The sequence below is a fragment of the Neopsephotus bourkii genome, unplaced genomic scaffold (genome assembly GCF_033783945.1).
Source record: "Neopsephotus bourkii isolate Nb327-2 ecotype Australia unplaced genomic scaffold, CSIRO-AGI_Nbou_v1 NB_196, whole genome shotgun sequence".
NCBI lineage: Eukaryota > Metazoa > Chordata > Aves > Psittaciformes > Psittacidae > Neopsephotus > Neopsephotus bourkii.
In genome coordinates, this window is record NW_026900709.1 from 17,994,359 (window position 1) to 18,281,294 (window position 286,936).

Genomic DNA, 286,936 nt, shown 5'->3' on the forward strand with positions numbered 1-286,936 from the left:
GCCTCAAACACAGCCCTCTCCCTCCGGGCCGAGGAACTATTCAAGCCCTTGAGCAAGGATTCACCAGAGCCTGCCTGTGGTGGTGCTCCCACCGAGACACGTTAAATCGCCCCACACTGGCCGAGACGCCCAGCCCAAAGCCCCGAGGGCAGCGTATGAGGGCCCCCCGGGAGGCGGCGGTGACCACTTCCCCTCAGGCCGCCTTCCCGCCCAACGCGCCCAGGCACGGCCACCCGCGCGCCCCATCCTCAGCCCCACAGTGCCGGCGGGGACGCGCCTCCCCCCAAACTTTATTGCCTTGTTCCCCTTTCTCTCCCCCCCCCCTCCTTTTTTTCTTTTTTTTCTTTTTTTTTTAGGGAGAAAAGGTGGGGGGAGCTCCATTTCCCACTTGCCAACAGCAGATAAAAAAGTGGGGAGGGACCTCTTCTGTCACAGCCTATGTAGATTAACCTTTCAATTAGCTGTTATCAGGTCCTGTGTCTTAGCACCAGTCCTCGCAATCTGCGTCCGCTCGGCATCGGGAAGGCTGGAGGTCTGGGGTGGGTTTCTGTTTTAATTTCTAAATCAGTGATAATTGTTCGTGTGGCTCCCCTCCCCCGCCGCGAGCTGAACGCTTGTGTCTGATGTGCCCGTCCACCTTTTTTAGTATTTTGGAGTGAGAAGAGGAGCCCCGCGGAGGAGGGGAGACAAGGTATTCTCTCTGTATTCATCTTCTTTTTTTCTCCCCTCTTGCGAAGGGGCTTAGGGAAGGTAACTGGTGCAATCAATCCGCTGGCTGGGGATTCCCTCCACCCCCTCCCCGGCTCGTCTGGCTCTCCTGGCTGGGTCTCTCCAGTGTGTATGTGTTTGGGGAAGGGGGTGGGGGGAGGCTGTGTTGTTGTTGTGTTCCTGGCTCTGGTTGCAGCCAGGAGAGAGAGCGAGCGAGCGAGAGACAGAGAAGGGGAGAGCGAGCGAGCGAGAGAGAGAGAGGAGCCGCGATCGCGTTTCAGGGGCAGCACATTCCGCAGGAACCGCTGCTGCAGAAACACACACAGGCAGAGAAAGGAGGTCATTGCAAGCAGAGGGGGGAAACCTGCATCGGAGGTTAGATTCCCAGGAGTTTATGTGGGGGGTAGCAGGGAGCATGCGATGGGTTTTGTTTTGCGCTGGGTGACAGGCTGCAATTTGCCATAATAACCCCCTTTCCCTCCCCTCGCTCAGTGCAGGAGGCTTGTCACTAGGCTGGGTACTTTTTTTTTTTTCCCTTTTGCATTGGAGGCTGATGCACGTGTTTGCAGACGCTTGTGCTTGGTAAATGCATTGCAATGCTCTGCGTTTTGCAGGGGAGGGGGAGCAGCAGCAGGAGGTGATGGCTGGGTTGGACGGGGTGGGGAGGGGGGGAATGGAGCGGCGGAGGGAGGGAGGCAGGGGATGGCTGAGGGTTTTGTGTTGCATGCTCCCACCCTGTCTTTCTGAGGCGGCAATTGTTCCTTCGCAGACGGGGTGACAGAAGTCCCTGCGCTTCGCATGGCGAAACTTGCAGGGACCTGCATGTGGCTGTAGAGCTGAGAGTCATTGTCGCTGTCCTCGCGCCCATCCCCTGCTCCCCTCCCCTCCGCGGTGCGGGGCGTGCGTGTGCGCGATCAGCGGCTGCCGGTGCCGGGCACCTCGGGAGGGTTGTGCTGGGAGCACGCTGTTCTATCTCGCCCGCCCGGACCAGTGGCAGGATCGGAAGCACGCGCGTGACGCTCAGTATTTAAGGCTGGTTATTAGTGTGTGTGGCGCGCCCGCCCGCCCTGCCGGGCTGGTTCAGGCGGCAGCCGCCGGTGTTTCTTGCTAGAGATCACCCTCGAACAAACTTCAGGAGCGGGAGGGGCGGTGGCGAGCGGGTGGGTGGGGGAGGGTGGCGAGGCCGGGGGGCAGGTTGGTAAGCAGACGGACGGCAGCGGTGGCCAACGGCAGGGCGGGCTTGCGAGAGCCCGCGCCTCCGCTTGCGGCGGGGGGACCAATTGCTAGCAGTCGAGGCCCAGCAATGAGGCGGGCGGGCGGGCCATGCGGGTGTGTGGCGGCAGTGGCAGCCAACAACAGCCTCCAGCCCCGCCCTTTCTGCCGGGTAGGCGGAGCTGAGCGTGGAGGGAAGGGGCGTGCCTCGTGATTGGCACTTTCTGTCTTCCAGTGGCAGAGGCAGGCTGGTTGCTGGGCGGAACGGGGCCGGTGTGGGCGGTTGATGGACGCGGGCCCGCGGCCTGTGATCGTGGAGCGGCGTGCGCAGGACGGCCCAATGGCGGGCGCCGGTGGGCGGGGTGCGAGGGTAGGTAAGGTTTTAATGAGACTCCATTGGACTGTAATCAGTGTCATGTCGGATTCACGTTAAGTACAACAGGGCGAAACAAAATGGCGGCGTAGGTGAGCCGAGCCGAGCCGAGCCGAGCCGAGGCACGGCGGTAGGGGGAGTCGCGGCTGCCGCCGGCAGGGAGGCAGCCCAGCAGCGGGGCCAGCCGCCTCGGCGCAGCCTGGCAGCGGGAGCAGGGGAAGAGCCGGCAGCAGGGGGAGCCGCTGCGGCGCCTGGAGGAGGCTCCTCCCCCCGCGGCCCCGGTCCCGCGGAGGTGAGTGGTACCGCGGAGGGGGGCCCCTCTCGGCCTGCCTCCCGCCGGCGCGGCAGGGAGGGGGAGGTGGCGCGGCCACTGCCCCCGGCACCGCCCGCATGGGGTGGGTGCAGGTGCACGCCGTCGCCGTCCTCTCCCGGCTGCCCTGTCCTGCGGGGTCGCCGTGCCCCGGGGAGCAGAGTCTGCGGGCTTGGGGTTGTGCCTTTGAAATGGGGAAATCCCGGAGTGAGGCTCGGAGGGTTCAAAAGCCAGCCCCGGCTCAGCCCCTGTCAAACACAACAATGCCTTGGCGCGAGGCATGAAGCGTTGCAAATCTCCGTGGTTTGGGTATACTGCAGAAATGTTAGGCAAGTTGGGGAGGGGAGTGTTCAAGCCTCTAAAGCCACGTTTAGGAAGTGATGTTCACACTGTGTTTTCTTCCGTCAGATCTCTCCTTCAGCATTCTGTCACTGGGCACTGAAAATAACCAGCTCTGCAAAAAGCAGACGGGTACCCATTCTGTTGAAAATCACTATCCCATCAAGAAATGTCTTTAGTGAAGCCCTCTTCCCAGGTTAGCTGCTGGCAGTGAATAGTACCTTCCCCATACGCCCTGATATTTTCTAGTACCGTATTTTCAAATGTTTCAGAACTTCCATGGAAGAGGATGGGGAGGGTGAATTTGGGTGATTTTACTGGTGTCGTGTTGTGCTAATGCTGTTTGCTCTGGTGGTGCTTGCTGCTGTCATGTTGCGAGCTGCTTTTTTGGCATATGATCTTAAACTAGCTTGTGGGGTATTGCAGAGTGTGAGCACTTCATCAGTTTGATTCACATATACTACTTTTACTTCCCACACCACCAAGTCTTTTGGTGTAGTTTTGAAGTTACTATGATGTCTACCCTTCTTGTCTTTTTAAACCATGTGCAAGTGTCATTGCTTTTCCTTGTTAAAATGAAAAACTGGATGTTTAAAAAAATGCAATAGCTGGCTTTATGATCTGAGTAGTTCTAAGGGTGTCATGTATGCTGGGAGTCCTTGCCGGGATCTACTTTTTCTCTGTTTCTTTGTAGGTGCATGTATTTTTGCAGTGGGGAAGCAAGAAGGTTGCCTCTTTTTGCACCATTAATTCAGATGGGGTGGAATGCAGAGTTGATTAGCTGCAGAATTCTAAGTAATGGCTTAGAGGAAAGAAAAATGGCAAAAAGCTTACTGAATGCAATGGCAGTCAGGCTTACTGAATGCAATGGCAGTCTTCTCTTCTTCCTTCCCCTTTGCTGCAATCCTTACCTGACCCTGATGCTGCAGCAGAGAGCTGGCCTGCTGCTGCTTCTACTACTTGTGTGCAGAGCAGGTAGGAGGGAGCAGAATGAGATTGTGCTTCGCAGGTCACCGGGAGGTTGCACAGGTTGCTGTCATCTCTTCCCCCAGCTCATGCCCCCCCACGTCCTTCCCCCCCGTTATTTTTTTTTTTTTTTTGGTAGTATGCTAACTTGAGTTTTTAAAAGTTTAACTGCATTTACAGTTAAGACAGATAAAGTGAATTTTTAATCTGTTTCTTTAAGAACTTGGGTTGTATTACGTGAAATGCTTCTTGATGCTTGTGCAGTAACTTAGCTTTATTTCTTTGTGGTGGGGGAAAGCATAGTTTTTTTGTTGTTGTTGTTGGTTTTTTTTTTTTTTTCCTCTTTCTGACTGCACAGTTTGTTTTCACAATCTGGTTCGCTTGGAAATAGTTCCAGGTACTACTTCAGTCTAAAAAAGACCTCATTACAGGATTATAGGATTACTGATGATACCTAAGATTGACATGTTCAGTCAGTGCATTCTTTAATTAGAATCAGCTGTACAATAGGTGTGTGTTGTATAAAGGGTAGTCTTGCATTCATTCTCAATCCCTAGCTGCAATTTCCCAACTTCTTTGTATTTATCTGGTAATTTATAATTTAAGGACAAGCCTTGACTAGAGGTGGCTTTTCATGTTTTAAAGGTAATGTATTGTACTTAACCTTCCTAATGCTTATGTTCTGCAGCTCTTCAGTGGCAGAGCTGTTAATAGATGTGGTCAGTAATAATAGGGTAATCAAATTTTCTTAAATGTTCTTATTTTCAAGATAAAGTACCATAGAGTGCAGAAACTGAAACATGACATAGGTGGAGTTTGAGGACTGTTGCCATAAAACTTTGGAAGTGGTCCTGCATGCTTAACAGTTTGCAAATATAATCTGTGGTTGGAAGGGTACTGTTGGGTGTTTGATTAAAAGGTATTTAATTATAATGTGAGGAAAATTAATATGTAGACATGATTGCCTGCTACTAATTAATAATCTTTAAAAATGTCCTCAAAATCAGGGTAAGCATCACACTTTTTGTATTAAATGATGTATGGTCACCCTTTTGTGGGTCTGGTGAAATTAAGTTTTAAACTTAGAAACCTGAATGTCATTTTGAGGTTCTGTACATCCTCTTAATCTGGAAGGTTTGTTTCTGGAGCAGTTTGTTTTGTCTTTATCCAGTCACTCAGTATATCTCCCTGAATTGCCAATCTTGGATCAATCTGTCTTGATTTATGAAAGGCCTATTTAACTTACTGCTGCAGGATCACGGAGCTGAATTATATTGCTGGCAAAGATGATTGTTACTTAGAGGTTATTCTGAATCTTACGTGTGATAGACCTTGTCGTGTCAGAAGTTCAGGTCAGGGTGCTACACTGCAAGTACATATTGGAATCAAAGTGGCAGAATAACGGAGGCTCTAGGTTGTGGCAGAACAATTCCAAAATTCGATCAGGTGAGCTTTTTATGGTTTCCCAAAGCAGGATGCAGTTAGATTGCATTGGAAGGTGTGGATTTAAGATGTATTGATTTTCCTCTTGAAATACCCTGTCCTGTGTGTAGGAAACTATGCTCTTGCTGATACACTCAACTAGTGTTGTTTTTAGAAGCCGCTAGTATGCAGGAGGTTATATTACACACAGGGAGTTTTAAGAAAATAAATAAAAATGTGGTTCTGAATGCATATTGCTATGAAATTCCTGTACCAAGCAGCAGACTTTACATGAAGATATGGGTCACCTTTTGCCACAGTCACTGGCCAATGAAAATTCCTACAACCCCCAAGTTACAGCATTTATACTGAAAGGTTCATCGGTGTTCAGGTGCTTGGAACAAAGCCTGCACTGTGTGTTCTGGAATTTAATGGAAGTGATGTGGTTACTTGTGTGAAATTTAATACAACATTACTGCAGTAAGTTTAAAAATGAGGCAAGTATGTCTGAGTCAGCAAATGCAGTGTTCAGCACTTAATTAAGTACTGACTATCTTAACAAAGGCTTAGAGCAGAGCAGCCTAACTAGATAATATTCAAGCTTAAAAGCAGCTTTCTAGGAATCTGGGGCTTTATATGTAGCTATAGAGAACTTACAAGTCTTTAGGCAGAATGTATAAAATAGTCTTGGTGTGACGGAGCCTCCACTATGTAGAGAGTTCTGCTTTGATGTGACTGTGATACTGAAAATACAATTATACAAGAGAATTTGTAGGATTCATAATACCATGGAAACTTTTTTCTTCTTTATATTTGTCTGTGTTTTGCAGCTACAGTGTTATTTTGGAATTATATGAAAACAGTGAATATAAACAATGCTGTTAGGGGAAGAATAGCTTTTGCTAGCTGGATTAAATTAAAGTGTCTGTTTACACAACAAGTTGTTGTATTACAAATATTTGAAGTATACAGAACTGTTATCAAATGTAACTTACATAAGTACAGTCAGGAAGCAAGAAATAGGATCCAGTCTCTGTAGATCAGTAGGGTTCAGTATGACAGCCAGTTAAATACTGAGCACTGTATTTGTATCGGGAATGTGTCTTTTCATTCTGGTAGTCAGTTAAACTTTCATGTTTATAAATAAAAAAATGCTTAAGCTTAAATCAAACTTAAGGAGTGACAAATTCATAAAAGAAATTTATTAGAATTTCCCCTATTTTGAGTATAGAAGAATTTTATATTCAACAATAGCCAGCTGCTCTTTTGTTAGTAATGTAGGTATAAAAGTGTGTGATCTGGAGCTTATATGTAAGAGATTTTTTTTGAGGAAAGTACAGGGAGGAGAAGGTATGGGACCAGAATTGGGTTCTGCACACATTATCTTCACAGTTGCAGGAGAACTGTTTTTAACAAGTTGAAAATAATTTAGATTACGGCATAATTTTTTTTTTTTTTTAAATTCACAATTTACTGAAGTTTTAAACATGATTGAAATACAAGATGACTTGAATAAATGAATAAAACGGGTCCAAGACTCATGTAATCATAAATATTACTGCTAGTTATAGGCTGCTTGCCATAGTTTTAGAATTTGCTGGGAAACTGATGAATCTTCTACTTTATAAGACCAGCCATTTATTAAGAATGAAGGTTTTTCTCTTCTATTTGTATTTTTTGCTTTGATTTGAAATAATTGAATGATTTTGTTAACATCTTCAAAAGTTCTCCATCACATTTCATTGTGGAAAAACTTAATACCTTAAATGTATTTTATTTCTTAGTTAGATGACTACTGCCTTAATTTTGTTTGTGTGGCTTTTTTTTTTTTCCCCACATATTGTCCTGCTGAATAAAGTCCTGATCAAGATACTCTTTCAGGTTTCTTACTTAAGTTTTTGCAGGCACTGAATTTTCTGTTAGAGTGATTCTTGTCAATGTGACTTCTTTATATGTGTTTAAATGACTTCGTGCTGACAGGGTGTTTGTGGGAAGATGCATGCTGTTACGTCATTTTCATTTTTGTTCCTTAGAGTTTGTATCAAAAATGCATGCCTCTCCACACCTTAGATTGAGAAGTGCCTTTGTGATTCATGTCTGTATTGTAGGATACTGAGGTATTAATAAGGATGTAATACTAGTAACTCAGTTCTGATGTTTTGTGTTTAATTTTCTTGAGTTGTATAATCAACATATGGCATGACATGGGCAATCTACTGTAAGAAACAGTAGTGGTTAATAATTTGACTTTCATTGGTTGGGCATTGGTTTGGGGTTTTTTGGTTATGGCTGTGTGGTTTTTGATGGTTTTTCTTGGTCATTCTCTTATACCAGTGGGTGTAGAAATGGGTGGTAGGCAGTTTGGTTTAGAGAATATTTTCAGGTATCTGTCTGGATGGAAGTGGTCCAACAAGTCAGTAGGAGGTTAAGTGTTGGGGTGATGGAATTTAGGAAAACTAAACCCACTGAATGTTACCAGAAGTGGAAGGATTTCATGATGACTTATTTGGTGTGGGGTGGGAATTGACACACATTTTATATAATTGCACAAAGATTTTTGCATGCTGTAGTATCTACAGTATGAATAAGTGTCTACTTCAGCATTAACTATTCTCTCTCTGCCTCTTCTTTTTTCTTTTTAAAGGTTGCAACAAACGTTCTTATAAGGATGTACTAGTATCATCACAAATGAATCCCATCTACCTTTCCATAACGGTAAAGTAATTGGAAGTTTCAGTCAAGAGATATCTCCTGCCTTTTCCACTCCTCAGGATGGATATTTTTGAGATGCATCCAAGCAGTCTGTGGTATCCTTTGGTTTGTGTTTGAAGTGTGAACAGCCGCTGATAGATCTGCCAAAAGGATAAGGAGGAACCTCTATGGGTAACCCTTGGCTGGAAGCAATTACTGGTCAACCATGGTAAAACTTGCCAACCCTCTTTATACGGAGTGGATTCTTGAAGCTATACAAAAAGTTAAAAAGCAAAAGCAAAGGCCTTCTGAAGAGAGAATATGTCATGCTGTTTGTGCTTCCCATGGATTAGATAAGAAGACTGTTTCGGAACAGTTGGAACTTAGTGTGCAGGATGGTTCTATTCTTAAAGTTACCAACAAAGGCCTTGCATCATACAAGGACCCAGATAACCCTGGACGGTTTTCAGCTGTTAAGCCTGGCACTATTCCTAAATCTGTTAAGGGATCTAGAGGAGCTTGTAATGAGCTTCGTAATGTGGATTGGAATAAACTCTTGAGAAGAGCAATTGAAGGGCTTCAAGAACCAAATGGTTCCTCGCTGAAAAACATAGAGAAGTATTTGAGAAGTCAAAATGACCTAGCAAGTATTTTCAACAATCCTGCCTTTCAACAGAGGTTGCGTCTAGGGGCCAAACGTGCTGTGAACAATGGGAGATTACTGAAGGATGGACCTCAGTATAGAGTGAATTATGGCAGTTTGGAAAGCAAAGGAGCTCCAAAATACTCCAGCACTTTCCCAGCTTCTCTTCCACCTGTCAGCCTTCTACCCCATGAGAAAGACCAGGTAAGTCTGAAAAATGAGAGTAAATGTAGTAATGCAGAAATTATTCTTACTATTCTTTATGTACCTAAAGCAAAAATAGTGATTTTTCTTGTTCTTTGTTTACCTGTTTAAATGTATAAGAAGGACGTATATCAAAGATCTGTGCCGAATTGGTTCTGATAAAGGAAATTTACTTAGCTCCCTGTGTCTTGTCATTCTGTGTTGGATAGTTTGCTCTGTGGATTTTTGGTAGATAAACAGAGGAGCAGAGAAGAGTGCATCTGCATGCTGTCTTCTAGGTGTGAGATTGTTGTGTCTTGTGTGGCAGACTGGCATTGCTGAAATCTGCAATGTGATTTGATTGTGGCCTTTCACCTTAACTTTATGCCTGGATGTACTGATTTTCTTGTAATTTGAACATCATCTAAAATACCATAGAATTCTTGATATTTAACCCTGTTAGAATTATTATTTTGAAAGATATTTGTATGCAGATATTTAGTGTTCAGTATGCAATTGATAGGAACTGGAGTTAATGTAAATATTCCAGGAATGTAAGTGAAGGTGTGAAAGTAGCAAATAGAGCTAATATGCAGAATCTTTCTATTTCAGTTTTGTTTCTGCATGGGTTTATTTTTGCTATTACTTGGGCCATGTTTTCAGGTTAATTATTCACGGAATTTAAACCTTGAGGGTGAAGCGTGTGTCAATTAGTGTTTTATGAAAGGGTAGTGTCAAAGACAGGTCTGTAGGCGTTCTTTGATCATTCTGCATTTAGTATGGTGAAGTGTGTTTTAAATTTTCAGTGTACTTGGAGGGAGGGGGGAAGCTGCCTGTTCTACTTGAATTGGATTACTTAGAATATCTGTAAGTTGGTGTTTGTTTTGCCCTGCTTAGTGGTAAAGTTTTGTGGCAGTTCTTTTTGGCTTGGAATAACTTTGCCATTGTAGAGGTAACATTAGTGTCATCTCCTGGAAACTGTGTTATCGTTCTCTCTTACTCTTTAGCCAGTTGTGAGGCTCTGGAGAATGCAGAGTAGAAAGTGTTTATGCTAGAAATATTTAGTCAGGTCTGCAGGAATGGTTGCTTGTGGAACTGTCAGAGGTGACTCTATGAATGTTGGTAACTTAAGGTTGATTTTTGTGAGCTTCTGTATATGTTAAGTATGATTGTTTCTATGCATGGATACGTAGCTGTTTCTTTCAAATGGGACTTCTTGGGCATTTGAAGGATGCATTGTGCTTCACACTCAATCAGAAAGGAAGATCAGAAGTGTTGCTTACTATGTGATTACTGCTGTAGCCATACAGTATAAAGATTTATTTACTTGTAGTGATAAAGCTGTCTTTCTTAAGTACTTTCGGAGATTCTTCTGTAGTTCTGATACTCTACTGACATAAAAAATTGGAAGGCTGGAGTACTGAGTAACCAAAATGCTATGATGCTTCATGTGAATTCTGTGGAAACAAAAATCTTCCTTGTAAGGCTTGTGTACTGGGACTGGCATCCATTGCAAGACATGTTAGTTGGGTCATGCTGCTGAAAAAGTCATTACTGCCATACTAAAATACTGGTATAAGGATAAATCTGTCTTTATAAGTTAGCCAAACAAATCTGTTCTGTAGCAAGCGCTTTGGCAAGAAATAAGCTTTCGTTTGGGTGCCTCAGAATTAGCAGTGTGACTTGTGTGTTTAAAAACTGTTTGGTATGCAGTTTTCCTGACAAAAATAGTTTTGATGTGAGGTTGGTGAATTAGTAGTTGCACATCAGAGTAGTGCACTGCTTAGTTGTACTAGTTGTGGCACAGGTTACTGGGGAAATATGTATAGACTTGTTTTAAGTACAGGATTTTTGCTGGTCTTCAGGCTGTATGGCTTTAAATACACATACGGGACAGTTCTGAAAGTAACTGTAGATAAGTGTGTCTTACTGGGATATGACTGTATGTTCATTTGAAATTGGGAATTCATGAACAAGCAGAATAATACTGCAAGGCAAACCGTTATTTTTATTGACTATTTTTATTGGGAGATACTTAAGTGGTAATGTGGGGCATGAAAAGATTGTATATTGAATTTTATATAATAAAATGTAGCCAACAGGCATCTCTCAGGAATGGCTAGTTTTTGAAGAAGTCGGTGTATTTGAAAATTTGACTGTTCATGTAGCTAGCACAAGTAAGAGCTGGTTTCTTGTTGGGGTGTCTCTTTGGCTGTGTGTTTGCTTATTTTTAAATACTACAGTTGAAATTCAAGTATTTTTTTCTGTTGACTTTCCTTGGGGAAAAGAAAGAACAGAAGGATATACGGAAATCTGTTTAGATGACTGCAGAAATTTTAATAATTTTGACCTTTTTAATACATGATTAACTTATAATCAGGATGAGTTTACAAAAGTTAGCTTTGCAGACCTAGAGCCTTGACTATATTACGGGGGTGTTGAGTGTTTTGCATTTGGTAAATACTTACATGGAACTGGAAGTGCTATATTTTCTTCTTGGTGGTGGTGGTGGTGGTATGGAGGTGCTTTTCTTGTCTTAGTATTAACTGGGTGATCCAGTGATCCTCATGTTTCATTAGATGTAGAAATAGATGCAGTTACAACAGCATAGCTTGTATTGCTGTGCTCCCTCCTGTTATCCATAGGCCTGGAAGAAAGCATTAAAAAAAAAAAAAAACACCCCAAAAAAAAATCAAAACCCAACCAAAATAACAACTAAAAAACCTCCACAACAAACAAAACCCCCAAACCACAAGAAAAACAGAACAAATACTGGAAACAAAAAACCCCAAGCAAACAAAAAAAAGCCCCTGTCCCCCCTTCCCCACTAATCCCAAAAGAACCCCCACAACAAAAAAAAAACCCAGAAAGGTATGTTTCCTTGAAGTGTTAATCTGATTTACCTGGATTTGGGCAAAGGTGTGTCAGCTCGAATTATAGGAAGAGGAAATAAGCAGTGCAGCTGTTTAAACCTTATCTTCCTCTACCTGTTTCCATTCCCTAGTGTGTGTGGAGGGTTGTTTTTTCACTTCTTTGTGGAAGAGATATAAGCACAAGCCTCATAGGAAGGACAGATGAAAGGTCAATAGCTGTCATCAGCTATACGGTATCTAGACTGTACATCCTTTAACATGTAATGAGTAATAAGAATTACTTTTCAAAAGGACATCCTGGTTATCCTAAATATTCTGGTGGTTACATCATGGTAGGTGCTTACTTGATGTGGACATGTACCTTGAATCAGAGTGCTTCAGAACAGGTCTGTTTTCAAGTGTTAAATTGGTGTGTTACAAGGACCACCTTCAGCTGGAGATGGAGCTGCCCTTGCAGTGAAGGGAAACTGCATCCAGCAGTGTCCTGTAGGGTGTAGATTTGTAAGGTGCTTTTTCTTTCCTGCAAATAAAAAAGCAAAACCACATACACAAGAAGCAGATAAGAAGGAAATTTGTTGCTCAGTAGTTCGATCTTGTGCGCTTCACTGTATTGCAGTACATAGTTTTAACAATTTAACTGCTCTTATGTGTTCTTCCTTATGTTCAGAGTATCTTGCAGAGCTATCTTCTCTCTTGTACTTCACACCTTCTCTCCTGCAGCATCCTCTGAAAAGGGCTGTATGAGTATGTTAATCAGAAAATGCAGTGTAAAAACTGATAACATAGTAGGAAAGGGTGTGAACAGAGAGGAAAATCAGCCTGAACATATTGAGTGATACTTAGCTTCTCAATAAGCCTTTGATGCGTTAAAATACACTTCCAGAAATGCAGCAGTAAAGTGGTATTTAAAAGACATGGTTAATGTCTTTAAATGGTGTTTAATTTTTGTCTTAATGGTGTCAGTTGCAAAGTGGCAATATTGGTGGTGTTTTCTGTGTGCATGCATGCCCTGTGTTTTTCCTTTTTCCCTGGTCATTTGGACAAGCATTAGGAACCTTCTGCAGTTTGGCAACTGCATGAAACCTACCTAGGTCTTACGAGTTAGCCGTATCTTAAGCACAAATGTGTGACTGTAAACAAAAATAAACAGGTTTCTTTAGGCTGTAGGCAGCTTTTTACTTATTTTTCAGCATAATATAAGATGATAAATCCAGCTTCAAAAGATGAAGAGGCAGTGGCCATCATAACTTTTTCAGAGGGCTATGGGAGTTTGTAGTATATCTCAGAATAATTACTGCCTAAAGTATTCTTTGAAAGTTGCAGTGCAAATGGAGATAACTTGATCCATACAGCATTTTCTTGGTTCTCCTGAGCACTGTCTTGAACAGATCAGCAACTGTATTAATAGTTGTTTCCATCTCTTTCCTTGGCATGAGAATACCCTATTCCCTTTCAGTTTGTCTTTCTAAGCTGACTTTCATGCAAAATCAAACTTGTTTTATTAATTTTCCATACCCTGAACTCCTATCTAATTTTGTTTTCACTGGCCTACGTACATTTAGCTTTTCAAAGTGTAACTTGGCATGGGTTGAATTTCAGTTTTCTGGTATGTAGCTTGTGCCAGTGCAGACACTGGGTGTTCCTCCTTCTGTCTTTCAGGCAAAGAGCCAATCTAGAGAGAATTGGTTTTTTGGCATCCAGGCTCCTCCCTGTTGAGTTTTTCAGCTTCCTGCCTTCCTGTGGGTAGGCAACAAGAGACTCTTGGCTGAGATTTCTTTGCTTGCTCTATCTTATTTCCTCTGGCCTCTAGGCTTTCCACTGAGTGGAAACAGAGAAGTTAGGCAGAAAGCACATGCTACATAATTTATCTTGCCAGTTTACACATAGGAGGATATTCATAATTGCCTTGCTTTGGAGCTGGCTGTTCGTGAAATCTGTGCTTCCGCAGGTGGGTTTGAGCACCAAAAGGCAGTGATAGGCAAGTGTCTGTAAGAGAGTGTCTGCAGTTCTACAGTTGAAGAGACTGTAGACTGGTATGAAGAAAAAGAAGAAAAATGAAATCTAGGCTTGAAATTTGCCAATCCATAAAATGCTGCTGTCTTTAAAGACAGCCTGTGTTTCTCTCCTTGTAACTCTTCATGGTCATAAAAGACTGTGGAGCGTTAGTGTTACTTGACAAACAGTAACTCACGTTCGTGCTTCTCATTATCACAATTCATAAGATGACTTTATTTCTTGAAAGGATGGCCTTCACCTCAATGCATGTAGCTTTTGTCCTTGGACTTCTGGGGTGATTACTAGGTGCTGCTGCTTTCTCTCATTGTCCATGTAGCTTCTGAAATGTAAAAAGGATCAACTCCATACATAAGCCAAGTGAACACTAAGAAAGTGGAGCCTGTTCACACTTGAGATACTGGAGCTTATCAGAAATTGAAGAATTACTTACCCCATCTTTTGAGCATTTAAAACTGAAGTGGAAAAGTCTTGTCGTCCCATATCATTGTAGATAGGTATATCAGGCTTTGGGGGTTTTTCCTGTATTTTTACAATTCAGCACATTTGGATCAAACCATGAAGCAAGCTTGTAAAAGTCTGGAATCATATGGTGGGAGTGAAATTTAAAACTACCGTTTCCTAAAGTAGATTGGTCTACTCCTTCCTAAAGCCAGGCAGAGGGGGTAGGTTGGGTTCCAGTTAGTGGTGTCAGTGATTTATTTTCTGCAAGGAGGTCATTTGCAGTTTCTTCTAGAACCATTAAGGAAAACCCTCCTCAAACTTTTTTCCCCAGGTTGGGTATTTTAGAACATAGTTCTGCATGGTGCACTCAGAATTCTTGTTTACTGCAAGAAGTGACTCCAAACCTTATATTCCAAGCTACTTAATCCTAAGACTTGGTAAAATTTAATTCTCCTGGCAGTTTCTCTTCAGAATTAATTGGTGTGATGTACTGCAGTGAGTCCTGTATTGAAACTGACAGCAAAAGAAATTCTGTGTAGTTCCAGCAGTTCTGTGTGTGTTATCTATGCTGTTTTCTGTGAACTTCTCTATCTTAACTGGGAGTGACAGTTGATTCCTAAACTACAGTTAGAAGTTTTACTCTTTGGACTTTTACTCCAAGATTTTATTTTTAACTACTCAGTACATGGATATCTATTTTGTGAAGGTTCCTTCTAGAATATGGAAATACCAGAAGCCTGCCTTAAATATAAGGAGAACTGCCTTGCATATTTTCTCTGTGCTGTATCCTTAAGTGTCTTAAGTGTCTGTCCTCTCCTATGTTCAATAGCAGGGATAGTTTTGACTTTTGGGTGTGTTTTCTGTGGCAATTGAAATGTGGTAACAATTCCATGATGTTTCTTATTGTTGCAGGGATTTCATTATAAAACAGGTGATGAAAAAGCTTGGTAAGATGCAGTTGAGGTTATCTGCTATTTTTTTGACAGCTTAATTTTTTTATTTTTTTTCTCAAGAAGGATCTTCAGGTGTAGATCAGCTGTTCATCAGCCATAGTTCTCCATTTTGGTTGTTGGAAATGGCAAGACTGTGTCACTTTTGTAAAAATTTCCATCTCGTATTGAGAAAAAAATTAGTTACTGTCAAAGTCTTTACAGTTTTGGATCCATTCATGTTCCTATGATTATCTTCTTTCAAAGGGCAATTTTTCTCTGTATTCAGGACTTGTTTGCCTGGGTGTGAGGACAGACCGATAGTTCCTGTGATTGTGAGGGCTTGTTTCAAGTCAGGACATGAGGACTTTATGGAACCAAACAAGAGGGAATTGCTGTTGTGTACCGGATTGACAGTTAGGGTTCAGGTTGTGTGTGTAGAATTCTGAGGGTGATGCACATCAAATCAGGCACCATTTAGGTGATGAGACTGATAAGAGGCAAGCCAACTTTTAAGCTAGTATGATTTACTTTGGTTGCGAAAGCAATTGTGTTTGTTGTTCTTCCCTGTCTGCTTATATCCCTCCTCATTCAGGGCAATTATAACTGGTATATATATATTTTATATATATATATATACACACTTTTCTTTTTTCTTTCTCCCCTCTTCTTCTTTCTTTAGGTTCTTGACAGAAGGGCCAGAAGTTTTGAATTTGCAGGCACAGGCACCATTCTTACACTATGAATGGTGTAAGACTGTTAAAGGGTTATTTGTATAGGCAACTCCAGGGCTGCTGCGTTTAGTCCTGGGTTTGTGCAGATTTTTGTGACTTCAGGTTGTGCTGTATGTAAAATGCTGCAAAAGGAAAAAGTCTTGGGGGGGGGGAGGGAAAAATTACAGACTTGTAAATTGTCAACTCTTGTGTGTTGGCAGCAGTAATAGACACACGTGCAGGAATTCCTGCTTTCACAAGTTTTTTGGCTCTGCAGGGGCACAGAGTCCCATTTATCTGCCCTTGTGGTGATACAGCCTGTCATTTACCAGTATAATGGTACTAGTAATGCAGTACTAGGTGGAGTAAGCTTGAGACTTCTGGTTTTAATTATAAGCAGGATTCTGGCACAGGAGAAAAGCTGTGTATGATCTCAGCAAAATTGTCTGGGAGGCATGGCTGATGTTTCCTCATCTAGGAAGAATCCTTAATAGAAGTAGGCTAGCATAAGCTGTGATAAGTTTGACATACAGTTTCCACATGCTCTCCAGCATTTAATTTCATCACTAGTGGTGTTTTGAAGTTGGCTTCAATTTCACAGCTCTATTTTTTCCAAAATGGTGAAAATGACTGACTTGTTTTAGTTTTTATGTAGTGTCCATGTATCCGTGGCAACATTAACTAGCAGTGTTTGCATTTGGCTCAATAAGAGACAAATGTCAGTGGCACCCTTGTTTCAGACATTGAGTACATACAGTTATTAACTAGCAACTAAGTAATTATAAGTAACAGTTGAAAGGAGTATAGTCAAGAAAGTCAAGATAATTTTATCATAGCTGTGTAGAATTTTTTTGTCCCATGTGGCACTGTTATGTTAAAGCATCTTTTTCAGTACCATCTATTGGGTGGTTATATTGAAGATGGAAACTGATATTTTTCATATGGCAAAAGGATGAGAGGTAACTGACACAAGTTGCAGATAGATGCAGAAAGGTAGATGGAGAAAATTCTTTGTAGTGAGGGTGGAGAAACATGGAATAGGGGTTTGGAGTGGCTGTGGGATAGTGGGACATCTATCCTTGGAGATGGTCAGAGCTTAATGTAATATGGTCTTGAGCAACCTGAGGGATCATTTGAATCTGGTTTTGTTTTGAGTGGGTTACATGCTCTATGGTCTGTCCTAGCCTAGATTATTCTATTTCAACTAGAATAGAAAGTTTGTTTGCTTCTTCTAACTGTTGGCTAATAAAACAAAAACCATAGTTCCTTTATGAAAGACTAAGATGATAAAGATTTGCAGACAGCTGCATCAAATAGCCTAAGTGTAAGCTAAAGAATTGAAGAGGGATGGAAGCTTCACTTGGGAAAACCCTTGCTGGATAAATCAGTGTATTTATTTTTGTTACAGTTTCTTTTGTAAGTGCATTTTGTGTGTGTTGCTTTAAGAATAGCGAATGCTCTGATTTCTGTTTTCTTGGGACTCCCTAAAATCTAGAAAAAAGTCACTGAATTTTTAGCTTTATGTACCAGACCCAGAAGGCTGGGTCTGAAGCCTGCTAGGTTTCATTTAAGTTTCACTATTATGTTGTGTGGATAACTTCTCTGGTGCTATTGTCCTTTATATTGACCTGTACAAACTGAGTGACACCTCCCTTGCAGTGCTGTGGAAGTCTCTAAAGTCTTCAGGATTAGTGAATAATGAGCAGTAATTAGCAAAGGGGTTATGCAAAAATACAGTTAAAGAGTGATGAAAAAAGCAGTGTTTGAGCCTAAAAGAATTCTAAAGACCTAAGTAACCTCCATTATAAACACTGAACTTAATGGTAGATAGTTAACTTCTATGTTTCTACAGGCTGCTGTATCAGTTGTTTCTGTTCTGAACTTAAAAGATCGGTGGCTTTCATTTCCTTTTTTATTTTTTTTATTTTTTATTTTGTCCTCTCAACTCTAAATATACTTGCTGTAGGTGTCAAGTTAACAAGGGTATGTTAGTGGTAGAGGAAGAGAATGGTGTATTGACTCCTGCAAGTAATGATTTGCACCTCAGTCAGTTTATAAACATGCACATGGAGGTTTAGGTAATAAAGAATGAGGTTACTTATGAACAAGGTATTTTCTGATCTGAATATTCTTGCTCTGCCATGAACTGTCCAGCTCTCTTCCCTTTTTACCCAACTGTGAAAACTGAAAGTCACCAAAAACTTGTGAATGGTGTTTTACAAATATTAATGCTGCTTTAATATCAGAAATCTGTATAGTAAACCCATTTTCTCTTTATTTAGATGTTTGGCACACATTCTGACGATTCAACAAAGTGAACTTTCGTTCAGGTGTTTCAAATGTTACAGGTTTTCTGAAAGTCTAAAAATTATATATTAATCGGTCAAGAAATGACTAGAGAAAACCAGTCACAGGGTAGATTCTCAAGTTCTATAGCAGCATGTGCTATGTGCATACAGAATGATCTTTTAGTGTGCTTGTAGATGCATATGAAAACTACATGAAAAAGTATTGGAGCTCACAATGTCTTAGAAACCAGTGACTTGCTCTGCTGTGGCCATTTTAAAGGATTCCTCTTGTTGGGTCACGTCACTTGCTTGCTTGCCATAATCTTGAAGAAGGAAATTATTGTTACTTAAATCATTTAATGGTTCTAACTGTTCTTAAAACAAATTCTAAATTACTACATTTTACCATAATTTACAAATTTTAAATTACTACATTTTTACCATTGACAGCTTCCACTGTAGTCTTTATAGCTATGGATTTAACTTTATTCACTCATGATTAAAAGCCAAAAGTATTTTACCCTGAACAAAACTTGGAATGCAGTAGTGGTTTAAAGAACCTGGCATTAGCTAGTCCTTCTGCTTTATATTTAATTGACAAATATTTAAAAATTAGGAATGTGAAAACATGAGTTAGCTTCTGGGCTTTGCCATTGGAATTTATGTGGCGATGGGCAGTTGTTTTTCCTTTATGCATTTGTGAACTGTGTTTAAAAAAGAGCAAGTAGCTTCTCATCTTGCAGGCATATTTTTAGATTTTCCAGTAGAGAATTGCAGAAGCCTTTTCATATCTGAAAATGAAATGGATGGTAGGGATCTTTTATTGGGAATATTAAACCACTAGAGAAATCTTCCTGTGTTTCCAACTTCCTGTATCACTGAACTCAAGATGGTACCTCAATTCTGCTTGTGAATTTAAGGAAATAAGCAAATAATTGTAGCTGCTATTCAGCCCAGGATGGGCAGATTCTGTTGTACGTCTCCTGGAAGATACTAGTGATGGGAGAGGGGTGCACTGGAATTTTGTTTGGTACCTCTCTTCAACATGGATATCTCTCCCTTAAGTGACGTTTTCAACATATTTATTAAGCAACTTCAGCTTGTATTGATAATTTTAGACTAGAAATAAAACTGATTTCTCTGTTTTTATGTTAATAAAACTGCTGGAGTTGACTTTATTTGGTAAAATGACTTTGACAGCTGGCAGCTCTATTCTGCCTGATTAAAAAAAAAAAGAAAAGCTGGATGTTCAGGCTTCATTGTGTGAACATGCCATGTTTAATTTTCTGTATGTAGTTCTAAACAGAACTGCTCATAATTTGCTAACATAAAAATGAATCTTAATGATTTATATTGTTTCTTTCTCCATAATGTTTGGGTGTATTTTGAAGAGACTTATGAAAGGTTTGATTTCTAGAGAAGAGCAACTGGTACAGCTGAGGACAAGCTTTTTCCCTTTCCTGATCTCTGTCTGGCGGTAAAATTCTGATTTCCTTGCTGTTTTGCAAAAACAAGTTAATTTCTTACTGTCTCGGAAGTTTTATATGGGATTAAATTGTAAAGCTTGATGCCTTAGAATTTTACATGTTAACTTAGAGTTAGTTAAGAAATAAATATTGTAGTGTTCTTAATTGGAATAGAGAACAAAACTAACTTTCTCCCTCATGTAACCAAAGAGTCTTTGACCTTGAATCTCTTGTTTTTCTTTTTGTCTCGAGCATATTTGTCTTATTTTTTAGCAGACTCGTGTCTTACCTTTCCATTTCTGGCAACAGCCCTAAGAACATTTTTTTTCATCTCCCCACAACACGTTATTTCATTGTTACTGATATCATTGCAAGGCCAGCAGCTTTAAATAAGGTTAACTTTTGTCTTGTATGTGCACAGCTATAACAACACCCATTGTTATTGCTTTCTTAAGCTGTGACAACTTGACTTTTTTTTTTAAGTATGTATTTAATAGATTTTGCCAATTAGAGTAGACATCTGTTTGGAGATCAGTAGCAATCAAAATCACTTAGGAAGAAATTGTTGGCTCATGATGCATTTAAAATATTTCTGGAAGTACAGCTTCTTTTTAGCTGTTGCTAAGAGATAAATTTTCATTGACATGAGGGATGTGAGGACATGTCAGCATGCTACCAGTTGTTTTATAGGCAGTTAGCTCTGCCGCTTTGCAGATGGTTGGAAAACTCTTGGTAGTGGGTAAATGTGTGCTGATTATCTCATTGAATTAAGGTAACCTTTGTCATTCATTGAATTCTGCAGACCACGCACTGAGCAGCTGCTCTGCTGTTGAATTCTGGATTTAGTCAACACAAAGATTATGCTAACGGGTATTTAGTCCTGTTCCAGGTACTGAGCATTGGACCACTGTAAGATTATTTTAATTTTTTTATTTTTTATTTAACACTGCCTTCAGTGTGTTTGTAGTCTGGGCAATCCAGTAAGATGGTATCTTCATTTTGCCTAAACTGTATTTTCCAACTCTGTTGTCACCTTATGCTCATTAAAAGTTTGGAAGTAGGTCAGAGACTAGAGTTTGCGAAGAGCCCTTGTTTTCCCTTACCTCCTGCTTCTTTTCCTCCCTCTTTCTTAAAGTGTTGCAAAGAAAGTAACTCTTGTTCTTACCTGCTTTTAGTGTTACTAGTTTGAGGTTGGGTTGTGTTCTGGTGTGGTGTGTGTTTAGCGATGAAGCTTGCCTTAAAAAACAGTGTAAGCAGTCTGATTATTACAAAGTTCATAAATCTGATTATTTTAGATTATACTTCTAAGTGTGCATCTCATCTGCTGGAGGGTATATAAAGGTCATAGTTCATTGTCACGTTACAACTTGCTTGTAAAACCCTGCCCTTTTGAAAATAAATTAGTAGGCAGAACTAGGTTTTTGATTAGGTTGTTTTTTATTAAAGAATGTTTTCAAGATTTAAATAAAAAATTAGTTTCTGGAATGATTTTTGGAATGGGACTGGGGAAGGAATCGGAACATTCCACAGGTAAAGCTCAAACTCTTTGGACTGCAGAAAGTGAAAACGCTTCTGGATTGCTAGTGTTCACAGACTTTCAAAAAACAGTTAAGGTCTTCAGCTCAGTATGGGTTTGTCTGAGAAAATTCTATTTTGTAAAGATCTGGAAAGTTGGGTTGAGAATAATTTATTGCTTTGGAAATATAACAGATAAAATTAGGATAAGGTATTATAGCAACTATATATAAAGGGTTATACTTGTATATCGTGCTGTATAGGAGGGTAATATGCTGTCGTTTGTAACATGCTAGAGGATTGAAGGTTTAAGGGATCTCCTAGAGAGCTGCTTTCTCAAGCTGTTACCGTCTTCTCTGAGAGATTCAGGAATAGATTAGAAGTAACTGTGTTTGGTGTTACAGTACCTATTTTTTTTTAGGGTAAAAAGTAAAGAAAATGGGTCTAAGAGTTTTAAGGGTCTTTGTTTAAGGGTCACTGCCTAAGGTACCTTATAGGAGAAGATGTTTTGAGATCCAATTTAAGTTCATCTTTCCAGCCCTGCTTAAGAGTATCTTTGACTTTATTCATAAAAGTGTGGGGGTTTGTGGTTGTTTTTTTTTTTTTTTTTTTGTTGTTGCTTGTTTGTTTGTGGGGTTTTTTGTGTGTTTGTTTGTTTTTGTTTAAATCAGTTATCCAGTGTTTTCATGGTGGCTTTTTGGTCCTAATCCCTAACCCAAATCATATGTACTGGTTAGATTTCTGCCAGTAGATAGTTGCCCATGTTCTGTGCAGTTTCAAGGAGTACTGTTGAACTGTTTCAGTTGAAACCACATCATTCAAAAACTAGTCTATTTTGATGTCAGGATTGTAATGAAAAAGCTGATTAAAATTGGTATTTGGAGGATATAGTTTAGAAAATAATCTATTTTTAAGATGAATTAGTTTTGTTACATAAAACTACAGTAAGAGGGCATATGATATTCTGAAGAAATCTTTGCAGGAAGTCTGGGAGCTGAAATATTTTCTCTGCTGTAAAAACACCACAGTAAAATAATACATCTTTTGAAATTATGGAAAAAAAGAAGCAGCAAGTATTTGCTTCATTACCCCCAGTACATTTTTGCCCTAGTAATCAAATTTGCTTCATTTTTGAATACAGTGTTAATGCTTAGGTGGAATACATTCCCTCTTGGACTGAAGAAATTTTTCTGTACCTAGAGGATTATTTTTTTTTAATAGATTTTCCACCCTCCCCTTCTAGTTCACTGAAACGCTGACATGTAACTCCATTACATTTCCAAGAATTCTTTTCCACTTTTATTAAGTATCTAGCATGTTTCTTTTGTGACTTGGTTCGTCTTTGCAAGTCAGTCATGTTCATAAAGTCATTTATGAGCAGCCTTTCCTAGAATATATTAGGTGATTAAGGTAAACTGACCATTAATGCTTGCCTCAGGCAAACCACACCAAAAGATAGCACTCATGTAATGGTGCCTTTCAGGTGTTAGGGATTGTGGTCGCATTGGAGATAAGTTATCATGAGGCTGTGTGGTAGCTTTAGAACAACCAACTTCTAGTATCAAAATGAGCTCAAAATGACAATTAATGGCATAGCCTTGGTTACATCACTGCTGTTTCTTGGTGGTGTTACGTGGCCAAAAATAGCATTGATAAGCATCCTGTGTGCATACTACAACGTGAGGTTTTACTTGGTTTTGTAATCTAGCAGTTCATTCACCTCAGGTCTGTTTAAGTCATCTACTAAAGCGTGCTTGCTTTTGGATAGCTTTTTAACAAAATCTTGCAAAATGCTGCAGTTGGAGAAAGTCTAACTTAGTAGGCTTAGTAATACTGTTTAATCAGTTGTCTTGAAAGGACTTTCACCAGGAGGAGGTACTACAGGGAATATTGTACATTACCTCATTATATCACTCTTTATTGAAAACAGGCTGTTAGACTATAAAGCCAGTAAGAGAGGGTAATTAAATTCTCAGTTGGGGCTGATATTAGTAGAGGTACAATGACAAATGTTTTGATACAAGCAAAACAGCAACAGGGAAGCATAACATAGAGCTGTGTTTCAAACTAAAATGACAGTTACTGCTTGTGAAGAGCTTCCTGTAGTCTGTTGATATATTGACTTATATAGAAGTAAAAACACCGGTTTTGCGAAGTTTTTTAAGTAGTAATACAAGAAAGCAATGCATGTATTTTATTTGAGTTTTAACTCATTTGTGTGCACAAAACAGTAAATATTTAATGAAAATATTTTGGTAGCAGTACCTCTGGTAAATTCCATCACGGGTCTATCTGATGCAGCTTATACTTGCTGTCAGCACCTATTCCCTCCATGGTTATTATTACCACAGAAGACAGCTTTGGTATTTATGCCTGGCTTTGTTTCCTAAGTGTGGGGCTCCAAGTGATTTTCAGCCAAGAGCAACATGATCTAGAATGGACAGGCCACTTAGTGAAAATATTAGCAAAGCATATCTGGCTTTTTTGTTTGTTTCTAAAAAATGCTTTTTATGCAGACTCAGTGCATCAAAAACTTTTTTTGAGGTTGGTGTTTGTTGTTTAGCCTCAGTTTAAAGCTTGAGGGAAAAGCTTTATTAAGTACTTGATTAACAGCTTTCATGGAGGTACTAAGAAATGACCTGGTATGAAAGTGGGAGACAGTAATGTATAACCCATGCAAAACCCAATTACTCTACGTACTCTACGTAGCTAAATTCTCAGGGTAGTTTTGTCCAAATTACTGGTTCATATTCAGACTCTACTTCTGAAGTGCTGTCAGCATCAGTGAAAACAGTATCATGTAGGGTTTTTTGTTACTTTTGTAGTAATTTAAATGCTTCTCCAGAATGCAAATGATGAAATCACTAATACAAGTACCACAAGTGATAGATGAGGCCCCCATATTGCACCAAGATGGACAGATCTCATTCTTCTAAATTTGTGGCTACTTCAGAAGCTTCAAGCTCAGAAGTGCTTGTTTCTTTGTACAGCTGTTCCTGAACTTTTCCTGTGTGGGGACCTTAACTGATAAGATCTTTAAATGGGTTTTGTGGTTTCACTGCTCATAATTAGGGGAAGGAAAAAGCCAACTACGATGTGAGTTTACCATTGTGGTATAGGACACAGCATAGCTCATGCTGTTTCCTGTCATGTCATAATTTTTATTGGGTTCCCTTGCAGAGTTACATATTTTAATATTTAGCTTAAAATAATTTGGGGAAATGGAGAACATACATGCTGAAGTGCTGTGCTGTTCATCTTGTGAAGGTGGAAAAACTTCTTTCTCACAAGCACTACCTCCTCTCATGCACCTATCTGCCTTCATCTTCAGTTCACATAGTTTAAAAAAATAAAAAATTGTCTGGTTTGGGCCCTGACTACAATGTATGTATTTCTTCAGAAGAACTGACTGCAGGCTTAAGGCAGTGCTTCAATTTCTAAAACCCTGGGAGAGACTGACTAGTCCCAGCTATGGTATGTTGTACTATGGTATATGGTAGTAGCACAGCTGAAGCTTTAGAACAGGGCTATCTTAAGTCTTAGCTCAAGCTTTTATAGCTGAATTAAAATAACCTTTCTCTGATCATGAGTTATAACACTGGATTAAGTTGTGCTAAGTTAAATAGTCCATTAGAGTAGAATCAAAAGACCATATGAATGCAGTGAAAATAGTTTTTTTTAGAGCCTAATGCTTAATTACTCTGACTCAGGAGAAGATTGTCTCGAGAGGTGTCATGGAGATGTTTTATTTGAGGATAGAAAGGCTCTTACATAGATTATAGGAGAGAGCTGTTCTGCAAACAAATAAAAAAAGTTGGAATTCTGTTATTTAAACATTACTCAGAATTGAGTAGTTTGGTGTGTTCTGCAGAAGTTCTGTAGTACAGTAGTTTTTTCTGCTTAACGGCTAAAATAATTCACCTGATTTAAGGTGATCCTAACTCTTCTCCAGCATATAACAAGTTAACTAATTTATGCTGGCAGCCAACAGGAATTTGTTTTTTGGTCAGTGATTACAGGAATCTGAAGACTAGTCTCACTAGCCACCTTTTCCATGTCTAAAGAATACATTTCTCTTAAAGGATGTCTTGTTTGAATTTGTGTCTTGAACACAAATATTCAAATTTTTCTAATTGAGTGCTAAAACCTTCCTGGTTTGTGCCTAACTTTCTACCAAAAAGGTCAGTTTCTTCCTCCCAAGTTAGAGCATACTGAAACTGTAATGTCATATAAGTAAAATACTGTTTTTCTGCTGTATAATTTTGTTGTGGGTTTGTTTTTGTATTAGTAGCAGATTAACATGAATGTATCACTGATGAATGATCGTCATTTATGTTAAACAATAAAACATTGGGCTGTAAGAAAAGGACACTGTACTACAGAATCTCAGTTATACTGCTGTGCTGTTATATCATGTGGCGATCATGTAGGAATGGTGAGGTGTTTTGCCTTGGTTTTTGAGGACTTCCTGAATTTGGTCAGTACAGATTTTTATGTGCAAGATCCTTAGTGACCTTAAGAACTGATGTTCTTTTATGGGGTGAAAACCTGGAGTATCTTTAATTCTGTAAAACAAGAATGCCAGATCAAAACTTAAGTGCAGTGTACAGGTTCTGAGGTGGAATTTTCCCTACCTCTGTCTCTTCCCTTTCCCTGTGGATTATACAGCTTCATTTAAACGATGCTGTAACCACAGCACATCAGACAATGTAACCACACCAGCAGATGCTTGAGACACCTTTTCTACTGTCATTAGTACTGATGGGCACCTACCCATGAAAACTTCTGGAGACATTTGGCTTGTGTGTTATCCTTGATAAAATAGGCTCTCTCCAGAGGAAAATTGTCTTGAGTGCTAGCAGGTTTTTCTGTCCTGGCTGTGAGGGTTGACAAGTAACACATATTTAAAGTGCAACAACTAAAAGGCAGAGTTTTTTGCCTCCTGACAGGAAGCAGCTTTGTTGCTCTTTGTTGTGTTTTTCAGTGTTGTTTTGGTTTTTTTGGGGGGTGGGTTTTTGTTTGTTTTGTTGGGGTTTTTTTTGTGGGGGGGGAGGGAGGTTGTTGGTGGTTCTTGTTCCTGATTCTACAAAATAAAATACTTTAAATTGTCTGACATTCCAAGCCATCATGAATATACCTGACGGGAAAACAGTATGAACAAACCCCTTAGAGTCCATAACAAAAAGCTGTATCATGCAGCTAACAGGTATTGTCCTTTAAATTCCAAGCAAGATGCAAAGAAACCTTTAAAGGAATGTTACTTACTTCAATGCTATAAAGTAAAAGGTAGAAGTGAGGGGGGAAGAAAAATACTGCCTTCCTGTGAAAGTTGTCTTCTGTGTGTATGCATGGCAGTATACAAACTGTTAGATTTCAAAAAGTAAGTTTTCCTCATTGCTTTTTGCATTGTAGGGATAAAGGGTGCTGTGTATAGCACAGTTGCAGGCTGTTGAATCCTGTCTTTCTTTCCTGCTGCTTTCTCCTTTGATTCATTGAAGACCAGGCTAATAAAAAAGGGTTTCTTGGCTTTCAGACTTTCAGACCTTCTGTGCTGATCAAGGTGATGGTATTTTTTCAGATCTCCTTCGATAATAAGGATTTGCAGCAGTAGATGAAAACATCTTAGGGTTTAGGATGGCTATTTGAAATTAAATACTTAGTGAATTGTCCGTTGTCTTCCGTTCTATGCTACGGGGAGTTGTGCTTGGGTAGAAGACATAAGAACATGCATTGCAGGTTTTTCCATAAGGATTTATGGGAGAATTTAGCATGTTGGTTGCTAATTGAGATTTGCGTCAGCTACGACACTTCCTGCTCTGTGTTAGTACAGGAGGGTATCTGATGTGATTGGACCTACAGAATTTCTATCTGCATGTCTCATTCACTGCTGTAATCAGAAGTAAATGTATTAATTTTTAGTACCAGAGGTAAATGAATCTTGAGTTGCTTTTCAGTTTTTAAGTAATGAGTCTAATCTATTGCAGTAAAATCTCTACCAGTCAATGAGTGTGGTACTTCAAGTAATTCTGTGGTTTAAATCTAATTACTGTACAGTGCTTTTTAAATCAAACTTCTGCCGGCTGCAGGGCAAACCATCTCAAGCCTTGTCAAGCTTAAACTGTACATTATGTGAAATTATTTTAAGAGTGGTAACTATGATTCTGTCTTGTGTAATATGTTTTGTATTTACACGAGAAAAATTGCAGCTGTTGAAGTTGGTCAGTTATATAGGACACAATGGGATCTACTATACTGAGATGCCAGAAAATAATTGACTGTGTAAATGAGAGCCAGACTCATTAGTCTGTGACATCATACAGTGAATGCAAGGTTTTAATGATAAACTAGGTACTAATTATGAAGCTTTTTCTATGCTACAAATGAGCTAATTTATAAACTGCCAGCACCTGAAGAAGGAAGTCCCTTAGGGCCAGAGGCTTACGTATTATAACATATTTATTGGTTTGATAAAAGCTGTATTGCGTTATCTGTCCAATTTAACCAGGAAATATTTTTCTTACAATTTAACTGTAAATCTCAAGAGGACAGAACTGTAGGAATGTGATTTTTATATTGTAATGCTACTTAGCAGTAGAGATTCAGGGATTGATACAAATAACAGGGAAGAGAATTCTCTTCTGAGAGTGATTTCTTGTGCCTTGGGGTACTCTTTTTTTTTTTTTTTTTTTATACATAACTTACATACACTTGTACGTGAATGTGTGTGTGTATGTGTGTGTGTATATATATAACCATTTTTATATATAACCATTTATATATATATATAAATGGTTTATTTGCATAACCCTCATTTATACAGTGAGTTACCAACCTTGTCTTGTGAAGGCTGACAGATTTAGAATCTAAAAATAGAGTGCAAAATTCAGTGGGGATGGAAGAGAAAAACTGAAAACTACAGGGAATGATAGGTAAAAGAAAAGAATACTCTGTGTACTATTAACTTTGTAGTGGTGTTACTTATGGTTGAGAGCACCTTCCTTTCTGCAGGTACTGGCAGCCATTCTGCTGTTTTCAACTTTGTCTCTTGTCTTTTCAAGTTAGTTGAGTAACTTGGTGATAGCAGAGGTCAGCTGCAAATACTTGGGCCAAAAGATGTCTGGTTGCTGTAAAAAATGGCAGGGCACCATGTCTCACTGTAATAAACTAGGCTTTTATTTACTGACATGTTGTTTGATGGCCTTCTGAAATCCCTAGCAAAATCATCCTGGAACCTGTGGTGTCAGTGTGGTCCTCACTGGTGAGATAATTTTGTGAGAAAGTAGTCAGGGGGAGCAGAAATTCAGTAAAACAGCTATTCTGGTGAGTATGGATTATTCATACTCCCGTAAGAATTTAAGGAATGGTCTTTGCACTATCACACTACCTTAGTGCTTGCTTATGGAATAAGTGGTAGTCACCTGAACATCCCTTAACCTTATTATCATACTAATTTTCAGAGTTGGGCAAGGATTTCTAGGTACTCAAATTCCAGTTCACAAATTGGTGCCACAAAAGTAAACCAGAATAAGCCTTATGGAGAGTTAAAGGTTGTGAGGAAGACAAGCTAAATATGTCCTTCCCTCTTTCTTTTGCTCTGCTGTTGTAATTTGTGAGCTTAATCTTTACCTGGAACACCTTAAGTATTCTGCTGATTAAAGTGATAGAGAATTAGCTGAAGAGCTCTGCACATTTCTCTGAGAACTTTCAGAGTTGCCATTGTCTAGGTGCCTACCTGTGATGCTTCACAGAAATCTTGAGATAACATGTAAAGATTGTAAATTACCAGCTCTTTTTATTTTTTTTTCACGCCATTTTCAGATTTAGTTTTTGCAATAAAGCTTTGTATTTACTAAATTATCCCTGTTGAAAAAACAAGCCTTGAGAGATTTTTATATTCCTTGCCTAGCTCGGTTTCAGGTCTGTCTTATGGACCTGAAATTCCAATCTGCTGCCAGAAGACTGGCTTGTTGGCAGCCAGTCTTCATCACCTGTTGTCTGTGTACTAAGTTCATAGCAATTGGAACTCTACATTCCCCATAGGTAGCGCTGTTGCTGCTGAAGTGCAAATGGAATGGAGGAGCCAATGCCATTATTTTACAGTTACTACTGCAAGACACACTTTGTCTGACCCTTCATTTGAGAGCTGACTGGCATGGGAGACCCTACCGGAAGCATAAGCCACCACCAGCATAACTCCCAACTTCACAAGGGCACGCAAGCTCTTTCCCCACGACAAGGGGGTGTCCATGGGCAGGATGAGCTCACTAGCCTTCGGGCAACCATCCTAGGAGAAGGACAACTCCAACTTCAAACCCGGGCAGATGGAGCTTGTATAGCCCTGTAAGGCCATCCATCTAAGAAAAGGATACTCTAATCAAACCTACAACCTGAGGACTTTGCTGTCACTGTCCAAGCTCGCTAGGCCCTGGCAGATAAACCTCAGGTGTAAAGGGTAAGGCCAGTTCTGCGCACGCTGTGCCTCACCTAAAATAAATCCACTGCGCAGGCCAGAAGGGTTTACCCACACTTGCAAAGCCCTGTAGCAACAGGCGAGGGACGTAACGGCAGGTGATACGGTGCACTGGAAGTCGCAGACCCAACCCTGCATGCAGGCGGTTCAGGACATTGGTCTCTCAAGTCTGACCAAGGAGATGACAGTCTTGTTCGGCAGCATCCTGAATGACCAAGCAGCCTTTTTCAAGGACAGCACTGCATGCTCCATATGGAGAGAGGCCTAGAAAAGGTGGCCTAACCAAAGCTCATCTCCCCCTCCACCTGGTTGGCTAGCCGCGGCCAACGGGCATCTTCTATTGCGGTCAATTAAAAACAAAGAGACAAAGGCATACACCTGCCTCCAAAGGTGTGTCCAGATTGACACTCGCATGTTGGAACATCAGAACCATGCTTGATACAGTGAACAGTGGGCGTCCTGAGCGCCATTCTGCGCTAATTGCCCATGAATTGTCACGACTTAACATCGATATCGCTGCTCTCAGTGAAGTTCGCCTTCATGAGGAAGGTAGCCCCAAAGAACATGGTGCTGGCTATACACTCTACTGGTCAGGCAAACCCAAAACTGAAAGTCATCTTTCTGGAGTCGGCTTCATGATTAAAAACTCCATAGCCTCTAAACTTGAAAATTTGCAGATAGGTCATTCTGATCGTATTATCTCCTTACGTCTTCCACTACACAATAAGCAACACATTGTTCTTTTCAGCATATATGCTCCAACTCTGCAAGCTGACCCTGCAGAAAAAGACAAATTCTACTCCGACCTGCGTCACCTCACTCAAAAGGTTCCTATAGAAGATAAGATCATAATCCTTGGTGACTTCAAGGCCCGAGGAGGAAAGAACTTTGAAGCCTGGAAAGGAGTACTAGGCAAGCACGGTGTTGGCAACTGCAACGATAACGGTCACCCCTTACTAGAGTTCTGTGCAGAGCAACAGCTTACCATCACCAACACTATCTTCCAGCAGAAAGAGAGCTGGAAGACAACCTGGATGCATCCTTGATCTAAACATTGGCACCTTATTGATTATGTTTTAGTGTGCCAGAGAAATATTCGTGATGTCTGCCAGACCAGAGTGATGCCTAGTGCAGAATGCCAAACAGAGACCACCGCCTTGTGCGTTGCAAACTTAATTTCCACTTCAAGCCCAAACCTAAGAGGGGCGTCATTCCGAGGAGGAGGCTCAATGTTGATAATCTTCAAATAGCTGCAGTGAGGGACAGCTTTCAGGCTAACCTTCAAACTAGGCTTGAAGACCAACTTATAGATTCTTCTCCTGAAGCGCTTTGGCAACATATCAAAAACAGCATCCTGCAGTCCTCCGTAGAATCCATTGGGTTCTCCTCAGAGAAAAACAAAGACTGGTTTGACGATAGCAACCAGGAGGTCCAGGAATTGCTGACAAAAAAGAGATCTGCTCATCAAGAACACCTCGCTCAGCCACTCTGCCATGTAAGAAAAGCAGCTTTTAGTCTTGCATGTAGCAAACTCCAACAGAAACTTAGAGACATCCAGAACAAGTGGTGGCTCAACCTAGCAGAAAAGACTCAACTATGTGCAGATTTGGGTGACCACAGAGGATTCTATGAGGCTCTGAAGGCAGTGTATGGACCCACATTCCAGGTGCAAAGCCCCTTACTTGGTGCAGATGGCCAAACGCTTCTTACAGATAAAATCTCCATCCTGAATCGTTGGTCTGAACATTTTCAAACGCTCTTTAGTGCTAATCGTGTAGCCCAAGGCGAAGGAATCCAGCATATTCTGCAACATCCAGTAAAAAACCGAATTGGATTTAGCCCCTACCATGGGAGAGACTCTTAAGGCCATACAGCAGGTGAAAACTGGCAAGGCAGCTGGGGTTGACGGAATCCCACCTGAAATACGGAAGCACGGAGGTCAAGCACTTCACGCTAAATTTCATGAGCTAGTTGTGTGCTGTTGGGAACAAGGCAAAATACCGTCAGACTTTCGTGATGCAATCATCGTCACTCTGTGTAAGAAAAAAGGTGTCAAGTCAGACTGCTCAAACTACCGTGGTATAACTCTGCTCTCCATTGCTGGTAAAATTCTCGCAAGAATACTATTGAACAGACTAGTACCTGCCATCGCAGAAGAACTTCTACCTGAAAGTCAGTGTGGTTTCAGGGCTAATAGAAGTACCACAGACATGGTATTTGTTCTCAGACAATTGCAAGAAAAGTGTACAGAACAGAATAAGGGGTTATACGTAACTTTCGTTGACCTCACCAAAGCTTTTGACACTGTGAGCAGAAAAGGCTTGTGGCTGATCTTAGAACGATTAGGTTGTCCCCCCAAGTTCCTGAAAATGATTATTCTGTTACATGAGGATCAGCAAGGCCAAGTCAGGTATGGCGATGCACTCTCTGAGCCTTTCCCAATAACCAATGGTGTGAAACAAGGTTGCGTTCTCGCACCGACCTTATTCACAATCTTCTTCAGCATGATGCTCCAAAGGGCTACAGCAGACCTCGACGAACAAGACGGCATTTATGTTCAATATCGTACCGATGGTAGCCTATTCAATCTAAGGCGACTGAAGACCCACACTAAGACCCTAAACCATCTTGTCCGTGAACTGCTCTTTGCTGATGATGCCGCCCTTGTTGCCCACACAGAAGCAGCTCTGCAGCGTTTAACATCTTGCTTTGTGGAGGCGGCTGAGGTTTTTGGGCTGGAAGTCAGCTTGAAGAAGACAGTAGTCCTCTACCAACCTGCACCCCAAGAAGATCATCACCATCCCCATATTACCATCGGCGAGTCAGACCTTAAGACAGCTCAGCAGTTCAGCTATCTGGGAAGCATCATTTCCTCGGATGCCACGATCGACAAAGAGATAGACAACAGAATAGCAAAGGCATATAGAGCCTTTGGAAAACTCCATAAAAGAGTCTGGTGTAATAAACACCTGAAGAAAAGTACAAAGATCAGTGTCTATAGAGCCATTGTATTGTCTACTCTTTTATATGGGTCTGAATCATGGGTCATCTACCGTCATCACCTGCGATTCCTGGAATGCTTTCATCAGCGCTGCCTCCGTACAATTCTAAATATCCATTGGGCTGACTATGTGTCTAGTGTCACTGTCCTTGAACAGGCAGGGGTCACCAGCATCGAGGCCATATTGCTGAAATTGCAGCTGCGCTGGGCAGGGCACGTCTCTAGGATGAAGGATCACCGCCTCCCCAAGATCGTGTTTTACGGTGAACTTGCCACCGGTAGCCGCAAGAGAGGTGCCCCAAAGAAGAGATACAAGGACTCCCTGAAACAATACCTTAGCCTTGGCCATATTGACTACCATCAGTGGTCCACCTTGGCCTCCAATCGGGAGACTTGGAGGCACACCATACATAATGCCGCTGACTCCTTTGAGAGCTCACAAAGAACTAGTCTCGAGGAGAAAAGACAACGCAGGAAGAATCGTGCCCCACCTGTACCACCCAAGGAGACCTTCTGCTGTGCTTTTTGTAGCCGGAATTGCCTATCCCACATTGGCCTTCTTAGTCATCAGCGCGCTTGTAGTAAGCGTGGGTAAAGCCCTTCCCAAATCTTCGTTCGTGAAGTCAAGCCATGACTGCAAGAGGAGGGGAGTAAGGCTGGAAGGTGGTGTTTTCTGCCTTCAGGCTGTAAAGCAACAGTTTGCTGTTGTAAAGACCTCTTTCGAGACTCTTCTTGGTGAAAAACTTGCTATAAAGTTGCAAGGATTAGAATTTACTTTTGGGTGGTGTTCTGCTCACTGGCATTTTTTCTAGCACCTCTGTTATTTGCAGTATTTTACACCTTGTCACGTATTTTCTCATGCAGAGTAACTTCATTGCTGCACTTAGGAGTAACCAGGAGTGGTTTGAAAGTAGTGCAACCTCCATAGCTTTCGGTGGTAGCAGCTGTTTGTTTTGAAGAATGGAAAACCTTTTCATAAGGGCTCATAAGGATGAGTGGGAATTTTTACTTTTTTTAATTGCTAAGAATAATATTGTATTTCATGCTAGGTTATCCCTCTCTTCCTTCCCACCCCAGTCTAACATGTGACTGCTATTAACTCAGTTGTGGCATAGGTATTATATTGTATGTCATAGTAAGGTGAGTATGTGTGTCTCTTAACAAAAGAGAGAATGTGAAGGCATAAACAATGTGTAGTTGTCATGGTTTAAGCCTAGCCAGTAACTCAGAACCATGTAGCTGTGCGGTCACTCCCCCCCCGCTCCCAGAGGGATGGGGAGGAGAATTGAAAGAAAGTAACTCCCACGGGTTGAGATAAGAACAGTCCAGTAACTAAGGTATAACACAAATGATACCACCAGTAATAATAATAAGGGAAATAACAAGGGAAGAGAGTACAACTGCTCACCACCCACCAACCAATACCCAGCCAGACCTGAACAGTGATCTCACCCTTCTGGGTAACTGCCCTCAGTTTATATAGTGGGCATGACATGCTATGGTATGGAATACCACTTTGGTTAGTTTGGGTCACGTGTCCTGTCTCTGCTTCCTCCCAGCTTCCTCTACCCCCTGGCAGGGCATGAGGCTCAGGAAGTCCTTGGTCAGACTAAACATTACTGAGCAGCAACTAAAAACATCAATGTTCTCAGCTCTGTTCCTAGGCTGAAAGTCAAAAACAAAGCACTGCACCAGCTGCTAAGAAAGAGAAAAATGACTGCTACTGCTGAACCCAGGACAGTAGTGAAAGCAGGGTGGATAGAATGGGACTCAGCATTATCTTTGAGAGATAAAAACTTAGTTCTTCACCTCTTGATGTGTGTGCACTTTAAGAAAATACAATTTTCAGTGAATACGTCAGTTTACTTGTATCATCTCAGATTTTGCTTGAGTGCCTACCTGAGAGCAAGCAGTCCCTTTGCATAAAATGTACTGCTTGTTTTGTCCCTTAAACTAGAACAGAGTAGAAAGCTAAGTGTGTGTCATTGTGATTAACAGCATGCACTTGATTGACTGCACACCTATTAAGCACATTTTTAGTGTAACTGTCTCTACTGCCAGAGCTGAATTCATACTGCATTGTTCATTGACCATTGTGCCCTGTCCTGGAAGAAATTGGGATAAAGACTTCAAGCTGGAGGTATGCCCAGGTTGCTGAACTGTTTAGTATGTCCTGGCAGCTATAGACAGAGCTGTGATTGCTGACACCTTTTGCAGAGTTGCTTCTGCCTTTGAATTCAAGTAGGGAGGAGTGTTGGTATAGTCTTTGTAGCTGCATCTGTCACTTATGGTGCAGTCGAGTGACTGCACAAGTTTCCCCAGCCCCTGGATGTGAAGACTCCCAAACTAGCTGTACACAAGCCACCTGTTGGTGCTGTTGATTTCCAAGGCAACGAAGTCTGGGAGCCAGAAAGCTCAACCACATCTGTATTAGAAGAATTAAATGCAACTCTTAAAACAGGAAGCTGGGAGGTGGTCGTAATAGCCTGGGCTTCTTAGCGCTGTATTTTGGTGGTCTTCCTGTTGTCACTTCGAGTTTCTGTGGTCAGTAAGAGTATCTCTGTGCTTCAAGAAAATGCATTGAAATCAGGTAGGTATTCATGTTGTTTTTTGCTCAGATCAAATGTAAATGCCTTTATTGTATTATGTATTAAATTGTTTGTTTGGGTTACTTTATAATGTACAATTGTTTTAAAGGACATGAAACGTTTTTTACTTTGTTCAAATACACCAAGCTTAATAAAAGGCAGTTCAGACTGGTTTGGTTTAATGAGGCCCACTTCTATCAAATTTACTGCTTTAAACCCAACTACAAATAGGGTGAATTAAAGACCTAATTATTTCAATATAGATGTGCATTGAGTCAGAGTGTTATAATGATTCATTTCCTCAAGTGTTTGATTCCCAGTAGGTTTTTGTGTCAACAGCCAAAAAGGAATTTATTGACTTTACAGTAAGTATAGTTTGATCTAGTTGATTATATTGTTCAAGTGTAAATTAGTGGGTGGTAGAATACTGTGTTGTATTGGAATTCTATTTTGTCTTAAGCAAATTGTCTGAAGCCTTATTAACTACTAGTTCTTTAAATGTATAGTTCTGACTCTTGAAATAGATGCTAGGGCATTCAGAAGTGTTTTAGTGGTTTTCTCCTATTCATTATGTAGGAACATCTGTATTCAAATAGTGTTTTTCCTCTACCCTGCCCTGAGAGAGTGCTGTTAAGGCTGCATAGTAAATTTGAATGTTCTGTGGCAAATTCACTAGTTGATTTTTTTTTTTAATTTATTTTAGTTTATAAGTAATAAGATTCCTAGATTCAATTTCAGAATATACAAGTTTACAGGCTATTTTCTCATGTGGGATAAGCATAGTTCAGGCACAAAACATGTTCCATTGCTTCTCTTCCAAGTCCCATCTTGTATATCTGTTGCTCTAAGTAGCTAACTTTCATTTGTCTATTTGCATTTTATGGGCTGTAGTCAGGAAACATGATTTGACTAATGTCTCCTGTCTCATGCAAAGATAATGCTAGAGGAGTATCTATTTTTTGGTTGTGTTTTAAAGGGCAGCAGGTACCATGTGGTGTAGTTAATACAGTGTATTTATCATTGTCATGGAAGTTGTATCCTCAAATACATTCTCTTCTCCTGTACCTTAGCATGCATCAAAGTATCATTAGAAATTATAGGTGTTGAAATAGATGATCCTGATAGACCTTTTCAAGTTTCAATTAAAAATTGTGCTGTGCAAATTTTATTTTTTTTTTGAAAAAGCAGTTTTGTAGTTGGGCATGACAGCTCTCCAGTTTGAAAAATAATTATGGTTGGATCAGACTTTCTGTTGTGTCTGTTATCAAGTTATCTATCAAAGAAAATGAGATGAGTGATTAAAAGGTTCAGATCAAAGGCAACTGATTCAGCTTCACTGGAGGCTCCCATCTTTTAATTTAAAATGTATCTATGTCTAACTGATTACCTCTCACATTTATAAAGAAATATTGACATCCTGCTAAAGTATGCAATGACCTCACTTCTAGCTGAGTTGTCTAGGTTTCACTGCAGGCGCTCTGAAAGCATTGATATTCCTGTAACCTTTTGAGGCAAGATATGTGTTTAGTGTATTAATGAGCTGGTTGAAGTGATGTACAGTAATTTCATCCTTGGGTAAAAACAGATGTGAAAGATTCCATTTTAATATTTAATCAAGCTCAAAGCCTCTGTTGGCTTGTTTAAGTTGACCTGACAGCATTATACCTGGAAACACTTTGAATTAAACCCTGAGTGCTTGACCTTGTTCAAACAGTTGTAATTTAATAAGGCTGCTGTCTTTATGGAGATAGTACAGCTAATGGGCAAATCCTTTCTTGGCAGGATTACTTTTTATTGCAGTGGAAAAACTTCCTATGTGCTTTTAAAAAGATTTTAATCAGATGAAGTAATGAAATAAATAGCAAAAAGTTTTGTATGATAGTTGCTAATTCTAGCTTATAGTTAAAGAACGGATTCCAGAAGATACTGACTTTCTTCTGTCGCCTTCCAGCATTATATCATGACAGGTCCCTGGCAATCACTATACTGTAGCTCATCTCTTGCCAGAACTTTTCTTAGGGTTAGGAAGCTATTTCTCAAGTTGTGTATGTTTGGTCTCAGTAAAGTAAGTAGAGCTTGCATCAGTCAAGGACAAATGGAATGCTTTGTTTTTCTGCTTGTGCCTGGAAAAATGTTTGTAAACTTTGGCAGCTTTTTCAAAACAGTGGGTCCCAGGAAACAAGTGCTTGAATGTGTGTGAGGAAGTATCACTGTATTAGTTAAGCTTCTGTGAAAAGAGGGGGTAATGGAATGCAAGATGGCTAACCAGGGAGCATTTAAGTAGGTTTCAGCATGGTATCTGGGATCTAGGTGAAGCAGGCTATGTAATAGTGTGAGAGAGGTCCTGAGATGAAGTACTTGTTCTTGCTCATTAAATTTTATCACCAAGCCAGGACTGAAATGAGAGATATGAACTTGTCCATATGAATATGATTTGCATGTACTTGAAAACTTGGTCTTTTCTGATCTAATTTTCCAAAGAAATTGGACCTATGTGTCAGCACAAATTCTACAGCAACATTTAGGTCAGACATGGAGAACTACTCTGTAGCGTGCATGTACATTGTTTTTTCTCTATCCATATTTTCTGTTTTGCTTGCAGTTCTCTGGAGTTTTGCTTTTTTAAGGTATACCTAACAATGTTCTTAAATAACTTAAATCTGTCTACAGGCAGTCTGAGTAGAACTGGGGACAGATTATAGGTATACGTTGAGCATTATGTAGGGAAGACTTAAGGTTTGGATAGAAAAGCAAGGAGACAAATGACAAGGAACTGCTGGTTAACCACAAAAATGGATGAAGCTGAAGTACAGAAATGTAGGTGGTTACATCAGCAGGATCCCTATCTCTCTGTGTGTATATTCAAAAGCTTAATAAAATCATCTGACTTCTTAAAGACTAGCTGGGTAGAACTGTGCTGCTGTTAAAATTTGCCATCAGATCAGCTATTTGACAGTTTGATTGTCTTACTTCCCAAGATTAAGCATTTGTTTTAGTAATTCCACAGGCTACGTAGTTTAAGTAACAATAGTAAAATCAGAATTAATTTGAACTCATTTTCATTCTGAAATACAGCAGCACTTAGTTGTGCTACAGTGTTGTTATAAGACATCTTATGGTTGTTACTAGAGAGCATTAGTATAGTTCAAATGTATGTACTGGCAAGGGCTGTATATACTTGCAGAGAGCTACCACAAGTTGTAAAGAATTGTGCCTCACAATGCCAAACAGTCATTCATTAAGAGCACTTTTTATAGCAAAACATGACTTTTGTTCTTAAGTTCAGTGAGATAATTCCAGTTTCAATGTAATAGAATTTGTATTGGTGTAGAACATTACAGCTTTCTTTGTAACCTAGGATGCAGCTGATAAACATGGTATCTATGGATGAATGCATTAAGTATTTCTGTTTTAAAGTCAAGCGGTGACTCAGGATAAGCTTGACTGTCCATTATAAAGAATTACACTAATACTGATTGATGCCCCAGAATGGATCCAGCACACTGTGATTTCTTCAATCATCATTTTTTCAAAGGCATTAAAAGGAAGTAACTGTTCAGAGTTCTGCAACAGCTTATTGAAGCATAGCTAGTTGTGGTCTTTGACTTATGTGGGTGAAGAAAGGAAAACAAATTCTAGAATGAGTGGTTTTTCATCTAATAGTTACTTTCTTTATTGACACCTTGCGTTCAGGGATATTTGAACTCTGCTGTGGTTTGAGAGCTTGGTGATGCCTTGTCAGTCTTGAATTTGTTTCTCTGATCTGTCATCGTTTTGTGCAGTAGCTTGCTGCTGTTGAAGCTTGAGTTTCTACTAAATCCCTAGCATGAGCTAAGGATAAGGATACCAGCCATAGGATGTGGCTGCCAACTTTGCGTTGGAATTATATTTGGAATCTTTGGCAAGACTTCAGCTTCAGTTTGAGTCTTTTTTTTTTGTGCATCTTTTTCAGATTCTGCTTTGGCTATTGAAATGATAGTTGACAGCATTTCGGCACTTGATTGTTGTTTGGTTTAACCCTAGAAGGCTGATGACTTGATTCTTTTCACTTCCAGTTGACCATTTGAAATATGGTTCAGGCTCTTTACTATGGGAGGTTATTTTGGCTGCTTGCAGGTGTATGTAAATGACAGGGAGTCTCAGTCCAGTTCTCCATCAGCAGATGCTCATTTTAGACTTAATTAGAGTAATTTCACGGTCTTCCAAGTTTCACCAGAGTGTCTGGGCTATTGATTTTCTGTAGCTTTGGAAATACTGAAGGTATTGCCCTTTAACACAGTCATCACTGTTTTGTTTTCTTAGAATGTGTCTGAAACCAGCTGATAAACATACTTGAGGAAACTTCATGTGCTGTACTTGTTTAAGCTGCTAAAAATATATAGTCGTTTTCCCAGGGCTGTTCCAGTGTGATAGCGTAGCATGCTCGCAGGTTTCTGCTGTTGTCTTGTTTTCTTGGTAGGACCTGGGGCCTTGCAGGCGGCTTCCTGTTAATTGCTGCTTAACTCATGGGGACAGGTGCAGCTGCTTCTTAGACCCAACATGTAGAGGTAGGATGTGCTTTTGGTAGATGTATTCTGTAGTGGTTCATTTTGCTAATAGGACAGAGGCTTGAAATTAAGCTTACTTTGTTTGAACCACCACCACCACCACCACACTTTGCCCAATCCCAAACTAACAGAACAGACTAAGTCTTAAAATCTAACTATGTTTTGTTTTGTTTTTTTAAATGAATGTCCTATGAGTCTTCAGACTAGTTGTTACTAGTAATTTTTTTAGTATAAACAGAAGGGGGATTACAGGCTTCCTTTTGTCAAGCCAGACTTTTAGTTCAGGAAGATGAGACACTTTAAGGTATTAAAAGTTTCCTTGGCAGTTAACTATGTTCCTGTGACACTCCAGTAACCTTCCAGGCCACATCTTTACATGCCTTTATAGTATATGAATGCTGCCATTAGCAAAAATGTTCATTATGAACTTCCTTTTATCCTGTAGTTATTAGGAGCTTTATTTGCTACATTAAAAAATCGTAAGTTTGCAAATTCTGGGTGTAGCTGGGCCTGAGGAGAAGGTGTCCAAGTTTTGACTTGTGTAAGGTTGTTTTACAATGCAGCCCAGTAAAACTAGGCAGGGGAAAAAAAAACCAACTCAATTCCAGTGTTCTAGCAGATAAACAGGTTTTGTTTGAATGGGAAGTCTCTAGTTTTTAATGCATCGTTAAACAGTGCTAGTTTCTTCTGAAATATATGATCTAGAATGTACAATGTTGGACTTAGTAAACATGCTTAAGTTGAGACTGGCCCAATAGTCAGAAGAAAAAGTATTAGAGCTATAACTTCTGTGAGGGGAAAAATGTTACTTTTTGGCAATGTTATCTTCTTGCTGGTTTACTTTCTGCTTTACTACATTAAAACTCCCTGACAAAAAATAAAAAAACCCCAAACCCATACAAAAACTGCCAAACCAACCAAACAGAAAACCCCCAAACAAAAGCCACACACCACAAATTCTTCTCTCCCTTCCCAACCCCAACCCTAACGCTGTGGCTGTTACATTGCAACTGCAGTCACTGTCAGTCAGATGTACTTTGTCCCTCTTCCCTCAGTAAAGTAAGGTAAGGGCCAAACAGTTAACTCTTCTGGAAGCATTATTACTGAAGAAAAAAGGTGGATAGCTCTCTCTAACCATTGTTGATGGTATTTCAGGTAATGGTAGAGGTGGTAATCAGCTAAACAAATCGTCTGTGATACTGGATTAGATGTGGCATAATGGAGACTTGGAGTATATGGAGAGGAGGAAGAGGAATATTGTTGATGTGAGTGTGAGCATGAGGGATATAGTTTAAGAATATGGAGATGAAGAGGTAGTGAAGAAAATACAAGATAAGTAATCTAGTCAGAAGCCAGATTTCACCAGACGTGTTGTTCTGGGAAATCGACTGTTCATACAGGTCCAAGACTCTATGTTAAGCTAACTCTGGTGTTATGAAACTATACTTTCAAGCCTCAAGGACTTAAAGGATATTTCATAGCCTAAAGTAGGAAAAATCTGTGAGTGTTGATTTCTTTTTTCTTTCGTAGCAACAGATGCAGATTTCATCATCTTGTTTAAATAAAGGATATGTATATTCAGTCCCATAGTATAGGCTGTGGAATCAGCCTGCTGTGATAGTCATAGTAAGGAAAAATACTTGGGTTTCTTTGGTGCAATATCTCTGGCCTTTCTGTCATCGTCTCTCACCTCCTGTTCCCATTACACAGAACTGGTTTCAAGAAACACATTTTCTGACGTCCATACCTTAATGGAAGATGCAACAAAGCTGGGAATTGCCAAATTTTATTTAATAAGATGAACTAGGAGTCAAATGTAAACTCTTGGTGTGTTTTTTTGTTGTTGGTTTTTGGGGGGTTGTTGCGGGGAGTGTGTGTGTGTGGGGGGGGGTTGTTTTGGGGTCCCCCCCCAGACAAACTGAATACAAAATTGACGACAGCCCAGTGAGTGGATTTTACTCTGTTAGACTGCTTGGCATGTGTTCATAAGAGATGATCTCTGGAATCTCGTGTATATACAACTCCCCCATCCTCTTAGAACTTGTATAATATAAGCACAAAACATGATTCTTCTCTGAAAAAGTATCCAGTGATACATCAGATTTACAGCTCTTCAGAAGTTTGAGAATTATGAAGAGAGCAGTATGACTTCCAGTGGTTAGGATGTAATATGTGAAAACTTACTTACATATTTCTGATCAGAGAAATGTCCTTGCATTATTTTCTTTTAAGCTTCTCCACTTGATTTTCCTTCCCAGAGAAAATAAATACATGCATACATAAATAAACCAGGAATCAGAGTAGGTGAGTTTCCTCAGTAGGAGATGCAGGTAATTTTACAACTTGTTTGTCCTGACTACAGCTTTGTTTTCAGAAGGTGCAAGCAATTAGCTGTGTTGATTTAGCTGTATAGTTGGTATCAATACCCTGCACTGTCCTTACAGAGTGATCAGTGTCACACTGAGTGCTGAATGGTAGGATCTCTCTAACACAGTTCTGTAACACCAAGCCCAGGGGGGAGTAGCAGCATGAGCAGCAGTTTGCTTTTGACAGCAGAATGTCCTTGTTGCTATTGATTGGGTTGTTCAGTGAAGTGAAAAGACATTGATCCAGCTTTACACTGGTAGTTATATGATAATCCTGGAGATGAATGAGTATCAAGTGAAGTATTGCTGGGGGGAGGTGGCATGGGAGGAATCCAGTGCTGTTTTTTTGTGTAGCTAATAATAGGCTAATGATACTTTAAAAATAAAGGGCTTATTATATAGATCTACACTAAATTAAATGCAACTAATAAATACGAAACAGATTTTTCTGTATAGCGGATTTAAACAGTGGTAAAAGGACATAGGTCTTGTCTCTCTAATTCCCCAAATAGTTTTTCCTCTGTGTGTGTCTCTGGTCTGGGGCACTGTAAATAATGCTGGTATCTTGACTGGTTGTGGAGAGTGGGGGGATTACTCTTCCAGTATTTTCATGTCTGACTGGTGGTTATGTTCCATGCTGAGCTGCTCTGAAATAACATATATATATTTTGCAGCCACTGCAAGTTAATTCATATTAAGTCACATCTCCCTGTTCCCAGGGGCATTTGTTATTTCCTTTTCTGACAATAAGAATCTTCAGGACTGGAACGTTAACTATCAGTTGACTCTTCCTACACTTGATCTCCTGATTCTCAGGTATTAAGCTAAAATGGATGAATGAGATGACATTGCTGGTGTTAATGTTTTCTGGGTTTTAAATCTGTTTGGACTTCTGCTCTCTCACCTTCTTCTCTTCCCCAGTCAGTATATGGTAAATGTCAGTTAAGGGGAGGACTGAATGCCACTGTTTTATTGCTTAGTCTATGTTCTGCTGCAGTAGTTGTGAATAGATGCACCTCTGTTCCTGGCTACCAGAGTGTTGCTGGTGCTTGTTCAGCCTGGGATCTAACATAATTCAGGTTTATGAGGGGTGACAGCATCTCAAAATATTGTCCTTGCAACACTGTGCTTTTGATACCTGGTTACCACTTCAGCTCACCAGTTTCTAGGTTTGTGGTACTAAAGGGTAGGATTTTGGGTCTTTCTATCTCTTGTAAAGTTTGGTTGTGTACCCGCTTCTATGAAGACAGCACAGAAAGATCCTACATGGAGATCTTAATTTCTTTGATCAGTGTGGTTCACAGAGCCTTCTCCAAGTAAGTGTGTCAACTGCAATTTACAGTAAAAAGTTGTATTGAACAGACTGCAGGTCAGACTTTCAGAAATGCTGAAATCCATCCTTTTTCCCTGTCTAATTTTGCCTTTCCCATCCCCCTAAAAGATTGTAGTCTCTGAAGTGCTTAAAGTGTCTCTTTGGAGATAGTGAAGTAATTTTGAAGAAAACTGAGTTATAATGTGTTGTTTAAAAAACCCCCCAAATCAGTCAAACCCCACCTCACACAATATATTCCTCAAACAAAATAGTCAGCTAGTGGTGGGATATTTTTTGTTGTTCATTTGGGGGTAGGGGTTGCTTCAAGACATAACAAACAAGTCCAAACTCTGTCCCACGAGAACGTTGCAATCTTGGATTTTTCAGCATTGTAACTTAATTTGGGCAGGTTATGTTAGCTAGAGATAAATTTACACAATAGGTGAAGAATCCTTTGTCCCAACTTGTATTTGGTTTCTTCAAAAATTCAAGTGGTTCTTAATGCAGGAGATCTGGTAGGTATTGCAGTGCAACTGAGAGAAGCTGTCACAATGCTCAAGCTAAGAGTTGGGGAAGAAGTTTTGATCTGAGCAGTTAAAAATGGTTTGATTCTGGTCTGCATTTTATTTCAGTGGCGTATTTGGAAAGCAGATGACTTTTGTAGTATGTCTATTTTCTTGTTCCAAGACAATTTGTTGTATATTTTTGTGGAATTTAGAGTAATGTTACATTAGATCAGTTTGGACTGAGTTAAGCCTGCACATTCATAGAATTTGTTCGGCTGATTTATTTCTAGGATTGTTAAGTATTGTTACTTGTGATTAGATTGTAGTGGTAAGAGTTTGCAGCTTTGGCACACTGTTCCTTCTGCAGAGCTACAAATGAGGAACTAAATGTTGGGAGGGATGGAAGCAAAACAATACATACAAGACTTTCTTTGAACTCCTTTTTATGGTTTTCCTTCTTAAGAGAGGAGTTGGGTAGAATATTAAGAAGGAAATACTGATGCACTTAAACTCAGCATTTAGTTGGCATACTTCATAATGTAAACATATAGAAAAAACCCTTTTTTATAATCCGAGTTTTGGAGAAAGTTCTTTTACAGAATGGGGAGGTATGTGTTAGAGCTGCATGTTGTTTTTAAACTGTTTCGTTGGCAAGTGTATTTTCAAAAATCTGTCTGATGGACTGAAGAATACTGTACATGTTTGTTGCTACACAGAAATGCTCTTCCTAGCTTTAATTACTTCACTTGCTGAAGCAGCATAAGCCACACTTGAGTACTTTTGTTCACATAAATGATTTATGCTGAAATGGTGTGTTGTTGTAGGTAACAGTGACAAAAACACTTAGAGGAGTTGAAATTTGAGCCCAGGAACCTCTTTTGGGAACACTGGGAAATTCCCTTTCCCCCTGACATGTTCAAAACGGAAACTTGGGATTTCTGATGTCCCTTCTTCCCTTCTTCTGTCCTCCCTCACCCCCAAAAAAACTCATGATTGAGTATTTTAACATATTTTTTGTTATGGACTGCACAGCCCCATGTGGTTTTTATGCTTGCCTAATAGGCAGCTATTCTTACAAGTAAGTGGAAGGGTTTGATTGTTAGTGATCAATTTTCAAACTTAAATAAGGCATTTCCCTTAATTCTTCCTGATACATCTGAATACATGGAAGGGTCAGTTGAAGAAAGGTGTTATGATTTGCTGTAAAGCAGGGGTGGGATAATCTAAAACTATGAATAGCATATTAATTTGTGGTAATGTCTTAAGAACGAATTGCTTTAATAAAATACTAAACTAGGGCAAATAGTGAAGTTTCTTCAGAGAAGTTATGTTTGCCTTGAGCTCTAAGTAGATTGAGTATGGATAGCGTGTTCTCTAACTGCTAAATTATAGCATGAAGTGAAGACTAACAATCGCTTCTAATTCATACTGTAGGTGTCTCAGAAACTCTTCACTCCGACAGTTATTGCATAGTCTCTTCAGTTCTGTCTCCTATGTACTCAGGGGTTTGGGGTGGGGACATTCCCTCTGTCTCTGTAAACTTGTCATCTTGAAGCTGAGTTGTTCTTGGTAGTTTATTCTCTTCTGAGAACAAACTAGTATTAATTTATTATGTTACTTTCTCAGAGCTGACACCTCTTGACTGGAATTGTGCTGTAGGCCTATTTCTCTTCTCCCCACCCTCTATTAGGAGATACCTGTCTCTGCTGCCCATGACACATTGACACTCTGTGCAGAGCTACAGTCCAACTGCATATTCAGCCCCAGTTCAAGGGGTAGGGGTAGAGCTCTTAGCTGGTTTTTCTGCCAGTATTTCAGTATTGTTGGAAGGGGAAAGAATGCTCCGTAAATTCTATAAGCAGCACTCTTTTCTAGTCTTTATTCTTAATTAAGCAGTAATACTATAATTAGTTATCCAAGGACAGTGTAGATGGAGTCAAATCATGGGTCCAAACCAGAAGCTGAATCTTTTAGTTGAATTAGTATTCTAGCAGCTGTTTCTACCTTAATTCAGATGCTTTAATATAAATGGGACTGTGATATCTACTGCTGTGTTTCCCTGTTGTTTGACTTGCAGTGTATTTTTTTTAGTGTAATTTTGTCTCCTTTGGATACACCATAGAAGTTCTTTGTACTTCGTTACAGAGATGGCTCAACAGAGGTGTTCTGCGGGAAAGACTGAACATAGTAGATAATGGTTTTAGGAGGCTCTAAAGATTTGTATGGGGAATACCTTTTGCCTAAGCTGATGGCTTCAGTATTCCATTGATCTTCCACTCCACCTTTCCCCTCCAAGCAGTGCAAATGCTCTGCAAATTCTGATGAGGAGGGCAGACATTTTAAGGTCTTGATTTTCTTCCTAGAAAGCAGTGCAGGTGTAGTACTGCATGATTAGCTATGACTATGGGCAGGAGAACAGTATTTTCTTCAAGGAAATAGAAGTCTCAGAATGTAGAAGATGACTCTTGCAGTATCTTTTGTCCTGCTGTTGTAATGGAGAAGATGACAAAATGCAAAAGAAGTAATAAATACAAATTTGCCTGATGTCCTAATGTTTTTACTTGCTTCTGTCCTGTGGGTATTATCTGTACTTGGGAAGAAGTAGATGTATTTTTTTTTTGTTGTTGTTTATGTGGGGCGTGTGTGGTTTTTGTTTTTTAATTTTGAAGAGGTACAGATCTTAAAGCAGAAATCTATGCACTTTTAGTTTAAATTTAGATTTTCCAGACCTAAAATGTTTTTGTGTCTGACATTGAGTATTTATGAAAGCATACATAGTTAACCATTTTGCCTTTTGCCTGTTATCTATAAGACAACATTAGATAGTATGAATGCATGAAAGATCTCATAATCAGTGTTGATTCTTGGGGATGTTGCAGTGCAGCTTCTTTCCCCTGAACTTTGGGACAGAGATGCTAGGAAACACAGAATCGCAGTATTAACAGCACATTTGGCTTCTAGCTGCTGTTTGTACTGGCGGCTTCTGATATGGAGATGTTCTTTGCCTTATTTCTGTTGTGGCAAGGGGTGTGGCATATAGTATGTAACAAAGTTATTAGTTCTTGTCCAGCACACTTTGAAGAATAAACTTCAGTGAATAATTGTCAGACTTGTGCTTATACGAATATAGTATCATTAACTTGCAATGATATGATTAAAAAGGAACGTAAATCTGCAAGGTTGTGTGGATTGTTGCTGGTAGAGGATTTGAAGAAAGACCTCTCAAGAGCCTTTTTTCTAACAGTAGAAATTCCTGACTTTTTCAGGGTGAGGTGAGTTTGGTGTGTAGTGGAGTAAGTTTTCTTACTCTGTTGTCACCAGGAGAGGTGGGACTGTTACCCACGGCACAAGCGAAAGCTAGAGACACTGCAGTAGTGGTGTTCTTACTTGAGTGCATTTTAACTGTATTTGTGTCAACTCATTGATGGACAGGTGGAGGAGGGAAGGGAGAAGGGGGGAGTTGTGGTTGGTAGTCAGTAGCAGAACTATAATCCATTATTTCCCAGCAGAAGGAAAGGAGTTGCTGTCCCTAAGAATTTAGTGTGTAGCAAAGATATTGCTAAGAAGCTTCTGTTACCACAACCTCAGTACCTTTGCCAGACAGCAGGAGTGATAACTATTATCTTACAGATATCTTACAACTGCAGAGTTGTTTTCTCAGGTATATTGAAACTTAAAAAGGATTTAAGAGGAATAGACTGTGTAAGCCAATATCATAAAGTACTCATGACTTGTCTTTTGAGGAAAATTCTCCTCGCTATGCATTATTTTATTTGCTATTTTGCACTTTGTGCTCTTGCTAAACAAACTCAGTCTAACTAAAATCTGTACTGAGTGGCCAGTAATGTTTTAAGTGTTCGGTCTGTAAAGAAAATAGTATTTGTTGTGATGCAGAAGTACCTGTCCTTTCTGCCTGCTCTCAACTCCTTTGAGTGAACTGTGGGATTACTGCTACAGTGCATCGGAACTTGGCAGTTGCGTGCAGCCTTGAAACCTTCCAACCAGCACCATGGAATGGTGCTGTTCTCTTTGTGTAATCAAAAATAGTGAATATGAAATGTAACACCTTTACAGATGTCCTAAATAACTGTAAAAGTGCCCTCTTCCACCACTCCTTCCCTTTCTAATGGAAAAAAGCAAACTGTAATACAAATTAGCGCGTATTAATACATAAATGTATGTATTAATACATTTAGCTGTTGGATAGATTTGTACATTGTGGGTTTTTTGTGAGACATAAAGTCCCACATTTGCCTGTGTGTTGTGACAGATACAATTAGGTAGCTTCTGTAAACCCTTACAGGAGTTTAAATTAAAGCTTCCAGAATACCAGTTTGACACCCTGATGCGGGGGGGGGGCCCTTTTTTTTATTTCTTTACCCCCACAGATCAACTCTGTCTACCTTTGTGGTCATATGAGTTAAGAGTTTTAGCCATTTGGGGTTTGAATGCATTATCAGAGGGGCCTACAAGGGGGATTAAAAATTTGCCAGGAAAAATTGTTTTCTTTATACCTGGCTTCTTTGTATATGTTTTTAACATATAATCTGCTTTAATCACACTCATTTATTGGCAGGTTGGAATCTGAGATTCTTTTGCTTAAATATAGAAGTGATCTGTGCTTGATCTGAGTACTGCTAGGTTTACTCCACATGAGAAATAAACACACTTACTGGAGATCAGGAATCTCCTCCTAATGAGTGTCATAGAGTAAATGGGATGATTTAGGTTTGTGTTTCTGAAGTTCTGTCAAGCATCATTTCAAGAAATAGCTTGTCTTTTAAAGAAATAAGAGTGAAAAGGCACTTTGGTTGGTGGGTTCACTTAATTCAGGTACTTTATTTTTAAAACTTTGCTATGTTTTGAGTAATAAAATTATAAAGGGGGTTTGTGCTATATTAATACTTTCCCCTTCCTTTCCCCCCGTTCTCTTCTTCCTCTCATGTTTTGTCACTGCCATCTCTCTTCAAGTATAGATTTTTCTCATACAAATTGTTGTTTTCTTTGGCAGGAGCTACAAGCAAGTCTGTGTGAAATTATGTAATGTCTGAAAAGTTTTGTTCATGATTAATTAGCCTCTCCTGAAACCATTTTGGTGTGTGTGGAATATCTAGATCATACATTTTGTTTATTTGGCTATGGTAGAAGGCACTGTGGTCAGATCAAGTAACTTCAGGGTGTTTTGTATTAACTTATATACATTACTTGATTTCATTTGGAAAATGATATATGTGTCTTTTTTATTGGTCAATGTGAACCCTGCATTTTGGGTTCAAATAAAGGAAACTAACTTGGGCTGCAAGTATGCCTTATTTCCTGAGCAGTAAAATATATAGGTGTTTGCTTAAAGCTGAGCCCCCTTTAAACGGCATATTCAAAGCAAATTTTACCAGAAGTTAAAAATGGGGGAATGATACATTATATCCAAACTGCATTGATGTCAGTGGCACAGCTCTTGGGTGGCAGTGGAGTCAAGATCTCATCCAGAATTTTAAGTATGAAGAGGACTGACTTCTATGTGTCTTCCTGTTGTTGTTCGATTTTGTGTGTGTTTTTGTTGTTGGGGTTTTTGTTGTTGTTTGGTGTTGGGTTTTTTTGTTTTGTTTCAAGAAGTCTGTCCAGTACAGTTAAATTATGTTCCAAAATTCCAAAGTGTAGATGTTGACTCTGTCAGATCTTGACTTGGTTACCAAGAGTTCTTGTCACTAATGAAGCCTTTTAGGTTATTCCTTCTGTGTGTTGAGTTAGTTTTCAAAACTTTTTCTACTCTTTAAGAATGCTAATTTGTATCACTTCACTGATACTTCACAAATGCTTGCTTTGTCCAAGACTGAGGGAGGTACTGTGCTCCATCCTAAGTGTAATTACTGATTTCAGCTAGCTTTGCAGTTAAACACGAAGTGTATTTTCTTTGTTTTTACTGAATTGATTGCATTCTTTCTTACGCTGTAAGCATAGATGCTTAGTTGTAAGAGTTTTAAATAAATACTGGAAAATTAAGTCATCAATAACAAGAACTGTAAATAGTGCTTGGATTTAGACTGTTAAGAAATAGCAGTGTAACCAGTCTTTTTGTTACTGCCTCGAGATCTGCTGTCTGCTTCCTACTTCTCATTGGTTAAGGGAGCTACTTTTCTCACACTAGCCTACAAGGGAGCCTAAAATATCTAGAGTCTGTAGGGATCAGAATTGCAGACTTCTTTCAAGAGATCAAGGTCAGAATTTTGCTGTGTTCATCTGCTAGTGCTAAAACACCTGAACAGTGAGTACATGAAGTGAAAAATTGAACTACTTGTTCCTTGGCCTTACAGGTTAATCCAGTCCTAAAGACTGTTTAGTGAGTTACAGCTCTTGCCATGCTGCATCTGTTTTCATTGGGATTTCACATTTTCTCCTGTATGCGAAGGAAGAGGCAAGGGAAAAATTTCTTCACAGAAAATATTCTCAACTATATTCCTGCAGTACATCTTAAAGTGAGTTTATCAGTCTGTCTTGTCCCAGACGTGCTGAATTCATTTGGAATTAGATCAAAGGAAGTGTTTTTGTGGTTGCACTACACAAGAAAATTTTTAGTGGAAGTAGTTTATCGCAGATAACACTTGTATTTTAATGGGTAGTGGCCCTTAACTGTGGATGGTGATGTAGGTACAGGTTATTTCATTACTTAATTCTGCTACTGAATGGAAGTGGATAGGAATAGCTTCCTATTACATTAAACAGTCCTGTCGGTGTTGGAGAGAGGTTCATGCTAGAAGGCTTCAAACTTGAGTATAGAAGTTTCAAACGTGAGTATGGTCTAGTAGCATTGTTAGGTGGATTTGCTAAGTGATGATTTTTCAGTACATTTTTTTCATTTGGTTATGTCTTTTTGTCAGAGTGGCAGTTCTTAGCACCTTCTGTAGGCTATTAGCAGTACAGATGCCTTTCTTGATAAGAGCATAACTACCTTAAAGCACTGTTTAAAAATCCCTCAGAAAATTAGAGCAAACAAGCTGCTGGCTGGTGAACTTTGCTATGACCCTTACCCATTTTTTATTGTGTGAGTTGTGATGCTAGGACTTGGGTACTTTACCTGAATAGTTATTTAATATTATCGGTAGAACAGAGAATGGCCTCTTGGACTTCATGCATTTAGTTTGATACTGCAGACTTTGAAATAATGTTAGAACATACATTAAACCTGGGGTTTGGGAGCCTGACCAGACTTGGGTCCAGAACCCATGCAATGCAAATTGCCCCCCTCCAGCTGTAATAGCTGAAGGCAAATCTCAATCCTGTTTCCTTCAAGAGACTTTCATTTAACTTTATTTAATAGGCCTACTTGGAAGCCTCTGTAAGAAAAGCTGATTCTCTGTGAAATATTTACTGGTTTGGTTCTAAGCTGTTTGAGCTCTGGCTTACATAGCATGGTTAGTTAACAGTGCTCTATTATATTCTAATGGAGATAATTTTACTATATTTATCATATGAACTGCAATGATCTGGGGTTTTAATTAAATTACTTTTTGATGGGGGGGGATGCATGATTTCTTCACAGTATGTCAATATTGAACATTACCTATACATATAAAGGAGCAGGGACTAATACAGGAATCTGTTTCATTTTGTTTGAAATGCCAGCCTCTTGGGTAGCTGCTTGGGGTATGGGGCTACTTTGCCTCTTCACCTTTATTATTCTGTCATGGATTTCAGCGCTTGGCCAAGTTGAAAAGCTGCTAATCTCTTAGGTTTTGTAGAAAATATGCTGCATATACTTTACAGATCTGCAGATTTTCAATGGCATCATGTCTTAGGTGATGGCTTGTAAAGGTAAATGCCTTCAAGTGATTTCAGTGTCTTGGGTGCTGAATAAACTGCTTTTCTTCTCTGGAGAATAAAAGTTCAGTTCTTGTTTGGGGAACAAAAAAAATTAAGCTGCTAAAATTTAGATCAACCATTTTTTCAGCTTTCTTCCTCTTCAGAAAGGAGACTAGCAACAACTTCAATAAATCTATTTATTTATTTTATCTGGTATTCCTTTGGAGCTCACCTTGTTCAGTAGTGTCTTAGTGCTAGTGCTGGGGTTTTTTTTTTGTTTACCCTATGAAACCAGTGACTCAGCAACAGAAAGGCCAGTGGTCTAACTGCAGTCACTTGTTGCATGTTGGAATAAAGGTGCTTAGCTATGCTAGTTCTCTACTACTTGGGCCTCTGTAGAAATGGCTGTGTCATTTACAGTGGTGTTATTTGTATTACATCTGTTCTTATAATAATTGTTCCTTAATTACATGCGTTCCCCCCACCCCCCGCACCAGTGTAGCCCTATTTAAAGTGTCCACTTCATAATTAGTGGAAGTAATCTAAAGAAACAGTTCTATTTAATCCCATATTGGGTTGTGGAATTTGCAGCCTTAATCATTTTGCTGTGTTTCTAACATTTTTCCCTTCAGGTATGTGAGGCAACTAGGGAGCTTATTTCTTGATTTTTGTGTGGAAATAGAGCTGCTTCATGTTGAAGTAGAACAGGGCTCTTCTTGTTATATTTAAAATTGCATTTCAAAGACTATCCCAGTCTCATGACGCCCTACTTCTGTATTTGGTATAGCATTACTCAGATCTAGAGAGTGCTGACAGTGAACTTGTCCCAGCGAGTAAACTAAAATATGCATATGACCAATTTAATACACAATTAAACATTTTTCCTGAGCAATTAGCATTGAGACAACTAATAATTATCCTGTGACACACTGCAAACTTATTACACACATTTGTGTAGGATGACTTTGGTAGCAAGTAATGAATAAAAATATGCATATATACAAACATTTAAGTAAACATAATACGGTAGTGAAGTGCGTGCTTTTCCGTACTGGAATTTATTTAATCTACTTAAAATCAATACTTTTCCCCAGAGAATGTAACAGTTGACATGCCTGTGGGATCATGGTCTGTGAATTGTACATCTGCTTACCTGCTTGCCATTACATGTGTCACCTGCTTCATCCTACTTGCATTTCAGTAGCAGGTAGAATTTGGAGTTAGGAAATGCAGTCCCATTCAAACAACTGTTCGTGCAACAAAAAACAGTGGATTCTGTGCCAGAAAGTTTGGAAATGTCCTAGGCATATGAAGAAATTGAGATGTAGGAAGAAAATATGAAACTAATAAGCAAGTGATGAGCAGGAGTATAGAAAGCGAGATACGTAATAGAGTTTATCTCTGAATGAATACCTAGAAGTGTACTTAAAGGTGAGTTTCTTGAAAGGGTTACATAGTAGTGGTGTGGATCATGTGTGGTTTTTATTTGCATGTTGTCAAGCACAACAGATGGCATTGTGTTTGATAGGATAGAAGATGAGGTCACGATGAGGGTGATAATGATACGCAGTTGTTTTAAGGTGTCAGTGCATTGCATTTTGTGACAAGATAGAGTGCATGGCAAGTAACAGAAATGTATGATGATGTTAGGATGTCTAGATGGATCTAAATGGTTGAGTTTTGAGGGAGGTGTGAAGAGTGAAAACTTGTTACTTCGAAAAAAAGAATTTGAGCTACATAAAAAGCAGAGGTATCATTTGGTAGATGACCTCATACTTTGACTAATGATTGGTGTGTAAGGAGACATAATCTGCTTGGTTGGATCTGCAGTAGTGATTTCACTTTGGTCTGTGGGAGTCAGTGGACTACTTTGAAGAGAGAAAAAAGCAAGCCTGTTGCTGGTACACTTGAAGTGGTTCTGTGTGCCAGATTGAAGAGTTTAATTGCCAAAAAAAAAAAAAAAGCTTGAAGACATCAGTTTTTTTTGTGTCTTGTGTGTGAAAAAAATTAACCTTATCTTTATATAAAGTCTAAATTAAAAATACATTTTGAATTAATTTTCCCACAGGTACATTGCAGAAGGTGAAAGAAGGGAACAAACACAGTAGTAGCTGAATGTGGAATTGGGGAGCGTTTTCTACAGGCAGTGCTGCTGATGGTGCATGGTCTTTTTAGTCTCATCTGTTTGATAGAGACAACTTACAAATATGTGTTCCTGAAAGGAATATACTGATACAGGTATCAATAACATAGCTGAAAAGTACTAAACTGAACTTCATTTACTCCCCTTGGTCTTTTCACTTGAAAACCACTGAAGAGACTGTTTTGAGAAGTTTGAAGACTGCTTGGCCCAGGGTTAGAGTAGCAGAGTGTAGGTCATGAACATCAGAATTGTGGAAAGATGCAACTGAAAAATGGTAGTGTATATAGGATGAATTTACAGCTTGAGCTATTTATAACCTAGCTAGTAAGCATAAGTACCCCTTAGTGGCAGGAACTGTAGTTGGGCTCTAATCTTACAGTAGAGAATGCAGAAGAAGGAACTGTAGATAGCCTTCTTCATAGCCCAGTTATATTGATAGTCTTGGCTACAGGACTTTTTTTAGTGTTTTAAAAGCACACTACTACAGTGGAAAGGTGAATACATTTTTTAATTGTTTAGTCCCAGGTGCAGAACCAAAGTGGGGAACCTACACATGAAATAAAAAAAGTCTCTCCTGTTCAGTGGAGAAGAGCCTTCTTTCTCCTGTAGTGCTGCCATAGGAATTGACAAAAGATCCAGAAAGATACAGTAAGTAAAGTATCTGAGTTTAGTAACTTCTGAAATGATAGCAGGGCCTACATATATCTGAAGTGTTGGCTTTAGGCTGTCTACAGTAATCTTGTGTGTCTATTAAACTTGGATTATGGTGTGAAAGCTTCCTCTGTGTAAGCATAGAAGCTTTAGATTGATTCTGTTAAAAATGAAAGCTGAGCCTCCAGAGGACTGGGACATTTCTCCATCTCCAGAAGATGTATCTTGTGCTCTGGGTGATGGTTTTCCATAATTTTCAGTGGATATAGCATCAGACAAAACATGAATGGAGGTTGGCTTATGTGAAGCTAATTAAGAGGACTGGGGCAAACAAAACTGTAGAAAGGAACATGTGTGCATTTCTGTGGAGGTTTTGTGGCTTTTTTGGTCAGGATTTCTTCACTGCCTATTGAGCAGTATTCACTTTTGAGAGCACTAGTCTTAGTTGGCTTCTAGAATACAGTTAAAGTAACTTCAATAAATCAGTTTTGATTTTGTTTCTAATATTTTGTACTATTATATGAAACAACAGAAATGTAATTTGAAACAGAGTTTGACTTTTATTGTCTTTTGAATATTGAAAGGAAAGGAGACTTTTGAAGCCTAAAGATGCAATCTGTTCTCTAAGGAGAAGTTGTTGCTATCTTCCCTGTTCTAGGTTGTATCATTTCCCAGTTTGGAGGAAAGAGCAGGAATGTTCCTTTCAGTAACTAAAAATTAGAAACTGTTTTTTAGGAAACTGTCCTCTTTTCTTGCAACTGCCCTAGTGCTGTCTTCTGGTTTGTGCTCTCTGAATGTATAGGTGCTACCTTAAGGTTTGTTTTTACGCTTGTGTGGTCATAGCCCATCAGCATGTGTTTACCATCACTGGAGTTAGTATACTTTCTACCATGTGATACCTGTGTGGTGCTGTAAAGCTAACATGGGGTCTACCATGCAGTTGCCGTTAGGAAGTCGTTCAAAAAAAAAAAAAAAAAAAAAATCAAAGTTCAGCTTACTTTATAATACTTAGTTCCTGAACCAGGACTTTACTTGCAGAATGGGTGCAGTAAGGGGGTTGCAGGTGAAAGTCCTTGTAAGCACCTCAAGGTGCTTTGTGAAAATGTAGGGATTCTGAGAAAGCAAGCTTTCTGCTTATGTCCTTTGTAAGCCTGTAAATACTTAAGTAACTGAGGACCAGAACCATAAATCTGTAGTAAAGGTCATGGCAGTTTTTTATTTTCAGTATTTTGCCCCTCTGTCCTGTTAACCCTGAAATTAATTGTATGTTTCTATTCTAGAATACAGATCTAGTATTTGTATATTATATATAAAGATGTGTCTTCCAGCAGGTTGTCAGATGATGTTGAGGTGTTTCTGAAAAGGCTCTGAGATGCAGTTGCCAGTGTGAACAGTTGAGGTTTGGGGTTTACTGCTCAAACTTACATTTCTTGAGAATGTGGGTGAAAGTTTTATTTCTTTCAATATGTGTGTAACATTTAAGGAGACTGGCACTTAAAACTGTAATTGTGTGTACCCAGCTAATGCCTAACTGTTTTCAGATGATCTGTTTAAAGCCTCAGAGTGCTATAGCAGTGCAAGTAGTAACCTTGCTTTCAGTGGGGTTTATAGTTGTGGGTAACTTTGCATATTCCAAAATAAGACTTTTCAGGACTTAACAGTATGATTTTTTTGGGGTGGGATGTTAGAACGTGCTAAATGCTTTAGCAATTTCAGGGGAATTTATAAATGCAGTCAGATGAGCAGAGAAATTCCACAAGCACAGAAACTACAGGGGAGGAAGGAGAGGTTATTTTGGGCCAGAGTTTTGAGAGAAGTAAAGCAACAGAAATCCAGGATGATTTCTACCAAGGATGTGTTTTATGCAGTGACAAAGCCTGTTGGTTTCTCAGAATAGGTAGCTGTGATTCATTAAAAAAATAAAAAATCATTTGTTGGCTGTGTAGAATACTTAAGTCTTTGCTAAAATATGGAAACTGCACTAGTTGAAATGCCAATACTGTGGTGTTACTTCTAACTCAGTGTGATTTTGTGTGGACCAATCTCAGGGCTTGCCAGTATATGTGAAGACTGTGAGAAAGCAGTAAGAATAGTGAGTCCTTCATGTGTCAGAACTTGTAAACTATGATGGGTAGTTGAAAATGATGTCTTTTGGGGCGGTTTGGGTTTGGTTTTTGTTTGTTGTTTTTTTTAATGGTTACTTTTTGTTTGTTTTTTTTTTTTTTTGGTGTGTTGCCTTTTTTTAATTTTTTAAGCCATTACAAAATGCTTCCTGAAAGTACCAAAACCAGTATTTTTCTTTATTCTGTATCTGTAGCTCAAATTTACTAAGCATGTTTTTTTCTTATTTTCTGAAATGACTGAAATGATTAAACTATAATCAAAATCTAGTGTACACACATCATATAATTTTTATTGGAAACTCTCTGAAGTGTTAGGACTATCACAAACAATTACTGTATAAAACTGTAAATGCTATGAAGTCATTTTGAGGGTGTGCTTATTCTAAAATAAAGACTGGGGGGTGAGGGAGGAGCCCAGACTTTTTCAGGGAGTATTACTGGACCATCCAGAGCTCCAGTGACATCTTCAGTGCATAACTGAGTCCTTTCTGGTCTGTGGATATGGGCTAGCATCCTTCTTAGGCCTGAAAACCTCACAGTATTCCTTGGGTAGCCCATGGCTTTTTGCTAATGACTGCAGTAGTCCAAATCTGGAAACACTAATCTCTGCTGTTCAGTTCCCTCATCTTTCTGCCCTGCAATATGTGAAAGTTAGATGATATTTAAGGTTCTTTATGGTGAATGATGTCGCTCATATGTTTTCTTCGTTATGTGGGTAGTTGCTCTTTCTTCTACCCTTTATCAGATGTGTGCAGGAGGATGATTTCTGATGCTGTCCTTCTCCACCTCACCTGTTGCTGTTAATGCATTCCTGTTTTGCATGGTGAAGTAAGAGCTCTGAAATATTCATTCTTCTGTCACTCATGTTGAGGATATTTGGGCATACGGAGATGAAATCGTTAATGGGTTTGTATTGCCCTCACGATGAAAGGCAGTTGCTTTGAAACTTGACAAATCTGATGGTCTTCATTCTTTCTCTCTTAGATACTTCATGGATGGTACTTGAATATGATACTTGTTCTCGTTTTGGTTTGTTTGTGAAGTATTTATGCAGAACAAAACCCCAGTACAGTATATATGGTGGACCGGACTTTTTTGTTGGCTGTAACTGAACTGCAGACCTTACTACTTACTTCATAGTTTTAATGCCCTTTTTAGGAAGGTGATATATTTACGAGTTCAGAACAAGGGTTTGTATAATGTCTAAAGCAGAGACATTGACTGCAGCCTGCTAAATAGGCTGTGATACTCTCTTTTTTAGTAAGCCAGTCTCTTGAAAATGTACCCACGTAGCTTTTCTGGTTCACACAGTTTTTACGATAGAGTTCTGATTAGCCTCAGTCAGTGGCTGTATATGGGAATAATTTGTCACTGCGAAGGGAGAGGGGGATGAATTTGAGACATTCCTATTATGAATGCTAAAAAAAAAAAACAAACATGCCTGGTTTAATGTTAGTGTTGTGGTTTTAAGCCCTGTCAGCAAGTCAGCCAGTGTAGTTTCTTCTCCCCCCCCCCCCCCCCCCCCGCTTCTGGAAGGATGGGAAGGAGAATCAAAAGAATGTAACTCCCACAGGTTGAGATAAGAACAGCCCAGTATCTAAGGTGTAACACAAATCACTACTGCTACCACCAATGATAATAATGATAAGAGAAATAACAAGGGAAGAGAATATGATACCACCTGCCAAAACAAGCCCGACTGAGAAGTGAGTGCCCTTCCGGGTAACTCCCAATTACATCCCTGTGCATGACGTGCTGTTGTATGGAATAATACCTCTTTGGTTAATTTGGATCAGGTGTCCTGTCTCTGTTTCCTCCCGGCTTCCCCCTCCCTGGCAGAGCATGAGACTCACAAAGTCCTTGGTCAGACTAAACATCAGTGTTACCAGCTCTTTTCCCAGGCCGAAAGACAAAACCACAGTGCTGCACCAGCTGCTAAGAAGGAGAAAAAATGACTGCTACTGCTAAACCTAGGACAGTATCCACCCCTTATTCCATGCCATTCACATCCTGCTCAGATTCCACATTTTCAATATACCATTGCTTATATATATATATAAAAAAAGATAAGGTGTGTATATACATATACACATATATATATATACACACACATACATATATATACATACACATAAACACATAGAGAGGAGGAGATCATTTCTTAGTGCATGGACCAATCCTGATAATGCTGCTGAGTCCATTCAATCCATGATGTCAGGTTCCATCTCCTGTAACAGTCTCTCGGCAGGAAAGGCTGTGTGCAATGTTGGATCGTTGCCTGCTGATGCTGATTGTTCCTTTACCACAGAACTCGTCTGGTTCTATTAAAGTTCATTCTCTGTTGGGATGGTGGTCGGAGGGAGGTCAGGGCCAGTTGCTGGTGACCTGAAGACGTCTAGTTGATAGGCTATAAAAGTATTGCAAAGCAGGCAACAGCATACAATTAAGTTCATTGGCTGTTTTCCCCTAAAATCAAATCCCCTTGAGGTATACATCGGACTTCCCCATCATCCCGCATTACCCACCAAGTGTATCCAGGTCCCTGAGCAAAAGCAATCCCACGAGTGGGTTTGCCTTTACTTGAAGCAGGAATAACCCAGACTGTCTTCTCCAGCAAATTCTTCATGTGCACCACAGGAATTTTGTCCCCCTCTACAATATGTAAAAGTTCTGACTGGGCTGGGCCAGCCCTGTTGGCAGATCCTCTGGTGATGACCAACCAGGTGGCCTTTGGTAAGTGTATATCCCAGTGAGTGAAAGTTCTCCCACCCATTGCTCTCAGCCCATTGTACTGTTAGATTTTCCCAGAGGCTGGTGCATGGTATGGGATGTGATATACCCACTCAAAGCCATGCTCTTTGGCCCAAATGTCTATAAGGTTATTTCGGAGATGAGTCCCATTGTCTGACTCAGTTCTCTCTGGGGTGCCATGTCACCACAAAATCTGTTTCTCAAGGCCAAGGATAGTGTTCCGGTCAGTGGCATGGGGCACAGCTTATGTTTCCAGCCATCCGGTGGTTGTTTCCACCATGATAAGCACATAGCGCTTGCCTTGGCGGGTTGCTGGGAGTGTGATATAGTCAATCTGCCAGGTCTCCCCATATTTATACTTGTAGTGCTTTAAACCCAGCCAGACAGCTCGTTCAGTCACTCCCCCACTTTTTGCCCTCCCCCTACTCCTGGAGGGATGGAGAGGAGAATCGAAAAGAATGCAACTCCCACAGGTTGAGATAAGAGCAGTTTAGTAACTTAAGGTGTAACACAGACCACTACTGGTACCACCAATAATAATAATGATAAGGGAAATAACAAGGGAGGGGAATGCAACACCTCAGCACCAGCCGACTGATAACTCGCCCCCCCAGCCTGACCAAGCACCAACTGATACCTCATCCACCCCTGCAGTCCCCCAGCCCTTCTGGGTAACTCTCAGTTACATCCTGGGCGTGATGTGCTGTGGTATGGAATACCTCTTTTGCTGGTTTGGGTCAGGTGTCCTGTCTCTGCTTCCTCCTGGCTTCCCTCCTCCCTGGCAGAGTATGAGGCTCACAAAGTCCTTGGCCAGACCAAAACATGATTGTTATCAGCTCTGTTCCCAGGCTGAAAGTCAAAACACAGCACTGCACCAGCTTCCAAGAAGGAGAAAAATGACTGCTACTGCTGAATCCAGGACATTATCCACCCCTTATTCCATACCATTCGCGTCATGCTTAGGTCCCACATTTTCGGTATACCATTGCTGTTATCTTAGTGCATGGACCAGTCTCTATAAAGCTGCTGAGTCCATCTGGTCCATGATATCAGGCTCCATCTCTTGTAACAGTCTTTCAGAGCAGGAGAGACTGTGTGCAGTGTTCACACTCGTGAATAATCTGGGCAATAGCGTCCATTGCTAAGTCCACCCTTTGATCATGAGTCCATCTCTATGTTCCATGTCTGCTCTGATTGCCTGAAGTGTAATGGGCCCACCAGGCTCAAAATAATGCACCATCCCCTTCAGTAGTTTCTGCAGCTTGTTGCTGGGGACTTTATACAGCTGCCTTCCATCTCCAACGCTTTTAAAGCACTGGAGGGGCCCAGTGGACTAGATACTTGCCCATACTGTCCCACACACCCTGCCACTCATGACTGTCCAGACTTGGGAAAAATCTGGTCCTCCTATATCATCGTCTAATCCCAGACAAGACCCAAACCTGCCTCTGCTTAACTTTTGAGATCAGACAAAATGGTGGTGGGTAAAACACCCTCTGTATGTGTGCCAACATGCTGATCCCCATCACAGTCAGCAGGCAGGTCCCAAGGGTATCCAAAGGCCATCCAAAACCTTCAGAAGTCTCAAGCAATGCTTCTGTACTTGTCACTGGGGCTGGTGTAGCTCCTGTGCTTGCCAGCTCTCCCACCACCAGCTTCTCTTTTTCTGAGTCCAGATCTTCCTCCTCTCCCTTGCTGGGAAATGCTGCGGGGTCTCCTGCATGCTCCTGGGGCTCGGCGGGCAGCTTCCGGGGAATGCTCTCGGCCGTCGCGGGGCTGGGCTCCTCTGCCACCTTCTCCCGCTGCTCGGCAGCCGCCTCCTTCCGCTTCTCGACCACTCCGACCTCCTCCACCGGCAGCCACTCCCTGCCGGCCTCCGGTCCTGCTCCCGCTTAGTGCCCGGGGCCGCTCTCCCAGGCCGCTTCAGCAGGTGCCGACTCCCAGGGCCGCTCCCCACAGCCTCACGAAGACGGAGGCGAGGGTGAGGGCCAGGATGGTGAAGAGCAGCTGGACGGCCTGGTACCAGTCCACGGGCATGTCCGTCCTGCCCTGCTGCTGGGGCCTGCCCGTATTACAAGTCATTGCTGTAAAGTACAGTGAGACAAGAACCATAGCCCAAGCCCCACACTTGATAAACACTTAACACAGCAAATACCTGGTCTAAGTATTGTACTACATTCTGAAACTGTGAAATCAAGGGGAACAACTCTTGAGAGCCAATAAATCCGCATTGTGATGAGTGACTATTAATCTGGACAGATCTGTCGTTATCTCAACCCCTCGGTCCCCACGTGGGGTGCCAAAAAGAACTGCAGTGGTTTAAACCCAGCCAGACAGCTCGTTCACTCACCCCCCCATTTCTTGCCCTCCCTGTACTCCTGGAGGGACGGAGAGGAGAATCAAAAAGAATGCAACTCCCACGGGTTGAGGGAAGAACAGTTTAGTAACAAAGTATAACACAAACCACTACTGGTACCATCACCCATAATAATAATGATAAAGGAAAAACGAGGGGAATACAACACCTCAGCACCAGCCAACCGATAACTCGCCCCCCCAGCCTGACCAAGCACCGACCGATACCTCATCCACCCCTGCAGTCAACCAGCTCTTCCGGGTAACTCCCCATTACCTCCTGGGCATGATGGGCTGTGGTATGGAATACCTCTTTGGTTAGTTTGGGTCAGGCTTCCTCCCGGCTTCCCCTCCTCCCTGGCAGAGTATGAGGCTCACAAAGTCCTTGGCCAAACCAAAACATCATTGTTATCAGCTCTGTTCCCAGGCCGAAAGTCAAAACACAGCACTGCACCAGCTACCAAGAAGGAGCAAAATGACCGCTACTGCTGAACCCAGAACAATACTTCAGCCATCGTCCTCCATACCAAAGAGGCTTTAAATGTTTGGCTTGTTTAATTCCAGCACGTATTTCACACTCATGAATAACCTGGGCAATAGTGTCCATTGTTAAGTCCACCCCTCGATCACAGGCCCATCTCTATGTTGCATCTCTGCCTGAAGTGTCATGGGCCCATCAGGCCAAAAATAATGCCCCTTTATGTTGCCAATCTAAGTCCATCTGAGCCACTTCAATCTTACTAGCTTTATCTGCTTGTTGGTTGCTCTGGTGTTCCTCAGTGGCCCAACTCTTGGGTCATGGACATCTACATGGCGTACTTTCACCACCAGGTTCTGCACCTGAGCAGTGATATCTTTGCCACAGTGCAGCAGCCCAGATGGGTTTATTTCTGTGTTGCCGGTTGCTCTGCTTCCATTGCTGCAACCACTCCCACAGGGCATTTGCCACCATCCATGAGTCAGTATACAGTACTGACCACTTTTCTCATTAGCAATGTCCAGGGCCAGCTGGATGGCTTTCACCTCGGCAAACTGACTCGATTCACCCTCTCCTTCAGCAGTTTCTGAAACTTGTTGTTGAGGACTCCATACAGCTGCCTTCCATCTCCGATGCTTTCCCACAATACGGCAGGACCCATCAGTAAACAAGGCATACTGCTTTTTACTTTCTGATAGTTTATTATATGGTGGGAACTCTTCAGCACGCATCACCTCCTCCTCTGGTGACATTCCAAAATCTTTGCCCTCTGGCCAGTCCATGATGACTTCTAGAATGCCTAGTCGACTGGGATTTCCTATTCAAGCTTGTTGTGTCATTACTGCAGCCCATTTACTCAATGTAGCATCAGTTGCATGATGTGTAGAGGAGATCCTGCCTTTGAACATCCAGCCCAGCACGGGCAACCAGGGTGCCAGGAGGAGCTGTGCCTCAGTGCCAATCACTTGTGAAGCAGCTTGAACCCCTTTATAGGCTGCCAGTATCTCTTTCTCAGTTGGGCTATAGCTTGCCTCAGATCCTCTGTATCCCCAACTCCAAAAGCCAAGGGGTTGACCTTGAGTCTCCCCTGGAGCTTTCTGCCAGAGCCTCCAGGTAGGACCATTCTCCCCAGCTGCAATGTACAGTTACACTTTTTACATCTGGCCCAGTCCGAACTGGTCCAAGGGCTACTGCATGAACTGTCTCGTGTTTAATTTGCTCAAAGGCTTGTTGTTGCTCAGGGCCCCATTTAAAATCATTATTCTTCCGGGTCACATGGTGGAGAGGGCTTACAATCAAACTGTAATTTGGGATGTGCACTCTCCAGAGCCCCACTGCACCCAAGAAATCTTGTGTTTCTTATTAGCTGGTGGAGACATTGCTGTTACCTTGTTGATCACATCTGTGGGGATCTGGTGATGTCCATCTTGCCATTTTATTCCCCAAAATTGAATCTCTTGTGCAGGTCCCTTGACCTTACTTCGTTTTATGGCAAAACCAGCTTTCAGCAAGATTTGGATTATTCTTCTCCCTTTCTCAAAGACTTCTTCCACTGTTATCACCCCACACAATAATGTCATCAATGTATTGCAGGTGTTCTGGAGCTTGCCCCTGTTCCAGTGCAGTCTGAATCAGTCCAGGGCAGATGATAGGGCTGCGTTTCCACTCCTGGGGCAGTTGCTTCCACGTGAACTGGACACCCCTCTAAGTAAAAGCAAACTGTGGCCTGCACTCTGCCTCAACTCAACAAAGGAGTTGAGAAAAATGCATTGGCAATATCAATCGTGGCATACCACTTGGCTGCCTTTGACTCTAGTTCATACTGAAGTTCTATCATGTCCAGTACGGCAGCACTCAATGGTGGTGTAACTTCATTCAGGCCACGATAGTCTACGCTCTCCATTAGACTTTTGCACTGACCATATGGGCTTATTAAAGGGTGAGTGGGTCCTGCTGATCACTCCTTGACTCTCGGTCTATGGATCAGCTTATGGATGGGAATCAGGGAGTCTCAGTTGGTGCGATATTGCTGCCGGTGCACTGTTGCAGTTGCGATTGGCACTTGTTGTTCTTTGACTTTTAGCAACCCCACAACGGAAGGATCCTCTGAGAGACCAGGCAAGGTGGACAGCTGCTCAATTTCCGCAGTCTCCAAAGCACCAATACCAAAAGCCCATCGGTATCCTTTTGGGTCTTTGAAGTACCCTCTCCTGAGGTAGTCTATGCTGAGGATGCATGGAGCCTCTGGACCAGTCACAATGGGGTGCTTTTGCCATTTCCTTCCAGTCAGGCTGATTTCAGCCTCCAGTACAGTCAACTCTTGGGATCCTCCTGTCACTCCAGAAATATAGATGGGTTCCACCTCTTGACAGCTTGACAGCATCAGGGTACACTGTGCACCGGTATCTACTAGAGCCTTATACTTCCGTGGGACTGATGTGCCAAGCCGTCTGATCCACACAGTCCAGTAAATCCAATTGTCCCCTACCTCCACCTGGCTGGAGGCAGGGCCCCTCTAATTGTCATCACAACGTTGGACACTTAAGTCTTGTTGAAAGGGATTATTCTTCGTTATCACAGGAGCTGGAGTAAAATCAGCTCTTCCACTCCATCTGGGAACCTGCTCAGCAGAGACTGAAGCTGCAGCTCTCATGGATGATCAGGCTTGACCCTTGTTCCCTTCTTCAGTTCACGCACCCTTTCCTCCAAAGCTGAAGTAGGTTTTGCATCCCACTTCGTCATGTCTCCTCCGTGACCCCGCAAGTAAAACCATAGGGTGGCCCGTGGCGTATATCTTCTATATCTTCTCTCTCAAACAATACGGCACCTTTTGTTAATAGCTGAGATGTGTGTTGGTACAAATGAGGAGCTGGATAAATCAGATCGTCCCTCAATTGTTTGAGATCCTGGGACAGTTTTTCCACAGATGAGATGATGGAAGGGGTGAGATTGTCTTCGAACTCCCGGAGTTTATGAATCATTTCATCCATTGTTAGTGGTACTATGTCATTCCAGGTTACTGTTGCCATTGAATGGGCATATGATGATGGTGCATTCTGTGTAAATTTCCGCCACATGGGTCTTGTGCATTTGACTTTATCTGGATCTCTGGGTGCATCCCTGGCATTCAGCTTGATGTGATCAATCATCTCTACAATAGCTGATTCCCTCAGAGACTGGATACCTTTGTCTAAAGTAGTCCGCTTGGCCAAATGACTCATAACATCGTCATTGTATGGAAACCTTTCTTTCACAGCTGCCAAAAGCCACCTCCAAAGACTGAGAGACTTTTTCTCTCTTACAATTGCTTTGTCAATTCCCTGTTCTCTAGCAAGTGATCCCAGCTACCTGGCTTCTGTACCTTCTAGTTCATGACCATCGGCCCCATTGTCCCAGCTTCAGAGCAATCAGGTGATGATGTGCTCCCCTGGTTGACGGGTAAAATCTTTTTGCATATTCTGTAGCTCAGTTGAGGTCCGAGGTTGAGAAGTCACCTCTTTTTCTTCTTCATCATGTCATGATGACTCCTGATCAAATGCTGGACCGGGTGGTGAATACATTGTTTCTTCATCTTGCTTCACTCTTCTTGCCTCTTATTTGCTTTTTCTCTTGTGTACAGGGGCAACCAGTATTGGTACGAATTGGTCCTTTGGTTTAGCTGCAGTGATTATCACTGTGGTTTGAGTAGCGACTGTACTTGTTGCTGGGGGTGATGTAACTGCTGTGCTTGGAGCTGGAGTAGCCGTGCTGTCTGTTGCCGTCGAAGTTTGAGTAGCTGCTGTACTTGCTGCTGGGGTAGCTGCGCTATCTGCTGCAGCCAAAGTTTGAGTAGTGACTGTACTTGGTGCTGGGGGTGGTGTAGCTGCTGTGCTTGGAGCTGAAGTGTCTGCGCTGACTGTTGCTTTGCCCTCAGATCCATGGACATTTTTTTCCTTTTGAAGGTGCTGGGTAGTGTTGAACAAGGCCCTGTAAGCACAGGCCAAGCCCCAGCACGTTGCCATGATTTGTCCTTCTCTGGTATGGCCAGAATGACCACACACCTCATTTAAGTGTTTCACTAATTTTTCCGGATTTTGCAGTTGTTTGGTGGTGAAATTCCAAAGTAGTGGAGGGGCCCACTGACCTAGATACTTGCCCATACTATCCCCCACACCCTGCCACTCATGGCTGTCCAGCCTCGAGGAAAATCTCTTGGTCCTCCTATATCATTGTTTAACCCCAGACAAGAGCCAAACCTGACTCTGCTTAACTCTTGAAATCAAACAAAATGGTCGTGAGGAAAACACACTCTGTATGCGTGCCAACATGGTGATCCCCATCACAATCAGCAAAGAGGTCTCAGTAGTGTTAAAGAGCCATTCAGAAACTTCAAAACTCTGAAATGGTGCTGTAAATGGTCTGGGGGTGGGTGCTGGGAGGATAAGAGAATGTCTCCTTCACAGGTTGACCACCTGAGAAGGAGAAAAAAGATGTGTAATTGCTAAGCACTTCTATTATACAACTCCGAAAGTATAAAGGTGGTGACCACATTGGGAACATGAGCCAGATCAGTTTCATGATCAATGATTCTATTGTATTACAAGTCATTACCATAAAGTACAATGAGATAAGAGCCTTTAGCCCAAGCCCCACACTTGAAAAACACTAACACAGCAAACACAGACTGTAAGTAATTTATGATATACTGAAACTGTGAGATCAAGAGAAACAACTTTGAGAGCCAATAAATCAGCATTGTGATGAGTGACTATTAATCCAAAACAATGAATGCTTATCACAAATATGATTAGACACACTCTGGTCAGATCTGTTGTTATTTCAACCCCTCGTGCACCACGTTGGACACCAAAAAGAACTGTCATGGTTTAAGCTCTGTTGGCAAGTCAGCCACACAGTTTCTACTCCCCCCCCCGCCTCCTCTGCTCCTGGAAGGATGGGGAGGAGAATCGAAAGAATGTGACTCCCATGGGTTGAGATAAGAACAGTCCAGTAACTAAGTTACAGCACAAATCACTACCGCTACCACCAGTAATAATAATAAGAGAAATAACAAGGGAAGAGAATACGGTACCACCCACCAAAATGAGCCCGACCAAGCAGTGAGTGTCCTTCCAGGTAACTCCCCGTTACATCCCTGGGCATGATGTGCTGTGGTATGGAATACTTCTTTGGTCAGTTTGGGTCAGGTGTCTTGTCTCCACTTCCTCCTGGCTTCCCCTCCTCCCTGGCAGTGCATGAGACTCAAAAAGTCCTTGGTCAGACCAAAACATCGGTGTTATCAGCACTTTTCCCAGGCCGAAAGTCAAAAACACAGCACTGCACCAGCTACTAAGAAGGAGAAAAAAATGACTGCTACTGCTGAACCCAGGACAGTTAATATTGTACGAGTAGCAGGATTAAATAGGTATCTCCTACCAAACTCTAATAATGGATTTGTCAGTATAAAGTTATGCAATCTGTTTAAAACTTGTATATACTTGAGAAACTTATATACTGTATTTTGCAATATAATCCCTTCTTTCCTACTTATCGTAGGAAATGACGAATGTAAATTTTAACAAGTGATTACAGTGTGCGCATCACAGGTGTTTCTGAGCCAAAATTACTATTGACAGTAAAATATCAGGATTTGATACTTGTTTTTAATGCTATTCAGAGGACAGATGGACTGCAGTGGTTGGATGTATGCTGCTTTAAAGAATTGACTGACAGTTGGATGTCTGATGCTTAAATAAGTATTGTTCAATTTCTAATAGAAGAGTAAAATAACCTGTTTACAGGTGCTGAGTTGATGGTCTGTTATTGCTCTGTAGTATATATGGGTTTTAAAATTAAAAGCTAAAAAAATCCTATTGCTTGACTGCTTTTTAGTGAGGCTTCAGTTTCTGAACACTTTCTGAAAAAATTCTTGCAAATCTGCTTAGTGCAGTTGGAAATAAAGTTATTTGAATAAGGCAGCCTATTAAATTTGGGTGTACAATTTCTAGTGACCTACAAAAATAAACACTTATCAAAGTTGTAATTTATCTTGTTCCCGTAATAAAAGGAATGAAAAATTCTTCTTGGTTTATTAGCTCTGTTGAAGAAATAATAGTACGTTACTGGATAAGGATTGTTTAGACTTATCTTCAGTGGCAGACCAGAGTCCATAAAGTTTTTGTAACACAATTATTAATGTGGTTCTTAAATATTAGATAAAAGTTCCTTTTAAACTGAGGTTGAATAACAAGACAAATACTACTGGTTCATCTGGTATAAAATACAGCAGTGTAGAATAACTGGCCATACTAGTTCCTGTAAGAGAATTAACCTCCCTGGTGGCTAATCATTGTTTTTCAGAAGATAATGGTAGTCAACTGCTGTATTTTTAGAAGAGAGACTAGTGATTAGGAAAAAAGATAAAGGTAGGAGATGCAATTCTGTTTGATTTATATTCTGACAGAGTCAAAAAACTATACCAACCCAAAAACCCCAACCCAAAGCCCACGTAGTTTATATTAATTGAGACAGTTGTGAGCTGGAAACAATACTAACAATACCATAGAATCATAGAAAGATTGGAAAAGACCTTAAGATCATCTAGTTCCAAACCCCCTGTCTTGGGCAGGGGTGCCTCACACTAAGACGAGGTTGTCCAAGGCTCTGCACAGTATATGAATATAGTTTTGCTTTGACTGTGCAACCTAAAGCAATATGAAAAAAACAGTTTTGTTTACTGTGCTGACAAGAATGTGTGTTTTCTTACCTTTCAGTAGCTCAGAGATCAGGCCTGGTAATACAGTTATTAATATAAATGGCTTCAAAATCCTGGAGCCAGTAAGTTTCTGTAAAACTTGTGTGTGAAGTGATAGGATTTGCAAGCTCTCCGTTATTAGATTTGGTTTGGGAACATCAGTCTCTGTAGCTTTGAACTGCCAGCAACCTTTGTCCTTTATTTTACCTTCGGTTAAAACAAAACAAAACCAAACAAAAAACAAAAACAAACCCAAAAGGTGTATGTGAAATAGAAAAGTAAATGAATGTTGGCTAATGGTTGTGTCTTTTTCTAGAGCAAGGAAAAAAAACTCAGATAAAAGAGATTGTGGACCTGGATTTGAATGATACGTGGTGTCTTGTAAATTATTTATCAGAGCAAGCCTTTCTGAAATGCCTAACACTCTGTTCTATCAAAGGGAAGGAGAATAGCATAGTTGCCAAGAGGAGATTTTTACTGCATTCCACTAAAAGAATAATCTTTCTTTTAAGATTGTCTATATTAAACTTTAAGTAGCAGTTTAGAAATGTCCTCAAGATGCTGCAAGTGAACAGTTGTGTTTGGACCATTTTTCTGCTGATTATTATTAGTGTAGTCAGGTTTTTTGTTAATACCATTCTGTTCCAAATACAAGTCTGTTTATAGTGATGAGACAGATCTGTTGAATTGTATCTTACTGGCAAGAATAGTAGCTAACTAATTTTATTGTATATGTTGTTTTTAACTTGCAAGTAAAAAATTTGCAAGTAATTGGTATATCATTTCCACCTGTAGAATTACTGATCTCATTTAATGCTGTCCTGCCAAAACTGACAAAGAGTATCAATTACCTATTTTTTTTTAAATCAGGACTAAATTGGAAGTCTGCCAGTTTTGTAACTTCAGTTACTTTTATCGAGGCGATATTGTTACCCAGTATTTCAGATATCTATATAATCCATAATGGAGGTTTTAGTAAGACTAAGGACTGCAGATGATATTGTTCCTATTAGATATAAGAAGGTAATATTGCAGTTCCCTTTTGTAGTTTATGGAAGAGAACAGACATCTCCATACTTATGAAAAGTCTTTGGCTCTGGACATCTTTTATGTATATTCTTTGGGGTATGTCAATATTCCGATAATTGGATTGCTTAGGGATGAACAATGAACAGATGTTCTGAGGACTAAGCTTTCAGGAAAAGCACTGTGTCTCAGAGTACGTTTGTATGGAGCTGGTTGTAGGCTAGGGTAAGGGTATGTTGTATATCAAGTGCACCCTCAGTAAACTTGCAAATGACACCAAGTTGGGTGGGAGTGTTGATCTGCTGGAGGGTAGGAAGGGTCTGCAGAGGGATTTAGGCTGGAGAGACAGGCTGCAAGCAATTGTATGAGGTTCAACAAGGCAAAGCGAACTTGGGCCACAACCACTCCATGCAACGCTCCAGGCTTGCGGAAGATAGACTGAAAAGCTGCTCAATGGGAAAGAACCTTTGCAGGGAAGTGGTGGAATCGCTGTCCCTGAAGTGTTCACAAACTGTGTAGATGAGGCCTTTAGTGACATGGTTTAGTGGTGCATTTGACAGTCTTGGGGTAACGGTTTGGCTTGATGATATTAAAGGTCTTTCCCAATCTGATTGGATTCAGTGATACTGTTTGTGCCCCTCCTTGATGGGTAGGTCAGGTTTACCTTCCTTGTGTCAGTATTTTGGGTGATCTGTTGCTTGATTTAACATAATCCTAAAGCTCAATAATATAAACCTAATTTCAATATTTCTGTATTATGTTGTGTTGAAATAATAAGAGCATATCTACATGGAGCTGATACCTTCTCAAGAATACCCTTAAAATCAAACATTCTCCACTTCCCGGAACTGTAATGGAATACAGATTTGTAGGTCAAGTGAAGATTGGTAACTTTCAAAGTATTGTGGCATAGAGTGGAAATGTAGACAAGGTGAAAACAACAGTTACTTTGATACATAGAGCTAATAGCATTTTTTAAGCTAAATCTGGAAACTATGAATTTGCAAAAAATCCTGTCGTAACTTACGAATTGTGATGCTAGCTGGTAGAAGCCAGTCTGTGAACATACTCTATTATTTCAGTATCCCACTTGAAATAGCTTTATTTGTTACAGATCTGCCTACAAATACTTCTATGTAGGCATTAGTACGTGGATATTTGGGATGATGCAGGTAAGCAGTTCCATTAAAACTCTAAAATTAGTGCAGAAGCTGCTTTGGGTTATTTAATCTCTGATAGTTTGTCACATAGCAGATTAGGAATATAAGGAAGTAAATACATATTAATTCTTGTCTTTCTCTGAGTTCCTTGTATTGCTGACAAACACTGAAAGGTTTGTGTGGGGTTTTTTTATTCCAGTTGTATATCATAGCTGATGGCACTCACCAGTCTGGAATGGGTAAATGTTGAATCCAGTACTTTTACCCTAAAATGATGGTTTCAGTGGGAGGTGTGAGTTGTATTTAATGGAAAAGTAATCAAGTCTTACATTTGAGATTTTTTTTAGGGAGGTGGGGAATGTGTGGTGCTTGGGAATTTTTGAGGGGTGGTGTTGTTTTAGGGTGTTATTTTTTTGTTTTGGGGTGTTTTGTTTGGTTTTTTTGTTTGTTTGCTTGTTTGCTGGCTAACTGTGTCTTATTTTTAAATCTAGCCACGTGCTGATCCCATCCCCATATGTAGCTTTTGCTTGGGAACGAAAGAATCAAATCGTGAAAAAAAACCAGAGGAGCTCTTGTCTTGTGCAGACTGTGGCAGCAGTGGTAAGTTGACTGAACTTAAAATACTATAAATGCTTATGTTAAAATCTGTTTTTCAGGTATAAAAATATTTTGAACTTCTGAATGTCATCCTCTCTTCGGATATAGCTGGAAAACTGCAAGTGAGAGGTGTGAATTCATCTTTAGGCCACAAGTATAAGCCTGAGTAAATCAGTAAGGGAAGCACACTTGTAAAATTCAGGAATTCTGTTATTGTTTGGGATCTGTGTTTGTCTGAAAACTGAGGTTTGCACTGTGACATCAAACGATTATCAGGAATTTGGCTTGCACAGGTTTGCAGCATTTTGGAAGCTGAGGAATAATCCTTATAGTAAAGATGTGTAGCAGTCTTTGCTGTTCTGTATCTTGTGTATCTAGTTCTTTTGGTTGGTGTTCTTTTTTTTTGTTTGGTTTTGGTTTTGTTTGTTTTTTGGTTGTTTTTTTTTCTATATAAAGTTCATCTGTTACTTAAGTGGGAATTTGAATAATATTTCAAATAGCATAATGAAGCTCTTAGGCACCTGTTACTTGTCAGACACAATGTAGAGTCTTTACCAGTCCTATGTACCTCTCTCATGTGTGTTGCAGCAGCTTTTGCAGACTCTCCATGACTGTTATGACTGAAGGTGCTTCCCTTAAAGTGATCAACTAGGTTAATATTGAAAATGAAATACTGTAGCACACTGTTGCTTTGTGCAGTGCTTGCGCTTGGATGATACCAAATACATTCTTGGCTGAAGTTATTCCTGATTCACAGAGGGATTTGGCTAAGCAACTTAGACAAATCTCTTCAGTAGCCCTATGCCATAAAGCTTTTCCTGGTGCAGCTGTAGAGTTCTGGATGTGAAAATCCTCTGATCGGTTTAACTATTCTGAAAAAATCCCCTGTGGAAAATAGCTTTATGCTGGAAGAAGAGTTACTTGGCCAGAACAGTTAGTTTAGTGGACTGCTTTTGTTTAGCTGTGCCAGTAAGAAACCTTTTGCTCCCATAAGCTTACAGCTGCATTGGGAAAGTACTTCTGCTGAAGCTTTGCAATGTAGTCCATCCTAGCTTAAAGACAAAATAGTAGTGCTGTTTAAAGCCACAGGCTGCACCATCCAACTGTTTGGTGCTACCCCTTTGTGTTGGTACCTGGTAGCGTATAAAATGGACTGAGAAAGAAAAGTAGTTGAAAGACAAGAAGTTTGATCAGGTCCCCAGTGCAGCTCATGAGAGTCATGCCAACTTCTATACTAGAAAGAGGGAAGCGCTCAGGAGGGAAATGAGTAGAGAGGCAGTAGGGTCTGCATAAGCCAGCACTGCTTTTGAGAAAGCTGGAAGTGAAAGTATTGTTTCAGTGTCTTTCCATGTAGTTGAAGATAGTCTGTCTTGGGTACTGTGATAGCTACGTAAGTGCTTGAATGAAAGCAAAACAATGTGGATCAAAAATGTGTTTTCATTTAATCAGCATATGCTTTTGTTTGAATCTGTCACCCCAGATAAATCCTTTGTATTTTAGCCAGTGTGTTTTTTTTTATAGTGCATTTGAGCAAATTATTAAACAGTGAAGTGTGGAAGTGGCTTTTTCACCCCAGTACACAAAACCAAGCCCCATAGATTTTAAACTGTCTTTAATGTTTTGCAGGTTTCTTGTATTTTTAAATCTGTATGTTAATATTTGGAAATTTAATAGGATTTGAGCTTGTTTAGACTCTGGTATGCAGAGTTTACATTAATCAGGTGAGCTTCAATATCAGCTACTATTCTGTTGTGTAATAATCCCCCAGTAGGTCTAAGATGCTTTAAAACTTGAAGTCTTGACTTTCATGGATCACCTTCTGCTTGAATTAAAACTGATACATTCTCTCTGCTTCATAAAGACTAAACTCTCTTTAATTAGTTCCTCAGATGTATTAGATACAAAGAATGAAATGTTGAGATTGCCAATCAGGTTGCTGAATGGTTAAACTTTAGCTACTGATGCCTAACCAAAGCAAAAACCAATCTCAGTGCACTTTATAAATAGCAAAACTTCACTCAAGTGGAGGTTTTTTGTAATTGCATTTGTAATTTTGCATACTGTAGTGTATGTCAAAGCTGGTCTTGCTGTCTAGCAAACAAAATGATTGCATGTTGTGCACAGCAAGCAAATTGTACAGCTGATCAGAGAGTAAATTGCAGTGCCCACTATTGGCATATCTGCTTTCGTTTATGTTTCTGTGTCAGTTGCTCGTGTATTTTCAGGTAATATTTCTGCATTCTAAAAGCAGAGAGTACCTAGTTATCTTCACATTGCATTGATACCAGTCTTATTTTATGGTGTTTGGAAGGATAACGTATTTGGGCAGTGGAAATGAAATGCACTCCTCTGTCACTTAGCACAGGGCATTTTCTAAATGAGTAACAAGTTGAAATTTTAGAAAGAGGAGTTATTGGGGAACTATAATAAATATTTTTTAAAGGGGGGGAGGGAAATGACTGAAAGTACCTGTACCTGTGGGTACTGTCCTCGAGTTGTATGTTAGGCTGAGAAGGCACGAGGGTTTACCAGCCAAAGATGGGGAGGTGAAGCTGGGGAGCAGAAGACATAAGCATCAAATTCACATCAAGAGAAACAGGGACAGAAAATATCTCGAAAGGTCTGCAGAGATTGCTTTGCAAAGGATATGCTTTAGGAATAAGGGGTATGGAAATGGTCTTAATTACTGATGTCTATGGGAGGAGGTTGGTTAGTTGCATAAAAATGAACTGCAAAGAAACCTTCAGATGGAAAAATTTACTATCTGCATGAGATAGGTGCACTGATTCTCTCTTCTTAAAGTCAGCCTAAGTAATAATTCTTTGTAACTAAAATGTTATCAGACACAAAGTGTTTTTTAGTGAATTATCTTGTACATTAGTTCCCAACATGTGTATCAAAGTTAAAAATGACTGGAGACACTAGTATATCTGATTTAGCATTGATAAAACTGTTGCCCCTGATACATTGCTTATTCTTTTAAAAGACTAGTTGTGTTGTCAAGTCCTTTGAGGAATAAACAAGGACCAAATTTGCTATGAGGAAACAAAAGTAAGCAGGTTGAAGGAGTTGTCTCGAAGTCATAAGGAGTGAGATACTTTGTCTTAATTTCTTGATCTCAACTATTTCTGCCACATCAATGTATCACAAATGTTAACCTTTTCTAACTGGGATGGTTAATAACTAATTTTAAATTGTTTAAATTTTAATAGCTTTATCTTAAAGTAAGCCTATATGTATTCCTAGTGAAAATTGCTGGCTTTCAAAGGTCTTAATTTCCAGTAATCTGTTAAACATGCATACTACATTAAAATACTGATGCTTCTGAGATTTAATGGAGAGTCAAATGATTGAACCAGGAGAACTTACCGTCTGAAACACTTCAAACTAGAGATTGATCAGGTGTTGAAAACCCCTGGGCAGATGTATCAGCTTCTGGATAGGGAGAAGATGGTATGATCTCTATTTTCAGTTTAAATAGTTAGAGCTGAAATACTGTGAATTTTGAAGCCCAGAAACATGCTTTGCCTCTTCAACTCTTGAATTTAAAGAAACTAGCTATAAAATCACTGAAAGTCACACTGACTTCATTTAACTGACTGAAAGACAACAACCTGTCAATTCTAATAGAAATCTGTTAAACTACAAAATTAGTTTAAAAGGGGCCCTTTTAAAAGTGAAACCTGTGTTGATTACCACTTCATGTCTGGGGTTTATTACCTCTACCTGTTATTGTTGTGTTTGCACTATGTCAGTTTGTCTCCAAGAGTGTGAGTACTGTCAGCTCTTACAGGATATTTTGAACTCTGAAAATTTCCGTGCTGTCTCTGCTAGTGCGTACCTAGGAAAGACAGTAAAAGAACATGGTATATGCATAGTGATGATTCCCATTTGCAGTCTTCCAGCCTCTGGTTATTTGTTGCTCAAGGACCTGCAATTGCAGGCATAATCTTCATACTTAATGCCAGTGTGGTTTTGGGGTAGGTTGGCTTTTTATTGGTTTGGGGTTTTTTTCCTTGAATTTTTTGTCCAATAGTAAAATCTGACTGTTAAGGGTATTAACAAATGTATAAAGCTGTGGTACTGCTTGAACGAGAAATGTTACATTGGTAGATAACAGAGAAACTAAGTAACCCTGTTACACCTAATCTGTACATAGTTACCAGGCTGTGAGAATGGATGTTTCTTATGTTTATACTTCTCAAGTTATTTATTTAAGGCAAAGGTAAAATCAACAATTTAAACCAGAATTTAATTGCTCCTTGAAGGAAATAACTTTTGCAGGGTAGATGACTGGAATTAAATGTATTTAGATGGAGGTAATTGGTTTATGATTACACTTTAATGTGTTAATACAGTTGTTAAGTCATGGTAGATGAAATAAGTCTTCCTCTGATATGGATTATTAATATCAGCTGCTCTGGGACCTTTTTTCTTATTTCTTAGCAGATTTTTTTTTTAATTAAGTACTTTTTAAGCTTTATTGAAGGGGACAGTGTAGCATTGAACTCAACTGTGCGGTTTCAGGAAATAATCGCTTCAAGTATATACTCAAGTTTAACCACAGAAATTCAGTAATCTAAAACTGTATGCTAAGAGTCAAATGGCAATGCTTTTTTAATATAGTTGGTTTTGAAGCTACTCTTTGACTTTATTATTGATTATTCTTTATGAACAGGCTATATTCCTGCATTTTATTTTGAGAATATGCTATATTTAAACAATTGAAATGGTTTTTTTTTAAAGTTTAACATAAAGGGGATTAAGCCTTGGCTACCTACAGTAAAGGAAGTAAAATCTGAAATTTGCTCTTGCTGAAGTGGCTTTTACATTTCATCAGTCATCTTTGCAATTCATGACTCAGGCTCTTAGAAGGCAGAAATAGCAAATGCTCACGGATTAGCTTGCATTCTTGTTGTGGTGATTTACCTCAGTCTTGGACTGAGAAACAGAAGGTGGAGAAAGCCTGGATGACTGTGACTAGACCGTTACCTGGAAGAAAGCACATATCTTGACTGACAGTGAGAAGTAAGCAGTGCAAGTCACATCACTGCAACCATCTTAAGTGCAGATTGGCATCACAGGTTCTTCTGTCTCACAACTTGTGGGTTGATGATCTTGAATATAATACCAGCAAAAAGTGCTGGGAAGGCTTGTCCCTTCGTATTTAGCAGTGCTTTTACATTTTCTGGATTAAGGGCATACTCTGAATTTGGCATATCACTGCCAGTATTGCCTAAAGTACTGTATGTGTTCATTTTTCTGGTATCTTGTATGAATTGGAAAAGCCATGTAGGCCTTCTAGGCTACCACGAAGAGGATGGTAACACCAGGGAATAGTAGTTTCGTGGGAGGTGGTAGTTCAGGTTCCCTCATTTCCCCAACCCTGCCCCATTTGCACTCTTCCTCTGCAGTAAACTTTGTGCCAATTGCCTGCTTCATTTTTTTTTTTCCTACTGCTCTGAAATTGTTTTGTAAATAATTAAGTAATAAGTTGGAATGAAAAATACAGACTGTTAAGTTTAGATAAATAATATAGTTTTAAGATTTTATCTGTTTGTGTTGCACTGCTGTGAAGAGGGAGTGGGGTCAGGTTTGTAAAAATACTTTTTCAGAACCAGTGGTAATTTAATATACTATGGAAATAACCTAGTGAAAATATAAATTTAATTCCAGGTGCTTGTGTAGACCATTCACAGGTGTCAGTTGCAGTAGTAATAAACTTCCTACTTCTCTTCATAATGAGTTTTATGGCAGTTAGTCTGCATCCCTTTATGAAGCAGATGAGTTAAATAATGTGTTGCAAAGTTCTGAAAACAGCTGGTGCTGGTGGTATTTGCTACATTCTATTGAACTTAAAAATTTGTCTTCCCAATCTTAAATCTCAAGCTTTAAATATTTTCGTTTTCTTTAGGACATCCATCATGTTTGAAATTCTGTCCTGAGTTAACATCAAATGTGAAGGCCTTAAGATGGCAGTGTATTGAATGCAAGACGTGCAGTGCATGTAGGATCCAAGGCAAAAATGCAGTAAGTTAGACTGTTGGTCTGTTGTTTGGCTTTCCTTTGTTTACCATAACTCTGTACTTAGCATGTGCAAATACAATTCACTGATGTACAACTTCAAGCAATGCTGTATTAAGTCTTGTTTTCCTCTTCCTCTTCCTTCCCCTCCCTCCCCCCCACCTCCCTTCAGGATAACATGCTTTTTTGCGACTCCTGTGATAGAGGGTTCCACATGGAGTGCTGTGACCCACCACTTTCCCGAATGCCAAAAGGTGATAATAATAATCCTTTCAATGAAAATACTTTCATTCACAGTCTTTTCTCATATTAAGTGACCAAAAGCTCTTGACAGTGCTTTTTTTTTTTCCCCCATTGATAAATAGTAGGATTTCAGTCATGTCAAAACCAATTTTATTTTTTCTTGAGATTTTTTTTTTTTCTCCTTAAGAAAATAATGAAGGTCTGTGGTCATTGACCAGGTGAATTTACTGTATATTGAGTTGTTTGCCAATCTATTAAAGGTGGAGTTTTACAGAGTTAAAGTGTTTGAAGTATAGACACGGATAAAGAAATCCTTAGAGCAGCTGAAAGAGCCTGCTTCTTCATGCTTTTTGTAAGAGTAATTTTTAAAGCCAACCAAACAAAACACTTCTGTCTTCAGGTTCTCTAATCTCTAGTTTTCTGATATATAGCACCTCACTTCTGCTCTCATATCTTTATGGCTTTCTATATTTAATCTTAAAGTTACGTTAAAGACTTTTTCCAGTTTCTCTGTCCCTCCCTCCAAGTCCCCAGCCTTATCTGTAATAAATAAGTCTTCAGACACGGTCATCTAATATAAAAAGGATGTCAAATTCAAGTTGTTGTATTTTAAAACAAACATACCTAGTTGTCATCAGGTCTTTTCTTTAGCACACTTTAGTCTAGATTGCTTTGTAACACTCATTTTTACCCTGTGTTGTGTCTGAAGACAGCTCTAGGTAGTGTAAAGAGGGACAAGCTAGAACAGAAATTATTCTGAGAACCCATTTGCTCACAGCATTTTCTATTATCCTTGTTGCCACCTCTTTTCCCTTTCCCATGAGCGCTTTGCTTTCAAAATACTTCAAAATACAGGTAGAAGTGGATCACTTTTCTGTGTCCACTTCCTCTTCCCTATGTCCTATTCATAAGATAATTTCTTGACCTTGTATACTTGGCATGTATCTTGGTATGCACCTGCAGAACAGGTTACATAAACTGTGTACTATTAAACTTTTTTTTTTCTTTATGTAGGGATGTGGATTTGCCAGGTCTGTAGACCAAAGAAGAAAGGGAGAAAACTACTTCATGAGAAGGCTGCGCAAATAAGGCGACGATATGCAAAACCTATTGGACGACCGAAAAATAAACTAAAGCAACGAATGTTGTAGGTTTCTCTTCTTTTTTTCTTTTTTTTTTTTTTTTGTTGTTGTTGTTGGTTTGGTTTTGGTTTTTTTTTTTATTTTTTTTTAATTCTGAGCTACAGCGTTTTAAATAAATATGCTAAAGGATGCACAAGTTCTCTCAGCATTGGATAATGTTTATGAATATCTTTAGAGAGGTTTTATTTTCTTTGCAGCACATGAACCACATGAGCATATTAGAGTAGTACTTGGGGGGTTCTTTGTAGCATAAATACTTGCAATACTGAGGGCAAATTCCTATTACTTCAGCATCTAATATGTGTAACAAGTGATCTTGTTTTGGAAAAATAGTGATTAGGAGATTGGATAAGAGAAGAGGCTCTTCCTCATTGAATCCTGTTTGAAAGAGATGGTGTGATTCAGAAGATGATAATGTCATACATGAAAGTGTGTGGTCACATGAAATACAGGAAGGTTAGCTAACGCCACTTTATTCTTTTTCTGTAGTACAAAGAAAATCTGTCCAGTAGTACTGGAATAATTTTTTTTGCCTGTTGACCATCTGTAGAAAGCCTTTCACAGGCAAATTATTGTGTAGGTTTAACTAAAACCAGGTGCATGTTGGCCTCTGGCAGTGATGGTGATTACTACATGTAGTAGTGAGAATAGGTCTTGTGGTGGATGTAAGTTTACGGCACCAAAGGATTCGAAAGACATTTGTCTTAGCTTTTGGTTTTGTTGCCTCTTAGAAGCTAACCAAATTTAAGGATGTGTGAGTGGAAAAGGGGCTAGTTCCTAAACTGGTGGGACCTTGGAGTTTGGTAAACCAGATGGTAGCCCCAGGCTGTTCGGTCTCTTAATTAGAACTAACCTGTTGGAATTAATTACTTCAGCATCTCAATTAAGAAGGCAAAATCTGTGGAAGAAAACTTTCTGCTGCAAAGTAAACAAGCTAACTTCAAAGAGCAGGATGGAAAAGGGAATGGAGGCATTTGATGCAACTATATAGCTTTGTTTGGATTTGCAATTTGATCCTGCCTCCTGATAGCTATTTCTTTTACTTGCAAACATTTTTAAATGTTCTGTTTCTATATACTTACAATATACTACTCTTCAGTGTATTCTTCAGTGTTGTTCCTCTCTTCAGTCATTAGCAACAGCTAAAGCTGTACTACTTCTGTCAGAAATGCTGGTTTTCAGCATGCTCTTTTTCTTCCTAGCATTTAAATAACATTCATTGCTATTCCTTCCCATGTTAGGCCTGATTGGCTTATGACTTTTCTGCAAATACCACTTGGTCTTACAGTTCTGCTCTTTCCTTTCCTTTGCTATTTTTGGTTTTGCTATTGTTACAGTTTCTAAAGAAAACAGAGTTTATATCTTTGGTTTTGTTGCAATGCTTTTCATAAATAACCTCATTTTGCTTTTAGGTCTTCAGTGGTAATTTTTACTACTAGTTTTGACATATATAATCCAACGAAAGTGTGGGGAAAAAAATAAGTTTCTTGAAAAATGACTGTATTGCTTTATAGGATTAATAGACTTTCCCTACAGTTTAAGCAAATACAGTCTGAAGTGTTTTGACATCAGTAATCTATTAGCATTGAACATGTGCATTTCCTTTGTGTGTACAATAAATTCTACAGTGATGGAACAGTTCTTGTGCTCAGACACAATGCATTAAAGTTTTTCTCCAAATAAGCACACTTTTGCCATGTCTTTTGCTGTTGTCAGATGGGAAGGCTGCATGCTTGGGAGATCCTGCTATCCCAGCTGCTTCTACTTAAATGTACTGGGAACTACCTTTTAAAATGAAAGGGGGAGGGGCGATGACAAAAAGAAAAAGGGGAAAACCAGTCAGATATTATGTCACAGTGTGAAATGTATTTCGAAAGTGAATATGTCTTTAAATTTCTTTGTAGTTTTTTAAGTACAGTGGCATAAATAACTTGTGTAAACTGTAGTACTATTTGGCAGTAGTTAATGCTGATTTTTATTTTCCAAATTTTTTTGCATAGGTCTGTAACCAGTGATGAAGGATCCATGAATGCATTCACAGGAAGGGGGTCACCTGGTAGGGGTCAAAAGACTAAAGTCTGTACCACACCTTCATCTGGTCATGCTGCATCTGTGAAGGATTCAAGCAGCAGATTGCCTGTTACAGACCCCACTCGGCCTGGTGCCACCACCAAAATCACCACCACCTCCACCTACATATCTGCCTCTACACTTAAAGTTAACAAGAAAACCAAAGGGCTCATTGATGGCCTTACTAAGTTCTTTACACCATCACCTGATGGTCGCAGATCACGAGGTGAAATAATAGACTTTTCAAAGCACTATCGTCCAAGGAAAAAGGTCTCTCAGAAACAGTCATGCACTTCTCTTGTGTTGGCGACAGGTACCACACAAAAGCTAAAACCTCCACCTTCTTCACTTCTACCCCCAAACCCCATCTCTGGTCAGAGCCCCAGTTTGCAAAAATCCAGCACTTCCACTTCTTCTAACTCTCCCCAAAGTTCTTCCAGTCAGTCAAGCATACCTTCCTTTAGTAGCCTTCCTAATAACAGTCAGCTAAAGGGACTCTTTGATGGACTCTCTCATATCTATGCCACTCAGGCACAGTCTCGAAAAAAGGGACACCCAAGCTATGCACCACCCAAGCATTTTCGTCATAAACCAGAGTTATCTTCCACACCAAAATCTAGTAGCCGTTTCTATGGAAAGAAAGAGGTTAGGAGTAGGTTTGTTTCTCGTGCTTGTACCTCTAGATGGGCTGTGTCTAGAGGGCATGCTTTTAAAGCAGTTGCTCACCTCAAGAGAACAACTTTCCTTAAAAAACACAGGATTCTAGGCAGATTAAAGTATAAAGTGAGCCCTCAGATGGGGACCCCCTCACCAGGGAAGGGGAGCTTGGCAGACGGAAGGATTAAACCTGATCAGGATGATGGTAAGCAAAGGTCAAAGCGCCAACCAAACCTGCGTCCCGTCCAAAACCAAAAATCTGATATTGTCACATAGGTCTTAGCTATTTCTCTTGTTCTTATTTCACTTTCATACAAAAGCAACAAAACTTTGACCTTTATCTAATGCTGACTAAATCTCCAGAACATTTTTTTTTTTTCTGACTAATACCACACCACCTTCTTATTATTTTTTGCATCTGTAGTGACACTAGGAGCCCCAAGTGCCTTCATAATGTTGCTTATGGCTATGTAGTACCGCATGAGTGGCCACTTTTCATGCTACTTACATGTTCTTCCCCTGCCTTTTCTTTGACAGTAGTGCTGTCATCATGACTGTGTGTTGTCAGTGCTTATAATGGTGGGCATTTCAATTCATTTCCCTCTGCTCCATTGCTTTTTCATGAACAATTCCATCCTACTACAGTCTCCACAACACTTGATCTATAATGCTGTGAACTACCTTTTTTAATTACTTTTATTTAAGAAAAAGAAATACTGAATGTAGACTTAGCATAGCATTGGTTTCCAAATTTAAAGGACAACGTTTTTTCTCTTATTTTTACCTGGTAGAATATACTGGAGTCCATTAGGTGGCATAGTTCTAGTGATAGAATGTACTCCATTTTATGAGGTTCAAAACTAATTTAGTAGAACTGGACTGTAAAGGCTGATACAGACAGACAGTCAACTACCAGAAATAGCTCAGGCAACAGCAAACTACAAAACAAGAAGGGGGGAAGGTTTCATTTGTGTTACTTAGTAATCCCAAATTTAGTTTTAAGTGGGGAGTCATAACAGCCATAGTTGCTACAATTCTTTTTAGGAGTATCGCTTTGATAAGGCATGTGTAACCTTCATATCTGTGAATAAACTTTTTGCTGGTTTTAAATAACAGATACTGAAATCAAACTAAGCATCAAACAAGAAAATACGGATGTGTTTCTGGTGGGAAGCAAGGACACTGTTACACAGGAGGATTTGGAAGTATTTAAGCAGGCTCGAGAACTGTCCCTGGAGGTAAGAATCGTGTAGTATATAAAACACATTTATTTCTGCAAATAAAAGTTTAGTTCACCTTCATATGTCTGATTTATCTTGATTTTTAATATATTCCTTCTGAATTAATATGTCATGCTTGCTGTGAATTTAATTTGGGAGACACTGTATATACAGTTACATTCTCTTGGATAGGAGACAAAACATCACACTGGAATGGGTCAGATGATAAGTGACACTTAGGATAGATTTCAAAAGATAAACTTGAGCATTTTGGACACAGGGCTACCACTGATTAAGCATGGAGATTAAGCGTAGCTGACATCCTGGTCAGCCCTGAGAGGATGTTGGTCGGTAAGAGTGTTCCTGCTGATCTTCCTCTACGGATAAAGCAGTCGCTGTGAGAAGCTACATCTGTCCCAGCAAATACTGTTTGGTAGGAAACTGGGTTTAGTGAGTTCTTAAGTTCATTTTACAAAATGATTTTAATGCACTTTGAATTTAAATAAGATAGACTTTTTTTCCAGTGAAAATATTTGAACTAAATCTGATTGAAACTGTTCATACCAGCTGGTGGAGACTGAGTTTTGGTTTGGAGGTTTTCTTGTTTTGTTTTTTCTCTAGGAGTGTGTTTGAGAACCGAGGTTAGAGAGGAGGTGCATGTAATATTACAACGGCTGCTTTTTTAAAAATTGTGTCATAAATGAGTCTGTCTTGCACTGTTTTCAGTAATGGAAGTCAATGTTTTTTCAGGTTTAGTGTACAAGAACTGACATTATCTGCTATGGGTCAAGGAAATGACCTTTTTATAGTCTTAATTCAGAGTGTTTTAACCAGCATACTCAGACCAAAATGTTAAGTGGCGAGACTTGTAGAATTAATGGTGAAATTGCTTTTACCGCCCGCCTTCTTCCTTTTTTTTGTATTTCTCCAGCCCTTTAGAGTCTAGTAGTTGTCTTCTGATCAGCTCAACTTCAGTATGATAGCTGAGATTAGCATGCATTAATATACTGCTGTTAAAAGTAAATTCCAAGGACTCTAGAAAGGGTTCTGCTGATGCCTTCTCCCTCACTTCACAGTCCTGGGGTAAAGGTTGGACTTCATGATCTTAAAGGTCTCGTGGATTCTGCGATTCATTGTTTGGACAAAAGGACAGCTTTGAATTTGAACCAGAACTGTAGAGAAGTCCTAGCACTAGATGGTGCAGGAGAGAAAAACTGAAGCAGTTATGCCTCTTTTGTGGCTGGGTCATGCACCATCTATTTGTATGCACTTGTAAGCACTGCTCTCTTAACTTCATGTTTAGTTTTGTTGCACCTTGAAAGACATTTTGACTGTTTATATTTGGCTGTTTGCTAGCTCTGTCCTCTGTCCAGCGTGGAAGAACTTAAGCAACTGATTTGAATACTTCAGGTTTCTCACACCTTCACTGGGTGAAATTGATGTAAAGCTAACTTTCCTTTTACTTCTTCTGTGACTAATGTTTTTTTTGTATTACACCTGACAGAAAATTGGGTGTAAAACCACTGGTGAAACAGGTGGGCGATACCCTTCAGTGATTGAGTTCGGAAAATACGAGATCCAGACCTGGTACTCTTCACCTTACCCACAGGAATATGCAAGGTACCAAGTTGTCAAGATTGCCATATGTTGTTGGAGTTTTTACTAATGTGATAATTGCAATTTATTTTCATACTCTTTTGTAAGTGTTTATAGTATGCAACTATGAAAAGTAAATACACTTTTTTCTAATTGTGAGAACAAGGATTTGTCTTTTATAACTAGTTCTAAAGATGCATTAAAAGACTGATTTTCCTAGTCCTGAATCCGTACAGTCTTGCAGTGTGTATTGGCATATGTGTTTGGGTTTTTGGGGAGGATTTGCTTTATTTGTTCATTCTGCTTGAGGTGTTTTGTTGGTTTGTTTTGGGTTTTTTGTGGGGAGATGGTTTTTTGGGGGTTATCTGTTGTTTTTTTTTTTTTGTGGGTTTTCGGTGGGTTTTTTTGCATGTTTGGTGTTTTTAAACTGTTGCAACCAAGCGTTTCTAATTTCTGGCCATTTAGAGAAATTAATTGTTTGTCATCCAGAATTCATTAACCTCTTTTTTTTCTAGGGATTAGGGAGAAATATGAACATGTAAGATAAATAAAGCTAAAGTGAGCAAGTTGTGGCAAGAGCATCTTGTTTCTAGCCTTCTTTGCCAGGGAGCACCTTGGAGTCAGGCAGAGAGCGTGGACTAGTGTGTGTGCTCAGCAGATTTTTTGCTGATTTTTTTTTTGCATGTGCTGAAAACAAATGTTCTATGAATCCACTGGATCTGTGGCACACATGGGACATTTTCAGAACTATATGATTATCAAGCTTTACTACTAGCAAGCAACCAAGCTATGTGGTCTGTTCCAGAATGCCTTTGCATATTGTTATTGTAAACTGCCTTTTCTCTTCACCCCTCTCATTCCTAGATATTGCCATCTGTGTGTGGTGGGAATCAGAGACACTTTATGAAGTGGTAATAATAAAAATCAAGGGTCAAAAAAAAGTGTATAAAGCATTTCTATTTCCTTTTGTTATGACTGCTTTTATAGTGTTGATGTTTTCTCTCATTCACTTTATAACATATTATGAAAAAAGAAAGTTACCTGCTCCATCAAGTAAATTAATCTGAGAGAGGCATAATGATAGTTATCATTAGTAAGGGGCAGTTGTGGAGGTACTGTGGTTCTTTTCAGTGGATTATATCATGCAACAAACAGTTCAAATTACTTTTTATGTTGCTGATAAACTTTCTTAGAATATGGAAGTAGTGTAACAAGGGCTGTGATCCCTCCGTGAGCCCAGGATGTGCCAGCAGATTCAGAGCAGATGAAGATTGTCCTCTGCTCTAAAACTTTGTCGGCTAATTAATTTTGCAGCAGTCTGCCACTGCCTCAGTAATTTTAAAATGAAGGTAAAAAGCCATAAAATTCACTGAAAGGAGCAATTTCTGATATGTAGGACACCTGTCAGCATTGTCTTCCGCAGGGCACTATGTTCTGAGTAGTCTGAACTAAATCCTTCCTGGAGGATTACAATCACCTATGCTGCATGTGTTGTGGAGATACGTTGGATACAAGCAAAATGCTTCCCAACTTTTTGGTTGGGCTTCTGTGTTCAAGTGAAGTGATAGTTTAGGTGGGGGTGAGGGGGTTACAATCCTAGTACAGCCTGCTATCCTACCTAAGTGTTCAGAAGACAGTGGAAAGAAAAATAATCTCCTAGCCTTCCCCACATACAAAATAAGGAAAATTAAAGGGAAGGAGATTGCCTGTGTTCTGCTGTGTGCCTCTTTTGTCTTCACTGGAAGGAGAAGGGTGAAATTCGAGGTATGACTCCAGTGTGCCTGCTTTGATGAAAACCACAGCAAAAGTTTAGGTGGAATATGGAAAGGGGAAAGTACCTGGGATCTAGTAGAGGCTGGACCACAAAACAGCTGATTGCAGTCCGACTCTATAATACTAAGTTCACTGTGATTGAATCTTGTCTTCCTTTTCTTATGGCTGATGCATATATGTTCAGTCATTCACCTTACTGTGATATTTATTTAAATGGAAGCAGTATTTGCTCATGGTACCTTGTATTTAAGCAGGGGAGGGACTCTAACTTTGTGGTAGCCTTTTTATTTACAGAATTTAATGTTTTTTATATAAAATATCTTTCTAATTTTTGTACAGATTACCAAAGCTTTACCTGTGTGAATTCTGTCTTAAATACATGAAAAGTAAAAATATTTTGCTGAGGCACTCAGAGAAATGTGGCTGGTTCCATCCACCAGCCAATGAAATCTACAGAAGAAATGACCTTTCAGTATTTGAGGTAGGTATATCAGAAATCCCACTTTTCTGCAGGTTTGTAGCTTAAAGACATTACAGATCAATAGAACTAGTGAACTCGTGCAACCTGTAACATACTGAGATACTCCTTGGAAGATTCATCTTACACCTCAAAAATAAGTCCATCTTCCCCTGTTCCTCCCTGCCATGTCCTTACACTGTTCTTAATTTCTTTACTAGTATTTCATGCATTAGGCAGTCTCTGAGGATATTTGTATAGCATGCATCTTAGATGGGGACTGCTGTGGAAAGTCTCAATTGCCTTTCCCTTCTCAGTAGAAGTACCTCTTGGCACCCATTGATTTCTGGCTGTTTGGGTGTCTTGGGTATAGAGAGAAATTAATCTTGCTTCCTGTGTATAAAGGCAAGCAAAGTAGTTTTCTGTGTATTGTTCTAGAAAGATAAGTGCAGCTACTGCATCTACATTCCTTTTAGATGCTTGAGAAACTTGCCCAGAAACATCCTGGTTGGGTGACAGAGATTCAGCCTGACTGGTCGGAACACATTGCCTTTAATTTGAGAAGTCCAGTGTTGAGCCTGTGAATGTGTTCTTCTATAATCTAAGTTACTCTCTTGGGACATGACTTCTCTTTAAGTTTTTAAGGATTCACGCACAACAGAATTCTTTGTGAAGCTGCATACCTGCAGTTATTAAAGCTGTGCATCAACCTCCACATTACTGTTTATCAAGAGCTGTTACTTTTGTGTATAAGCAGAAAAGACTGCTGGGGTTAGTAGGATTTCTTTTGAGGCTGGTTTTCAAACAGCAGTATTCAGGTGTGTGTACTGATAACAACTTTGTAATTGCAGGTATCATAGATTTACTTGAAACTTTTGTTTTCTTACTGTATATATGTCTGTTGTGCTTGGTCATTGCCTATTCGAACAGTGGTAGATGCAGTCCTGAAGCCTTTACTTAACTTAGAACAAGATCTTAATATACTGTTCAGTTGTTCGTTTTTGTGCTATTAGCAAAATAGCTGTCTGCATCAGGATTGCTTCCTTCCTGACTTTGGCAGTTTTCATAAAGATTATAGGTCTGACAGTGAAAGACTGAAATTGTAAAACAACTCTTTTCCTGTCAAGAAACAAAACTGCCTTAGTCAATCCAAAAGTAACTTGCATTTTCTCTATTAGGTGTTAATAACTGTGCAGCACATAATAGGCAAATCTTGCTTTCCAGTTTATTTTCATTAGTTACTGCTAAGACGTAAATAAAAACTTCCTAAAAAATAAAATACATCTCTGAGAAAGGGCGTGGGGAGGTGGGGAATTGACACAAAAAGCACATGGAAAGCAAAGTGTGTGTGAAAGCAGTCTCAATCCTTTCTCCACTGCTTTTATTCCTTTATTTCCCATGCTTCGGTAAGCATGTATGTTAAGGCTCCTGAAATGAAGTGGGGCCTTTTTTTATTTTGGAGGTTAATATCAGTTGTTACTCTGGTAACTGTAGAAACTTACTCATCAGCTGATGCTCTTCCTCACTGGTATTTTCAGGAATTCTGTGTCCCATCTTGTGTTAGGCAGAATGAAGGCTTTGTGGTTTCCTTCATGCTTGTTTTTGAGAGAAGTAGAAATGCGTTTGGCATTTAGGACATGTACGTCTGCTCAATGCATGACTGACGTATTTGAGGGAAGATCTTGACATAGTTTACTGCTATGCTATAGCCAAGAAACTTGTGACAGAAGTTTGCATTTGAACTTGCAGTCTCTTTTTGTTTTATGTGTGGTTTTGGTTTTGGTTTTGTTTTTTCTCTTTCATTTAAAACTGATGAGCAAGCTGTGTTTGCGTGGAATTTAAGATTATTTTTTTTAAATATTTCTGTAAAATGCTATTACTAAAAAAGAGAGCTTACTAAATTTGGGTTTTCAGGCTTGCAGCTTACTCAGCGATGATTTCTATGTGCTTCATGTTTGCATTTAATTTGCTAGTAATTGTGAAAAGGAATAAAAAGCATCTTGACAATGGAGTGAGTTGTATGAGAGCTAAACGTATTTGGTAGGTTCTTGAGTCCTGTATGCAAGTTTATTCTGATGCCTTTAGGAGTAGCAGCTGTCCATTACATCCTTTCCTTTAATCCACTTAATGCAACTGTACTATTCAAGTCACCTTGAAATCCCTAAATATATCCAGAAGATTGGGGTTTACTCAGATTTGTAACTCTAGGATTCTTATTAAAACCGAATTAGAACAGAATATAGCTTCTTTTTCAGCATGCAAATTGCCTGTCACTGCAAATGAAATATGGTTAGTGACTTTATCAAAGAAGTTCAGTGCAAGCAAACCTTTCCATTAAGAAGATTATTTCAAAAATGCTTTTGCCTTTGACTCAGCCTTCCCTTTCAGGGAGTAACTAACTGATCTAGGAAATCTGCATCTGTGTCTGGCTTTTCTGTAGTTACCTGAGTCACAGCTTGACTCTTTATACTTGTAACATACCTAGGCTAATTGTAGTTCTTGGCCTGAAAATTTACTTCTCTCAATAGCATTTTACTCTGGCATAGAAGTTTTGTCCTGTCTAATTTATCTAAATTGTTGCTGTGATTGGTTCATAATTGGCAACTCATTTGTTTGCCTTATACTTTAAGGATTCAACATAGTACACGTCATTGTTTTGTAGGTGTTTTTAGTTGTTGTATGCCACTGCCTTCTAGGAAACTGCAGTTTAATGTAGTTTGAAGTAGTACTTTTTTGTTGTATGCTGGTCATACTCATTTTCATTCCAGGAATAAAGTGAAAGAAGTAAGTCTAACTTGAACGATTAAAAAGGTGATGTTATTTTGGTTAATAAATATGGCTGCTCAGAGGTTATTTACAAGTGCAAAATAATTAGTACTAATAGGAGAATTTTATTCAACAAGAAGCTGGGGCTTTTCTGAACCTTAATGTGTTTTTTGTGGGGGTTTTTTGTTTGTTTGTTTCTGTAAGACCATATTTTTTACATTTCCTTTCATGTTATGATTGATTAATAAGTTGTTCTAATATGTTGGTGACACTGGGAATAACTGCATCTATCTTGCTTTCCAGGTTGATGGAAATGTGAGCAAAATTTATTGTCAGAATCTTTGTTTGTTAGCTAAGCTCTTTCTGGACCATAAAACCTTGTATTATGATGTTGAGCCATTCCTCTTCTATGTCCTTACAAAAAATGACGAGAAAGGCTGCCATTTAGTTGGATATTTCTCCAAGGTAAAAAAAAAAACCATACGGTTGTTTTAAACATTTGTCATTTCCAATCCGCTAAATACTTGTGCCAATAGCAAAGAAAAAAATATTCAGAAGCATGATCTCTCTATAAATCTCAAAGATAATGTGCATTGTCTCAACTACACTCATACTTTTTTCTGTCAAAGACTGATGCAAATTGAGAAATTGCATGTGCAGTCAGCCACATGCGCTGGGAGAGGTTTGTGGTTTGGGCTTTTTTTGTTTGGTTTTGTTTGTTCCCAGAATGTGGTGTTTGTTTAAAATGCTGTCTTTTTCCTCCCTCTACCATTTTTGCAATACTATTCCAAGTCTAAAATCTAAAAGGACTAGGTATTTGAAACATTAATGTGTGGTCATGGTTTTACTGCTATCAGTTCTAGCTGCCTACTTCGACATAAATGGCCAGCTATGTTCATATCATGTACAGTCTGGTCTAATGCATTTAGTCACTGTGCTGGGCGTAAGGATGCATTGCCTAACTTTATGTTGGATGTCTCCTTTAGAGTTGATGTGTCTACTAGTTCTGGTTGAATTTTAAATCAATAGATAGCTGTTATGGACAAAACCAGTGTCTATGTGGACTGTCTTGACAGATGATCAAAAATAATGTTAACGTATGAGTACTTGTACCTGGAACAGGAAAAGCTTCAATTGCTACCCATAATTTGTTCATAAGAAACGTGTGGAATTGATAGTTACTTAGAAGTTCAGTACTTCTTGCCCCTAGTATCACCAGCTTCTAGCAGCTCTATAATTTTCTTTCTTAAAGAAGTGGTTTGTATTAAGATACTACTTTGAAGAATTTTAAAAATCTCATCAGAGTACCTGATTATTATACAGTGATCTCTTGGGGGACTGACGAGTTCCTTCTGAGATGCAGACCTTGCTGGGATTAAAGTAACTATGAGATGCTTAGGCACAATTTGCATTGTCTTTTATGTCAGTCAGAAGTTCTTGTGGAATACAAACATGTCAACTCTGATACAGGCAAGTATTTTCTAGATTTATTTAAGATACTGCAGGTGTTAAGATGAATCGCTCTTTCAAGTAAGGATGCATTTTCTTTGTCCACTTCACCCCTGTTGCTTCTGACTAGTCTGTCACATTTGATGATCATGAGTGTTTTAGCTTCCAAAACTTAGGGGTTGGGGGAGAAACCCAAACTCACCTCATCTCAAATTATGCACTGAATGCTCTGGCTTTGCTTCCATTATTGCATCCTGGCAGTGTATTTGTAGACTTTGTACTAGTAGCAGTCTTAAAGAAAGCCCCTACAGAAAAAAATAACTCACCGTACTGTAGAAACTAAGAAACCTCGTGAAAACACAGCTTCGGTATCTGCTGTTGCAGCTGGAGAAATATTTGCAAATGAACATAGTGGCATGTGATCCTGTCAGTGCCATCACTGGTCTGGTGTCACCTTATGTATGGAGGCTGAAGTGATAGGTGGTGTCTTAAACTATGCATATGTTTGCCACAACTTCCTGCTAGTTATGAGTTACGCTGTCTTTGGTTTTTTTATTTATTTCGTCTCCCTTAGAACTCCCTAGTTTTAAGGGAGCTGACTTTTTCTGGGGTGTGTGTGTAATCTTTCAAAGGTAACAAGACTTTGAGGCTCTTCATCAGCAGATCTGAAAGATCCTCTAACCTTACTGTTAGAAGTTCTAACTGTTGTTAGAATAGCTTCCTAGTTTAGATTCTTCCTTCAGTTGTCTTAAACAATCAGTGTAGTATTTGCCTCCATTGGCTGTATGTTACTTTACTTCATTCTGTCTGAAGGAGCTCTGGCTTCTCATCATTCTTCATGGATTTGGATCCATGAGAGAAGCCTTCAGCTCTGAAAGAGTCAGTATGCTTCAGGTGTTAGTTTTACGAGAATAGGTTTTCTCCCCTTCACCCTGTCCCCATGTTAATTCAGAGAGACAAAATAAAGACAGAAACCAGTAGGAACTGTAGCAGTTGCTGTGAAAATACAACTTCACCATGTGTATGGATACTATTTTCTACTTCTATATCCTTGACAGGATCGTCAGTGAAGTGTAAAAATATTTCACTTTTCTTCCCATCCTCCTCCTTTACAACACATAAACTTCATTATGCTGTTTAGACAATGTATTTAATTTTTAAGATGCTGAGTAGTTAACTAATTAAAAATATTCTGAAGGTATGTTTGATCCTTCCTTCTTATAATTAAACATTAACATGGCATTATTTGACTTTGGTACTGACCCCCCGCATCTGTTCACCTTATTGGATATTTTACAAGGGCAGTGGCAGGTGCAGGCAATTGCCCACTTCAGCAGTGCTTTGACATACTTGATCTGTTTCTCCTTCCCCCAGGAAAAGCTTTGCCAGCAGAAGTACAATGTCTCCTGCATAATGATCATGCCCCAATACCAAAGGCAAGGATTTGGAAGGTTTCTCATTGATTTCAGTAAGTAAAGTGTTTTATTTACACTTGTGATACAAGGAGCTGATGGCTGTTATGAGAAATTGAAACATGTGAAACTTTATTTAACTTGCTTTGTTTTTATCAATAGATAATGGATTTCTGTGTTTATACTTACATAGGATAGAAAAGCTCCCTGAAGTGAAAAACTTGCTGCTGCTCTGTTATTGTACTCAAGGAAATTGAGAATGGATCTCGTGGCAGTAATACTACCTCACAAAGCTATTACCCTGAATGAATTGTCTAAATTACTTTCCATTTTGCCTTGCTCATTAGTATAAGAGGTGGCAATTATTTGTGATTATAGCTAAGACAGCGTTAATCCGAGGCATTCTCTACATCCTGGTATCACTAACTAATATTTTTTTAGCTAGAAAAATCTGTTTTAACTGAAAAATTGCTACATAGAAGGAATATGTTTTGGTTTTTGTCTTGAAGTTCATCGCTTTCTTAGTGGAAATTGTTACCAAAAAAAGTGTGGGTGCTCATAGCTGTGTATGTACTTGCTGCTTTATTTTGCTGAGTTGTCTGACCCTTAGAAGGTTTCAGGCACACTTGTTTAAATATAGATTTGTTATTCCCTAAATCTTTAAGCTGCAATGAAGCTTCAGACAAACTGTCTGAAGGAACTTTGCAGTACTGCTAAATCCAACTTTCTACTGTAATTTAGAGGGAGCATGATAAAGAATTAGTGTATATTGTATGTGGTCAGTTTTCACTATTACTTTTGGGTTTTTTTAAAAGCGCTGTAGAATTACATGTCTATAGAAAGAGTTAAGATACTAGGATTCCTGCCCTGAAGTATATGCAAGAAAGTTCAAATGCAAATAATAACACATTGTTGTATAACAGCAGGACAAAGACAGCTTGTAACTGTAGCGTTTTAAGAGTTTTGTGTCTTGTAGTATTCTACCTAACATGACTGCTGTAGAGTTTGTACAAGACTTAGGATGACTCATCATTGTATGGCTTCTTAAACAGTCTTCACTATACCCATATGAGTTAGGTAAGGATGCCACTTAAAACCCACCATTGAAATATAGCCATCACTGGAGCGGAACACAACAGCTGTTCCATTGTGCGCCTTCTGCAGCCTTTTAGGAAAGGCAGTAAGTGCCACTGCATATTTCTGGAGCTGTAAAGTGAACTTAAAGCTTACTTAGTTAGAAATTGGCCCTGTTTCAAGATTAGCGTCTCTTTTTGCAAAAGGAGATGGGCAATTTACTGGGCACAACTGGTAAGTACTTCTAGGCTTTTTCATTGTTACTCTGTGGTGTCTTTCAAAAAAAGCACACTCAACAAATGATATTCTGGTTGAGTTTGTGGTAGTTATGTCTGCATCTGCAAAGCTGATATCACAGCTGTGACACCTGTGGATTCCACAGGAGGTCTGGAAATGGGTATGCTGTGTTTCTCTGGATCTGTGCTCTGTTGCTGTGCAGTGATACTTACGCTGGAAAACTCAGTAGAGTGTTCTGTCCCTCTTATCCTTCTTGAAAACTCTAGAAGCACGTCAAATTTTTTGAATTGTTAGGATTCTGTGATAACTTGCAACATGACCTTGTAGTATCCTTAGCTTGAAGCTTATCTGGTGCTACTCCTTTTCCCTTTGCAGATGTGTTTGTATCACAGGTACAGGCTGCAGCTGTATACATGCAGGGCATAGACCAGACACCAGCTTTAGCTTCTGCTTTAGCTAACAGACTGCCCACTTTGTGATCACACAGTCTTTCAACTTCTTTCTACAATATTTTCCCTTTGTTTTCTGGACAGATGTTCCCTTAACTAACTGGGAGTCAGACTATTTCAGTTTCCAACAGAATGAAGAACCAAAAGGTGACTAAGAAAGTCTAGCGTTGTAGTAAGAGGGAGGTGCAAACTAAATGAAGGGTAGTCTAGCTTCGTAGTGAGAGGGAGGTGCAAACTAAATAAAGGGTAGTAAGAGAACTGTGTGTGGCTTTTTTTCCCTTGGTGTAGAAAGTGAGGTGAAACTTCAAGGCTTGTTTTCCTGGGTTGTATTGATATCCTTTTGCAGGAAGGAAGCTGAATGCCACGAAATGGGGCAGCCATAGCTTCATCTGGATTAGTGAGCCCCAAATCGTGTCTTCACACAAAAAAAAACCCTTCAAAATTAATTATTTACTGTTTTGTTGGGATTTGATTTGTGTTTCTAATTCCTGTATTGTAACTCACTGACTACCATCCTTGCACTTCACCCTGTCTGTTCAGTTGTGGTCTCCTGAGAATAAGGTGCTCTAACAGGCCTGAGATGGGCTATAACAAAACCCGTTACTATTCTAAACTTAACCAGAACAAGTTTATCATAACTTAAAAGTTTTTTTTTCCAGTAACATTATATAGATTGTCATGTTCTCATAACGTTATTGGAAGATAAATTTTATGCTCTGAATGTTAAGTCTTCATTTGGTATGTGGGTAGTGCATCTGAAGTTCTCTGGTTTGAATTCCATGAAGCAGTCACTGACACTTGTCTGGTTTATAGCAGTAAGCAGAACAGTTTTTAGACTAAAATAATAAAAATGTAACTGAGCACATAATTTTCCAAAAATTCTAGTTACAAACCACAAAAGGGAAGGTCTCAAGAACTGTGTGCAAGCAATTAACTGCTCACATTACTCTGAATGTATCTAGACACTTGACAGGCTGGAGAGAACAGCCTTAAGCCACTATACAGCTTCTGCTTTGTCAGCAGTCTGGTGAGAATGTAGTTTGTGGTACAGAATTTGCTGCTTTTTTGTAAGTGAAATGTATTTGTTTGCTCAGATTGTGATGCATTATTTTGTCTTGAACTAATTTAACTTTACAGGTGAGTCTGTGTGGTCATCTTACAACATGCAAGGGAAAATAATATTGTTTTGCTAAAAGAAAAATAGCTATTTGTTCTCTGACCATTGATTTTTTATTTACTTATTTTTTACTCTTTACTCACATTTAAATTTCCCTCTATTTCAGATAAAAAATTATACCACTGCTGTATCTTACTCTGTAGACACCAGCCTAAAGTTTTGTGTAAATTCTGTCTGTCCATCTCTTCAGGAATCTATAATCTCGTGTGGAAAAAACAATTTTTAGGAAGAGTACTTTAAGTTTTGTGAGAAGAAAGCAAGCTGTAAAATGCTGGAGTTCTCTAGTCTGATAATCTTCAGAAGAAATTCCCTGTGTAGTTTTCCGTATGTCATTAATCATTTAAACATAAATGTTTTTTAAAATGCAATATATGTGCCTGTATCTGTTCTGCTTTTTAAAGTCTGGTAAGATTGTCGAGGGATTTTGATGGTTTGTTGGTTTGGAGTTTAGTTTGTTTGGGGGGGGTTGTTGGTTTGTTTCTTTGGGTTTGGGTTGGGTGGGGTTTTTTTGGTAGGCAAGTAACAGGTTTTGACTCTGATAGAAACATGTTGGACTGTTAAAAATGTAGAAAAAATCAGTTCTTAATATTTACATACGTGCAAAAGCGTTTCCTGAAAAGGAATAAGGGTCTTAATTTTCTTGTTATATTTGTACCTTTCTGCTTTTTACAGGACTGATAATTCTTGCCAAACTTAGGTTTGAGCTCTTCGGTTTCTTTTCATTTCCTTATTCTTCTTGTATTCTGTGAGATTGACTGGATTGTGATTGCAGGGCTTTACCTCAGGGAGAATAATTGACTTCTGTATTACTCTTCTGTATTTGTTGTAAATTAAAGGTAAGGCAAGTAGACTCCAGCTCAAGTTGATCCAGAAATAAACCAGAGAGCAGGCTCTTATTGTGTAAGATCCCATTCTGGGTTTGTTTCGCTCATGTCCATTTGTGGTGATATGCAGCTATCATTCCTGTCAGGGGGATTATATGTACTTGCATTTGGGTGAGTCTTTGTATGTCCTCTGTCAGTGCAGCCTGCGTTGCTATTGTGGTTTTAACAGTGCAAACACTTAAGTGTAGTAACTGCTTCACTCTGTGCAGTCCCACTTCTTCTATAAGCTTTAGCAGCTTCTCTATACAAGAAGTTTCTCTTGACTTTCATGATTCGAGCTCCTGCATAGCCTAATATCTTCATACACTTTCTATTTCTATTAATTAGGCTGCAGTGCCAAAAAAATTAGTATTTCTTTATTTGGCATGTTTAATAGAGTTCAATATTACTAAAATGGAATACTGCATACTTCTTATTTTCCTGTAAATTTAAAGTAATTTTTTGATTCACACTTCCTCACAAAGCTTACCTCATCATGGTCACGTATTCCTGCTTACTGGATTGTGAATTCTATGCTGGAGACCTAGCAGCAGTTGGCAGAAAAAAAATGCATGTGGCAGTATTAGGATAAACCTTTCTAACTGTGCTGGCTCATATGTTGGTTGATAGTTTGTGTCACACTGACAACTGAGTTTAATCCTGAGGAGCAAAGTTCTTGATAGCCTTTTGTTACGTACTTTGAGGGTGTTTCTGGTCCAGCTGATTGTAGCAGTTTCTTCCTGCCCTTCAGAATACCTTTTTTATTTTGGTTTATCTGTTCATTGTGAAATATTTATTCTTGCTCTAGAGAGGAAACCTGCTTATAAGGATGCTAGGATTCTATTTGGGCTAAACATGCTCTTTGGTTTGGGTGTGTGGGGTTCTTTCATTTCACTTGTCTTTATGTTTGGTAAAGCGGGTGCTGACTTTTTGACCTTTTGTGTCATTAACGTGTGCAACTTTTAATGGTTCTTTTGTGAGGAGACCATGATAGGGAAAGGAAATTGAAGACTGGCAGCGGAAAAATCAAAGTTGTATTCTGGTTTAGGAAAAGGGGCTCTGATAAATGAACTTACTTGTTCCTTTCCCCACATCCGATGTCTGTTTCTTGGTAAAGTATTTTTTCCATTCAAACAGGTAAGTCTGCCAATTTCTAATTTGCAGACGCAGTAGAGTACCAGTAGTAGCAGCACTTGCGCAGCAGCTAATGTGTAACACCAGGAAAGGCAAGTTTCCACAGGATGAGAGGAACAAAAATTGTCTCTACCAGTGAACTGTTAATGAAAACTTATGTCTTTCCTCCTAAATTCTTTTTATGAGTAAGCACCAAAGCAATTGATAAAAGGGGACAGTATTATTACCAACATTTAGAGCTTGGTAACTGAGAGAGAGATACACTGTCTTGCTCAGTTAGGTTCATGGCAGCATTCATTAGCCTACATGGCTCCTCAGTAGAAAACTTCTCAGCAAAGGCCTGTGTGCAAAAGCTGAACTGATAAAACATTCTGTGCCAGAAATGAGTGGGAAGTAAGGACAGATGTAATCCTGTATACACTTTCATTGAGAAGTAAGGGATGGTGATGGGGCAGTGAATAGGCAAACAAGTATGGATACCTTTATAAAGTGCATTCTTGATCTCTTTCCAGTTTGCACCTGTTTCAGAACATCTACATCTCTCTATGGAAACGTGGAAGATCTCAATTGCTTAGGGCTCAGTTATGCAGAAGTGGTAAGCATATTGGATTGAGTCCAGAGAATTACTTCAGGCACGAAACCTGGCCCACAGACATGTGTAACATAAACCTGTATTTATGAGAATGGGGACAGTTGGTTGGTTGTTTTTTTTTCTGATTGCTAGCAGTTTTGAGACAGTTTTGAAACAAGTTGAAAAAGAAAAAAAAAGCACTGTATGAAGACATAGGATAGTCTTCAAGCACAGTATAAGGAGACTGTGAAAAGTGTAAGATTTTCTTCTGGTCTTCAGTGCAATTTTGTTCTCACTACAAGTTTGGTAAAGAGCTGGTCTAGCCTGTAAAATCCGATTTGCTGTGAAAGGGAAGAGGTTTGATTTCTGCTAAGCTTGAACAAAAGACCTGAATATTGTTCAGAAATAAAACTGCTTATTTCTGTATATGCTTTATTCAAACAGCATTTTCCCTTATAGGCTCAACTAATGATTTCAAACTTCCTAATGTTTCCAGTACTTTAAAAGCACTGTCTTCTGATACAGGCAGAAGAGTATTTTTGATTGGAAAATAAGAATTTCTTCTAGACAATTTTGGGCCTGGTTTTTTCACTTGTGTCCATTACTGCAGATTATAGGACAAGAAGAGACAGTCTCAAGCTACACCAGGGCATGTTTAGACTGGACATTAGGAAAAATTTCTTCATCAAAAGTGTGGTCAGGCATTGGAACAGGCTGCCCAGGGCAGTGGTGGAATCACTGACCCTGGAAGTGTTCACAAATGGTGTAGATGAGGCCCTTAGCGACATGGTTTAGTGGTGGACTTGGCAGTCCTGGGGTAATGGTTAGACTTGATGATCTTAAAGGTCTTTTACAACCTAATTGATTGTGTCCTGGGTTTTTGTAGTGTCTTCAGAAGTAGTCAGAGTTGAGCTTTCCATAGCTAGTTGCACCTTGGACAGTGAGCTGCTGTTCTAATTCCATCTTCAGTGCTGGCTTTGTGCTGCTTTGGTGTATTAAGAAGCTGCGGAAGTGTTGCTGTGCCATAAGGTTGATTCCGTAACTCTTACATCTTGTTCCTGCAGTGGTGTTTCTAGGCTTTCTGCTTTAACAGCAAATAGGTTACTCCTCTCTGAAAACCTGAAAACAATGACTTTTTGTCAAGCACTATGTTTGTGCAGTCATTCAAAAAAGTCAAGTTGAACAAAACACCGGTAATGGACTAACATGTGGGCTGTCATTTAGGGCAACATATGGTTGATAAATGATACTATCATTTGATAAAATGTCATCCCTGTTTTGAAGATGAGTAACTTCTTTTAAGTACAATAAACATGTTGAAATTAAGTGATGCAGTAGACTAAAAATGCTGCCTGAGGTTTTTACAGTGGCTCTGAAAAAGTATGAGTGAAGGCAGAGCCCTGGAAAAAGTGACGCATTTTCTTTCCTGAAAGGCTTTCATTTTTGTTAGGAACCTGGAATGAGGCAAATGAGCAAAGCGTTACAATATAGAAATGGTATTGCTTCTTTAAAGTATACTTGAACATAGAAGCAATGACGGACTATTTAGCAGAAATGCTAAAAAGACAAAAGAGGACAGAAGTTGATGAAAAAACATATAGTTCTCTTCGTTGTTGTAATTAATTCACACAATTTTTTTGCTGTGTAGCCTTGGCTTGCATTAAGTACTTGTGTAGACTTACCTTGTAGTAAAAGGTGGAGGGGAAGGAGGGTAACTGTTTAAAATTGTATTCAGCTGGAGGCAAGGCACAGGCCTTGACCTGAGAAGAACTTGTGTTCTTTATACTAATTCATAAATCAGCTCCTGGAAAAATGAAAGTAGACTGGTGACTGTGGAGGTGGATGCTGTAATGATGGAGGAAATATATTAAGAGAGATCAGAGGTGTTTATTTTACATGTATGGCATGTAAGTTTTGGTATGCTAATGGAACTGCTGGGAACCACTTCTGACCTGCATGCTGTTTAAAGCTGGACCCAAGCTGCATTGAGCTGCAGGTGTTTGGGTCTACTTTTTTGGTATGTGTTTATATAGAATTCATAGTCTAAATACCTTAATCTGGTAATGAGAAATAATTAATTTGCCAGAAAGTAATATGGGGGGGGGGGTGTGAAAATAAGAGCATCAGAAGGATTTTCTTTCAGTGGGTAAGTACTTTAATCAAATATGGATGAGAAGTAGAAATAATATTTGAAAAACTCTGGTGTTTGTGGAATAATGAACTTTTTTGTAAATAGTCCTTACACTGGTCTTTTCCAAATTGTGGTGTTATGATGTTTTACAGTTTGCTGAGACAAATACTGAAATACAGTAGAAATACAATCTAGGAATAAACACACTTCCAAAAAAAGTTGTTTACAGTTATACTTTGATATGGTCTGTAAACAGGGTTGAGGTGGTGATGAAGTGGGACACTATTTTTTTTTATTATTTATTTTTATAAAGATAAGATTTATTTTAACCAAGAGCATTTCAGCATTCCCTTTCTCACATTACAAACCTGAAAGAACCATTTTGTTATTGCTGAGGGTGTGCCAAACAACAGAGAGTAAGAATAAGAGGCTGAGGGTGGAGAGAAACAGCATATTTTAAATAGGATATATTGGAAAAATGTATTCTCAAACTACACTTACGAAGTTAACACCATGAATTTAAGGATCAGCATAAAAGAGGTTTATGTCATCTATTGCCTTTGGTGGCCCCTGTTTGAATCATTGTGTGTTGGTTGATTTTGGTTGGTTTTTTTACTGACTAGGTTGATCTTCTGGTCCTTTTTGTTAGTGTGTTTACAGATGTATTGTGTCCAAATGAAAGGTTGAATTACCTGCCTTCTTTCTTTTTTCTTTAAGAGGGAGTTGAAAGTGTCTGTGAGAGCTGTGGATTTGTGAGGGAGCCTGAATGCTGCTGCTTATTTTACGTTCTATTCTTGGTGATTGATTATGTTGCTGACCTGAAGGCATGAGTTTGGCCTTTCCTAAATAACTAATAAGGAGCATTCTGTCAAGCTGAGATTTAGATGAGGGTAGAATAAAGATGGATTTTGAATCAAGCTTTGTTGACTTAAGATTATTCCAAGAAAATCAGCCTCTTGGGGTTTCTTGGCTTCGCTTTTATATAGCTTGAAGACACTGTGTATTTATCAGAACTGCAGAAAAAGTGAGCATGTCACTTCAGATACAGAAGCTAAGTTTTTTAACTGAAGGGCATCCTATAGCCCTTCAAGATAGCATTGAAAACAGCTAAAAGGCAAGGCCAGACATGGTAACAATGAAAGCAAATGTTTGTTGGACAAAGCTGTCTTTATAGGGCATTAGTGAACAAGAGAAAGCCATCTGCTGAGAACTGATGGCTGAAAACACACTTTAATTAGGTAGTGCATATTTAATGATCAGAAATAGCTGCTTTTGACTGCAGAGTGTAGTTTTGTTGCAGCGAGTCAGTGGACAGAGTGGGTATTTTGTAGCCTGTTGCCCTGTTGAGGCACAGTGAGACATACCACCTCAATTAGATAACCTTGCGGGTTTCTTCATGGATGTCTGTTTTTTTCCACTGCCATCACTTCTGTCAAGCACCTTCTTGTAAAAAAAAAAAAAAAGAATCTATTGGTTTTTTGCTTGTTTACTGCTGTTTTGTTTAACACTAGATATTTAGCAGGTTACTGTGCCTTTGGCTTAGCTTTTTGTAATGTGTGTGGTAGATGGATTTTTGTGTTTGGTGCTTGGTAGGTAATGCGCACTTTCTTTGCCATGCAGTTTCTGTATCTGCTGGCTAGCCAGGTATCGCTGTAAGTGTCCCTAATAACTGCCTTCATCTGTTGGTTCCTTCTTTTAAATCTTGGTTAATTCCCTGTTCTACAGCATGCTGTATTACAGCAGATGAGCAGCAGGGATATTTTGCTGCTCACATAAGACAAATGCAATTCACATCTCCTACTGTTTTAAAGACACTGTATGTCCTGATCATTTATCTGAGCAAATGCAGTATTTGCAGAGATATTTCTAGAGGTGCCTTTTGACTTCCCAATAGTGACTTCCCATTTTGCTTTTGTTTGCCTTCTTTCATACTACTACGCTGTCTTTTGTAGGTATGAATAAAACAATGGTAGAAAAAGCTCTTGGGTTCTGGAACTTGGTTATCTACTCTAAAACTGTCACATCCATCCTTGTCGCCGTTTTGGTCCAGGGCGTCTGTCACTTTCCAGGTGTGGTAACAATTTTCCTGAGCTGTGAGTCTGGGAGAATTACATTAACAACCAGGTTAACACTCCAGCTGAGAGTTGGAGCTTAAAAATATAGATGCCATTTGTCTGTGCTGGTTGGCCTCAGTGACATTTGAAGGTTCTGGGCATATTCAGTTTATTCTTTATATTAGGCATAGCCTGCTCCGTCCATTCTCCTGTCTTGTCAATTGAGTCTTGTAGGAGTACATAAAGCTAGTAAGAAGGAAAACAGGTAGTGCTTTCTAATGAGCACATTTGATACATTTTTAACAGCAGTATTCATGTGCTGTCAACACTAAACACAGGAAGATAATGGAAGTTCTTAAATTCATTCATTCAACAGCTACAGTTATATAAACGGTTTACCATTTAGTGTCATTTAATAATTAAAAAATGTAATTTTAGGTAATAACTTCAAATATTGCTTATAAAATCAAGAACAATTGAGCCTTGTAAATGATTTTTCTAAGCTACTTAACCTACTGACAAATGTATTCATTGAACTGGTAGTCAGAACTCATGCCCTCTGTGCTTGCAAGGGTACTTGAAGTCCTTTCCTCTTGCTTATGCTTTCACTCAGCTCCTAAGTAGTCCACTTTGTACACAGAACCTCCACTCAAGGGGGTTTACTGGCAACTGGCACAGGTAAAATAAGTGTTAGCCAATTAATTCACTCAAAGGGTGCCTTTTGTTGGTCTGACTGTAATGCAGTCATCTTTACCTTTCCTTCCCTTCATGAAGGGCATTTGTTTAGCCCTAACCTCTTCTGTGAAGCTTTCTATAAAGGAACTAAAGGTTTTGGGCCCCCTATGTTGAGTTTACTTGAGGATGTGGAGAGGAATGAGAGCTGGCATTATTTCTTGTAACAATAATGAGAGAATCTTTGGCTTACTCTGTTCATCACAAAGAAAGCTTTTCTTTAACCAGACAAAGAAGAAAAGAGAATGTAGCGGGTTGTTCACTGATCTAAGCATCTCAAGTTACAGCTAGTCTTTCTTTTTTTTTTTATAGTGTTTGTGTGGATCTTGGCATTGGGGTCCTTTGAAGTTGCCTCAAAAGTGCTTTCAAAAAGGGTACTAACACCTATTTCAGGTCCTCTATCTTTGACCTTCTTCCCATTGACATAGCTAAGAACAGTTCAGAGGCACACAGAATAGTAATGAAAAAAAAATGGTAACATGAATTACTGTTTTAGGAATCTTAATAAGCTCACATTTTAACCTTAACTATTTCTGCCTTCCACTCATGGTCATACCTTTGAACTTGGAATGCTGAGTTGACCCAACTTCATTGAGCTGTCCTGTCTGAATACTCAGCTGTTTTGATTTTTCTAACTACCCTTTTGAACCTTCACAACTTGTTCATATCGTTTCATAACAAAGTATTTGGTGTTTTGTAAGATGAAAGGAAGTCTCTTAGGATCACTTGACCTGCTGGTTTGAGGAAAATCTTCACTTTAGATACTGGTGTATTATAAAAAGTTACTAGCACTTGCTGTTACTTCAGATCTCTGGTTTGATACAGAACATTGCATGAAAACTTAACAAGTTCTTCCGTTCCATATTAAGGGACTTAGTTTAGTTTATAATGCTTCTGGCAAAACAAAATTTAACACAGAAGTGCTTGATTCTGTCTGTCCAACTCTCGCAGTTAATCTGTGGGAGCGGGCCCTTAAAGAGACCGAGAAGAACTCGAAACTTGTCATAGGGAAGTAGTTTACTGGTTGCTTCTTTTGTTCTGGCTAGATTCTCACTAATATGTTTTTATTATGATATAAATATTAACAAAATATAAATCTGAGTTAAACAGTGCTTATTACGTAAGAGCAATCTTCTGAGCACAATCTATTGCGTATGACTTTCAGAAAGGCTCCATTTTATGACTGGGAGCCATCTTAAGCTGTTTCAGCTTGGGGCAGTAGTTTGATTTCTTTTTTTATTGCAGCTCTCCTGTTTGCTCAGGGTTTCAACAGTGCATTGGCATCTTACAAGTGTTTATCTGGAAAACTTTCATAAGTAACTTGATTCTGTCTTCTGTATGAGAGTTACTTCAGTGGTGTTGGGATACTGTTGCTATGTGTAGAAGTGTATGTAAACATTTATATGTGTGGTTGTGATGTGCATGGGTAACTGAATCTGAGATTGACAGGTTTAAATTACAAAATATGTGAGGAAGTTACTATTCTTATGAATCAGACTGAAGGCCAGAAGGCTAGCATAGCATTATCTTCTCATTTTTCTGATGTAAGGTGTGTGTTTCTGAACAGAATTCTGCTGTGAAGGCTACATTCAGTCTAGAATTTGGGAAAGACCAGTAGACTAAAACCTGCTCCTGTTTGACTCCTGTTTATGAGACGTCAATACACTGTTGTGATCCTTTTGCTGCCCTCCAGCAGTTCTGGTTAATTTTTGATCTGCCTTTACTGTCAGGTAAGCTAGATCAGTGGACTTCCTTGCAGACTGCTGAAATGCATAACATGGTGAGGTGAATAATCAATATGATCCAAATGCTTAATTGCATGTATTACTGCAGTGCAGTTAGCCTGTATAGCTGGTGCAGAAGTGCACGATGCATTTGAGGCGCAAATGTTCCGATTTATTTATCTTGCAATTACTCTGGATCAAGTGATTAATTGAAATACCTTTTGAGTTTGTCATCTGTTATTTAAACAGCTGTGGGCATATATAGCTTAGAAGGCATATTCATACTAGGTGCAGTACTTCCTGATAGGAAAATAGTGTGTAAAATTGACAAAAATGGAGCAACAATTGTACTACCAAAGAAAATCGACCAAAAACCAACCAAGTGTTGAACTTTCCCCAACCTTTGTTTGGTTACAAGATCATAGAAGTGCTTTCCAAGATAAAACCTAAATAATAGACATATTTGCCTCTCAAAGTTCTTTATAATTGTCTGTCTTACCAATTCATGGAGTCCCATACTTGTTTAAACAATTTTTTTCACTTTTTAGTAACAATAGAAAGCCTGAAACTTTTGCTGTCAGCATTAGATTAGCTCATGGTAGGAGAATTTACTTTGGAAGTAAACTTGAAGTTTTCAAGTAAAGCGCTGTCAGCAAGCTGTTATTTAAGTCCTGTATTGCACAGGCACATTTTGAACTGGAACTTGGTGTTGTACTCAACACTGGCAGTTTTTTTCAAGCTTATGTATATAATCAGTGTTGTAGTACTATTGTTGGTAAGACTAACAGGTCCAGTAAAGTAAACAGGTCCAGAAAGATAAAATCTAGTCAGTTGTGCATTGACAGCAATTCTGTATAGCTGTTAAGATTAATCTGGTTGAAGTGGCTTTGTGCATGGCTGGAGAGCAAGCATGTCACTTGGAATGGCAGCATGGGTTCTGTCTTGTCCTTGATTCACAGGCAGTTCAGCCATTTACTATATAGCCGCTGAATACCAGTAAATACAGATGATATGTCTTGTAGGCAAATGAAGTTGGTGATAGTTTACCTTCCTATGACATGCTCTATGTTGTAGCAGCTCAGGAGCTGTTTTGGGACTCTGAGAAATAACAACATGACAGTTACTCTAAGCTATATGTTCCTTCTTGTCAGCTGAAACCTGTTTTTAAAATGGGCTTTCTATACAGGCAAGGCTTGAACAAGTTTGGAAACACTGTTTCCCTTTGCTGTGAGGAGAATAACAGTGCAAAAGAAACTTAATTTTGGAAGCCAAGTTTAATAAATTTGAAACTGATCCTTCATGTGATATATTCTCCACCCTGATTCTCAGTCATTACCTAATACAAGCATACTGTCTGACATTTTGGGCTTAAAATTTATTGGAAGATAATTCAGATGTGATAACAAGTGTTGTCTGTTTCTTGGGTATTTTAATGCATAAGCAATAAATTAATGGTATTGCAATGATACTTAAATTTTGATCCTTTCTATTTTACAAAGGTGGAGAGTCTTTTTCTTACATATAAATAAAGATTCACAATAGAGGTTTTCCTCCTTCAAGCAAAACACCATTGTGATGATCAAGCAGTTGTACTAGGAAGCATGGAAAGTGGTAGCCTAAAAAGCTTGATGAAACCCTGCTGAACAGAAAAGGATTTCTTACTTGCCAAGTCCACTCTTCTTCAGAGTCCAGTAGGTTATAACGGCAGGGTTACTGCCAAAAGATTCTGTGTTATTCTCATCTAGCGACCTCTGCCACATTGCATTTTCTGTAGAGTTCTTTTGCTCTGTAAGAGTTGCTCCTATGAGAGCTTTGTGTGTTCTGCTTATTAATAATTCTGTGAATGGATAGGATTGAAACAATGTAAACATTTTTCTATAATGACTGTTTGGTATGAAGTAAAGCTTTACTTCTTTTCTTGCATTAAACTGTCACCAGTGTGGTTCTGGTTTTGGGGGAAAAAAAAAAAACCAAACAAAAACCCACATTTGCAGCTTTTCTTGAAGGTAAAGTCCAATCTTACCTGTAGATGATTAAAAACAAAAAGTGAAGATCAAAGTTTGAATTGCAAAATTGAAGAGCTGTCTTCTGCGGAGCAGCTAGGGTGATCCAAGATGGGAATTCTAGAATACTCTGGTAGGACACACCCTAATTTTAAGATATTTGGGGTTTGGGTTTTTTTGAGTTCTGTGTCTGTTACAGGAACATAACAGACATTCTTCGATGGTATTTGTAACTTATTCAGAGATATTACTGATTTTCTAGAAAGTGATACTGAACAAGACTTCTTAAATAGAATCAGAACTGTGTTTTGTCTCCAGTGCTTTGTGATTAATACATAAAACTGTTTCTTAGATCACAGACTCTTCGATAAATTTATTTTAAACTTTTCAGTGTAAACTTATTTCCAGCTTTTTGTAGCTAACAAAAAATACCTGTCCTAGCTGAAACAAAGAACTCATGAATCCCTATACTCAGGGTCCACTATGAAGACTCTGTTTTAATTTTTAATGTACATAAGTGAAAAATACATGGATTTGTTGCTAGTGGCATGGGAGAAACAAACTGGAATATCTGGACGTACTTGTCCAAGTGCAGAATGAGATTCAGTACTCTCATTTGCCATTCAGGCACATTTTTGCTGATTCTGTCTGTTTCTGTTGATGAAAATGCAGTTAATTTTCAGAACAATAGTTAAACATCATACATGATGGCCTCACAAGAGTTAAGTGCCTTTGTGGCACTTTTCTCAAAGAACCTGCCTACCTGTAAGCAGTGAGGTTCAGGGAGTGGAGGAGTTGGGTTAGGTCAGCACAGTGGTGTGGCACAGTGTGTGGTGAGGTTGATCTGTCAGATACAGATAGTAGAACACTGATAATACTAGGTTCAGCTGCTGGCATCTTTTGGAGTAGATTGGTTTGAAACTGCCTCAGGAGGCTCTGGGTGGATTGTATTCAGGCTGTGTTGAATTTTCAGTAAAATGTGTAATTATATTGGCCAGCAGAGATTGCAAAAGATGTAGTGATAATCTCAGGAAAAAAGGGTAAATACACTTAATTTAACAAGCCAAATATAGCCCTCATTTTAACCTTCTTAAAATCTAATATGCTGCAGTTAAAAGTGTGGATGCCAACCGATTATTGATTACTCAGGCTGAAGAAAGTAATCTTTGCATTTAATACAAAATACAGCATTTCTAGGATTAATTCCTGAGGTTTTTTCATAGGAATAGTAAATATAATTACATCAAAAACACTTGCTTAAAACCTTCATATTGGCTAAATTCTCCTGTTTCTCAGGTAATAGGAAACCACTAATGGAATTGTTTGTTTAATCCTGAGCAGTATGCATGCCACAGTGTAAGTGAGCCCCAGTGCAGCCACGCTCTCTTGCATTGCATGCAGTCAAGTGTAATTCAGACACCTACATCCAATTCACAAATGGGGTGGAGAGAAGTGAGGACAAGAGTGAGAGTTTTGGTTTTGTGTTTTACTTGAATCAGTCTAAGTTACTTGACTGACTTGAAAGCCTGATGGCTTTATAATGACTGTAGTCAGTCTGAAATGTACTCATAGAAACAGAACTTGTTTTTAGCTAGAACTCTTTTCTTTGACCATTCATCAAAAATGAAGTTATAAAATGAGATATGTTCATTGCTGTAAAATACAAAGCTTGTACAGGGAGCACACAGGTTGCAGGTGAGTCCTTAAAGAATGTCTTCAGTTTTCATTTGACTTCTGTCAATTTTAGTTTGTTCACTTGATTTTTCTCAGTATACCAGTTCAGTTATTTAGTGTCTTTGTTGGCTCCTTCTTCCTGTGCCAGTGGCCTCTATGTAATCTTTGTCTCTGACATCTTACAGCTTTGAGAGCTGCCTTTGCTACAAAGTTCAAAGCAAAGGGACATGTTTTTATTTCTTCAATAGATAATAGAATTCTGTTCAGGTGCCTTAAACTAAATTATATCCGCCATATTTAAAACTGGTGTGATTTATGCTTAATATTAGAAAGCCAAGGTAATGAAATTTAGAAATATGTAAGGCAAGGAAAGAAGGGAGGATGTGACTTGAGGATTTGGAGACTTAAAAGAATAGCTGCTTATGGCAGTTTATAACTTGTATGCATAAAACTGCTTTCATGCCACATAACTGAAAAGGGGTCGCATGATGCTGATTTTTAGATTTTCAGGAGAGAGCTAGGGAGATAAAAGTTAATCTCACATCAGTACCAGGCATATTAGAGGACATGACAATAAAGGCTTGCACTAGCGAGCACATAGGTAAATGCAGTGAATGGAGGAGGCAGATAAAAACTCTGTGCTGCTTGTAGAAGACAGTGATACTTACCAAGTCATACCAACTTCTTACAAAATTCCAAATGGTGTAAGGATGATACACATCTCGTGGGTTCCATTTATTTGGCCAGAGCCAGACTAATTCTGTTGACATGTGAGTGTCAGAAGATGGTTGGCTGTTCTAGTCTATCCTGTGGATATTTTTTCTGTTTGCCACTGACAGAACAGTGTACTATCAAGACAGACCTCTGATCTCATGCTGTTTTATTTGTTTTAAGAGAGAATGGAACATAAAAATTCCAGTAGTTAACAAAGTTTCTGGAGACTGACAAAGATGTATTCAAGTTTTCATTTTCATGTAAGTGCTTTGTTTTCATGTAGCTGTTCATGTGAGCTACAGCATTGTGGAGCATGCTGCAGCTGTTTCACAAAAGTTACATACTAGGGATGATGTAGATTGAAATTGCAAGACACTGCTCAAGTTAATCTCTTTATGTTTCAGTGTCTGATTATCTCCTGAATTTTTATTGGAGGCATGAAATATATGCATCATACACAGTTCTCAGATTGAATTTCTTCTTAATTGTTTTAAATCTTGAATATGATAAAACCTTGGTGGTTCTGGGGAGATTTGCATGACAAAAATAAAAGGCTGTAAATTGCATGTGGCATGTTGTTTCACTATGAAGTCTGGAGACAATGCAAGAAATAAAAATCATTCATAGTATTTTGGCTATTTAATTTTGAGATAGTATCACTCACATTATCAGAAAATAAGACAATAATTGTTCTTCTAAATTAGGTTTTATACTTTGTTGGGAGGCTTTTTGTTGTTGGTTTGGTTTTTTTTGTTTGTTTTTCCTCTTTTTGTTCTGTTTTAAATTTAGTGTGTGTGTGTGTCTAACTTATATTGTGACTTGTTTACTCTTGGGGGCTGGGTGGGGAGGAGCTATTTTATCCTCTGTATGTTGCTGATGTTCATGGTCTGATATTAGGGGTTACAGTTTAAGAAGGTTTTTCCAAGTCTCCACCTTGTGGCTATCCATTACTTAAGTAGACACAGTGACGCTGGGGGTATGTGTTTAACAGGGGTATATTATACTCATTCAGATGCTTCAGGATAGATACACAAGAAACCAAGATTAGTGTTTTTTATTTACTTGCAACGTGGAGCAAGTCCAGAGGAGGGGCACAAGGAAGATCAGGGGACTGGAGCACCTCCCATATGAAGATAGGCTGAGAAAGTTGGGGCTGTTCAGCCTGGAGAAGAGAAGGCTGTGTGGAGACCTCATAGCAGCCTTCCAGTATCTGAAAGGGGGCTATAGGGATGCTGGGGATGGACTATTCATTAGGGACTGTAGTGATAAGACAAGGGGTAACGGGTTCAAACTTAAACAGGGGAAGTTTAGATTGGATATAAGGAAGAAGTTCTTTACTGTGAGGGTGGTGAGGCACTGGAATGGGTTGCCCAGGGAATTTGTGAATGCTCCATCCCTGGCAGTGTTCAAGGCCAGGTTGGATAGAGCCTTGGGTGACATGGTTTAGTGTGAGGTGTCCCTGCCCATGGCAGGGGGATTGGAACTAGATGATCTTAAGGTCCTTTCCAACCCTAACTATTCTATGATTCTAACTTAGATCACTTTATTTGGCGTCTCTTTGGTAAGTTTAATTTAATGGATGTCATTCAAATCACAGAATCTCTTCTAAGAGAAACTTTCCATTCAGTGCTGGCTACATGTAACTGAGACTGTTACTTCAACTTTATATTTTTGATCCTACAGAATGTATCTTGGATAAGCATAGGTGTATTGTAGAACAGTTGAAGAATACTGACAAATGTCACTGCCATGCAGGTTAAGTGTCACTGCTTTAATGCAGGCTAAAAGTATGAGAAAATTTCTACTAAGAAACTAATCTCAAAGTTCCCAGTGATTGGTAAGATCCATTGATGAGGGATATACTAGTAGAACTGTAAAGCTACTTGTGGTTGCTTAATTCAAACTCTGTAACTGGTTTTTACTAAGCCTTGTGTGATATTTACAAAGAAAGTATAGTTACAGCCCTGTTACACATAAGGAAAAACGGAAGCAGAGGAAGAAAGTTCTTGTCAAAGTAATTTTCAAGCGTAATGAAATACAAGAATGAAATGTGGGTCTTGCAAACAGTTTACAAACACTTTGTATTTGTGTACGGGTTTTCTTCCGTGTGAAGCTGGAAGGTTAAACTGCAAAGTTACTCGAAGCAGCTGTAAGTTCTCGTGAATTTATTTAAAAAATGCAGGTTATTTTCCCTCTGTTTTTCTGTGTTGAGTTTTCTTTCGCTACTTGTACTGCTGCAGTTTAGCAACAGTCTTAGTATAAAACTTATCGCTATGTGTTGTGAACGAGCTATTTCAAAATTCTTTCTAGGTACAGGTGAAGTTTTGCCTCAAATCATGCAGAATAGGCTACGTGTTACAGGCCTTATTTTGTGCAGTTGGAAGTAATAAAATTCATTACCTTCCAGCTATTAAGGATGTGACATGTTTTTGAATGTGGTTTGGTTTTATCCTGTTGAGAACAGTTACATATAGTACAAAGATGTATCATCTAGTTCTAAAAGACCTTAATATGCTGCGACTTCACATGGTAAACCACCTACCTTCAGTTTTAAAGTAGTGTTACTTCTGTAAAACAGAGTAAATTTACTTGCTGAGTTTCCAGTGGTACCATGCAGATGAAGACAGGTTTTATGTAGGCGTCTGTGTGCTATGTGGAAGTAGGCAGATGTGGGTTGGTATTCCTCCTGAAGCTCTGACAGTTTTTTCATAAATTATGCTAATAGGTAGGGAACAGTACTTATTTCAGTATCTGTGTTGTTACTGACCACTTGAAATGTAGTAGGATGTCTGCTTTTCTGTGTAAACATCTTCATGCAAACTGGGTGTTAGCATGATGACCATCTGAACTCTTTCCAAATTCTGTTGTGGATCTTCTGCATTGCCCCTGAAAATGGGAAGACCACTGTTTGAAGCTGAGTAAATATATGTGTATGTGTGTGTGCATTTCATATTTTTATATATTTGAGAAAATACATGTATGAATGTGCACAGTTTGCATATTGTAGAGCATACAGCAAAATAAGGAAACAGCCACCACTTCACTCAAAGCTGAATGTTAATCCTATGATTTTAATTTACAATTAACCTGATTAGAAGAAACTTTGTGAAGAAGTCAGGAGAATTTATTTAGCAAAGGGGATGTGGTTGCACTAGATAGGTGTTAAAGCGATCTTTGAAGACTAAAGGGAGGGATTCCAACTTAAAAAAAAAAAAGTATTTGAGAATGTTGGAAGGCAAAAGAACTGTACATGTTGGTGGATTCCAAATGACGTTGAGTAAAGTAATTCCATAAGCATGATGTCCGTGCTTATGTTGGAATAAGCATTTTATAAGCCTAGTGTTCAAGGCCAATATTCTGGTACTGTTTGTCAAGTGCAGAATATGTATCATGGAGGGATGAACTACTATGAAAGGGTACATTTTATTAATTGTGGGGTTTTATTCCTGTATTAGCTTTAATGGTGGCAAATACAAGACTTAGGTTACTACCAGGCAAGTGTGTTCTTCTTTAAACAGTAGAAATTTCTTAAAACTGAAGAGAGTTAAAAAGAACTTACAACATACATCGGCTATAAAATGAAGGGATTGTGTATTATAATAGATGATTGGAAACTGGTTTTGAAGACTGTAAATTGGAGTTATGTGACTCTTAAACATTAAGGGAGATTATTATTATTTCTTCTAAGTAACTCTTCTGGTAATTCAACTTGTGAATTATATGTTACCTCTGAAGTGCAATTTACTGTTTAATCAAAAACTTACGTCAGCTGGGGCTTCTTGAAGAAAAAAAAGACTTAAGTTTTTACATTACACTTCCTCTTGAGATTCATCTGAACAATCTTTGGCTTCAATGATGTAGCCCAGGTGTAAAAGTTTCTCAGAAGGCCAGGAAGTTGTAGTTCTAAATGAGGTTGTGTAGGATGAGACCAGTTCTGAAACATGTTGGCTTTTTGTTTTCTCCTTATGATTAAGGAGGGGGTGTGTGTGTTTGGTTGGGGGTGTGGTTAATGTTTGATTCTCATAAGATCTGAGTCTCCTAGAAGGATTTAATCTTTTCCTGTAATGCTATAATGATGAAAACCAGACTCTTTCATGGACAGACTTTCTTAAATTGCAAGAGTTGCCAATAATTAATTAGTCATGATGATCTCTGTATTAATACCACCTTTCTTAAGGGGTAGATAAAGTTCCTTGGTTTTGTTATCTCAGTAAGGTTTTCTGTTTCTTTTCCTTATAGGCTATTTACTTTCTAGAAGAGAGGGTCAAGCAGGATCTCCTGAAAAGCCATTGTCCGATCTGGGTCGTCTCTCATACTTGGCTTACTGGAAAAGTGTTATATTAGAATACCTTAACTGCCACCATGAAAAACAAATCAGCATCAAAGGAATGAGTCGAGCTACTGGAATGTGCCCACATGATATTGCCACAACGCTGCAACAACATAGCATGATAGATAAAAGAGAAGATAGGTCAGTGAATCTTGTTTAAAGAAAAATTAAAAAAAATAAATAAATACTGAGACCAAATATTCACATTATCTACTTGGAAAATGGTTGATGTGAAAAATGTCTGTGTAAACTTCAATGTGAATGATAACCATCTTACTGAAGAAGTGAGTACAGCCAGGTCTTGCTGATGGGGTAAAGAGTTTTCTCCCTATACAAATGGTGGGGTTTTTTTGGATCCTCTTTTCATGTTAATGGTTATTTAGAAGGGTGCAGTCAGCTTGAAGTATTTTCAGAGAAGAATTTTGTTTCATTCAGTATCATCTTCCGTAAGTACAATTCCCAACTCTTGTTTGCAGGTATCTTTGAATACCAGTGAGGGAAAAATCTGGGTTTGTGGGTGGCAGTCTCTTTCTATGTATCCCCTTTTTCAATCATGACTGAATTCACACAAACTATTGGATCTGATCAGCTCTACATGAAGTCCTCCTGCCCAGAGTACTGGGAATGGAAGTTTCTATTTAATGTTATGATCGATGTTGCAAGTGCACGGGGAAGCTGGTGGCCTGTTTTGTAAATATCTTAACTCTTAATGATCTTGATTGATATTGCATATTTTAAGTGTGGTGGTTTTGTTGTTTGGGCTCTTGTTTGTAAAATGCCTTAAATGACTTCCAATGGTATTTGCGTTGCTGAAGAGCTTAGTAATTCTGACTGGATATTCCAATCATAGAAACTTTATAATAAGCAAAACTGCCTTACAGATGGTTGCCAAAAAAAAAAAAATGAGTATCAGGAATAGCTCAGCTTCAGTAATTTTCACTTGCACCAGCGCTAGTATTCAAAGCTGGGAAGTTTTGAACTAAAAAAATGCGGGTATTCAGAAAGGAGATTGGCTTACAGGATGGTGTTATGAGAGTATTAAGAGGAGGGCTATTACTGCATTGAAACATTTAACTTTCTGGGATGTTTATTTATGGACAATCCAATGGGACAAATGCATTTTAAGGTAGAATCCAGTATTACTTATGTGCAGCTTCTACCCTGGCGCAAATTGTTACAGACTATGAATACTGACACCCCATTGGAAAATAATATTTTTTTTCATCTATAGAAATCAGAATACTTTATAAACAGGGTTAGTTAGTCTTTTTTCACAGGTAGTAAAGCTTAGACAGGGAGATGAACTAACTTGGCTCAAGGTATCGAGAAGGTCAGTGACTGAACCAGGGAAAGAAGTAACATCTTTGAAATTCCTGCTAGAGACCAAGCTTGGGAATTTGGCATGGCTTTTTATGATTTTCTACACTTGGTTACTTTTTCTCACGTGTAGTGAAGTAAAAACTTGCCACAATTCTGTGAAAAGGCTTCACCTGGTTTTGAATTTTTTATTTTCTTTTTAAAGCATTCTCTCAGTGGAAAGCAGTGTTGTCATTTAACTTGCCTGATTTTTACAGCATTTGAAAGCCTTGCTTAAAAAACACCAAATTTTTTTGTTGTTCAGAATTGTATAGTTCTTTGTAACAGGGGACTCTGGCAAGATACATGCTGGTATATTAGCATAGTGTGCTTCATGTTAATCTTCACCTACTTCATTTCACAGTAATAAGAAAATTGTTTTCCACTGCATCGGCATAGGGCTAAATTACACGTTTATTCTTTGTTAGAATTATTCTTTGTTAGAAAACCTGTGTTTCTAACTTGCTTTCTTGTCCAGTTAGCTGCCATCCTCAGTTGTAATATTAACGGTTTTCTCACTCTTTACTTGATGATCCACAGTGTTTTTTATTTATGCTTATGTGTCATATTAAAATCGGAAATTGTTCTGCCAGTTACTGAAGTGCCAACACTAAACCTCCTGCATACATTTAGAGTAGTCAATTATAAAACCTTTATGTTCCTCTCTGTTGCCCTGGTGATGTTTAGCATTATGCTTTGACTTCGTATCTTTCTGTTTCTGCACTTCCTCCTAGTAAACAGCCGGTAGTGTAAGCATGTTATCTATGTGTGTCAGCTGATATTTGTAGCTTGATGTATGCATTTAATTACCCATCTCTTTTTATTGTGCGTAAGGATTTAAACTGTAGGAAGGTTGATTTGGGAGATTACTGTCTAAAATAAGTTACTGTTTATTGGATTGTAGATTTGTAATTATTAGAAGGGAAAAGCTGATTTCAAGTCATATGGAGAAACTGAAAGCGAATCCACGTATCAATGAAGTAGATCCTGAAAGCTTGAGATGGACTCCTTTGTTAGTTTCCAATGCTGCAGTTTCCGAAGAAGAGAGAGAAGCAGAAAAGGAGGTAATAGCAGCAACTTCTTACGCTGAATTTCCCTTCCTTGAATTTCATTACTCTGAATATTCAACATTAGGCTGTCTTAAATTAGAGCAGTTTTAACTTTGACCACTGCTTAATAGTAGAGGATACTGGTACTATTGTAATGTACAGTTTTTGGAGGCTGTGCAGCAAGACATGGTAACTTTTGGGGAATTAATATGATAATTTAGAACATTGAATCACTTGTCATGGAGCTGTATTTATCACTCGTGAGGTAGTCGAAGAGCATGTAATCAGATCAAATTTGGTGCAGAGCTCAGGGGCTGCAGTGTCAATCGATTCTTTGTGTTATGAACTTGCTCAAAGTGATCCAGTCAGTGGGCATGTAATGTAGTGCTAAAGGACTTAAATCAATTCGCTGCATCATTAATAGTGCTAAATATCCCATGAAATGCAATCTTCTTTGGTTTGTTATCCTAACGGTTGTAAAGGAGCTACTAGATGGTTCAGCTGAAATGTTGTTGCTCAGTTAGCCAGCAGTGCTAATCAGGGTTGACTTATTGTAACTCTTTAGCTGAACGTAACGGATATAGTTAGGTAAATGCTGTTTCAGTGACCTGTTATTTTAACCTCAACCCTTCAGGCTGAGCGTCTGATGGAACAAGCTAGCTGCTGGGAAAAGGAAGAGCAAGAAATATTCTCCACAAGAACTAATAGTAGGCAATCACCTGCAAAAGTACAATCGAAAAATAAATACTTGCGATCTCCGGAAAGTGTCACGGTGGTGGGGGAGCGAGGGCAATCCACAGAGCAACTGAAGGAAAGCAGTGAGGAGGACGGTGGGGATGAGAGTCAGCAGAATTCACCTCCCCGGCTGACAAAGCCACAGTCCCTGGCCATAAAAAGAAAGGTGTGTTACTTCAGTGGCTTGGTTTCAAGTCATTTATCTCTGATTTCAATCAAATAGTTATTGTTGAAATAATAATCTGGTCTTTTATAAACATTTATTAGACTGCTGTAGTCTGTATTGTTTGGACACCGAACAACTCCTGTCTTCTGCTTCTTCCTCTCAGTCCATTCTTTCACCTTTTCAATTTTGACAGAACTGTAAAATCCTAGTGACACAAAAAATATTAAATCAGAGTTTCCTGTTAATTTTTAAAATAGCGGTTGCCCTCTGCTGTTTGGCACTGGTATTAGTTCGATATTTTAATGGTTTTTCCTTTATTCATTATAAGATGGAGTCCAGCTTGTGGTGTTTGTTATCTTCTTGTCTGTAATACAGAAACTTCTTAAAGGAACCTACTGTTTTTTAAAAGCAGATGCTGTTAAAAGGGGGTTTGGTTGGGTTGGGTTTTTGGTTTGTTTTTTTTTTTTTTTTTTTACCCATATTCTAAATTTCAAGGGATTTAAATGTTAAATTCTGGTTATGGCAGTGCTTATTAACACTTAATTTCATTGAAAAAATCAGCTGCTTGAATGGTTTGAATTAGTAAGCTAAGCATCCCAAAATTTTAAAGCAGTGGCCTTAGTATATGTATTAGTATGTATATTTACATGTCTGGTTAGAATTAGGGAACTGGAGTGTCCTTTTGTTTATACTTTAGATGAGCAAACTTAGAAGTTACTGTAAATCCGTGAGAATGCATAATAATAGAAATATAAACTGTTGAACAGGTTTTTTCCTTTATAGCAGCCAAATATAGGATTCTTTTAGTGTATTCTTGAGACCAGTGTGAAGCTTGAGGGTCACTTTCTTTGCTGTTACCTGTTTTTCTATATACATACTTCTAAAATAGCAGAAATCAGAAATACAGAAGTATAGGCTTTGGTACTTGTGAAGGTTGTTGGGAAATTACAATTTATGTAGTATTGGTATGAATATTATTTGACAGAAGGGAAAAGTCACTACAATATGAAGAAAATTCTAGTCTTAATTTTTGTGTACAGAAAGGTTACATGCATGTATACATGCATACCTATTTTACATTTCACTTTTAGAATCAGTCTACATAAATTTGATGGATTTTTTTTCTCAATCATTAAATAGATTATTATAAACTCTGTTTACAAAAATGGATTTATTTATGCCCAGATTCAGTTAACAAACAGGTATGTAGGAAGACTTATATTTGTGGAATTATTTTTCAGAGACCTTTCATACTGAAAAAGAAAAGGGGGCGTAAACGCAGAAGGATTAATAGCAGTGTTACAACAGAGACAATTTCTGAAACAACAGAAGTCTTGAATGAGCCATTTGATAACTCAGATGAAGAATGTCCCATGCCACATCTGGAACCTACCTGTGAAATGGATGGGGAAGATGATGACTTGAAGCCTGTAATTAGAAAAGCCTTCGAATATCAACCCGAGCAGCAAAAACAGGAGAAGGAGGAGGAAGAAGATCAGAGCAAGGAGGAGAAAGATACTTGCTGTTACAGGAGTGATGACAATTGTACAAGTAAGCTGAAAATTTTCTTACATTTTAACAAAATTGGATCGGTGGCCTTCAAAGGAAGTGTTTATTTTTGTCATAAATCTGGGACATCTGGAAATCTTTTAATGAGATCTATTTAGCTATTTTTTATTTAGCCATTTTGGTCTTAAAATCTTACAATCTTAATGCTTCCTGCTTAGAGGTGCTACGGGAGCCATTAATCTCATTTTGTTCATTAAAATTCAGTGGAGGCTTCAGATTTTTCATGTTTTGATTGTGTTTACTACTTCTGTTTTTCATGACCCATTAATATTCTGTTTTTTTTGTGTTCAGAAAACAAATGTTTTTTAGTCTGGAGCACTGCAGTCCTTGTCACGTTGCCAGAAGCAACTTTTATGTCCTTACAGCATGGTATTTAATACACAACAGAGCAGGGGTATCACTGAAATCTTGTCTAATACCGCTTTTATATCCTTAGTAAAGGATACAAGCAAGAGGAAGATTAATTTACACAAATACCTTTCCGTTCAGTATTGTTGGTAATTGAATGTTTGCTACACTAGGCATGCTAGGGTCTCAGCACTAGGGTCCCTGTGTTTCTTTTCCCCACAAAGGGAAGAGGTAGTTAAAACTATGTCCTTTCAAAGCTGCTTATCTAGTTTGATTTCAGGGATATTTCCTGGCAGAAAAGGTAATGTAATGGATGGAGAGTGAAAACTACTAATGGGCTGTTCCGAACATACACTCATCCCTTGGCCTCCTAGTTCTCAAGTTACGTGTCTAAGTTTTAATTCCAGAGTGAGTGGCTGGAATCTCAGATCTGTGTAATTTCTATAAGAAGCCAGTGGGTACTATTTTAGTATTTTCATAATTGCATGGGAAGTTAATCTTTGTAATCCTCAGTGGAGGGATCAGGCACTGATTTCTATGTTAGCAGCTTTTGTGTGACTAGAGCAACCATGCTTACAAATGTTGGTGCTGTTCCAAGCCAGTGCACAGGTACATTAGAATATTAGCACTTTTTCCTGCTTCTCAATGGAAATGAATTAAACTAATAGTAGCAAATTCAGAATGTTCCAGCTGTGTCCCAGTGGTCAGGTTTGCACTTCTTTAACTAGATTGATACTGTGTGTCTGTCCATGAACCATGTCATCACATTATTCGATTGTAGGAGTGTTCTAACACTACAGTGAGTGGCAGAAGTTGGCAAAGGAATGTCACTGAAGCCATTACACTCCTAAGCACAGCATATTATATCCTGAGAATTCTGGCTTTTTGTGGTGTATAAATGGTATCTGGGAAGAGAGAAGAGAAAGGAATGTGTTTGTGTGTTTGGGAAGGGGTGTTGTTTTTTTTTAATAATCAATGGATTTATTTAGTATTCAGATGCATTCTGTGTTTAATTTCAACTATCTATTACATTTCTCCTGCACTGTGAGCTTTGTCATGATATGCTGCCCGTGAGAAGATCCTGGGATTTAGTTTGAATGTGACTTAAATCTCTGGGATTCTTCTAGTGTATAAGTGGTGGTTCTGATAGTCACTGTCAGAAGGCCACGGAACAAGAACGCTTTACAAATTTGATGTGTTTGAGCTGTAAATACTGCGTCATTCTGTTGTGGTTTGAGATCTGTTTATGCTTCTTGTTCCAGAGTTTCTTAATATGTTTTGAGTTTATAATTACTTTTGGGCTTATGTTTGAAATATTGTTTCGTTTGTGCAAGCTAAGACTTTCCTTTTGTCTCTGTTTATTGCCTCCCAAAGATAATACAGAGGATGTAGCTGTGTTGGAAGAAAGCACTAAAGACAATCTTGAACCTTTAAAGAGTAAGCAGGGCTGGCCCAAAGGAGTTAAGCGTGGTCCATCTAAATGGAGGCAAAGCAAAGAAAGAAAACCTGGCTTTAAGCTTAACTTATACACTCCACCTGAGACTCCTATGGAGCCTGACTATCAGGTGTTGGTGGAGGAACAAAAGGAAGTAGTTGAAGATAAGCCCTGCTCAGTTACTGCTGTTACAGAGGAAGTGAATAAAGAGCCTGTTGAAGTATTACCGCCACAAGATGATGACATGAAAGAGGTAGAACCTGAACCTCTGCATCCACCCAGTGAACCCTTTGAAAAGCAAGAAGATGACACAATGAAAGCTAGGGAAGTAGAAAGCAATGTAGAAGAAGATGGAATCGATGCAAAAGATGAAAAAGAGAAAGCGGAAGAGGTGTTTCTGCAAAAAGAGGAGTCTGTGCATTTGGATGATCAGGAAGAGGAGGAGGAGGAAGAGGATGAAGAACCATCTCACAACGAGGATCATGATGCAGATGATGAAGATGATAGCCACATGGGTTCATCAGAAGTGGAGAAAGAGGAATTGCCTGGTGAAGCTTTCAAAGAAATGCTGGAAACACAGCAATCTTTTTTAGACGTAAGTGTTCAAACTGGTAATTCAAATCAGGAGGATTTAATGGATTGTGGTGTTGACCTTGCAGCTGATGAGTGTGAAAGTGACCAGAAAGAACTTGGTACAGATTCAGACCCAGTGCCTGAATCTGACGATGATCATACAGATAACAACCAGGACCAAAAAGCTGGTGAAGAATTACATTCCAGTTTCAAGGGAGAGAGTACTGAGACCATGGAGATAGATTCAGAGACAGTTCAAGCAGTACAGTCTCTAACCCAAGAATCAAGTGAAAATGAAGATACATTTCAGGACTGTGCAGAGACTCAAGAGGCCTGTAGAAGTTTGCAAAACTATACCCATAATGACCAAAGTCCCCAAATGACCACACTAGATGATTGTCAGCAGTCTGACCATAGTAGCCCGGTTTCATCTGTGCACTCTCATCCCAGCCAGTCAGTTCGTTCTGTTAATAGTCCAAATGTTGCTCCTTTAGAGAACAGCTATGCTCAGATCAGCCCAGATCAAAGTGCCATTTCTGTGCCGTCTCTGCAGAACATGGAGACCAGCCCAATGATGGATGTTCCTTCAGTTTCTGATCATTCGCAACAAGTTGTGGATAGTGGATTTAGTGACTTAGGGAGCATTGAGAGTACCACAGAAAACTATGAAAACCCAAGCAGTTATGATTCTACAATGGGTAGTAGTATCTGTGGAAACAACTCTTCTCAAAACAGTTGCTCGTACAGTAGCCTGACATCTAGTAACCTAACACAGAGTAGCTGTGCAGTGACACAGCAGATGTCTAGCATTAATGGAAGCTGCAGTATGATGCAAACAAACATCAGTTCTCCTCCCACTTGTAACGTAAAATCTCCCCAAGGTTGTGTTGTTGAAAGGCCTCCAAGCAGCAACCAACAGTTGTCCCAGTGCAGCATGGCCACTAATTTTACACCACCTATGCAGTTAACTGAAATCCCTGAGACTGGCAATGCCAACATTGGATTATATGAAAGAATGGGGCAGAGTGAATTTGGAGCAGGGCATTACTCACAGCCATCTGCCACCTTCAGCCTTGCCAAACTGCAACAGTTAACTAACACGCTTATGGATCATTCTTTGCCTTACAGCCATTCAGCTGCTGTAACTTCCTATGCAAACAGTGCCTCTTTGTCAACCCCCTTAAGTAATACAGGGCTTGTTCAGCTTTCTCAGTCTCCACATGCTGTTCCTGGAGGACCCCAAGCACAGGCTACAATGACCCCTCCCCCCAACCTTACTCCTCCTCCCATGAATTTACCACCTCCCCTTTTGCAGCGTAATATGGCTTCATCGAACATTGGAATCTCCCACACCCAAAGACTGCAGACTCAGATGGCCAGCAAAGGTCACGTTTCTGTGAGAACCAAATCCACGCCACTGCCACCTGCTGCTGCAGCCCATCAGCCACAAATCTATGGACGTGCTTCACAGACTGTGGCCATGCAAGGGCCCACGCGGACCTTAACGATGCAGCGTGGTATGAACATGAGTGTAAATTTGATGCCAGCCCCAGCTTATAATGTTAATTCAGTGAACATGAATATGAATACCCTTAATGCTATGAATGGTTATAGTATGTCCCAGCCAATGATGAATAGTGGATATCACAGTAATCATGGGTATATGAATCAGACACCCCAGTACCCTATGCAGATGCAGATGGGGATGATGGGAACCCAGCCATATGCACAACAACCAATGCAGACAGCACCCCACAGTAACATGATGTACACTCCTCCGGGGCATCATGGCTACATGAATACAGGCATGTCTAAACAGTCTCTTAATGGATCCTATATGAGAAGGTAGGCCCTTTGGAAAGACAGACTACCAAACTGGCATATTGGATTGATCTGCACAAGTATCTTTTGGAGAGTACGATTTCAAAACCAGCAATTGGTGTGAATGCAAAAACATTTGTTGGCACCATTTAAAAGCTGTATGCAGCAGAAAGCCTTATACAAGTTTTTATTTTTATTTTTTTAATTTTTTTGTTCTGTTGTTTTGTTTCTTTTTTTATTTTTTTTTCTTCTCTCTTTCTTTTTAACTTTGTGGGATTAAACCTTTTCTTTGGGGGGAATTAAGTGGTTTTCCATTTTTTTATTTCATTGAGCTTGAAGTTCTCTGGAAAGGAAGAACTCTTTCTATGAACTGCAATTAACACAGCAGCTGATGGTTCAGAGCCATTTTATGTGCCTGCTCCCATTAAAAATGTGGATAAATAGACTCCAAAACTATCAGACAGTACTGGATCGTGAGCTTTTTCTCTCTCCTTTCCCCACATGTAAATGCCTTTTAGCAGTTATTTTATTGTATTATTTTGTTTCTGAAGGTGACACTTCTGCATGCCGCTAATGTCTTTGTTAGTGACAGTGCATTTTGTAGTACTGTACAAGTGTTGTGCTTAACAGTAAGCCATTTCTTAATTTTTTTGCCTTGATTAGGTTACCCTAGTTTGAAGGGTAAAAAAAAACAGAACTATATTTTTGTTAATTATAAAACTTGTAAAAATTAATAAAAAAAGCTGCAAAAGCTATTCACATTTTGGTTAGTTCAAAGGGTTTTATTGCTGTATGTTTAGTGTAAAGTTGAGACTCTTTTCCATTTTTGTGACCAGTTTCTTTGGGGCTGGGGTAGTAAAAAAGGCAGCTTTCTGTTTTATAAATACTGTTATGTTTTTTTGTTGATTGAAACATCTCAGTGTTTATTTGTCAAGTTTTGAAACATTTTCATATATGTCCAGATACTTGGCAGGATTTAAAAAAAAAGTAGTGAATTTGGTGTAAAGTTGCTATTTTATGGAAATGCCTCTAACTTTACATTTTCATTCCATCTGTAGATTTTTCTATCTTTATAAAATATTGGAGTTATTTTTTAAGGGAAAAAATAGAGCAGTAGCGTGTGAATAGCTCAAACTAAGCTTACAGATCGCATGTAAAAAGGCAAAAGTTATTTGTGTCTGTTTATATTGCTTCCTTTTTTGTAGCCTTTGTACCTGTACAGAGTGACTGTAAGGGCCGAACAGAAGAGGCTTGATACATGTAAAAATAGGACCCAGTGACACTCTTGTATTTATCTGTTATCTTTTTAGTCAGTCACTTAAAAAATAAATCAACACAAAAAAAAAAAACACCCAAGCAACAAAAATAAAATCTGCAAAAAGCAACACCCCCCAAGCTGTACATTTTAACATAAAATAAATTATGATGAGCCATTTTTAGCCTCTTGTGTCTTGTCATAGTTTGATGTTGCATGGGAATTATCTCCTGAAACAGTGTTTGTTATAGCGCTCTCACATGCTTGATCTAAAACCCATTAAAGTTGATGGGGTGTAGATTAGGCTGTTAGAGCGTAAGTGTAGGTGGTTACTCATCATAATTGCATACACCTTGTGAAAATAAAAAGTATCTAAGATTATTTTTTTTAATAATCTTAATAAAATATTGAATAAATATGTATTTAATACATTACAAGGTTGTCAATATTTAATGTATGAAACATCTTCTCCTATAGAAAGTGTTTATATGTTTGTAAAAGGGTATATGATAGCAACACACACGGTGTTAGAACTTTATCTTAACAACAGAATTGTAATTTCTTCCTTTGTCATTGTTGCTGAGTACAAGATGATGCAGATCTTCTGTTGAACCTTTGAGTTCTGTATATATGCATGCACATGTGCACACGCAAACACATACATGAACACTTCTATCTAACATAGCAATAGAAGGTCTGTAAAAGTCATAAGGCTGTCTATATGCGGAGCTCATGAGTGGACCAAGGTTAAATTGGGTGTGTGAACCTGCACTGGAAAAAGTCCCTGTGAGAAACTTTCTAAATGCATCTCATGTGAACGTTCCCACTGAATCCCCCTTCTAGGCCACTGCAGGAAGGTTACTAACTAAAGGGAAAGGATTGGCTGTCTCAACTGAAAACTCTTGTGTCCCCATTCCAGTACATGAAGCAGCTTTATAGGTGATATTTTATATGCTCAAAAGTCAGAGAAATGTGTATTTATTTAAATAAAACCCTTGAAGTGTGTGATGTTGCCAAATCAAAAAATTGACATTTCCGATTCATTCAAATAACTCTTCATTTCTAGCATGATGCAGTAGCAGTCGGAAGTAGTGGATCTGAACGGGACCTACCATTGTGGGTCAAATGGTAATTTGAAGTAACTTGTGATTTAGGAGTTGAGAATGGTTGATAAGGAGAGCACAGTACAACAAACATGTTGTTCATGCACTTACACTGTCAAATTTGCTTTTTGAAGGCAGAGAGTATTCATAGTACTTAAACTATATGTGTGTTCATCTTTACAAAGCTACTGTCACCTTTTTTTATACTTAGGAAAAGGTAACTTGAACTCCACAGTTAAGGTGCAGCCTTCAAGTGTGTATAACTAGGACGTTGTATTCTTCATCAGTGATTGTGTCTCAGAGTAGCACTGTGTTTTGTGGGTTTTTTTCATTTGTGTGTTTTTTACAGTGAGTGAAAAAGACACCTGGATCTTTACCCAGTCCTGGTTAGTTTCAGGTTTCCAAGCCTGCCACATACAGGCAAATTAGACCTTTTCACCATTTCAGTATGTGCTAACCTGAAACTGCATCCTGACTCCAGCATATTGCTAAAATTTTGTATTTGCAATATATGGATTACAGGGTGGGTGGACAATGACATACTTGGTCTGCATGCACAATAGGCAAGTTCCCAAGGCTTTTTTGTTTTAGAACTGAATTCCTTTCAAGAGGATATATCTTCTCACTACAGCTGTTCCCGTAGCGACTGTTTATCTGTGAATTGCATTACTTCTGTTGTATAAGAAGGCTATCTTTTCCTTGACAGATGTACCTGTTCTACGTATTGTGTGCCCAGTGTCAGTTTTGACTGTGTGTTCTAGCACCATCCCAGCTGAGAATTAGCTCTTTATTGTCTTAAAAGAATGCTTCACAGCGTAGCAACAGATGATTCTTGTGAAATGCAGAAGGTTTCCCTGCCCGTGTAATCTTATTCTTTGGTTTGGCAGAGAATACTTCATGCAAGAATGAAATAAACTCTCATTCTGCATCTAACGTTGCTTGCAGACCTGGCTTGTAGGTGAAGTCAACGCTGCCAACACTTGTTAGTTAGGTGGTTAGCTACTTGCAAGAGTTGCCTCCTTCGTGGAAGCTACATGTTCCAGACCTTTTGCTTTTTCTGATTCAGTCTAATTGGTTCTGGGAGGATAGTAGGGAGAAAAGCTGAGAAGTCAACAAGAAGTCTGTTTACTTCAGAATTGCTCAGTAAGCATAGCCGTACCAGCAGAGTGATTGAGGCAAGACCTGATTCCAGGGAAGATACTTGCCTTTGGAGATGAACCTTCTTCATCTGGAAGTTGCAGGATGGCAATGCTCCTGAAAGCTGCACTTTGGCCCTTTTGCAAAGACAGGAATGTTAAGTGTTACTGCACTCTGACTACCTGATCTCCTAGCAGTGTTTGATTTGTTTTTTTTTGTTGTTGTTTTTACAAACTTCATAAGAAGCCATGTGATATAAGCAGAAACAGAGGACTTCTAAAGATAAAAGACTTCTACCTTAGATTGTTGTCTATATTTTAGTTTTCTAAGCTGTTTTAATTTATCCATCACACAGGTTAGTTGATGGAAACAAGCTCCATTTATTTACAGTTTGGTAAATGGAATGGCCCTGGCAATTGCCTGTAGTGGTGAGGGTGATGCTGATACAGCCTGTTCTCTACAGACTGCAAGCTGACCAATGTAGTAAAGACTTATGACTCTGTTTCTCTTCTTTTTCTTTTTCCCTTCTCTTCCCTTTACCTTTAATACTTCTTTGTATTAAAACTATGTATTTCCAGCAATTTTTTATGAACTATATAGTCATATAGGTCAGCTTTTCCCTATTGAAGCTGTGGGGTATGCCTTGATCGCAAGTTGTTGTTTTGAGTGTTGTGGCGTAGGGAGGAAGTTTGTAACAAGATAGAAGGTAGGATTACAGTTTGGACTTTTATTTTAGTTGAGTAATTTAAATTCTTGGTAGCTTCTCCCCATCTGCTAAATAAGAATAAGCTTAATTAAGCCATGTTTAAGGTCTTCAAATAGTACATGCAGAAATAAGGGAATACGGGCTTTTATCAATTTACTTATTAAGAAACCACTTTTGTCCTACTTTACATCTCCATGCAAGAAAGGGAGCTCCTAGTTGGAGTTGCTTGCAATCCTGTCCTTTGGAAATTGTTGGTGCATTCCTCTGTCGTTATGTCAGTGTTGCCATGTGCTGATTTCCTAATCTCCTCTGCAGGACAGAATGAGTGGGAACTACTTAAGAGTTCTAGCATTTTGCTTTCTGTCAGTAGTTGGGAGGCTGTTATGTGAAAGCTCTTGTCAGTCTCTACGAAAAGCAGCTGCGCCTCAGAAATTAAAATTTTTCGTGTGTATTTGCACAAGTGTGACTGCAAAAGAAATGCTTGTCTCTAAGCCTCTGAAAACCTTGTTCGGATACAGTTCTGCATGTAAATTGGCTAAAAACCCTCTTCCAGTTACAGCAGTCTTCAAGCTCTCATGCAGGATACAGGAAAGAAAATAACCTGTAACTTGACTGAGGGAGATCCTGGTAGATATTTGTTGCGTATTACTTGGTACAGAATTCCTGTCTGTGAGGCTAATGCTGAGAAATACACTAGTGCTGCAGAGGAGAAAAAGTTCAGCTTTTTCCATCAGGGTAAATGAAAAGAGCGGGACCGTGTGCCTGAAAGGCAGGTTTATCAGAGCTGAGAGAACTGTTGCGTGTCTGAGTTGTGAATTGTATTGCAGCAGGCAGTAAGGTGCTGCTGGAGAGGTGTGTTTGAAGGTCTGTGGATGTAGATGGAAAGTTGAGGAATCCCATACAAGATTTTTTTGCCTCTTTACAACATTTTTTCTGACTGCTCATTTGTAGTTGAAGTGTCAAATGACCTTCTTTGAGTTTCCTTTTATTTCTGGTTGGTTTTCTTTTTTCATTGTGATGGGTTTTTTGGTGTGTTTTTTTTTTTTTTTATTGGGGGGGTGGGGTGGGTACAGACAGGGATTGTTGTTGGGAGATTTTTTGGTGCGGTGGGGTTTTTTGGGGGGGTGGGGGAGGTGTTTGGTTTTGGTGGGGTTTTTGTTTGCTTGTTTTTTCATAATCCAGGAGTAGTGATACTTAATTTACTGTAAGTCCCAGAATTTGTGTATCTCTTTCAAGAGTATTGTTCACATTGTGATGTCTAATTTGGTTTTTAACAGGCTAGTTGCATTTAATGTGTTCTGCTGTGTCTTAAGAATTTGAAGATAAAGTGATTACATGTAAATTCAAATGATAAGTCAAAAGCATTTCCTTATAGCTGCCTGCAGCCTTTGCTACAGTCAATGTTTGGAGATTACTGGGTTTGGGGCCCCAACAGGAAGTGAAGGAATAGGAAAGCCTTCACACTAGAGATGCTAAGCCTATAAAGAGCTATTAACATCTGCAAAAAACTGTTTAAATTTGTGCTCACTTAACACAGTGCCACAGAAGTATCCAGGATTTAAGCAGTCCATACTGCACTGAATTCACAAAGTCTTTGTCAGCTTGTAAAGAACAAGAGAACTCTCCAGTGCTCTTGATGGCTAGATCCTTCATCTCAGGCACTGAGGCCATACCTAGCTCTTGCCTGATACATGTAATTAGGAAAAATTCCAGTAGGAAGGGTGATGACTTCACCTTTTTTTGCAGATGCAGAAAAGGTAAATGTGGCTCAATTATGGTCCTCCACTACAGTATATTTTAAGAATATCAGATGTTGCTGAAGCGGTAAAACTGTGTGTCAAAACACAATTATTGATAAAAACACAGTTATTGATAATTTGTTTAAAATAGAGTAACTCGAGTAAATTTAGGCAGAAAATTAAGTCAGGTGTCCCTGTTTGTGTATCTGGACTGCTTCTGTCAACAAATACAATTATTAGCAACTGTATTGGAGTACAATAATGTATTAAGGTTACTGAAGTTGAGATAGGAGGAAACATTATCAGTAGCGGTAAATACAAACAGTGGTGTCTGGAAGCGCAGCAGCAGCTTTCTCCTGGTTAGTCAGGGCACTGTGGGATTTTATTTTTTTTTCCCCAAAGGCCTTACGTGTGTCTGTTTTTAATCAAAACTAAAATTTTGTTGGAACTGGTTATAATCCATGATTCTTTAGGGATGGATAGGTCTTGGCCAAAACCAGGATGTTAGGGCTGCACATGTTCAGTGCCGAGCTTTCTCTTTGTAATGGAAAGGCCATCCTGTTTTTCTTGCTTATTGCTCTTAACTGTTAGCTTTTTCCAAGTGCAGGAAAACAAGTCACAACACATAATTTGCTCAGTCTTGTGTTGGTTTTTTGTTGGTTTTTTTTTTTTTTTGTGGTCTTGTAAATTTGCTTGGATACTCTATGCGTAGGACCTTTAAAATTCAGGCAGTTAAAGCATTTAGGAGAACCAAGTTAAAACGGAAACTGCTGAAATATCATGTGCATATCTCCTTGAACTGTCGTAGCTGCTTATGCATCTGACCTTTTAAAGGGTCTTGCTTTGTTTCTGGTTTGCATGGTCTGCTGTAAAGTCTGTTGTGAAGTCCAAGTAGTTGATCCTTATCTGGAGGCTCTTTTAAATGCTGTGCTGCCCTAGATTGTTACTGTGAAAAAAGAAATGGAGATGCCAGGAAACAACACAAAAAGGCAAACTCTTGTGAAATACTTCACAGGACTTTGGGACTAAAGAATTCATTTTTGGTGCTACCATGTTGGTATATTTCCTGCAAAATTTCTTCAGGCGTGACTCCATGCTTTTAAAGGCCGTGTGCTAAAGTTAGGACTAGGATTTTGGGAGTACTCAGAGTATTTTTGAAGTTGTGCTGCTTTTGTGCTGCAAAAACTTTTTCACAGAGGATAAAATTTATTTGCTGATGTAACAAAAGAATTCTTCTAAGGCTTAAGCATTCTAAAAAGATGGGTTTAAAATCTGGCTTCCCTTCTTTCTTATCCTGACAGTATTTGAAATTACTTTGGTTTTCCTTCCAAATAGCAAATGGTTCTTGTGACTGTAATTAACTACAGTTAATTTTTATGAAGTTTTTTTTCCAGCACAACCCTGCCAGCAGCAATACTAGATCTTGGTGCTGTTTTCATCATCTTCAGATGGTAGGCTGTTTTTGGTGTTCCTCCTCTGCAGTGTCAACGCTATGTCCAGTTCTCTCAGCTGCTTCAAGAAACCCCGGTTTGGCAGAATGCATCGGTGTCTTGACACTTGCTCAATGGCGTCCACTACTGTCATGTTCTTGTAAATCATCAGGTAAGCCAAGACCAGTGTAGCTGACCGGCTGCGACCCATAGCACAGTGAACCAGAACTTTGTCTGTGGAAACAAAGAGAAATGATGCAGAGCTGACACTGAGTAATTCCCCTTTTTTATAGTGAAGATTTCTGTGGTGCCCCTGCTTTCTTTGGTGGCTTGACTATCCTTACCAGCATTTTGCAAGACCCCATGTTTTTACAGGTGGGGAAATAGTAACTGAACACCATCTACATTGGAGATTACTCATTTCATCCTATACCAGGTTGCAGAGAAGGCCCGGGGACTGCAGCCTTGCGTTAAGTAACATTAGCAAGCCCCACTGCACCCTAACTTTATATGCCTCCCAAGTGACATGTTATGTAAATCTGTGTTTGGACATAATGGCCAAAGCACAGGGGTGTGAGAGGGTTCAGTGTGCTGTCAGATAGTCCCTCCATATAAACGGGGTGTACAGAGGTGCCTTTCTCAGTTCTACAAGCTAGACACAAAAGCTGACCGAAGCCAATTATATTTTGTGGTTTTGACAGTAATGTCCTTCGGGATCTAGATTACATCACTTAATGCCCAAATACTTCATTTGCAAAATACAGCTAACAAGGCTTTCTTAAAGCTCAGGAATGTTTTTGAGGGCAGAGGGTAAGAAGGGCCATGGAAGTTACTAGGCACATAACAAGGGGGATAGAAAGAAACCGCTTAAGCCTTAGTCAAGCTTCTTTAAAAATCTGGCTAGTCACCCTGTCATATTGAGTGAAAGTAGCATTTCACCATCACCTCTCTTGAGTCTTTAATATGATCATCTCCTGGCAGTAGTAGCTTGTCTTGTGTAATGCTGGGAACGCAGAATCTCTGCTAGTAGTTTTGTTATCTGAATAGACATGCCTCAAGATTTAGCTTTGTGACATTGTTTGGTTTAACTCTGGACTTCCAGAGGCAGAAAGTATGGTTTCAGGTACTAGCAAGGATGTAAGCCCAAGTGAAACCTTCCCAATTTACTTTGTCTGGGGGAGGTGGAGGTTTCATGTGTTTTCACGTTTGATTAACAGGTTTTGAAAGACTTCAAAAGATTTCCAAAAACTACTTGAAGCCCTTGAGGGGGTCTCACAAAGGGTTGAACTGCTGAAGGAAGTGGATTTGGAGCACTCTCTCTAACACCCTGCTAAGCTGAATTGCCACAGGGAAAAAATACCTTCTCACAGGGCCAATAATAGTTTATCTCTGTCAGCTATGCCTAGTGAGAAGTGTTGGGTGCAAAGCCATGACTCCTGCTGATTAACTCCTTTGCTTCCAGGCACAAAAGGATGTCTTGGCACAAGCAGCATTGGTGTGCAATGGATGCATCAAAAACTGCCAACACTAGAGGATAAATGGTTACAGTCTGCATCCTAATCCCAGCAGATAGTCTTAGAGGCATCTTGGCAAAATTCCAGTCTCTCTGATAACTGAAAGTGCCTCTTCCTCTCCTGGAAAATGATAATCCCTTCTATTATTACTGCAAATATTTGAAACGGATAAAACTCTCATTTGTTCAGCCCTTCATGCTTCTCTTTAGAGCTTCCCACCTTGTAAATGGGTTGCTGTTGAGGTGATAAATACATGATAGGACAAGGAAGGCTTTCCTTTGTGTGGGTAGCAAATGCAGGGGATCTAGGAGAAAATGTACAGTTTTATATTGTTAACAAAGGTAAAAAATGGCTGTACAATGCGGAAATGCCCCCTGCTTGTAGGAAAATGAAGTCTGTCTTTTCTTCTGTATGAATACTTAAAATCTGACTGCCTATTACAGCAAAATGCTGGTACTAACCTACATAGCTGCGTCCGTTCTGTCCCTTTTGTACCTGTCAGTTCTGATGTAAGAACCAGTCTGAATCTTCCTTTTCCAAGATGGAATCCACTCTTGCTCTCTCTGATTCTCACACTTTTATATCCTTCAAGGTATGGCTGAATATGGAATACCAGTGCACAGAACCAGAGGTCTACTGAGTGGTGACAGGTCCCTGAACTATTTTGGTCACTTGACTGTGGCTTGTGTTTCTTGAAAATCTGTCTAGATGTAGTGCTCTCTTTCCAGAGTCAGACGGAGTGATGACTGCTGAGGTGTTTGGTCTTGTCTCTGTCTCTCATGTTCCTTCTCATGTTGCTTTTTTTACATGTATTTTTAGTGTATGTTCTCCCATGACTTTTTCACATGCAAAGAAAATGCTATTCCCTTCTGGTTCACTTTCTGAGGAATTAAGGGACCAAGGGAATGAGTACTGTATCTGTAGCATAGTAGGGAACTTAAAAACCTCTTAAAATAATGTCTTCTGTTTGGGTTAATCAGCCTTGCTGACACAAATTTTAAGCTGTCCTATGGTCTGAATTGCATGGGTTTGGAAATCTTTATGCACAGCTGAACAATAGCATGCATAATTCTGAAGAGTTTTGAGTTTGCCTCTAAAACTACTCTTAAGAACATTGAAAGCAGCTCAGATGCAAGTCCATCTGCCTATGTTTAAACTCTGCAAATACTGCTCTGATCAGGGAGATTCTTCATCATCACAAAGATTTTGAAGGTTAGGTCAGAATTAATGTGTTAGGGACTGTGTTTTGACAGCATCTGAATTGCGAAGCTTTCTGGCCTGTTGCAGGGAAAGTTGTTCCAACAAGACTGAGTGTTGAGCATCTTCCCAGCAAAAGCATTGTATGATGACATCTATTCAATGAATTCAATCACTTGGCTGGCTGCAGGTTGCTCCCCGAGCGATGTGATACAGTCAAAGTAGATTCATTAGGACATGCATTCTGGTCACGTATCAGAATCATAGAATCATAGAATAGTTAGGGTTGGAAAGGACCTTAAGATCATCAAGTTCCAACCCCCCTTCCATGGGCAGGGACACCTCCCTCTAAACCCTATTACCCAAGGCCTCTTCCAACCTGGCCTTGAACACTGAATGTGTAAACTTTTGTTGTTGCCCTTTTCCCTCTCTCAGTATTTGCTCAGTTCTGATGCAAAGTAGCAAAGGAGTGTAATTGTGTTACTGATGAGAACTATTTAGCACCTTATACTGAAATCTCAGGTTGGGGAATAGTTACTTGGTTACTTAGCATGAAATCCTGATAAGGAATATGGTGCTATTTGTCAGGAAGATACATAAAAATAGTCCTGTCCATTAAGCCCTTGAAACACAGAGCACCTTTCTATGCTCAGTGTGCATTCACAAATAATGCATGTAGTTCTTGGAGGAGAGCACTAGTTACTTGCCTCTAGGCTTTTCTCCTGTAACTGTGAGAGACATCAGTCTACTCTTCAGTTTAAGCTTCTGGAGTCACTCTGTTCTGTAAATGTGTAGCAGGAAGCTACTGTCATTGTGGGCCATGCATAGGTGCTTATCTTTGGCTGGGATTGGAGAGGTACATGTTGTGTACATTTCCCTCATGAGAAAGTTAAGAGCTTGTTCTTTTTCTTTATGAGTATTACAGTAATTCCTTATTTTATTGATCTCTATCAGAAAAGATCCTGTCTTGTTTGAAAAACAAAAACATATGAATGTGGCAGGCAGTGCACAGCTGCAGAAATTGCTGCAGCTTGTAGTATGTACTTTAGTGAAGATTTTTTGAGGAAGTTCATCCAGTCACTCTTTGATTTGGCTTTATGTTTCAGTGCTGGACTGGTGCTTGATAACTGTCTTGGAACCTCCTGGACTTTGATACGGTTTTGAAACAAAAACATTAATACTTCCCCCTCCTCCCCATCCTACCCTTCCCTGCCCCAGTGTTTATTGAGATGTAAGGTGGGGGGGTGGGGTGCGGTTCTAGCCTTTGCTGCTTCCTTTGTGCTTATTTCTTTACCCCAGTGCAGCAGAGAAAACTCCTGCGAACAGGAGGGTGGTGGGAGTGAGGAAGTCTGCATTTCTTATTTCAGCTACTCCAGTCTGATACTGACCTCTGCCTTCCAATTGTGGAGGTCACTAGACCCCAGATGCATGTTAGTTGTCCACTCCTTCCCAAAAGCAGTGCTTCAAACATAATTTTTTGAAATGCCAAGTACCTTTCTTCACAAGCAAGAAAGCTCCTGAAACAGTTCCTTCTGCTATTAGTACTTTGATTTTTAAAACTGAGCTGCTTTAAGACTTTATCCTGAACAAGGAAGGGGACTGTTGGTGTTGAAAGGGTAAAATTGTTAAGACCTCTGTAGCTACTGGGGGCAAGCCACGTAATAGCTGGCTACAGCTGAGCTAAACAGCCAAGAACAGAAGCTGACAGAAAGCTGGAAACTTGATATGTGACTCCCTCTGATATTAAGGTCTTTGTAGGTCAGCAGGAAAGTCTCAAGTTTCTCAGATGGTTTCTGGTAAAATACCCTGTAGAGATTTAAAAAAGAAAAAGAAAAAAAACACCCAAACCAAAATGTGGAGGGGGAAAAGGAGTAGGAGTAATCTTGAAAGCCAATGTGAGGCCTAGGCTTTAGCAACTTCACATCAGTGTACAGCTTTCTGCTAGAACACTGCTGGAGGTCAGCAAATAATGAATTGTGATAAGCAAGCTGAGAAATTACAAAGGCTTTAATTAAATGTTTCTAGATCTCTGGTGTCAGAGTTGTTTTGGTCACCTGCTGCTTAAAAGATGGCAAAGGTAAATCTGCTATAGCTTGTGGTAGATTTGATGACCAGGTAAGAAGGTAGGTTTTGTATTTGTAGAGCGAATCTGATGCTGCAGAGCATGAAGCTGTGGAGTCTCTGCAGAGCACTTGTGTTCCATTCCCACTGCTATACAACTCATTAAACCTTTCCTAATAGGGACTAATTTGAGGAAGAGACAGCTAATTCATGGAACCTATGCAATGTCCAGTTGTTTTATGAAAGTGTCGAAACAAAAAATTTGTCAGGAGATAATGCAAGCTGTGATATGGTTTACTGCCAGATGTCCCTGCCTGTGGCAGGGGGGTTGGAACTAGATGATCTTAAGGTCCTTTCCAACCCTAACTGTTCTATTCTATGTGGCCTTTATCAAAGTGCTTGGTAAGAGGCTCTGGGGCTGGTGCTAGTTCTGCAGTGAGAAAGGTCCTTGTTTACATCACCACCTTCTCTTAATCTAGTTTTGTGCTACTAGTTTTATATTCTATGTTAAACTTGGACTTGTTTCCTTCCCACATAGATGCAATGGAACTATGCTTATAATCGGATGGAGTAAATGCTATACTGTTTTTAACCATATTCAGCATCATCCTTACTTCTTTCATCCTGAAGCGCATTATCGATGAATTTAGAAGCTGAATAAAAGAACTGGCTGAGCTTGAAAGTGGGAAGATCATCTGCTTCCACTCCATGGTACTCCACAGCCATGTCATGATAGTATTCTGGTCCTGTGTCCACGTTCCTCTGACCATGGGCCGCGTTGAGGATATGGGTGAAGCCTGCCTTCTGAAGGCTGTAGCGATCTAGTGCAGTTTTCCTGTTAAAACAAGAGCTATCATGTAAGTGAAGAACCACCTTATCCAGCAAGCCAGGAAAAAAAAAAAAAATCTGATTTGCTGCATTCTAAATGTTAATGGAACTGATAATGCTTCGAAAAGGCATCATTTACCCTTGTAAAGATCTTAAGATACTGTCATTTAGAGTGAATGATACTTCTGGAGTTCATAACTATCTCTCCCAGGTCCTTAGAGCACCTTAAAAATGAATTTATTTTCCTGATGCCTTTGTAATGTAGGAAATACCAGCTTCCATCCATCTTATACAAGAAGAAACTTGAGATACAGAAAGTAATAGAATGAATTATTTAAAGTCATAAATCAGTGGCAGAACTTGAAATAGGACCCAGGAATTCTGCTTTCCCCTTCTGTCCCATTAATAGATATTGCAGAACTAATTAGAGTGAGTGGTATGTGAGTAGTAAGATACTTAGGATTCAAAAAGAAGCTCTTTGTCACTAAAAGAAGTTACTGAGTTTTTTCTCCAATTCTGTTTTAAAAAATAAAAGTAATTCTAAATATCACCCTTTTGTGGTCACAGCTCCCTTCCAGGTTTCCTTTTACTGTAGTGTTTGGTTAAACCAGAGGTCTAAAGCAAAAAGAACTAGATACACAATTGCATATTAGCCTTCAGTGAAAGCTGAAATTCTTGCATTTATTGTAATATTCTAATTTATTTTTGTCCTCTCTTCCCTTAAATAAGGGGAGTCAGATAGGTAAGAAAATCCTAGATTTTTGTGGGCCTAAACCCACTGTAAGTGCTTGCCAGCAGTCTGGAATTATTCAGAAAGTGCAGTTTGTAGCTAGGCATGTAAAAACCTTTTTGTTCCATTACAGAAAGCTTTTAGTTCTGGTAAGTTTTGTTCAGGAAAAGCTGTCAAGTATCATTAGTGCCTAGGAGGACTGTTGAGTTTTTTCCCCAAAAAAAATTGCATAGGCTTTATTCTGTTAATGTTTTCACATAACTACTGCTGCCATAAATGAATTAGTGCATGATGTGAAACAGCTTTTTCCAACCAGGAGTAGCTCTCTCCATAATGTCTCCTGAACATTTCAATGTGTAAATGCAGCTACTGCCACACAGGACGTTGCGGTGGGCTACCTATTGTGCTTCATAATTCTAGTGGTGACAGCTCAGAATAGCTTGATGTTGACTCTGCCTTCCCGGCCTCTGTCAGAGTTAAAATCCCCCTTTGAACAGTGATTAGTGCATTTAACTGGGATATAGATACTGAATGTCTTACCTATGCTCACTCTTATCTAATTAAAGCTCATGGTAACTGGCTGTTCTGAGTAAATACTCCTCCTTGCAGAAATTACTTTGTGGACAGGAATGATTATGTCTTCACCCTACTATCATTGTTGTCATGAAGTGATGTCCACTATGCAGTAATTTTAAAAGTAGATAAAAACTCCAGATAGTGTGGTGATGCCTGCCTAAGATCAGTCAACTCTGGAGGACAGAAGCAGCATCTTGCTGCTAGTGCTGTGACTTGACGCCTTCACCTCAGGTTAATTAATGCACAGTCCTTCCCTTCATATTCTTGTTGCAGTGATTGACCTAGAAAGCTTTTGTTTTTCTTCCTTCTTCTAGGAGATTTGTGCCTTTGGATTCTCTTAGAGTGTACATGCGCTCTGCAGTTTGCCAGCAAAGGCACTTCAGTTCTGGACTATATAGATGGCCAGTAAAAAAAAAAAAAAAGAGTAAAGGTGCATGAATAACTACTTCTCTTGGTTTTGATGTGCTTGAGGTGAACTACAGGTTGTGCTTTCAAATTGTCTTATTTTGTTTTACCTCCCTGGTGCGGGGATAGAGAAAATATGTTTTCCATTCACCGGGTTGGCCCAAAGCATGTGTCCAACAAACCATGAAAGACTGATGGTTTCAGGTCAGAGATCTGTGCTCAACTAGAACCCCTGCAGTTGGAGACCTACATCCTGAATAGCAAGTAGGACTGCAGTGTAGTTAGGGTCAGTGAAAAAACAAAGTTTCTGATGGACTGTGGATACTACCAGACGTTAGCTTCTGCAAGTGCTGCTCAGGCTAATAAACAGCATTTGAATTATGTAATGAAATTGTTCTCAGCAAGGACAATGTCAAACAATAGGTTGCATGACAGTCATTAACATTTGACGCTTACATTCCTCTGAAACACAGTTTTCCATTTCCTTGATTAGGTTCTCAGGGGATTGCCTTTTGACACAGTGGATGAAACTAATGCATTTGTTTCTGATGGTTGCACTTACAGTCTTGTTCTGTGTGGAAGGATCTCATTTTCAAGTGTTCAGAGGCACCAGTGTTTCAGTATGTATTCAGAAAGAAGGGATACCATCTTTTCATTAACTGAGCAATCACCTCAGTCTAGCCAAGTACCTGGGAACTTCCTGCTCCACCTCACAGTCTTGCCTGTATCTGCATACTGTGCATTTCGGGGCTGGGATGGAATTAATCCTCCTCCTTTTTATTTAACCAATTAAAGGCAAGGCAGTTGGATGTTCATTTTGCATCACAGTTTGCATTAGCCATTGCTTTGCCCTTATCCTGCTGGAATTAGGGAATATGTATATTCTTACTCTTTTAGTTCCCTCTGTTTTCCATGGTTTGGGCTAAAAATGGAATCAGCAGTGGATCAACCTTGAATGTTGTTGCAAAAAGCCCATTGTAAATGCTCAAGTGTAATGAAATCTTCTGTGAAATATCTACTTTTTCTTTTTTAAGTAAATTATAGGTGTATCAAGGAAATACTTAAGCTGTCTACTTCACTGTTTCTGGCAGCCAAGAACATTTACTCTTTTCATCAATGCTTGGGATAGGCTGAATTTAAAACATAATCTGGTTTTTAATTGCACTTGATATGTAAACAGGTTCAGCAATACCCTTTTGGACTGAATGTTGCCTTGCCCAGTATAATTCTTATCTTTGCAATATGGATGCACATTTTCTTCTTTCTACGGATGTTGCTAATTTAGAAAACTTCCAGAAAATGAGCGCTCAGTGTTGAACACTCAAATCTGTGAAGATCTCCACACTTTCACTGGAAGAGGTACTCAGACAATGCGATGTGTAGCTGTTGTAGAACCTGTCAGTTGAACAGAGACCCAAAATGCTTGCCCTGGCCAAGTGGAACATGGTACGTCCTGTGGGTAGGTATGTGGCTTGTGCATCTGCAGGCTGAGCTGTTGCATGTAATCTGTAAAGTGGATGTTGGTACCTTTTTTCCATTAGATACTGTGGACAATGCGATCTCTGGAAAGCTTTTCCTAAGGTTTTCTAATATGTAATATTGTGTAGAGATCTAATGAAATAGTTACTGTGGGATACAAAATAGGGTTCACTGGACTGCAAGAGGTGCCTGTCTTGGGCTTTAGGATCTGATTAGAAGGAGGTTATGTTCTTTCTCCTTTATCACCCCAGTCTTGCACTTGATAATTATGTTTTCATAAAAGGTACCTCTACTGTCCTTTCAAAAATTTTCTTCATTTTTTTTTCTGTTAAAATCTTTACCCAAAAGCTAGATAAACAACCCAGCTAGACCACCACTTGTCATATGGGCTCAGGTTTGTCTGCTTTTTCACTCCCATCAGCTGTTTTTTTACCTTGTTCTTTGATCATAAATATTACTGGGCAGAGACTGTGCTGAGACTCTGACACTGCCATAATATAGGCAGTTAAACTTGAGGTCATGCTGGATCTGCAGTATGTTGATTGCCAGTTAACAGAGAGCAAGGAGCAGGCTGTTAAGCCTTCATATAGAGGGACCCATATGCCTGTAAATGGAAATGTTACTGTGCCCCTTGATGCGTTTGCTTGGAATGGCTTTAGCGATCAGTGAACTCTAGGTTTGTGCAAAGGACTGGCTTTCTTTCCAACCTCAGCTGAATCTAGTGTTGTGGAAGCATCCCTCGTTACCTGTTTACTAGAGCCTAAATTTTTTGTGTTTCACCGTGCATCACGCTCCTGGTTATGTCCCAAAGAAGGGGGAATGCTTTTGGTCTTCCTTGCAGTTTTTACTATGCCTGAGGTATTGGTATTTTAAATGAAAGGAAGGAATAAATCAAGCATAAATTTCTGCTAATATCCAACTGGTTTAGGTGACTAATAGCATAGGATCATTCAGGGATATATGAATCATAAACCTTATTGGAGAATTTGTAACTCTTACTTCTAATTCACTTTCAGCTAGAAATGGCACAGATATTTTTCCCTTGCAGTTGGCTCACTAAAATAGTTTAATAATCAAGCTAACAGTATTCCTCTTTTCCCTCTTCGGGTGCTGCTGTTTCCTAAATTGCAATTAATATTCACATTTTTGTGATTATGGTTGAGTTTTAAGTAGCCATTGTAAATAAGAGTTTGCTACAAATGCCAGCATAGGTGAAGCCTTAAACATTTAACTACTCTTGTGATTGTTTTCATTTTGTATGTCTCCACCATCTGTGCTCTTAGCGCTTGATTTCTTTTCACATGGTGCAACTGCGGTCTCCAGTGTCTGCCTCAAACATGTTCCTGTGCAGAGAAGGTGAAGTGTGGCACTGGGAGATAACAGTGAAATTTTCAGTGAAATTCACTTTAGTAAAGAGACGAACTAGACAGATTGGTCCTGTGTAAAAACTCAACAGTTCTTCAGTTCAGAGTACATAAACATATGCTGATAGTTAAGCATACCCAGAAGTCCTTCCCTCTATAGCAAAGCATGTTAAGTGAAAACTCAGTGCTTTGCTGAATCAGACCCTGCATTTACTGTAGGACAGATGGACTCATAAACATGTTTTTAAAGTTCTGAGGCAAGGGGGAGTACTTTGATACGGGAATGCCACCTAAAGGGCGAAAACTTGAGATAAAATTACTTTCATGTAGGGACATATTGATAATAACAGACCCTCACTAAGAGGGGGGACTGTCCCAAACAAAAATGTCATCCATTTTCAAATGGTTCCCAGAAGAGTATTTGCATCTCTCACGTTGTGCAAGGGCAAGTTAAGGGCTTGTCCAAAACTAACTGTGCCTGCTGTCAGTTTTAAAGCTTAAGATTCACAGGATTAAAAGCAAGCACTGCAGCAAACTCTCCCTTCTTGTGGAAGCAACTGGAAGCAACAGTGTAAGTAATTGTAGTGTGAAGGAAAATCCTTCCTTTCAAGTTGCCATCTCCAGTGTACCAAATCCCTTCTCTTCTTTTCAAAAATACTGTCATAACATGCTTTAGTCCCAGCTGCTTTCATCAGAAAGTTGCCCAACCTGATGGAGTTGGAAAAGAGGGAAAAACAACTTGTAGGCACTGCAAGCCTGCACCTCCACATCAAATGTTAAGTATATTAAAAGCAGCTAATGAAGAGAAGAGAAGCCAGCTGATGATGAAAACCCAAGTACACCTAAAGGGAGGGAAGTAATCCAAAATGCCTCATGAGGATGTGGGCAGAGCAGCTCCCTTGACAGGTAACTCAGCACCTTACAGCTGGTACTGGTCAACCAGATGACTGGTATGCTAGTAAACTCTTAAGTACAGTAAAGTTTCTTAAGCTTGAGCAATGCAAACATGTTTCAGTATAGACTGTTAAAACCACAGATTGATGTGACCCAGATTGATAAAACACAAGGAAATCTGAGGCAACATGTTACTAGAAGAGGAATCATCTCTCAAACTTTTCCATTTTCTTTAGCGCTGAAGGAAGGCTTGATGCAGGATGATAATTTACCAGATGGTCAGTGTCAGAAAGAAGCTTCCTGAATATAGGCAATACTGACACTTTCTTAAGAAAATCTGGCAGTTCTCCTTCCTGAGGAGAGATGTTGAGAATTTCCAATAATACTGACCCAATTTCCTTTGGTAACTCCAGCACTGAGGGAGTCTAGAGATAGTGAAGCACTGTATCCCTTTTTCCTTCTGAGGTGTTGCTCTGTTTCTGTGGATACCTCCTGTTCAGTGTGAAGAAGAAGAATTTTTAGGTACCGCTGAAAATACTGGAGAGGATCTTTGTAATACGTAGTACAAAAAGATTTAGTAGTCCATTTTCTTCTGGTCCAAAGTGGTGGGGTTTGTTTTTGTAAATGATGCAACCTAGGGACAGGGAATACCTCTCTGCTTCATATGCAGATGAGAGGCATCAAGCCTGACTGACTACATCAAGTGATGTAGTCAGTCAGATCCTGGTCTTGACCTCAGTTACTTGCTAAGTGTTAGGAATCGCCTATGGAGAGAGATGTTGGTATGTGGGGAATTTTTACTTGTCTTGGAAATCACTGCTGCTTGAAGAGGTTTACAGTCCGGTGTTACAGATTTGATTTTCTGAATTGTTAAACTGCTGTTGCAATTGGCAGATCTTCATACTAACAAGGTTGAAACTATGTCCTCAAGAGAGTTCTTATAATCTAAATTTGCATGCACTTCTATTTCTTTATGATTAATACTGCTGTAGATCCTAAGAGTTCATAATGGTAAAACAGTGGGAGGCAACTATTTTCTACCCATCTGTTTTCTTCTACATTAGTATAAATTGACTTTCTACTTAATCTCTTGGAAAAAGCCATACTGTATCCTTTTTCTGGAGAAAGAATAGAGGAGAGAAGGAGCTTTACTTATATTTACCTATATTTAAAGTTTACTTATAGATGTTCATTATCGTGCAGTTCAACCTGTAAATTTGAGTTACTCATGTATCTTGTTGAATCATACCTGTGTTAATTCTCAAGACCCTAAGCGCTGGGGCTGTACTGGGACAAGCACAGACAATGGCTTTCTTGAAGTACAAGTTCGGCTCAGCTGCATATCCAGAAAATTATTTTTCATATTTAACCTGTAAGGAAGTAGATTCCAGAAGACTTCTTTTCCTCTGGAGTAGTTTGAGAACACAGAAAGACCTGAAACTGTGATCAGGCCTTATGAGAGCTAGAGGGTGGTTAAAAGGAAAATAGCATCTGGGAAAGCCTTTGTCTTCAGATAAAATATTCTTTGAAATTCAGAAAAATGGAACCATGATCATCATCTGGGGTAATAAGGCGGTAACTGTTGCAAGAAGAAACTATAAGCTGCATAGCTAGCAGAGGTATTTTCCATGTGATTGCAGTGAACCAAGCAGACTTGGGATTAGCCAGTCAAACTGCCCATGCAAGTAACCCAGTGACCAGTGAAAGAAAGGAACAAGACAAAGCTGCTTTCTATCCCTTTAGGCAGCCTTTAGGTGTGAGGAGGATATATGCAAGCACTAATCCTCGTAGCAGATGAATCGAGATCTTGGCAAAGCTTGTTTTATTCCTATCACTGGGCTGTCTCCTGCAAGTTCCAGTGTCTGGTCTTTAAAAGTCCTTGGAACTTGCTGGAGGAAAATTTCAATTGGAGCTGAACACAGCATGTTATATTTCGAGGCTTTGATTATTCTGGTTCTGACAGGCTCATGGAGATTTCATTGCCTCTGGGCAACATCTGCAGTGAAGCCTTGTAACAAAAGGATTGAGTGGCCTCACAGGGCTCCTTGATAGCCTGTATTGCATTAGAAGGAAGATGTGGTTATGTAGTCAGGTTAATTAATTAGCATTTCCATAAGCAGTCACAAGTCCTGTTAACCTTGTAAATGCAGGAGGCAGGAATGAAGCACAGATGTGAAGGTTCTGAAGATAAACCCTGCATGTGTGTTCACTTGATTTTGTTGATGAGCTCCACTAAATTCTTTCAAGATCAACTTTAATTTAGCATGGCTAAGGATGCAAATGCAACCAACATCTGTTCATGTCTCCATGGCAGCTCTTCAGCAACCAGTGCTACAGCATGATCTTAAAATAAAATAATACAAACTCCCCTGCCACACTGAAGGAGAAAGCTGTTGGTTGGAAGTAAGGTGTGGAGCTGGCTGAGGACAGATACAGAGGTCTGGACTTTGCCTGCTTCAAATGAAATTTTAGTTCTGGTAATGAATGCTGCATCTTGCCTGCAGACCAGACATCATCTTGGGTTTTCTGCTACTGAATATCAAGTTTGCCCCTGTCTGGCTGACTAATTGGTCTCTTTTAGGGAGCCCCATTTTCTGGTGAAGTTTTACTTCTGTTAACTCCCCATCTGCTCCTCAGATCTTTTTTTTCTTCGCCATTAGCTTTCTCATGCTTCTGTCTCAGTCAACTTGAGGAGCTTGTTTCCTCTTGAAGCGCCATTGCTTTTCCTCCTGACTTAAGACTGGTTCGCTGCAGAAATATACTCTCTGGTTTAAGTGGGCATAGCTCAAAGTACCTTTCAAGAAGTTTGGTTTTGCTGTTCCTCTGGTTAGTTTGTACTAAGTGCAGGTGTATTGTATTCAGAGTCACACTTTCCAACATTTATTAAATTAACAAACCACTGCTGCAGGAACAATTACAGGAAAGAGTCAGTGGCTGCTGTCTTGGGCTCAGAGACTGCTGTCCAAGTACCTGTTGTCTCATTAGATTCCTTTGCTAAAGGGCAGAGCTGTAGCTTCATCACAGAGATAATGAAATTCTTCCAACAGCTTAATTCAGAATAATTCTGCTGGTGATTCTGCACAAGAAAGTAGGAAATAAGTGCCAGAAGAGGCTCTGTTTTACACTGAATCTTGAGTTAGAAATATGTAGCAAAAGGGATAGGATAGGGTGGAGAGAGGACAACTCAACCTCCTTTTCTTTGTTCTTGAGTCATTTGGCCAGGCTCTTCTCATGGCTTAATCTCTAAAAGTCTCTGAAAGTGGGAGTCCAGAAATTACGTGTCTTTCTGTTCCCTCTGGCGCCACAGAAGTAATTGGTCGATGATATTAGGAGTCTTGTAACTTTCAAGGCTGTATATCTTTCCTCTTTTATAAGCTGGCAACAGATGAATTTTAGGACCTTTTAAAAAATTATTGAGAACTTTGGAGCCAGTGGGACTCCTGCTTGTGCCTTAACAGTAATGATGTAAAATAAACGTCATGTTAGGGTGTAGAGGAAAATGGGAAGTAGACCAGTAATGCCTATGGGGTAAGCAAAGCACTCTTGCTCTGTTCAGGGGCTTGGGTTGGGGGATTTTCTGATGGCATGTCTCTGGGTTGCAGCAGCCATCTCTGCTTGTTGGAATAGGCTGTTTCTAGTTTAGTCCTGTGCTCAGCAGAGCTAAGTCTGTTTTGTGGGTTTGGGTTTTTTCCAAATCACACTTGGTCTGATCTGGAGCTTTGCCTTCCACAGGGTTCTGTTTGTTTTAATCTCTTGAGCAATTTGGAAGTACAGAGTATTCCATGTACAGAAGCACAAGCTTGGAAATGCAGGAATACCACTGCGAGTTGAGCTGTCCCTTTAATCACTTTTAAAGAATTACGTTTTAGGTTTAAACCAACCTAAGCTGTGGTCAACACATCTAGGTCATGCTCTTCTGTCAGTGTAACTCTGGAATGTCACAAATTACTCCTTCCAATGAGCCATTTAAAAACAGATCATGACTGCCTTCAACCTCAGCAGCCTACACCAGTGCCACAAGTGCTCCTGTTACTGAGACTTGGGCAGTAGACCCTGCCACACTTATTCAGTGCTTTCCTGAGCCAGCAGCAACAAACATGGTGTGCCCATACCTGGGGGCCATCCCAGGCGCTCTGATGGCTCTGTTGGATTCTGGCATCTGTCAGTACCTTGTCAAACCACATCATCACTGCTAAATACTAACGAATGAGTAGTAGGAGGAAAGAAACACTGTGCTCTGTTGGTGAGCTGTACTTAGTGCAGCTTAGTCATCCCCTATGTAAAAGAGATGTGCTATGTACACTTACTTGTCCACTATGTAGAGCAGTACTATGTACACTTACTCATCTCCTATGTAGAGATTGGGCCAGACTTCATTGACATGAGTGTACTGTGGGCATCCTTTCCAGAAGAGACGCTCCAATTCAAATGCACCTGGGGTGGAGTAATCCTCATCAGGATCTACTTTCATTGCTTTGTATGCATTTTTCTTCCCAGCATTCAAACCTGCTGATGACATCTTGTCCATGGAGTAGTGCTCTCGGTTGTGCAAGAAACTGGAATGTAACCAGAACAGAATGTTAAGGTGAATCACAAAGCAGACAACTTCTGCTCCAATTGTGTGATTCTGGGAGCAGCACTGGCCAGGTGTGTTTGGGCCAGGCAAGGAATGCTTTTGGACAAGCTCACCAGCAATGGGAGCAAAAGCCAAAAGCTTGTGATCACTGAAGATCAGTCTCCACCGGGAATTTGTTTCCTGGAAAGTCTACTGGCGCAAATTTATTAGGTCCAAGAGCCTGATCCAAGGGATCTAGAGCAGCCTGGGGAATGAGTGGGGTAAATATGTTTCGTTGTCATTAACTGTGAATTTTGTAAAGTCTTCTCTGTGTGATTTTCATCAATGCAGGGAGGTAAAACGTGTAGATTCAGGTAAGTGTTGTGTGTACCAGTTCTGGGTCTTTAAAGATCTTAATGCAGCCCTGCATGCTGAACCCTGTAGGCTTTTTGCAGGAAAGAGAGTTTGCCTTTTGACAGCACCACTGACTGATTGACAAAATATGTTCTAGCCAGGTTGGGCTCAAGGGCTTCCTTCTTTTGGGGTTCACTTTTTTGGCAGTTTTGGGGTTTTTTTGTTTGGGTTTTTATTTTTTTAACCTTGATGCATACCTGCCAAGTGGGTAGGAAGAAGAAGCGATGCACATACAGAGGGGAGCAATGGAGTAATATTATCCTGTAGATAAAACCAGAATATCATTAATGGTGCTGAAAACAGCACCTTTTGCCTGTCCATGCTGTCAAAGCTGAGTTGCTCAAAACTGACAAGCCTGATGTCCTGTGTGTCTGGGCTATCTGCTAGTGTTAAATCCTTTGGTGTCAGCTTTACACATCTCTTGGAGCTCCAGATTATTTCTTGCTTGCTGTAATTTTCTCAGCTGCTGTCCTGATCAAGGCTTTTCCCTGGGAAGTTTGTCCCCCCTCAGCTGTGGAGTCAGTAGTTAAAGCCCAGTTAGGCTTGTCACTTTCGGCCCACTTTCCGAAGCTCTTGCCTTGCTTAGGAGCTGGGCACTGACCCCAGGAGCAGCCTGGAGTTTTCAAAAAGCTGGTGAGCAAAGTTAAAGGCCAAGGACTAATGTGAGTCTCAATGCATTCCCCATCCATGTCTTTATGAAAACACTGTCTTAGGACGTGGCAGGTAACTGTAGGTTTGCTTTTGGACAGGTGAGTCCATGGGTCCTTTACATCTTCATTTAACTTTTCTAATCTCCTGCAGCTGAAGTATCCCAGGTAAAAGCCCATGAAATACATGTGTGTTGTGGTTTAAACCCAGCCAAACAGCTCATTCACTCACTCCCCCCCCTTCTTGCCCTCCCCCTACTTCTGGAGGGATGGAGAGGAGAATTGAAAAGAATGTAACTCCCACGGGTTGAGGTAAGAACAGTTTAGTAACTAAGGTATAACACAAATCACTCCTGCTACCACCAATAATAGTAATGATAAAGGAAATAACAAGGGAGGAGAATACAACACCTCAGCACCGGGTGACTGATAGCTCACCCCCCCAGCCCGACCAAGCACCGACCGATACTTCCTCCAACCCCCCAGTCTCCTAGCCCTTCTGGGTAACTCCCAGTTACATCCTGGGCATGATGTGCTGTGGTATGGAATACCTCTTTCGCTAGTTTGGGTCAGGTGTCCTGTCTCTGCTTCCTTACAGCCTCCCTCCTCCCTGGCAGAGCATGAGGCTCACAAAGTCCTTGGCCAAACCAAAACATCATTTTTATCAGCTCTGTTCCCAGTCCGAAAGTCAGAACACAGCACTGCACCAGCTACCAAGAAAGAGAAAAATGACTGCTACTGCTGAACCCAGGACAATGTGATACAGAAACCCTTGCAGCAGCAACTGTACCAGCCACTGTGGGCATAGTGCAGCTGCAAGAGTGCAATGCTGTTCTCCTTAGCTCAGGTGTGGCACTGCACTGTCCTCCCAGAGAAGCCAGCTGCTATCCACATTGAGACAAGGGGGGGCACAGAATTACAAGATGGGATATAGAAATCTTTAGAAGTAGCTTTAAGTAATGTTAAGTTTGATGGCTTTGTAACAGTAGCAATGGAAAATTACTGAGGTGCAGGATACATAGAGAAAAAAAATAAGAGTACAGCTAGAGAACATACTGAGAATTCTCACAAGATAAATCGTTATAGTTGACATAGCTTTAAGAAAAAGCAGCCTAGAAAAACAGGACACAGGGATAAGGGGTATCTGGGAACTGCAGGTGTCCAGGATGGGCTACAGTTAAACTAACTGATAAGTAGGAGGATAGGAGGATTATTATGTCTCTAGTGCTAACGAACCAATTAAACTGGTGTGAGCATCTACTGCACATGCTTCAAAGGCTGCCAGAAGTGATGAGGATTGTTGGAAGAAGTAAACGACCCTCAGAGACCACCACCACAATTCTGTATGCATGTGGCGAACTCTCTGGAAAATGATGTAATCCATATGTAACCTCATGAATATGTATGTATGCCCAGGAACTATATAAGGATGGCTTGTATAGCAATATGGGGACACACGTTAGGAGGAGTTATCCCCCGTGTCTCCCGGCGCTGCAATAAAGAATACCTGCTTGTCAGCTTGAAAACTTTGTTGGCAAGTTTGTTCCTGGAGTTTTCTCCGAATCAAAATGCATACAGTGTTGGTGTGTTTAGATGAATGTTTTATTTCCATTTTTTGATGACTTAAAGAGAGTTTTGCATAGGGAGAGCTAAGGTACAGTACATCCATGTATTGTCAGTAAAGAAGAGGCAAAACAGTGATTGACAAGTGATAAAGGTGTACATGAGAGCTTTTCAGTCCAAATTAGCAGCATTCTGCACACTACCAGACAAAATACTCATGTCACAGGTCTAGGCACTATGTCAGAGAATAATTATTGAGGGACATGGGTGTTACAATTCATGTCTCCTTTGTTTTCTTCTGTGGCTGAAGGCAAATCACCTTTTGTTCTGCATGTTGTCAGCAGGAAGTTAAATCACTCATGCTGCTGGTCTTTACAGCAAACCTCTAGGAACTGGAATCTGGGGCTGTCCACGTGTCTGGCCTCCTATTTACCCTGTCGCCAGTTGTCACCTAACTTGTCCTCTGAAAAACGTGTCTTTTTTTCCCTTGTTGCCAGCCTTCTGCTGCAGACTCTTGCCTGCTCCATCTCCCTGTTGGGTCTGTCTTGTCTTCTGTTGCACTCCCTGATGTCTCAAGACAGCAACTGCTTCTGTCTCTCATCCCCTTGAAGGGAGAAGTTGAACCTTGCAGTTCCGTAGGAGACTTGTAAGAAGAGGAGGTGGATTTGGGCTTGATCTTATGAAATGTGCAAGTACAGCCTGCCAAAAATCCACCTTTCTTGCAGAGAACAAATCCTGTAGTGGCTCCCACAATTTTTTTTGTGTTGGCCACTAGTGATGTTTGTGTCCTTTAATTACAAAAATCTGGCTAATGCCTTCATGCAGCTGTTGTAGAACTCTCCTGAAAGCAGAATGACCATTTTTCACTGACATCCCATGTACCCATGGGGTTTGTTTCCTCAGTTTGGGCTCTTTTGTGCCTGTCATGTTCTGTTTCTCCACAAAAGTTAAAAGCCAAATGATTCCTATTTTCCTACTCCAAAGCTAGGCAAAATTGTGGAGTCAGTTTTTGTTTGGCATGTGTACACCTTTGTTCAAAAATTGGCTTGCTTTCACTGGCAAGGGGATCTGTCTTTCAGCCAAGCTTCCTAAAACATGATGATGATGTTTAGCTAAGTGGTCCTCTGCAGAGATTTGTAGAGGGCTCTGAGAATTCTAGCTTTTAGCAGATTTACCTTGGGCTTGGTCTTGCCTGCCTCTGAGCAGCACCGAATCCCATCTCTGTGCCCCCAGTAGACATTCCCCAGGAGAGAATTTTACGTTTCCATGCCAGAATTATGCACATTCTACATGCAGATTCCACAGTATAGATAATGTTAAGATAGTCAGAGATAGAAATCTAACACAGTCTGACTTCAGAGTGAATAGGCTGTTATCTAGAATTTGATAAGAACTGCTATCTGTCTAGCAAGGAATTATTTGTCTAGTAAGGAATTATCTTAGCTGAGAGCCTGCTGCCTTCATGCTGAAGGACTGACTATGGCTTTATTCACAGCTGCATAAAATGGGAGGGGGGGAAAGGAAGGGAAGAAGAGAAAGCAATGTAATTGGTAATCGTGCTTGGTGGCCACAATGCATTGATTTGTTACACCAATAGTCCCTCCTCGTAGACTGCAGACCTCAAAACAGGGCAATTACATGTGCAAATGATCGTTTGTGGTACTGTGACACCGCCTCGCTTTGAAGCTTTGTTAGCACTCTGAAAGTTAGACTGCTGCTGAGAAATACTCGTTTCTGTCCTGGGAAGCCATATGCTCCCTGAACTTTCAAGTAAGCTATGTTCTTTTATGCCTTGCCAATGTTATCTGCTGCAGGGATTCTTAAATTGAATTAAAGCACAGGAAAGCATCAGTTGAAATTCTTCTAGTAAAATATGTATTTCAGATTTGACTCTAGACTAAGTAAGGAATAACAGAGTTTAACTGGAAGGGGGAGAAAGGAGGGTGCTTTGCTACTTGAGCTCTGGAATTAATTGCCGTGAAGCGTCTGGTTGGGGGGTAGAGGGATGGAAAAGCTTGTGTCTTTCCAGGAACCAAAGATGTGTAACCTCATCTGTTACTGACTTTTCTGTGTACACCAAAGGGAGCTGAGGGAACACTGTTCCCCAGGCCTGCCCGCTTAGGTTAAAAAGTGAAAAGTAGATTGGATTTTTTTTTTTCATGGTGGTTCTTAAATGCTGTTATGGATATAAGGATGACTGTCTGTGTAAAGATGACTGTCTAGCACAAACCCAGGCAGGAAAAGCTCAGATTTCTTTTGCAGACCTCTGGGGAGAGGAAACCGTTCCTTGCAGGGTGTTCACCTGGTACAGTCAGATGGCAGATTGCAGGGTTAGCCCTGCACAGGCTCGTTGGAACAGTCTCGAATCCCTTGCCCTGCTTCGTTAGGGCTAAAATGCTTTGCTTTACAGACTAGTTAGCATAGGCTGAGTGATGTAGCAGTGCAGCTGTCCTGTACCAGTTCAGCAGTCACTTCATGGCACCACACTGTGCCAGGAACACACAACCTGCGATATGAAAGCTCTCTGCAGTAGGCACAGTCCTCATGCCCTTTGTATGAGGAACTTTGCATCCTGCTTGCCCCTGGAAGTGGTGCTCCAGCACCGGACAGCCTGTCTTACTTCATGGGGAGGGATGAAGAGGACAGTCAGCTAGCAGGAACTGCCCTTATTCCAGAGAGGCTCTCCTTGGCTGAAAGGTTTGAGCCCAACTTAGGAGTATAGTGAGGAACAGAGCCCTGCATCTGGGCCCAGGAATTACCTTCCAGGGAGGCAGGGCAATCTGCAGTGCACCCCACTCCTCCCTTGTGCCCAGGCCGCAGCTCCTCTCTTGCTGTGCTGTGCTGTGCAGCATCCAGCCTGTGTGAGCTGCTGAGACCTTCCTGTTCCCTCTCTGCCCACACTGCAGTGGCTGGGTCCACCTCAGTGGGACAAGGTTCCGATGCTCAAGCCTGTGAGGTTTCGACTGCCAAGCCTGATGTCCTGCAGGTTCTGCTTCTCAATCCAGTGTGTGGATATAAAACGGAACTGCTGGTGCTCACCAGTTATGCTGTCATGGGCTTAAGTGTATTATCAGAACAAGGATGATAAAAATTCAGTCATCTGCATTTTTATACCCTAATCTTTCTCTTCATAAATAAGACCAAAGTGCATGTTATCTAATGAATTTTATTTGTTAATCACTTAGATGGCTGGAATATTTCTCCCCCTTGGGTTATATGTATATAAATGAAAATATTGTTAGTGATTTCACAAAATGGTAATTCAGAATAATGGAGAGTTAATCCTCTTTTCATTAGTGAGCCACTTCAGGACATACACTGTGGCAAATTACACTGCATTTTAAGTTGTTCTCAAGTGCTGTGCACTAGAAGAAAAACATTAAACTATTTTTGCATTGATAGAAGTAATTGTGTGGCTAATTTGGATAAGCAGCATGCATTAGGCGCAGCAAAGGAATCTCTTCTTTATGTTCACTATCCACTCTACAGCTGCCAAGTGGAATTTCATATAGAGCTCTCTAGCTTTTTTATATTTAAGAGAACAGGGAGAGAGAAAATAAAGTGCAAAGGGTATAAAAAAAAAAAGGAAAAATCCTCCCCTTATTATACAGTCTATCTGCTGTATAATTCAAAGACTGAACACAGCCTAGTGGCTGGAGCAGTGATATGGCAGTGAAAGATTTCCTTTCTGCACCTTGTTCTGAGTCCCTTGAACTACTCAAATTAACCCAGAATTTCCAGGAAAGCCCTAGAAAGTCACAGAACATAATGGTCCATTTTCAAGTTGGTTCAACGGAGGGGGATGTTCCTCCTACACCCCAGAATTTGTAGGGGGTTAGTTAATGCTTTTGGAAACACCATGCATGGGCTCTGCGGTTTGGTAATCCCACAGTCTGGGGGGACTGAGGACTGGGGTTCACATCTAGAGGTGAAGGTCGGAGCTTTGGTGGTGGTGTGTACATTTCTAATGCTGGTTTCCAGATGTAGTGGAAGTTTCTGAGTACTTTGAGTCCAAAAGCTATAAGTCATTATCTACATAACAAAATACTATGTTTCTTAATATTTTTGGCTCAACATGCTGTGCAAGCCTCAGTGCTGTGTATAAAGATGCCAAACAATTTGGCAAGATTTATGCCTGGGAGTGAAGATTCAAGTCAGCTGTAGAGATTCAAAAAAAAAAAAGAAAGGGAAAGCAAAGTAAAGAGCCAGACATGCACAGAAAAGGATCGTCCTTCGCAAGGACCCATGTAACCTCTCCCCTTCTTTTCTGCACCCCTCCCTGACCCATGGGGGTGCCTCCATCACTGCTGTTGTCCCAAGTATATGTACTTTCTTCCAATTTGTAGCTGTGTTTGTGTGCCTGAAGCTACAGGTCTCTGATAAGGTCAGAGCCCAATGGTGTTGCTACAAATGTACAACTGAGCGAGACTAAAGAAATAAAAGGTGGGAAGAAAAATGGAGTAAACAATTTTCCTTGCTCTTTCCTTCAGAAGGAACAACTGCAATCCTGTTAGCTATTCTGTCTTGTCTGTCATAGGGCACAGGGCTTCATTGCCTTAATGCCAGCTTCAGCCCATATTTATATAGCAGAATAGTTTAAATTCTTTCCCACCCATATTTACTGATCTTGGGAGTTCTCCCAGACCATATTACATCAATCACCTGTGCTAGTGGGGCTTTTGATCCTGGCTTTATTAAATTCAGTTCGGTGTGCACAAGTGTACCAGCTGTGGGTTTTTTACTTGTCTGAAAGATGCTGCTTCTGAAAATACCAAGCAATCACAAATTCTTACGGTTTAGCTGGGAACTGACAGTTTTCAGCATTGGCAAACACCTAAATGTATAACCTATTTGTAAATGTGGAGGCAGATCTTAATCTTACTCTTGTTTTAATGCTTTCAGGTTTTGCTTCCTACCTCTTTACTCATCAGAACTCTGATAAAGTGCAGTCTGTGGTATCTTAAGGGTTGGGTTGTTGGATTGGTTTGGGGTTTTATTTTCAAGATGCCAAGGGAGGGATAGAAAATAACCAAAGCAGACTTACTCTCTGTCAGCTCTGGGCCTTTCATGGGAAGTCTACACAAGTAGAATCATAGAATCATAGAATAGTTAGGGTTGGAAAGGACCTTAAGATCATCAAGTTCCAACCCCCATGCCATGGGCAGGCACACCTCACACTAAGCCATGTCACCCAAGGCTCTGTCCAACCTGGCCTTGAACACTGCCAGGGATGGAGCATTCACAACTTCCCTGGGCAACCCATTCCAGTGCCTCACCACCCTAACAGGAAAGAACTTCTTCCTTATACCCAATCTAAACCTCCCCTGTTTAAGTTATAGATCTTATGCCCACAGCAGTGCAGGAGGAGATAAACAGGGTGCCCCTGAAATTAGCCAGTGGTTTGACCCTCAAGTCCGGGGACTGAATTTATCTATTGAAAAAAGTGGAAAAAAAGGCCCTGGAATTATGATTAAGAGATTATTTATTTGTGTGAAGTGCTTGTTACTGAGAAATTATTCTCTTTTCTGATGCACGGAGAGATGACTTACATTTTTATCAGGTAGGATTCAACATCACTAAAATCAGAGGACATCTGTCTTACAGAAGGTCCAAACCTGAGACCTTCTTGGCTTCCAGACAACTGCAAAAATGCTTTTATTTTTATTTACATTTTAGCTTTATAACTACCTTCATGGAGAAACACGTATGTACAAGAGAGGGAAGTATCTAAGAGAAGGTAAGCATGGAGAATACCAGTTCTCCTACACTTTCAAGAACATGTGCAAAAGGCTTGAATCTAGTTTGGTAACCTGACTCCAGGTAAGACCTCTCAGTGCTGAAGGTGGACAAAAATCAGATCTAATGGCTGAGGGTCTTCTGAAATATGAGGGAGAATCTATTTATTGAGCAAGTTGTTGAATACTTAAGGTATGTTCTGTTTTTCCATTTCCAGCCAGCATGCCAGGTACATACCTCCCTGCAGGGTGAAAAAGTACTTACCCTTTTTGAGTATGACTAAGCAGAGAGCTGCTTTATAAACTGGAAAGTTCTCCTTGCAGAAGCCAATGCACATGCTGTCTGGAGAGCAGCGTTTGCACTTGGGAGGAGGGTAAACAGTGCTTTGGTTTCTAAGCTTTTCATGACTCAAAGTACATCAGTTGAGTTTAGAGTTGGTTAGCTGCAGTAACAAAAGCTTGCTTTGTCAGATGGTTTAACTAAATGAATTTAAAGCGGTGCTCACTGATATGTTACCCTCATGACATTTTACTCAGACCCCAAAAGCTGGCAAAAGCTGTATGCTTCCTGTGTAACTTGGCACTGCTGTACCCCAGGGAACCGCAATGAAGTGCGGCACTGCAAACGTTCCTTAGGTGGCTTTTACCCCCTAACACTAGACCAAAAAACTTAATTTTGTACAAATACGCCTTGGGGGGGAGGAGGAGTAAGTCCTTTCAAAATAAATCTTTCTCTAAAAGAGCCCAGAAACAATTAAGCAGAGTGTTGTACATCCAGAACTGGAAATCCCTGGGGTACCTGCAGTATACTTAACTCAATCCTGTGTTCCTTGTTCTGTCCTAGGCTTCAGCAAGAACTGTCATTTACTTCAGCTCTTTTATCTTACCCTGCATTTTTATGCTGGAAGTGTTCAGGGACTGTAAAATGTTTCATCCAGTGCATTTGTCTTTAAACAGTGAAACTAGAGAAATCACAGCCTCTGTGAAATTACTTCCCAGCCCCTCCTGCTGTGAATATTCAAAACTAACCAGCTATTTCAATGAATTTCTAAGCCACTGATGACTCTTTAAAAACTTATTTTTTGCCCTCATTCTTTATTGTTGACTGAACTGGTTAATGTAAAACAGATTAAGCTGAGATTTCATTAAATATTATGAGAGTGCCCAAAGAAACTTAAAACACAGCATCATCTGAGAGAATTGTAATTCAGTTGGAAAAGTTAGATTTGACTGGAGGGTGGAATAATTAGCAAAAAATAAGCAAAATGTTCTGGGACAGATGTTACAAAAGCTTGAAAAATTGCACTTTTATTCCTAACTTTTAAATTGAAATTATCTTTAAGATAAATACAGTTCTGGCACCTCATTTCCTTGTCTATAAAGTTGTTTCTGTAACATGACCAATTGCTTTACTAAAAACCTAAAAATTATACTTTAACAGCCGTTTTGACTCTCCGGTAGTTTTAAGCCTTTTTTTCCTCTGTGACAAGCTTGTGAAGTTATAAGTTCCCTTAGAAAGTTTGCCAGCTCTCGGTCCTCTCCCTACTTTAGTAAACTAGGTAATAATAGGAGGAAAAGGAGCGCAAGAAGTATAGCAGAAAAGGTATATTGCTTAGCCTTACCTGTAACCTTAGGTGGGTGCTCTGGGTAGCTGAGTCCCGTTAAGTGTGGCAGAACGACAAAAGAAATCTTACCAACTTTGCCACTGGAGTCTATTTTTAGAGGAGGATTTGCTGCCTCTGACCTTGAGTGCTACCCACTCCAAAAGGGTGATCTTTACATCTGCTGGTAAAACTATTCCCTGATGTGACCCGAAACATTAAACCTGATAATTTAGTTACCCAGCCTTGGTATGACTAAGATAATGTCATCCTGTCTGTTGACTATAATAAAACAAAAGTCATCTTTTATCTTCTTGTCCCTTGTCAAGCCTGATGCTATGTTTACTACTGCATGTGGGTTAGGAGCATTGCAGTGCTGTTTTCTGTCATGCCCTGCACAAATGATTTGGCACTGGCACAGCAGTGGGCAGTGGGAATGCCTGACAAGACCCTCATCTCTTGTGTGCTCACTACCATTAAAACATCTTCCCCTGCTTGGTCAGGTTGATCAAAGGTCAAATCTGGTTTCCCCAGTGTCAGAGCCACACCTCTTCAGCTCCAGCATTTTTGTCCACTGTGAGTGTGGTAACCTTATTAGCCCACAGGGCTGTCTGCTAGAGGGATCAATGTTCATGAGAGAAGCTGGTGCACAATATCCTCTCTCCAAGCATTTGTTCTGCAGCAAACCAAGCCTCAGTGTTGCCAACTTGGATGACATCATTGAGATTAATGTGAATTTGGTGTTGCTGAAGCCAGGCTTCTGATGACGTCAGAAGCTCCAACTGTCACTTGAGTATCCATATTTCTCAGGGCAAATTCTTCAGATCCATCGCCTTCTGCCAGGGGGTTGGGGAAGGAGGCAAAGGGGTCAGTCTGCATGAGTGCATGACACCGGGAAGTAGCCCATTGGTCTCTGCACCTGCTTTCTGGAGCCTCCTGGCCCCTTCTGTTGAGAATGGTCTCTCTGAGCAGACCTGTATGTGATGCTTGCTTGTCTTTCTGACTTGCAGCGCTCCCTACTTTCACCCTCCCTTAAAAATATATAGAAAGCAGCCAGTTGTTGTTGAATACCCACTGTGGACCTTTTCTCATCTCTTGCAAAAACAGGAACAGTCTTCAGTGAATGCAAGTGCCTGTACTTGACCAAAGTTTCAGGTTGGCCAGCCATTTTTTCCTGAAGTATGCAAGTCCCGTGGTAGGTGCCATTAATTTTCAGTGGGACACAAGTTTCTCTGTCAGTTATTTTTAATGTTACTTCAAATCCTTCCAACTACCTTCATCATCCCCTGCCTGTATAACAGATAAAAGTTCATCCCAGAAGGACCAGGACCAGACTTGGTCATGGCCTGTGTCTAAAACTGCAGTACAGATGTGAAGTGATAACAAACAGTTTCAGTTCAAGTTCTGGGCATTGGATCTGCTGCTGTTTCATGCTAACAGCATCACTCTAGCCAAGTTTCTGTATTACAGAGCAGCCAGGCTCCTCCCTGCCAATTATTCAGATAGCTGCTCTTAAAATGAGAAAGAGCTTAGATGTTAGAAACCTGCTGTGTCTTCTAAGTTACCTTGGAAGGTTGTTGTGCAAATTAATTCTATACCAGTAACAGAGACGTTTTGTGGAGAAAGAGGTACAGACCCCATATAACAGAACCTAGGAGGGATTGGTTTATTTTTACCCTTGCAGGCAACGCAGTCTGGGTGAATATGGGTAAGATGATACAGCAGACCAGCAGTGCTGGTGCGGGAGGCTGCTCTGTGAGGTGTGCAATGGAAGGTCTGTGTGCTGCGGGTGGTGCAGCATGGGGATACGCAGTGGTCTGTAGCTTCTATTGGGCTGTCACTCCCCAAGGTTGTCTTTCTGATGTCAGATCGATGGCATGACAGTGTTTTGTGGTATTGTTTTTTCAGGCTGGCACGTTGAGTTCCAGGAATATTAAGTTGAAACAGAAGTATTTGTTTGTCTGCGTGGCTGTCAAAACAATATGAGCCCTTGTGCCCCTCGCTCTGTAGGGTCCCAAGAATGCATAGGGAGGGATCATTCTACTCCTGGAATAATGTTCTATTTTGGGGACCAGTTTCCATTAGTGTGTGTGTTTCCATTAGTTTTGCTCTTGTTAAATAAAAAATGCTAGCTGATGAGATGTTCTGTGAGAGTCCAATGACTTACAGTGCTGTGGAGCCTGGACACATGGAAAACACACCAGGAAGGCTCTTATTTTGGAGGAGGTAAGCACCTGCCCTCTGGAAAGTTGAATAGTTGCCTTGGGCTCCTAAAAGCAGATGTTTGCCATGTTATTGAACACTTCTGAAAACCTTGGCTAAGCTGATGATGGTGCTTTGAACATGCAGTTCACTCCCCCTTCCCGCAGCCTTGCATGCATTCAGCTTGCTCTTGCTCAGTGTGCAGATCCCCACTCCTGCCTGTGGTCACCCACTGGCCTGTGTGCCTGTCTAACCAAAGCAACTGCAGCAGGCCTAGAACATGACCCTGGGTAAAAATTCATTATCCCTCTACATTTCATGTGTATTCTGAAAGTGTCTAAAAGCCAACCAAGAATAGGCCAGGCACTATTCAGATGCATGCTAAAAGACCATTCCTTCAATTCAGAGATGATGTTCTAGATAGAAAGGCTTAGATGACACCTAAACAGAGTGAGAAATTGTGGCCAAAATATCACTGACCAGCTTCCTCAGTGGCAGTTTCTGTGGCACAGAGTATGGAAGCTATTGAGAGCTAAAGGCCCATGCAGGGAGGGAAGAAGTGGGAAGTGGGGAGAACAGAAGTTTAAAAAAGGGGAGGAGGGCAAAAAAAACCTTAGGAGGACTGAATTTCTTCAACAAGTACTGAGTAAAGAAAAGGAGAAGGGAGAGAAATGACAGATTTTTGTCCAGACCACACTAGAGGTACAGTTGGAAAAATCTGACACTCTTATTTTCTAAGGCTTGAAATTTTTATGTTACTTTAAAGTAAAAGCTTCGAGTAAAGCTCTGCTTTAGCAGACTTCTCCTCCCCCCCCCCGATCCCAACCTGGTGGACTGGAAGATTTCCTCTTCGCTACAAAATACGCTATTATTTGGGAAAGCTGGGGTTTTAACAATTGCATGGGAAGAATAAGTATATAATTATATAAGATTGGCCTAATGGACATTTGCAGCTGTACTGAGATGCTAACAGCATGCAGAAACCATTATGTTTCCAGTTGTTTGGCAAAAGTTAAGAAACCTTATATATATATATTTATATATATATATATTAAAGTTAACCATAAAGTAAATCCAGATGGTTCTCTCTTGCACAGACAAGCAGTCTTCAGACTAGACATATAGTTGTAGCCTGGCTATAACTTGTTTTGATTACTGCAGATAAAATGTTTTAAATGACTGCGCACCCTCTTCACAAAATGCTGTGTGCCCTTGATTCTTGCTGAAGTCAACTGGCGTTTTTGCAGCACTACATAAAACTTGTTTGACAATACCTTGTGTGCATGAGTATGTAGTTGGGTATTACTTGTTTAATTTCTCCTTTCTACTGAAGTATTGCTTAATGGCCCCCATCAGGGGTTTGGGCTCTGCTGAGGCAGGCATTGCAGACTCATAAAACACAAAGGACAGTTGCTGCCCTGTGCAACCTCCCGCTTGAGCCTGTTCTTGTCTCTTCATCTCCTAGTTAAGGATTGCTGGAAAATATTGGTTGTGTGCTTATTTTTGATTGATGTACTCGGAGTTTTATTTGATTCTTTAATAAGCATTGTCTGTTGTGTTCATTACTCCATTTCATCTAGACGTCAGTTGTGCTAGCTTCTATCAGCAGGGGAATCAGAATTACGTTGCCTTGCGAGACCATCCTGCAAATCAAATCAAAGCAGCAGCTTTGCTTTACAGGGCAAAGATTTAGGTGTCTGAATGTTTTAAGTCAACACATTAGGAGCACTTCTAAAGTTCTGAAAAAAGGGGAACTGAAAGATCCATCAGAAATTATAGATTCATGGTATGTTACTTTTTATGTTGGCTTCTTGGGTGTTTTTTAAGTCAATAAGCAAGTGTTCTTGTAGATAACAGTTGATGTTGTTTGTCCAAGTAGTATAACAAGTAGGAATACTGTTTTATGAGCTGCTTAAGCAGTATCGTCAGAAGGGCAAGTTGGATTTGACCTGGTAGGAGTGAGAATTAATGGCTGGTGAGTCTCTTGCTAAATCTCTGGCAGGGCTAATAGCCCAGCAGTAGTGGCTGTGTTTGTAGGACAGTATTTGAGGCTAGGGGTGAAACAAGCCTCCCTGGGGACTAGGAAGGAAGGACCCCAATCCTGAACAAGGTTCCCTGGCCTTCCCTGGGCTTGTGGGGGGGAGGCTGAGGCCATGGCTCTGAAAGGCATTTAGTTCACTGTTCTGCTTTTTCTCTCACTGTCAGCAGAAAAAAATGTTCTGGGAGATTTGTGTTGAAATGGAGTATAGATCCCAAGGCACAGTAATGTGGAAAATAAGGGATGAGGGCTTTGTTGTAACCTCCCCTTACCAAAGAGCGCTGGGAACAGGAAGAGCATGGGGCCCCAAGCTGCTCACCCCTGTTTCCCAGTCAGTGCTAAGAGGTAGTCCTTTGAGAAGAGAACCTACCGTGGAAATCCTACACAGAGAAAGTATTAACCATTGAGTATATACTTCTGTGCAGGGCACCCTCATGTGCTTCTGGGGTCCGAAAATGGGACACTTCCAATTGGTCATAACATGTAAACTGCTCTACAAAGAAAATGGCATTCCCAAAATTCAAGGTGGTTTTGTCCCTAAAATCCCACAGTATCACACACACAGGATTGCACTTAAATTCTCTTGACAACATGTTGGAAAACCGTCACAGTCTGTTTCTACTCTTGTTATTCATTGGGGTAGGAAAGGTTTTACTTCTTCTTCTCTATTTCCTTAATAACATATTGCTGCGGATTCCAGAAACGTGTGGTCTAACCCATTCCCTAAGCATAGCATGTTTGAAAAAATAAACAAAAATAATAGATACTTGGTATGTCACTCTCATCAGAAAGTTTTGTCCAGACATGCTGAGAACAGGTTTTGGGTCAGCATAATCTCATGGTATACAGCGTGCCAAATCCAGACTTGAATAGAGCTCAGAGCCAGAAACTGGATTGATGTTTACTGGGCTCTTCATACAGGCTTCTGACTCATTGGCAGTGCAGATGAGGAAGCACAAGAGCTGTTGTGCTGGTGCCATTAGCCCGGTGTCTGTACTGCTGACCGCGGTCAGCAACAAACGCTTTAAAGTACATGAAATCTGTGCTCCCCACTTATGGGATAAATTTTCTGCCCCACAGAAAATCTGTTTAATCTCTCCACTCCACCTCCTTAGATAAAGCTTGGCTGGAAGCCTGAAGCCTGAAGTTTTACAGCTTTTCCAAAACTATTTCTTTTCTTCCAATGTAAATTGTCTCTGGTGGCGGTTTTTTCTTATTTATGTGACTGATATCCTCTTCAATATTTCTATGCTCTTTGCCTCCAAGTGTTCTGATAATGAGTTCAACAGACTAAATGATGATGATAACTATAACTTATATCTTTAACTGGTTTAAAATATGTTCCCTTTTCATTTTTAACTAAGCAAGCTTGGGGGAAGTTTGCCGGACCACTGCTCAGGTGCAGCTGTTCTGTTGTATTCAGAACATCTGGTCCTGTGGTACCATATGGCTATGACCAACCATACCCCTAGAAGTAATCAAGTACACTTCATGTCATAAAAACCCACAACAGCAAAACAATGCCTCATAATCCACCAGGAATGCTCCACACCACCTCAGGGCAAGTGCCTTTTAATGGTTTTTTGCTCCGAGTTTGATCAGGTTCCAGACTCTTTTAAGCTGAGAACACCATAAAAGTTGGAAATTAGGTACTCCATTTCAGGAAAAATACAAAAGCCAGACCTAGTAGTTATGTGAACTAGAAATAGAGTTGTTACACTATGAGAGATAGCAAGACTGCCTTAATAGATGGCATTCAAGTGCAGCTGTTTATGGGTCTTAACTGGTGTTGGCCCATGAAATGCATACTTAGAAAGGAAATCAGGGAAAGCTAACACATGCCTGGGGGCTTTGAAGTTGTTATTATCATCCACACGCATAAGAACAGGAGATCCTCTCTAGTCCAGTAAGTACTGAGAAATGAATGAGTTTGGCTGGCACATACATCAAAGGTCTTCACTTGTAATTTGCTTAAGAGATTAAAAATGAAATATGAGGGAATTATTGAGGAAGAGCTAGCTGCTGTTTTTTCCCGCTTGCAGCAGGAAAGAAGAACAATTGAGCATCTCTTCTGACTGAAAGCGATTACTGAAAAGCTTTCTGACAACCTTGAGCAAAAAAGCAGTTGCATCTTAGTTTCACTGACATCAAATAAGCATTTGATTTACTGAGACCAAATCGGACCTGCCTGGTGCCAAGGAGTGTCTTTGAGAAGCAAACAAACTTGATAAAGTCTTTTTTTACAGAACCACAGTCTCTAAAGCAAGACCATGGAATGTGCTCTGCATTTTAGTTACCAGAAATGTTTTGCTTTGAGAAATAGAATAACAGAAACCTAGGGGCAAACACTTAAAGCTTGCTACTGTTCTCTGTGGGTTTTATTGAGGTTCTCCAAGAGACTGAGTAACCACTGGAAAGTAGACAGGGTTGTGAAGTTATTAAGCTGTGGTTGGACTGGAAGATAGAAAGTCTTGATAACATCTGTGATTGTCTGGGACAAGACTGACTATGAATGCTTTTGAAGTAGAAGCAGGAGAGAGGTGGCTTCCTTGAGAAGCTTCCAGGAGGAATGCAGAGTGTGGGAAACCCTTATTTTAGGGGGTAAAGGAGAAACTGTGATGTATTTTTGATAAAGGTGCAGAGATGTTGGCAGAGGTCTAGATTAAGACTTCCCATCCCATGTCCTTTGCTGTTGCCAAGTCAGAGATCTTGTGGATCTCTGAACAAAGATCTCTCTTCAGAGATCTTGGAGTCTTTGAATCCAGATCAGATACCTTAAAAAAGAGGCTGGCCTTTTTTGGAGGTAATACAGGAACTGATGGGTATTAGTCTGCAGCCAGTATGACCCAATATGGAAGATGCTGACTACAGCTAATTTCCATGTTCATTTTAGGCTTTCTTTGGTAGTGTAAAATTTGTATTATTTGCTGATTTTCTATCTAGTATGTGCTTTAACAACTTTTTTCCCCTTCACCACACAAATTCTTATTGAATGTTCTTGATCCACATCATCTTATTTAGACTGGGATTTTACCATCCCTTTTATATTCCAGTAAATCATAGAATAGTCAGGGTTGGAAAGAACCTTAAGATCAACAAGTTCCAACTCCCCTGCTATGGGCAGGTACACCTCACACTAAACCATGCCACCCAAGGCTTCGTCCAGCCCGGCCTTGAACACTGTCAGGGATGGAGCATCCACAACTTCTTTGTGTAACCCATTCCAGTGCCTCACCACCCTCACAGTAAATAACTTCTTCCTTATACCAAACCTCAGCTTCCCCTGTTTAAGTTTAAACCCATTACCCCTTGTTCTATCACTACAGTCCCTGACAAAGAGTCCCTCTCTGGCATCCTTGTAGACCCCATTCAGATACTGGGTAGTCCTAAAAACATTCTGGCTGTAACATTATTGTACCTAGAACAGAACATCATCAGTGCAGCTCATTTGTTGTTTTATATAATGGAGGTGCAAGACAGGAGTAATAAAAATGACTGCATGTTTCCCAGTCAGAATTAATCAAATACATCTATAAGCATTGCCACTCTTTATTAAGATAAAAGTTAAAATAGTCTCTTTGTGAAACCAGCCGGTCTCTCCCACACCATTAAACTCATCCACACAAACACACTTGCACTGAGAATTTCAAGGAAAGCTTTTAGCTTGACCCATTGCTTTTCCATTAAGATTACAATGCACCCCCATTTCTCCAAGAATCCATTCAACACACTTCATTCCAGCTGTTACAGATGCTGATTTCAGTATAAATGTTGGATCAGTGCCCTGCATTTTCCTAACTTACACTTGAAATAACAGCCAGTTGTTTTAAAAGGGTATTAGCATAGAGGATTTTCATGTGAATGGAAATGAACTCTATGTCAACAACAGACCTGAGAATACCACCCTGTGCCAGAGAGGAGCAAGCAGAGAGGCGTTGGGAGATGCCCTGCCATCAGAAAGGGAGTGCCAGGAGACAGGACTGGCTGTCAGGAGCCCCAGCTTGAGGCGTAAAACCATGGGGAAGCTGCCTGGGTGGTCAGTGGTCTCTTTATTCTAGGACAAGAGGACTTGGGTCTGAGATGCAGAACTGAAGTTTTTGAGAAAATTGAGCTTATCAGCAGGCATTGCAGTTATGGCTCATTTACTAGTGGAAAAGTAATATATGTATAAACAATGCATACATTTGCTGCTAAGCATGGTTTTGAAATGTCTCGAATTTTTTAGTCATATGAATAAGCCTGGTTTTAGAGAGAATGGTGCTGCGTGCCAGAGATAAGCAGGTACAGATTTTACCTATTGACTTATCTTTAAAAAGGTGGGGGGAGAACCTAAAGGAAGAAAAACTTGAAAGCAGAATACATCAAATATTGTTTCCTTGGAAACAAAAAGGAAGATTACATCACAGGGCTTTAAGCCTATAAATAGGCACCTAGCAGTGCAGATGCCGCAGAAGAAACTCTTGTTCCTAGAGGGAAAATTTAGAAATGAGGATGACCTCCCTTTAGACACTGCTGTCACAATGCAGTCAGCACAACCTGATCTTGAGGACTAGCAGTAAATTTAGCTGATGGTATATGACAGTCTTCTCTCAATTAGCTGTAGCATTCAGCTCAGGGAACTGGTTCAGCTGGTGAGAAGAGGTACAATTTTCAGGCTGCTATAAATACCATCAGTGTCTCCAGAGCCCTGCTATGCTGCTGTGGCAGAAATTACTGGAAGTCTTCAGTCTGAACTCTAAATCCTTCAGGCAGCCATGACAGGACAGTGAAAACCTGAAGCCCACATTAATGTTTGTGAGAAACAAGCTGGGCAAAGCAGCACCACGCTCTGGGGGGAGTTCAGGCCTTTGGGCAAGATCAGATGCAGCTCGCAGAAGCCTGTCCTCCCATGGTCCCAGATACATCCTGCCCCTTTTCCTCTCTCTTTAGCCACCTCCCACTCATGCAACTGTTGTCCCTGGGGCTGAGGCATCCCTCTGTCCCTCTGAGGGTGAGCAACAGCAGCTGAGGAAGGTCTAAAGGCAAGCACAGAGGGACAGTGGCTTGGCAAACGTGAGGCTGCTGCCCCTCCAGCCCGCTGCAAGCTCATGGACCCAGCTGTGTTGGGGGGTTGTCGTTGCATCCTGCTAGTGTTAAGTGTTGATGACAAGTGTTTTATGTTTCAGAGTTATGTTTCTTGATGCTATGGAATATTCATACCATTAATTACTAAACCAAATAATACAAATGTTTTCATTGTTACAGCTGGGTTCCTTTAGACTATGCTATAGTTTATCTTACAACCTTTACCTTTTAGTGACATGCAACTTTCTGCTTAGTTTTGCAGCTGGACTCATCAGTATGTGTATACAACACTGCTAAAAGGATAGCTTCAAAACTGTGCAATTCATGCATCTTACGGGCTAATGTAGCTGAATCTTCCTTCGAAAGACTAAAGGAATAAATTGTATTGTTATATGGTCTTTCCAGATGTTTTAGAAAAAAATTGATTGGTTATGGCTCTGTTAGGAAACAATCCCTTTCGAACTGAGACACAGATTTGTTCCATCAGTTTGTATGTGATAACACTGGCCCTGCTCAAATTTCCACTTTCTGGTGGGAATCATCTCGGTTTGAGTAGGGATCTTAGTGTCACTGATGGCTCACAAAGGGCTGTTCCTTCCCAAAGTTGACAGAGCAGGGCTTGGGGCTGCTGGTAAGTGAAGGGATTTGTTAAATGTCCCAATGTCACAGATGTTGATGATGCTGTAATATATATGTATGTATACATCCTTCCCTGGCACTGCTCTCTTTAAGGCATGGCCAAGTAAATGAAAGAGCATGTGCTCCCAGCTGCTTTAGCCCTAGGACATGGCTGTGGTGTACCAGGTGGCAGTACTCCAGCTCTCATAGCTTTATTTCCATATCTCATAACATGGTACGCACTCCCAAATCTACCAGAGAATCTCAGCTTTCCTTGGCAGAGAGAAGAAGAAATATAAGTTTATTGCCCTTGTCAAGAAAATCATGAAAACAATGAACCTTAAGACAAATAATAATAATAAAATCCCATGCTTTATAAAGACATTCTCACAGTGGGAAAGTGGAAGACTTGATACACGAGTTCTGAACATCTGGGGCTGGAAGAAATTCAGTTCTTGCTTAGGTAGATGTGAGGGTCATTTGTATGCATGTCTGAGCATAGCTGTGATTCTGGGTCCAAGGTTGTTATTACCATAGCAAACTTTAAGATCCCAGGTCTGTAAGTTCTAGTGTTAAGGGAAATCTGGATGAGATTTGAACCTTGTAGTTTGTGTCAATCTTTAGTTTAATCTTATGTTTTAATTTCAATGAATTGTAAGGGATTTGGCATACTTCTTTTCATGGGAAAAGTGGATGGGGTGGGGAGAGGATCCCGATATGATGGTGCTTTGTTTGACTTGCTTGAGTTTGCTGCTGTAACCACTCATCTCTGAGTCATTGTGCCTGCACAGTTTGCTTCACCCATCCCCAGAAAAGTCTGTGCCGCATTGTGAACTGATATTCCACAATGAGGTATTCTGCCAGTACAATCACACTCCTCCAGAAGCGCTCTTGCTGTACTTAACACAGGGTAACTACTAGAATACAGAACTGTTAGCCTCCCAGGATTTTTTTCCAAGTAGCCCAAAACTAACTTCTTTCTTTTTTAACAAGTCAGCACTTTCATTGGCAGGCAGGCATTTCTGAGCATTGGAATGACTGTCATCAACATGGCTAGCATGAAAAAAGATGTATTAGTATTCATCCGTTGATGTGCTTTTGGATGACTGACCAGACTGTCCCCTATAGCACTGCTACACTGATCGACATCTGACCAAAAGGATCTGGAATAGCGGGGCTGCAGGTAAGTTGCTGTATGTCTAGTGTGAAGCAGGATGGGTTAGAAACTGCAGGACTTGCTGGAGGTTATAGTGGTTGTAAAATCAAGGTGTAGCCACGTGGAGGCATAACTGAGTCTAAGCTAATGTTTTGGGCTGTTGGGTTTTTTTTTCTTCCATGGATGTTGACAGTAGGAAAAGACATCAAGTGAATTGATGCAAAGCAGCTTTGATTGTAAAATCTAAATATTCCTTTCTGTCACTGCCTTCTCCCAAGCACTCGCTACCTCCCTAAAAAACAACCTACAGCTATTCTGCCTCATCAAGTGAGCTGTTTAAATTAAAGCCACTCTGTAAGACTAACATGCATGCAAGGGCTGTTTTCCTTGGTACAGTTTTCATTTCTTGGTAAGTGATGTCTCCTTTGATTGATTCAGATAAGTAGGAAATTAAAAAGATGGTCAGTCTGATTTCTAATCAGTTGTGTGTTCGGGTCATGTATCAGCTAATTATATACAGACAATTAACAGTTGCACCTGAGCAGTGTACATCTTAGCCTTCCAGTGTGCAGAGCATGCGAGGCAGTGATTTCCCCAGGACAGCCGAGGAGGAGGAGGGCATTGTCCCATGAGCGGTGCAGTGTCTGGTCCGCACAGCCCCTGCTGGCTGCCTGGCAGGGGGTGGTGTTTCTTCACAAGTGGAGATTATTCAGCTGCAGAGCTCTTGGCCAGGCAGCATCTTCTGGCTGCTGTTTCTTGAAATCATCTTGTCATTGGCCGTTATAGACCAACCCTTTAGAAACATTCCCTTCGAGGGTGACCTGGCCAAATCACATGTACCCCCAAGCATGGTCGTAGCTACAGAAACTGTGTGGCTGATTGACAGTTATCCATGCACAGAGGATTAGAAATGCAAGTCAATGAATAGAACAGAGAGCAAAGAGTAAATTTAATTTTCCAAATATCCGTAGTTTGAACAGTCTCTGATAAAATGCTCTTGTGAGAATGGCAAAGAAAAGTGTCTTTGAGTCCAGCCCTAGGATCCTGCTGTGTGTCTCTTGTGAATGAGTAATGAAAAGTGGCCATTCATTGCTGAATGATTATTTTTCCCCTTCAATGGGGGGGGGGGGACGACCCTCCAAAATCCACGTCTTCTATGAGTCCAGCAGGCTAAAAGCATCAGGAAACCTCTGATGGGAAGTAAAAACTTATGAATGGAGAATAAAATATTGGTGCAGAGCAAAAGGGCTGTTGTGTATAAAGAGCAGATGGGAAAATGTTGAGTTTGAAGTTTAAAAGACAAGGATCTGAATCTCATTCAGCTGAGCAAGGGGAAGTGGTTTGGGTTTCCTTTCCTTGGAGGTTGGCTCCATTTGATGAATTGTCGAGATGTGCTATAAATGTTTAAGATTTATAGGAGAGGCTCCAAGTAATACTAATGAGCAGCTAAAAATAGATATGATAGGAAAATATAAACTGACAGACAGATCATCCAACATACCAATAATTTCATAATCACACAACAGTTGCCAACTGAAGATGGGAGACGTGGCATGAAAATGAGCTTTTGTTTTTCACATCTGAAAGTTAAAGGAGTCAGAGTGGAAACAGATGTTCTCCAAAACAATGTGTCAGAATAACTCTAGTAACAGCCAATTGTCACCAGAGCTGAGCAAATAATTCCTTGCTCACTCTTTGCTGGCTGATGGTTTTCCAAGGACTGGTGGGCTTTTTGTTAAGAACTGATCTCTTGATTGATTGATTGATTGTTAGTAACATAAATGTTTTTGGTGCAAAAATTACCAGTGCCTCACTGCTTACAGTTCTGTGCTTTCCAGGTTTGGGGAATTTTTGACAAAGAGCTGTTGGTCCTCCAAAAGAAATCTTTAGGGCTTTGACAAATAGTTTTTGTGATTATTTTGTTGTTGATGTTAAATAATCAGATTAATTAATTAATGAATTATACTTATCACTGAATTAGGAGGGATTAGATTAATTAGATGCTTTGCTTTTATAGAAAAGGGTTTGTAGAGCAGCAACTGCCTTTCAGAAGAGCTTACACTGGGAATAACCATCTTTGTCTACTACAGCAGCAGATTTGTTGAGCTTTCATTTTCAGGGTCTGCCTGCTGAACACCTACAGAAGAGAAACGTTCCAGTCAGTTGGTGATGTATGGGCAAACTGAAGGATCAAGGATCCTTTGTGCTGCTGTATCTCGGTGTGTGCTGGGTGCCTGCAGAGTGCACTAGAAGATCTTTGTGATCATGAAGATGACTGGCAACAAGCAGGATCAGACTCAGCAACTGGAAGACCCTATCCACCCTATGGCAGGTGGCATCTTGTGTGAGTGGAGGCTCTGCCCACATCTTGGGCCACAGACAGGTGGGAAATGGGAGCTGAATCCCAGACCTGCTTTTGAATTTCACCTGAAGTTCGATAACTGGTGTCTTTGTCACTTGGCTGGATTTTTGCCTGCAAATTTTCTATTTGTACTACCGTGAAAATACTTTTCTTCACAATGGTGTTTCCATGGGGAGAATCCTTGTCTCCATTGTAGCCTCCCTGAGAGTGGTTTCAGAAGTTCATCTGTGGAGTGTACTGCATCTTGCTTTGCAGTCTTCAGATGCCCCTTTTATAAAGTAAAGATGTTATTCTTTTTCTGGTCCTCTTTTTGCCCTGACATGGCACCATCCCATTGCCTGAAAAGTGGGCAGAGCCATATAGGTATGATCACGGATTTGGTAAAGCCAATGTGGGCTTCACTAGGATTTACTGATCAAGTGAAAAGCACTGGATGGGACACGACATGGCAACATCATGGAAGTTGTTCTGTGGCAGGGTGGAGAATGGCTACTGGCAGAGGAGGAAGGAAGAGGGTGATTTTTCTAGCCGGTGAGACAGGAATAAGGTTGCTTGAACAGCTGGGGTTGTTGAGCATGAAAATGATGGAAGGATGTTATGGAGGCACAAGCAGGAGGAGGAGAGGCAGAGCCAGGTCCTCAGCTAACATTGCCGGGTATTTTTAGGACTGCTTCCTGAGAGTGCTTTTTGTATATAAACAGACAAGGTTCCAGGAGGCAGCAGTGAGGGGGAGTGGTGTAACTCAATGATACTTGTACTGCAAATAGTACATTGCAAAGAGCAAATTATGTGACTTTATTAAACTGCAGCCTCCTGCAACAGATCAAAGGGTCTGGTTTCTAAGCAAAGTAATTGTAGCCTAAAGAAAACTTAACTGTTAAAAGCCTCACAGGCCCTAGATTCCTGTTTGACTTGGCTTCAGGAGCTCCATATACTCTTCAAACCTTAGACTATCAAGTACATTTGCAAAGCACAAGCTATAAGCCTTTCTCCACAGTAACGTGTAGATCAGCCTTGTTACTGGGAAAACACGGAAAAGAAATAACAGGAGGAGGATTACGTCTGGCAGGTGGACTTGACAGTGCTTTGTAATTTGGAGGGGCTGTCAGTAGCGGGGCAGATCTGATCAAGACATCGGGGTTATGCAGAACAAAGTGGGCAGTGCTGAAGTTGAAGCAAAAGTGGGAGTCACTGCCTCAGGTGGAACCAGGCCAATGTAACAGGACCAGGGGATCTGCCTGTGAGCCTGCTTGCCTCCATCCTCACCTGCAAGTGCTGTGTGTTATTTAGGGTGCTGTACTCAAAGAGTGGTCATGTGTATGCTAAAGGTCATGAACAAAATGGTTACTCTGTCATGGGGTCAGCTTAGGCTTGGTACCCAACCATGAGAAGTCAGTCTTTGCCACACAGTTTTTCAGCTTTGTAAGTCTATTCTGGTCCCAGTTCAGATTTTCTCTCTCTTTCTCTCTTTGCCAAGATAAAAAAGGGCTAAAGTTGTGAATTAGGAAGGTCCCAGAGGAGGGCCATCCTTGCTACAGCAACCCCAAAGCTACTTTGGCAAGGAGGAATGAATTAATGCACCTGCAAGAAATAGGCTGACACTCTTAGCTGTTGCCACTACACATCATGGGTACCTGGGAAGTATCCTGGCTGACATTTCTTTCATGGGAAACCTATCATTGGCATCATCTTTTTCCATGTGACTTGCTGAAAATTTCTGTCCTCTCTTCCCTTGGCTCCTTGCAGAGCAGATTTATGGTCCCACTTTCCTTTTACAAATAAAACCCTAAGTGCAAATCCAAAGGATAAATAACGCAGTGCAGACGTGCCTGCAGCAATATCCTCTATATTTATCATTGCTGAGAGTCTGGGAGGAAAAGCTGGTGAAGGCAAGATATCTTATGTGAGAAAACTGCTCTCATGCTCTCATGCCAATTCTGGAGGCTGGAGAGCACTCCTGTTGTGCTTTTCCCCAAACATCCTGCTGCAGCTCAGGAAACTCCAGGTGCCTTGTCTAAGACATCCATCCTCCCTCGCAGGCTTACTGTGTGGGAAGTACACCAGCTCCACCACGGTGCAGGAGGTTGCTCCTTCATAAGCACACACAATGGGTAAGTGTAAATAAACCTCAGAGTTTGCTCTGTGCTGGGTAAGAAGCATGGAACATCAACGCTGCTCTGTCCATTAATACATCTGAATCTGCTCTTCTGATCACTTCCACCTGGTCTACAACCTCAACTGGCATTGCTTTTGGCAGGTGATATTTAGCTATGGCACTGGGCAAGTGTGATTACAGCAGAGGCACTACACCTGCAGGGGATTGAGTGGGGCTTCTTCTGCCTGACTCTGCACTAGCAAATTGACAGCTGTATGCCAGGACCAAATGCTGTGTTATTAGCAGTGATGGCTGTGGTGGAAAGAAGCTATTCCTTGTTTCTTGGGCCAAGCTGGTGGCTTGCAAGAAGTCAGCAACTCTGGGTCTTGAAATTGCAGCACAAGATGTACCTGGAACTACCCCCAGTATTGTTTTCAATCTCTTTGTGTTGACTCCAGCTGTAATTCTAAGACACTTTTTTAACTAAGCCCGAGGGCAATAAGCCATTTGAGTGTGCAATACATGTGGGTTGGAAATTAGGACTGCTTAATTGTCATAAGCTACAGAGCCTGCCTCTGTGTCCCTGTGATGGTGGGCTCAGATATTCTCATCTGCTGAAGGGTGGAGAAACTGCAAGGAGGCATGGGGGACCTGCCTCCCATTGTCTGAACGTCACAGCAATCTGGAACCAGCTCAGGATCTTCTAGAAAGGGACTTTTTTTGTCCTGGGCTTGAATAGCTACTTTATCGTCTTAGAGACAGTGGTTTTGACCTTTTGCTCTTCATTGTTTGGTCAGTGTTTTCCAGGTTGAAGAAGGAAGCTTCCACTCTACACCTGTGAAAACAGTGACATTACAGCCATCAGCCAGTGCCCTGGCTTTTCCAGCAGGCTGCAGCTCCATCCTGACTTACTGCTCCCAGTTGCAAGTCACACATGGCAGGGGAACTTATGGCTGTCCATGGGCAGCTGAAATAGTCCTGCAGTGGCCAGCAGGCCTCAGCTGGGGTAAATGTAGATTCAGTCACTCTGAGAAGTTACTCACTTTAAGTTCTACCTTGCAACCACAGATGTTTCCAGATGTGCAGCTTGCTGGGAATTATGGCCTGTCCTGATGGGCTCAGTGCAGAGAGATTTTGGACCGCTGTGTGCTCCTTCTGCTTTAATGTATTGCCATTTGGCTTGGCATAGGCTCAGTTACAGAGACTTGAAGGCAGCGATTAGTAAGGCAACTAAAAAAAGACTACTTGCAAAACAGCTTCAGCGTAGTCTGCGATAAAAAATGATCCCCAGACAGGCCAAGGTGGAGGAGGCCCAAGTGCCAGGAGTGGTTCCACCACCATGCTCACTGAAATCTAATCTCCTTGCTGTGGCGGCCAGGGAGAGGCCTGTGAAACCTATAAGTTCACTGATTGTTTTTCTTTTTTCTTTCTTTTCCATCATTATAGCTATGACCTCCCTTCTGGCCACTTACTTCAGCCTCAGGGGATGGGACCCTTTCTGCAAGGAAGACCCATCTCTCCGTTCCCTGAGAGGAAATAAGTCTGTAGCATTGCTTGTGTTTTACTTGCTATGTTTAGAGGAATGGAAACACCACGTGAATTTCTCTATAGGCTCTGCAGGGAAATCATGTTTCCATATTGCATTATGAGAAATGCAGTGGAAGTGTGCTATGCTCAGTTAATTTTTTTAATGTATGGAGGCAAAAGAAACTTCAGTTCAGAATGAGTATATGATTTTCTCTTTCTATTCAACATCCGTAGTGCTATAAATACAAACTGCAGGGTACTTTCAGAACTGCAAGCCTTTAAGACCTCTCAAGGGAAAACATCACACCAAATTAATCTGCCGTCAAGTGGAAATTCTATATTGTTTGCATTTGCCAATGTTCTGTATGTGGCTGTAATTGCACTGAAGCAAATATCTGCTTCGAGTTCTTCACAAGATTAAATGTGGCCAATTGGGCGTAAAAGAGTAATTGAAATGCAGAGCTGCTGCTTTGGATTTGTTAGAGGCATTGCTCATTTTTGCTCTGACACAATGACACTAGGTTCTGGTTTTCCATTAAAACAGGGAAATTTGGGGAAATGTGATTTGGAGCATCTGGTTGCAAGCCAACTGGAGGATGTTTGTCTGGCACTGCTGCTGCCCTGCAGTGCACCAGTGGGCAGTGTGCCCTGAGCGTGCCCCCTGCTTTGCAAGGGGCCACCTTCCTTCCCTCTGACCAGCAGTGAGGCTGGTGATAGCTGTGCCCCAGGGTGCAGCATCTGGCTGGGACCTCCAGTGTCGGCTCCTGAGGATTTCATGGTCTTTTTAAGTTCTTAGTGTTTGCCATACATTTGAAATAAAAGGACGTGTGGAGGTCCCAGAAAGAGCCTCCATGGCTTTTAACAGTGGGAGCCCAAGGTCTGAGCTGGATCCTGACTAGTGTCACTGTGTTAGACTAAAGGAGCATGTCAGCTTGCAAAACCTGAAGTCTCACCCTAAGCCAGCTGGATGTGAAATGTTAAAGATTTGCTGAAAACCCTCATGCTTGCTTTCTTCTTTTACTAGTTTAGCCGTTTTCCCTCTTGCATTATAAATGCAATTATAAGCAAGTAAAAAGTCTTTTTTTAAGTTGACTGTAGTGCCTTTTAATTCTGCATGAAAACCCAACTGCTCCCTATGCCCTGCCCAACAGGTAGTTAAATAAACAGGCCCAGGTGTGCAAAACTGCCAGTTTGAATCCTTTTTTATTTCATTTTCTCTCTAATTAGTAGGCTTATCCAAAAAACACATACTAAACTCCTATGAGCTTGTACATGCTCAGCCATCTCCCAGGGTATTTCTCAGTGCAGCAGCTATGGAGTAGTCTTGACAGCATCCTTGCATTGTCTTCAGTGATGGCAGCATCTCTCAGTATGGTGCCAGGAGCCATGTCCCCTTGGCACTAGCAGAGCACTGCTCTTCTGCCTTGCCTCCTTCCTAACTGGAGGTCCAACTCCCAAAGCTGCTTGAGGAAGCCGGAGTTGGGGCAGATCCCCCTGTGTGAGCGCACAGTCTGAATTGCATCAGCAAGGGACATATCTTCACAGATCATTAAGAAAGCGAGGACAAGAGTTGCAGATCGACTGATTCCCATTCCGCAGTGAACTAGTACTTTGCCTGGAAAAAAGGAGAGAGAGATGGGTTTATGCCAGGAGGCCTAATGGTGGGGTTTATTGTGCTGGAGCAGAGATGGAAGTGGTGCTGACACTGAGGCTGAGTGAGCCAACCAGTGTGCTCAGCCCTGCAGAACAGACCTGGGGCAGTGCTGGCTGGGGAACGATGCATTTTTTAATGGCAGAGAACAAAACATTCATAACTGTATTCCAGGATCCATGTTTGGGCTTATCTGTCAGCCTGATGGCATGCCCCTTGTCCTCCTGCCCAGCCTGCATCTATGGTGTCCCTGCTTGCGCACATGTGGTTTGGGAAGTGATGTACTTGCTTGCAAAGTTTCAAGTTGTCATAATTGAAGGCCATGCCTTGCCGGGTTGTTTCCTGCCAGTGGGCCTGGAAACTTGGGATTTCGTAAATGCTCAGGAGTGCTTGCTGTTATTACAGGAACACTCCTGTTTTTTCCCCAAGCTCTTTTTAGTTCTTTGCTTAGGTTAGTAATGCTTTATGCTTTCTGAGGGTGCTCACTGCTGCCCAGGCCTTGTTGGAAGTGTGTACCATTAAGAACCATTCCTCTTTGTATATGCCATTTGCATCAGCTCATGGGTTTTTATTTTTATAGCCTACCCTGCACACCTCTAGTCACTATGCTTCCCTAATGCCTAATGATCACCTAATCCCTTCTGTATTAGGTGATCACTAGAGAAACAATTCATGACATGCCTCCAGTTCTCCAGAGATCTCAGTGTGAGGTCTGGATCTTCATTAAAAGTAATACCATGAGTCCTCCCATGTTGCTGCGAGCGCGCCTCAGGGAAGACCTTCCAGGGATGTAAGAGTATATCTCCCTCCTTCCGTCTCCTTTGCTTTCCTTTTTTCTGCTGTGATTGCTAATGGAAGCAGCCTGAGAAATGCAGTTCTGTATCATCACTGCTTCCTGGTGTCTAATGTGTGTCTGACCTGTGCTGGAAGGAGATAAACACTTTTTTCAAATGGTCTTACGTGAAATTAAAGGAAATTTTGTCAGAAGAAAACATCAAGTTTGTAGTTCTTTCCCTCTGCATGTGAACAAAGAGCTCATTCTGGAACGTGAAAACCTGCATCTTGTACACGTTGTGAAATGACTCAAGCTTCACAAAAACGGTATGATCCAATAAGAAATTTTTAATTGGAAAAGAGAGTTCTGATTTTCTGCTCAATTATAGCCATGCCTGAAAAATCTCTCCTTCCTTTCTGCAGTCACATCTAGGCTTTTCACAGAGCCCATATCTCAGCAATTGGGCATTATGAAACCAACAGAGACTAGACTCAGGTTTGAACTTCTGACCACCTAATGGACACTTCTGTCACCCATTAAGGCAGCTGAATGAAAACGTTATTGTCTTAGCATGGAGACATCAGAACCCTTTTGACTGGAAACCTTCCCTAGTCTGAAACAAAGATTTTCTGTGGTTTTTTTTTTAAACTTTACTTTTTTAGCCTGTCACATTTGTGGTCTCTCATTTACCAACTGTAAAGCCGCAGCAAATGCAATTTAACAACGACACAATTTATATCCAGAAAAAGGTGAAAATCGGTAATATCCCATGCTGGTTTTTTTCCCTTTGGACATGGAATAAAGGGTCTCAGATGCTGCTTCTCTGTAAAGTGTAAGGAAGGGTACAAAAAACGGGTAGTTTTTCCGGGCTAATTCCTTGCTTTGTTTGTGCTTACAGCATCTTAATTTCTCTATTAGCAGTGAGTGAGACAAAAATACCCTTGTTGGATGATAAGCCTAGATCCATCCAAAACCCTCAGACTGATTGCCCCCATCTTCCTGGGTGTTAATTCTGGGTACTTTGTGCCCAGCTTTTAATCTTAAATCCCATTTTGTTAGTGACAGAGTATTTATTTAGCAACTGCTCCAGTTCTGACTAATGATGATGGCATAGCCACATGCTCGGGGAGCACGAGCATGTGTTGTGAAAACCTGCTCTGGCCAGCAGGTTGAGGGAAGTGTTGAATTCCACAATGTATGTGACACAGCCACCTTTCATTATCCTGGCATGAGAAATCTGATCTCAGCCCTAAAGATAGACATGTCTTCGGTAGAAATAAAGGGACAAATATAGTCACCAAGGAAGCGGGGAAAACAGCTCCTGTGACAGCAGACTGGACTGAGCATCAAAACCTTTGGGGGAAGGAAAAGGGTTTTCCAACATCATGTCAGTTTTGCAGAACTAGAAGATCAAGTGATTTCTGTTTGTGTTTTCCTATTCAGATACAGCTTCACAGGATTTTACTGAGATACCCTTTACTGCCATTAACTCCATGGGGATTCTTGGAAGTGAAGTTCTACTTTTCATAGCAGTGTGGAGAAAAAGCTTTGCACCCCTGCTAAAGATAATACTAATTTGAATTTTTGCTAGGCTTTTTTTCAGTGTGCTTTCAATGCTTTTCATTAGCCTTCACATCAGCCTCTTGGGATATGGATGTTGAATTATCTTCCCCAGAGGAGGCAGTTCAGACCCAAATAACCCAGGCCTGAGATTTTCCCGGTAAACAAACCAGGAGCAGAATTTCTCTTTGATAAATACTGTGAATAACGCTAGCACCAAAAAGTCTTTGGAAAATACATGCTTCACTAGTCTGCAGTAGGCCTGACTGCAACATAGTGCCAGGGACTTGTCTGAAAATCTCTAAGCTACCCACACCTTACAACTGCACCAGGAAGGGAGGGGAGACAAACTAAAAACAACCAGAAAGGGATGGTCTTGATGCTGGATTTGATTTTGAGTCACTAAATATTTCAAAATTGAATCCGTTTGGCTGGAAATTGGACAGGGGACAGGACACTTGTCCTGAACTTCATTTCCGTATATTTGTTCTTGGGTCCATTCTTTTTCCACCCAGATGGAGCTTTCTGCCTTGGGAAATGCTCAGCCCCACCTGTAGTCTGGAACTGAAGATGGAGCTGAGTACAGATAAGGGTGCTGCTGATAAGTATTGTCTGATGTGTTTTTGTTAGGGGCACAGAAAGCAGAACGAATTCCAAGCCCTTGCTTGTATAGGCTGGCTCTCTAATGGTTTATATCTAGCTCTGTATCGGGGAGGAGGAGGTGGTGAGTAAGAGCACACTGAATTTTCTTCCCTGCATCTCTGCTTATCTTCACTTCAGAAGAGTTCTCCTAGATCAACAGCTGGACAAGCCCCAACTATTGACCTTGAATCTTATCTGCATGGCTCTCTAAGACACTGGTTCCCAAGAGGATGCAGGTATATTATCTCTTTCATAGATGCAGAATCTATTCCACATTGTTAGCCTTTGTTTCACCATGCACAGAGGTTACAATAAATGCTGGTACACTGACAATAAAATGACTGTTTGTTACAGATAAATCAGTCATGTGAAATGATTTAATTAATGTAAAATTGCTCTAATGAAAGCAGATTTGAATTTATTATGTGGTTATTTGTAGCAAACAAACTGAATGTTAAACTTGAGTCAGGAAACAAAAGCTGTGTTGCTGTTTGGTTCTGTTTACAGGCTCAGGCCCTTGTCTCTTAGCAGTATCTGTAGACGGGTTAAGTGACACTCTGAACCCACCATGATATACTGCATTTGACGAGCGCCTGAAGCATGTCTGCACCATGTGGGCTGTCTGCAGTGGGCTTGGTAACATGTGTGGCATCAGCGTCTCACGGGAGGCTTGGATTCCCGGGTGACTGCTGGACCACAGCCTGGGAAAGCAGCATTCACAGAGGCACTCGTGGTGTATACCCCTGTCATGGGGTGGGCAAGGAAGTTATAACCACATCTTCTGTACCACACAATCTATGCCGCAAGCACAGCATTCTCCAACTGTGCCTTCCCTGTCCCCATTTGTTTTAACATACAGTGCAAAGAAAAGTTGGACTGATCCCACATTAGAGGGCCGTGTTGCAACCTTCTCTCCGAGCGTGTAACAGGATCCCTTAGGAATAATGGGATTAACTAAAGAGAAGTGGGGGCACTTAGCTTCTGGCATTATTAAATCTTGCAATCCTTACTTGAAATTTTGCATCGCACATCTCAAGCTACATTTAGCAGAGGCAGACAATAACTGTCATCTGCCTGGGATTTGTGCAGAACAATAACACTTGGTTTTTAACAACGGATTATGGATATTATATCCAGCTCATGCCTGCTGTAACTCCACTGACATCAAAGGGTTTGCACTAGGGATAAAGTTTGCACATTCAAGTTTGTTGGCCAAATTCGAGTTGGGAAATTCAATGTTGTTGAACAAATCAGTCATTAAAACGCATAATATCTTATTGTTCTTTTGCACTCATCATTAACTGAGCTAAATGTCCTGAACTAGCCTTTGCTTTATTGCAGCATGGATTCAATTTGGCATAAGACCAGGCTCAAGATCTGTCATCTGGAGTGAGCACCCCAGCTACCCTTATTCCATTGAATCCAGCAGAATTATGCTGCTCACCAGGAGGAGAGCTCAGGTGGGCTGGAGAGCCCCAGGGGCTCTTCCTGCTCCACTGTGGTTTTCTCATCTCCTGTTACCTTTTAGCCACCATCCTGTAGCCAGGTGCAGAATCAATTGTCTTTCTCTTGATTATTCAAGTGTCTATTGTGTCACAGCTGAAAATAGCAAGAAGCCTACAGAGAGATTTAAGTGGTGTCGTGTCCCTTCTTCCTACGCCTCCTGGAACAGGTAAGGACTGTCATCTGCTGGAGAGTGGGAGGTTAAACTGACGTACGTGATACTCCTACAGCAGAGTCAAGAGAGGGGAGCCTTCTTCTAAGTTAAGGTTCTTTCATAATCACCACCACCAAGAAGGCAGCAGGAGAGGAAGCCTGGCTTTTCATTTTCTTTGGTGAAGTGGAAGAAGGCGACGCCTCTGAGAGGGTTTGCCATTTCAGGAATTTAATGGACGATTTTAACTTGTCTGTTTTAAACATGTTTGAAGGACAGTAAAAGGAGAAGCTGTCTACTTCAGAATCTTTCTCTCTGGATGGTGTTAGTTTAGTAATTTTCATGGTGTGCATTCAAGTATGCTCTCAAGTTCTCTCTCCCTCCCTCCTCCACTAGACTTTACCAAACCCTCCTGATTTAAGCTTAGGTTTAGCTGCACACTAGAAAAATGCAGGTGGTACAGATGGCTGTGCAAAATGGCAAGATTGATGTTCAAGTCGTTACCCCTTGAGCATGAGCATGAGGGAGAAGGCCAGTACTTCCCTGTCTGTGATTTCCTTGCAGAGAAGAGGGCAGATTGTGTATCTGCTTGCTCTTGGCTGGGCCTTCCCAAACAGCTCTGTTAGGTGGGCAAAGGAACAGCAGGGCTGTATCACAAAGATGATGAAGGAAGTCATTCAGTGTGTGAGGCAGCCACTGACCACTGTGAAGAAATAGCTCCCAATCAGGAGCATGTGGGTGCGTGCTCTTCTGCTTCCTTTTGCTCATGCTCTGGCATCCAGGTTTGAAGAAATTGCCTTAAAAGTAAATTCCTTATATCACCAAAGACACATTCTGTTCAGCTAAGCTGGAAATCTGCAATAAATCTGACCAAGCTGTTTTCTGGACTTCTGGTATAAGGCATCAGAATTTTTTCTTCAAGTGCGATAGGAGTAATGCTGCTTACTTAATTCTAACGAGTATTTGATTCATAGTTTTAAGTATGTTTGTGCCTCATACGGTCTTAACTTTGACTTATCCTCCCAGGTGAAAAAGATAATTTAATTCCATTAAAAAAAAAAGTTGAATTTGTTTGTAATAGTTAAGAAGCAGTTTTAAACGACTTCTCAATCAAACAGAAGTACCTTGTTACATCCTGAATTTAATATGAACAGGCCTCTTGTCACCTGGTATCATTTTTTGTTTAGCATCACTGCTTATAATAAATGCTATTTTTTCTTCTAAATGATGTGAGTAACAATCCTCTCCCTGTCTCATCCCTGCACAGGTCATGGGTATTTAGCTGCTAAATTTCTGTAGCTCAGGAAATTACGCTTCCAGAACATCTTGTTTATATATTTTCTAAACTGTTGCACTTCCCTTAAAATGATTAATGTCAGCAACAGCTGGACTACGTATGATTGAATTTCACCTTGTCTCCATTCCGAGAACCCCGCTTCCATATGGAGTTTAGTAAAGTAATATCTAAAAGCATGGAAGTAGGGATAAATACGCCTTGAGCCCTAACTTGTTCTGCACTCATAACTTTCAGTATTTGGCAACCATCTTGCCAGGGACTGGTTTTGTTTGCTTTTGTGGCCACCAGCATTCATCTGTGTTTTCTGTCTTTTGCCAATTGATTTGGAACTTCTTTTTTCTTATACATGCGTTAATAGATATGGATCTTACCTTTCTCTGGAGCACCAACAATAATTTCTTCAGTTGCAAATAGCAACAGAAATGGGTGTCAATCCAAGTTCCCCAAACATGTTAGTGGTTTTGAAATCCAAGTGTAACCCTCAGTTGCATAAAGGCAAATACTTTCTAATTCTCAGCAGTAAAAGCTGAGGCATCTAGCACAGAGGCACACTATTTTTCGCTACTGTGTCTCCCTTTCCTAGCTTGTGTGGTATGGATCGGCTCTGCTAGCTGCATGTAATTAACCTGGGTAGCTAGTGGTTTAGGACTCTCATTGATTTTGAAGCTCACTATGATGCAAGTGAAACAGTTTGAGTGCACAGCTGTTCTCTTACTAAATCACGTCTGACTGGGTATCTGTACGGTTTTGAGGCACAGTGGAGACTTACTTTTGTCAAGGTTTGTCCTTAACAGTAATGATCCCCCACTAGCCCCACACCTCTGGTATTGTACCTGGCCTATGTTTAGCGAGTCCAAAGCTTTTGCAGGCTCTTTTCCTATTCCAAGGTTATACGCTCTGTAGCAACAGCATTATCTCCTGGCTGGTGGTGTTGCTTAGGTTCTCTTCTACAGAACTGCTTCCCAGCAAGTTCTTCACTATCCTGTGTTTGTGGGGCTTGCACAACATTATAGTTGACTCTTAATCAAATATGTTACTTGCCCTTCTCTTTTTACCACATCCTAGCTTATATTTTAAACCCCATCACTACTTTGAAAAGATCAAGTCTATGTGCCTCCTCCCAGGTCAGTGTTTCCCTAGAGATAATAAAGCATACTTGCTATTTTGGTGGGGTTTTTTTGCTAAGGAATAGTACTAGGGATATGGAAAGCCCCTTTGAAAGCCTTGTCAGTGCATCCTTCCCTGTTTCAGGGGAACAAGGGAACTTCCGCTCTGTGGGAGTTCAGGAGGCAGGTGTGATGCTAACTTGGGAGATACCCAAACAAAAGTGTTCTCACCTGTATCTGCAGGTGGTTATGCCAAATACTATTTGATAACTTGCCCTACATGGCTCCTATGCAGACGATACACAACATGCACAGATGGTCTAGTTACCTCTTGGGGAATTCAACGCTGCTTTTATGTGTTGAGCAACTGGGTAGAAGTAAATGCTGAGATCAAAGTTTGGGTTGTCCTCAGCTTCTACTCCGTAGTAATCCACAGGCAGGTCTTTGTAGAACTCAGGTCCAGTGCTGATGTGAGATCGCCTGGCAGCGGCATTCACAACATGAGAGATGCCCATTCGGCTCAGCTGCTCTTTGTCACGAGCGATGTGCCTGGAAGAAGGACAGTTGGCTATATTCACCTGCTGCATGATGAAGGGTAGAACATGCTGGTGATCGTGCAGTTTGTTACAAACTGCATGAAGCTCTAGTGCCTATTTTCTGACAGGTTGATCAGGTCCAAACTGTTCACCAAAATGGTTCAAGACAGAAGTGACCCATTAAGAAGTGGATTTGCAGATTTCCTGTGGTTTTCTCCCAAACACCAGTTTAGGTGGCTCTTCTCAACTGATGAAAAATAAAAAGGTGCTGGTGCTTGTGATATTTCTCCATAAGCCAAGAGTTTTCTGGTTTGCCTTCTCAACAAGTCACCTCTGCTGAGCATACATCAGTTCGGGGGACTGATGCCACCTGTTAGTGTGAGGAGAAATGAGGCTGATCTTGTTTCACCTACTTCTGGCATGATGGCCTGCAGTACCAGTGCCACAGCCCCACTAGGCTTTTGTAGTGTGGGACTTCTGTAATTACTAATGGATGAGGAGAAATTTGGAGAGGAAATACTCTTTTCAGATCGGATGCCTTTCCTCTATGCTACAGCAACCTATGCACAGTCCAGGCTTGCTCAACACTTGGACTTACTTTCCACAGAGTGAAAGACTTGGGGGGTGAGAGAGAAATGGGGTGAATTAAGAGTTGCATTAACACCTTCAACCCTTCCCTCTCTCTTACAGGTCTCCCAGGTAAAGGTTTGGCCAGACTTCATCCACGTGCCCCGTGGAGGGGGTGTGTTTCCAGAGCAGGCACCGCAGCTCCTCCAGGGACAGCGTTCCAGCACGGCTCCAGCTGCCAGGCGTCCAGCTTGAGGTACTCCTTATCCTTGGGTGCAGCAAGTCCTCTCTGCACAGGCTGTCCCAGGCCATCCTGAAGGGTGGAGGGCAGACATTCACCACAAGCTAGAGGCATCTCTGAGACCGCCCTCTCTTCCTCTTGCCTTCCCTTACCCCCTCACAAAGCTTGCCCACAGTTACTGTGGCTCACAGCAAGTGAGAGGGCAACCTCAGGGGTTGATGGTGTCTTTCTCTTGTGCATTGATAGCTTATCACAGCAGAGGCCGCAGCTGGACTTAGGAATACTGTTGCAATCTACACAATGACAATCCAGTGGCTCATAGTCCCATGCTGTGGTTTCAATGCCTGTGCTTCTAAAATAAGGTTTCACATTATTGTGGTAAATTTGAAGCAAAAGCTTTTGCAAACTATGAGGCTCAAGGCCTAAGGCAGCTTATTTTGACCTGACTGCTCAACTTTTCTGTCTAGGTATGACAAACTCTTGATTAAAAGTTCATTATTATATTTTTAAAGATTATATTTTTTATAGAAAATGGGAAAGTTCGTACTATGTGGAATTGTAGACACTGTTGTTATTGCAGTGGAGCAGCCCAGCCCTCAATATGCCAGTGTGAGAGTTCTGCTTTCCTGTACAAAGAGGTAATGCTGCAGGAAATGTAGCCTTTGGTCATGCAAAATCTTACTCACTGGTTAGCTCTTAGTTGTCAGCTTCAACAGGGAAACTCTGTAAGATGTATTTTGGTTCTTTCCAGTAGCAGTTACCAGCCATACTTGTCCTCATGACCAATGTTCATTGTAGGAAAAGATCTACATGAGTAAGTTACAGTGATTCCAGCTGCCATTCATATGAGCATTAACCTGTTCTTTCTTTTTTAACAGGTTGTTTCATTTGCTCTCCTCTCTGCCCCCTCCAGAAGCAATCATTTCTGATCTTGAAATAAGTGCTTTGGTTGCAAGGAAAACCACTTTTTTAGGCTTCAGTTTATGTCTGTTCCCATGTGGGACATTTCTTTTGAAATAGTAGTTCCTTGTGTTACGTATTGATTTGAACTGCTGGGAGGATTTTTTAAGAGGGGAATAGAAATTCTATTTTTACCAGAGTTCTGTTTTAAGAAAACATTTCTTTTTCTATGTTCTAACCATTAGTCAAGCATCTGCATTACAGAGATATTAGGAAGTCCATCAACTCATGCAGCTTTAGAACAGAAGCATCTGTTTAGGACACGGGTGAAGTTGTAGCCACTGAATCAAAGTCTTGCTCTGGAACTGTCTACTTGAATGACTTTTGCATAAATTATTAGAGGGATGGTTTTGGAGTAGAACAGTCCAGGACAGCAAACCTGAAATCTTCCATCTTTTTGCTGAACATCTCTATCATGTTCAAGCACCTCTACTGACAATTTCTTTCCAAACTACCTGTGGTGAAAGGTTTTCCTGGTTTCCCACCAAGGTACATTCGCTAGCCCAAAGTTCACCTTTTGGTGTAATTTTGTCTAAAAAACTTGGGGTTGCATGCACAAAGAGAGAAACTAGCCTGCTCTGGCAGCTCATTGCACCTTTATACCAATGCATTGTTTTGCTGAAAGAGAAATGGAGCAACTAAGTCCCTGAAATGCTCACAGAAATGGAGGGAAGCAGTGGCTGTCGTGTCAGTGTTAGGCCACTGAATGCTGACTAGAAGCCACCCTTCTGCTATACACTTGGGGTGGTTTTCCTTGAGGCCCAGCTGCCAAGAGGGACTCTACTATTTTGGTACACATTGTTCTGCTACCTTCACAGGCAGCCTTGTCCTCTTACATACAGTAAGCTTTCACCAAATAATGATGTTCCCAGGATAGTTTTGTATTGCTTGTATTACAAAAAGCTCCACTGTGGAATGCGCTTGCCTCCCAAATGTGCATATCTCCTCCAGTGTCAGCTTTTACTGTGAAAACAAAAGCAGATGTTCTTGCCCATTTTGGATGGCTTTATACAAGAGGAGGCATGGAGGAATTCCCATACTGGAATGGACATCTCCTATTGATTTTGGTAGCTGATTTCACACTCACCACCCCAGTTCTACTGTGTCTGTCATCTCAGGCATGATTCCTCTGATCCCATGCAGGAAGTCTGCAGGAGAAATGGGACTTCTCTTTCCTGTGTCCTGTCCGTAAGGCCATCTGCCAGTTCCTTAAATACTTTCAAGAATAACAGCCTCCTTCCCACCTCGCAATATCTGCAGCAAATATTCCCCTTTTTTGATGTATCTATCTCATTCCTTGCAGTGTGGCTCATGACCACTCTAGGGCATGCACTTACTCCCTACAAAACTGCTTTCAACTGTTTTGGGGTTTTCTCTTATTTAGTACTCACCCTCTCCACCGTATAAATACTTTGATTTTCAGGACTGAAGGCTGCTGTCAGCCTTGTTTTCCTAAGCCTCATGGGAGTGGAGACACACTTTTATGGATACTGCCCAAAAGCCCTGGCGATGTTGTGTTGTTCAGGTGGGGAAGGACAGGCAGCAACTTACTTGCCCTGCCCTTGTGGGAGCTGTGCTCTCCAGGTCCATAACTCCATCCCTGTAACAGCTGGGTGGATAACTGAGGTATAGCACACCTTGGGAAAAGTGCTTCTTCAGAGTTGTTGGGGGTTTTTGTTTGTTTGTTGGATATTGAAAGTTGTAGAATTACGGTCTTTATAAGACAGGTGTGCTTGTCCTTAGATGACTTTCAGCTTGTGCTCACATTGATCTTATTTTATAGCTGAGAAATTTACTCCTGTTGAAACACAGACGTGAACTGCTGATGCCATGTACAAAACATCTAATCTGCATTCTGGTCACATTGTTTTTATTCGTGGAGAATAGCATCAGTTCATGTAAACTCTGTCCAATAAAAAGGAAGGACTGGGGTTCAGATTTCAAATGTGAAATAATTGGAACTAACAGGCTGTGAATGATTCAAAAGCAGAAAAGTCTCTGTAGGACTATTCAACTAATATGTTGAATAATGAATACACTGAAAAAAATAATAGCTTTCCATAGAAAATTCACAGACAGGAAAACAAGGCAATTTTTTCTTGAATAAATGACTGCTCAGTCCTAGCACCAGCTTAATGTTTTAACTCACTAAATTTATACATGCAAGTGTCATTTACTGAAATGCACATATTTAAGGAAAACAATGCTATGATTAAAATTTTGTGTAATGTTTTATAAGGAGCATGAATAGATTAAAACAAATTAGTGTGAAAGGAAAATGATTATATGTAATAATGTGGTTGTTCTTCATTTTTAAATATGTTTTTAATGATTCTCAGCTCAATTCCTCTATATCCACGTTTTGTAATGGATCTGTTTCTGTGATGTGTGTCGTATGAATGAGCAATACAATTTTAAAATGCCAGTTTCTGAATGATATTCATATGAAATGTTCCTGATCTTTGCCCTACTGGAGTTGTATTGCAGTAATTATTCAATCACGTAGGAGAAATCTTAGCATTATATTTAGATTAATTTGGAATTGGTTTGTACTACAACTGTAATTGTATCTGAACTGTGTAATAGAATTTCCTTAATTATGACTAGCAGGAGAACAGCAATCAAAGAAGCCTATCACAGAGCAGAAGGTCATTCTGCTGATCTACAGTGACCTAGAGTATGACACAGGCCATACATATCACTGTGCCATGCCTGCATCTGTAGCTGCCTCTCTGGAAACCCATTAGTGGCTTTGCTGTAGTTAGGCTATGAAAGCAGCCAAGTCAATGGTTCCTTATAGTGGAGACTAACACAAGAAGAAAGGAAAGTGGTCCTGTAAGAGGCCACAGAGAGAATCTTCTTCCTGACTGTCCAGGCTTCTTCTCTTCCCAGCAGTGAATGCCCCTGTGGATTGCACATATTGTGGACACCTTGGTTGTTTTTCAGTTTATTCAGTGACTACAGCTTTATCCATAAGTGCTGTTCAGTGCTGTGCTTGAGGGAAGGGCCTCAGTATCTCAGTCCTTGAAAACGTGTGCCACCTTTTATTCAACTTCTCCAACACCATAGTATTTAAAGAAGAACAAACTCAAAAGTCAGTGTAATTTGGCAGTTTGGCATTATACTGGTATGAGATTAAACTGAGAGAATGGTGTGAAGGGTGAGATAGCACGACACAAAGCCCTGGAGTATGATGCTGTGGGAAGTCAGGAGGAAAAACCAACTCTTGTGTCTATGATATTTAGTAGAATGCTTTTATATCCTCTGCTTTTCCTTGCATTTTCCAATGCCAAGATAAAGGAGGGATTTGAGTATAATGTAAGGATGTCAGTGCTTTCATTTCAATGATGTATTGAATATTTTAATCATCCCAGTCGTTGTATTGGCTTTTGCGTAGAGGTAAAAACATAGCCATTTTCCTCTGGCTTTAGTAAAAATACTTCTGAATTTTTAAATCCTGAGAACAATATGCTCTACATCCTGCTTTTCCCAAGCCAGTATGTGCTGTAACCTTGTCATCTCAGTGAAGATATCAGTCTGATTGCACTTCAAATAGGCTGATTTGTGGTGGTAAAAGACCAGGCTGAAGCCCAGGGCTTGGCCAAAGTAGGTCATGTCAAGTTCATGGCTATCGCGCATTCAAAAGCCATAAATGTTTCTCAGAAAGCCTATCCCTTGGAAAGATTCCTCCAAGATAACATATGTTTTAGAGAGGGTTTGTGTTGCTACATCTCTGCACAAATGACAAGTATTACTGTCATCATTCTTTCTTCCTTGATGTTTAACCCGATAGTCTCGCTGGAACCATAATTTATCAATTGCTAGGAGCGTTCTGGGATATAGATGGTATGAATCAAATACAGCTATGACTGAGGTAGGGCTGGCTGGACTTGAAAGCTGAGATAGAAGCAGTTTTCAGGGAGGCATGAAGTATTTGAGTAGCCAACTGTTTGTAAGAAAATCTCTCCAGCAGCTGGAGGATGTAATCTGAACAGCACTTCCAAATTTAGTAGAGGCTTCCAGACCCACAACTTTAACCCAGCTATACATTTAGGGTAAGGCACCCACTTGGTGTGACTTGGCAAAATCTATTTAGATAGACTTCCTTTCAACAGACCATGATGCAGCACCTGTGCTGAGGATACTAAATTAATCTCTGTATCAGGAAACTTTGAGGAGCACAAGGAAAGGCAATTATCTGATAGGGGTTTTCCCCCTCAGTATTGCATTGGTACCAAATTTTCTGCCCTAAGTGGAAGAGGGATCATGACACCTCTCCTCTGTGTAAGTAGAATTTTCCTCTGTGGGGCACACAAGCAAATCAGCAGCAACATTTCTGATGCAAAGCACTACTCAGATGTAAGGAAGAAATTAATCAGCCCATCCTGGTTCTCAAATATGCTGAACTTACCACAGCTTCCACTGATGTTCCAGGCTGCCAGGCCTCAGAAGCCTCAAAAATGTCTAACTTCTTCATAGCAAGTCTGTGGGCCAGCCAGCAGGGCTCAGACCTTACTTGACAGTCAAGGCAAGAGCCTTGACTCTTTCAGGATGTACATCGTCATGCAGGCCCCAAGGCAGGGTGGCCTTATTTTTGTCTGTAACTGTAGTATAAAACATTATCTTGTCATTAGCTGATTAGCACACTTGTATTTGCCATCCATGTGCGTGGCTCCTGGTGGTGGCTGGACAGAAGCAGCAATCCTTTCATGTGCAGCAATGTTGTACCAAACGTGCAAAACCAGGCCACCTGCTGATTTTGCTCATTTTTTCTGGGTCTTGCACATATATTTATTTTATTCTTTAGCCACAGGAAATCCTCTCTATAGAGATATTGCCCACACTGCAGCTTTGACTGTGTAAGAGAAGGTAAAATTATGGGCAGCTAAATGGATTTTTCCCTGACCCCTTACTCATGGAATGCAAAAATAAGGGTTTTCTGGACAGAGTTGCATTTTTGTAATATAAATGGGATCCTAATCATGTTCCTGAGGCAGGACAGAGAGGACACAATGCAGTATGTAAGGGCACATGCAGTATGCTTTGCAGAAACTATGGCTGATAAGTAGTACCACCAGAAGAGTGCTGTAGGTAAGAGGAGATGCCTCATCCACCCCAAGCTTTTCTGTGGCTTCTCTACCACTGAAGCTTGATTGTATTTTGTTGCTGAATCGGACTTTTTATTTACTAGTTACAAATTTTACATGCCATTTTAATAGTGTGCATTGTAACTATTTAAAACTGAGCATTAAACAGGCCTAGCCACTGTTAACAATCTGCATGTTATATTTTTTGTAACTGCTTGTTATAGCATTAGCTATTAAGAATTTATTACTAGTGCATTTTAGGTGGTGCTTTACAGTCATGTAATTACAGCCATCTAGCAATCATTACATAAATATGCATCTAAAGCAAAACCCCAGTGTAAGGTGACCCGAAAGGCTTTTACCTGCCAAGACCAGAGTTCGGGCCCTCAGGTGGCAATGATGTCATCGGCATATGCAGGGAAACACAAACATTTAAAGCCATGCAGGGAGCTGTGTTCCTCCCGACAGTAGGTGTTCATGAAGTCATCCGCTGGAGCGAGAGCACTGTAGAGCTCTAAGGGACCTGAACTTGGCTCTTGGCAAGCAAGCAAAGGGAAGTCGGTTCCCCTCCAGCCCTAGTCTCAGCAAAGATGTGGGGGCTTTTGGCTGTGAGCAGAGAAGTTCAGCTGCAAAACCGGTCCCTTTGGAGATGATGGGTACTCCTGTGTTCTCAGCTGCCAAGTGCATCCTTACACCCATTAACCCAACCTGAGCTGGTAAAGAATCAGACACACTGCATATGAGTCAGACAGTAGTATGACTCAAGGACAGTCAAAGCTGGTCCATCTACCACATCTCCATGCTATTTGTTACTGCAACAGCATGCCCAATTTGAGAATCTCTCTAGCTCCCTGCCAGGCTACTGCCCTTACATCAAACATCATTGCTAGTGTCATCTTCTGCAATGTACTTCAGCCATCATAGTTGACCAATGATCCGTTCTGACAGTCTGTAACTCCTTCCTCCATTCAGGACTGATATTTTTCACTCCCTCTTGAGACAAGAATCCCCATTTACCATATTGTAGCACTAAACAGCTCTTGGATATGCTACATTCATGAGAAACTCTTGCTACCCCTATGCTCCTACTTGAAGACGAGCTTGCCTAAAATTCAGTTTTTCTGTGTTAAGGCTGTCTGCACTGGGCACAAGGATTGTAGGATCACTGCATCTCTACTACCTCCAGTAATGACTTGTCCAAGGTAAAAGCCAGGATGATTTGAATGGGTAAATTGTGTCTCCTTCTGGAAACAGCCTCAGAAGTTTCATAAGATTACTGAAAAACTCAAAGGCCGAAACATTTCTGAAAGATAGGCTGGCAAGCTGATGCAGGTTGCTGTAAATCAGGAGTAATGTTTGCCCCTTTAATTTCCTATTGGAGCTGCCAGTAACCAGCTGGGCTGTCTGGCCGACACTGGTGTTTTGGTACAGCCACTCCAAAGCCTTCACCCTCCCTGAACAACAAAAACCCTAGTTGCTTTTTCATGACTTTTAGTAATGCTTTCCCAATATTTGCAGCCTGCAGTTGCAGAGAGCGTATGGTGCTCTCATTACTGGATGATGTTAGTACAGCATGACCCTGCGGAGAGGTACAAGCTTGGGTTTATTCACAGATTGGCTGAAATGTGCTGAGTCTATTTCTCTGAAGCAGATCCAGTGGACTGGAGGCTCACATTTGCGGTGATGCATTTCAGCCTCAGGACTGTCGCTGTGTGGGAAGCGGAGCCTGTTCGTGCTGTACACCACAGGGTACATTCTCTGCTCCCTCTCTGTGGCTGTTTGGGGTGAAACTGCAGCTGCCAAAAGAGCCCTACTACTACACTCTTTCACATACTGTCTACTTTGCAAGGGGTGTCGATCCACACATCTGAGTTCCAACTGAACGCAACACAAGAAAGCCACGGATGGGTTGCTGGGCACTCTGCACCTAGCTTAGTGAGAGAAGGGCAGTATGTTGCTTGTGTGCTGTTTCCAGCCTCTCAGCTGTGGTTTTACTCTTCAGGCTTACTCTGTGTGGCCTGATCTAATTTTCCCAGGTCACCTTCAAAATGGTCTGAGGCAGAAATCATGTTTGTTTCTTGCTTCAGCAGAGACCAAGGATTTCCTGTCCTGTGCTTTGCGCAGAGCCATTGTTGTAATGCAGTCCCTTAGGCTGGTGTCCTGTGCTCCCACCAGCGTTTAGCAGGCCACATCTGAAGGTGAATGAGGGTGCTGTAACAACAGCTAATGTAGCAGTGTCCTCCAGCACAGTGCTGATAACATCAATCTTTAGAATTCAAAGAATCCCAGCACAAATAAATGGTTTCTGCCCCCCAGTTTTAACCAAAAGGATGGCACAACGCAAAGCCCTCCTCCCCTGTGGCTGGCTCTGATTTGTTCTAGCTTAAAAACAATACAGTGCCTTTTTCTGGGGTCTATTCTGTTTGGGGGCATTGGCAGCTTCACTGTTCTTTGTTCTTGTCCTGGGGTCTCTGCGAGCACCACAAAGATAGCTCTATGCTACCCAACTTACAGGAGACAAGCAGACACATATCCCTATGCCTGTATAGCCTGAGGGTTGAGTAACCTGCTAGGAAGGAGATAGGGGAACAGCAGGAGGTAGGCAGCCATGGTTCCATGGTGTTTCTTGAGCACTGGAATGCATTTTATAGATGCTATCACAGTGAGCCTGTGAGGAAGACACTCTGTTCCCGCTGCACAGGTGGAAATGATAAGTGATTTTTCTATATCTCTCTACAAGTCTAAGCTGGGAGGCAACCCAGGGGCAGGGTGCTGCCAAACACTGCTAGTGATAGCTGAACCCGGGCAGGGAGTCATCCTCAAGTTTAATTTGGGTTCAAAGCTGTGGCCACCTCCAACAACTCAAGGGCAGCTTGCATTATGTGGTGAAAGTCATGGTCATATTTGGATTTTCATGCTGGGGGACAAGGTTTCCTAGGAATGTTTCAGCAGCTTTTGGCTTTAGAGCTCAAAACAGAATTCAGAACATGAAAAATGAAACCAAGGACACAGAAACTGTATCACCGTGCTCTGTTTCTAATACCTTTCTTTCAGTGCTTGCAAAGTCCTTCTTTAGAGATACCCTAAATGAAGAAGTAGCACAATCCCTTATTAAATGAAGTGACATTATGGCTTAAAAACAATTGCAGTCTTTCTAATTGTTTCTTCATCTTTCTTTCTCTCATCCCAGCCTCTCTGATCTGAGCCTTTCTAGCAATGTGATAGCCATGGTAGGACTTGGAGAGGTTTATAAGACTAGTTTCAGTAGCCTGTATTTCTCACCAGTATCTTCTGGCAGAAAGATAAACCACAGAGCTGATAGCAAGCTCCTGTTGCCCAGGTTTTTTGGCTACAGAACTGGGAAGGATAAACACCTCCTTAAGCACTGCAAGATAGAAATAGAACAAGAGAAAGTAATGGAAATCCTCTCATAATGCAATGGTTAGAGGCAATCCAGCTGTTTTGTTTTATTCCCACCATGAGAACTATGGTCAGTCCCAGTGCAAGCCTGGCCACCTGTCAAATCAGGTTTGTGAAGTAAAGCTTATTGGAATTTGACACGCTCTTGTCTTGGAGCATGCTGGTATGATCAATGCAGATTCCTCCTACAGCAGTGACACAACACGTATGCTACACAATCCCAGATGCCCCTCATAAATCATTAAAATACGGGCCAGCTCTAATCAGACCCTTTGGGGTATAGTGTAATATACTATCTGAGAACTAAAAACAATAAATCAAGCTAGTACAGAGGTCAGACTGAGACTGAACAGAGCTGAGACTTACTTGCTGATGTGTATAGTCAGAGATGCAACGGAAGCAGATGAAATCCCAGTTCAGCTAAGCAGATTGCTTTCTTCTCATTGTAAAATCTCACTACTAAGTCTGCTGAAGGGGGGGAAAATAGGAACTCATCATATTCTGTAGCACAGCTGATTTGCAGTCCAGAATTTCCCAGCAGTTGTGTCAGCTCTTGGGATTACAGGCGTTTCCAATCATTTGTCCTTTAGGTTCACTCTTACCATTTCTCTAAAACAAACTAGCAGTTTAAAATACATGCTCCCAAATGTCATAGATCACCTGGTACAAAATTAACAGAACACATTTTCTTCTAGAACATAGAAACCAATTAGCCACTAGCCAAAAGATAATTCAGATCTCATTAGAAGGCAGCTGCTGTGGTTGCACTCTTCAGTCTTGCCTGGGCTGCAATAGGCAGATTTCTGAAGGGGAGGCTGCTTTGCAGTACCCAAGTGCCAGGAACAGTAACAATCTGCATGCTCCAGGGAAGCTGCTGCATAAACCCAAATAATCAGTGCCTTCTCTTTGATACAGAAAAGTGTGAGTCCCATCCGTGTTCTTCAAGCATCAGCTGACCCTGAGGACAACATGGTATGGAGTACAGCCAATCTCTACGCCCAACATATAGTTTACCCACCAAAAATGTTATCTGGCGAAGAATAATACTGAAGGCTAACTCCCTCATTTATGCATGTACCTTTTATTTCTTACCTTATATTTAGAAGATAAATACCTAATAAATGTGTGTTACCTTAATATAGGGTAAGGGCAGTCTATGGCAGAAGATCCTACTCTGCATGTACAATGCAGAAGCTAAAGCTATGTAAACTCTCAATACTGCTGTTTAATTCCCCTTGCTTTCCCTTACACCTTTTCCTCAAACCTCTCTGGCCTAAATTGGTCAGTGTTTTTAAAGCCCATACAGCAGAGTAGCTTGGCACCTGAGTTTTAACAGTGGAGCTGTACTTCTAGTAGTGGCCTGTGGGGAAGGCTGTCAGAAGCCCTAGTTGTGGCAGCCTCCCTTCCATCATGAATATCAGAAAAGGGTTTTGCTCTAAATCCTGTAAAAGCTGCTGTTATGCCGAGCACAGGCTTTGCTGTGGGGAGGTGTGAGTCGTATGAACTGTTGGTGTTCACACTGGTGGCTCTTGAGCTGAAATGTCTGGAGTGCAGTGCCAGGAATCAAGCTCAGATTTTGTCTTTGGTAATGCAAACCAGCAATCCAGAAAGTCCCCATGAAACAGTGAACAAAGTCTCTGCGAAACGCTAGCAGTAAATAAAAGAGCTAGCAAAACCCAGAGCAGTAAATACCTGGTGGTGAACAGAGTAGAGCTTGGTCTGTTTGAATAATACACTGGCACCTCCAACCTGGGTGCACGCATGGAGGACGGTGGATTAATATGGTGTTTTATTTCTCATTAGACCTAGACCTAAAGCAAGTTTGAATTTCTTTAAGGCCTGGTGGAGAAATAGTTGAAACACAGATGGAGACACAGTAATCAGTTCCATTGGAGGTACAACACAGCTTGGTGTGGGACCTTAATGAAGATTTGTTGGTCAACAACAATCTCCCAACCCGCTTAACGTGCTCTCCATTTAATTTGCTCTACTATTGTAGTAAACGTGAAGCCTCCAGGTCAGACTCGGCTTTTGCGGCTCTCACAGTCTCTGCAGTGTCAGCAGGAAGCACAAACCGAAGACTTAGAGCCTGGACTGGAGCAATGTGTATTTCTCCTAATGAAACCCACAGCCAGGTGAAATTTCTGGGAGAGGAAACAGGATATGGAGTCCCTTTGGAGGATGGGGGGTGTTCATAACACTCCAAAACTTGGCCCACATTTATGGTCTCCTCCCTTTCTACTCCACAAACGGCTTGTAGCGTTTTTAGACAAACTTGGATCTATCATATGTTGTGAGAAAACCTGCTGGGAAATTTGGTGATTCCTGCACTCCAGGGCAGAGGAAACGTGTGTTTCTGCTTTGTGTTTTCAGGAAAGTAGGAAGATGAAATTCAAAATAAAACACAGCAGATGGGAATCTCACAGAGACAGACTCTGAGAAATGTTTAGACAAGTTTTGTCCCCAGTCCTTGAGCTCAGGATTTAGGAAGTAAACCACAGAGAGACTTCAGAAAGACAATGAAATGCATTTTGGCTTCAAATACAGTTCCTCCAGAATCCAGTGAGAGTTGTGCACGTGAATCTGAAGGCAGAATATAGCCAGCAGTATGGGGAATAGGTGTAATGTGAGAAACTCTCATGCTATATTATTATAGTTTGAATTGTTTCCATCATTTTGGGTTAAGTAATTCCCCTCTATCCATCTCTAAAGTGCAAACAGTACAGCCTTGATGTGCCCCAGGGAAAGGAAGCAAACCAGCCTTTGAATCTTTACCCAACCTTACTGCTCATATTTTGCCTTCAGTGAATAACTGTTCAAATCCTTTAATATTTCATTCCCATAAAAATATATTTACCAGGGGTTTTCGTGGCAGCAGTGAGGCTGTGTTTATTATTTTAGGAACACCACACTCTTGGCTTCAGAGAAAAGACAAGGCAGGAGCAGAGAGTGCTGCAAATCCATCAGAGAACAGCATGTTTTCCACCTGTTGAGGCAGAAACCACTATAACAGATGCACATAATAATTACCTGTTCCTCAAAGGCAGTACCAAGTCCTGCACCTTCTGCTCCCCACCTAGCAGACAGCTTGATAACAGAATTACAGAAGAGGAATACCAAGAGAGCAGAGTAGATAGTGCTTTGTGGAGAATGTAAGAGCAGCTCTTATTAAAGAGAAACGGGAAGGTGGAAGATGAGAAGGAAAGATCTAGGACACCATGATGCTGAGAGTGGAGATAAGGAGCTCCAGGAGCCTGTCTTATTTTTAGAGAGGTGGTCAGTTTTTTTGCTAGTACATTTTCCAAGGCTGCTCTCATTTGTACACTTAACATCAGAGTTAATTTCTACTGATAAATAGGTGCCACACACACCTACTGGAGCCCAATCCTTCCCGAGATGGGTGGCCCTGCAGTGGCAAGAGGGCACATACCCCTGTAGTGTAAGGGCCTCATCTCAGTTGCCGACATCATGAGTGACCATGATCGTGTGCAAGGACCCTGTTCCTCTTCCCCTCACTGCTGGGATGCTGGTATAATGATACCCTGTTATTTACAAGTGCCCCTAAGCATCTGGTGTAAGGGAAGGGCTGGCGATGGTAAGAAGGGCAGGGATGCAGAGCAGGTGGAGTGGAATGCCTTAGGTTTTCCCTGCTAAGGCAGTGAGGCTGTTTTTCCTCCCCCTCCTCTGACTAACAAGAGGAAAGAGGTGACATTCAGCTGGGTGAAGACTCCCAGGCCATATGAGCTCTGAAGTGGTTTGTACCATTGTAGCTCCTTAGTTTGCAGAAAGGAACAGATCCTTTCTAACATGGATTTGCAGGGGAAGGGAATGATCTCAGCTCTGATTTAATCTTGACAGAAGAAGATAATAAGAAGACTGTGCTGAGTTGGAGTTTTCCTTTGAATTCCTACGCTGTTGAAGGCAGTGCTATAAATAGACACAGGATCCTTTCTACCTAGTACAGTTCTGTCTTCAGTTCCCCATATAGACAGCAAGTGTGCTAGTAGGTATTTAGCACAGGAATTAATTTAACCCAGTCTTCTCTTCTGTACTCTTTTACCTCAAGCATCCTGATGGCTTCCACAGCCACACAAACATTATTTCCTCAATAAAAATGTTCTGAGGAAGGCTCTGATATTAAAAATCCCATTTCTGTCTGAAAATTCTATCCTAGTAATAAATAATCCATAGAAACCCAACTATAAAGAGTTCGTATTTTAAAAAAAGGAGCAAAAGAATTCCCCTCCCACCTCCTTCTCAATCTTCTTGATGTTTCTGTTTCTCCCAGGTTCTGTATTTGAGCTGCACAGCATTTTATTCATAGCCTGTTTCACATTTGCTCCAGTGTAACTGGATGGCCAGTTTCTCCCTTCCCAGGAATGACTCTTGTGACCATCAACTGAGAAGGAAATCCAGGTACAGTGTTTCATGGCTATGATCTGTAAGAAACTTAAATATAGCAGGACCAGTATTGAAAGAAACTCACCCTTGAATTTAAGATGTTTTTCAGTGGGAGAGCCTCAGCCTGGGAATCCAGCTGGAAAGCAAACTGGAATTTCACAAATGTGGAGTTTCTGAGTACAACGGCAGAGACGATAATCTGGCCTAGCCCTGCAGTTGTCTTTGCTGCTTGCAGAGCTGGCTGTGGTAAAGTTCATGCTGCTCAGTGCATGTATTGAGCTCACTGAGGGTTGGTTTGTAAACAAGCTTAAAAGTACTTGCCTGGTAGCTGAAGTTTCTGCACTGTGGTGTCTTGGATAACCTTTGAGTAATACCACTTAGCTTCCTCCTCATGTGGCAGTTGTACACCAGATTTCTAGCTTCTCTGTGCTCAGCTTATTCACAGTCTATTTTTAATTGTGTTAATTATAAACCATAATCCACTACCCTTTCTGAACCTGCAATCAGCAGCCAGAGCAAGGCAACTGGAGGGCAGCAGCAGCAGGAGGCTGAGTTTTGATCATCTGGCGGTGTTAAACAGATTTGACCTGGGCTTGCTGGGGTTCTGGTGGTTTACGCTGAGCATGACAGTGCTGGTGGCAGTACTAGGATTTGCACTACAGATGTGAATGGCATTGGGACAGTTGGGTTTTGCCCCAGATACCCCATCCAGCCTGGCCTTGAACACTTCCAGGGATGGGGCAGCCCCAGCTTCCCTAGGCACCCCGTTCCAGTGCCTCACCACCTTCACAGGGAAGATTTTTTTCCTAATATCTAATGTAAATCTCCCCTCTTCCAGTTTAAAGCCATTCCCCCTTGTCCTATTCCTACCTAACCTTGTCAAAAGTTCCTCACCAGTTCCTTGTAGACTTCCTTTAGGTATAGGAAGGCTGCTATAAGGTCTCCCTGGATCCTTCTCCAGGCTGAACAAAACAGCTCTCTCAGCCTGTCTTCCCAGGAGAGGTCTTACCACGCCGTATGCATCACTGTGGCGTTGGGGTCACCCCTGGCACCAGGGCGAGGGCAGTTTTACTCTGGACAGATGCCGGTGGGGCCGCGGGGGCCTGGGCTCGATGCCCCCGGCTGGCACAGGGTGCCTGCAGGATGCCGGGGAGGACGCACCCCCCTCAACGGCTGTTCCGTTTCCCTCCGGGTTTGATCCGCATTCGGAACAAACGGGCCGATGAGGAGCTGAGACCCGGGGTCGTTGGGCAGCACCGCACCGCACCGCACCGCTGGTGCTGCGGCCTGGGCGCCGCCCGTGCCGTGCCAACGGCGCCACCTGGCGGCAATATGCGGTGCCGCGGGCGGTGGGGAGGCTTCAGGGCCGCGCCGGGGCTTCAGGGGAGAATAGCGTGTGTCACCTCGCAAGGTGAGCATTACGCTCTGTGTGTTACTCTGCGGTGTTCACAGTGATTTATCGTCGGAGTAAGTTGCAGGTTTTCCAACAACCCGTGTTTTACAACGGCCTTTTTATCGCGTGAAATGTATTTAATTTGCACGTATTCTTGTACCCACAGCAAGTGGATCTTCAGCAGTGTCCTTCACCCTACAGCTGAAAATGCTTGGTGGGCCTCAGTTCTTCTGTTGCTAAAGGCAAGGGGAGCTTTCCTATAGTGAGAAGCACAAGGAAATAGGATAGGGTTCCTGTGCTCAAGGCTGGGGCAGATGCATAGCCACATCCACCGGTTTTTGTTTCGTTGTTTTTTTTTTTCCCAGCTTGTTCTGTAAGTTGAAATCAGTTTCTTAGAATTAATTGGTAACTGAAACACATATGTTAAGTTTTGGTTTGGGTCTCAAGCATACCATTAAGCTGACTATTCCTATTTGCTGTGGCTTTGTTGGCCTTTCACAGCTGCCCTTGGAGCTCATGAGCAGGTTTCCTTATGCATGGAACTAAAGCAAAGAAGTGCTCCAGCACTGCTCTCCTGCCGCTCAGGGATGTCCAGTCCATAGGGTTAGTCTGAAGCAAAACTTTCTGAGACGCACCCCTGGGGTGAGGGTTAGGTCCTCAGTGCCACATGCTCTGCCTTGTGCCCCCGCTCCTATAGCCTGGCCCATATGGCAGATGTAGATACTGCCAAAAAGCATTATAAAAGGTGCTGAGTTGTCCGTCCTGAAGGTAAAAATTTGCCTTGTAGATAGCAGTAGGAATGGCAAGGAACATTTTCCCTTGTTGCTGTGCTCTTCTTGACTAGCCAGCTCACACGGTGGGGAGTATTCATGCCTCTGCATTCCTGAATTTGGTACTAGGAATGCAAACAACTGCAATCCCTCAGTTGGCTTTGTGTTGGAGTGTTTGTCCACTGGGAACCAAGAGCCAGATGTGCTTCACATAGTTTCCAGGCAGCACTGATCCATCAGATGACAGTAGCTATTGAGTGCCTTTATGGTGGCCCAGAGACACAAAGATGAAAGCCTGATGCCTGTCAGCACCTCCCTTGCCATTTCTGTGTCCCTTCAGTTTTCACTTGAGTCCCCTCCCAAAAGCAAATGCCACAGAACATGATGTTGCAATGTTAATGACCTTTATTCTGGGGAAAGAAAATCCCAAGTTTTATAATGCTGGACTGTCAGATGAATCTGGGCTGGATTCAAACTTGTCGTCAAATGCTTTTCTGCACCCACTCCCACTGCCCATGCAGCTGTTTGGAGCCTCAGCTGGGAACCCACCTTCTTTGTCTTTGGATGCATTTTTCCACATCATCTCCATCTCCTGGATGATTTTTACCACGAAAGATGAGCAATGTTTGAATGGTTTCTCAAAAAAAGGCATTTTAATGGAAGAAGAAAAAGCCAAAAAGCCCCAAAAAACCCAAATCCAAACTGATGAACAGTCAAAGGAAAAAGACTATAGGGAGACTTAGAATAATTTCTTAGAGTGTCTTGTGTTGTTTCCCAGCTGCTCTGCATTTAAACAGCCTCTTACCACTAAATCGGGGGCTCCACCAATTGTAAAAGCAAGAACTAAGCAGTGCCAGACTCAAGTCTCAAAATACCAACCATCTTAGATATGGGGAGCAAAGGGTTGGGGGGCTTATTCAGAAGAAAACTTCTAAGCATTATCATAGCATAAATAATACGGCATCTTTCACCTCAAATAGCCTAACACTTCATAAAATGATATGAGCTTTACTAGTTGCTGAAACACAGCTATTTCTGAAGTGGAATCTGATCTCTTTTTCTTTCTCTCTCTCTCTCTTTTCTTTTTTTTTCTTTTCTTTTTTTTTATTTTTTTTTTTCCAGCAGGGAGCAATGTTTTAAGGTGGAGAGTGAAGGATGCAGTACACAACCAATCCTAAGTACAGTCTTGGAAGGCTTTGCAAAATGGACAGATCAAGTAAAATGTACTTTCAGTAATAACATGCATTCTGGTGTATCACAAACTTTCATCCTCAGTTTACAGATGCAATTCATTAAAAAGAAATACAGGAAACTCCAGTAACATTTGTCCTCTCAGCAATGCTCTCTTACAGCTCTTTGGTAGCAGATGCTCTGGTTCTGTTTCTCTCTTCACTTAGTTTAATGTCCAAGTCCCGGAGCTGGCTGAGGAACCCTGAATTTGGGCAGATGTCTCTGTGAGCACTCACTGTTTTCAGAGCATCCACGATTGTCATGTTTTCATGGATCATTAAGAAGGCAAGCACTAAAGATGCTGAGCGGCTCACCCCCATGGCACAATGAACAAACACCTTACCTGCCAAAGCAAAAGAGGCAGAGCAGGTGAGTGGCCTTTAGCATTTCTAAAGCGAGGACAAAAAGCACTAGAAACACCGGAAAACAGTGACAAATAGCGGATACTCAGGGAAGATTAGCATAAGTTCATGCCATACATTTTAGGCAATTCATACTGACCTCATGCATCTAATTTAGGCCTCAGATTAAAATAGCTGGAATTTTCTGTGGAAGGAGAAGCTTTCTGTGACTAAACTTGTTAGTGCAGTTTTCTGTGGGAAAAAAAACTCCAACGGTTCTGGCAGAAAATTTTGGCCCATCCCTGGCTGTGATCACTGACAAGTCCCATAAACTCTGTAGGATAGTCTGCCTGTAAAAACGGGCTCATAATTTACTGTATCTCAGCAGCCCAGTGTGAGCTATAACTGGGGATTTAATAAAGCACTCTAGTGAAAGCAGCAGATCTCGCAGCCAGTCAGAGTCGGAGCAAACTCTGGAACAAATGGAAATTATGATAACTAAGCCATAATCCAAACTCTGCTGACAAAAATTCAGGAGGCTGTGGGTCAGGCTCGTAGTTTTTGACTTAGTTCATTAACTGCTGCTGCTTCTCTAGCTTAATAGACAGCCTGAATAAAGCTCCAATTCTGTGAAGCACTTAAGCATGTGAAGCATTTAAGCCAGCGCTGAAGTGCCGCTGCTCCCATCTGAGTGCCACTGCTCTCATCTGAGTGCATCAGGAGCAAGAGCAGGGCTGCATTATGTGGGGCCAGGCTGAAGCCCCTGCCAGGATGCGAGGTGCATGTGAAGGCACACGGATCCTGCCAGTTCCTGCAGGAATAGGGCAGGTGGGGGAGCACCCGCAGTGCCATAACCTCTGCCCTTGCCTCTCACTTCCTCTCATGTTGGGCTTGGAGCAGCCAGCCTTCCCCAGCTCTCCAGAGCCTGGCCATGGCCACCTTCTCTGCAATGCGTGGCACAGGCGCCCTTCTCCCACCCTGCATGCGGCAGTTCTGCTTGTGTATTCTTGAACTGTGGGCTGAATATGAGCTTTGCTGGCTGCCTATTAGTGCACTGAGATGCCATTTGGCTCATGTTGAAACTTCCTCCCAAAGCCTCTTTGCCTCCCTCTTACCTCCTGAGGTGTTTAAGGCTTTCCTGATGAAATTGGCAGCATCGTAGAAGAAGATACTTAAATTAAAGGAAGGATCATCAAATGCTTCTATTCCATAGTACTCTATTTGCAGATCTTCGTAATATTTGGCTCCTGTGTTGATGTTATATGGCCCATCTGCTGCATTAAGGATATGAGTAATGTTGAGGCTTTGAAGAGTAGTTTTGCTCCTAGCAGCCCACCTGTTTAAAGACACGAAGAATTCATTGGCAACACTCCTAACATCCTGCTAACATAGCATGGTTTAAAGTTAGTGCCTGCTCCCACTAGGGAAGGATACAGGAACTGCATCTTGCTCACGGAGTAGCAGATTTTGAGAAGCTCATAGTGCTTCACACTTGAAAAACATGGTATGGTGTTGTGGAGAGAAGCAGGAGCACGATCTTGCCAGTGGGATACTGTTAGTTACGAAAATGCCTCCCAGCAGGTAATTCCTGGGAACATGACTTAATGTATAAAGTGGTTGAGATTTTCCTGAAAACAGTTGCTTAGCAAGTTCTAATCTCTCATTCATAGTGCACATAGGTCACAAGGGTGAGAACAGATGCAGCAGCATCTCATTCCTGGTTCAGAAATGCTGCATCACATCATGTTTACCAGCCAGGTTCTCTCCCCTGCCCAACATGAACTGGGACTAAAGTTATTTCACAAAACTGTGATCCTTAAGTAATGAATTCATGAGGAGGAGGAATTGGGAAAAAATGAGCTGATGAGTATTTGTAATCTGCAGCAATCCAAATAGAAACAAATGGCAATAAATGGCAGTTGTCGCAAGAATAAGGTACTTGCATGAGAATTCCTGTTTGATATTTTCAGTTTTACCATCCTTGAAAGAAAGTTTGGGTTTCAACGGGAAAAATCCCTATTATATAATTCCTTTAAGTTCTCCTCCATCTGGCTGCTGATCCTGCTACTCCTATTTAAATGTAAAGGCTACTATCCTCATCTGCTATCTTAGAGCACAGTTTCCAGGGTAGACAGATAGTGCATTTCAGAGTTTACACCAATTTGAGATGGGTTCTTTAAGACTTTTGTCTAGAATACAAACAATACAAACAATTCTTACCCTGCCAAATTCCCTGCAGTACACAAAATATGGAAAACCCCATTCAGACACACAGTGAGTATGACACCATTTTGTACGTCATGTTTTTCATGACATCCAAACTCCTTCTTGTTACCAGTTTTGGAAGCCTGCATAGCAAAGACATTCCTGCGGACCCAAAAGCTGCTCCCCAGTGTACCACACCCCTTCCTCCCTCTCCCGGGGACCAATAATAGTTCAACAAAAGGACCGTAGGTTCTTACGCATCTCCTAGGTAAACATTCGGCCAGACTTGGTCCACGTGATTATCAGACCCTCCTCTAAACCAAAAGAGCCGCTGGAGGTCTGATAGTGCTGGTGTTTCATAGGAAGTGCTCCCTGCACTGCTCGTTGGAGATGAAGAGTCTCTGGTGTGAAGCATCTGGCTGCTCTCTTGCACGCACTTGGGCTATATCAGGGACAGCTTTTCTGAAATGAATTAAGAGGAGATTTCCGTACAGAAATAATATTCCCTAGAAAGTAGTCCTGCCCATTACCCTCCAAATAACATTACATTATTCTAACTAGTGTGTGTAGCAGGGCCTGCAGGTGTTGCTAAAAGCATCCAGAGAGCAGGCCTGACCCTGTGGTGGGACTACAGGCATGTAATTCATCCCCTGAGAAAGCAGCAGCAGCAGAGATATGATTTAATTTCTTGACAAGTAATGCTGTTGAAAAAGAACATCCTGTGCCACCAAAATGCAGCACTGGCTGAACCTCGTAGGTGCAGGTATTATTTCTGTTACTATGGCGCTAATGAGTGTGTGCAGGGAAGCTCTAATACTTCATGTTGGAGAGCTACCAAAGCATTTGTGCACACTTGATTCTGGTTAGTTAAAACTGGAAGTTTTTGAAAGAATGAACCATTGGACTGACTTATACTTACAAAGCTCCTAGAGCCAAGGTGGAAATCTTATGATGTGTATGTAAGACATACATGCATATAGTGTGTGTATATATATATATGTATATCAAATGTATGTGCATACAGTTTTCTTTCATTTATGGGGTGTATTTAACATGTATATATGCATACATGTATACATATAAATGGATTTTCACATGTGTATATGCATATCTTTACATGTGTCTGCACATATATAAATGGACAAAACTTGAACTAGTTTTTTCTATCTCTCAGGTGAATACCCTGAACACTCAGCTATACTGGTATGGTTGCATCTGTCTGTCTCAGTCTCTCCTCTGGGAGCTGTTCTACTTCGTATAAATAATGTGATAGCTCTTTGCCTCCAGAGAAAGGCTGTTTCTCTCATATGAGGGTTATGGTCCTTACTTGGAATGTGAGAAAAAAGAGCATCTCAAATCTGGGAAACTATAGACCTGAAAGTTCTGGCTTTGTTGCCCTGTTGAGAATCCCATCTAGGACCCCATACAGCTTTGTTCCCACACAGATCATGCAGCAGAAGATGGGTATCCCTTTTGCAATGTTGTTTATTGGTTTAGACCCAGGAAGCTCGGGCTAGTCAGTCCAGCCTAAACTAGAGCTTCAGTCAAGAGCAAGAGTTCAAAGATATCTAAGTGGTCCCTTCCCTGAGACTTTACAAACATTTCTCATTATCCTGAGTTGCTGTTCTCACCCCCAGAGAATACTGACAAACTTTGTTTGGTTGCTTGTTGATATTAAGGCTATAATAGAACTCTTCCCAAAGCGATGTGGCCAGTTTATTCTGACATGGCATCAAACTTTCACTGTAGTGCCTGAATGCCTACGTCTAGAGTCTGGCTTTATTTTCCCAGCAATTCTAGAGAACAAGTGCAGATGGGACCTTCAGAAGTCATCTAGTCCCCTGCCCGGGAGCATCAGCTGCCAGATGGACGTTGCTCCAAACATCCAGGTACCTTATTTTTAACAGCGTATGTTGATTTGAGGAATAGGCAGAGAGCAAGGGAAAATATCTTGTTGCTTATGGAAAACGAAGTAGAGATGATGCAAGGCATATTACTGAACACACCATATATATTTCTGTGACCTCAGCCTAAATTTGCTTCCCCTGCCCCCTTTTCCCTCCTCCTCCCCAGAAATGTTAAGAGCACTTATAGCTTTTTGTATGTTCCAGTAAAAAGGAAGTCTCCCTAGGGTAACTACTTAATAAGGAAAATATGAAAAGCACAATAAAATTGATGGGAGAGATGGAAAAAACCTGACTGGTTTTACTTTTAATGATGAAGGAAAAGAACAGCAGGGAAGTATATAGCGCTATACAGGTAAAAGCCTACGAATTTTTCAGGGCACATAACACCAAAAGCTTTGGTAAAAGAGTATGTTGTGTAATCCCAGCACAGATTAGCATGAAGAACAGTGCAGGAAAAGGTACTGTGCATTGCCCTACAAGTTTTACTGCCTTGCAGCAGAAGTCATGCACTGTGCTCAAGAGCTACTGCCAGCATTGTCATGATGACCTGTTTGTACTTTCACTGACACGGAACATTAAGCTGAAGCAGTAAAAGGAAACCAAAAAAAAGATAATAAATACAGTTTCTACATCAGGAGATTCATAAGACCACAGGCTCATTTTCAAGGAGTGTGGTTGACTCTCAATTGCTGCAGATGTTTAAAAGCTGAAGTTGTGCAGGTAAGCCGATGGATATTAAACTTGCAGTTCTCCTAGCCCCCGCTTCTTTAAACTTCTGTTGCAGCCTGTCAGCTAGTTACAGTAATGGAGATGATTAGCAGAGAGAGCGAAAGAGATGATTAGCAGAGAGAATTACATTGCAAAGCCTTTTGTTCGAGACCCGACTTGGGGAGGTTCTCCAAGAATTGAGTCGTTTTGGTGCCGGTGAAACTTAGCAGGCAACTCCAGCCTTTGTAGCCAGGGAGGTGTTTTGCAACAGAGCTCCCTTTCATTCAGCAGTCCTCTTTCCAAAAAGTGTGTCAACATCATTTGCTTCACATGACTAATGCCAGACAAGTGAGCTCCTCATGTCAACACCAAGAAGCATAGCTCCTCCCAAGCACACTGCTCAGTCCTGCGTCGCACTGGCTTTGAAATTGAATTGCTCTGCTGGGCCTTTGGGGTAAGCTTGGAAATAGCTATACCAGATGATTGGACTAATGAGGAAAGTAATATGAATTTTTTAATTGAAGGCCAGGGACTTTGCTAGAGGTGTATGTCGTCCTGTTCCCCCCCGTTTCCCCCCCTTCCCCCTCTTCCACTGTAAGATACTGCAAAGCTAGCAAAAGTGCTGCCACTGATTACATTTCTCTAAGCTTCTCCCTCCGGGTGGCTCCCAGAAGCTGCTCTAGTTGGAAAGAGCCAGTGACTGCAGGAGGGCAGGAGCCCCTGTAAGTTGGGGGGGGGGGATAATTCTATGTTACAAGGTCAAAAATGTTTCTGCAGAGAACTAAACCATGCAAGTTGAATAGGATTACTTTTATTTTAAACTTTAGCCTGGAAGTACCTAAAGACCATCTCATTAGATTGTTTCTTTCCATCTTTCCTTTTCTTTTTTTTTTTTTTTTTTTTCCTGGTTAAAAACAAAACAACAGGAAACAAAACAATAAAATAAAGCCTTCTACCTATAGTAGGCATTTGAGACTGGATAGGGATTTTAAGGGCAATCCAGATGTATTAACCTCTTTGCTTCCCTGGGAGAATACAAGGTAGCGCAAGCTCTATAACAGCTCTGTCATTACACATCAGTTTCCAAACTGCACCCCAAATGGGCAGGGCCTGCTCAGCCTCATGTCTGAGGTGTGGAGCCTGAGTCACAGGGGCTTGAATTTCCCTGGTGGGCATGAGAGCCAGGCTGGAGGCACAGGCAACTGTGGTGCTGGCATTGCTGAGCAGCAGGAGCATGTAGGGCTATGGGTGAGTCCGTACCCTTGTTTGCATGCAGCTGTGCCATTCTGGGACCTCATCTACAGCATCCTAGTTAAGCTTTGTATCTCCTGATTATTACCCACCACTTGAATGCTACAGTCTGCAAGGCTTTTTTTCCTAGACTGGAAACAATTGCTGTTTTCTACTGAATATTTTTCTGGTGAAGAAAAGAAGCAACCACACAACCCCCACCGACTTCAACTGGCTAAAGCATTTAACAGATTTGTGTTGCATTTGCAGATTCCAGTGAAAGAAAACTCAGCAAAGGTCTGTGAAAAAAGCAAACACTCCAGTATTGTAAGTTTGAAAATAGTTCAACAAAAATGACCATTTCTGGTTTTCTATTCAAAGTTACTTCTGTTTTGGAATTCTACTTCAGCATTGTGTAAAATCTATTAAAATATTAAAACAAGATAAAGTGGCTTGTTCTTGGTTGAGAAAAGCATGTTTTGTTTAACTAAAAATGAACACAAACTAACTGAGCAGCCACCTATTTGCCTAGCCCTAAGTTTAACTTTTGTATCAGGTGCAAAGCCTCTCACCATTTTCCTGTGCTTGTTACCTTGTCTGCTGAAGACTGAACTGGGTTATAGAGAGGTTAATGACCGTCTGAAGAGGAGACAGTGGCAGGGCATTAGTTAGGCCCCAAGTCATCTTTCCTCTATCCCTTTTCCTAGCTGGCACAGCTCTGCTTGTGGTTCTAATGATAGCTTGGATAGGGACAGGCATCTTTCAATAACAAGGTCTTACATGAGATTATTGATAGCCTTGGGCACAGCAGGGCACTAATTTTGGCTGGACCTGTGGTTACTACAATAACACAAACACCAGCTAACAATAACATGATACAGAAAGCTCCTGCAGTCAAATATCCTAAATTTCCCAAATCAAAACCTGACAAACTAAATGGTTCAAAATGCCAAAGCATGAGATCAAAATATAATTAATGTGGAAAAATAAAGAAAAAAGCAGCAGCCTCTCCATGCATTTGAAATTGCTATCTACTCTGTTTTTCTTCTCTTTTCTCTCAGCAAGCATCTCTGCATTTATCTTTTACACTCCTTGCTCTTTTCTCCCAGGTAGTGCTTAACACTATGCCTCTTTGTCCTCCTGATGGAAAAATCCAGATGGAAAGAAGTGTGGTTCACAGGGAAATGATCATGTAAGTGGAATTAATCTTTCAGATACTGTAATTTGAAATCTGATCTTCCTTTTTATTAAGAAGACCCAATCCACGTCTCTACATTTTGGTCAGAATTTGATGCTAAGAGAACCCAGGAGTCTCCTGAGGTAGAGCTGAAAGCCTTGTGTGCAGAAACAGGCACATTTAAAAGCAATAGCAAAGTTAAAACAGCCAGATGGGAACCTAGCAGGCAACCGAGAGGGGAACTCTCTGTTTTCCTTGCAAGCCTACAGGGGCTTGTTTGCAGGAATTAGAATCTCTCACCAGCAGTTCACTGCAGCTCTAATACCAAGTGGTATTGAAAATGAGAAGCAGGTTATGGCTGATGGTTTAAATGAGGCACCTATGGGAATTTAGAAATGAGATCCTGGACTTGTCTCAGTGTAGACCGTGCACATGGCAGACCAATATTGCTTTCTTGGCTGACTGCATCATATATTATGGCCTTTTATTTTGCCCACACTCAAACAGCAGGGAACAGTAGAAGTTCATTGCTCCTGCTCGCTGTTTAAACCCTGATCTGCCTCACCAGAGGCAGAGCCCCTGAATAATGGAAAGCAGAATCGGTCCCTCGGCCTCAGTGCGGGTGCATGTTCAATGCAGCACTGTATTAATGCCATTGCCATTATTCCAGAGTGAAGAGAAAAGCAGAATGTACAATTAAAGCTCTGTTTGGTTCGGGTTTTAAGAGAATTTACTACCCGGGAAAGATGCCAGATCGAGGGCTCTGGAAAACACAGCCTTCTCTTTAACCGCAACGTCGAGGAGGAGCGGGAGCAGCCCTGCACGCCTCCTCTGTGGCTACCCCCTCAGCTCAGCTCGCAGATGCCCCTTGCCCTACGCTGGCAGCCGTGTTTTACTGGGTGAGAGAAAATCTGAGTCCTCACACCTCTTCACTGCTTGGTCTCCCTCCTGACACCTCTGTTCACATCCGGCCTTGTACGTTTATGATGGGGCCCTCTGACTCCTCCGAACTGAGCTGGAAGGTACCAACTTCTGCTTGCAAGGAGCCTGAGCTGGGCTGGAGTGCAAAAGAATCCTTCTACCATGAGCACTACTGTCCCTACACAGGGCTGCCCATGGGGCTGGAGGAGCTGCTGCCCCACAGGAGCTGCATGCATCTGGGGATGGCAGGAACACGACAGGCTGTTCCAGGAATGGAAGCAGTCAGAGGGCAGGGCAGGTGAGGGTAACCAGCCTCAGCCAGGGGTTCAGATAGCCGGGAAAGTTGGCGATGGTGAGGCAGGTCCCAGGTGAGGGGAGAGGATGTTATTGCAGCTCATGGGAGTGCTCCTGGAGAGCATTTCCTTTCCTTTGCAATGTAATGGATCTGCACATATTTTCCTAAGACCCTATCTTTCCAAGCAGGGAGAACCTCTGTGCTGCCTTCAGCCCCCCACTCCCACCCTACCTCCCCAACTCTCAAACTACCCCATTTAAGAGCCACACAGCTTAGGCACAGGGCTAAAGCTGCAGGAAAGGATGCTTGAAAAATGGGGGCAGTGGGTGGAAAACTGGGGAGTCCTGCGTGCCATGACAAGCCATGGCTGTGGCAGCACGACAGCTTTTACATCTGCAGCTTTCAGATTCAAAGGAGATAGAAAAAAAAGTATTACCTTAGCAGCTGGTATTTCTGAGCTATTCAATACACCATCCCCAGCAAGACAGCGCTGCCCTCCACAGGCTCCTACCATAATTTCCGACTCGTCTGTGAATATCTGTCAAGCCTAAAAATGACGGTAATTCCCTTTTGGGGCCCCCTTGTCCAGGGTACCACAGGTAGGAATTAACACCCCACCCCCTCCACCCCCCCGAACCAGTATTTTACTGGTTTTCGTGACACATCTCGACTACACTCATGCTTCTCCCTGAACTAAAAATAGCTGTATTTCTAAGTCCTGCTGCCAGCAGCCATAACTGTGCTATATGCTATATCAGGAGAGCACAAAATCACCACGCAGCTAACTGCTTCTAATAGTAGAAACTTCGCTCTAATCTTATGTAACGCCAGTAATGGAGCAAAGAGGCTGTGACTTGTGAGCAGCTTAGACAGAAAGCTTTCTTGGGCAGCCCGTGCCCTCAGGGCAGACGAGCTCCAGCAAGAGCAAGAAAAACAAAGTGACCTTGATATTGATAACAGTTCAGTGAGTGCTGTCACAGCCAGCGCTGTGCCGAGATCTCATCCGTGTCACAGGCTGCCGATAGGAGTGAGTTATGAGCAGCCCTGATACAAATTATGTCAAAAAGACCAGACTCGGGGTGGGAGGGGTAGGGGGGAAGGGGTGCCTTGCAAGCTTCAGGAAAGACAAACAAGGGTGTTAACATACTGCTATTAAAAGGGGCTCCAAAGCACTTGCCATTCTGCAGGCAGCATGGATTTGTGTGACTGTGGATTAAAGAGGTGGGGGTTCTCCTTGATTTACTCCTCAAATTATTTTTGTCTGACTGCTGCTGTCAATACAAAATTGAAAATGCTGTCAAGCTTGTGGGATTTCAGAATATTTGAAGGCACGAGTAACAGGGTTTTGATAATCCTCAGTCTTCGAGCTGTCTGTCTCAAAGTGAACGTAAGCAGTGAAGTGCTCTCTTTGCCTTGCCTCACTTGAAAGGGTACGTACGAAAAAGGCACCTCTTTCTGAGGTTGACAAAGCTGTACAAATTCTTTGCAGTGGAGTCAAGTGCAAAAAGACTTCAAAACTCTGCAGTGGAAGATCTGTTTTGTCACTTAAGTCTTTTTTCCAGCACATCATGGAGATTTCAAGGGACATTCTCAGCTTGGCTGGGGCAGAGTGGACTGGTTTTTCTTTAGGCTTTTTTTCTTTTTTTTTTTTTTCAATCACTGACTTTAAAATCCCAGTTTGTTTTTCAGTTAAGTCATATTTTAAGTAGGATGATTGTATGTCTCAAAGGAATTGACCAGTGATGAGGTGCACGAGAACAACTGAGAGAAGGTATTAAAACCTAGAACTGAGGTTTACTTTCTCTTGCAAACTTCTGGTTATGTTTCTGATGACTATTTGCTTTTATCTTGAATTTGAAGAAATAAAAGTGGGGGTGGTTTTCCTGTTGCTCCTCCCTAGTGTTGGGGTACCAGGTAAATCAGGGAGCTGCTCATCAGGGGATGTGAGTAAAGTGGCGTGTGCAGCCACCTCTCCAGGCTGTGATGGATGAGGGGGGCCAAGGGCAGATGGAGGGATACTGTTGCTGCACTGTGGAATATTCAGTCCCAAGGTCACTGGGAGAGCTTGTCCTGCCTTTTGCTAACTGGTGGGAAGTAGTTTCCCCACCAGGCCTTGCTGTGCTGTCTCTGCAAGGAGCCAGCAGCACGGTGCTGCCCCGCTCCCCAGATACCACGCTGATGCTCCCTGAGTCTTGCAGTAGGTCAGGCTGGGCAGAAGCAAGGATTGTTATGTGCCAGGAAGTTTTTGGAGGGTCTTTTCACTTTTATGTTGTTAGGTTTTATGCTGCTGTTTTTCTGATGCTGTTTTCTGCTGAGGCTTGGTGTGGCTGTAGACTGATGCCAAAGCTGGCAGGGTGGCGGAGGGAGGAAGAGCCTCCAGCAAAGCAGCAGCCTCATGGCTCCCAAGGAGAGGTAACAGGGAGGGATGCAGCCTTGCTGGAGGTTGTGCCTGCTGCAGGAGGTTTATAATAGACAGTTTGAGAACAGGCTGCAAGTGCAACAATCCCTTTTCCCAAAGCAAACCTCAGTGCCTCCAGCTCAGCCCTGGGCAGGCTGTTCTCTGCTTGAGAAAGTTGCTGTAAGCAGGAATACATTAAGGACTGTGAGCTTCTCAGGTACAATGGTAGTGGGAGCCACTCATGAGCTATAAATAGCATCAACATCCTTTCTCTCCAGTGCCTGGCATCCCAAGCAGTCATTCTTGCTGGTGCTAGTGAAAATGAACAAAGCTTTGAACAGCTTTTATTCATGTTGTCTTTGCAGGCTAGAATTTTGTGGGTAGTTTTTCTAACTGTCTCTGAATTTTGAGTCTATTTTAAGTGAAAATATTGTGCTTTCTCCTTTTGGATTTTTTTTTAATTAATAGAATTATCATATATCATTTTCATATTTTTAGCACAACTACGTGGGAAAAGCTATTGTGATAGGAGAGTGGGATTACAAGTCATCATTTACAAAGAACTTCTGTGTGATTGCAGGAAAAGGGGGAGAAAAAATCCCAGGAATTAAAATTTAGTCTTAGGTAAATCTTATATACATTTTTAACAAAATATTGAAAATATTTTGTTTTAGTGTTAAGCAAATAGTGCAAGGTGTTTTGGCACGATTTGTGATGTTTGTGTTGAGACATCAGATAGATAGAAATAGCTGCTGCAGTAGAAGAAAAAGCTTTACATGGCTATCAATCAGGTGAGATCTTCCTATGGTTTCATAGGAAACAAAAAATGTCTTTTGTCAAGAAGCTATAAAGACCTGAGAGCAAAACTGGCAAAAAGGACTCTTCTCAAAATATTTAGGGTGTACTTGATGAAGTCCTGTTATAAAACGATAAAGCCTCACATGTTATCAACTCTCATTTGCTGTTACAGGGATTCAAGAGACATAACATTTTGGCCTGGGATAACCACTGAACCACTGCTACGAGATCAACAGATAGAGCTGGAATAATCAGATGAGTTTTTCAGTATGCAAGTTATATTTTTTCCAATTATATCAACTGCTCTTATTATATACTGCCTTTACTGACAACCCCTGCCTTAGACCAGCACAGCAACACTGCTGTTACTGAAAGGCTGTGATTTTTCATGTTGCCAGAAGATGGCAGAAGAAAGCAATCTTGAGTGATTTAAAAACAGTGTACTCACGGCTGGCCTTTAAAGGCAGCTGCTACTGATAGACAAGAAACTGCGCTGGCTTGATGGAAGATAAATGTGAAATGTACTAGATAAATTAAACTGGTATTGACCTGGGTGTATATATCAAATGATGGACACTGTATCGTTTCCCGTGCAGGTTCTCTGTATGAGAAATGCTTGTAAACAGTGCTCATTTTTAATCTACACAGTGCTGTTTGGCCTGGTTCGGGGCTAGTTGTCACCTCAGACAGCATCTCTCCTGCCTGCTCTCCAGGGGAAAACTGACCCTTCAGTCAGACAGGTCTCACAGAGGGGACATTTCCACTGCCAGGACTGAGCTGTGGGGCTCTAAAGGAGGGCTTGGATGGAGAAGTCTATGTTGTTCATGCTCTCTCCCCAGCTGCTTTTACTTCAAGCACTTTTCTTAAAGGATAAACCCTCTGCAAGAGTGGAAATTCGTTTGGCAAGTGCATTCAGACTGAGGGGACTTTAAATTAACCAAAGACATGACTCCTCTCCCCATCTAGCGCAAAGCTCCCCTTGCATCCTCTGAAAGGTGAAAGCAAGCTGAAGAGAACTTGCGGAGGTCGTGGGGCGCTCATTAACCTTGTTTCCGAGCGGCAGCACAGCGCGGACGCTGGGGGTCCCGGTGGCGGTCTCGGCCGTGCCGCCGCTCCCCACCAGGTGTCTCCGTGCCTCCAAGAAACGGGCTTCGGCGAGCTCTCTGCCCACGCGCCGGCTTCCTCACCCATCCTGCAGCCTCGCTTCTCTCTGGCCCCCATAGCCTGCGTCAGCATCCCTGGAGCTGATGGGGGCAATTAGGGGGGTTTGTACTACGACCAGCCCTTCTACTCATTCTGCAGTGATTAAAAGCATTATAAGGTTTAGGAAGCAGCCAAGTATTGAAGTCTAAAAGCTGAAAGATATACAGGGGAAGAATCATGCCACACTTGTCCTGTTTCTTATGCTGTCTTCCCCTATCCTCTGCTCTGGGCTGATGGAGAATGACTGACCAGCCAGGCCTTCAGGTCTAACCTATCTTGTCACCTTTTCCCGTGGTTACAATATCCATAACTAGATATCAAATGAGACAACATGGGCACAAAACATCCAGCATGTGCCTGCCAGGCTGGGAATACATTTATCAATATGAACCAACATTCATTTCACAGTGGCAGCAAGGAGGAGAATGACAAGAGATCAAGAGTGAAGAATATTTAAAGCAACTTTCAGCTGTTGTTGATGATGAGGAAAAGCAACTGATGATATAGATACCCATCACCTGGGCAGGAGCAGTTTTGATCCTTGAGATGATGCTAACACAGGCCCCAGTGCTCTCACACCTTCCCCCTCAGGATTCTGATCCTACTTGGCTTTTTAAGGTACTGTTTCTTATATTGCTGCTTTTGATAAAATGACTTTGTACCCAGCTGGGTTCTGCAATTAGTAGCAGAATCAGCTTCATTTTGTGACGAAAGAACGGAAGTTCTGCAGCGTCTGGCACATCACAAGAACACTGCCAACACCCAGTATCTTTCCTTTGCCCTTTGGCTGCCTACCTCTGAGTTACAGGGTTCCACCTGCTATTTAGAAATAGATTAAACCTTCCTGAAAACAGAGCACAAGATGGCTTTCAGTCTACCTCATCCAGGACATCCTACCACCTGGGTTCTTTAGCCAGGCTTCCAGCAATGGGTTATCTAGATCAAAGCAGTGCCAGGGTATACTTAATCCTATTCTGGACATGAGGTGAGTAAGCACATACCCTTTATATGTTGAGGTTTTAGTAGGTATGTGTGTATGGGGCTAGCAACACTCTATAGACACCTGTTCCCCTTCCATGCTTGAAAGGAGCAGCTCCTCTTTTAGCTAATCCTCTTTTTTTTTTTTTTTTTTTAAGTGAAAACTACAGCAAAAACTGTTCTGCACAGATTTATCTGCAAAACAAAGACAAATTCAGAGCTGCCCAGGAACTGACAGTTCTGGGTAAAAGGGATTTTCTGTTTCTATTCTACTGGGTGAGGTGTATATACCTGAGAGGGAACAATGTGCAGGTCAGCTCAGAAAGGAGGATGTTCCTGCACAGGTGATGTATCATGGTTGTGGTGCTGGATCAGGGCTCGAGGGGTCTGCACTGAACTCTGCTCTTCTGCCACTTGCTCTTGACCGTTGCTGCAAGTAATGGCTGAGATTGAGTAGGTTTGTCCTAACCCAAAAGGTCAAATCTGGTCTGAAATGCCCAGAGCTGTCAGCTCGGTTGGGCTCCTTTTTCTATTTCTGCAACTGTCAGATACAGGAAGAGGGTTATTGACTTGCTGATTATTGGAACAGAAAAACATGCAGTAGAGCTGAGGTGCTGTCTTATACTGACTGACTATAAGTCTGTTGCAGGTTTTTTACCCATGGTGACAGAAGACAGTGCTAGGACCTGTTGATCATGCCTGTCCTATTTTTTGCCTTCCTAGGATCACAGACAGTTGTGATTATCAAGTAACTCCACCTCATCCCTCTGTTAGCTTAAGCATCCTGTTGATGAGTCAGAAACTGGCTGATGACAGGCAAGACCTCTCTGGTTAAAAAATTCAAACTCCCTCTGCTAGCAGAGGTGCTGGCATGGTGATAAGGGTCTCTTTGCACACACACAGCCTGCCTTCTGCCTGGTTACATCTCCTCCACGTAGGATGCTGCATCTTGACTTTATAGCTCCTCTACGTAGCTACACATTGCTTTCACAGTGGGATCTATTAGCACCATCAGCCCCCCTTGAAGAGATCTGAAAGCATGCCACCTTTTGGCACAGGAAGGCAGCCTGCTACCCCCAGAGGAAATAAAGACAAAATCCTGGCCAAAAAGGGAACCATGAGAGCAGAGCTAGGGTTATGACTTTCTAAATTCGTATCATCAGTCTGTGTTTGATGTCTGGGTAATAATAAGGGGACCAGTCTCTTACAGAAACCTAGGGCAGGTTAAGCAACACAGAGAAAAACTGTTTTTCCTGAGCTGCAGGACAGAGGATGTGCACGACCTCGCTATTCCCCACTCACAACCTCTGTGGCTGAGGATTTCATTCAGTGTCTCTTCCTAAGCCTTTCAGTCTGAGCTTTAAGTATGTTCAATATAGCTGCACTTCTTTTTTATTTCTGAAGAGAATGGCTTTCCCTTTGTACTGTTTGCATTTTTGTCATGCTGCGTTGGTTCACTCACCGTTTTCCTGAGTTTGGTAAAGAAGCTGTCTGTGAAAACAAGAACAGAAAAAAAGGAAAATTATGGAAGACTTTATATATATATATACATGGGGGAGAGATTTTTCAAAGGCAGAAAGCAGAGTCTATCAGGTTATGCACCTAAGTACTGTTCATGCCCTTAACAAAATCTCACGGTGTTTAATTGGTCTGTGCAAATCCATTGCCAGAAGAGGTAATTGACCATTTTTATAGAAGGATTGGTACAAAAACACTCCAGGCTATTGTTTTAGAAATTAAAAAAGAATTAGGAATTATGGAAAGAATATGTTTCAGGGCATCAGCCAGTCTCTCCTGAAACTATGCAAATTCACTTGGTGAAAACAACAGCAGACACAATGAAATGAGTTGTATGTGAAGAACTGAGCTCTCAAACATTATATTATGCAGAAGGTAAAGATCTGTACGAGATAAGTAACAGCTCAATGTGTTATCAAGGGTGCACTTCGATTTTGATGAATGTTAAAAGAACCTTTAGCCTTGAAAATAAAGAGGATAATTTCTCTCCAGGCAATGGCTGCTCATGAAAGTCATAAAATAAGAGCACTGGAGCCCTAATTTTATAGTGCTTTTTAAATGGTTTTCAAATGGTCCAGCTGCTTTGTGCCACAATAACACAAGGCAAAGATATTTACGCCGGCGATAACAAGCATGCATCAGCCTGCCTTAGCTGCTCTCCACAGGCAGCCTGCATTAGGCGAAACACACATGGAAAGCTGGTACTTGCCAGTGTGGATTGATCACAATTAACACCGTGGCTAGAGCGATCCTGGGAAGCTGCTTTTTCCACCAGACAACTTGATTGTTTTTCTTGTCTATGTCTCGCCTGCAAAGCATGAGATGTACGTGGCCAGTGATGCCGGTTCTATTTTGACACTTGAGAGCCTGCCAGCTCTGTGTGCCTCTTTGGCCATACCGTCCTTGGCAGGCTTCTCTTTTCGGAAATAGGAGGGCAAATGCATGCAGCCCTGGGTTGCACCACTGGTTTTGGTGGGAGTTTCCCCAAGGATTAACTTGGCCCCAGTGTTGGTGTTCGGCTGTTGCACTGTGTTGTCTTGTATGAAAATGCATACATGTGGCAAATGAGCTCTGGGCAAATGCTACATAGTTTTGCTGAGACGCTGGAATTGCCACCACCAACTTTCCCCAGGTATTTACCTCTGCATGTCTAGGACTTCAGTCTAAGACTACAATTGGTTTATAGCTCTAAGATGATCTGCTCTAAGATGAGAACTACCCCAGGGTCATAGAATCATGGAATAGTTAGGGTTGGAAAAGACCTTAAGGTAGCACCTAGTTCCAACCCCCCTGCCATGGAGTCGTCTACCTTAAGTTGCCAATTTGGGCAGTCATTTCAAAAGTCTGAGTAGTATTTCATCTTCGCAATCCCCTTTCCTCTGTGAGACACTGTCAGTAGACAGGGTACTGGGAGAAACCTGTCTTCTGAGGAAGTAGAGTAGGGTTGAAAGACCAGTCCCTTTAAGAAATATCTCTGTAAATTTAAAGAAATTGGCTAATTCTGTGTTCATTAGTGTGAAAGACAGATCAATGTTTGTGTAAAAAAATTTTGATGGTAATGGGGAATTCTCATGAAATGAAGGCTCATTTATGGCTGAAAATTTATTACATTTGCCATAAATCTCAGGTTTATAAAATTAGACAGAGCTGGGCAGAGGGCATAGTAGGAAGAACCTACCTCTGGGAAGTCCCTGGCCGTTGAGCATCTATGGTTACCAGGGTGGGAAAGTTATGTCCCACATATGGGTGACTTCTTGTACATGCTGGACTATGACGTTTTTTTCCCTTTTCATTTGCTGACCCCAATGCAGCAAAACATGTTAGCATCTTTTTATGGCAAGGGATAGCTTTAAGACCTTTAACTTCAAACAGGGGACTGTTTTCTTCTAGTGTTGAGTTCTAAGTGTTTTACTGAGCAGAATGGACAACAAACTGGGAACATATCCTAGAGGAGTATCTAGCACTTTTGCTGCCTTCATTAACCAGATGACTGAGAAGAGACTGGAGCACATGGAATTTAGAAACCTTCTCGCCCCTAAACAGAGAGGAAAGATAGGTTTGATGCCAAAGCTTTAGGTCATGTTCCTTTCATCTTTATCTGATATTCAGATTGTCTGTCTGATGTTCCTTCCTGTTTCTTTAACTTTTTTATGTCATAAGAGTTTAGAGCTTACGTAGGTGTACACTGTATCTTAAGTTCCATACATAAATCCTGCAGCTTGATAAAACTGCTCACTACTGGAGAACTCTTTGGATAGCATTGCCTAGAGGAAAGTAACAGATCATAAGGTAAGCCAGCACAAGGGAAGCAGATCTGCTTCTTCTAAGAATACAGTGAACAAAGATATCCCCTTCAAAATAGAGATAAATACATGTAGTGCTGTTCCAGGCTGCACGGAATAATGCCATGGTCACAGACTGCAAAGCTCATACTTCTGCCTCATTCACATCTCATCTCATCTCATCTCTGAGAGATCCAATTTACAGCAGCTGAGATAAAGCAGCCTCCAGGGTATTACATTCATCCTTCCATAAGTCAAGAACCACTTTTTGTTACTGGAGATCCAAGTCCAGAAAGACTGGAAAACACATACCATTAGGCTTTTTAAATGGCCAATTGGCATGTCTCTATAATAGCTCTTTGCAGCTTTTGGCTGTTTCTCAAACCTGAAAGGAACAATTTTTGTGTTGCGTATGCTGATGAATCAATACTGAAAAACTTAAAAAATCAGTGGTTTCTGGCTGAGAACTCAGAACTTTCTCTGCATTCGCTATAATACAGCATCATTTACTTTTATAATTGCTTTTTCTTTTTTTCTTCTCACCTGCTACAGAAATACACTCTGATGATTCCCAGTAAACCACTGTGATCCTTGCCACTGATTTGGACATTGGCTGCTCCTCATCTTTCAGGATCCTGCTGTCCTACCACCTGCCAATGGAGACAATGTCTGTAAGTGGATAATTAGGCTTACCCATGTGGTTGAGTGAGGTTTAGTTAATGGTGCTTAAATAATTTGTGATCGCTTAATGAAAGTGCTGCATAAGAGCAGTGGTTTACCACCAGGAGAGGGACTCACCATTTGGCCTTGTAAAGGTGCTCAGAGGCAGTACAGAAACATGCACCAAGGTGAAAGTTGATCAAGTTCTCTGCAGGTATTCCATCATAATTCATTTCCTGGCTGTGAAATGTTTGATCTTGTTTGCTTCCCTGCTTGCAGCATCCAATACATGGGTGACACCAAGCCTCTTCAGGACTTTCTTGTTATGGGCTATGGAGCTGTGGAGAATAATATATGAAAACTCACAATAAAAAGCAATTCAAGGTGCCTTGTGATCTTGTAATGTATTTCTGTCTATAGAGCCCGGCATTCACCATGTCTTGAGACATGCTGTGTAAGAAAGAGTAAGGTAGTAAAAGAAAAGTTAAAAGGTCATGATTGCTGAATATATGCAAAATATATGTGGAAACACAGGATTCCAAGTTATTTCACTTATGTAAAGACAGTTTCTTCCCTATATTTTCCTAAAAGTTTTTAACAAGTGTTACAGGCTCCAGCTGACTATAAAGTTATTGGGAATTATTGGCCCAAACACCCTACAGAAATTCAGTTCATGAAGTAGCTCAGGTCCTCCTACAACTGGACTTGAAATATGCATGTTGAAAGAACATACCCAGGTTTTAGCATAGCCTGTAACCATTTTGCCTCAGCCTGTAATAGTATTCTTTGATTCTTTTGTACAGTTTCTTTGAGCAGTATTAGCCTTGCTAATCTGGCTAAATCCCAGTTGATAAACCTGCCTGCTTAAGATCAGCATGAAGTTTGATTTCTGCAGGATATTTTACATCTTGTTCCCTTAGATGCTTATCTATCACTTTAAAAAAATTTACTTTTCAAACCCAAAGGGTTTAATTAAATTAAAGGCCTTGGCCTTGTGTATCAGCAATAGCTGATAGACAGACAAATATTTAATAATTGGTTTGTTCATGACTTCAAACTCCTCCAGGATGAAACACATGAAATTCATCATGTAAAGTCAGCCATTCATACTTTATTTTACAAGAGATATTTAACTTCTTTAAAGAAAGCTGACCATTAAATTTCAGAGAAAGTCATGAGGATAAATATTTCTTATAAAATACAGCATTAATTCTAGATTGAACTTTGATTTCCAGGTAGCTCCATATAAACTGCACTTAACCAATTCCACAAAAACAAGCAGTGACAATTTACCGTACCGGTTCAGGTTATTTTAGCTCTGGCACGAGTCCTGATGTTGGCATAGGTTTCCTCAGTAGCAGAGGCTTCCTCTGTTTATTGACTTCACTGAGTGTTGGGTTGGGCTCTAAATGCAAATACCCTCTTTATTCCATGTCTCCCTATCAGGAAGATCCCATGAAACCTTATTCTCAGGTGCTGTTCTTATTTGTCTTACTGATGTTGGCAGAGTAAAGAAATTCTATCTATAGCACTTGATAAACTTCCAGTTTCACTGATTGCAGTCTGTAGCTCCTTGTGCTTAAGCTCAATATTAGCAATCAGCTGTTGCATTAGCAAACAAGCCTGTTTACATTTTTATTCTTGTGAGCTGAATGTTCTTGAAGTTCATCTTTTCCTTACTACATGTACACACTGTCTTATCTGTACATTTCCCCCCCCCTTCCCCCCCACCAGGAGACAGAATGATATTGAGAATAAACATCCAAGAATACTTTGGAACATATATACCCACAGGGATTAAACGGAGGTCTTAAAACTGCACTTGGAAGAATATCTACAATCAAATGACGGTGTTAAGACAATACAATTTCAGTGATTTTTATAGTCTTAAATCTTTGCTTTTACTACCTGTTGGGCTCAGTTCTGCAAATCCTTATTTCTGCAAATGGTTCTACTAAAGTAAAAAAGTTAATTTCCAAGTATAGTTACGAGTTTCCTTTAACTGGAAAGGTGAAGGTTGGTTTCCCACTCCCGTCACCAAGGCAGTTCACTGAAGTATTGCATGTTGCTAGCTTCTGCCTTTCCACACCCAGACCAGACCAACACAACCGTGTTTCTGGGTGCCCACCAGTGCCTACTAGTGAGCAGCCAGCCACCCACTATGCGCATGGTTCATCTGCAGGGTGTCACACCCCTGATTAGAAACACAGTGAGATTAGGAAACAGGCTGTAATTTCTAAAACCAAGTTGTGTAAATGGAGATAATTTCCCTGTTGTCTAGCTCATTTTTAGGCTTGGCTTTTTCATAGCTAAAATAATGACCAATTAGCCTGTAATGTCTAATTAGCCAAAGGATCATTAGTTCCTCCTGTTTCTCTCATATAGGAATTACTGATTATTGATATTTCAACAAGTTTGCAACCTGCTGGTGGAAGGAACTTGTTTTGGCATAACATTTGGTACTAGGCATGTTGAGTGCAGGTGACTGCATGTTTTCTCCATGCTCCAGAGCAAAACAACCATTCGCACAAGTATGAGAAATAAACAGTGAAGTCGGCTGTCATTCAGCAGACAGCATATATTCATCAGAATAACCATACATTTTTTGGTCATAAATTTCAATTGCAAATCAAGTATCATATAAACAGCAAAAAAGTAGAATGCTTTTTTTTTTCTGTGAAAAATTCTATTCTAGTTAAAATTAAACCCCAAAAGTAAGACCCAATCATAGCTCAATTTTAAGTCTACTCAGGATCATTAGTCTGCCTTGTGCTTTATATGATAAATGTTGCAGCATTTATAAAATCTGTATGTTGAATAATTATAATGCAAAGCAATAGAGTCTTAGTCTCTTTTTAATGAATTTTATTCTGTTCTGTAGGTTATTTTTTTAATAGATAGTTTTTTTTACTTTCTTCTATGATAATTATAAGCCTATTTTAAGGCAAGGAAGTCTAACAAGCCAACTAAATAAAGTGTTTGGACAGCATATGTTAACCAGTACTGTATTCCCCAGCCCTTCAGAGCAGCACAGCCTCAGACAACACTTACATATTGCCTATGTAGAGATTAGGCCATTCTTCACCCATGTGATTTAATTCCACATCGCAGCTGTCCAAAATATCTGGCAGTTCCTGGGCAGAAGGAGCACCAGGCTCAGAGCATTCCTGGGCTGACAAGGTCTGACTGTCTTCAGGCACTGACCCCTTTGGTGGCCACACACAGATTTAGGCAGGGGGGAGCCTGCTAGGTGCTGCTGCTGCAGAATCCACAGGGGATTTCTTTTTGCTGAAGCATGCTCTTTGCTGCTGCTTGACGTTCCCAAGCAGGTGGCTGTCTCTAAATACAGCTCGCGCCTTGACGCCTCCCCAGATTAGCTCAGCGCTACATCCCTGATGCAATGGGGAACAGCCACGAAAATGAAGATTCTGCATGAAGTGAATCTCACACAAAACCCCTGCTACTCCCCTCCCTACATAAGCTATATTGGTGTGCCTGCCAGCAAAGAGCTTTCCCTATGAAAGAAATGTCAGTGAATGCAACTGTGATGCAGTCCCAAATGTCTCATGTGACCCAGTTCTAATAATAAGCTACCGGGAAAGAGGGGACAGCTCATCTTAAGGTGGAGTTCAAAATAAAGACCATGACAGCAGCTGTCCTGGGCCTTCTTACCAAAGGTCCATTGAGTGCACTATCCTGTGCATGACTCTGGCTGTAAGTGGATGCCTACAGAAAATAAGAACACACAAACATAAATTATACTGCTTTCTAACACTCTCCCAGCTTCCAGGTGGCTGCAGCTCACAAGCTTCTTGATCTGGAGGGAGTTCCTAAGTATTTGGTAACCTTATTGGGTATTTCTATCCCATTAGCTTTTCTGGGTACCCTGTGAACATTTATAGGCTTTTACCCTCTGCAACATCCTGCAGCAAGGCATTACACAGCTCACCTAAACCCCCTCCTCTTGTTTTAGACCTGGCTTCTACTGACTTCATTTGATTCCCTGACTTCTTGTACTGGAAAATAAAATTAAGGGAAGTTTCCAGTGGAATTTTACATGGTTCACTTCAGGCGACACCGTGGTTTTGTGGTTGCTTTAAGCAGATATATGTCAGCTCTAGCTGGGACAGTCCCTTTCACTGTGCTCTCTGCTCACAGACACTCACAGCCTCTGCTAAACTGGCACTAGTCCTCGTTACCCACTTGGTAAGGTGGCTCAGGAATTGGGTCTCAATGAAAATTGCTCTCAAAAGAATAAAAACCTGGTTTTCAGATTGTCTTCAGAGGAAGTCCAACTTTTTGTTCTGGAATGGTCACTTCTCACAGGAAGATCTCATTCCTGGATTGTTTGCACTCCCCTGTGGACTTTGTCAGATGCATTTTAAAGATAAACATAAAAACTAAATGATGAAACTTGAAAAGGGATAAAGGAATTAAGAACAGATGAAGGAAAGGCCCCAGGACAAGGCAAGTCTGGGGCAGGAATGCCTGTGTGCCTGTTTCAGAGGAGATGGAAAGTAATCAGCTCCTGGCCAGGCTGGATTTCCAGGACTGGTAGTTCCTGCAGGCTCCTCAGAGGGCATGAAGGCACCGCTGCATGAACCTAGGTAGTTTGGCCTATTCTGCAGGTACCCAGCCTACCTTTAGCTACTTCAATATCTTTCTAAGGACCCTTCCTCAATTAAGAGTTAACATTCAATTCCTTTTGTCTCCTGGGTTGCTTAGGCCCTATTGACAGATGTACATTTCCTGAAGTAAGTGCCACTGGCGAAGCAGTATTTTCTTTTGTTTTGGTTCCTTAGTCTAACTTGCCAAACCAATAATTGAAATATAAATTTTCCCACTGATAGTGGAAAATAATGAAGTACTAACGTCACGTCACATCATGATTTGAACTACGGGTAGTACAAGTGACAGGTGAGAAGGCCCTTTTCCTCCCAGCACATCACAGCAGACAGTATTTTCTGGTTTAAGAAGTTACAGGACTAATTCTAGTGCTTTTGCTTATGTTGACTGGGTTTTTTTTTTCCTGAGCAGACCTTTTGCTTATGTTGACTAGAGTCTTTTTCCCTGAGCAGGCCTGGAGCCAAATTTAAACTGTATATAAGGAAGAAAGCAATACAGCCAGGCAGGAAATATAGACAATACTAACTGCACAGGTAAAAAACACTTCTGTGATTTGCTAGTGCCCTTGAAAAGAGTTTCTAACTAATTCATTCCTTCCACTGGGGTATGTCTTGATGTACAAGATCACTGCCATGTCACTGGTGGTATAGATGCTATACTGACTCAACTTAGCTTTGTACTCTTCTCTACTCCTGATGAAACAATCCTCTCCCAGGATGAGCAGTATCTCTGAGAGCAGGTACTAATTTACAACAGAAGCAGCTTTCACAGCTGTGGCTTTGTGGGACAGATGTTCAGCGGCATGCAAAACATTATCCTGGTGGGGGGGTCCATTAATCTTGCTCACATGTGTCTAATTTTGCCCAGCCTAAAGCCATTAAGATGCATTATTTCACTCAAGTGAATTTCAGATTTTTCAATGCCATGTCTTGAAAAGGTTTCCAGACTAAAACCTACTGTAATGTGAATGAAGTATAAATTATAATGAAATATTAGCTCATATAAATCCCTATTAACTCTAATGGAAAACTTCAAAGCAAACCCAGCTCCTCCTCCACTACTCTGCTGCTTTGTGAGGTATAAAGATTGTCTTAGCACTGTTGGGCTTTAAATGTGATTTTCTATTTGATCTTTTTATACTACAATGTTTTCTCTTTCTCTCATCAGTGGAGCTCTTTGGCAGCATCTAGGAAAATCTGGACCATCAAATAAACCTCTGAAAGGATCTTAAATCTGCTTACTTTGCAAAGCATTTGTGTACGCTGAAATAGGGAGGGACTCCTACATTCCCATATGTGCTAGGCAGTACCACGTTATAACCTCTCCAAGAATTAAGGAGTATAGTGGTCCTGGGAAGGAAGAGTTTTAGCTCACAAGTTATCACTATTTAAGTTTTCAAAGAACCTTGCAGGTCTGTCTCAGCAGAGAGGAAAATGATCAGAACTGATGCTTCAAATGCAAACAAGCATAAATGTATTTATTTAATCTGGTGGGGGAGGTTTAAAAGGTCAGCTAATCAATAAATCAAACCAGTAGCAAAGTGCAAAAATAGATTTGATTATCACTTCATGGTTCATCACAAAGTAACAAGCTAATTTTCAGGCAGAATGAATTTCAAATACAGCTGTTGCTGCATGAACCATCACATTGGTTTAAGTACCAATTAACTGGTGATAGGAAAAGTGACATCCTCAAAACAGCTTAAAACTAATTAGTATCAATTAAGCCTAGCCACTGACATAAGCAAAGTTCCTACCTGATGATAAATCAGGGATGATTCAAAGCTACTTACACAGAACTGGTTTGGGATAATTGGGAGGGAGAGTTAACTAATGAGCTTACAAAATGCTTTGAAGAGCTGACATCTTTTTTTTTAATGTCCTCAATATACTGCATAATATAAATTATCTTGCCGAAAACATATTTACACAAGGAAATGTTTACAGATTTGCTGACCCAGAGACTACAGAGAGAGCTGCACTGACGTTTATTCTGCTGCTGTGGGTCTTCAGGCTGTCCCAGCTTTCTGTAGTAACTCTGTAGTATTTAGCAGACCAGTGAAAGAGGAATGTTTCTACAGCACTACCTGTGCTTTTAAGAAACTGTCCTCACCACATCACCAGGCCTGAAATGCAAAAAAGATTTTCTTGTGAAAACATGCACAGAAGAACTGTAACCAAACGGAGGAAACTGGCTGTCACACTCCAAAGTAAAGGGCATGCAAGCATACTGTACAGCTACATGCAATTACTGAACATGCCTCTGGCACTAGCACAAACTAGGAACAAACTCTGTCCATCTTAACCAGTCCAGTGGAATCATCTGGTTGCACTGTGCTAGGCACTGCAGCACACAGTGCTTATGGTGCTGATCTTGGCTGTACTGGTTTTGGAGAAACTGAGCTATCAGAATGAATCCATTTACAGTTCTGTTGACTTTTTTCTTTGATGCACAATTTTCTTCATTTTTTTCAATATGCATCAAGCACAGGAAGCTGTATGTGCACAAGGACTATGAAGGTTGAAATTCAGAGAAGTGAATGTAAATGGTTTTGCCCTTTCAGCAGTCCTTCTTTTGCCGTAGCTGAACATCCAAATTTCGCAGGTGTTTCAGAAAGCCACGATTGGGTGAAATCCATCGATGTTCTTTCACTGTTTTGATGGCTTCAACCAACGGGAGGTGGTGATTTATCATGAGGTATGCCAGGACGAGAGAAGCTGACCTGCTTACTCCAACTGCACAATGGACCAAAATTTTAGCTGGTTAAGAAAAAAATAAAATACATATATAACCAGAGAAGAGAAGCAGTACAGTGTATGTAGTTCAATTTACAGGGGAAGCAAACCCCTTCTGCCTTCTCCAGCTTCGTCAGAGTAACACTGCAAACATGATATATTTCTTCCCCTTCTGATAGATCACATGAACTGCTAACAATTAAGTCTAATTTGCAATTGTTATACTCCTTGCATGAGAAGTGCCATGAGATTCCAGCCTGATCTCAGAAACACTGGTAAATCAAATAAAATCCTGTTGAAGTAATGAAGTTGTTCTGTTGTGAACAAGACAAAAATCAGACCCATTGGTTTCACAAGCGCTTACTTAGGTGAAGAAGAATGCTAAAATCTGGCTTGAAAGGATGGCACTAACACATTAGCCACCAAGAAAAAATACTGGCCTAGTAAAATTGCATAATAAGGCAATCAGCTGCCACTATAATACTCTTTTGAAGGCAGAACTTGTGATACAGACTGAGACAGCTCCATTAATGCCAGTTTGCTTATGCTAAGAAATGCTCTTTTATGTAATACAGGTTAATTACTATTATATTGCACCAGTGCCAAGAAGCTCAGTCTGTTGTGCAACACACTATAAATCTCTTTAGGTAAACGTAAATCTTCTCCCTGGGGGCACAGCCCTTCAGGCCCTGGTCATTCAAGAAGCTCACCTGCAACATATGAACCTCTTCATGCAGTTGGTGGCTGTAAAAAGCAGGACTTCTGTCTCTTTATTCATTTGTTCTTACAAATACAGTTGCCATAAGAGGGTCTTAAAAGAGGGTGTCCATTTTAAATGAAGAGAACCATAGAACGGTTTGGGTTAGAATGGACATTAAAGATCACCTGTTTCCAAATCTCTCTGCCATGGGAAGGGACACCTTCCACTAGACCAGGTTGCTTAAAGTCCCATCCAGCCTGGCCTTGAACACCTCCAGGGATGGGGCACTTACAACATGCATGTTTTTGCTTCTCCCTTTTTGAACTAGCCTTTCCTTCCAGATATTTTTCTCTCTCCTCTCCTCTCCGCCCCAGTCTCTTTCGTATACTGTTCATCCCTTTTCTCACACCAGCTTTCTGGAACCTAGTTAGAGCTACATCCATGTAGCCAGCGCTCCCTCCTCCTGCCACCCAACATGCAGGTGACCAGCAGCTGGCAGGATGGCAGGAGACCATGCAGTGACTTGTCCACCACCAAGCTTGTGGAGCTGACCTGTTACTAGAGACTACCAACTCACATGAAAATGAGACCAATAATTGCATACCTCCTGGTGTGTTCAAGGCGTTATGGATAAATTGTGCTGCAGAGAAAAAGAACTGGCTTATATCAAAGCTTGGGAGGTCATGGGCTGGTACACCGTAATAATCAATGGTTGCTCCATAGAAGTCCTGGCCTCCGTGGCTGTATGATGTGCCATGGGCAGCATTTAAAACATGAGTCACACCCATCTTCCAGAGAACAAATCTGTTGTGAGCTGTTACTCTAAGGAAAAGACAAAGACAAATTGAGAAGTGTGCAGAGATAATCATGGAGCAGGAAAAGTGCTGTGATTGTATCCCCCAAGCCATTTGCCGGAGTGTTGGTGCATTGCTTCTGAGGGCTAACCAAGAAGGAAGTACCAGCTTAGTCATAATTTTCTCTCGGAAACTGCTGTCTTCTATGTAAATGATAGCAATTAGCAAAACTATGAGCTGTCTAAAGCTGCACCTATGAGGCATACTAACAGACAGAATGTAAGGTGGAGGTATGTCTGTAAAGCTGTACTTACAGGTCTCCTAAGAAGAGGTTAGGCCATACTTCATCAACATGATTGCAAGAGGGCCGCCCAGTGTTCAGGAGCTGCTCAATTTCCTTAATGGAGGGGACATCCTCCATGCATGTCCCAGGGCCTTCAGGTTCCTGGGAGCCCAGCACCTCCACCCCAGACATGCCAAGAGCCAGGGAGAGATCCTCCTCCCAGCAGCCAGAGGCAGGGCACTGTGTGCTGGGGCGCTGCCAGCCCCTGGGATGGTCACGGGGTGAGCAGGGAGATGGGCTGAGGCAGGTGCCGGGCAGCAGCTCCTGCTGCAGAGCCACACTGCCCCTGCACTGTGCTATCCCCTGAGCCCTCTCCCCAGGGCTGGCTACTTGCCTGTGCATTGCCCTGACAGGCACAGCCAGTGGAAACAGGTGCATATCCCAGATTAGGCATTACAGGGTCCTTACTGGTTGCAGTCTACTCACCCCCAGAGCCATGCTGCTCTGCTGCACAGCAGTCTGGGTGCTGCGGGTGTTAGCCACATGTGGCATCAGCCCCCTGCCCACAGAACACCCACCAACACATGGCTATGACTGTTTTCAGTGGTAACCTCAACAGAGCAGCAGCAGACAGTGAGAACTGGAGGCTCATCACAAGCAATTTAAGGTCTGATCAAGGAAAAATGGAAACCTGTCCAGTGCAAAAAGAGTGGCAACTCTCTCCCAGTAACAACTATCATTTATTTTGAGGTTCTTAAAAGCTTAATAGCTGTGAAAGGGTCTGAAATACACCCATGGGTCCTACTGACATGATCACCAGGAGGTTAAACACCAAGTGGATGATGAAATCTTGTCTATCACCAGTAATCTAGATAAATGTATTTCTTGAAGGTACTGGTTTTTCACCAAGTAAAATTATCTGAGCCTAAATGTAGGTTATACATTTAATCTTTTCTATTGCAGTCACTACTTTCATCACTGTATAAATACATCTGCCACGTATTTTATGATACCTCCCTCTGTTGAAAGGAGAACAAAGGAGGTGAGTATAATGGTTGTCAGGTGAAACTTCTGAGCCACTGAGTTAGCTTGAATAGGAAGGTCTGGCAAGCCTCAGGTTGGAGACCCATCATATCAAATTGTAATACTAGTGAGCCCTTTCAAGTGCCTGTGCTTCTGGTCTGCAGGATATGGGATTCTTGGAAGGGGGCTGCAAAAGTGTCAGTGGTGGAGCTACAAGGTCAAACATGTGAATTGCTGATGCTTTTCCTTTGTAAGTCTGGCTGCTCACATGCTGACAAGTCATGGTTATTCTACCAAAGCAGTGCAGAAGAGAAGGTGACCCACGAGAAGAAACTTGCTGATGATACTATCCCCTGTAGAAAAAAAGGCAGCGAATGGAAAGAACCTTTGGTCAGGTGTGAGCCACCTTTATTTCACATGCATTGATTTACTAAGATGGAGAGATGATTTGCTTTATTTTAACAAAAGTCATATCGTGGAAAGCTGCTTGAAACCAGGTATTAAAGTCTGGACTAATTAACTATGCTCAGGAGTACTTAGGCTGAGAGATCAAGGCAACAGCTTCTAGCATCAGAGGGCAAAAGTTATATGCAAGAAGAGAAAAAAAGAAGTGATTTTGTTTAGAGTCTCCCACAAAGCAGAAACTGCTACAATTCTGGGAATTCAGAGAAGAAACTGTTGAAGAACCTCCTGTATAGAAAGAGACTGTTAGCTCCCACTACTACATATGTTCTGGCCTAAAAGGTGAAATAAGAGAAATTACAAGCAATAGTGCTGCAGTGGGGCAGGCCCTGCTGTGAGTGAGGCAAGCAGCTGGCCAGATCCAGCAGAGGAGATCACTGCAAAAATGCTTAAAGTTATATTTCAAGCACTATGTATATATCCATCATATGTCACATTGTTTTTCTGTTTTGTTTTTCCTTTTTTTCTTTTCTCATTTCTCAAACTGGTGCTTTAAAAGCTGACTGATTTGTGCTTATGGATGAGGAAAATTAACTGACTGAGCAGGTGAAGTTGTTTAATTTGATTTACTTTTCCCAGATTTCTGGGTGGAGGCTCAAGGTGAGGCTTTACAAGAAGGTTTTGGTTTATTTTAATGAAAGTCCAGCCCTTTTGTTGCCAGTCAAGTTCTGTCAGAAAGGTGACACTCATGTTTAAGTCTGGCTGTTTTTCAGCTGTAAAAGTTTTATTGGCCTCTACCCCAAACATACTGACTAAGAATTCAGAGTTCATGAAACCTGTGACATGAAAGCTGTTGAGCAGAAAAGTATGAACACCAGAAGAGTGATCTCCAAACCGTGTGTACCTCCAACATTTGTATGACGTACACCTTCAAAACCCTGGCCTTCCACACCTAGCAGCTTCTAAACACTTCATAGTCTGCAAACGTGACTGGTAAAGCTGTTTACTGATTTTTTTCTATTTGCCAGGAGTTGCCTTTGTAACAGACAGGAAGCAGAGATGTGACTTTCAGATGAGCTCGTTTTATGTAGTAACCCACAGGATGTAACCTCGCTAGAGAGAATAAGATCATCTCTTCCTGCTCCATGTTCTCCCCTGGCTGCTGTTCTATCGGTGCCACTGGGCTTGGATGTCTTGGAGTGTACATCTCCTTCTATGTGTTTGCACAGGATTTAGCCATCAGGTCTGTGGGTTGATACAGGACAGGTTCTCTCCATAGGAGATGTGCTTTGATATGAAACTCTCAGGAAGCTGGAGAGCCTTCTTAGCACAAGTGCTAACTCCCCTAACTGAAGCTGAAGGCTTTGTTCCATCATCTCCCTGTTCCTACAGTGCCTTATTCTGTCCCTGCTTTATTTTGTCTGTGTGTTAACATTCAGGAAAAGGCCACAATTCTCTTGTGAAGAACTGTATTTTAGTTTGCATAAATGCAAATGCTAAAAAATCTACAAAAAACCATGAACTTAGCATTGTCCTCAAAGTTGGCAAGAGAATCCTTCCAGGTGGAATTTTTTGTCCAGATGGATTTGACTCTCCATAGCTTTGCTTCTTTACTTGTCCTTTTAAAGTCACTAAAGGTTGATGTAAAAAGCAACAAACTGATGCATGGTTACACTGAACAGAGGCAGAATCAGCTTTCTGTGCAGTATGGACTTTCTGAGATTCTGAAGAGTTTGAGTATTCTCCTGACTGTAGGATTGGTGGGCAGCTCTAAGCCAAACATCTGTGTGCAGTTATGTATGATCTTAAAACAGCTCCTGTTTAATTTCAGAATACCCAACAGACGGCATCCTTCTAATCGGACTATGCCTTTGTGATTACTTTGTAGGTAGAACTTGGCGCATTAATCTGCAAACATTCCCTGGATAATAATGTACCAGGTGGCAACAGTGTAAACTGCCATGGAGTGCTCTAGTAGCACGCAGCATCGGCAGGAAATTGTTCAGCAGTCAAATTACCTGGCATTACCAGGAAAATGTTCAGCAGTCAAAAGCAGGGGGGTTGGAGCTTGATGATCTTAAGGTCCTTTCCAACCCTAACTATTCTATGATTCAATGATTCTACGTTCATGGAGGCCCTTCTATTGAAAATACTATCAGTACTAACCAGTGCCATGCCTGTGACACTTCTCTGTCTCTCTAGTGAACACTGGGCCAAAATCAAACTCATATACCTGAAAGAAGAAAGCTTTCAGAATGAAAACATTATGGCATGAAGTTCAGCTGGATTCTATAAATACAGTCATCTCCAACTGCAACAGATTTACTCATTTCATTCATGAGCCTGTTTTGAGGATTTGATTTCTGGGATGATTAGTTATTGAAGAAGAATCGAACAAATAGAATTCTGGTACACTTAGGTCAATATTAAGTGAGACAGAATTTTCTGGTGTTCTACAACATTAATGTATTTTTAATGTATGGAACAATTTTGTCCTATTAGCACATAGAGTTTACTTTTTTTCCTTTCATTCCCCCCCCTCCCAATAATTTAATCTTCTGCCTTGAAAAAAAAAAAAAATGATTATGCTTCACTAATTTGATTAGTTCTTAGGCATTCAGTCTCTTTTTCTTCCATTATGGGAGTAAGAAATGTTAAGATAAAATAGATGCTTGAAAGCTCACGCATGACTGATCTAACCATGCTTTAACTGAAGTAGATATTACAAAGAAATTATAAGGCAGGACCTAATTTGTACAAAAATGAGATTCCAAAAAAAAAAAAATAAAAAAATAAAAAGGCCAAAACCCAGAAAAAGAAAAAAGCATGCTTTAGATCAATTACCACTTCTTGTGAAAGATTCCCCCTCCTCCCCTTTTATGTTGTAGTCTTTGCTGCAGTAGAATTTTTCTTAAGTCATTCTCTATTCAGGTGGGCCTTTCTTTCCTCTCTTGATATTTGAGATTGATCATTTCAAATTATTAAATGCTAACAGTATTACTTAATGACACAGTGTTTAAAAAAATTACAAAAGTATTACATTGACACATCTCATTTTCCTTTGCTATATAATATATAACTGGAGCTACTTGGGAAATTTCAATATAAATTTCAGGGTTTTTTTGATGAAGTGTCAGCCTGAACATTGCATCAATGTAACTATGTGAAGTGAATGTCTTGTTTTCAATCTAAAGATATACCCAGTGTAATTACACATTTTAAAGACTTTTTTTTTCCCTTGGCAATCCACAGGAGTTTTAAAAATATCTGTAGCATATAATTTGTCATAAATTGTCAGACTGACATGTCAGCATTGCCACTGCCTGTCAAACTTACATCAATGCCTTCATGTCACATGGCATGAAGTGACATAACTCAGAGTGATGGAATGAGGTTTACTGGAAATTTCTGTTAAATAAAGCATAAACTATTTAGATAATTCACCCTGTTAAAGAACATCAAATGTTAGCAAGGAGAAGTAGTTTTCAGCTTTGAAGTGCAGTGTCTAAGCAGCTATTTCATGTCTACTTTCATTTAAGAGTTACAAGTTTTAAACTGTCCTCTTTATCACTTTTCTGTGCAAGCTGATTTTGGTCATTTTCCAAATATTTGTTAGGTGATGAAACTAGACAGAGCAGAAAAATGCCATTAGCAGTGACAGCTTCATATAGAAACTGACCATCAAGGCTTTCTCCAGTGCTGAGGTTGCCAAATCGCTGCTGCAAATCAGCCCAGCATCTTTCACAGATAGGCACAAAGCTCTCTGCAGGGACACATGGCCAGGCTGCGTAAGTCTGCTCTGCTTTTACTGTGGATGCAGCTCTTGGCCAGGGGTTTGCTGGATGGAAATCTGTTGCTGATATAACATACCTTAGGGCTGGTAAACTTCACATGCATATATAAATGCAGCTCATTTTCCAACCTGAACTTCTAAAATCTGGAGAACGAATTTGGGAATTGTTTGTGAGTGGATTGCTGGTCTTGCTATAAACAGTGTAGGGAAACAGGACAAGGAAACTTTTGCTTTCATATTTGCTTCCTTCCAGCAATCTGGTGAGCTGGTGGATTCTACTGCATGTTTATGGTTCTTTTCCTTTAAAAAAAACCAAACACACTACAAAGCCACAGGACTCTGAACAAAGCAGCACTTTCCTGGCACCTCCTCAAAAAGGCTAACAATGAGATGCTCAAAGGTGAATTAGCTCCAGGTCTCTGCTTAAGGCCCTGACATGGTGACCTGTTTGGTGATGAGATAGTTCTGCAGCCTGCTACAGCTATTTTTGCAATAATTTTTTATTTCAGGTTTTGCTTATTTTTACATTTTTAGCTTAAAACTGCTTTTCAGATACAAGCAAATGCAGCAATGCATTGTAAATTGTATCAACTTGGCACCTGGAAGTGTGCAAAAAGTTGTGACTGATTGGCAGCTAGTGAAGAAAAATTCATGGCAGAAAAAGTGAAGAATGCATGTAGTAGAGAAACTCTTGTTTAGCTAAATGGCCTTGCCCTCCTATAAATCTGGTTTCCTCGTCAGAAAACTGCTAGTTATAGTTAATATCAATGTGTGGATCTGGAGTAAGCAAGATTACCTCAATTTTCAACTTTATGAACAGGTCCATTATTAACAGGAAGACAAGGTCCATTCATACTTTGTTTTGTGGGGTTTTTTTTTCAGATTCATACATTTGTGTTCTATGGTTTGTCACTGATGAATTCAGACTTGTCAGTTTTTCATCTAGTGCATGTAAAGGGAAAGAGGGGAACATTGCAAGGACTGAAACTGCACTTAATCCCTATACTGTTTGCAGGGGGTGCTAAACTGGTAAAGAAAGTGGAACAGTCCCTCTGACCTCAGTATTTCATTTGGAAACTACACATTATTTGGTGGAAAATCCGAACCGCTTAGGTATAATTATCTTTGAACGAGTATCAGGGTATGTGGCAATAAGCTGCAGTTATTACAGCTTGTTTCTGTTCTGGATAATCACTATTTGATCTACTGCCCATTACAGTTGAGATTCTACAATCATGGGCATTTGCATTAGATTGCTTGATGACTTGACAACTTGAGCAGCTTTGAAGCATTTTGAAATGCAAGATTTCCTTGTTTCACATGTAAGCTTTGCAAGAGATCCTTTTTCTCTCCTCCCTGAAGAAAGAACACAAGTTCCAGTTCTCTGGAAAGGCCAGTGTCATTAACTTAATGAAGCTATGCTGGCTCCTGCTTTTTACTTCAACTGATGCTACAACTTAGAATTGTCTTGGACCTCCTAGCAATTGCATCATCACCAAAGTAAATTCTCAACATTCTTTAGACTGCTCCAAAAGGCTGGCTGCTACCAGGGGCACTTGAATACAAAACCAATTTATTTCTGAAGTCATCTGTTTCTAATCTGTCTGTCTCCTTCTGTCCTCTTCATTTGTATTATTTGTAGGTTACAAAGCTCCTGAAGTTACAGTACCTACTTCAAGCTTTCATAAGTCATCTGTGCTGTTCACACCTGTGCTTTATATCACCTTGGATAAATGACTGAGTGCTGCCAGACAGCTGCCAGTTCTTATTTATTTTTTTCTACAGACATCAGGAAAGAATAATGGTGCCAAAAACGGTGCATCTAAAGAGAAAAGTAATCTCTTGTAATGACTACTTGATATGAAAATTGACAGGATGAGGGTCCTGGAAGTTTCCCCTGCTATTTTGTCTTGACAAATGTCTTTGATGAAGAATGGGGATATTTTCATTACTACACTACTGGGTTTTTAAATTATGTCATGATCACCCTATGTGTTAATTCATTTCCTAAAAAAATCAATGAAAAATCCCATTTAGTGTGGTTAGAAACCTCTCATCTCTTTCTCACATCCAGGCTGTACTAAGGTACTTCCCAATGATGGGCAGAAAGATCATGCTGGAAAAAAATAACAGTATCTTCCGGGAATAATTTTACACCTTTAGCCTAATTTAAGCATGTTCTGTTCTTTTTCAGTTAGAAAAGTAAGATACCCCTGCTTCCTTCTCTGTGAAGACAAGCTGAGAGAGCTGAGTTGTTCAGCCTGGAGAAGGCTTCGGGAAGACCTTGTAACAATCTTCCAGTACCTAAAGGGGGCTCTAAGGAATCCAGAGAGGGGCTTTTTACAAGGGACCTTAGGGACAAGACAAGGGGGGATGGTTTTAAACTGACAGAGGGGAGATTTAGATTCAACGTAGGGAAGAAATTCTTCACTGTGATGGTGGTGAGACACTGGCACAGGTTGCCCACAGCAGCTGTGGCTGCCCAATCCCTAGCAGTGCTCAAGGCCAGGATGTATGGGGCTTTGAGCACCCTGGTCTAGTGGAAGATGTCCCTGCCCATTGCAGGGGGTGGAACTGGATGTTCTTTAAGATCCCTTCCAACCCAAACCATTCTATGATGATTGTGTAATTCTCCCTTCAGCAAATCTCTGTGGGGATTAGGAGTCGGTTATTTTTATGCCTTTTAAACCATATGCTGCCAACCATCTACACACGTTAGGGATGTCTTACACTGCCCGAAGGAACTCTCTCTTCACTCACACATAACAAACACTCCCACGAGAGAACGGCTGCGGCCCCTCCCGGAAGCTGCCCACCGCTGTACCCGCCCTTTCCGCCTCCCGGGGCGCGCTGGCGGCAGCCACTTCCGGCAGGGTGATGGGGTGGTGGCGGTGGCAGCCGCCGCCGCTGCTGCTGCCGTTGCCGCCGGAGCGAGGGAGGGCGCGCAGGACCCGCCGCCGTCGCTCTGGGGCTGGGAGCTGCGGCACTGCCACTTAGCGCTGCTGCTGCTGCGGCGGCGGCAGGTGAGCTGCGGGGCCGTGCGGGGTGGGCCGCTCCACTTCTGTCTTCCCCGCGGGAGTCGTGCGCCTCCCCGCAGCGGAGCGCAGAGATCCCCCGGGCCTTGGGAGGGGAGCCCGCTGTTGAGCGGCTCTGTCTCCGGGCTGCCTCCGCTGTGTGTGCGGGCTGCGGGCGGGCTCCGCGGGTCTCTGGAGGGGAAGGACTGCGCCGGTCCCGTAGCTGTGTTGTGAGAGACGAGTTGGGTTTGACGCAGGAGCGGGGGAAAAGCCTCTCGAATTGCCTGTTGTCGCTAAAATCCTGTGCAGCGTGGAGGTGCGGTCGCCACCCCGGGCGGGCAGACAGGCAGTCGACCGCAGAGCCCTGCGCTTTCGGAGCTGGCTTTTGAGGAAACCAGTTTGCTCAGACACTAAAAATCGTGCGTGTTTCTCGCTTAAGTTACTTCGTCCGCTGTGGGGCGGATGAAGTGGTTTAGTCCTGGTGCCTGGTTGTGTCGGTGTCGTTCTGAGCTTTGTGTATTTTCTATTCAACCGTGATCAGCAAGGAGAAAGCCTTGCTAGGAGACGGCGTGAGAGTGTGTCAGGGAGGAGGCAGGATCCGCGAGTGGGTCACACACCAGGTGGGTCGGGGCGTGCTGCTACTGTACAGGTCTGGGAAAAGAAGGAAATCGTTTGGGTTCTCGTTACTGCTTCAGCCTGCACAGGAAGCAGCTTACCTCTGGGAGTGATGCTTTGTGTCAGTCTTACGGTTTGGTAACGAAACAGTTGTACCAGGTCGAAACTGATATTCAGCTATCTGATTTTCTCTGCCAATGGTATAAAATTGGTGGGTTTCCTGGGAGCAGAGTATTTAGTTCTGAGTAAAAAAGTTTCTGAGCATGTAGGATTTGATAATTACAAAGTAAAGTGCTGTTACCCTGTTTGCATGCTTGCTCTGCGAGTTTCGGGATTAAATGGAGGAGTGTGGCTGTGTGGGACAGACTTTGTGTGAGTTTACGGCTTGAGTGTGCTCAGAAAGTTGAAGCTCTGTGGGAACAGTTATCTGCTCAGTGTCTCAAATCTACATCGCTAACATCTTAGATGGCCTTTTGTATTAGTGATTCACTCAATGATTGCTATTTAAAAAAAATAATAATTCAAAAGGGTGGGGTTGTTCAGCTCTGTAAGTTGATGGAAGAAGAGGCAAAGAAGAGGCAGTTTTAATGTTCATGTATGTATTGGTTTGTAACTGAAGTGGTTTCACGGTTTTGTATTTGATATTTCAGTTAGCAAAATTTGCTTTACAAAAACCCAGTGCACGTTTTGCATTGTAAAGTGACCATCCTATGACTTGATGGAAGATTCTACTTGTGCCACCTATGCTTCATTTCCAAAGAGCTCCCATGTGCAACTGGACATGGTGTCTGTACCACCTCCACAGAGCAGCTGTTCGTGCTGTGTTCTGGAGTAGCCTGAGCTCAGTGGGACATTTCCTGGCATTTAAGTGCCCCTCAGGTTTGGTAGGGGGTGCCTCTTGCTGGATATCAGAGGTAAGGAAATGGTTCTGGTCTTGTTCCTGCTTTGGCTTTCTGTGATTAAAAAAAAAGGTGGAAATAACTCGCAGGATTCGGGTGAAGTGATTTTTCTACCCAGTGGAAGGAAATTCTTTGGGAAGTTTCATAAGCTTTTTGTTGCACAAGTGCTACTTAGATGTGAAGGATACTTTCTGTGTATTTGTAAAGAGCAAGAATTTTGAATTATGTTGTTTGCTATTTTGTGTGATATTTTTGCTGACTGGTTGTGGTCTTTTTTTTAGTATAGAATTAAAAACACGGATTAGCCAAAAAGTTGCAGTCTTTTCAGGCTCTATACTGTCACTTTGCTTTGTGCAGAGCTCAGTTTTGCAGCCTGTTGAGCTGGTTGAGGTCCGTAAACGGTACTATTTTATAAATGTTTATTTGATAACCGTATAACATTTAAAACTCTTTTTATTTCTAATTTATTTTAGTGCCTCTAAATGAGGAAGGCTCATAGGTTTTTCACTAGACCAGAAAGGTCAGGTTGTAAATGGTTGTGGAGATTAAGAACAAACACAGTTTCACTTCAGATACTGTTAATGGAGAGTTTGTTCGTGTCCTCCTCTATTTCCATCCTAAGATGAGGGTGTGGGAAGAAAAGAAAGCAATAAAAGGGGAAAAGCAGACCTGAACTGTTTCACTGCTAAATTGTGTAAGGATAAAAGAGCAGCAGACATTCTGTTAGGAGATGGATATACTGTTTCTTGAAGTTGGAGGAACAAATACTTGACACTTGACATTTAGCATGTGAAATGTTCAAGGTCTTATACAAATATTAATGAAATACTGTGAATTACATCCTAAGAGAAGTGGTTGGAGTACTTGATCAGTTGTTTAAAAATCACTTGAGTGTGTCTTGAATTATGGTGGTAGGATAAAAAAATGTTTTGTTAGGTGGTTAGTAGATTAGGAGTTGAGCTGCTCTAAGTGTTCACTTGAGTGTAGTACAACCCATTTGGTTTAATGAGGTGTAAAAGTCAGGGAGCAGTTAGCTTGCTGCAGTATGTAACTGCCCTTAGTGGTTCTTAAGACAAATATTTTTAGCTTTCAGGAGGACTTTCTGTAGTAGCTGCTGTCGGTTTTGCATGGAGGTGTTCCAACATAAGGACTCTTCCAAGTATATGGAGCTTGTCTTTGATTTTTACAGTATCAGTTCTGTATTTTCCACAATGCAGCACTTCAGTAAATGATTCTTGAAAAGCATGTTTTCCTTGATGGTTTAAAACTTAAGACATGCAATAAACTAATTGAGTGTTACTAGGTGACATTTCTTATCTTACCTTAATAAATAGCATTAAAACGCTTGGGTACAGATAAAATACTGCTGATAATCTCAGTTACTAGAAATATTACTGAAACAACTTGACAGCAAAGTCACTAAAACTGAATGCAAGTTTTTCAGAGATCTTTCTGCATTTCAAATTACTGTATGCTGACTTCAGGAAAATACTTAGGCAGTTTTTCAGTCTCATGGTAGGTATTACGCTATATTTGATTAGTTTAATGTACAGCATGGTAGTTATTGTATTAAAAGCACTTGAAAATCATGTATTGTTTTTGCAAATGTTCTTTTTTTGTGTTTACAAGATACTGTGCTATATATGGTGGCATATAGAAGGTAAGGATGAAGTCACTGTATATTGTATAGCAATGAAACCTCTGGTGCTATTTGCTTAAAATAAGCACTGAAGAATAGAGAGTTTTCAGGAAGAGCAAGTTATTAGCTTCTGCCGCAAGTCAGCAGTGTCCAAGGCTTTTGATGCGTAAAAGGCAGCGCTGTATGTTCTTTGTCCAGCACAGCATTACTAAGTTGGTATGTGACAATAGTCGCCTTATTGCAGACTGGCCCAGCACATGTTTTTGTGTATGGATTTTTTGGTGCTGGGGAGCCCAAATCTGGATTTCACCCACATTGCTAACCAGCAGGCTTTGTACAGCAAAACTTTTCCCCTGAAATGGGGGATGTTGTGCTCCTAGCCTAGCAGACCCAGCGAAGGAGAGGCTGAGTTGGAGTTGCCTGTATTCGAGCTTCAGCTTGAAACCTTATGCAAAGAAATGGTGGTTAAACCACTTGATATCCAATAGTTTTTCCAGTGTTCTTCCTAAAATTCCTCCAAAGGATAGTGAGAATTGAGCTTGGGTGGGGGGGAAGTCAAGAGGCATGTCAGCAAAGAGAGCCACAGGTTTTCCCAGGCCCATGAGGGCAGGTGTTGAAGCAGTGACAGTCCTGGTAGTTTTGCACTCGTGTCTGGAATAAACAAATCCAGTCAGTGTTCCACTAACTGCTGCAGAGTAACTAGGATCTTACTTAACCCTTCAGCTATAGTTCTGGTGTAATCAAGTTTTGTTCCTGTAACAAGACTGCAGCCTAATGTTAGTGTGATATAATTGCTACTTCTGCTTGGATAGAGTAGTGGTAACAACTTTTTCCACATTTTTACCTCAGTATACTGACTCAAAGTCTGCATGCTAGGAAAGTTAGTACTTACTGGTTGACTGGCAGTAATTCAGTAGGGGAAGACATGATAGAATTGCATACAGTCATTTTGAAAGAGATTAATTTTCCATATTTAAATAGAAATCCAAGAAAAATATTGTGCTCATGACTAGGGTATACTCAGCCTCTCAGAAGCATCTCTTCTTAAAATGCCCTAACCAAATGGTAGAAATGTTCATGGCTTCTACAGTAACGTTTTTTTCTTCTAACAAAATAAGTACTTACACATACGTGCTTTTAAGTTCATATTCAGTTGTGTTCGTGGTCTTAATTAAAAGGCTGGGAAGGAAAAAGGGAAACAGGACACATGATACGTACTGCTGATGAGCTGACTAAGTATAACGTCACAGTAATCAACTAGCTAGCTAGAGATGTTGCTGATGTCAGGCAAAAAAAGTGTATTTTGCCTTCTGACGCTTAAGCTTTTGCTTGCTCTGTGTTACTCATGCATGTTATTCATCATTAAGTAATGTTATCCATTATCCGTTTTCACCAATGAAACCAGTAATGTAGAAGGCCAAGTAGTTACCAGTGCTGTTTTCTTTCAAAAGACAGGTATGGTTTTCTAGGTGGCTTGGTCTCATCTGCTCTGTTCGTCAGTCTTGCTTTGCAGGATCCTTAAGCTTAAAAAACTAATAGGAGCTGTTGGCACAGAGATCTCCATTGTATTCCAGGTGCGAAGAATTTGAGGTTAAGTGCTTTTTACATTTTAAGCTACAAAAGTGGAACTAAATGAGTAGTTTGAAGGAGAAGGCAGTTTCTGGGTTAAAAGAAATTGCCTTGTCATCAAAACTAATCTATTATGTTACTGTTGAGGCAAAATTAGCTACCTGCTGTGATCAATGATATGTTATTTTTTTTGTAAGTGCTTGTTTCTTCTTTTGATTTCTTTATCTTTTCCAGTTGGTTAGATGTCTTTGAGAGCATTAGAAAACAGGAGCAGGTCTATTCAGGTGCATCTTAAGGTTGATGTAGACTCTCCCAGGTCCAGCCCATTCATTAGTGACCTTTGATGAGTATGCTCATTCAGTGTTGTAAGGTTACTTCTATTGCATGTTTGGTAAGGGTTGGTTTTTATTCCCACAGTGCCAGATGAAGAAACCCTGGGCTGGTTACCTGGCTTGTGACAAATGGACAGAATCATTCTAGGTTAGGGAGGGTTTCCTGCCTTTGCCCTTTGCTTCAGTTAGAAGGCAAATCATAAGCTGAGTGTATTTTTGGTGAGTCTAAATTCACTGTTTTTGTAGAAAACTTCTGATTATTACAGTGTTATAAAATACACCATGATTAACTTTTTTTCAGTCATCTGTATTTCTGAGTAAGGAAAGCTTTAAATCCAGATGAGCAACTCAAGTTTTGTTTGCTTGTTTTACTAGATGTTTTGGATTTAGTGTGAGAATAATGGTGATAACACACTGATTAGTTCTTGCTAAGTAGTGCTGACCCTAATCAAGGACATTTTGGTTTCCTGTGCTCTACCAGTGAGGAGGTACACAAGAAGCTGGGATGGAGCACAGCCAGGATAGCTGACCCAAATTAGCTTAAGGGGTAGTCCATACCATAAAATATCATTCTCAGTATATAAACTGGGGAGGGGGGGTCACCAGGAGCCACCAGTAGCTGTTTGGGGATGGGCTGGGTATCTGCCAGTGGATAGAGTGACTGTATTATGCATCCCTTGTCTTTCTTGGATTTTATTCACCGCTCTCTTCTTTCATTATCTCCCTTTTTGTTGTTATTATTATTCTGTTTTACTTCCTTTCAATTACTAAACTGTTCTTATCTCAATCCATGAGTTTGGGTTGAGACTCTCATCCCCAGTCCACTGGGACAGGGTGGGGGAGTGTGCAAGCAGCTGTGTGGTACTTAGTTTCCGGCTGGGTTTAAACCACAATACTGGAGTAAAGTAAAAATATGTAGTAGCAAAAAAAAGTCAGTTAACTGATCACTAATTACAAATCAAATTTCATAATTTCTTTTGTTAATAGCTCTGTGAGCAAAGTAGTTGTTAGAGTTGTCTTGAGCCAGACTTTCAGAAATAGTAAAATAACGTAGAAATGAAAAAATACTGTTTCATATGGAGAAGGAAAAGTGCAGTAAATGCAGAGATTCTAGTAGTGGTTTATGGTTGTTTTGGCAGCTGTTTAAACCAAGATATTAAAGGTTATAGACATATTGACCATATATGGAGTTTTGACAAATTAAAACTATGCATTAAGTACATGCCATTAATATACAGTCAACTCAAGAAAGTGTATCTTCAGAAGTATTGCTCCCATAAATCTTTTCTAAGAGCAAGTTTGATCCGTGCACTTATTTTCTTCTGAACTATTTCTTTTGCACTGCTGGGAAATATCGTTGGCCAAATTGAATCTTCTCTAATAGAGAATAAAATAGGATGCGATCCTATTATAAGCTGGAAGAAAAAGTTTCATCCAATAATTAGGAGAAGAGCTATTTCTAACAGTAAGAGGTACAGTATCACTTTAAAGAGAGAAGTGAGAGGAAAATGCGCCTGGTTTTGGAAGAGCTATGCCCCTGAAAAAGATATACACTTGTGTTGAATATTCATGATGGGTTTGAGTACCTGTTCACTGTATACAGAAGCTAAATAATAGATTAAATAGATCGTTTCCTTCTTTTCAGTCTGAAAACCTTGAGTAATGTACGTGGCATTAGTGTGTTGTACTGTCTTGTATTTTCTGAGATCTGGTTACCATGATTGAAGCATGCTAGTTAATTGGGCTTTTTTTGAGTACAAAGGAAAAGTTGTGAAATGGTAGCTGTTTCTTGGATGGTAGCTGTACATAAGCCACCAAATATAAATTATGCACAAATCCATTCTGTACTGCTGTAGGTCTTAAATATTGGATAAGCTTTTTATTACTTTGACATCACCAGTAACCCTTTCAAGTTTTTCTGTGTATTCCACATAATGTTCTGTGGTTATATTTTTGTCTGGTGGTTGTTCTAAATTGTTCTGGTGACTTGACACCTCCAAGTAACTAAAATGTTCCTGAGATGTCTTGCCTTCATCAAACAATGTACTAGAGTCAAGAAAGCAGTTATTGAGAAATCTGTATCAAGACAAAAAGTATTTTCTGGCATTTATGTGTTATCTATTACCACATTACTTTTGAAGATACTTTGGAATTAAAGCTAATGCTTAATTTTTAGTAATGTTATTTGGAAAGCTGAATATTTTAAAGTATTTGCAATATAATAAGCGTCTAAATTACCGAGATCAAACAAAGTTATAAATGTGATGACTGCACGATCAGCATATAACTAAGATGCCTCAGATCCATATTATTGTAGATATCTAGTCTTGGGTTTACTGGGGAGGGGCTTCGGGGGAAATGTCATGCCAGCAAAGCTTTGCTGTATATTTTAAAACAGTGGAATGTATTGGACCTGTAATGTATTATTTAAGCTTTAATATAGTTTTATGTGGTTGCTGGCTATACTTTCTTGCTTAGTTTATGAACTACAAACAGTGGAAGAGACTAATGATTAAGCTGGTGTTTAAAAAGAGTAAACTTTGTTTTCCATCTCCTGGTGCAATTAATAAACTCAATTTATTTTAACAAAATAATAATTAAAAAAAGCTTAATAAATTAAGCATTTTGGTAGCTTTAAATTTCTATTTAGGAACAAGTGAGATAATCTTAGTGTAGCTTTGTGTGAATATAAAATGTTTTACAAGCATTTTTATATTACTTACCTAATTAATTATATGTCTGGTTTTTAGCTGGCTCTTCTGTAAAAAACCTTTTGCTAATTAAGCATCTAAAGTAGCACAAAATACATTGGCATTTTGTTAAGCTTTGCTAAATATTCAGGTCTTGTCTTTTTCTCCAATATGTAACAGGTCAATTTTATTGGCATATAGAGAAGGATGATGGCAGGCAGTAGCCAGCTTTGCATTCAACGTTGGACTACCAAGAACGTGGCCAAGTGGCTGAAGGAAGAAGGCTTCTGTGAATATGTGGATGTTTTGTGCAATAGACACAGGCTAGATGGAATTACGTTGCTGACACTTACTGAGTATGATTTACGATCCCCTCCTTTGGAAATCAAAGTCCTGGGGGATATCAAAAGGCTAATGTTGTCCATACGCAAACTACAGAAGCAACATATTGATGTCCTAGAAGAGCTGGGTTACAACAGTGATAGTCATGTTGGCACAGGCCCAAGTGTTGGTTTGCTACAGGGCACAGATTGGTTTTGTAATGGTGAAGTACCTCGGGACTATGATGGACCAATTACTGACTCAAATGGTGATCAGTATCAATATGCAAATGGAAAAAACAAGCACTCTACACGAAGACTGGACCCAGAATATTGGAAGACAATTTTAAGTTGCGTGTATGTCTTCATAGTGTTTGGCTTTACATCATTCGTTATGGTTATAGTACATGAGCGAGTACCTGACATGCAAACCTATCCACCTCTACCAGACATATTTCTAGATAGGTAAGAAATTTTCCTTTAAAACAAATAGTAAATTGATAGTTAAAATATAGGCTGTCTTTTCTTCATTCTTAAAATTTCATGTCCTCTTGCAGATGTCTCTGAGAAATAGTAATTGGACTGTACTGAACCCTTCTACTAAGATTGAAATATGCATCAATTAGATACAGAGATTTAGTCTTGCTTAAGGGAAAATAATTTGAGCTGTTGATCTGACTTATATATATTTAATTCTACATCTTTAGCTAATCACAACACAGGCATTAATTTGTTTAACCTCTCATTCTAGTAGAAAGGGTGATGGTCAGCTGGCATAGATAAGCAGCCATATGCTTTTTCTGAAATCCAAGTGCTGCTATGAAGCCTAACTTGTCTTAATATATTCAACGGAGGAATACTTTGGTCTGCTAGTGAGCAAGAAGTTGAAAGGGAATAGCATAGATAGTGTATTTTTGCTGTCTCCCTGCTGTCAATTTTTTTAAAATGGTTTAGGGAGACTCTGAAGTAGACTGAATAGACCAGTATCTTTTTTAACTGTAGAGTATCTGTGTACTAAAACAGTGTTGTGACTTACACAGGAACCACTCCTTTTTAAAGAAAATATTTCACTTCAGGCAAAAAAGAGACACAGTAGCAAAGGTGAAATTTAGTCATTGACTACAGATTTAATAGAGGATAAATGCTGCCTTTGAGGAAGTATACTTGCACCATAGAGGGCTTATTGCCTAGAGGGTTCTGAAAGACAAGACAAACTGGTTAAGAGTTCAGTCTTTGTGATCTTCTTATTACTGCCAGTAATTTCTATTTTCATTAATGGTCTTCATGATGCCAGTAGAAGTCTAATCTTTCAAATAAGTGTGCAGAATCCCAAGTAAATGTAGATATAATTCAGCAAGTGGAGAGAGAACATGAGCTATGGCATTACTGGGTTTTGTTCACAGGGCACTACCGTGGTATTCAGTGGGCAGGAGGATGGGGAGGTCGGAAAACAGCAGCTTGCAAAACAATATGAGAAGATTACTACAAAGCTAGCATTTGAGCAGTACTTTGCTGCCCCTTTGTATCAGGGAAAACACAAAGCTAGGAGGAACAGCCTCTCTTGAAATCTGTTGGTCTGTATTTTGGTGAGTTTGTGGAGTGGAAATTGTTACTGGTGTCACGTGTCTGCAGGAAAGTCCTAAATTTCTTGACAAGCAAGGCCAAAAGACTGCGTATAGTGGTTATCACTGAGATCTAACTTTAGAAACAAGTTTTATTTTTTCCTAATGCTTTTCTATGTTGTTTGGCTTTGTCACAAGTGTTTAGGATTTTAGACTTTGCAGCATTTCATTAATTGTGTTGACATGACATTCTTGCAAACATAAGCAACATAATTGACATGATGCAAGTTTGTGTCAGAATGAAAAAGCCTGTTGGGAAACAATGGTAGAGGAGCACATCCTCTGAGTAAATCGCACATGTAAATTAAGAGAGCGTACTAGTGATTTTGTTTGACTTAGTGAATTATTTGTAAATGTCTGCTGAAAATAATTATTAGAAAGGAGATAATTAAAAATTAAGTAAAATTCTATTTCATTCTGTTTAACAAAATAATTTTTGGATGTAGTTTAAACTCTTGTCAGATTAATGCAAGTTAGTTTTGTAGTTAGAACTTTATATGCTTTTATTCTCAATACTGAGACTAGAAATAAAAATCAAGCCTTTGTATTAAGTTAACTTCCTTGCTTCATCTTTTTTTGTTAGCGTCCCTAGAATACCATGGGCTTTTGCTATGACTGAAGTATGTGGTGTAATTCTTTGCTACATTTGGCTGTTGGTTCTTCTGCTTCATAAACACAGGTACAATATATAAAATTCGAATTAACTGATACTTTGATTCAGAGAAAGGACTATAATAGAAAGTTGTGATGATTGTTTAAGATTTCCCATTCAGTAGGGGTATTACAAGCTTCTAATATGTCCCGGTTAAAAAATGGGTTAGGGAGGATTTAATCAAGAATGGTCACTTGTGAAACTTACAAAGGAATAATCTGAATTTACTTTCCTACCAAATTTATATGTACTTTCTTTCAGAACGTAGGTATTTCAGAGAGCTGCCTGTATATACCCTCGTACTCTTAACAATTTTGTATATAAGAAAATCCTATGGGAATGAAATTCAACAAGATGACTGAGCTGGCCTAGCAGCTTGCTGTCATGCATATTTTTAGTTAAATTTTTACCAGTTTGTTGATTTTTATCAGTTTGCCAGCAGCAGGTGTGAGCGCCAAAGCTAGAACAAGTGTAGCTGCAGAGGAGTGGAGCCTATACCTTTTGATGACAATAAGCTTGCTACAGTGTCTCTCCCTGTCATATGAAACCATTACAGTACTACTTTAAAAAAATTAGGATTAAACAACAAAATTACTGTGAAACTTGCAGTAATGATGACAGGACTGTATGGGATTAATTTGGGATGTGGGGAAATGTTTTCATCATAACCTTTCTGATTTAAAAAATACAGTATATTAGGATTGTTGCAATCAATTCCTATGTACTTTCCCCAGATCTATACTTCTGCGAAGGCTGTGCAGCCTCATGGGGACAGTATTCTTATTACGCTGCATTACAATGTTTGTTACCTCACTGTCTGTGCCAGGCCAGCACTTGCAGTGTACTGGAAAGGTAAAAACTTAAAATACTTTAAATAATTTTTTTTTTTCATATATATATATATAATTAAGATTGGTGTGACCATAATGTTGATGTGTGTTTGTAAGAGCACTGATGTTGTCTTCTGTCCCACTTATTATGGAATGCCTAATTGTTAATTTCCATTGTCCTTGGGAGTCTTAGAAGCACTTGCTACTTTGGAGAGGAGATAGTTACTTGGGGAGGGGTGTTGAGATGTATTTTACAATGTAAAGTGGAGAGAGTACATTGGAGAAGCATGCATTTGAGGTACTGACTTCATGAAGAAAATGCTGAAAGTGGAGTAATTGCATCTGTGTCTTATTGGATGCTAAGAAAAAAAATCCCCTCAAACCCTTTTATTATTTCACCCCTTCTAATAAGGGCTGTTCTATAGAACATGGGATTTTGTGGTTTTATCTGAACCTCTAGTTAGAAGAGGGTTGAGCTGAATATATTGGAAATTTGACAAGGATGCATTGGGAGGTTGATAACCTGCATTTTAATGAAAGACCTATAATAAATACATGATAAATGTATTAAATAGGCATAGTGTTATAAAGCTGACTTTCAAGACAACTGCTCAGGAAGTGGGGTTAGAACATAGTAAATGTTAATATTGCTGTCTTTCAGTTATATGGCAATGTTTGGGCAAAACTCCAGCGGGCATTTGCAATATGGAGTGGCTTTGGCATGACTCTGACTGGAGTACACACGTGTGGAGATTATATGTTTAGTGGCCACACTGTCGTCCTGACGATGCTCAACTTCTTTGTTACAGAATGTAAGTACAGAGCATCAATACTTAAGTCCTTAAGTTTTAAGAATATGGGCTGCTTGCTGTCAACCAAGGGTACAAGAGTACAAATACTTAAATGTCCTTAAGTATTAAGAGTATCTGGTGCTTGACCTCCTCAAAAAGTTCAGGGTGTGACATTTAAGCAAACAAATAAAAGTAAAATAGCTGTGCCCTTTCTCAGGTTTAAGACAGTTCACTTACAGGCAGGAAAGGAACAGCACCTAGATTAATGGAGAGATGAATAGGGCACATTTGAAAGAACACCTGAGCCAAGAAAATTAGAAAGGCTTTCTAGCTTGCTAATGAGACAGTACTAGGGAAGATACCTACGATTGTCTGTTCATGTACACTTCCCTACATATCTGACACTGACCCCTGTTAGGCAGAATACCTGGCTGTACATTTAAAATAATCGATAAAGACAAACTACCAAACCTCATAATGAATGAGAATATATGAAACAGTAGTGTTCTGTAAATACAAGGTGTGATTTGATATGTTTTGAACAGGGTTATGTGTTTTACGTTTTTCCCCTTAGTTCATGGAGAAAAAATGTGATTTTCATTAAAAGAAGTTGGTTGAACAAGGAATTCTGCTTTGTGTAGTCCTAAACCATTTTAGGATACTCTGTTCATCCATAAATGCTTAATAGCTGTATTTATAAATGAAGTTATGAAGTGATAAGACATTTATGATTTGTGCCATTGCTTTTGTTGGCTTTATTGAACCTGTAGATTTAAACAATATTTCCACATGGAAACAGTAAGTTCATCGCATTTTTGGATGAAAAAATTTGTAGAAAACCTTGAAATATCTAGGCCTGGATTTCATAATGACCCATATTTTTTGAGACATTCAAGGTTAGTTGTTTTCTGTTTTCTTCTAGATACACCAAGGAGCTGGAACTTCTTGCACACCTTGTCCTGGGTCCTGAATCTCTTTGGAATCTTCTTCATTTTGGCTGCACATGAACATTACTCTATAGATGTCTTCATTGCCTTTTACATCACTACAAGACTCTTTTTGTATTACCATACATTGGCTAATACTAGAGCATATCAACAGAGTAGGAGAGCAAGGATCTGGTTTCCTATGTTTTCTTTTTTTGAATGCAATGTTAACGGTACTGTTCCCAATGAGTATTGCTGGCCTTTTTCAAAACCTACGATACTGAAAAGATTGATTGGCTGAAGAGTGTGTAGGTCAGTTCAGATTTTTATGAAGCAGTTAGGACTAAGATCCTACAAGGCTAGTGGTGGTGGGGGGGGAAATGTTAAGTAGTAATTTTCACTCTGTGATCTCCTCCCCTTTGTCTTTGATTCTTAGCCATAAGATGGTGTTCCCACACTTCACAGGGCTGTGTTTTGTTTTCTTGTTGCTAAAATAGAAAACAGTGGGGACTGGGGACTGGTAAAGGCTATCAGTGAACCATGAATATAAACCAGAATACTGTTACCCTTAGTAAAGTTCTTTGTGAATGTTTATGTAACTTTAACCTCAAATATGTGCTTGTACTGAATATAATGGGGTTTTTATTTACAGGTCCAAATAATCTCTGTTACTTGACATGCCAGCCTTTACATTTACTTACTAAAAAATTAGAACTTCCTGAAGACTTTCTTTTAAAAATCATAAATGTAATTTTCAAAACAAACTCTGTTTATACTTAAAGATTGAGGAGTGCTGTGTCATAAAGAAGAAAGCAGTATTGTTTCTTGCTCAAAGGGTCTCTTAACTGTTAGATAACAAGTCTTAAAGTATAATCAACAGTATAAATGGTCTGCATACCGGTTGCCAAAAATGAAAGTCTGCCTTGTGACTATGCAGTGATAATGTTTTATTTTAATGAGAGCTTATTTAGTCTAGTCTATCAATGTGTCTCTATGGTTATTCTAGCACTTGGAAGTTTTCCCTTTTGTGTTTAAATAAATGAGTGAAAGTAAATACTACATCTACTGAAAGTAAAGTTAATTTAGCATTAGGGAGTTTAAAGCCACAAAATAACTTTTGTGTGGTTTTAATTGCTTTATATCCAAACCTGTGCATGTTTTTTAGGAGCAGCTCTTTAACACTGAAAAACCAGAAAATTTATATTCATATATCTTACTGTCCCATAAATGGGTGGGGAAAATGCATGTAGTAACTCTTTCAAGAAAAGTAATAATAGTGAGTATTGGAAATAGTGGTCATATTGATGTATGTTTTAGCACTCTGATGTCAACAATATGGTGAATATCTCTGGATATATATACATGGTATATTTGCTTATTTATATAAACACACAGAGTATATGTTCTTCTAACAAGTATGGAAAGAGACTAGTTCTTAAGTTGCTCATGTACTGCACTGAAAGCTAAAAGTACCATAAGCAGTTGAGTTTTGGTTGTTATAAAAAGATCCCCAAACACAAACACACAAAATCCCGAACACAACAACATACCTCCCAAACCCAGTCTCTGAGTCTGTAATGCATAAGCAAGGTTCACAGAGTTTGTAATCTCTTATTCAGTCATTTGTAAGGGGACAATACTAATGTTGTCTGTAAAGGCTTGAAATCAGATTAATGCTAAATGAAAATTTCCAGGTAAATGGTGCAAATTATAAAAATGGTGCAGGCCTTTTAATTTGGTCTTATGTTACTTTTTTAACCTAATTTAGCTCCTATTCCACAGAGCAGTTGTACATCTTAGAGTATCTCTGTATTGAGCACACATACATTGTACTACTCTGTAGACTTTTCTATTTCTAACATTCCAATTTTTAAGCAAAATTTCAGGTTTAATACTATATTATTCAATCTGCCATAGACTGATGGCTCTTGCCATCCAAACTGGGGGAGTATGCTTACACTTAAGAAAGAAATGAGAAAATATTCTGAAAGGTTTGAAGACTTCATTTGCTGTTCTTACCTTTCTGATTTCAGAAAGTCAATCTGAACATTCCTCTTGAGACTTTATAGAAGAGCTCTATTTGTTAATTACTCGCCTTTTCAGTGCACACACAGTTATGAATACAGTTGGTTTTTTAACTCTAGGAAACATCTGTTCTGATGAAGTGCAGAATTCTATTCTGAATTACAACATGTGGTGAGGTATGCACTTAAACTTGCAAAGCTCTTGATTCAGAAAAGAGCTATGGCAGTGCTAACTGGCGTAGCCGTGTCTAAACTGAAAAATTAATTTCCAACTTAGACATGGAGGAGAATTTTCAAGTACAGCCCAGTGTAACAATGTTTACATAAAGTAAGGCTATCATTTCAGTACTATTTTTTAATGAAGTTCATACAGTTGAAGCATAAAACTTCTCTCTTTGTTCTAATTTAATTTTTTAAATTCTGTTAAGTAAATCCATGTTTTAAATCAGTATTGCCTATCAGTTCTTTTTAAAGGGAGCTTATTCTTTTGTGCTGATTCCCTTGATGTTAAATATCCAAGTCCAAGGTAAGTAACAAGACACTGGTTTTGTGAGCATTGAAGTGAATTAAAAGATTGTCAGGATAATTGCCCTCTTCAATTTTGGAAGTTCATTTGTCTGTCTGTAAACATGCAAGAACAACGCTTGAAATTGATTGATATAGGATGGGAAAATCTGATCTAACAAGCAAAAGAGTGCAGGTCAGTCTGTAAAGTTGGCAGTGTAAGCTTTTTGTTAATTAAATGGAAACCAGTTGCAAGTAACTGACAGGCTTAAAGTTCTTTACCTCCTTTTTCCGGAGTCAGTGTTTTAAAAACGTTGCTGTTTCTCTGTTGCTGACAAGCGCTTTTAAGTAAAGGCAGCAGAGCATCATTTGGCCTTGGATTTAATTCTAAGTATGTTCAGGGCTCTCCTCCTCCCTTTTGTTCATGCACCAGTCTTTTTGCTGTCCTTTGATTTGCTGCATGTATTTTGTGTAAAGTAGCTTTCTGTGGCCTGTGGGAGCACACACATAATCTGAATTCAGAGTAATTAATGAATTACTGCATTATGTCAGGAAGTACAAGCGTCAAACATTAGTCTAGTACTACAAAGTGCACAATCTAATCAAGTAGAAAAGTCTTAATTGAATAACTCTGGATATAAAAAGGAAGGGGAGGATCACTTTTTTTTTTTTTAATTAATTTAGCAAATCTGGTAATGTTTGAGACTTGACAATAGTCTTAAGTTTTTCCCTATTATTACCAGTTTGGGGATTTGTATACACATACCTGCAAGTGGTAGACACATAGGCGCTCCCCCCTCCTCTTTCTTTTTATGTTGTATCTTATGATACATCTTCTTATAAAGCTTTCCTAAACTTTTTGCCTTTAGTTTTTCCTTTCTAAAAGATCTCTTAAACTAGTGGTTTTATAACATTACACCTGCATACAGAAATTAGACTTTAATAGATGTGGGTTTTAGCAAGTTGTGATTACACTGACAAAAGCTTACGGAAGGATCTTTAAGCAAGGTTTCTCTAACTGTTCTTGAATAATATAGAAAGTTTCCATATATGCTAATTAACTTCATGTCCTCTGGCAAAAAATATAACACAAAGTATTGTTACAGAAATGTAGATAGGCTGAAAGTATTTAAATGTCCAAGACTAGCAGGAATTGGATCCTGCAAGTATATTGCCTGTGATGAAGCAAATTATATGCTTAACTTTAAGCAATCACTACATACTCTTGACTTCAGTAACAGTTACCATTGTTGAGTTTAAGCATTTTCTTGGATAAGGGCAAGTGCGTGCTGTATGTGATATACTCTACAGTAATGGGAATAGGTAGTGTTACTTTCTTTTGGGTCTTCCACTCTCCAGTCTGCTGTAGAGGAAAACATTCCAGTAGAATTTCAAAGACATTACTACTTAACTGGGTTCTGAGAAAATAAATCTGGGAAGAAGGGGGGGGGGGAATGCATCAAAATCTTGATAGCTGCTTGAAGAAGCAAGAGCCAGTTAAATGATTAAATAAAACGGGTTTTTTTTTTTGATGCAAGTATGTTAAATAAGGTTATTTAGAAGGATTGAAACCCTTCAGTGAGGATAAAAGCACGGGTTCCTGTAATCTTTTCTGTATGGCTGTGCCTCAAGTGCCAAAAAGTGTTGAAGGGAAGGAGGGAAGGTTTAACTTGGATGTCAGTACAAGTCTTTTGCAGCAGTTGGTATCTCCTTGGGTTTTAAGCAGCGCTTCATAGTGCTATGCTTGTTTGCTACTATTTAGCTACTGGACAAAAGTACACTAGGTTTTCAAGCACCAAAACTATTGTGGAGCTGAGTTCTAATCAATAAATACACATTTGAAGAAGTGGCAGATGTCGGGGGGGAAGAAAGTATGTTTTGCGGACCTGGAGAATAACAAAATTAACCTATAATAACTGATAGGTTTTCATCCTATCCATGTAATTTCTACTGAAGAATTTGCAATAATCTACAGATAATATTGATTCTTCTGGGTTTTTTTAAAATAATTAGTGTACTTTTGTAGAAACTTGACCTATAGCTACAGAAACCATAGTCTTGTCAAGATGGAAATACATTTGGCAGAAGTCATAGCAGTGAATCATTTTACCCTCTGAATTGTTTTATGCATTTAGACTTTACCAGTCAAGGGTTAATTGATAGACCACTGATTATACAGATTACTATTTCTGATGTATCTTTGATATCATCACCATTCTAATTGAAACAGGTTTTTTTTGGGGAAAAAAAAAAAGTGCTTTGGAGTGAACCTACTGGTGTATTGTTCATTATATGAAGAAAACCACCAAAAAGACCCTCACAACCCCTCAAACACTATAGTATCATGAACACTGAACTTCCCATATGGCAGTATCCTGCATACTTAGTATTTGTATCTTAAGAAATTTGCAGTGAGTATCACGTATGTAATTCAGTGACATGGACTTTTTAAAGCCCATTTGTAATAAAGTGTGTAAGAACTTAAGATGACAAATGTGGAGCACAGTAACCTGACCTATTAGCCCAGTGACTGCATAGTTAGAATAAGTCTAATTTAATTTTGCTCTTTCAATTTAGTTTTGCAAATAGAATAAATTTGTCAAATGTAAGAAACCACTAACTGCATTGTACGTGGTACTTAAGATAGTAGGGATGTAGAAACATGGCTTTCCACACTGAACGGTTACTTCAATTTTGTTTTGACAGAGAAAATAGTATTACCCTAATGGCTAGAAGGTATGCCAGGGAAGTTTACTGTAAATAAGTAAATATTGTTTTGATTCTAAACTCAGATTGAATTAATATATTGTTTTATATCTTTGTTGTATTAAAACATATTTAAAAGTACTAAAATAAAATATTTGAAAGATGACAAGTGTTTGTTTTACGTCATGTCTAAAATGATGGCTCTCTATCTCTGTTAGCATTGTGACCGTAGGCATATACCTGAGTGATCTCTGATTCAGAATGGTTTTTCCTCAAAGCTCTGTTTTACTGGTGTGAAAATGCATGCTGCATAATGCCTATATCAGGGTGCAGGATGTTTTTGCCAGTTGTAATTTGTTTTGGCAAATTACTTACATATTTTTGTTATTGAGTTGTTGGAAAATGCATTCCATCTTGTAGGATGTCAGTCAAGTATGACAAGGGTTTTCAAAGACTTCAGCTGAAGTAACTTTAATGGCTCTGGGTATTGGTGCTGAATAGCGTTACAGTAAATCAACAGGCTCTAAAAACTTGGGAAAAACTGTGAAAGAGTAAAGGTAGCTTCTGAAAACTTAATCTTCTAATGTGTTTATGTTAGGCTTGTTGTTTTCAGTCACATATTTCAGTCATCTGAAATGCATGAAAGAATGTACACTTACTCTTATGGAGAAACTTGAGCAGGATACCAGGTATGCTGTGCGCCCTGGAGCTGCATGTTCATATTTGCAAATGGCAGTTTTGAAATTATTTTGTGATCTTAATCTAGCTGAAACATTCTTTGATGAGGATGAGCCAGGTAAACTTAATGTACTGAAACATTAGGAAGTTTTTCATTTACCTCCCTCAATGATAAAATCTCAGTCAATATATAATTTAGATGAAAAATCCTGAGTGTGAAGCCCTTCTTCAGTGTAACTTTTTTTTACTAATCAGTTGTTAAAGACCAGATTAAAAAAAGAAATGCGTGCATCAGTACATCTTAAAGAAAGGCAGAGGGGGAAGCAAAAGCAGTAAGGTTCAGTGTACCTGTTGCAGACTATGTGATCTTTGTTCTGATATTCTGGGAAGCAGCAGATTGTGTTCTAGGCAACTTTAAGCAAGTATGTGCCTTGTGTGTTGTAAAACAGATTGGGAAGACTTCCAGGGAAAATAGCTGCCTGCATCCCAGAATACGTGGCACTACTGCTTAGAGAGACAACCTTTGAATAAAAAAAAAATAATCTTTCCCCTCAGCAATACCTTGCACTTCTCTGTGTTACTGCTACAGAGATAGAAGTAGTTACTATCTGTAACGAAGACATAAAACGGGATCTATGTAGATGGGCTTAAGTTTGGTGTTAAAATGCAGGTAAAACACCTCTCTCTACCCTACACTCTTATTTGATAGAATATGGGGATAATTAACTTCAGATTGTCCTTCTTGGACCATTTGTTCTAATATAATTTGAGACAACACCCCTAAAACAAAAGGGGCAGAGGGCAAGAATAGACAGCAGCAGACAGCATTTGCTATTCTTATTGTAGCACTGAAAGAGGGTGTTCAGTAAACTTAAAGAAAACCAATTAATTTCATGGATCCTGTGAAGGAGAGTGGAGTATGGAGCTTGGGAGGTTTACCAAAACATATTCATGGTTCAAATTACTTCAGGATGTTGGGGGGGGGGGGGGTGTGTGCAAAGCAAAGAAGTTAAGATTTCTGTATTTTAACAGCACTTTCTAAAAGACTCCTTAGTGGGTTTGTTGGTTTTTTTTTTTTTAATATTGGGGAAGGCTTGTAATACTGAATGCATACAGAATAATAACCTGATATGGCTGTTGCTCATACACGCAGATAAATTGTTGCATATCACAAACCTACTTTGTGCACGCTTCTGCCAGGAACAAGGTGAGTGATGTTCTCCCCATCCTCCTGTGCTCTGAGGTAAGCACAAGCTGTGCTTCCTGTTACGATGGAAAGCAAAGGAGGGTAAGTAGGTCCTGCCTGAGGAACGGGGATATGGCCTTCAGAAGCTCACTTGAATTGTTTGCATGAAGTGGCGGTTTGACCTAGAAAGAAGAGCCACAGTTATGGGGAGAGAAGGCAATAAACCCATGAAGCACTAGCTCCAGCTTCTGTAAAACCACAAATGTTATTTTGCACCAGATCAGGCTCTGGCCAAACAAAACTGTAGTCAATGCCCAAACTGGGCCTAGATTTCAGCCCTTATTTTGCTTCTCAGTAGGTCTCAGTGCTATCTTAACAAGCTCTGCATTTTCTTAACTCTTGGTAACTTCATCAAATGTGCCTGATGAGTGACTGCAAGGTGTGTTGTCCTGCCCAGCACCCCAGGATAAAATAGTAATCCACGGTATTACAGGGGGAGCTGCTGGCTGATACCAGTGTTTATGAAGAGGAAAGCAAACTAAGTTTGTTAGCCAAATGCTTTAATGAGGTTGCCAAAAAGTGATCCGATCTGTGAGTAGCAGAGGGTTGCAGAGTACCCGACTGAAGGCTCTACCTCCATTTGTGTCCTGTCTACTAAAAATAGCCACCCTGGCTAATGCCAAGGGGTGTAACAGCCCCTCATGTGACAATGACAAGCCATCAGTCATGAGACTGGAAATGCCTAGAAATGTTTGCTCTCCTGCAGGCTGCATTAAGTAAGCAAGAGGAGACTGCAGAGGAAGAGTGGTTTGCAATGGGCACTGGCTGTTGCTGAGATGATGCCTTCATAAAGGTGGTATTCTGTGTGGTTCTGGCTTTCTCTTAATCAGGTTGTTTCTCTAAGCTATGGGTTGCAGTAACTGAAAACCAGAGCTTTAGCAAAATGCTGGTGTCTGCTTCCATCCAGATGGCAGCATGAAAGACCTCTTGGGTGTCATTTCTTTCCCAGAGCTGCAGAAATGCTGCCATGATGCTTCACACTGGGATTGTTGAAGCAAGGACAGGCTGGTATGGCTGTTAAAGCAGCACTAAGGTGGTGTGCATACTGACTGGGAGAGGGCTAGTGTTTATATGCCAGAATTAACTGATTTTATTCCAGGAGTAGTTGCCTACAGCATAGTTACACCAATAGCTAAATTCATAGACAGAGTACTACTTCAGCATTGCCTCTGCCATGTCCAAATAGATCTGAGTTAAATTCACACCTGCACTACCTGGCGTGACTGATGGATGGTTCATACCTTGTATCATTTTTGCTTTGGTTTTCAGTGGGGATGTAGACTAATCTGATGGCTATTGACTTGCCCTTTATGTTCCACATATATATATATATATGCACAAATAACTACAATAGTTAGGGTTGGAAGGGATCTTAAGATCATCTAGTTCTACCCCTTCCCTGCCATGGGCACAGACACCTTCTGCTAGATCAGGTTGCTCAATGCCCTGTCCAACCTGGCCTTGAACACTTCCAGGGATGGGGCAACTGCAACTTTGCTGGGCAACCTGTGCCAGTGTCTCACCACCCTCATCATGAAGAATGTTTTCCTAATACCTAATCTAATCTCTCCTCTGTCAGTTTAAAGCCATTCCCCCTTGTTCTATCCCTACAGGCCCTTGTAAAAAGTTCCTCTCCAGATTTCTTGTAGGCTCCTTTTAGGCACTGGGAGCTGCTCTAAGGTCTCCCCTGAGCCTTCTCTTCTCTAGGCTTAACAACCCCAGCTCTCTGAGCCTCTCTCCAGGAGAGGTGTTCCAGCCCTCTGAGCATATTTGTGACCTTCTCTGGACTCACTTGAACAGGTCCATGTCTCTCTCACGTTGGGAGCCACAGAGCTGGATGTAGTACTGCACATAGAGCCTCATGAGAGCAGGGTAGAGGAGAATCTCCTCCCTCAACCTGCTGGTCACACTCCTTTTGATGCAGCCCAGGATATGGTTGGTTTCTGGGCTCAACTGCACACTGAAGCTGGCTCATGTTGAGTTTCTCATCAATCAACACCCCCAAGTCTTTCTCCTCAGGACTTCTCTCAATCCAGTCTCCTCCCAACCTGTAGCTGTGCCTGGGATTGCCCTGACCCAGATGCAGGACCTTGCACTTGGCCTTGTTGAATGTTGTGAAGTTTGCATAGGCCCACCTCTCAAGTGTGTCAAGGTCCCCCTGGATGGCATCCCTTCCCTTCAGTGTGACAACCACAACACAACTTGGTGTTGTAGGAAAAATTGATGAGGGTGCACTCAGTCCCATAAACTAACTTGCCAGGTAACTGCAAGCACAGGCAGAGTAGGCAAACACTAACACCCTATTTAGACACAGAAACCTAAGTTGTGGTGTGGCTGACAAGAGTGCTGAGTCCTGCACAATGGACTTGTGGGGAATCTCATGGCAAAAAAACCCTCAGACTCATGCTTTATGTTAGGCTGAAGACCCCTTTTGGCACAGGCCTTATATACTGCAACATCGTTTTTGCTGCTTCAGTATAGGCCAAAGGTGAAAGATCTTTGGAAGGCCTTTTCTTCTGACAGAAGTGATTAATGGAAAGCAGCTGGCCAGCAGATCGGAATAACAGCTGGAGGCCAGGATCCTGCCAAAACAAGTATGCTTGTGCATTAAGATTACTGAGCACTGGCTTTTGTCACTTGAACATCTGTATCCTGTTCTGAGCACGTTTGAAATTCATCCTCCCGGAAAATGAAAGCATAGAAGTAGTCTTAGGCATGCCAAAGATTTCAATGAGCTTAATCAGACAAACATGCATACCGCATCTGGCTTCTCAGATTACTTACTTAAAATGGTGAGAATATCTTCAAATCATAGTCTCCTACATATAAATTCCCTAAGCAGTAAGAAATTGGGATTGCTATCAAGGTAAGTAAACATACTGTTAGGAAAACTGTACCTGCAAGGAACAGGTGAGTAAAGCTCAAAAAAAGCCCAAATGCCCCCCAAACCACAACAAAACTCCCACCCCAACATGTACACAATTGTTCTTGGTCCCACTCGTCTAGCAGTCTACATAAGCCAGCTCACAAAAACCTTGTGAGCCTCTGGCAGTGCCAGTCATAGAGGCACAGGGTACACTGTATACTGGTTGGCATGTTGTATACTGCAGAGAAAAGCCAGGGAGGCACATGCATCAGAAAGCATCCACAGCATCACTTAACACTCCTTTGAACTGCAGCCTGTGTCAGAAGGAAGCTGCCAGGTATAGTGAGAATGGTGCTGCAAGCGTGAGAGACAGACTATATCCCTCATAGGAATGACCACAGGGCTACTGAGATCCGTCAGGATGGGTCAAGTTGTACACAATATAACACATGCTGTATTTGGCACTTAGTGCGGTTAATCTTATGCTGTAGTACTGAACAAATGTTAACAGCCATATAACGGCACAAAGTTCAGATGCTCATTGATCTTTCTAGACTGTGTTGGTGGAAATGCAGCCTGAAACTACAGTTTGTTAATGCAAAGGTCATCTTTATTTTAGGGTTTTTGCTATGGGTTTTGGTTTTGTGGTGGGTTTTTTTTTTGGGGGGGGGGGAGGGGGTTGGTTTTGATTGGCTGGTTGAGTTGGGTTGTTGGGGTTTTTTTTTTGTTTGTTATTGCTTTTTCCCATCCTGAGAGACTGCCAAAAATCTTGGATTTAAAAGGGTTTGACTTTCAAAGGGTAGATTATTCTGCCTTTCCTGGTCTAAAAAGGCTTGAAAAAACCCATTAACTTCTTGTCTGATGGAGTTCACGTTTCTGAAGCGTTTTCTGTTTACTGCTGATGGCTGAATTTTCAGTGATGGCATAACCCTGGATGATGATGTTATGCATGTTAAGCTGCTGCCTGATGGAGCTGTTTTCACAGATCTCTGTACATGCTTCTTGCATGTTTTATCTTTGTCATTCTGTAACTTCTAGTGTACTTTATAATAAACCCTACATTATTATCTTCTGATGTCATTACAGTTTTCTCCTATGAATAGCTAGTCTTGGTGGATAAATCTTGTATATTGAAGGTTTAATTCTGGGTACATACTGATTTAATAATACTGGAAATGCAGGTTTGCAAACACCAACCATGAGACTTCCTGAACAGCTAAATCTCTATTACTATTATTTGCAACTTTGGTACAGCCTTGTCTGTTTTTTAAATCTCTGAAGGAATGACTATGTCTAGGTTATTCTAATTAGTAGCTTTCTGTTTAATGCATAAAGAGCTTTAAATTTTATCCTTGTTGTCAGGGGAAATAGGGAGAGGCTGTACTGATAAAGGAAGCATAACAGTTCAAGCCTGACTCAGAACTACAATTATTGTGGCTGATGGAAAGTTGAAACCTGTCTGTGAGAAGCACTGAAGTGTTAAAGTAAAATAAGAGTTTTTTTTTTTTTAATCCCTTCCAAAGCGATACTTGGGTTGGGATAACATAAAGCAGTTTGGCACATGGGTCTGCAAACAAGGTACATGAGAAGCCAGATCTAGTGCAAATACACATCAGAAAGGAAAGCTGGGTTTATAAACTTCTGGAATGCACAAAGTCAGATACATAGTTGCTGAAGCATCAAAACCATTTTTAATTCTCAATTTCATGAGTCCTATCGAACAAGTGGGTGGATTCACACAAGGAGGACCCTGGACACAGTGGAGAGCTGTGATACTCCAGCCTCAGTGGCACTTAGGCAACATTACTAAGCTGTTGTTGATGTTCACCTTGGCAATACATCTGTTGACAACCAGTATTCACCAGTAATTTTCTAAATTGTGCGAAGTTATTTTGGTAAAAATATTCAACTTGTTTCAAGATACATTTTGTACTGCATACATAAACTTAAAATATATAGTGTGTACCTAAGTCTTAATCAGCTGGTAATGTGGTGTTCAAATGTGTATAAAAATATATTGAATTGTAATTCTTTGTTATATTATGCTTCTTAAGGTTATATTTTCTGCTTGAATCATGAGAGTTTTGCGGAAGCCTGGGAACTTTCCTCCTGGGTCTGAAAACGTCCTTCTAGAAAACATACCTCGACATGACAAAAATGGAGCAAAGTCTCACTTCTCTCTCTCTGAAAGGACTCCTTCCTTATTAACCACTCCTTATGACCAGTGAACCATATATATTCTATAGATGTACTAGGTAGCCTCCTAGTGCTTATGGCTTCCTTAATCTGTTGATGGTTAACTGAACTGTTGGCTGTGTCCTGCTAGGAATACCCATCGAGTGACAGAGGTCTGTTAGACTGCCAGCTCTCAGTACCATGATTTTTAAGAAATACGTATTTTGTGGGTCATTACTTGCAGGTCTTCGTTCTTAAAATCTTTGTTTCTTGTTATAACCAACACCGATGCAGTGAGTGACACTGAATTCTTCTACAACCTGCAGCTGCAAAAGCATACTACCCATTTTACCAAAAACACAGGCTTTTCAAGTCTCCGCATCTGAAGACAGTATCTGAAAGACAGTAATTTTTAGCAATAACTCCTTCTACTTATTTGATATATCTGCCACATTTGATATATCTGCCAAATGCAAAATAACTTTCTGAAACACAGTTAATGCCCATTTGCCTTCCAGGTCATATAAACAATAACATTGTGGTCATTAGAATTTTTCCTAGATTCATGCATACTGCTAGGCTACTTTTGACAATACTTTAATATACAGATACCAACATAAAAACTATTTCTTCCTCTTCCTCCATCAAAATACGAATTTTTAAAATTTGTCCTCTTTTAAATCTTGTAACATACTGAGCTTTATGCTCTTTGATTTTAGCCAAATGTGCAATAAAATTACTTTTTTCTTTGCTTGGGCAAAGTCTACATGAAGTGTAAGCTGAGTAAATTTCAGTTTTCACTTCATGAATATTTAACCCAGAGTAGTCATGTGCATATTTCAACCAAAGCATCAGGTACAAAAGATTGGGTTGTCTATTTTGGTAAAAACCTCTAAGACATTACTCCTCTTTTATGTGTTGTTTTCTTATAATGGAATTTGCAGTGAAATTGAGGTGGGACATTGACAGCATCCAAGGGTCAGCCTTCATATGGCATGTGCTTATGAACGTCCAGATTATCCATGATAGATTACCATTATAAGAACACCACGGTTTCTCTTCCAGCTCAGAGATATTGGAGCTCTTGGTGGCTCTGACAAAGCAGCATGTCTGTATGTCCATCCTCTGCTTTGCTTCACGTTTTGAATGATCCAAAATTTCTCTTAGCACTTCATTACTCTAGAAAGTGCTCATTTGTGCACTCAGCATTTGTGTTATAAACACTGGGAATTTATTTCAAATCAAGTAGGCAGATGTGCCAGACAAATGTCTCTTCAAGCCATAGTGTAGGAGAAGATTTTTAAACGCCTGAATTCTAAAAATGAGGTGAATGTATCAGAGTATGGAATAGGTATGCCTAGCTATATCTTCCTTCAAAACAGAAAGACAAGGGGGCAGCCAAGAAGTTGTTGGGTTTTATTTAGAATGGTTGAGTGATTTCTCTTGGTGGTTTGGTTGTATACAAATACAACCTCTTTCAACTAGACAGGCCACGTTTGTTGTACCTGTCTTGTCACGTTTGAATCTGGAGGACTTTTGTCTGTGTAGTTTTCAACCAATATCTTATCTGTCTTTCTATTGCATGCTCTGTTTGTTTTACACCTGAGCATCCAAGTTTTTCAATGTGACATTTAAAACAAGAAGCTGTAGTTATGTAATGGTTGGGAAACAGGACAACTTTTTTTCCAGCATTCACTGTGTGCTGGGCTCTACAAAAGAGGTCAATATCATTACTCCCTTTTTGCAGAAGGTCAAAGAGTCTGAAAGAGAAGTACAATTAATTGCTGCAGGTAAATGCAGTAAAGCCCAAATTTCTTTATTCTTGTCAACAGACACCTTTGCCCCTGTTCCCATCACAGTTCATTAGCCCCTTGTGTTAGTACTTACTTGTATTATTGCTTTTGTCATGCATTTTCTTTCTATACACTTTTTCTCTTCTTTGCTCCTCAGCATAGGAAGCATTTGGGGTTCTTATGCTCCTGAATGGTTACTTGTAGGGACATTTTACAAGGTCAAGTTTACAATACAGAGTTAAAATCATGTAAGAAATCTCAGGCCACTTCTTCAGCTGTGGAATGAAGTAAGCACAACTGTTCCTTGGAGACGACTTAGACCAATTACCTTAAGTGCAGAGATTAAGCATGCTCTATCAATACTCTCTTTGGAGAAATCAATTGCCAAATAGCACTGTGGGAGATCCTTACGAAGTTTAGATTGAACTGGTGAATTTCACTAGACAGCAAAAGGGCAGTCCTTCCATATGATGTCTGAAATACCTGTTTCAACATGAAAAGCACAGAACCTTCTCAGTTAAATCATTATAAGAACAGCATGTTTTTCCTTATAAAGCCTTGAACATTTATATCAAGATTTTTGAAAAACATTCAGGCTGACACAGTTGTCCAGACTAGGACTTGCACCCTGAATAAATAGAAAGGAGTCAGTGAAATAATATAGTACTAAAATGCAACATTTTACTGAGGTTTGTTAGGCAGACGTAATTACAAGAGTCACATCACCTTTGCTGCACTGAGCACCTGGCAACTAACTAGACCATCACTGTCAAATGCATAGTCAAATTTCTGTGAAAGAGGAATAATCTGCCATAGAGAGAGAGCATATTATCCCACAGGCCTTTTTTTGCGTGTGTGTTCTAATACCTTATATTCAGATAAAAATGCAAACCCCTGAAGGACCAGAGAATTCACGTATATTGGCAAAGGTTCCTCACTTTGCACATGTCCATGCCATGTGAGGGTGTGGACTACACCGTTTTCCAAGGAAACCATATAGGTGGAGAATGTAACTCCTTTGCTACTTTTGTATTCATTAGCATGACAGCTGTCAAAATAGATCTGTAGCTAAATCACTTCCTGTAGGTTTTATAACAGGCTTGTCCTATCAAGATAAGCCTCTCCTTCCAGATAACCAGCTGTGTCAGATTGCTCCAGTGAAACTCTAGCTGATCACAGATCAATCTGTTTTAGGTTAACTTCGTTTACATTGTGTCCCCATGGGACATGCTGCTGGGTGGTGTGGGGGCTACTGGCAAGCACTCGGTGTAATACAGGATGTCAGTTTGCTTTTACAAAGACGTGGAAAGAAGCCCAACTCCCCCCTCTTTCCCTCTCCCCTGTTTTTAGGAGTTTGGGCTCTATCTCAGCATCTACAGTTCAGTTTCCTCCTACAACCCGACCTGGCCCTACTCAGCCAGCCGGGAAAGCCTGCCCTCCACTGCCTGTGCTCCTGAAAGGCAGCAGCCAGGGAATTAATTGTTTCACAGTGTCTTGACTGCTGGGGCTGAGAACAGAGCAGACGTATACAGCAGGCACTTTATTCCTATGTGTCCACAGGATAGAACTGAGGGTTCTATCTTTTTCTGTCTCTTTACGGGTGGGCAATGGCTGGTCCTGAGCTTGCTCAGGGGTCACTGGCATCGCGTCCAGCCGCTGCAGCTGAAAGATGCAGCCAGAACCAAAAAGCAACCACTGCAGCACAGGGCAGGACCCCACCGATGAGCTCGGCTTCGCTCTGTCACTCAGCAGCACCACCCTACCGCTAACACATCTGTTTCCAGAAATCTGCCGCTTTCTACTTGTTTAAAGAACCATGTCCCACAGTGTGGCCCTACCCCACATCAAACTGCCTTACCTACACGGAAGGGATGCAGGCAGTCAGCCTCCAGGAGCCGAGGCACGAACCTACGTCAGACCTCAGACAGCCTGCCCCGGCTGCAGCTTCCTCAAAGTCTGAGGCCGTTTGGGGCAGGAGCTCAGGTTACAGCCGTCCAAAACCCCTGCAGACTGACTATTCCAAATGGCTTCCCACCGCTTGCTGTGTTTGCAAAGCCTGCTACAAACAGGCACCCTAGAAAGAAGAGGTGACTTTAGAAAGACTGACCTTCAGGGAGAAATTGACTGAAGTGCAGGTTGGAATGACAGCAAATATTATTAAGATTTTTGTGTTGTTTAGGTAAAAGGAAACTTAGTCCCTCAAAAATCAAATGGCCAACAACATGTGCTGTTATCGTAGAGATGCTTTCAGGTTTGGAGCTGTGCATCTGGAGCAGTTTGCAGTGAAGTTTACAATAAAGACCACAAGGATACTCTGAGCATAATAAGGATACCCTGTAAATCATGCAACAGGTTGTCATGCCAGGAAGGCACTAGTTTTTTCTTCTCAGAGAAGGATTTGCTCAGAGCAAATTGTTGCCTAACCCCCCGGATAGCACTTCTGAACACTGTACATAACTTGCAATGGCTTGGGCACAGCCCTCCAGGTAGGTGTTCCTGCTTCTCCCTCATGGCTTAGCTTTGCTTTGCTCCTTTTCACCTCCACAGTGTTTCATGGAGGCAACCAAGTTGTTTTCAGTCAGGTAAGTAAAGGCTTGGAACTGTTTTGCTCTGTAATGTTATTTCTTTGGTGTAAAATGCATTGAGTTTTCTGAGGGATGTAATCCTCATTCACATTCTTATGAAAAACCTTAGAGAACCGAAAAAATTGTAAACCTCTAAAACTAAGTGTCATGCATCCATCTGATAAAGTGACTGCTACAGTCTACACCATGGGCAGAAATGTCAGCAGAACTGGGTAGTCATTCTCATATTTACTTCAGGTGAGAACTGTTGCATTAATCACTCAAACCTGTTCCTCCACATGATTTAGGAACAGTGGCCGTATATCTTTAAGTTTCAAACAGTGAGTTTTCCTTACAAATCAGCATTTGATTTCTTGACTACCCCTCCCTTTCTGGGTGGTATCTTCTCCAAAGAATGAAGCCTACTAATTTACTTATTTCATGGTGTCAGGAAAGCTGATGGTCTGTAGATCCAGCAGGTAGGAGTTAGCTTGGTTAAAAAGTTGCTTACTCCTTCAGCTACTGAGGATTAAAAAAAAAGATTAAAAAAAAATAAAATACTGGGGTAATGAAAGCTGCAACAGAAAGAAAAAGGGAGGAAAAGAGTTTAAGATAAACCAAAGATAAATACAGAAAGAGTAAATACATGCTCTTCTGCATGCAGTTAGTTTTTTATTTCAGTTTCATTTCTCCTTGCTCTTTAACAGAACCTTTTCCATGTCAGTCTAACTGCTTTTTGGGGAATAGGGTGCTTTAGCATTGAAAAGTCTGCAGTGTCTCCATTGGCTATAACAAGAAGGACTGGATTTTTAGTCTGCTTTGGCTGTAGAGCTGTGGGCAATTGGCTTTTGTTAGCTATGTAGCTGTAAGGTGCTCTGTGTCTTCATTAGCCTTAGCAGGGCCTGCAAACAAGTTGGTTCCCTTGTTGGCTTTCTCAGACTTGTTTTCTGTTTGCCTTCCCAGCTCTAAAGTCACAGACTAATATTTGTTGGTGTTCCTCTGAGCTAAGAGATTATCTGCATATGTATTTGTATCAGATGACTTAAATGTGCTGGTTTCTGTATGGGCCTGTTGTTTTAAATGTATATTAGAATATAGTTGAAATTAAACTTCCTCCTAATCGCTTAAACTAAACTGAAAGAAGGTTATTTAAAACTGCTTGGCAGGGGAAGGAATTAAAAGGCATTAAGTCTGTCACTCTAAAGAATGTTGGCAGTATGGGCCTCTTCTGGTTGTCCTCTTAGGGCTTTCCTGGTTCCTGGTTTGTATGAGGACAGCTGTATGGTATCAACCAAAAGGTGTAGCTACCCTAATATTTCTGCCTCCAAGACAATGAATTAAGTAATGATTTAGGCAATGTGTACTTAAAAAAAAAATAATAAATTTTTAAACGACACTTCCATTTGTATCTTCTGGATTTTCTGACTCCAAAGAGGCCGTATAGCCATATGAACGGATTAGTAATTAGTAATCTTCACTGGACTTCTCTTCCACAAATCTGTCTAGTTTCCCTGGAGCCCATATTAACATTTAGCTTCTTGTGGCAGGTCATTCCACTCAGTGGCACTCCTTTAGTGAAGAAAAAAACTTTTCTTTGTTTGTTCTGAACTTGTTTCCTGCTAGCTTCAACTGTTTTCCACCCTTTCCCTGCTGGTTATACTTCTATAATCTCTGTTATATCCCTGAGGTCAGATTGAGGAGTTCTGATTTACTTAGTTGTTTATTGCTAGACTTTTGCTAGGGTTTCTTCTCCACTAAGTCTTCAACTCAAAGGTTTGTATCTGGAGGGGAGAGCAGACAATGACTTCAGGTGCACCTTAGAAGTGAACATAAAGTTACCTAAGCCATTAGATGGATACTGTAGCCACTTGCTCTCTTTGTTGGTCACATACATTATCACTTCAGTAATGGTGAATATAAGAGAGAAGCAGAGTTTTTGTTCAAATGGACATAAACTGATGTAGTGATGTGCATTTTTTCTCTGGTTGTTTTGGTTCCACTCCCCACCCCCAAGTGGCACCAGTAAAACATGACTCTGTCAGTTATGCGTCCATATGGCCATATTCATACAAAGTGGTAATAGTTTAAATGCTAGTGGCACAAAAAAGTAAGAGTTGCTCAGTTTCAAAGGAAACCTATCCCATTTAGAGTGAACACACAGGCACAGAAGGTGTGTACACTGAATGGTGTGAAGCAAATGCTAAGAGGAAAGGTTCAGAATAATTTAGATGGCTTACTATTGCAGGCCTGAAGGCGTGCTTTTCTTGGTGCTCCAAGCTTTAGCACATGCTGCAAGAAATAAGGCAGTTGTATGAGTGAGGAATGGAGAGAGTGAGAGTGAAAAACATTGGCAGGCAGAGGCTGTTGCTACAGAAGCATGGAACGTTTATGCGAGGAGTTTGTGTGCTGTTGTCTGTCTCAAATGGTCTCTGCTCTGTCTCACAAAGCTAGTGATTCATTGCCTTTTTTTTTTTTTTGCTCGGGGTGGGGCAGTAATTAATTTCCTGGATTGCTAAAAAAAAAGGCGAACCGTGACTGAAATATTAATCTTTAAAAGAAAAGGCAAAAAAGCTGATGTCTCATGTAAGTAATTGAACTTTTATTCAGAATGGATTTATACTATGGCTATGAATAATAAATGCATTTCTTTAAATAATGAATAACTTATGCCACAATCTATTTTTACTTAATCAGTTTTCTATTTATTCCTAACAGATGTTCCTGTGCACAATATGATGCACTAGTTTTCCTACTGCTATTCATTCTCTCACTATGTGGTTTTCTTTCTTGATTCTTGATTCATCAATATATTTTCTTCTGTGGAATGCCAACCCATCTTCTATAAAAATATCAACATGAACATACTAACCGTTGGGTCTTGTGATTTGAAAGTATTGGACTTACACCAAAAAAAAATCAGTTGCTTATCTATTGATATAACCAGCAGGAGGTGACTGGCAGGATATCAGGTCTTGCTGCTAATCTGCTCTGTAATAGGCTGGAAAATTACTGTTGTACAATGTGTTCTGGTAAATTGGTAGTGTTGGATGATAATACACATTTTTCATACTACGCAAATAAAATTTGTATTTGTAAATGAGTTTTACTTTTTTTGAGGAATTTCAATCAGGTCGTAAAACAAGTTAGCAGGGGAGAACCGTGAATTTCTTGAATGCATATCCTGCGGGTCCTTGTCCTAGCAACAGTCTGCACTGGTGACTCAATGATTCCTACTGCAGAGTTGTGCAGTGACTTCTTGCAGAACAGTCCTGTGACTGTTTTCTCCAAGAGGTTTTATGCAAGACAAGCAGGACAGCTCTATCTAAGAAAGCATTCTGAGGGTTATTCCTTCTCTTGACCTGAGAAATGCAGTCTTCTGGTGTGTGTGTGTCTTCTAGTGGGAGATGACTGGAAGGTAAAAATTTAGCTTAGGTAACTGGAGACTGCCACACAAAAGAGGTAGCAAACCTTGGTAGTTGACTATCAGATAGCTATGGGATAGCTGTGCTGCTGGATGGTGCTGTGTACCTGTGGGTTTTAGGGTAGCATGTTATGTGTAATGTGTTCAGAGAGTTGTGGGGAAAGTACGCGCAAGCATCCCTGTGGACAGATGCCATCCATCACCCCTGCGCTCCGCAAGGCCTGGCCATTATTATGGGACAAAGGGTCTTGAGGGCTGTGAGGGGCAAGGGCTGCCTCCACAAGCACTCTCTGGACAAACGCCACCGGTGCCACTTTGGCGGGCTGAAGAGCGTGACTGCTCTCGGTGAAGGACTGTGTGTCAAGACTGGAGGCAGGCGAGCCCTGCAAGGAACACTACTAGCTCCTCAGGAAAGGCAGTGGTCCTGGCACGGATCCACCTCTATGTACCGCAGAGAGCGCACTTCACTCATCCCCACATGGGGAGAACGCCCATTTAAACTCTCCTAAGATGCTTCTTGGGTGCGGCCGCCATAGGCCAGCTGCGGAGCCGGTACCTGCGGCGTTCTCTGCCTCGCCGTCCCCCCGAGCGACGCTGAGCGACGCTGGGCTCCCGCAACCCTTTCTGTTCCTCCCCCTCCCAGTTTCGCTCCCCTGCAGCACCGCACCCGGAAGCCGCCGCAGCTCTAGCATCCGCTTCTTCTACTGCGCCTGACCACGCTTTCCCTACCCGCCCCACAGGCGCCTGGCGCGGCTGCTACCACCACCCCTAGCCATCCGGCCCCGCCCGCCAACGTAGGTACCGCCCGTCCGCAGGACCCCTCTCCGCCACCGGGGCTGCCCCTCCGTGCGCCTGCCGGGCAGCGGCACTCCAGCCCGGCTCCCCCCTAGGGAATGCGGCGTTTCCCACCGTCCCTGCCTTTTAGCCCCGGGCGGCGGCGCCTCACGCCGGCTGGGCGGAGGCTCGGTGCGGCGGGTGCTGGTAGGCGGTAGGCTGGGCGGCCCGAGCTGGTTGGGGTCCTGCGCGGCGGCGGCGGGGCGGGCCGATCCGTGTCTCCTTCACTTCGCCCTCCAGTGCCAGCGGCAGCAGCAGCGCGGCCTCCTCACGGCGAGACCCGCCTGCGCCCCCGGCCCCGCTGCTCTCCCGCGCTAGCCAGGTGCAGACTCTGGCCGCTACCGGTCCCGCGGGAGCAGGGGAGGCGGGCGGGGCTCGCCCATGTACGAGCGGGCGTGTAGGTGTTAAGCGGGTTTGGGGGGCGCGTGGAGTCCGGGGTGGCGGGGCCGGAGGCGCCTTCCGCGGCGCCCAGGCTAGCGGTGTGGCCGCCGGGGCGGGGTTTGTGTGTGTTTCTCCGCACGCGTTGTCTCTGTCCGCCTCCCGCATGGCCTCCGCAGGCGCCGCACCTTCCTCGGCGTGCTGTCCGGACCGCGTTACATAAGGGGCGTCGGGGAAGGCGCGGCGGGCGGGGGTCAGGCCGGGATGCCCAAGATGGCCGCGTGGAGGAGTTCACCTTGCGGCGGCAGCGGGCGCCGCTCGTCCTGGCGGCGGGCCTGGCAGCGGCGGTGGCGGGCCCGGGCGTGGGGGAAGGAGCTGGCGCTGGGCGCAGCTGCCTGGGCCCTGCCCTTGGGTGTGCGCCGCTGTCCCGTACGTCCCGGCCTGGCTTTCTGCATCCCCTTTTCGGTGTCCTTCTCTGCTGGGAGGCTCTGCTCCGCCCTGCTTTCGATTTCTGAACGTGTTTAATTTCCTTTCGTATTTCCGTGGAAGCTAAGTTGGCCTAGCCGTGGCGGCTAGACCAGTATGTCTGCCTCCGAGGTACAAGAATGGAGTTGAAGCAGGGGCAGTGCGGTGTTTTTTTTTTCTTGTTTAAGCTCTGACAGCAGTGTAAGTCTAAAGGTCAGCGTGTGTCCGGTGTATTGTAGCAAAGAAATTTTTGATTAATACCGGTTTCTCTGTTGTAATTTACAGTACTGAGTACAATTTAAGTGCAGTTATTGCTATTTTGTTTTTTCATTGCATGAGTACGCTAGGGTTTTTTTTTCTGTTATAGCCTGATCTGGCGTGTATCCTGATCTTCAATATTCAAAATTGCTAGAAATCCTCATAGAAGGCCTTAGCATTCGTTTAATTATAGGGCATGAGGGAGTTTTGAAATACTATCTCTAAGGAAAACTGTGATGTAATAATTCTGATAGCATTAATACACCTTTCTGTTCTTGAGATGTTTGGGGTTTCTTTACTTTTTTTGTGGAAGAAAAAAGGCTCTGAAGTAACAATCAATTAAGCTTTTTTTTAAATTTTATTTTTAGGGTGGCATGAAACAAAGATCAGGGTGGAGCTCCCACTTGATTTTAAAATGAGGGATAAGATTATCTGATAGTTGTTTTCACAGCAAAGCTCTTGTTAAACTGTACTTGTATTTGAGTTACTTTTATTGAGTAGTTTCTTACTGAAAGACACTTCAGAATAAAAGCTGAAGAAAATTACTTCTGATTATAAGAATTTACAAATCTAGTTAACTTGCCAGCATTGGAGGATGCAGGAATGATTATTTTTTTTGGCCCTGTTTTCATTTAATGGACATTCTGATGATGGCAATGCTTATCAGGTAATTAGTATACCGCAAATTAACTCTGTTTCCCTTTTGTCCATCCCTGTTGGTATAGGAATAGAATAGCAGTGTGACAGTTGTACTCTCTTTTTTAACTTCTTAATGTAAAACTGGGATATGTAGGCTGGAATATTTGACAAATACTGGCTGGATTCCTTGTGATGGGAGGGATGCTTAACTAGGCCAGATAAAATGGCAGCATCCTTATTACTGTAGTAATCCTTTGTACTTAGATACAGATACCGGTTTGTTAACTTCTCTCAGGACATTACTGTTTAGCATAAGTGTCTTCCCTGTAATGGTTGTCTAGTCAGATTTGAGACATTGAAAACAGAAGTGAACAGCTCGTTTATTTATACTGTAGAAGCATGTTTGTGCTAAAGGCTAGTATAAAACTTCAAAATTAGAAATAATTATTCTTCTGAAGATGTTAGAAATAAGACCTATTCATTAAAGGAAAGATGCATAGCTAAACTTTCTCTAAATTAAAGTGCTTATGAATTGTACAGTTGCTGTATAGTGGAAATTTAGAGGGGAAAGAGAAGTGTTTCTGCTTTCCTGTAATTTGGTGTACCACCTGCTTTTTATTGAATAAGTAATAGGAACCATTTAATGTCTTGTCACCAGGATTAGTATCTGTTCTGCTATAGATATTTTGTTTTTCTTAAGATGTATGTTGTTACAGACTTGAATTTGGGCTAAGTCTTTTTAATCTTCAGATACTCTAAGTTGTTCTTATATCCTTTTTTTTTTTTTTTCTTTTCTTTAAGAGACAATTTACTTTAACAATGGAAAACCAGACTTATTTTATGTTCTTGATGGATGTCTTGCCACAGTGATACGGCTGTAGAGTTTAGAATTCCATACCAAAGAAGGGTTTTTCAAAAAAAGCTGTGAATGTAGGTATTTTTGCTTGAAGGTGGTTGAAGTTATTCTCTAACGGTTTAGTGATGTGGAGTAAGGTACTCTGGAAAACTGCATTGCAAATTGTAGAAAGATCAAAAAGTCTTGTGCCTTGCCATTGCTTGCTAGAAAAGTTTGGGTAGTTTTTTTTTTTTTTAAATAGTAGCAGCTAACACAATGAGGCTGCATATGGCAGGTGTAATTATTTCTGGTTTTGTGTCTGTGTGTGTGTGTTGTGTGTGTTCCTTTTTCTTCAATGTGGATGCTAATCTGAAACAAATCTCTAGCGGAATGATGCCCCAAAGGAAATTTTTCGGAACTGGATGTTCCAGTAAAGTTTTTCCCATGAAAAGATGGGAAGAAACTTTTTGAGAGGAAACTCGAGAGAGTATTGCACTTGTTATTTTTGAGGTTCTAAAGATATTTCTCTGTTTACTTAAAAAATCTGACAAAAATGATGATCAATTATGTTAATCTGACTTTCTCCGCAAAACAAATGTGACCAATCAGTTTAAAAAGATAAGAGATTATTTTTTTTGTGTGCGTTTAGGCTTTTTATGGCTCTTATCTAGTTAGTTTCCTTGTCCTTGTGTCACCTCCACACCCTCTCTACACAGCATGAGAGAAGTTACTAATTCTTAAAAATGTGCAGTCTTCTGTGCTTTTGTACTTAACAGTGGCCTTTTGCTATTGAAATCTTGGGGTAACAGTTAACCAAAGGAAGGTACAGATAGAGTGTATCTTCACAGGGAGGAGAACCATACAGGCCCATGTGAGACCTTAGGCTACTATCTGTCCATTGGGCCAGGGAGGCTGGGTCATAGCTGTTCTTGAATGACAGGTTCTTTAACAGCAAGATTGCCAGAGGCTCCCTGTCTTAGAAAGGGACTTCTAAAGAGTGCTTTTCTCACTGACCCAGCACTCCTACTACTTGCTTGTTTTAAGCTAACAAGACAACCCCCCAGATTTAAGCTGCTGTATATTCGAGGGAGGGAGGAAACTTCAAGAGACTGATTGTTAGTTAATGGCACTAGATGTTCCCTTTTAATTTGTATGTCTACTATTTAAAATACAAGATGAATGGTGTTGCAGAACAGATACGCGCTCTTGTTGTATTTTGAAAATAAACCCTTGTAGGTCCCTATGGCTAATTTTCATAAGCATCTGTCAAATTCGACTGTGTGGCACAAGGACAGTTTGCAAGCTTCCTGGTTTTTGGTGATCACTTCCAACTCTGGAAATACGAGCTGTTAGTTGATTTCTGATAATTAAAGATGTATGGAGAAATGTACTTGAAAACTTAAGAGTTGGATGATCTTGTAATGCCTCTTCTCTACAAGGAAGTTACTTAAGCCAAGAAAAACACTGTTCACAGTGACCATCACTGTGAAAATCTATACATATTTCAGAGAATACTGTAGTTGTTTGAGCTATCTGTCTGTTAAATGCCTTCATATATGAATCTGCCTTAAAGAGTATCTTTAAAAAGTTGTGGTAGTATTTTTTTGTGCGTACGCAGTGATAAAAGGTTCACTACTAATTAGCCCATTACCTTTCAGCTCCAATGGCGATTCCTCCGTCATATGTAGACCTTGGCAAATCTGCCAGAGATATCTTCAATAAAGGATATGGTAAGAATAGTACCTTTTTATAGAACATGGTATTTGTGGTGCAGCAATGAATTGCCTTTTTAAACCTATATGTGAAATTGAATCTTTGAATGCCTGAGTTTCTGGGAAGGGGGAAGCAGTGGCGTTCTTAGTATCATTATGGTCAACTAACATATCATTGGTGGTTTCTTGTGGGCTGCTCTGATGTGAAGTCTGTTAAATATTACTGCATTAGCTACGTAAATGTCAGAGGTGTACAGGGCTGCAAGAATGTAAGTGTCAAGTGTAATTAAACTTAGGAGCTCTTTGTTTACCGATCTGTCTGAGCCACAGCATTTGTTGCTACAGAAAGGGGTACACACCATTGCAACACTAGCCTTTTTTGGAATAGAAAGAGGGATAGCTATTGGGATTAAGAATCCTTCAACATTTTCAAATATTTTAATACCAGGTGGTTGCATAAATTCTGCTTTGTTACAGTGCTTTTTCTTTCTGGTCTTTGGGAATGCATGTGGGGGCTTTCTTGCCAAGACTGTCGCTCAGCTCTAAGGGTAACAATATGAATTGATATTCCTATAAAGCCTACTTATATTACAGTTCCAATGGCTGTGTATTTCCCAGTAACTTCACTTTTACAGTTTTTTTTATTTTGAGGTAGTTATTCTTGGTGCTTGGAGAGGAATTTTATGTATTGGAGTAGCTCTTCCGATGACATTGACTACAAAGCTGATGCCATCCCAGAAGCAGCAAAGAATGCGTTTTGTCTGTCACTAAATTTACTTTGGGAAGTCACTGGTAGTTAACTGTGCAGTGTACTACTGACGTGACTATCTGCTTTATGTGATGATAGCAGAACAGAACTCCTGGCTTGTTTGAGAGTAGCCTTCTCTACCCACTGTGGCATATAAAACTTAGAGTGTTACTGAGGTCAGTCTGTGGTTGGTTTTATATATGTATGTGTGTCATGGCAGTCACACTGCTAAGATTGGTTGGAAACCAGCTTCTTGGAAAATGTGCATGGTCTTAAAGCCTTTTGGTGTAACTTTGACTTCTGTTTGTTAAGGTTTTGGGTTGGTGAAACTGGATGTGAAAACAAAATCTGCAAGTGGAGTGGTGAGTTTAAATACCTCTTAATAATTCTATTTTTTTTTTAATATGTTCTGGTATTCAATTAGAAAGGATACCTTCCAGATGCTGTTAGTAGCTTATAGGTTATGTAATTTATACATAAATTATAAATACATCCTGGTGTAAAATAATTTCAGAAGCCCCTAAAGATCTGACTGTATTCTGAATGTAGCAGGGGTGTTGCACTGTTTAGTAATCTTCATAAATAAAAAAGTTTATTATTTGTCCCTTGTATCTGAAGGTAAACAAATAGCTGACAAATATAGGAAGTATGTTAATATATCAGTGACAGCACACAGAATTCATTTCTAAAGTATCTTGTAATACTGTTTATGTTAGGAAATTTCTGGCATCTTCATGCTTGTGTGAAGTAGTTGGCAATGAATTAGCATGTTGAATCTTTTGATCCTCTTTAAAGTTGTTAGTTTTGTAGTAACGGTCATACAAGGTGTCTTCGTCATCCAAGCAGTGATTCCTGTAACTTCTTATAGAACAGAACTTGCAGGATGTAAAGGTTGATTTTTTGGGGAGTTTATATATCTGGGAGCTTTAACAGTGTAACTGGCTGTTAGAAACAAGGTGCATGGATTATGTGATGTGGTTGTTTTTTTTTCCCCAGAAGTCTGTATCCCAACTAAAACAGTTTGCAAGACTTCTGTTATAGATGTAGTTGTTCTTATTTTACCTTACTTCTTTTGAGGGCTACCAGTAATACTGATAAACCTCTGAAAAATCTAAGCCTTTGTGTGAATTCCGTATCAGTTATAAGCCATAGGAGTAATTGCTGGCATGTATATACTGCAAATGTTTTAAAGCAGAGATAAGAGATAATGTAATAATTAGCTGCTCCTGAAGCTATTACCACAAAGGTTGCAGTCACATACACCTGTGCAGTAGAAATAGCACAAGGCAAGAAATTAAAGCTGAAGTTATTAGGACTTGAAGTTGTGTAGTCCCTCTCACTTGCCACGTGATAGACCTTACCAGAATTACGTAACTGTGTGAATGGTTTAGAGGTTCACTAACAAGATAGAGGTAAATGTCTTGGCCATGATTAAATTTGATCAGCTGCTATTAAAGAGCAGTCTCGTCCATGATTGTGAGGTGCAGTATGTCTTGGGCTGTGAGAATATGCTTAAGGAGTCGTAAATTCAAACCCGTATTTCCTTCTGGGGGAGGTGAGTGTGAGGAGTTGACAATAATACTGTGCCTGGAGGAAGTTGGAGATAAAATTCTGATTTATGTGTTTTAAGAAGCTGAAAAAATAAAATTCTTAAATCATAAGGGCAATAATATTTCAGTGGGAATTGCTCTTTAACATGCATTTGCAAAACAACACACACTTTTTTGATGTTATTGCCTTTAGTTTCTAAATAGATTACTTGTTCTTTGTGAGAATTGAATAGAGACATTGCAAACTACTTAGCTTAACAGGGAGATGAGAGTGATATTGCTAACTTTTATCTACTTTCAAGAATTCCAAGTAAGACTGTACACTCTACCTCATAATTCAAATATGAATGTTCTTCCTGTGTGTCATTAAACCAGAGTGTCAGGGGAGTAGGAATTTGATAGCTGCCAGTAAAAATGCTTGTGCCTATGGCTTGTGTGAAATGACTGATGCATCAGTTAGACTGAGAAGTCTTACAAAGCAACAAAAATCCCCAACAACCAGACCTCCACCCCCAATTTGAAAAGTAATGACGTTCTGTGACATTGTACAGTTGTACATAATTTATCTTTGAAGATGGTTGGCTGGAATAATGGAAATACATATGTGGCCTTCAAAGAATTTAACTGGAGTTGCATTAAATGCCTTATAGTGTTTCTGGCTTTTGGTTTGATGTTTAACTTGCTCCTTAGGAGTATCAACCTTATATTTCAAGAACTTGTTTCTGCTTTCAAGCAGAATACTTAGGGTAACTCCTGTCTTGCTTCTGAGTTATGTTGCAACCCTGTACATTTTGTAATAGTGGCAGAAACTGCAGTGTGATGGGAAGTCGGGACAGAACTCCATGTGGCACAAATTGTCGAGTTTTTTTGTCCTTGTTGTTCCCCCTTCTACCTCCTCAAGTTGCCTAATGTTGTTAAACTTGTAGCATAGGATAAGATGATCTTCATATTTCTGAAGGAAAGTATTTTCCCTTTTGGCACTGTGTAATGCTTTCAGGATCACATTAATCTGTATAACATGAACGCTGTCCTTTTTAGGAATTCACAACATCTGGTTCGTCGAACACAGACACTGGAAAAGTGAATGGGAGCTTGGAGACCAAATACAAGTGGGCTGAGTATGGGCTGACTTTCACAGAAAAATGGAACACAGATAACACTCTGGGAACAGAAATTGCAATTGAAGATCAGGTAATAGATTAGGAGAGTATTTATTTGGTTTTTGTACCTAGCAGAACTAAATTCATAGCTCTGTCTTCTCCCTCTTCAATTAGATTGCCAAAGGCTTGAAGTTGACATTTGATACAACTTTTTCACCAAATACAGGGTAAGAATTGTTTAACTGTTTAACCTTGTTTAGGGCAGTAACAACACCCATAGTCTGTCAGTGTTCATTTGGTCTGTTGTAATGACAGAAATGTATGGTTTGCTGTTGATCCAAATCAGCAAATCCCAATGCTAAAGGCTTCTGCTCTTGAGCATCACATCTTAATCTACAGAGTTAGTACTGGACATTTCACAACAGCACACTTTCTTTATTTTCTGTGATAGAAATATTTGTAAGATTGCAGGAGGTATGAAAATGCCTCTACATTTATACAAAATGCTTGTTTGCAGTAGCCCTGTGCTTTCTTGATGGCCTAACTGTGCTTTGGCTTAGTCTAGAAGATGAATGTGGATGTATATACATTGTGTAGAGTCATATGGCTCAAATCTGGCAGTTTGTTAAGAAAGATCATACCTTAAGATAATTGTTTCTCTGTTTCAGAAAGAAAAGTGGTAAAATTAAGTCAGCTTTTAAACGTGAATGCCTAAACCTAGGTTGTGATGTTGACTTTGATTTTGCTGGACCTGCAATCCATGGTTCAGCTGTCTTCGGTTATGAAGGCTGGCTTGCTGGTTATCAGATGACTTTTGATAGTGCCAAATCAAAATTGACAAGAAATAACTTCTCTGTGGGTTACAAGACTGGAGACTTCCAACTGCATACTAATGTGTAAGTACTGACAATTGTGTCCAGATTTACAGAAACAGGCTTTCTCTACTTTTCCTTCTTTTCCTTGTAGTTAAAATACAAATGTTTGAAATACAAAGAGGTGCTTGCAATGCCATTAGGTGGAGTTCATTTTTCAATAGGAAACTAAATAAATGATAAAGTGGTTATTTTTTATCTCTCTTTCAAAACACTAAGTACCTGCTGCTTGTTAGCACTTACAGCATGATGTACAGCTTACTAAATACTGAAGTACATCCAAATTGAAAGTGTAATAGTTCAGTTGTGCAGAGCTGATCATAATGCTTTTTCCAGCTTTATATCTGGAATTATATCTGACTAAGGGCAGTATATTTGTTAGAGGTAGTAATGAGTGTTGCACTGTGTAAATAGGCCAGTAGTAGTTCCTGGAGCAGGACCAGAACTTGGTTTTTGGACTTTTCGAGTAGGTTCACCTTCTTGTGTGTCTGGGATGAAAAGTACATTAAACAATGTAACTAAACAAGTATAGGAGACCTTGTTTATAAACTCTCTTCAGACTTGTTATGTTTAGATTTTTAATGTTCTTCAGAGCAAGGTGGTCAAAACCTACTGAAGAACATGTTTTCAATCCAAGTCAATAAAAATTGGCATGCTTCTAGTGTGTTTAGTTAAGGAAGTGATATGATTTTTTGAGGTAGAAGTTTGTCCTTTTGGAGGTGGAGGATGGGCATTATGTCTCTGGGCTTCTGGAAGTTGAGTATGGGAGGAAGCTGCAAAACGCTTTAGTGTGGACTAAGAATTCAATTTCAGTTTACTAATGTCAAGTATCATAATAGATCTTTTTAAAAGGGTCATCTTATTCTTTAGGAATTTCATATGTGTTCAATAACCATGCAGTTCAGAATGCCCATTTCTTAACTATTAACTTTTATCCATTGTGATCTGAAATTGCATTCAAGCACTTAGTTCAGCATTAGTGTGAGTTAGCTGTAGCACTCTGAAATACCTTTTTCTTCTATGAATTATTGCAGTTTAATTTTGCTTTTAAGCCTTTGTTTGTCTCCTCTTCACTTGTTGAAAAATGTGAAACAACTGAGACTTTCAGAATTCACATGGAAATAAAAATTTCAAGTGGTTAAAAAATGTTGGAGTTATGTAAATACAGGAAACTTAACTTTTTGCTTAATTTGGCAGCAATGATGGTTCAGAATTTGGTGGGTCAATTTACCAGAAAGTGAGTGACAGTCTTGAAACAGCTGTAAACCTGGCTTGGACAGCAGGTAGCAACAGTACTCGCTTTGGCATTGCAGCTAAATACAAGTTGGATTCCACTGCTTCTATCTCTGTAAGTATTGATCTAACCAAAAGGTTACATTAAACACTGTGCGCTTTCAGTTTCTGCAGATCTGCTTGTTAGTATAGAAGGAGGTAATAGGTCAGGAAGCTGCATAGGAATATTTTTGCAATTCAGACAGTTACAATAAAATGTAATGCAATACAATAAATTTAAATACAATATAAATTTTATTTAAATAAAGGTTTAATGTATTTAAAGTCTGTATTGCTGCATACAGCAAAGTCTTTTAGAATCTGTCAGATGTGCTACTCTACATAACTTAATGTATTTTAAAGAAATTGGAAAAAAGAACTCCAAAACCCTTCATGTCTACTTCTGTAACTTCATGTAGTTTAAAACCAGTTTTGGGGGAGCTCTGTCATGTTCTGTGCAGGAACTCTGGTGATACTTGTTAAAAAGGTGATGTACAGAGTTATCTGTATGTTACAAAGTTAGAATTGAACCTGGACTGTTGGAGTCATCCTGTAGAGGAAGTGATGCAAAGTGAGATAATTTTGCACATATTGTTTATGCTGATACTATGAAATGTTTGCTGCTTGACTGATTGGACCTGCAAGATGCCAATTCTTTTGTAATAATACAAATGTGGAGTTTTGGCCACATACAAAAGTGGCTTGTTTTGGGACACTGTGGTGGTAAATTGCTATGGTCTTCTGAAAAGTGGGGAGTGGGAATGGTCTCCTGCCAAACTACATTCTGGTAACAGTTCTCCCAACCCTTACATTCTGTCTGCTCTTAAATATGTTACTTCAGCTGTAAGCTGAGGGGCAAGGGCATAGCTGGGAGGAGAGAATCAAGTAAGCATAGAGACATTGAAAGAGCAAGTAAAATTTGATTAAGTTGATAATGACAGTGTTGCCATAGTTATTCTAGCTTCTGAATGATGATTAAAAACTAATCAGTTACAGCATTTCAATTGCTTTGTTGTGTATGTTGTTTGTTTTTTGGTTTTTTTTTTTTTTTTCTTAGGCAAAAGTGAACAATTCTAGTCTAGTTGGAGTGGGTTACACCCAGACCCTGAGGCCAGGTAAGGGTCATTCCATGAATTATGTCACATACTTAACTTTTATTCACTACAAAGAAACTCTTTGGGTTCTACGCATTCATATCCAACTGTTTCCCTCTTCAGAATAATTTGGTCTTGAAGACAAAGTAAATGTGTTATAGTAGCTTATCTTGCATGTCAAACCTTTAGCTAAGCAAGACAAATTCTGTTGCATCTGGTGGTGTTTCTGCAACATGGTGTATTGAATGATAGCAGGTCTTGAAATAATCACTAATTGCCAAAAGATGGCACTTCCTGCTCTTTGTATTTTGTAAACCCTCCAGAAGGTAACTTGTTCTGATTAAATATGAAAACATCTGCTAATGCTATATTACTATTGGTTAACTCCTTATTTGAAAACCAATAAAAATCATAGTTTCATTCCATCCCTTCCTTGGTGCAAGTGTCTTTCTATGCAAGCTTTTTCTCCTTTGCACACCATGATGTGGGGTAGGGGTCTTGTACTTATCAATTAGAGACTGTATATCTGCTTTGTAACATCTACAAAAAACGTACAGCTTGATTCACATGAGTAGCTTTAAATGGGTTTAATGGGTAAATTTTCGTAGAAATCTTTTGAGAAAAGTAATAGAATAGGAAAATAGCTACAACTGGGACTTGCAATGGTGGAGGTTGAGTTGCATGAAAGCTACTCCGATTATATGTTGTAAACATGCTGTTTAAAAATCTTACAGGTGTGAAGCTTACACTGTCTGCCCTGATAGATGGAAAGAGCATCAATGCTGGTGGCCATAAACTTGGTCTTGGCCTGGAACTGGAGGCTTAAAAAGGTGAAGAAACTGCTGCAGAGAAGGGATATCAGAAGAATTTGGCCTTAAAATGTATTTCCAATGTGACCAGCAGGCTTTTCTTTATTTCCACACGCCCCCCCCAAGAAGGATGACCTAGAACAAGAGCTGTATTTGAAGTATTTAGACAGTTACTTGTTAGCTGGTTTCTAGTTAAATTGGTTACCCGTCTAGTTAAAATTCTGCATTAGTGCAGTCACTTAAACATTATTTAAATGTATTTAACTGTTTAATGCGCTACCCACAAATAATGAAATAGACATTTATGAAAACCGTACAATTGTGTGCATGTTTGTTTTTATGTTCCTTTTAACGTTTGATATTGCCATTGAATGAAAAATGGATCAGCGGATGTTTTTGAAATGAGGTCAACAATTTTGTTTAATCACCTGAAGAAGAAATACGTTTGGTATCCCAAGACAAATTATGAATAAAATGAGTACACACACATATTTGTGCCTCAGATATTTTAAGAGTTAAGATATAAGGGTAGTGCTGAGTTAAGGTTTAACTTTTAATTTAAAATCATCCAAGAAGTAGTGCTCTGTACCTTTGTGCAGTTAAGGACCCACACCCATGACGACACCTAATATAGACTGTTTTCATCGAACAGTTGGATTCCTCAAGCAAGTTGAATGTGTTTTTCTGTAGGTAAGATTTGTCATGACACAATGGTTTAATTACCCCTGTGTTCCACGGGCAAGATTTGCTGTAGTACTAGTAGGCCTCTTGATGCAAAGAGTGCTAAGTAATATACTTGGCACACTGATTTTAAGAACTGCTCCCTGATGCTGTTGCCCAAGGGGTGAAAAACCTCACCACAAACACACCTTTTGCTTATATTTGTATGAAGTGAGACGTATCTCTGCAACTGAATGTAACAGTGTAATGGTATTACAGCCTACTTATGCCAACTGCTGTGAGAGGTTTCTGCTTAAAATGACTGAAATAAAGGCTTCATTTTAAATGGAGATGGCAGAAAATGCATCCAATTTTGCTTTCCTGTTGACAACTACATTTTGGCAGATACGCATTTTAAGGTGAGAAACATGCCTGATAATGGTAAAACTCATCTTTTTTCCAGGAAGGATTAAGAAAGAATAGAAGTATATGGGGTAGTTGGTCTATGAACATAATGTCTTTTAAGGTCAAATGTAACTAGATGTGAATTATTTTAATATGGAATATACATGTAAGAATGGGGCTTTATTGAGTTCAGGGGAGTGCCTGGAGCCTAATTCTTACAGTCCGTTATAACTGGGAAGATACTTAATCTTGCAGTCTGCAGTTCACAGCATCTTCCTTTATAGGGCAGGTGGCTAGTTTATGATCAGGAAGCTTTATCTTGAGTTTGAAAGCTGTGTTCAGTTCATGCTGGATTAGACTTCACCCCTGTTAGAAGTCTTGGTGATTTGCTGAAGGTCTTGAGTCATACTGCATTGTTGTCCTCAAATTCTTGAATTAAGTACTCTGTTGTAAACTGTCCAGGCTTTAGCTGTGGGAAAGCTGAACCACCTTTGCAGAAGAGTGGAGGTTAAGCTTCCAGCTCAGGCTCTTGGGCAGGCTTGCTAGTCTGACTAGTTCTGTTATGCGACTGTGACATAAGGTTTGACAGCCTTTGTTCTTGGGAGTTCCTTTACTGCTGTCACTAAATGCCTTTGTCTGAGGAGCACTTCCACCACTTGGTGATGGAAGAGGAATGTAAGGTGCAATTCATTGCACTCTTACTGCATGGTAACATTTGTGAACTCTACTTTGGATTGTTTTCATGTACTATACCTCTTAAAGTAGTGACTGTGCGGCCAAACATTTGACTTTTAGTGTGGGTTCTCCTTTAGTATAACTGGTTTTGTTGCTTCACAGTGTGTCCATGCTTCTCTTCAACTCTTCATACATATTTGTAATGGAAAGCTTTAACCTATTCATTTTACTCTGTTCTTATGTGCAACACTTTACTAGTCCTCATCCTGTAAACCTTAATTAATTTGTTATAACGCTGATAGGCAACTTGGAGAAATAAAAGGGCTCTGCAGTAGTTAAGACAACTGTGGAAATGTGAGTTTTCCTAAAATATTCTGTCATAAATCACTACTTTGACCATGAAAAGGAAAATCAGTGGCTATCTCTTGTCATCTCTCAAGTGAGGCTTGTAAAAATGGCTTTCAAACTTTCAAGTGTGTTAGAGAAGCCATGATGTAATTGGAGTTTTGTGGCAAGGAGTGTCAGTAGTTTAAATAGGTCCATTTTGTTAGAACATGTAAAAAGCCTTAATAATAGCTTTAAGTGCTAGCCAGCCTTTTGTCAGGTGTCATTCTGAATACAACAAAAACACTTGAGATAACCAGTGACCTGAGCATGGCTGCGCATCTTGTTTGTGTGAACTGTAACATTGCATTCCTGCCTGGTGCAGCTGGAGTAGGCGCTGTCTGTGTCTGTATCACAAGGAGAATTAATCAAGCTTTCACAAATAAAAATCCTTTCATATGAGGTCATGGTCCCCTGGACTTGAACACTTACATTCTCATTGTGGTGTAGGAATTCTCCAGGTTGTTTCAGTTAACCTTGCACTCTTCACGTGGCTCAGCTTGGTGTGGTATATTCTTAAATCTGCCTCTTGCACACTGTTTTTTCAAAACCAGATTTGTTTGAAACTATTTTGGAATGGCCGTGGAAACTTCGCCCTTCAGCACCATGGCAGAGGTTCTCTATCGCTGGGATAAAGCTACGTGGTAATAGAGTATGCTTACTGCCCTCTAATGTCCTGTTCTGGCGTTTGGCTTGTTTTGGCAATAGTCTGTTTCCTGGGCACAGAGATCATTTAAATCTACAGTGACTGTGCTTCTGTGGGAAGTAGAACCTAGCAAGCAGAAGGCAGCCTGGGTGCTGAATCACATGGGTGATTCAGCCTGGTTTATGTCAAAGGTCCTTGTTTCCTTACGGTACCAGTCAGCACAGATGAAAGTAATTCTATGCAAGGTAAGCCACTAATGATGACAAATGGTGGGTCATGCCTGCGGCGGTAGTGTCTTAAAGGCAGGTACAAATGCTTCCTATGAACTGGCAGAAAGGAAAACCCCCCAAAAAGCTGGTGTGGTTGTTATGTGGGACCCCATTTGTTGCAAATGGTTTTGTGTTTGTCAGCCTCCCTTTGCAGTGGAATATTTCTCTTCCTGATCTGGAACAGAAATAAAAACACTGATTATATCAATCATTGTAGTGTGTATTCATTGTATCTTAATTATGTCTTCCTTTTCACGATTGCTCCCAGGCCTGCCTTTTAGCTGTCCATTGTATTCATCTTTCCACATGCTTCTGGGTCAAATGGAAAGTAATAAACTACTGGATTAATTTTTGTGAGTTTAACATATGGCATCTTCTGCTGTAGCTGTGAGTTTGATACTGATGCTCATATAAAAGAGGCAATCTTTTTGTGCAGCAATTTCTGAAAAAATAATACCCAGTTGAAACTCAAAAATGCCATTAGATGTGGGGTGTTAACGCACAGATTTGGTTCAAGTCTACACCCATTTACCTACTGGTGTTGGGAAGAGTGCTGACAGGCCTTTAAAGATAGCAAGCAGTATGCTTCAGTTCCAAGTATTTGACCTCTACTGCATCCCATGTTTTTGAATGAGAATTTTCTGCTGAAACCAACAGCAGGGCAATACCTGCAGTACACTTTATGCTGGTTAACAAGAGCACACATAAAAAATGCTCCAGGGCTTTGTGGGTGTTCTCATGGGATGTTCTCTGTCTGTGGGGGAAGATCCTAATGCTATTTGATTTTGTTAATGTTCATGCATTGTTAACTCAGTACCATTTTTGTTTACTTCGCCCGTGCTCCTATGAGCTCCTAAGGCCAGGCTAGTCTAGTGTGAGGTGTCCCTGCCCATGGCAGTGGGGTTGGAACGAGATGATCTTGCATGTCCCTTACAACCCAGGCCATGCTATGACTGTTAAATGCTAAATGGCTGTTACACAGACCTGGCTAATCTTAGTGTCCTTTATAGGGCTGGTTTGGGTGTGTGAGTGTGAGTCAGCTACAAGTGCGTGGCCTGCAGCTGTGCCTAGCACAGGTGCGGTGGCTGAGGGAGGAGGCAGCTAGTGAGGAACTAGTGAGCTTTGCTTGCTCTTGGATGTTTTATTGACCTGCCGAGCGTGGCATTATTAAGAACACTCCTTAACTGAACCTTCACTTGGTGCTCATAACTTCTTAAGTAAGAAATCCTGAGTTTTGCTCAGCTGTGTTTGGGGCTTGGCTCTCACGTGGGGAGGCGTGTTTTTCTCTGCGTAGATGTGACCGCTCTGTTTCCCCTTGCAGCTGCTCAAAGCGCATTCCTGTAACTTGGTACTCCTAGTGCCCGCGTCCCTAACTGCCTTTGCGATGGCTGCAGTGCCGGGCTGTGTCTCACCGTCACTACTCAGGCCCGACAGCATCTTGCGAGGCGGGGGGGGGGGCATCGAGCGGCAGCCCCGCACCGCCCTCCCGGCCGCGGGGCAACGGCGCCACCTGGTGGCCGCTGGCGTACTCTCACCCGTCTCAAGGGAGCCACGCGTAACTAACGCGGGTGTTTCTCTGATGCCTCTGCTTAGCTCACCAGCGGGGAAATAAACGCGGCAAGGCCAATTCATTCTAAGGCTGATTCTGAGCTGTAGAAATAGAACTCGAGGAGGAGAACCGCTGCGTATGCTGGAATTTGAGTGCCCTCCTGCCCCGTGCCTGAGAGAGATAGGCAGTGCCTGTCGACATCTAAAGGAGCAGTTGGTCCTGTTCTCTACATTTGGCTGCCGATAGAGACTCTAAACAAAATTAATTAATACAGCAGGTTATCTTACCGACTGCTGCTATGCTCCTGGCTTGGAATACCCTTATAGAAATCTCCAAATGCTTTGAGATACCTGGATTTTTAAAGAGATGTTCTGGCCACCCTCGGCTTTGCAAAGTGCTTGCTGACAGGATGACAGGTCCCAGCTGTGGAAAAACAGAAGACAAAGGGGAAGGATGCAAAATGTTACTTCACTTGTGGTCCTCCCATGTGTGATGGCATCAGGCACTGTGGTGAGGCTGGACCAACTGTATGGCTGTAGCCCAGGTGTCTTCCACTGCTACAATCTAGGTAGTTCACTCTTCCCTCCTCTTTGCAATTAGAGTCCCAGTCAAGCAAGTGGAGCATGAGGACAGGTACCCTTTTGCTTGCTTCAGCTGCTGGTGCTGTGGGGCACTGGCCTCCCCCGAGAAGCAGTCACAGGGTGGTCAACACTGATGTAAGTAGTGGCTGTACCACCCTTCCCTTCACACGGAAGGGCTGTTAATAGCCTATAAGGATGATGGGGATGGACTCTTCACTGGAGACTGTAGCGATAGGACAAGGGGTAGTAGGTTAAAACTTTAACAGGGGAAGTTTAGATTGGATATAAGGAAGAAGTTCTTTCCTGTGAGGGTGGTGAGGCACTGGAATGGGTTGCCCAGGGAGGTTGTGAGTGCTCCATCCCTGGCAGTGTTCAAGGCCAGGCTGGCCAAGGCCTTGGGTGACACGGTTTAGTGTGAGGTGTCCCTGCCCATGGCAGGGGGGTTGGAACTTGATGACCTTAAGGTCCTTTCCAACCCTAACTATTCTATGATTCTTGTTGGTCTTTTGGGGTCTCATGCCTCTGACCAAGCAGACCAGCAAACACCTCTTTGCCACGTGCACTGAGCCCCTCAGGTGCTGGGGGTGGGAGGAGTGCATGCACTACCAAGTGCCCCAGCAAGGGGCTGCTAGGTCCAGGCCCA

The 286,936-nt window shown here is 40.7% G+C and overlaps 7 protein-coding genes and 1 long non-coding RNA gene across 19 annotated transcripts; 3 read left to right on the forward strand and 5 right to left on the reverse strand.

Annotated features, from left to right (window-relative positions):
* The first annotated feature begins 361 nt into the window (after positions 1–361).
* Positions 362–123,859, forward strand: KAT6B (lysine acetyltransferase 6B). 6 transcript variants are annotated; one of them, XM_061344228.1, is made up of 17 exons: positions 362–539; positions 7,975–8,868; positions 71,587–71,695; positions 77,607–77,722; positions 77,889–77,970; positions 78,974–79,106; positions 81,102–82,033; positions 82,945–83,066; positions 84,553–84,668; positions 86,757–86,898; positions 89,944–90,105; positions 92,464–92,557; positions 113,278–113,509; positions 115,629–115,788; positions 116,408–116,674; positions 117,916–118,225; positions 119,966–123,859. In XM_061344228.1, exons 2-17 carry the CDS (start codon positions 8,248–8,250, stop codon positions 122,446–122,448), a joined length of 6,081 nt encoding a protein of 2,026 aa, XP_061200212.1. In that variant the 5' UTR covers positions 362–539; positions 7,975–8,247; the 3' UTR covers positions 122,449–123,859. The 6 variants fall into 6 exon arrangements, with proteins under 6 accessions (XP_061200212.1, XP_061200210.1, XP_061200213.1 ...); XM_061344226.1 differs by lacking the exon at positions 362–539 and adding an exon at positions 919–1,083; XM_061344229.1 differs by lacking the exon at positions 362–539 and adding an exon at positions 919–1,083 and having other exon boundaries at positions 81,102–81,484.
* A 5,654-nt stretch (positions 123,860–129,513) lies between these two features.
* DUSP29 (dual specificity phosphatase 29) lies at positions 129,514–145,399 on the reverse strand. The gene is made up of 3 exons (XM_061375966.1): positions 145,182–145,399; positions 135,177–135,397; positions 129,514–130,024 (listed from the first exon to the last, which is right to left on the reverse strand). Exons 1-3 carry the CDS (start codon positions 145,364–145,366, stop codon positions 129,777–129,779), a joined length of 654 nt encoding a protein of 217 aa, XP_061231950.1. The 5' UTR covers positions 145,367–145,399; the 3' UTR covers positions 129,514–129,776.
* A 605-nt stretch (positions 145,400–146,004) lies between these two features.
* Positions 146,005–155,557, reverse strand: LOC133224481 (uncharacterized). Its single transcript, XR_009728857.1, has 3 exons — positions 155,375–155,557; positions 154,018–154,114; positions 146,005–146,068 (listed from the first exon to the last, which is right to left on the reverse strand). It is a non-coding gene; the product is annotated as an uncharacterized LOC133224481 (long non-coding RNA).
* Positions 155,558–173,599: 18,042 nt separating this feature from the next.
* Positions 173,600–190,870, reverse strand: LOC133207377 (dual specificity protein phosphatase 13B-like). Of its 2 annotated transcripts, XM_061344242.1 has the most exons (5): positions 188,854–190,870; positions 187,816–188,008; positions 182,325–182,516; positions 181,429–181,649; positions 173,600–174,030 (listed from the first exon to the last, which is right to left on the reverse strand). In XM_061344242.1, the coding sequence occupies exons 3-5, from the start codon at positions 182,513–182,515 to the stop codon at positions 173,816–173,818; spliced, it is 627 nt and encodes a 208-aa protein (XP_061200226.1). In that variant the 5' UTR covers position 182,516; positions 187,816–188,008; positions 188,854–190,870; the 3' UTR covers positions 173,600–173,815. The 2 variants fall into 2 exon arrangements, with proteins under 2 accessions (XP_061200226.1, XP_061200225.1); XM_061344241.1 differs by lacking the exons at positions 187,816–188,008; positions 188,854–190,870 and having other exon boundaries at positions 182,325–183,054.
* An 8,688-nt stretch (positions 190,871–199,558) lies between these two features.
* Positions 199,559–221,858, reverse strand: LOC133207378 (dual specificity protein phosphatase 13B-like). Of its 3 annotated transcripts, XM_061344243.1 has the most exons (5): positions 221,378–221,858; positions 218,465–218,664; positions 202,509–202,713; positions 201,162–201,382; positions 199,559–200,048 (listed from the first exon to the last, which is right to left on the reverse strand). In XM_061344243.1, exons 3-5 carry the CDS (start codon positions 202,664–202,666, stop codon positions 199,822–199,824), a joined length of 606 nt encoding a protein of 201 aa, XP_061200227.1. In that variant the 5' UTR covers positions 202,667–202,713; positions 218,465–218,664; positions 221,378–221,858; the 3' UTR covers positions 199,559–199,821. The 3 variants fall into 3 exon arrangements, with proteins under 3 accessions (XP_061200227.1, XP_061200229.1, XP_061200228.1); XM_061344245.1 differs by lacking the exons at positions 218,465–218,664; positions 221,378–221,858 and adding an exon at positions 214,158–214,315; XM_061344244.1 differs by lacking the exons at positions 218,465–218,664; positions 221,378–221,858 and adding an exon at positions 208,926–209,039.
* Positions 221,859–225,043: 3,185 nt separating this feature from the next.
* DUSP13A (dual specificity phosphatase 13A) lies at positions 225,044–227,881 on the reverse strand. 2 transcript variants are annotated; one of them, XM_061375982.1, is made up of 3 exons: positions 227,496–227,881; positions 226,992–227,209; positions 225,044–225,711 (listed from the first exon to the last, which is right to left on the reverse strand). In XM_061375982.1, exons 1-3 carry the CDS (start codon positions 227,864–227,866, stop codon positions 225,512–225,514), a joined length of 789 nt encoding a protein of 262 aa, XP_061231966.1. In that variant the 5' UTR covers positions 227,867–227,881; the 3' UTR covers positions 225,044–225,511. The 2 variants fall into 2 exon arrangements, with proteins under 2 accessions (XP_061231966.1, XP_061231974.1); XM_061375990.1 differs by lacking the exon at positions 225,044–225,711 and adding an exon at positions 225,731–226,001.
* Positions 227,882–235,535: 7,654 nt separating this feature from the next.
* On the forward strand, positions 235,536–253,984 carry SAMD8 (sterile alpha motif domain containing 8). Of its 2 annotated transcripts, none has more exons than XM_061344247.1 (6): positions 235,536–235,705; positions 243,621–244,225; positions 245,966–246,061; positions 246,769–246,886; positions 247,526–247,676; positions 248,578–253,984. In XM_061344247.1, exons 2-6 carry the CDS (start codon positions 243,648–243,650, stop codon positions 248,880–248,882), a joined length of 1,248 nt encoding a protein of 415 aa, XP_061200231.1. In that variant the 5' UTR covers positions 235,536–235,705; positions 243,621–243,647; the 3' UTR covers positions 248,883–253,984. The 2 variants fall into 2 exon arrangements, with proteins under 2 accessions (XP_061200231.1, XP_061200230.1); XM_061344246.1 differs by lacking the exon at positions 235,536–235,705 and adding an exon at positions 237,148–237,225.
* A 19,568-nt stretch (positions 253,985–273,552) lies between these two features.
* VDAC2 (voltage dependent anion channel 2) lies at positions 273,553–282,134 on the forward strand. 2 transcript variants are annotated; one of them, XM_061344249.1, is made up of 9 exons: positions 273,553–273,697; positions 274,740–274,789; positions 277,016–277,168; positions 277,252–277,304; positions 277,746–277,973; positions 279,147–279,297; positions 280,279–280,336; positions 281,050–281,145; positions 281,815–282,134. In XM_061344249.1, exons 1-8 carry the CDS (start codon positions 273,631–273,633, stop codon positions 281,139–281,141), a joined length of 852 nt encoding a protein of 283 aa, XP_061200233.1. In that variant the 5' UTR covers positions 273,553–273,630; the 3' UTR covers positions 281,142–281,145; positions 281,815–282,134. The 2 variants fall into 2 exon arrangements, with proteins under 2 accessions (XP_061200233.1, XP_061200232.1); XM_061344248.1 differs by lacking the exon at positions 281,815–282,134 and having other exon boundaries at positions 281,050–281,615.
* Positions 282,135–286,936: the final 4,802 nt, after the last annotated feature.

Coding starts and splice junctions, on each gene's coding strand:
- KAT6B (XM_061344228.1), top strand. CDS start 8,248: ATGGTAAAACTTGCCAACCCTCTTTATACGGAGTGGATTCTTGAAGCT. Junction 8,869..71,586: donor TACCCCATGAGAAAGACCAG/GTAAGTCTGAAA, acceptor TTTTAAATCTAG/CCACGTGCTGATCCCATCCC. Junction 71,696..77,606: donor TGCAGACTGTGGCAGCAGTG/GTAAGTTGACTG, acceptor CGTTTTCTTTAG/GACATCCATCATGTTTGAAA.
- DUSP29 (XM_061375966.1), bottom strand. CDS start 145,366: ATGGACAAGATGTCATCAGCAGGTTTGAATGCTGGGAAGAAAAATGCA. Junction 135,398..145,181: donor AATCTCTACATAGGAGATGA/GTAAGTGTACAT, acceptor TTGTTTTAACAG/GAAAACTGCACTAGATCGCT. Junction 130,025..135,176: donor TGCGCTTCAGGATGAAAGAA/GTAAGGATGATG, acceptor TTGTTTCCACAG/ACAAAGTTCTGGTTCACTGT.
- LOC133207377 (XM_061344242.1), bottom strand. CDS start 182,515: ATGGCCTGGGACAGCCTGTGCAGAGAGGACTTGCTGCACCCAAGGATA. Junction 181,650..182,324: donor AACCTTTACCTGGGAGACCT/GTAAGAGAGAGG, acceptor TCCTTCTTCCAG/GCACATCGCTCGTGACAAAG. Junction 174,031..181,428: donor AGCGTTGAATTCCCCAAGAG/GTAACTAGACCA, acceptor CCTTTTTTCCAG/GCAAAGTACTAGTTCACTGC.
- LOC133207378 (XM_061344243.1), bottom strand. CDS start 202,666: ATGCTTCACACCAGAGACTCTTCATCTCCAACGAGCAGTGCAGGGAGC. Junction 201,383..202,508: donor AATGTTTACCTAGGAGATGC/GTAAGAACCTAC, acceptor GTCTTTAAACAG/GTGGGCTGCTAGGAGCAAAA. Junction 200,049..201,161: donor AGCCTTAAACACCTCAGGAG/GTAAGAGGGAGG, acceptor TTGCTTTGGCAG/GTAAGGTGTTTGTTCATTGT.
- DUSP13A (XM_061375982.1), bottom strand. CDS start 227,866: ATGCACAGGCAAGTAGCCAGCCCTGGGGAGAGGGCTCAGGGGATAGCA. Junction 227,210..227,495: donor AACCTCTTCTTAGGAGACCT/GTAAGTACAGCT, acceptor TCTTTTCCTTAG/AGTAACAGCTCACAACAGAT. Junction 225,712..226,991: donor CGCCTTGAACACACCAGGAG/GTATGCAATTAT, acceptor TTTCTTAACCAG/CTAAAATTTTGGTCCATTGT.
- SAMD8 (XM_061344247.1), top strand. CDS start 243,648: ATGATGGCAGGCAGTAGCCAGCTTTGCATTCAACGTTGGACTACCAAG. Junction 246,062..246,768: donor CTTCTGCTTCATAAACACAG/GTACAATATATA, acceptor TACTTTCCCCAG/ATCTATACTTCTGCGAAGGC. Junction 246,887..247,525: donor ACTTGCAGTGTACTGGAAAG/GTAAAAACTTAA, acceptor GCTGTCTTTCAG/TTATATGGCAATGTTTGGGC.
- VDAC2 (XM_061344249.1), top strand. CDS start 273,631: ATGGCGATTCCTCCGTCATATGTAGACCTTGGCAAATCTGCCAGAGAT. Junction 274,790..277,015: donor CAAAATCTGCAAGTGGAGTG/GTGAGTTTAAAT, acceptor TGTCCTTTTTAG/GAATTCACAACATCTGGTTC. Junction 279,298..280,278: donor ATTCCACTGCTTCTATCTCT/GTAAGTATTGAT, acceptor TTTTTTTCTTAG/GCAAAAGTGAACAATTCTAG.